Raw genomic sequence first — 243,636 nt, forward strand, 5'->3', positions numbered from 1 at the left:
CATATCGACAAGTCGCTCTACTTTATTTTATCCTCTATACATATCACTAATTCAAACTTAACAAGTAAGGAAGGGCTAAGTTCGGGTGTAACCGAACATTTTATACTCTCGCAATTTATTTATTTAACTTAATTAATATTATATAATACACAATTTGACCTACGTATTCGTCATATATATTGTATAAAGTCCATTGAAAGTTGGAAACCCTAATATTAGGTTAGAAGCACCGAGGTCCTCATGTTCGATATATGGGGCCTTGAAAACCTATGGTCCGATTTCAGCGATTTTTAGAAATGGGCTGCCACACTATAAATACAGTATTTGTGCAAAGTTTTGCACCGATATCTTCACTAGTGCTTACTTTATATATTGTAAAGTAAACGATTCAGATCATCTTCTAAGTTCTGGTATATAGGAAGTAGGCGTGGTTGTGAAGCGATTTGGCCAATTTTCACAACATATTATTGGGAGGTAAGGAAACTATTACAAACCAAGTTTCATTGAAATCTGTCGAGTAGTTCCTGAGATATGGTTTTTGACCCATAAGTGGGCGACGCCACGCCCATTTTCCATTTTGTAAAAAAATCTGAGTGCAGCTTCCAACTGCCATTTTTTATGTGAAATTTAGTGTTTCTGACGTTTTTCGTTAGTGAGTTAACCCACTTTTAGTAATTTTCAACCTAACCTTTGTATGGGAGGTGGGCGTGGTTATTATCCGATTTCTTTCATTTTTGAACTGTATTAAGAAATGGCTAAAAAATACGACTGCAGAAAGTTTGGTTTATATAGCTTCATTGGTTTGCGAGATATATATAAATAACCGATTTGGGGGCGGGGCCACGCCCATTTCCCCAAAAAAATTACATCCAAATATGCCCCTTCCTGACGCGATCCTTTGTTCCAAATTTTACTTTTATAACTTTATTTATGGCTTAGTTATGCCACTTTATGTGTTTTTGGTTTTCGCCATTTTGTGGGCGTGGCAGTAGACCGATTTTGCCCATTTTCGAAAGCAACCCTCTCACGGTACCAAGGAACATGTGTTCCAAGTTTCATTAAGATATCTCAATTTTTACTCAAGTTACAGCTTGCACGGACGGACAGACATCCGGATTTCAACTCCACTCGTCATCCTGATCATTTATATATATATAACCCCATATCTAACTCTTTTATTTCTTGGTGACACAAACAACCGTTATGTGAACAAAACTATGATACTCTGTGCAACAGGTTGCGAGAGTATAAAAATAAAAAATCAAATAGTTATCACAGAAATTAAAATAAAATTGTATCATAGCAAAAAAGTTTTTAAGGACTTTACTTTTCAATTGCCTACTCAGTCCAAAGCAACAGCTGTTGGCAAGACTGATTCTGTGATAGATATCGCGGCTGATGCTGGCTCCAAGATAGACGAAATTATTTACGACTTCAAAGTTATGACTGTGACGTGGAACCAAACCAGTGAGGTGGAAGCCAAATCGCGAATGCGCTGACTGTTTGTTTGATGACAGAAGATATTTCGCCTTGCCCTCGTTCAGTTGATATTGCTTAACGTCAGTTTAGGTCATAGTTCAGACAAAGAGATGAACGAGGTTTCCAAGATTTGGTGCATAATCCGTTGTATATTTTCCAGTTCTAAGGCCACACTGATAAGTTTCAATCAGTTTGTTGACGATGGGCTTTAGCCTTTCACTTTATAGGCGCTATTGGGGAGACTTATCCCATGGTAATTGGCGCAGATTGTGGGTAGAGTAATTCGGTTCTAATAGTCGGGCATGCTTTCGTTCGGCCACATTCTGCAAAGCACATTTTTTTTCAATATTTGTTTATTTATTGAATCTGCTCTTTGAAGCCTAACAATAAGTTATAAAATCTTAATTCTAATTAAAACTAAACAATCTCAACCAACTGATTGAGTTGTTTTGGTGAAACGTTGCTCTTCAGTGTGCTGGCATATCTCTTCTTTTTAGACGTGATTGATTACAAGAATGTACTAAAGCATTAGCCAATGGGTTTGGGTGATCTCGGAGTTTGGATAAATATTTGTTTCTGCTGTTCTCTACTTATTTCTTTACCATGTGAATACCAAGATCTTTATGGATATTTTCATTACGCATGTACCATGGTGAGCACGTGATTGTTCTAAGCATTTTTGATTGGAATCTCTGAATTATATCGATATTGGTGGCACAGGTCGTACCCCACAGTTGGATGCCGTACATCCAAATCGGCTTTATGACCGCGTTATATAACAGAACTTTGTTGTCTAGTTTTGAATTTTTGTTTAGAAGCCAATTTAAGTTGGCGGCTCTTATCTTCATGCAGGTTATTTTGCTCGATATGTGTTTTCTCGACGTGAGCCTTCTATCTAAGTGAATACCAAGATATGTTACTTCAGTCGCTTGGGGTACTAAAATATTGTTCATTTTAACTGCCGGGCACGTTTTTGGTCTTAGGGAAAATGTAACATGCTTGCACTTTATACTCCAGTTGGCTAGCCATTCTTCGACAAAAAACAAATGCTCTCAGTAAACTTTCTATTTTTTAAATAAGACTCCAAGGTTTTATGCATTTCGAGTGGTAAGCTTCTTTTAATCTTATATAAAAGCCCATCATGCCACACTTTATCGAACGCCTGAGCCACATCTAGAAATATAGCAGAACAGTACTCTCTATACTCGAACGCCCTTCTGATTTCGTTAGTAATTCTATTTACTTGTTCTACAGTGCCATGTTTTGCACGAAAGCCGAATTGGTGCGTTGGTATTACATTATTTTCATGGAGGAAAGGAGACATCTTTGATAGTAACACTTTTTCAAATATTTTAGAAACACAGGGTAAAAGACTGATTGGTCTGTATGAAGACGGCTGTGGCAAGTCTTTTCCTGGTTTGTTAATCATGATGATCTGCGACTTTTTCCATGAAATTGGGTAGTACCCGAAACTGAGAATAGCGTTAAAGAGCAAGGAGAGCACTGTTAAAGCAATATTAGGTAACTCAATTAGCATTTTTGGAGTAATTTTATCGTGTCCTGCCGACTTTTTTGGATTTAGCTCTTTTATGATTTTAATAATTTCAGAAGATGACGTTTGAATAGAATCAAGCGACTCGTTAGCGCTATTGGAGATGATTGGGCAGCTTATAGCTGTTCTTTGGGCAATTAGATTGAAATACCTTTTCTAGGTGATTTGCAAAACAATTTGCCTTGTCTTCGTCACTTCGTGCCCAGTTTCTACCCAAGCCTCTTATAGGCAAGTTGGAGTCGACTGGAGGCTTCATTGACTTTTGGGCTTTCCAAAGAGAATTTCGTTTGTTTGAGTTTGGACACAGTTTCTTTTTATAATTGTGAGTGTGGTATTCTTCCTCACGTTTAAGCGCTGTTTTTAATTTTCGTACAGCATATTTTAGTTGAAGCTGAGTAGAAGGGGAGCGATTTAACTGCCATTCACGTCTAGCTCGCCTTTTTTCATTTACAAACTTTTCTATTTCATTATTAGTGATTTTTCTTCGGCTAATTGGTTTATTGTTTATGTTTGGTGTTGCTATGACAGCTCAAATGCAATTACATCATTAAATTCTCTTATACCTTCATCAATATCTCTTTCTGTATCTATTTTTACATCAATATTAATGTGGCTACTCACATATTTTTTGTATTTTAACCAGTTCGTTTTGTGAGATTTTAGACCCACCCTTGGCTCAACGAATATGGGTTCTTCACACAACTTTATTAGTACAGGTGAATGGTCAGAAGATAAGTCTGTACATGTATCAACTGTCACAAGCGATCTATCTATATTTTTGGTTACAGCGAAATCAATTAAATCTGGTAGTTTGTTGAGATCACTGGGCCAGTATGTGGGCTAGCCAGGAGATATTATATCAATGTTATTATGGTTCATAATGGTTTGGTACAGCTGGCGTCCTTTCGGATTAATAAGACGTGAACCCCAGTACATGTGTTTTGCATTATAATCTCCACCTGCTAGAAATCTATGACCTAGCGTTCCAAAAAAGTCTTTAAATTCGCTATCTGTAATTTTAAAACGAGGTGGGCAGTATATAGCCGTTAGATTTAAATCAGAATTCCTATTTTTTAAGGATATTGTTGTAGCTTGTAACTGGGCTGTAGCATGAGATTCCCGAGCATAGTGGTTTAACCTATTTCTAACCAACACTGCCGTTCCACCGTGTGCTTTTCCATCCGGGTGATTTGTAACATACAGTCTAAATCCCGGTATTTTAAAATTGTTTTTGTTTGTCAGATGAGTCTCTGATATTAACATTACATCTATATTTTTTTCAGACAGAAATTTAATAATCTTTAATTTATGTTGGTTAACACCGTTAGCATTCCATATACAGATATTTAGTACTCTCATTTTTTACTTAATAAAGTTTGCAGCATTTGGTTTTGTGATTTTATTAAATCTTGTATCATATTTTGCATAGTAGACATAAATTGTGTCATACAATGCGTTAGATTTATAATCATGGTTTCAATACCACCATTTGGTGGATTTTGTGGTAGTTGCATTTGTACAGTGTTGCCTTTTACAACATTGGCATAGCTCTCTTGTACATCAATTTTTTTTAAGTATACCGGGTTTAGGAATATGGTCTGTGATATCTATGATTTCATTATGGGGAGTATGTAGCATTTGGTTACGTCGTGCTAGAATTCCCCGTGATAACTTCGATTTCAAATCTTTATATACAGGACAACCCCATGTAATTTGCAGTGTGACTTCCTCCACAATTGCTGCATTTTTTGTTTAAATCCTCTTTCTTAAGGATACATTTTGAAGTGGGATGTAAATCACCACATACCACACAAACACTGCGTAGAGTGCAATATGATTTGGTATGCCCATACTCTTGGCAGTTGGTGCATTGTACCGGACCGTTTCTTTTATGTGGTTCTTCTACGGTTACTCTACGGCGCAGCAAATATTTTAAATTATATATTGGATGCACTTCGTTCTTTTTAAGCTGGTTAGAATTCGGCATCAATTCAATTCTAAACATGGGTTGCGGTACTTTATTTCTATTAAAGATGTTTACGACAGTTTTAACTTCAAAGCCACATTCTTCAATAGCTTCTTTGATTTCACTAGAGTCTACTGAAGACTCTATACCTTTAATTACTACAGCTAGGCCCTTTGAGCTCTTCAGCTGATAGGAATAATAATTTTTGTTTTTATCTGACAAAAACTTTACAACATCCATAAAACTTTTCTCAGTGTAAGTCTGTATTTTCGTTTCATCTATGTTGCCTTTTTTTAAAGGTACTATGTGAAAGTTTTTTGTACCTACAATTTCGCTTAATTTAGCAACAAGAGTATTTGAGCTACGCTCGCGCAAATATATTGGGGGCGGTTTGGCATAAGCGACTGTGGTGGTACCCTTCGCATTATCATCAGAATCATTGCTTAGTAAGGCAAATCTGTTGCCATTTAAAATTTCAGGCTTATTCTTGATTGGCGTGCCGCCTTGAAACTTTTTAGGATTGACCGCTGACCTCACAGGACTTAATTTCCTTTTAATATTGACGTAGCGGTCAATGCCAATCTGTACAGATGGACTCTTTTTGATTTGTACATTCTCACCTTGCGTTATGCTTTTCTTCGCTGTTTGCTCGCTTGCAGGTACCTGCTTCGGTGCGTTCATGTTTGTTGCTGGCCGTTGTTGACTGTCATTCTCTGCTGCTTTTGTTGTTTCTAAGCTCTGCTTCGGGTGCTGCTCAGTTGATCGCTGTGATGACTCATCCTTCTCGCCTTTGCCTTGTTTGTTGGTAGGAGCTGGTTTAGCAGGCTCGACAAAGCTAAAGTAGGCATTTAGAGAATGCCTACGGCCTTGTTGGTGAGGCTGCGCAGCGCTCATGTTATTGTTTATTTTGCTCACTTATAGTTTGTTATTTATTATTTGTTTATTGTTTGCACACTTTTATTTTTGTGTTTTTTTTTTTTTGTTTTGCTTGACACTTTCGGCGTTATTGGCTAAAGCTTAGCTTAGTGCCGTCTCATCGGATGTTGACAACGTCCACGCTTCTGCACCGTAAAGTAGGACGGGAATGATAAGCGACTTGTAGAGTTTGGTTTTTGTTCGTCGAGAGAGGACTTTACTTTTCAATTGCCTACTTAGTCCATAGTAGCACATGTTGGCAAGAGTGATTCTGCGTTGGATTTCCAGGCTGACATTGTTATTGCTGTTAATGCTGGTTCCTAGGTATACGAAATTATCTACAACTTCAAAGTTATGACTGTCAACAGTGACGTGGGAGCCAAGACGCGAATGCGCTGACTGTTTGTTTGATGACAGGAGATATTTCGTCTTGTCCTCGTTCACCACCAGACCCATTCGCTTCGCTTCCTTATCCAGGCGGGAAAAAGCAGAACTAACGGCGCGGGTGTTGTTTCCGATGATATCAATATCATCGGCGTACGCCAGGAGCTGTACACTCTTGTAGAAGATTGTACCTTCTCTATTTAGCTCTGCAGCTCTTATAATTTTCTCCAGCATCAAGTTAAAGAAGTCGCACGATAGCGAGTCACCTTGTCTGAAACCTCGTTTGGTATCGAACGGCTCGGAGAGGTCCTTCCCGATCCTGACGGAGCTTTTGGTGTTGCTCAACGTCAACTTACACAGCCGTATTAGTTTTGCGGGGATACCAAATTCAGACATCGCGGCATAAAGGCAGCTCCTTTTCGTGCTGTCGAAAGCAGCTTTAAAGTCGACAAATAGATGGTGTGTGTCGATCCTTTTTTCACGGGTCTTCTCCAAGATTTGGCGCATGGTGAATATCTGGTCAGTTGTTGATTTTCCAGGTCTAAAGCCACACTGATAAGGTCCAATCAGTTTGTTGACGGTGGACTTTAGTCTTTCACACAGTACGCTCGATAGAACCTTATAAGCGATGTTAAGGAGGCTTATCCCACGATAGTTGGCGCAGATTGTGGGGTCTCCCTTTTTGTGGATTGGGCAGAGTACACTGAGATTCCAATCGTCGGGCATGCTTTCTTCCGACCATATTTCGCAAAGAAGCTGATGCATGCACCTTATCAGCTCTTCGCCGCCGTATTTGAATAGCTCGGCCGGCAATCCATCGGCCCCCGCCGCCTTGTTGTTCTTCAAGCGGGTAATTGCTATTCTAATTTCTTCACGGTCGGGCAATGGAACATCTGTTCCATCGTCGTCGATTGGGGAATCGGGTTCGCCATCTCCTGGTGTTGTACTTTCACTGCCATTCAGCAGGCTGGAGAAGTGTTCCCTCCACAAACACAGTATACTCTGGTCATCAACCACTAGATCACCGCTGGGGGTCCTACAGGAGTGTGCTCCGGTCTTGAAACCTTCAGTTAGTCGCCGGATCTTTTCGTAAAATTTTCGAGCATTACCCCTGTCAGCCAGCTTGTCAAGCTCTTCATACTCACGCATTTCTGCCTCTTTCTTTCTTTTTCTGCAAATGCGTCTCGCTTCCCTCTTCAGCTCTCGGTATCTTTCCCATCCCGCTCGTGTTGCGGTCGATCGCAACATTGCGAGGTAGGCAGTCTGTTTTCTCTCCACTGCGAGACGACAATCCTCATCATACCAGCTGTTTTTTTGGCTTTTCCGAAAGCCAATGGTTTCGGTTGCAGCTGTACGTAAGGAGTTTGATATGCCGTCCCACAGCTCCCTTATACCGAGGTGCTGATGAGTGCTCTCAGAGAGCAGGAGTGCAAGTCGAGTAGAAAATCGTTCGGCTGTCGGTTGTGATTGCAGCTTCTCGATGTCGAACCTTCCTTGTGTTTGTTGACGTGTGCGCTTTTCTACACAGAGGCGGGTGCGTATCTTAGCTGCTACAAGATAGTGGTCCGAGTCGATGTTGAGACCACGAAGCGTACGCACATCAAAAACACTGGAGACATGTCGTCCATCTATCACAACATGATCGATCTGGTTGCGAGTGATTCGATCCGGGGACAGCCAAGTAGCTTGATGGATTTTCTTATGCTGGAATCTAGTGCTACAGATGACCATATTTCGGGCCCCGGCGAAGTCGATCAGCCTCAGACCGTTTGGTGATGTTTCGTCATGGAGGCTGAATTTTCCGACTGTTGTGCCAAAGACACCTTCTTTACCCACCCTAGCGTTGAAATCGCCAAGCACGATTTTGACATCGTGGCGGAGGCAGCGCTCATAGGTACGTTCTAGGCGCTCATAAAAGGTATCTTTGGTCACATCGTCCTTCTCTTCCGTCGGGGCGTGGGCGCAAATCAGCGATATGTTGAAGAACCTCGCTTTGATGCTGATTTTGATATGGCCGCTGTAGTAGATGTCACAAGGACCCACCTTCTTCCGTCCTTGTCCCGTCCATCGCATTTCTTGGATTGCGGTGATGTCAGCCTTTACTCTTACGAGGACATCAACCAGCTGGGCAGAGGCACCTTCCCAATTAAGGGTCCGGACATTCCAGGTGCATGCCCTTAAATCATAGTCCTTTATACGTTTGCCGTGGTCGTCATCAAAAGGGGGGTTTCTCATCCGAGGCCTGCGTTTCTTATTCACTGGTTATTCGTTTTTATGTGGTGGGTCCCAAGCCCTACGCACAACCGCATAAGCGGAATTCGCCTTCTCACTTTAGCTCGCTTCCAGACGGATGTCTGTTGGCTACCCAGAGGATACTTGGTCTAAGACCGGAAGTTGTGAGCTGCTTGAGCCACATGTAAAAGAATCGTTCCTGGCCACTCCCAAGTGAATGGCAGTCAGAAACTTTCCTCACTTACGTGAACTTCTACATATGACTCCATCCTCCTCCAAAACGAACTGGTTAAAATATAAAAAATATGTGAGTAGCCACATTAATATTGATTTAAAAATAGATACAGAAAGAGATATTGATATAACAGAACTTTGTTGTCTAGTTTTGAATTTTTGTTTAGAAGCCAATTTAAGTTGGCGGCTCTTATCTTCATGCAGGTTATTTTGCTCGATATGTGTTTTCTCGACGTGAGCCTTCTATCTAAGTGAATACCAAGATATGTTACTTCAGTCGCTTGGGGTACTAAAATATTGTTCATTTTAACTGCCGGGCACGTTTTTGGTCTTAGGGAAAATGTAACATGCTTGCACTTTATACTCCAGTTGGCTAGCCATTCTTCGACAAAAAACAAATGCTCTCAGTAAACTTTCTATTTTTTAAATAAGACTCCAAGGTTTTATGCATTTCGAGTGGTAAGCTTCTTTTAATCTTATATAAAAGCCCATCATGCCACACTTTATCGAACGCCTGAGCCACATCTAGAAATATAGCAGAACAGTACTCTCTATACTCGAACGCCCTTCTGATTTCGTTAGTAATTCTATTTACTTGTTCTACAGTGCCATGTTTTGCCCGAAAGCCGAATTGGTGCGTTGGTATTACATTATTTTCTTGGAGGAAAGGAGACATCTTTGATAGTAACACTTTTTCAAATATTTTAGAAACACAGGGTAGAAGACTGATTGGTCTGTATGAAGACGGCTGTGGCAAGTCTTTTCCTGGTTTGTTAATCATGATGATCTGCGACTTTTTCCATGAAATTGGGTAGTACCCGAAACTGAGAATAGCGTTAAAGAGCAAGGAGAGCACTGTTAAAGCAATATTAGGTAACTCAATTAGCATTTTTGGAGTAATTTTATCGTGTCCTGCCGACTTTTTTGGATTTAGCTCTTTTATGATTTTAATAATTTCAGAAGATGACGTTTGAATAGAATCAAGCGACTCGTTAGCGCTATTGGAGATGATTGGGCAGCTTATAGCTGTTCTTTGGGCAATTAGATTGAAATACCTTTTCTAGGTGATTTGCAAAACAATTTGCCTTGTCTTCGTCACTTCGTGCCCAGTTTCTACCCAAGCCTCTTATAGGCAAGTTGGAGTCGACTGGAGGCTTCATTGACTTTTGGGCTTTCCAAAGAGAATTTCGTTTGTTTGAGTTTGGACACAGTTTCTTTTTATAATTGTGAGTGTGGTATTCTTCCTCACGTTTAAGCGCTGTTTTTAATTTTCGTACAGCATATTTTAGTTGAAGCTGAGTAGAAGGGGAGCGATTTAACTGCCATTCACGTCTAGCTCGCCTTTTTTCATTTACAAACTTTTCTATTTCATTATTAGTGATTTTTCTTCGGCTAATTGGTTTATTGTTTATGTTTGGTGTTGCTATGACAGCTCAAATGCAATTACATCATTAAATTCTCTTATACCTTCATCAATATCTCTTTCTGTATCTATTTTTACATCAATATTAATGTGGCTACTCACATATTTTTTGTATTTTAACCAGTTCGTTTTGTGAGATTTTAGACCCACCCTTGGCTCAACGAATATGGGTTCTTCACACAACTTTATTAGTACAGGTGAATGGTCAGAAGATAAGTCTGTACATGTATCAACTGTCACAAGCGATCTATCTATATTTTTGGTTACAGCGAAATCAATTAAATCTGGTAGTTTGTTGAGATCACTGGGCCAGTATGTGGGCTAGCCAGGAGATATTATATCAATGTTATTATGGTTCATAATGGTTTGGTACAGCTGGCGTCCTTTCGGATTAATAAGACGTGAACCCCAGTACATGTGTTTTGCATTATAATCTCCACCTGCTAGAAATCTATGACCTAGCGTTCCAAAAAAGTCTTTAAATTCGCTATCTGTAATTTTAAAACGAGGTGGGCAGTATATAGCCGTTAGATTTAAATCAGAATTCCTATTTTTTAAGGATATTGTTGTAGCTTGTAACTGGGCTGTAGCATGAGATTCCCGAGCATAGTGGTTTAACCTATTTCTAACCAACACTGCCGTTCCACCGTGTGCTTTTCCATCCGGGTGATTTGTAACATACAGTCTAAATCCCGGTATTTTAAAATTGTTTTTGTTTGTCAGATGAGTCTCTGATATTAACATTACATCTATATTTTTTTCAGACAGAAATTTAATAATCTTTAATTTATGTTGGTTAACACCGTTAGCATTCCATATACAGATATTTAGTACTCTCATTTTTTACTTAATAAAGTTTGCAGCATTTGGTTTTGTGATTTTATTAAATCTTGTATCATATTTTGCATAGTAGACATAAATTGTGTCATACAATGCGTTAGATTTATAATCATGGTTTCAATACCACCATTTGGTGGATTTTGTGGTAGTTGCATTTGTACAGTGTTGCCTTTTACAACATTGGCATAGCTCTCTTGTACATCAATTTTTTTTAAGTATACCGGGTTTAGGAATATGGTCTGTGATATCTATGATTTCATTATGGGGAGTATGTAGCATTTGGTTACGTCGTGCTAGAATTCCCCGTGATAACTTCGATTTTTAATCTTTATATACAGGACAACAACATGTAATTTGCAGTGTGACTTCCTCCACAATTGCTGCATTTTTTGTTTAAATCCTCTTTCTTAAGGATACATTTTGAAGTGGGATGTAAATCACCACATACCACACAAACACTGCGTAGAGTGCAATATGATTTGGTATGCCCATACTCTTGGCAGTTGGTGCATTGTACCGGACCGTTTCTTTTATGTGGTTCTTCTACGGTTACTCTACGGCGCAGCAAATATTTTAAATTATATATTGGATGCACTTCGTTCTTTTTAAGCTGGTTAGAATTCGGCATCAATTCAATTCTAAACATGGGTTGCGGTACTTTATTTCTATTAAAGATGTTTACGACAGTTTTAACTTCAAAGCCACATTCTTCAATAGCTTCTTTGATTTCACTAGAGTCTACTGAAGACTCTATACCTTTAATTACTACAGCTAGGCCCTTTGAGCTCTTCAGCTGATAGGAATAATAATTTTTGTTTTTATCTGACAAAAACTTTACAACATCCATAAAACTTTTCTCAGTGTAAGTCTGTATTTTCGTTTCATCTATGTTGCCTTTTTTTAAAGGTACTATGTGAAAGTTTTTTGTACCTACAATTTCGCTTAATTTAGCAACAAGAGTATTTGAGCTACGCTCGCGCAAATATATTGGGGGCGGTTTGGCATAAGCGACTGTGGTGGTACCCTTCGCATTATCATCAGAATCATTGCTTAGTAAGGCAAATCTGTTGCCATTTAAAATTTCAGGCTTATTCTTGATTGGCGTGCCGCCTTGAAACTTTTTAGGATTGACCGCTGACCTCACAGGACTTAATTTCCTTTTAATATTGACGTAGCGGTCAATGCCAATCTGTACAGATGAACTCTTTTTGATTTGTACATTCTCACCTTGCGTTATGCTTTTCTTCGCTGTTTGCTCGCTTGCAGGTACCTGCTTCGGTGCGTTCATGTTTGTTGCTGGCCGTTGTTGACTGTCATTCTCTGCTGCTTTTGTTGTTTCTAAGCTCTGCTTCGGGTGCTGCTCAGTTGATCGCTGTGATGACTCATCCTTCTCGCCTTTGCCTTGTTTGTTGGTAGGAGCTGGTTTAGCAGGCTCGACAAAGCTAAAGTAGGCATTTAGAGAATGCCTACGGCCTTGTTGGTGAGGCTGCGCAGCGCTCATGTTATTGTTTATTTTGCTCACTTATAGTTTGTTATTTATTATTTGTTTATTGTTTGCACACTTTTATTTTTGTGTTTTTTTTTTTGTTTTGCTTGACACTTTCGGCGTTATTGGCTAAAGCTTAGCTTAGTGCCGTCTCATCGGATGTTGACAACGTCCACGCTTCTGCACCGTAAAGTAGGACGGGAATGATAAGCGACTTGTAGAGTTTGTTTTTTGTTCGTCGAGAGAGGACTTTACTTTTCAATTGCCTCCTTAGTCCATAGTAGCACATGTTGGCAAGAGTGATTCTGCGTTGGATTTCCAGGCTGTCATTGTTATTGCTGTTAATGCTGGTTCCTAGGTATACGAAATTATCTACAACTTCAAAGTTATGACTGTCAACAGTGACGTGGGAGCCAAGACGCGAATGCGCTGACTGTTTGTTTGATGACAGGAGATATTTCGTCTTGTCCTCGTTCACCACCAGACCCATTCGCTTCGCTTCCTTATCCAGGCGGGAAAAAGCAGAACTAACGGCGCGGGTGTTGTTTCCGATGATATCAATATCATCGGCGTACGCCAGGAGCTGTACACTCTTGTAGAAGATTGTACCTTCTCTATTTAGCTCTGCAGCTCTTATAATTTTCTCCAGCATCAAGTTAAAGAAGTCGCACGATAGCGAGTCACCTTGTCTGAAACCTCGTTTGGTATCGAACGGCTCGGAGAGGTCCTTCCCGATCCTGACGGAGCTTTTGGTGTTGCTCAACGTCAACTTACACAGCCGTATTAGTTTTGCGGGGATACCAAATTCAGACATCGCGGCATAAAGGCAGCTCCTTTTCGTGCTGTCGAAAGCAGCTTTAAAGTCGACAAATAGATGGTGTGTGTCGATCCTTTTTTCACGGGTCTTCTCCAAGATTTGGCGCATGGTGAATATTTGACCGCAACGCGAGCATAATGGGAAAGATACTGAGAGCTGAAGAGGGAAGCGAGACGCATTTGCAGAAAAAGAAAGAAAGAGGCAGAAATGCGTGAGTATGAAGAGCTTGACAAGCTGGCTGACAGGGGTAATGCTCGAAAATTTTACGAAAAGATCCGGCGACTAACTGAAGGTTTCAAGACCGGAGCACACTCCTGTAGGACCCCCAGCGGTGATCTAGTGGTTGATGACCAGAGTATACTGTGTTTGTGGAGGGAACACTTCTCCAGCCTGCTGAATGGCAGTGAAAGTACAACACCAGGAGATGGCGAACCCGATTCCCCAATCGACGACGATGGAACAGATGTTCCATTGCCCGACCGTGAAGAAATTAGAATAGCAATTACCCGCTTGAAGAACAACAAGGCGGCGGGGGCCGATGGATTGCCGGCCGAGCTATTCAAATACGGCGGCGAAGAGCTGATAAGGTGCATGCATCAGCTTCTTTGCGAAATATGGTCGGAAGAAAGCATACCCGACGATTGGAATCTCAGTGTACTCTGCCCAATCCACAAAAAGGGAGACCCCACAATCTGCGCCAACTATCGTGGGATAAGCCTCCTTAACATCGCTTATAAGGTTCTATCGAGCGTACTGTGTGAAAGACTAAAGCCCACCGTCAACAAACTGATTGGACCTTATCAGTGTGGCTTTAGACCTGGAAAATCAACAACTGACCAGATATTCACCATGCGCCAAATCTTGGAGAAGACCCGTGAAAAAAGGATCGACACACACCACCTTTTTGTCGACTTTAAAGCTGCTTTCGACAGCACGAAAAGGAGCTGCCTTTATGCCGCGATGTCTGAATTTGGTATCCCCGCAAAACTAATACGGCTGTGTAAGTTGACGTTGAGCAACACCAAAAGCTCCGTCAGGATCGGGAAGGACCTCTCCGAGCCGTTCGATACCAAACGAGGTTTCAGACAAGGTGACTCGCTATCGTGCGACTTCTTTAACTTGATGCTGGAGAAAATTATAAGAGCTGCAGAGCTAAATAGAGAAGGTACAATCTTCTACAAGAGTGTACAGCTCCTGGCGTACGCCGATGATATTGATATCATCGGAAACAACACCCGCGCCGTTAGTTCTGCTTTTTCCCGCCTGGATAAGGAAGCGAAGCGAATGGGTCTGGTGGTGAACGAGGACAAGACGAAATATCTCCTGTCATCAAACAAACAGTCAGCGCATTCGCGTCTTGGCTCCCACGTCACTGTTGACAGTCATAACTTTGAAGTTGTAGATAATTTCGTATACCTAGGAACCAGCATTAACAGCAATAACAATGTCAGCCTGGAAATCCAACGCAGAATCACTCTTGCCAACATGTGCTACTATGGACTAAGTAGGCAATTGAAAAGTAAAGTCCTCTCTCGACGAACAAAAACCAAACTCTACAAGTCGCTTATCATTCCCGTCCTACTTTACGGTGCAGAAGCGTGGACGTTGTCAACATCCGATGAGACGGCACTAAGCTAAGCTTTAGCCAATAACGCCGAAAGTGTCAAGCAAAACAAAAAAAAAAAAACACAAAAATAAAAGTGTGCAAACAATAAACAAATAATAAATAACAAACTATAAGTGAGCAAAATAAACAATAACATGAGCGCTGCGCAGCCTCACCAACAAGGCCGTAGGCATTCTCTAAATGCCTACTTTAGCTTTGTCGAGCCTGCTAAACCAGCTCCTACCAACAAACAAGGCAAAGGCGAGAAGGATGAGTCATCACAGCGATCAACTGAGCAGCACCCGAAGCAGAGCTTAGAAACAACAAAAGCAGCAGAGAATGACAGTCAACAACGGCCAGCAACAAACATGAACGCACCGAAGCAGGTACCTGCAAGCGAGCAAACAGCGAAGAAAAGCATAACGCAAGGTGAGAATGTACAAATCAAAAAGAGTCCATCTGTACAGATTGGCATTGACCGCTACGTCAATATTAAAAGGAAATTAAGTCCTGTGAGGTCAGCGGTCAATCCTAAAAAGTTTCAAGGCGGCACGCCAATCAAGAATAAGCCTGAAATTTTAAATGGCAACAGATTTGCCTTACTAAGCAATGATTCTGATGATAATGCGAAGGGTACCACCACAGTCGCTTATGCCAAACCGCCCCCAATATATTTGCGCGAGCGTAGCTCAAATACTCTTGTTGCTAAATTAAGCGAAATTGTAGGTACAAAAAACTTTCACATAGTACCTTTAAAAAAAGGCAACATAGATGAAACGAAAATACAGACTTACACTGAGAAAAGTTTTATGGATGTTGTAAAGTTTTTGTCAGATAAAAACAAAAATTATTATTCCTATCAGCTGAAGAGCTCAAAGGGCCTAGCTGTAGTAATTAAAGGTATATAGTCTTCAGTAGACTCTAGTGAAATCAAAGAAGCTATTGAAGAATGTGGCTTTGAAGTTAAAACTGTCGTAAACATCTTTAATAGAAATAAAGTACCGCAACCCATGTTTAGAATTGAATTGATGCCGAATTCTAACCAGCTTAAAAAGAACGAAGTGCATCCAATATATAATTTAAAATATTTGCTGCGCCGTAGAGTAACCGTAGAAGAACCACATAAAAGAAACGGTCCGGTACAATGCACCAACTGCCAAGAGTATGGGCATACCAAATCATATTGCACTCTACGCAGTGTTTGTGTGGTATGTGGTGATTTACATCCCACTTCAAAATGTATCCTTAAGAAAGAGGATTTAAACAAAAAATGCAGCAATTGTGGAGGAAGTCACACTGCAAATTACATGGGGTTGTCCTGTATATAAAGATTTGAAATCGAAGTTATCACGGGGAATTCTAGCACGACGTAACCAAATGCTACATACTCCCCATAATGAAATCATAGATATCACAGACCATATTCCTAAACCCGGTATACTTAAAAAAAATTGATGTACAAGAGAGCTATGCCAATGTTGTAAAAGGCAACACTGTACAAATGCAACTACCACAAAATCCACCAAATGGTGGTATTGAAACCATGATTATAAATCTAACGCATTGTATGACACAATTTATGTCTACTATGCAAAATATGATACAAGATTTAATAAAATCACAAAACCAAATGCTGCAAACTTTATTAAGTAAAAAATGAGAGTACTAAATATCTGTATATGGAATGCTAACGGTGTTAACCAACATAAATTAAAGATTATTAAATTTCTGTCTGAAAAAAATAAAGATGTAATGTTAATATCAGAGACTCATCTGACAAACAAAAACAATTTTAAAATACCGGGATTTAGACTGTATGTTACAAATCACCCGGATGGAAAAGCACACGGTGGAACGGCAGTGTTGGTTAGAAATAGGTTAAACCACTATGCTCGGGAATCTCATGCTACAGCCCAGTTACAAGCTACAACAATATCCTTAAAAAATAGGAATTCTGATTTAAATCTAACGGCTATATACTGCCCACCTCGTTTTAAAATTACAGATAGCGAATTTAAAGACTTTTTTGGAACGCTAGGTCATAGATTTCTAGCAGGTGGAGATTATAATGCAAAACACATGTACTGGGGTTCACGTCTTATTAATCCGAAAGGACGCCAGCTGTACCAAACCATTATGAACCATAATAACATTGATATAATATCTCCTGGCTAGCCCACATACTGGCCCAGTGATCTCAACAAACTACCAGATTTAATTGATTTCGCTGTAACCAAAAATATAGATAGATCGCTTGTGACAGTTGATACATGTACAGACTTATCTTCTGACCATTCACCTGTACTAATAAAGTTGTGTGAAGAACCCATATTCGTTGAGCCAAGGGTGGGTCTAAAATCTCACAAAACGAACTGGTTAAAATACAAAAAATATGTGAGTAGCCACATTAATATTGATGTAAAAATAGATACAGAAAGAGATATTGATGAAGGTATAAGAGAATTTAATGATGTAATTGCATTTGAGCTGTCATAGCAACACCAAACATAAACAATAAACCAATTAGCCGAAGAAAAATCACTAATAATGAAATAGAAAAGTTTGTAAATGAAAAAAGGCGAGCTAGACGTGAATGGCAGTTAAATCGCTCCCCTTCTACTCAGCTTCAACTAAAATATGCTGTACGAAAATTAAAAACAGCGCTTAAACGTGAGGAAGAATACCACACTCACAATTATAAAAAGAAACTGTGTCCAAACTCAAACAAACGAAATTCTCTTTGGAAAGCCCAAAAGTCAATGAAGCCTCCAGTCGACTCCAACTTGCCTATAAGAGGCTTGGGTAGAAACTGGGCACGAAGTGACGAAGACAAGGCAAATTGTTTTGCAAATCACCTAGAAAAGGTATTTCAATCTAATTGCCCAAAGAACAGCTATAAGCTGCCCAATCATCTCCAATAGCGCTAACGAGTCGCTTGATTCTATTCAAACGTCATCTTCTGAAATTATTAAAATCATAAAAGAGCTAAATCCAAAAAAGTCGGCAGGACACGATAAAATTACTCCAAAAATGCTAATTGAGTTACCTAATATTGCTTTAACAGTGCTCTCCTTGCTCTTTAACGCTATTTTCAGTTTCGGTACTACCCAATTTCATGGAAAAAGTCGCAGATAATCATGATAGAGAAACCAGGTAAAGACTTGACACAGCCATCTTCATACAGACCAATCAGTCTTCTACCCTGTCTTTCTAAAATATTTGAAAAAGTGTTACTATCAAAGATGTCTCCTTTCCTCCATGATAATAATGTAATACCAACGCACCAATTCGGTTTTCGTGCAAAACATAGCACTGTAGAACAAGTACATAGAATTACTAACGAAATCAGAAGGGCGTTCGAGTATAGAGAGTACTGTTCTGCTATATTTCTAGATGTGGCTCAGGCGTTCGATAAAGTGTGGCATGATGGGCTTTTATATAAGATTAAAAAAAGCTTACCTCTCGAAATGCATAAAACCTTGGAGTCTTATTTAAAAAAAAAGAAAGTTTACTGTCAAAGTAGGAGACTTCATATCTAAAGAACGACCAATAAGAGCTGGTGTACCTCAGGGCAGTGTTTTAGGGCCAACTCTGTACATAATATATACAGCTGACCTTCCAACAGCTAGTAATGTTTTGACATCAATTTTTGCGGATGACACAGCTTTAGTGACCCGAAACAAATGCCCAATTATAGCATCAAGAGTATTAGAAGATCATTTGATTTTTGTCGAAGAATGGCTAACCAACTGGCGTATAAATGTAAACGAACAAAAGTGCAAGCATGTTACATTTTCCCTAAGACCAAAAACGTGCCCGGCAGTTAAAATGAACAATATTTTAGTGCCGCAAGCGACTGAAGTAACATATCTTGGTATTCACTTAGATAGAAGGCTCACGTGGAGAAAACACATATCGAGCAAAATAACCTGCATGAAGATAAGAGCTGCAAATTTAAATTGGCTTCTAAACAAAAAATCAAAACTTAGCCTAGACAACAAAGTTTTGTTATATAACGCGATAATAAAACCGATTTGGATGTACGGCATTCAACTGTGGGGTACGACCTTTGCAACCAATATCGATATAATTCAGAGATTTCAATCAAAAATGCTTAGAACAATCACGTGCTCACCATGGTACATGCGTAATGAAAATATCCATAAAGATCTTGGTATTCTCATGGTAAAGAAAGAAGTGGAGAACAGCAGACACAAATATTTATCCAAACTCCGAGATCACCCAAACCCATTGGCTAACGCTTTAGTACATTCTTGCAATCAATCACGTCTAAAAAGAAGAGATATGCCAGCACACTGATGAGCAACGTTTCACCAAAACAACTCAATCACTTGGTTGAGCTCGTCTAGTTTTAATTAGAATTAAGATTTAATAACTTATTGTTCGGCTCCAAAGAGCAGATTCAATAAATAAACAAATATTAAAAAAAAAAAAAATATCGTTGTAATACAAAATGTGTCTTTCTTTCAGAAAAGAAAATCATTCTACTCTTCACAATATGTGTTGGAAGACAAAATATATCGTTATTTCGTAAAAAAATATAACTAATTATGGCACAACTGAGAAGTCTAGTTATTGTGGTTAAAAACAACATAATAAGTTTAAGTACGGCACATTCTTATATCACGGTTTATTTTCCTACGGAATGAAATTTTTATATAATATGGACGATGAAAGTGCGCACATTACTTCATACTCAACTCAAAAATCGTGTTTTTTGAGTTATGACACTATTCAAGTAAATGAGCGATATCTGATCGCCGTTTGGTATTTTCACAAAACTGACGTATCTGAATGCATTGTCGATAACATGGATATAAGCATACTACTATGTCAACAAATTTAAGATTCCACGATAACAAATGTTTAACAATAGGTGAGTAATAAAGTTCTGCACACAGATGTTCCAGCCACTTCCTCGGGAGGGATCCTCCATTTGCTTCAATTCTCTTTTACTGTATTTTTTTTCGCAAGTGTTATCAGTTTTATCAAATATAATACTGTTCAAATGATCGGCATCACAAATCCACCAACGATTTTGAGGGTACATATGTACGGAGTAAGTCCAGGTCGGTCACTCATTATAATTTTGATACATAACTTAAGCTTTTTTTGTTGGTGTGATGAAAGATTTGGTAGACTTATGCCCGGTTTCACAGTTCGTACTTGAGTTGTCAATATTAAAGACAAAAATCAGCTGTTACTTAAGCACTGCTTAAGTCTCCCAGTTTCAGTACTTAAGAATAACTTAAGTATGAACTGTAAAACGCAATATTTCTGTTTTATCCTAAGCACAACCTAAGCACGGACTGTGAAACCGGGCATAAATCTCATAATTTAATATTTTTTTGTATTTCGACGAGGCACATTTATCCACAGTTGTTCCATAACTGGGCATTTCCGCCAGTAGGTCCACCACAGACAAAATATTAAACATTATTAGAATTACAAAGTTTTTGCAAATTTTCATAGATAAATATTTAAATTTGTTTATATTAAGTTGTTTATCTACATATATAAAAAAATTGATCTTCGAAATATATGTACGCCCATAACTTTCGAACGATTGCATCAGATCCGATGATTCTTGGTTTTATGAATTCTTTATTGTTAGGACAAGGTTTGTATGTTGGAAAATTATAAAAAATCAAACAGTGAAGTATTAAAAAACGCATTTATGAAAATATATTATAAAAATGAATTGCTGTTCGTTTGTCCAGCAAAAAGTCGAGAACAGCTAAACCGATCGGGCTAATTTTAGTCTTGAAATATTCGTGGAAGGCCAGAAAAAGATTAGAAAGTGAGTAAATATGGAAAAATTGCGAGGAAGATATTAATAATAGAATTTTATTCGAGTTGACAAGAAAAATATAAAAAGAGAAAACAAAAAAATTATATGTTGAAGGTTGTCATTGTTGCTTTGTTAAAATATTTTTGTTATTGTTCAATTGTATAAGGTTGTGTGGATAGCTCAAAACAATTTGTAACAAATAAGGAAAGGCTAAGTTGCGGAAGATTTGTGATTTGGTAACTACTTAAAATTGGTCACGTGCGACATCGTAATTATCTTTTGTCTTATAAAATTAACTTAAGATAGATAGATTTACATTATTTATTTACATATGAGCAAAAATCGCACTTTAAATTGCATTGAACTAGATATTTAAATAGATTTTGGCGAAAATTATAGGCTTACAAATCAAAATAGGAGTAGTCATTATAACAAGGTTGTCGGGAGAAAATCATTTGCTGTTATAAGTGATAAGCTAGCGCATAACATTTTTATTTATTGATTAATCTCTTAATAAAATTAAGCAATCCTTTAGTTATATATATATATTTGGCGTAGGAACCGCTTTAAGCGATTATAGCCGAATCCACCAGAGCGCGCCACTCATTCCTCCTTTTTGCTTTTTGGCGCCAACTGGAAACACCAAGTGAAGCCAGGTCACTTTGCACTTGGTCTTTCCACCGGAGTGGAGGTCGTCCTCTTCCGCGGCTTCCTCCAGCGGGTACTGCATCGAATACTTTCAGAGCTGGAGTGTTTTCTTCCATCCGCTGTCTTTTTATTCGCTGAACTATGTCAATGTCGTCGTATAAATCGTACAGCTCATCGTTCCATCGTCTGCGGTATTCGCCGTTGCCAATGTTTAGAGGACCATAAATCTTGCGCAAAACCTTTCTCTCGAAAACCCCAAGAGTCGTCTCATCGGATGTTGTCATCGTCCACGCTTCAGCGCCATACATCAGGACGGGAATAATGAGCGACTTATAGAGTTTGATTTTGGTTCGTCGAGAGAGGACTTTACTTTTCAATTGCCTACTCAGTCCAAAGTAGCACCTGTTGGCAAGAGTGATTCTGCGTTGGATTTCAAGGCTGACATTGTTGGTGTTGTTAATGCTGGTTCCCAGATAAACGAAATTATCTACAACTTCAAAGTTATGACTGTCAACAGTGACGTGGGAGCCAAGACGCGAGTGCGCTGACTGTTTGTTTGATTACAGGAGATATTTCGTCTTGTCCTCATTCACCACCAGACCCATACGCTTCGCTTCTTTATCTAGTCTGGAAAACGCAGAACAAACGGCGCGGTTGTTGCTTCCGATGATATCAATATCATCGGCATACGCCAGGAGCTGTACACTCTTGTAGAAGATTGTACCCTCTCTATTTAGTTCTGCAGCTCGTATTATTTTTTCCAGCAATAGATTGAAGAAGTCGCACGATAGTGAGTCACCCTGTCTGAAGCCTCGTTTGGTGTCGAACGGCTCGGAGAGGTTTTTGTTTTTTCTTATGGTAACTGCTCTCGGATTAAAAACAAGTTTAAATTATCAAGCAGGGTTGATTTTACAAAAAAAATTAAAATGCTCTTCAAAAACAAAATAGTACAACTGTGCTAATGAATTTTATGTCATCAGATTGAAAATCATTCCATAATATATACTTTAGATAAAAAATGGTTAAATGCATTCCAGGTATAGCCCAGTTGCATTTCTTTTGTTCCGATGCTCAAGAAGTAAAAGCTGCTTCATATTCATAATTCTATTTTTTTTTGTGTTCTCGTTTGATGTTATTTAAAAATTAATACATTTACTACTTTTTTAAACGATTTTACTGTATTCGTTGTTAATTAATCCGTATTAAATAAACAATATAAATATTATGATAGAAAAAAATATCCCGTGCGACATGTCTCGTGCGAATGTGGTTAATAACTAATTAATTAAACTATAAATTATTTTTGGGAGAAATGCATACCAATTTTAAAGGCATCAATGCACAAGATTCTACATACTACTACTTCTGCGTCACAATTCGCTGAAATCGCCGTTTGAATCGTTGTGCCCTAAAACGACTTCCATACTTTTGTCCCGTGCGAATGCATTGGTTTTTTGGAAGGAAATTTGTATGAAATTTGACTTCTATTGACAATTCAAGAGTTCGAGTTATGGAGAACTTCGAGTTCAGGAAGTTCGAGTTATGGAAGGAAATTTGTATGAAATTTGATTTCTAAACACTATTGCCAATTTAAAAGTTCGATTTATGGAGATCTTCGAGTTATAGAATTTCCACTGTATTTACAAACCGTCAAATGTGGAACAATAAAAATAATAACAACAATTATAAGTTAATATATGTAAGTTTACTCATTTAAGTTCACATTTTATTATTGTTTGTTCTTAAAAGGTGTGAGAGGAAATGTAAATCTGTTAAAAAATCAGTTTCCTTTTTGTACTTCGGTTTTTCTAATAATTGAAATACAGCTCATTCGTCTCAGTACATTTACATCACTTTTAACTTTAATTGACAATTTTAAAATTGATTTCACCTTGAAAACACTAAACTTTAGAAAAATTTTGACAAAATTGAAAAGGAACGATTCTTGAAACCATTCGTTAAAAATAACCCACACGTACCAGGCGGATTTTGAGCTTTTGTATTCGATTGGGCGATTCGATTTTTAAAACTGCGTGTATTCTTTGCCTTTCCATTTTTCAAGATTTTGTGTTTAGCTGAGGCTATGAAGAAAAATTCTTGCCTGATATTTGAAGAAGTCGAATGCCGCAGGTTTTTTCTTCCACCATTATAGAACTTACTGGCTAGTTCTTATTTCGCATACGGATAAATTTAGTTAACAATATTTCTCCATTTTGGGAGGCTCTGAAGTATGCAGAGTTTTTCTTTTTCCAGGCCCGGAAATGTGTTGTTTGATTTTGGTTTTAATGCCACAAATTGTGGATTTAGCAAACATTATATTTCTTCGTTAAAACGTAAATGACCGAGAATTTCAGTTTTTTCTTTTAACGTCAAGTACACAGTTTCCTTAGAACTAATTTTTATTTAAGGTAGGAGCAAAATACTTTCAAAAATTTAAACGCTTTTTGTTCATGTTTTAGAGCTTTCTTGCCTTGTTCACGTTTTAGAATAGCCAATGCACAAAAAACCGTCTTCACGTTTTAGAGCGTTCAGGTCTTCGAGCGTGCGATGTATGTTCATATATTCTAAATATTATAAAGTTAGCTTACAATTAGAGCTTCAATATTTAGTTTTGCCACTTTTACCGTTCATTACACCCAAAAGACGTCGGGCCTGCTGTCTACAAAGTTCTGAAGAGGCGATTATAGTATGGTTTCTTAAGAATCCTTCAATCTATCAAAAATCTCATGAGAACGACAAGAAGATGGTTTGAGCTTATCATCCAAATATTGTCATAAACGCGCAAAAGGATTTATGTCACGGCTTTGAGCAAGCCATGGTAGCAGCTCTATCGTTTTTTTTATCGAAATATTTTTTCGCAACTCTATTTGTATGTTCGTGGGGCTGAAACAGATGAATCTTTGAGTCATTAAAAAGTCTTCATTCTGCAAATGTAACAAAAGCTCTAAAATCATGCAGTTATTACTTGTTAGATTAGAATATATTAATATTTTGTGAATTTTTTTTAATTTTTGAACTCTTGGAAGAAAAAGTAATAAATGTGTTGGATATATTCCACTTATCTGTACATATGCATATAATTGACACAATTAAGAATATTTTTAACGATAAGTCTACGGTCAACGGTAGCAAAGTGAAAACGTTCTATCAATTAGGAAACAACGATTTCGTACGAAAACATACGAAAGGCTATCAAAGGTGGCAATTTAACGTGGAACGAAGCCATATTTTTATTTTTTTAGTAGTTATACATAGTTACAAATAAAACACCCAGAGGTAGGAGGTAGGAGTGCAGACTCAAATAGAGTTAGATGATGATGCTCCATTTTTATACTATTGTAAGATATTTATATTATTGTTACATCGTTTCAGCATTGCGTTCAAACCAGATTTAAATAATGTTTTCTTTTTTTTCGCTCCAGTTTATTTTCTCTTGGTAATCATAGCAGCTTTGGAGGTGGACGGTCCTATATTCAGGTTGGTCCTCAACACGTCGTTATCATAGGTTTTTTTTTTTTTTTGTTTATTTTACATTGCAACTAGTTCTAAAATATTTACAAAAGAAAGACTAAAAAGCAACTTGAGTATAATATAAAATATTACAAAATTACAAAAATACTCTGAGAGTATTGGCTAGTTTAAAAGATCGCTGGGTTTTATGCGTTTGAGTCGTCTTGGTGGTCCATCTCTAGAAGTTAACATGACTACTTCTTCGTTACAATGCATTAGCAACCTGGCTTCATGTGTTGCTGCAATTTTTAATATTTCAGCGTTAACTGAGTTTACGTTTAGATCACGCTCTATGTCAGCACATCTACAATACCAAGGCGCTTTGACAATAACTCTTAGTATTTTGTTTTGGAATTGTTGGATGACTTTCTTATTATTTGCGTTAGTACATCCCCAGAGTTGTGCACCATAGCTCCATATCGGTCTGAGTACTTGTTTTAGATAAGTAACTTATTTTCGATGGATAACACTGATTTGTTACCAAATAGCCAATTAATATTCTTGAGTCGCATGTCTAGTTCTTTCCGTTTGTTTTTTACATGAATTTTCCACCGTAGCTTAGAGTCAAGTGTCATTCCCAAGTATTTAGCGGAGTTGTAGTATGGTATTCGTACACCGTCTATGAAAATTGGCAAGTACTGTATTTTGTTGTACGTGAAAACAATGTGTACAGACTTAGCTTCATTGAGTTTTATCTGCCATTTCTTTGCCCAATGTAGGACTTTATTTACAGCTTCTTGGAGATTATTAGTTGACTCATGTTCACTGCTACCAACAGCAAGCAACGCGGTATCATCTGCAAATGTGGCTGTTGTGTAATTGTAGTCTACTGGCAGGTCATGCGTGAACAAAATATAAAGAAGAGGGCCCAACACACTACCTTGTGGAACTCCTGCTTTTATTTTCTTAAGACTAGAATACTCGTCTCCTTGTTTAACACGGAAGTAGCGATCTGACAAATATGATTTTATGATATCATAATACTGTTTCGGTAAAATTAGTTTCAGTTTCGAAAGCAGTCCCTTGTGGCAAACTTTATCGAACGCTTTTGCAACATCCAAAAACACGGTAGAACAGAATTTCTCTTCCTCAAATGCTTTTTCTATAGTATTTGTAATTCTATGGATTTGATCAATCGTAGAATGGTTTGCTCGAAACCCAAACTGATGAGCTGGAATTATGGCTTTTCGTTCTATGATTTTATTGAGACGTTTTATGAGAATTTTCTCAAAAAGTTTCGATATTGTCGGTAGAAGTGATATGGGCCTGTAAGAAGATACATCATATCCTGGTTTTCCTGGCTTTTGATTCATAATAACTTCAGCAATTTTCCAATAAGTTGGCACGTATTTAAGATTAAAAGACGCATTAATAATGCTGGTAATTTTTACTATACCTACGGGAGGAAGCTGTTTTAGAACCTCGGCAGTAATCAGGTCGTAACCGGGGGATTTTTTGTTTTTCAGGTTTTTTATTTCCTCACTTAACTCACTGCTTGTACAACTTGAGATTTCCTCGCTTTCCTGACTGCAAACAGTAGGATAATCTACATTTGTTTAAATAATCGGAAAATACTTCCGCTTTTTTTGAATTATCTCTGGCCCAAGTATCAGCGCCTATTTTAATGGGACATACATGAGTTTTTGGTGTTTGTAGTCTTTTACAGCTTTTCCAAAGAGAGTAATCGGAATTTCTTTCATTGGTTAAGGACCGAAGATATTTTGCGAAACTTTCATTTTTGAATCTCTTAATTTTCCGATTAAGATCTTTTGACACTTTATTTAGAATGGAATTATCAACAGGGCAACGAGTTTGATGCCACTTACGTCGTAGCTTACGCTTTAATTTTATTATTTCTCTTATATCATTGGGATATTGAGAGTTCACAGCAAATTTCCTTACGTTCGGTGTACTTTTCCAAGCTGCATGTTGCACGCTTGTTGTAAAATGTAAAATTTCAGATTCCAGTTGGTCTATATTTGATATAGAGTCATTTTTGCTTTCATAACATTCCATGATCTTTCTGAAGTATTCCCAATCTGTACGTTTATTGCACAAGGCCGCTGTATTGTCTTTAAAAATTACGGTTTCACTATAGGTTAAGTAGATTGGCGAATGATCCGAGTTTAGGTCATAACCCTGATTAATCGATAGATAGTTCCGGGATATTTTCCCGACAATGAAAAAATCTATCAGGTCTGGAATTTTTTGACTATCTGTTGGCCAATATGATGGTAGGCCCGTCGATAATGCATAACTTCCGGTTGACTGCAGTGCTTTATAAAGTTCTCGCCCCTTTGTAGTCGTAAGCCTCGAACCCCAGTACGTATTCTTTGCGTTGAAATCTCCACCCATTATGAATCTATATCTGTGTCTATTTATTAAGTTTTGGTACTCTTCACATTGGATTTGATGTCTTGGTGGACTATACACCGACGTAAATGAGAGTGGACTTTTAGCTCCGTAAATAGTCACTGTTGTAGTTTGAAACTTATCAGTTGTAAGTTTTTCTTCCTCAACATGTTTAATCGTATTTTTTAATTAATATTGCACTTCCGCCGCGTGCGCAATTGCTTGGATGAATTGTATGGTAAGTTTCATAGTTTTTAATTTTAAAATAGGTTTGTGACGTAAAATGTGTCTCCGATATCATACATACGTCAACATTTTCCGAGTTCAATATAATTTCGATTTCATCCTTATGTTTGATTAACCCATTTGAGTTCCATAGAAGAATCTTTATGGAATTAGACATCTTTGTTGTTAAACAGATATTTTTCAAGTCTACATAAACGACTTTGTAAGGAGGTGTTGAATTCCTCTTGCTTATTGAGTTTCGGTAAGATCTGCGATAAAATGCTGTTATTAGAAATATTCTCGTTATTATTAGCTTTTAAAACATGAGCAAAAGTAGATTTTTTCAATGTTTCAGCTGTAATTTTAGGTCCTTCCTGTTCATTGGTTTTCGTTTTGAAATCTGCAGGATCTTCTATCTTTCGAGTTATACCGTCAGTTTTTTTGTGGCCAATTGTTTTTGCTCGTAGCTTTTGTAATTCTTTGGCGACAAGGCACCCTCTATAGTTGGCTGGATGCGCTTCGCCACAGTTGCAACATTTAGGCTGCTGTTGCTCTGATTTTGGGCATTCAGAGGTATTATGCTTACCGGAACACTTAACGCATCTTGGTTGTTTACCACAATAATTTTGTGTGTGACCAAATGACTGGCAATGTTTACATTGTGGTATCAGCTTAGGCAATTTGACCGGTTCAATAGAAACAATTGAATTTAATATAGTTTTGGTCTCATAGATCTTTTTTATATCTTCCATGGGATCAAATGTTACCAAAAACATGTCGAGAGGAGTTTTATCTTTCCATTTAAGCCTATTGACAGCACTCAGTGCATTTAAACCTTGCTCTTTCAAGTCATTTATAATAGATTTCGGATCATAAGAATTGTGCAAATTTTTTATAATTACTCTAATTGGCCGTGTTTGTTTATTCTCAAAACTATACCAAGATATATTCCTGCTCGAAAGTGCTTTGGAAATGCTTCTGTAGTCTTCTACAGAGAAAGTATTTAGCTTGTATATTCCATTATTTAATAGTTTAATGGTAAAATTTGTTTTTGCTTCCGATTTTGCAATTGTGTATAGCTGCTGATAATTGCTGCCGTTAGAATCTCCAGACACCATAATTGGTGGAGGCCGCGAACTATTTTTTGGGGTAAGCGGTTTTGATGGTGCTTTATCTGCCTTTTCCGGAAGAGCAGGAGAATACTCCGCTTTTCGTTTTTTAGCTGGTCTTTTCTTCAATATCCATTCAGTTTCTTTTGCTAATTCTTCTTCATCCGTTGAGAATTCGGCCTTATTTTCTGAGTTAGGAATTTTGTTTTCTTCAATAGACTTAAGCTTCAGGTTTTCAGCTTTTAGAGTATTTACTTCTAATGACAATTTTGCGCACATTTGTTCCATTTCCTCAAGTTTTTTCGTTAGTCCTTCAATAGTTACATCTTTTTTAACTGTTTTATTTAACTTACCACCTCCTGGAGGTGGTGTCTTAATAATTGGCATTACGTTTAGAAATTGCTTATTATTATGTATGTATATAATTGCATATAAACAATAAAAATTACAAAATAAATAATACTTTTTAACTCTATAGTTTAGTTGCCTTGTGAAAAAATTATTGTCCTTAAATTTAGTATACTTTTAGGCTAAGGTACAATAAGTTATAATATTAGGTTAACTTTTGTGGCGCCAAAAAGTCTCCAATCAGCTGATGGTTTTCTCCTCTGTGTCCACAAAGCTGATAATTACAAAACTTCCAATCCAAATTAGTCAGTGGTTGTAAGTCGCTGCTTCTACACTCCAAAGCACCTGAACGTCGCGCTTTGTATTCTTCAGATTGATGTGCAAATTTTGTTTTATTTCTCACCTTTTTCAGTAAATTTTTATATTTTTTTTTAACACACACTATTATTCACTCCTTTATCACTCAGAGTTGCCACTCATTATCATAGGTGCTGACCCTCTTATTGTAGCGTTGATCGTAAAAGTGTCCGTTGTTGTTCCTAAGAGGAATGTACGTTCCCATTTAAGGCGGGACTGGCATGCAGGGCGACCAAGGCTGAAGGATCAAAAAGTTGTTATTACTTTATTATTATAAAACAGTTTCGGATAGATAAAATATGCTTACGTGTGCATGTTTAAAGAAGGGCGCATATTTAATGTGGGTAAAAATTCTCCCTAAGCTGTATTATTTTGTTTCTAACCCAGGATCACATTTGTGCCTACTCAGAACACACGTACGCTTACGCTCTGTCGATCAGTCATTGTCGAACCAGCAACGAATGAACATCTCGCATGGCTGTGGCACTATGCATAAGTGCCCTGTGCGAAATGCCCTACTGTTATGTTTTGTCGTTTGATGTTATGTATTTTATTCATGGTTTTAAGCTGTTTAAAGACAGTAAAGTTGAGGCTTTTATGATCTAATATATATGTTTTAATATTAAAATAACCAAAATGAATAAATTACCACAATAATTAATGTTTTACGAAAAAATGGAAAACATTCTCAAAATTTAAGGTTAAAGAGTTCTCACTGGGTATTCTTTCTTTCGTGCTCACCTACTAGGGATGCAAACGACGTATCGATGTTTTTGAAACATCGATGTTTTCGTCAAAAAGCATCGATGTTAGCCATCGATGTCTTGAATCTACAAATATCGATGCATCGAGGTCACTTTCAACGATGCTTTATATAAAAATTTGACTTCACACTTTTTCGGGTATTAACTCGAAACCCTCTATTTGGATACGCTTTATTACATTGGAATTCGATTTTTGTAAAATACGGATAATTGGTTAAGGGAATGTGCGCTTGGACAATTCTGCGGTTACTTTTATGATTTATTTATACAATTTAATTCTGGCGTAGCCTACTGCGTTAGATCAGAGAATCAAATTACTGCATTTTAAAGATGCTATGGCTAAAAGAAATACTTTTTTTTGTTTCATACAAAATTCAAAGAATCGCGCTGGTACAACAGAATCTTCGGATGAGTGTGAAACAGAGTACTCGTTTGATATTTGGAACCAGAATAAACATTTGGTCCACCAAAAGGTGAAATGTAAGCTGTCAAATTTATCTACAATTACAGGGACGGAAGGTTGAAGAGAAAGTGTATCTCGGCTGTTACCCCTACCAATCAGAAGCCAATAGAGTTTGGGTTGACATGAATACTGTGTTTTCGGAGTTGTATAAATAGGCTTATTAATATTTACACATTGTGGCCACTTCAGTGCCGAGTAAACGACCGTTTTCTAAACCCAGGGCAACTATCACGCAGAAGTAAAATCGAAAAGAAATGAAAGTAAAAAAACTTACCATGTCGTTGTTTTGAAATTCTGTTATTTATGTCATGTTGAAGCCAGCGTCTTGATCATTTTGAAGTCGCCAGCGACATATCAAACAACAATTTCATTGTTGCCGTACTAAAATCATTCACATCAATAAAACTTACATATTTAATTTAAAGTGAAATTATTTGTGCAAAAAATGTAAAAATAGGTCGATTTATTTGTTTTAAATAATCGATTGTTATTATAAATGATATATCGAATATTACCGCTCTAACAAAAAACAAATTTTTAATAAAGCTTTTGAGTAACAGTGCCTACAAACTAAATACATTTGATCCTACTGACTATCGAACAACAACAAAATTCTTGTCAAACTAAAATATACCTTGGTTTAGCTACGAGAGCAAACATAACAGGCCAATAAAGGTAATGATAAAAAATGTACACCACTCATGTGATACTCAATTCATCATGAATGACCTTAAAGATCAGGGCTTCAATGTGTTAAATGCAATTAACAAACTTAAGTGGACGACTAAAGAACCGTTAGATATGTTTTTAGTAGTATTCGATGCTACCGAGGATATTAAGAAAGTTTATCAGATCAAAAGCATTCTTAATACCGTTATCAAGGTTGAGCCTATCAAAGCCTCTAAATTAATTCCTCAGTGCAAAAACTGTCAAGATTTTGGACATACAAAAAACTTTTGCGGTAAGCCATCGAGATGTGTGAAATGTGGAGGCAAACATCTTACAACTGAATGCACCAAAGCCGAAAAAGATCCTGCCAAATGTTGCAACTGCGGCGATTCTCATCCTGCAAGCTACCGTGTCTGTGCCACTGCAAAAGAACTGCAAAAAATTAGAGACAAAGAGAATGGTAATACAGTTGAGGAGAATTTCAATGCTCAGGCGAAAAACCCCGTTGCGGACAAAGGAAGGAAGGAAGTAAGACCCCTCCCATCAACTTCTAAACTTACTTTTGTGCAAATGGCTACGGTTACTTTTATGATTTATTTATACAATTTAATTCTGGCGTAGCCTACTGCGTTAGATCAGAGAATCAAATTACTGCATTTTAAAGATGCTATGGCTAAAAGAAATACTTTTTTTGTTTCATACAAAATTCAAAGAATCGCGCTGGTACAACAGAATCTTCGGATGAGTGTGAAACAGAGTACTCGTTTGATATTTGGAACCAGAATAAACATTTGGTCCACCAAAAGGTGAAATGTAAGCTGTCAAATTTATCTACAATTACAGGGACGGAAGGTTGAAGAGAAAGTGTATCTCGGCTGTTACCCCTACCAATCAGAAGCCAATAGAGTTTGGGTTGACATGAATACTGTGTTTCCGGAGTTGTATAAATAGGCTTATTAATATTTACACATTGTGGCCACTTCAGTGCCGAGTAAACGACCGTTTTCTAAACCCAGGGCAACTATCACGCAGAAGTAAAATCGAAAAGAAATGAAAGTAAAAAAACTTACCATGTCGTTGTTTTGAAATTCTGTTATTTATGTCATGTTGAAGCCAGCGTCTTGATCATTTTGAAGTCGCCAGCGACATATCAAACAACAATTTCATTGTTGCCGTACTAAAATCATTCACATCAATAAAACTTACATATTTAATTTAAAGTGAAATTATTTGTGCAAAAAATGTAAAAATAGGTCGATTTATTTGTTTTAAATAATCGATTGTTATTATAAATGATATATCGAATATTACCGCTCTAACAAAAAACAAATTTTTAATAAAGCTTTTGAGTAACAGTGCCTACAAACTAAATACATTTGATCCTACTGACTATCGAACAACAACAAAATTCTTGTCAAACTAAAATATACCTTGGTTTAGCTACGAAAGCAAACATAACAGGCCAATAAAGGTAATGATAAAAAATGTACACCACTCATGTGATACTCAATTCATCATGAATGACCTTAAAGATCAGGGCTTCAATGTGTTAAATGCAATTAACAAACTTAAGTGGACGACTAAAGAACCGTTAGATATGTTTTTAGTAGTATTCGATGCTACCGAGGATATTAAGAAAGTTTATCAGATCAAAAGCATTCTTAATACCGTTATCAAGGTTGAGCCTATCAAAGCCTCTAAATTAATTCCTCAGTGCAAAAACTGTCAAGATTTTGGACATACAAAAAACTTTTGCGGTAAGCCATCGAGATGTGTGAAATGTGGAGGCAAACATCTTACAACTGAATGCACCAAAGCCGAAAAAGATCCTGCCAAATGTTGCAACTGCGGCGATTCTCATCCTGCAAGCTACCGTGTCTGTGCCACTGCAAAAGAACTGCAAAAAATTAGAGACAAAGAGAATGGTAATACAGTTGAGGAGAATTTCAATGCTCAGGCGAAAAACCCCGTTGCGGACAAAGGAAGGAAGGAAGTAAGACCCCTCCCATCAACTTCTAAACTTACTTTTGTGCAAATGGCTATGCAAAGTCAGACAAATAGAGTTCGAACAAGTAAGGAAGGGCTAAGTTCGGGTGTAACCGCACATTTTATACTATCGCAATTTATTGATGTAATTTTATAAAGATAACGCAATTCGACCCATATATTCGGTATAAAGTTCAAAACGAAATCATCATAAATAGTATATGGGGACTGAGGTAATTCCTAAACCGATTTCACTCGTTTTAACCACCAAGATACAATGTATCGAAGACTATGTGTATGTATGTTATTGGCGTTCAACCGTTTAGCCGGTTATAGCCGAATCGATGAGAGCGTGCCACTCTTCTCTTTCCTTCGCAGTTCGACGCCAGTTGGAGATTGCAAGTGTAACCAGGTCGCTCTCAACCTGGTCCCTCCAACGGAGTGGAGGCCTTCCCCTTCCTCGGCTTCTTCCGGCGGGTACTGCATCGAACACTTTCAGGGCTGGAGTGTTTTCGTCCATTCGGACAACATGACCTAGCCAGCGTAGCCGCTGTCTTTTTATTCGCTGAACTATGTCAATGTCGTCGTATAACTTGTACAGCTCATCGTTCCATCGTCTGCGGTATTCGCCGTTGCCAATGTTCTGAGGTCCATAAATCTTGCGCAAAATTTTCCTCTCGTAAACTCCTAGTGTCGTCTCATCTGATGTTGACATCGTCCAAGCTTCTGCACCATAAAGCAGGACGGAAATGATAAGTGACTTGTTGAGTTTGATTTTGGTTCGTCGAGAGAGGACTTTACTGTTCAATTGCCTACTCAGTCCAAAGTAGCACCTGTTGGCAAGAGTGATTTTGCGCTGTATTTCGAGGCTGACATTGTTGGTGTTGTTGATACTGGTTCCCAGGTATACGAAATTATCTACGACTTCGAAGTTATGACTGTCAACAGTGACGTGGGAGCCATGACGCGAATGCGCCGACTGTTTGCTTGATGACAGGAGATATTTCGTCTTGTCCTCATTCACCTCCAGACCCATTCGCTTCGCCTCTTTATCCATGCGGGAAAAAGCAGAACAAACGGCGCGGTTGTTGCAAAGAAGCTGACGAATGCACCTTATCAGTTCTTCGCCGCCGTATTTGAATAGCTCAGCCAGTAATCTATCGGCCCCTGCCGCTTTGTTGTTCTTCAGGCGGGTAACTATTATTCGAATTTCTTCATGGTCGGGTAATGGAATATCTATTCCATCGTCATCGATTGGGGAATCGGGTTCGCCATCTCCTGGTGTTGTACTTTCACTGCCATTCAGCAGGTCAGAGAAGTGTTCCCTCCATAATCCCAGTATGCCCTGGACATCGGTTACCAGATTACCATCTTGGTCTCTACATGAGGATGCTCCGGTCTTGAAACCTTCGTTAAGTCGCTTCATTTTTTCGTAAAATTTTCGAGCATTACCTCTGTCTGCCAGCTTCTCAAGCTCTTCGTACTCACGTATTTCGGCCTCTTTCTTTTTTTGTCTGCAGATGCGTCTCGCTTCCCTCTTCAGCTCTCGGTATCTATCCCATCCCGCACGTTTGTGGTTGTTTGCAACGTTGCGAGGTAGGCAGTCTATTTTATCTCCGCTCCGAGACGCCATTCCTCATCGTACCAGCTTGGTTTTTGTCGTCGCCGAAATCCAATTGTTTCGGCTGCAGCGGTACGCAGTGAGTTTGAGATGCCGTTCCACAGTTCCCTTATACCGAGATGCTGATGAGTGCTCTTGTCTTCCGTCTAACACAACGTGATCGATTTGGTTACGCGTGTTTCGATCATTAGACAGCCAAGTAGCTTGATGTATTTTCTTATGCTGGAATCTGGTACTACAGACGACCATATTTCGGGCCCCAGCGAAGTCGATCCTCAAGCCGTTTGGCGATGTTTCGTCATGGTGGCTGAATTTTCCGACTGTTGTGCCAAAGACACCTTCTTTACCCACCCTGGCGTTAAAATCGCCAAGCACGATTTTGACATCGTGGCGGGGGCAGTGCTCATAGGTACGTTCTAGGCGCTTATAGAAAGCATCTTTGGTCACATCTCTTCCGTTGGGGCATGGGCGCAAATAAGCAATATGTTGAAGAACCTCGCTTTTATGCGGATTGTGGCTAGACGTTTATCCACCGGGGTGAATGCTAGGACTCGAAGACGGAGTCTCTCTCCCACCACACCAAATTTGCGCTCCTTTATATGGCCGCTGTAGTAGATGTCACAAGGACCCACCTTCTTCCGTCCTTGTCCCGTCCATCGAACATCTTGGATGGCGGTGATGTCAGCCTTTAGTCGTATGAGGACATCAACCAGCTGGGCAGAGGCACCTTCCCAATTAAGGGTCCGGACATTCCAGGTGCATGCCCTTAAATCATTATATTTAACCGTTTGCAGGGGCCGTCATCAAAAGGGGGGTGTCTCATCCGAGGCTTTCGATTTTTCATTGGTACTTCGTTTTTATGTGGTGGGTTCCAAACCCTACGCACAACCGCAGGAGCGGGTTCGCCTTCTCACTTTAGCTCGCCTTCAAACGGATGTTTGTTAGCTATCCAGAGGATACTTGGTCTATAACCGGAAGTCGTGAGCTGCTTGAGCCATGTGGAGAAGAATCGTTTCTGGCCACTCCCAAGTGAATGACAATCAAAAACTTTCCTCACTTACGTGAACTTCTACACATGATCCCATCCTCCACGCACAACCGCAGGAGCGGGTTCGCTTTCTCACTTTAGCTCGCCTTCAAACGGATGTTTGTTAGCTACCCAGAGGATACTTGGTCTAAAACCGGAAGTCGTGAGCTGCTTGAATCATGTGGAGAAGAATCGTTTCTGGCCACTCCCAAGTGAATGACAATCAGAAACTTTCCTCACTTACGTGAACTTCTACACATGATCCCATCCTCCATCGAAGACTATACGCTCCCTTTATTTAATATTTCTTATAATTAGGTATATGGGATCTGGGGGAAGTTATGACCCGATTACCATTTCAGGTACAGAGAGAAACTGTTATAAGAAAAAAATTCAGAGGGAATGAATTACATAAAACTATCTGAGGGATTTACCTATATTTTCGGTGAAAAATTACCCTTAGACACTGAGTTCTTCATGTTCGATATCAGGGGCCTTGAAAAGTCATGGTTCGATTTTGACAATTTTTCCACAAGTGATATCACAGCTCAAATACAGTATTTGTGTAATTTTTTACTCCGCTATCTTCATTTGTTCCTAATGTATGTATGTATTATAAAGTGAACGAATCAAAAGAATTCAAAATTGTGTTATATTGTGAACCGATTTCGCCCATATTCCACCCGTGTCATCAGGGTGTGAAGAAAGTGTTATATACCGAATTTCATTGAAATCTGTTGAGTAGTTCTTGAGATATGGTTTTTGACCCATAAGTGGGCGACGCCACGCCTATTTTCCATTTTGTAAAAAAAATTCAGTGCAGCTTCCTTCTGCCATTTCTTATGTGAAATTTGGTGTTTCTGACGTTTTTAGTTAGTGAGTTAACGCACTTTTAGTAATTTATATACTCTCGCAACCTGTTGCACAGAGTATTATAGTTTTGTTCACATAACGGTTATTTGTGTCACCAAGAAATAAAAGAGTTAGATATGGGGTTATATATATATAAATGATCAGGATGACGAGTGGAGTTGAAACCCGGATGTCTGTCCGTCCGTCTGTCCGTCCGTCCGTCCGTGCAAGCGATAACTTGAGTAAAAATTGAGATCCCCAGTTCTAAAAAAGTACGGGACCAGTAGAACAGAACTCTTGGTCAGTTGAGTAGCTCTCAACACGCATACACTCTCACAAAATAAGTTGTTTGATTGTATAAGTTTGCCGACCACTGTATTAAATTAATGGAATTATGAATTATTATAAATACAAATGTATTTATAAAAGTGTAATTTTGTCCAACTCTGAGCGAGAAATGCCATTGTGTTGAATCTTCGAATAGGAAAATGACCCAAAGGACACGTCTAAATATGCCAAATCTTGTTTTTAAGCCAATATTGTGAATGTTATGGAATGACTCCAGATCTGAACCCTATTGAGAACTTGTAAAATGCGATTAACAGGCGTATAGAAAGGACTATCATTGAAAATTGCGATGAACTACGTAATAGACTTCAAGAAGCCTGAAAATCGATTCCGTTGAAAATCTTTGACAACTTAATTGGCTCAATGCCAAGGAAATGTCGTGAATTGATGAAAAATCATTGTAATTGCAACAAAATATTAGCAAAACATATTTTTTACCTGTGTTTCTAAAAAGTTGCATATGTTTTGTCCACGTAATTTTAGAGATGAAATCAAAATAGTACCTGTATTTTTTTTAAATAATGAAAATATTTGTTTTTATAAACGTTAAATAATAGTAAAAACACCAAATTAAAATAATTTCATTTTCAATCAACAGTCTGCAAAGTTTAATCGTAAGATCTACATATATACTTTTTCTAAAATCGCGTTCCAGTTGCATATGATTTGGCCACCACTGTATATACAAAAAACCTATTTGGGGCGGGGTCAAGCTCACTTTTCCAAAAAAATTACATTCAAATGTGCCCCTCCCTAATTTGATCCTCTGTTCCAGATTTCATTTTCATAACTTTATTTATGGCTTAGTTATGACACTGTATAGATTTTCGGTTTCCACCATTTTGTGGGCATGGCAGTGGACCGATTTTGCAACAACCTCCATTTTCGAAAGTAACCGCCTCAGGGTGCCAAGGAACATGTGTTCTAAGTTTCATTAAGATATCTTAATTTTTACTCAAGTTAATTATTATTATTTTTACTCAGACGGACGGACAGACATCCGGATTTCAAATCCACTCGTCATTCTGATCATTTATGTATATAAGTTAATGGTTGTCGCCGTGTAAATAATCACGCACTGCTTAGAATGGTAAAGTTGAACTCAACTACTTTATTGACAACATTTCTTTTTATTCAATATTTCTCTTATTTACTATAAACTTACATATGTACGAATTCTTACTTACTAGTACTTATTTCTATATATTCAATAATGCTAACCTAAGCAATAATCATAGCAAACCTCAAGAAACAGCCTACATTGCGGCGGCACGGCTTCCGCTCTGGTTTAGTGCCGACGGAATGTGTTGTTGTTGTTATTTTTGGAAATGAACTTTATTGAGCAACAAATGATATTGTTTATTTGCAGAATATTGCTGAATTGAATTTCTAATTAAAGTTCATCGTTCTTGTTTGTATATTTTGAATGCAACGACAACTTTGTTGTTGTTATATTTTGATAGCTACTCTAGCTGTGATAACTCCCCCCTTCTTAAGCATCAGCGTCTCGCTGATTAAGAATTATTGGTTACTGAAAGCTGTGGATAATCTATTATTGGTGGGATAAAGAATGAGTTTCTGTTTTTTGGTTTAAGTATGACATACAAAGCTAATGATAGTGTTACTGCAACAAGAATTGCTGCGAAGCTTGAGCTAATTGAAATAATGTTTTTTGATGTTATTCGTTCTAGTTCATTTACATTATTTAAATGTGTGTGTGTGTGATTGGCGTTGCAACCGTTTAGCCGGTTATAGCCGAATCGACGATAGTGCGCCACCTGTCTCTCTCCTTCGCAGTTCGGCGCCAGTTGGAGATCCCAAGTGTAACCAGGTCGCTCTCCACCTGGTCCCTCCAACGGAGTGGAGGCCTTCCCCTTCCTCGGCTTCCTCCGGCGGGTACTGCATCGAACACTTTCAGGGCTGGAGTGTTTTCGTCCATTCGGACAACATGACCTAGCCAGCGTAGCCGCTGTCTTTTTATTCGCTGAACTATGTCAATGTCGTCGTATAACTCGTACAGCTCATCGTTCCATCGTCTGCGGTATTCGCCGTTGCCAATGTTCTGAGGACCATAAATCTTGCGCAAAATTTTCCTCTCGAAAACTCCTAGTGTCGTCTCATCTGATGTTGACATCGTCCAAGCTTCTGCACCGTAAAGCAGGACGGGAATGATAAGCGACTTGTAGAGCTTGATTTTGGTTCGTCGAGAGAGGACTTTACTGTTCCATTGCCTACTCAGTCCAAAGTAGCACCTGTTGGCAAGAGTTATTCTGCGCTGGATTTCGAGGCTGACATTGTTCGTGTTGTTGATGCTGGTTCCCAGGTATACGAAATTATCTACGACCTCGAAGTTATGACTGTCAACAGTGACGTGGGAGCCAAGACGCGAATGCGCCGACTGTTTGTTTGATGACAGGAGATTAACTACATTAAATGTAGTTTATGTAAATAGTTTAAATCTAATTTAATTTCATTTTCTGTTAGGTTATTCTGAAGTATTGCAGGTAAGATCTGATAGGAACTTGTTTGCCAGTTTGTGTAACTAACGTTATTCAAAGTTATAGTTTCGTTAAAGAAGTTTATAATAAAAGTACCATTTAGTTTAAAAGATGTATTATTATAAGTAATATTTCCAATAAAATTTGAAAGAAATATTGTTCCCTCATTAATTAATTCAATTGTAGCCTGGTTTACATATTGGTAATCGCAAAGCACTTTTTCTCCGCTAAGGATTTGTGCAATGCAGTGAGTTTTGTCTAATTTTTTAAGTTGGTTTCTCTTGCATATAGTAGTATCATCTACTTCAATGCAATTTCCAAGTATGCCATATTTATCGTTTTGGGATATGAAAAGATTGGTGAATTCTAAGTATACTCGTTTAAGGTGTTTTACAGTTGAACGTATGATAATATTATTGTACAGGGTATCTTCTGTTTTTGGTAGTGAAATTACGTATAAAAGAAGTGAGTTTTTAATGATCATAGAAGGTTCTGCATATTTGAGTGCTTGCAGTTCGTTTTTAAAAGGTAATGTCTCAGTTTGAGAAAGAATATTTGCGATATCTTCTTTATTTAGAATTTGAGAATGGACGATTCCTTGTTTTGCTAATTGGGTTGCCATTATAATTTTTGCAATTTCGTCTTTTACTATACTTAACCTATTATATAATGTTTGTGCGAATGTTACTTATTTCATCCACAATCGTATTATAACTATCTAATATTTTGTTATTTGTCTTGATAAGGTATTGGTTTGTAGTGTATTGTATGTTACTGTTTTCAGTCAGTTCATGTGTTGTGGAAAGTATTCGGTCCCAGTCAGTGGCATCGGGGTTTCCTGCTAACCATTTCCAAGCAGATCCTATCCAATTGATCGATCTCTTTTGGATGGTTGTGTTTTTTGTTCGCAGTTGGCTTAATAAGCTATCTATCTCGGAAAGTTGATGTTTTAATTGTGGAAATAAAATATTTGTTTTACTAATTTCGTGGTATATAGTAAGTCTAACGTCGTTGGTAATTTTTTCGTAATCGTCCAAGTCGATAGTGTGGATAATTTTATACGTCCCTTTTGTAATTTTTCCTAGTCCTTGTTTGATTGTCACGAGCGGACTGTTGTATTCGTAGGTGTCCAAAGAGTAAATGTCAATTATTTTTTAAATGCGATTTATGAATTTTTCTATTGTCTTTAGTAGTTATTGTGACGGTATTGTCTTTAGCGACAGTTTCTTTCTTAAAAATTGGTTTGGTTTTGCCTTTAATTTGTTTATTCTTTTTAAATATAGTGTCACCTGCTTCGTAATTCTTTATTTTTGACCTATTTTTGTTGTGGTAATTTAACGTATTTTTTTGGTTTCTAGCTATTTCATTTCGAAGGTCACAATTAACTATTTCCTTAAAGTTTGTTAAAGTTTGATAATTAATTCTTTGTGTTCTTCCAAAGAAAACGTCGGCTGGTTTCCGTTTTGTAACTGAATGTATCGTGTTATTATATCTGTCAACTGCAATGTTGACGATTTCTTTAATAGAAGAATCAGGATATTCTACTTGGAGACATCTGATTATTTCAATAATAGTGGAATCCACACGTTCTATCGCACCATTGACTTCACTTTTCTGAGGTGGTACTAGATAGATTTCAATTCCTAACCCCTCCAAATAGTTTAGAGTTATTGGGCTTATAAAGCTGCCCTCATTGTCCATGACTAAAGTCTTTGGTACAGTGAAATAGTGTAGAAGCTTTATCAATTTATCCCTGATATGCAATACCGATTTATTTTTTATTCTGAAAAATTTTACAAATTTAGAGAATTTGTCAACGCACGAAATATATTTTTCGCCGGACATTTCTATAATGTCGATATGCAATATTTCTGTTGGGTACGAAGGTATAGGTGTTGCCTGTAACTTGGGTTTTTGTGGATGTCGATCGTACTTATTACATCCGCAAATTTCACATGACTTAGTGTATTTTTTAATCAGTTTACTCATTTGTGGAAAATAGTATTTTTCCAATATCTGGTCTTTATTTTCTTTACTATTGCGATGGGCTCTTTTATGTTCCTGTTCTATTATTTTAAATTTAACGTCTTCATCTGCGATATCAGTAACTACTTTTTGTGTTATCCTGATACGAAATTGTGAGAAATTTTCTTGATACACTTGGTGTAGCAATGAAATGTATTTCTCTTGGATTTTAATTCCATTTATTATGTTTGGGTTTAAAACTCTTTTCAATATTTTATTTAGGTTTTCTGTATCGTAAACTACACATTTAATGCGGTATCTGTGGAAGCTTGGATGAGGTTCTCCATGTATAATTTCCTCCTTTCCTTCTGTAAATATAACTTGATTTTTGAAAACGTTTAGTGGAGCTTCACAGTGAGGAATGAGCTTTGAGCTATCCTCTTCTGCGCTATGTTGTGAATTTTCGTCTGTGGATGTTAGTGTATTAATTTCTATTGGCAGCCGTGATAACGCATCGGCGACAACGTTTGTTTTTCCTGGTTTGTAAATGAGTTTATAATTATACTCTTCTATCCTTGCTTTCCACCTTTTCAACTTAGCATTGTTATTACTATTACTTAATGCAAAAGTCAGTGGCTGGTGATCTGTAAGTATTTTTATTTCTTTAGCTCCATACAAGTAAGTCCTTAGTTTGTCAAGAGGCCATACTATAGCGAGCATTTCTTTTTCTATTGTCGAGTAATTCTCTTCGGTTGTATTTAGTGATCTAGATATGTAAGTTATGGGTCTGTCTTGCCCGATTGTTCCTTGTGAAAGGACTGCTCCGATTGCAGTATTGGAAGCATCTGTTGTCAGAATAAAGGGTTTATTGAAGTCTGGGAATACCAGAATTTCAGAAGACGTAAGTAGATATTTTATATCATTAAATGATTTTAAGCTTTCCTCTGTTAGTGAAATTTGTATCCGTTTTGATTGACTTGCTTTTATTTGAGCATTTTCACCTCTAGTTAAATTGGTAAGTGGCTTGACAATTTTTGCAAAGTCTTTTATAAATCTCCTATAATACGATGCTAAACCTAGGAAACCTTTTAATTCCTTAAGGTTAGCAGGTGCAGGAATTTTTTTAATAGCGGATATTTTTTCAGGATCTGGCAAAATACCTTTGCCCGTAACGATGTGACCTAGAAAATTCACTTCTGTTCTAAAAAATTTAGATTTTTCCAGATTGACTTTTAAATTTGCTTTATACAAAAGCATGAACACATCTTTAATATTTTGTAAGTGTTCTTCTTTAGTTTTTCCCATTATTATAATGTCATCGATATAAACGTAGCAGGATTTTCCTATAAGTGTTTTGAGAACATCATTGATCATTCTCTGAAAAATGGAAGGGGCATTTTTAAGACCGAATGGCAACCTAGTAAATTCATATTTACCATTGGCTGTAGAAAAGGCTGTCTTTTCTATGTCCCTTTCCTTCATCCTGATTTGGTGGAATCCGGATGTAAGGTCGAGTGTTGTGAAATACTTACATTCGCCTAAGCTAGCGAGAGTGTTGTTTATATCAGGTATTGAATAGGAATCAGGTATTGTTATTGCGTTTAGTCGTTTAAAATCAACAACTACTCTATACTTTTTTTCTCCTGATGGGCCTGGTTTTTTTGGAACAATCCACAATGGGGAGTTGTACGGACTCTTTGAAGGCCTTATTACACCATTGTTTAGAAGTTCTGTTATTTGTTTTTCTACTTCGCCCCGTAGGTTGGTTGGGTAAGGATATGATTTTGTATAGATCGGTTCTTCGCTTGTTGTTCTAATTTCTGCTAATACAGTTGTGTCGATTGTCCCACTGTCGGAGACTGGTCCGAAAAGTTCCGCATATTTATTTATCATTTCCTTAACATCATGTTCATAGGGGTTATCTTGAATATTATTTATTTGTTTAGAGATATTTTGTTTTAGTGGCAGTACCACATCCTTGAGAGTTATCGTGTCATTTTTTCTATTTATGACTGCTCCCAATCCTTTGAGGGTATCATCGCCAATGATGCCATCAAAGGTTTTTAAATTAGGTAATATAAAAAAATCAAAATTATTTGTAATACCTATACTTCCGAAGAATGGTCCACATAGTTTATGGGTTATATTTACTTGACCTGCGGCTGAGTGAACTTTGAAAGGACACTCAAGTTTCTTTGAATTTTTTGAAAGTTTTTCGGAGACAAAGTTTTTATTAGCTCCCGTATCTATAAGGAACTTAACGATATCCCCATTTTTTAAAGTTAGTTCTAAATAGGGAAGGCTAGACAGGCGTCTGTCATAAAATTTATTTCCTCGGCTTCTGTTTGGACGTTAAATAATTTTTGGGCTTTCCTAGGAATATTTGAATAATAATTGGATGGCCTTACTATAGGCGTATTGTTCGGTCGATTCATATAGTTTATTCGTCGTGAATGTATTGAAGGGTCCACCTCCATCGGGGCTGGTGGTTTAGGATTGGTTGGTCTGGGTGGTGGCGGAGCTTGATTTTGGAAATTTTTATTATAGATTAAATTTTTTTCGGCAGGGTTTAATACCCTTGGTACAAATATCGGTTTTTGATTTATATGGTGTTTTTGAATTTGATTGGAGTAACCTCCATTCTTTGAGTAGATTGAATAATTCCTTAAGTTAATGTTTTGAATTTCCAGGGAGGAAGCGTATGCTTCGGGTAGGTTCCTGGGCCGTTGAATGACTAGCATTCTGGACAATTCGCCGTTTAGGCCTCTGATAAATATACCAAGGGCTCGGTTCCTATAGGTTTCCAGTAGAACACTATTTGTTTCTTTGGAATGATCCTGACTCTTTATTTTGTTTATTATCAGTGATAATTGATGATTGACTCTTGCGTAGAATTGTTCTATGCTGAAGTGTTTTTGGGATAAGGTTCCTAGTTCGTGTTCTAGAGTCCTAAGGTCGCGTTTGTCTGCATAGTGAAGTGATAAACAGTTTTTGATTGTTCCCCAATCATCATTGAATATATTATATGAGATTAAGGCCGTATCCGCAGGGCCTTTAATTTTCTGTCTAATATGCCGTAAGATGGCTCTATACAATGGCTTTGTTCTGACTACTTCGTAGTCTTGCAATACAGATTCGACGTTGTGGATCCAGGATATGAATTGAATCGGATCTCCTTCGAATGTTGGGAGGTTCTTCACGCTGTCAGGTAATCTGCTAATTTCTATTAGGTCTGACTCAGTTAAGTGAATATAGTTATTAGAAATAGAACTTTCGTTGTGGGGATTTATTCTGCTTTCTAATGGATTTATCCTATTGCTCAATATTTTGGACTGTTCGATCTGTGCATTAACAGCACCTGTTAGGTGTGTAATGGCTTCCTGAATTTGTTCCATTTCTGAGGTTTACTATGGTTTTACAACAATTTTTATTTGACTAATTATTTTTATTGCTTTAGCAATTTTTAAAAAAATTTTTATATGTCAGATAGTTATAAGTTTTACATACACTTAAAAGTTTATTTTCCCGACTATATTTATTGCTATTAACAAGAAGCGTTAGTCCTCTACTGGGGGGTGGATGATGTCACTTTAAGCGTTGATTTGGCGGCGTTTTCGTTTTGGTTGCCCACTTTAGTATTGTGATTTGATTTGTCACACACTTAATAGTTTGCTTTTCCTGTTAAAACGATTTTTCACTTTATGTCTATAAGCAATAATTTTTTGCACAGAATTTAATACACCATCGAAAAAGCACAATCACTTGCATTTGATTTGTAAAAAATTCGCACTAGTCAACAACAATTTATATGTTTTTATAAAGTTTATATTCTTTAGTGAATTTTCTTCGCTTTTTTAACTTGCAAAACGTACAGTAGGCAATTCCAAGTTTTAAAGTTCTCGGGCGCCAGTTAATGGTTGTCGCCGTGTAAATAATCACGCACTGCTTAGAATGGTAAAGTTGAACTCAACTACTTTATTGACAACATTTCTTTTTATACAATATTTCTCTTATTTACTATAAACTTACATATGTACGAATTCTTACTTACTAGTACTTATTTCTATATATTCAATAATGCTAACCTAAGCAATAATCATAGCAAACCTCAAGAAACAGCCTACATTGCGGCGGCACGGCTTCCGCTCTGGTTTAGTGCCGACGGAATGTGTTGTTGTTGTTATTTTTGGAAATGAACTTTATTGAGCAACAAATGATATTGTTTATTTGCAGAATATTGCTGAATTGAATTTCTGATTAAAGTTCATCGTTCTTGTTTGTATATTTTGAAAGCAACGACAACTTTGTTGTTGTTATATTTTGATAGCTACTCTAGCTGTGATAACTTATATAACCCCATATCTAACTCTTATATTTCTTGGTGACACAAACAACCGTTATGTGAACAAAACTATTATACTCTGTGCAACAGGTTGCGAGAGTATAAAAAGTAGTCCGTTATCCCGAATTCTGAATAAACTAAACGAACAAGAAAAATTATTTAAGTCCATAAATGTGCGGCTCAGCGCTCTTGAATACCATATACAGTTTATTGATGAACAGTAACTCTTAGAAAATACTGCTATGGAACGCCAATGGTCTTTTCAAAAGTAAACATGAATCGGAAGCTATTCTAAACGACAGAAATATTGATGTATGTTTGTTGTCCGAAACACATTTTACGAGCCATTCATTTTTGAAATTCAAAAATTATGACTTATACCACTCTCTGCACCCAGCAAAGGAGAGGAAGCGCGGTTTTAATCAAAAGTATTATTAAACATTTCGAAGAAGCCCAGATTAAGACTGAAGAAATTCAAGCTACAGCAATTTCAGTAAACATGCACAGTCAGTCACTATACTTAATTGCTCTATATAGTCCGCCCAGGCATAATATCATACATCATAGGTGGTGATTTTAATGCAAAACACACTCATTGGGGATCACGTTTAACTACAACCAAAGGTCGAGAACTACTGCAAGTTATTGGATGCAATGTCATTTCGACAGGGAGACCCACTTATTTTCCTGCAGATAGTAGGAAATTACCAGATCTACTTAACTTTTTTGTCATCAACAAAGTATCGAAAATCAATTTACGTATTAAAGATAGCTCAGATTTAAGCTCTGATCATTCACCAGTATTACTAACTTTATGTGAAAACACAGTAACTTCGTCCGGCACGTGTTCTTTATCTAATAAACATACTGATTGGTATAAATTTAAGACTATACTGAATAAAGTCGATTTTAAGCTAAAGCGTATATCGACAGATGCCGACTTAGATTGTGAAGTTGAATCTTTCACAAAAGTAATTCAAAATACTGCGTGGAACAGTACACCGAATATTCGCTAAATGAATCTAAGTAGAAACAAATTCCCAAAATACATCTTAGATGGCATCCATAAAAAACGCAAACTTCGACGAAGATGGCAGCAAACTAGGTCGGCTGCTCTCAAAACAGAGGTTAATAGATGTACAGCGGAACTAAGAACAAAAATTAGACAGTTTAAAAACTATTCCTTCAAAACGTATTTGTCCAAACTCACTGTTGATAAAACTACCGATTATTCGCTCTGGAAAGTTGCAAGGAATTTTAATAAACAAATAAAACATGTCGCACCAATAAAATTAAATGAAACTGAATGGGCCAAAACGAATGCACAAAAAGCTGCAGTATTTGCAAATCATTTGAGAAACATATTTACACCTAACGATGGAGATGAGCTAAACTGTGAAAATAGTTGGTTGGATCCACTCGTCAGCATTTCTCCAGTTACTTGTAAAGAAATTAAAAGACTTATCAGGAACGCAAGGCTCAAAAAAGCTCGTGGGTTTAATTTAATAACCGGAGAGATATTACGCAATCTACCAAAGAATTGTATAAAAAAATTGTAAACATTGTAAACAGCGCATTATACTTAAGATACGTTCCATCGCTTTGGAAAGTATCTGAAGTTATTATGATATCTAAGCCGGGTAAACCACTACATGATGTCACATCTTACAGGCCAATATCGCTGCTGCCAGCTCTATCGAAAGTCTTCGAGAATTGTCTCATAAAGAGGCTCAAATCAATAATAGATCGAAAACACCTTATACTAGTACATCAGTTCGGCTTTCGTGATCATCATTCAACAATTGACCAGGTACACCGAATCGTTAATATTAATGCTATGGATAAAAAGAACGTTTGTTCTGCAGCCTTCTTAGGGGCCATCCATAAATTACGGCACACCTTGAAGGGTATCATTCAGAAGTGATATTGTGTGACAAGGGGCAGGGGGTCAAAAGCTTTGTCACATTACATTTCAAAAGTTAGGGTAATATCGTTTCCCGCTCTGCTGCGCTCATGTGACACACACAAAATGTGAAACAAGGAAGGGGGGAGGGGTTAAAAAGTCCTTAAATTCGTGTGACGTAATTTATGGATGACCCCTTAGACGTGTCTCAGGCTTTTGATAGAGTTTGGCATTCGGGTCTACTGCTGAAACTGAAATGCATGTTACCCAAACAATATTGCGAAATAATTGCTTCCTACCTAAAAGATAGATACTTTCACATAAAACAAGAGGATGCATACTAAAACTTGCAACCGATAGAAGTCGGTGTTCCGCAGGGAAGCATGTTGGGGCCAATGCTTTACTTGATTTTTACAAGTGATATCCCCACTGAATCAAGTTATGTGACACCGACATTTGCGGATGGCACAGCCCTGTTAGCAGCAGGAGAGTCAACATCAATATCTACCCTTTGAGTGCAAACAGCAGTCAATGGAATTACTAAATGGGCTTCCAAGTGGCACATTAAATTAAACGGTCCTAAATCAATGCACGTAGACTTTACTTAAAAAAAACATCATACCATCCCATTTATATAAATGATACTCCTATACCACATCACAATAATGCTAAGTACCTAGGAATTACCCTAGATGCTGGGGTTGCTCAAGTCAAAAGTGTATTGTCTGCATTCAGCGCTTCCAAAATAAGGTACTAAGAAGTATACTTAATTCGCCTTGGTATATTAGATCTGCTGACCTTCACCGTGATCTTGGTGTGAATTCAGTAGTAAACGAAATAACCAAACTTGTAAAGACTCACGAAATGAGGGTTATACAGCATGTAAATGAAGAGGCATCCAGACTCATCGCTACTGCTGTACGAGAAAACCGACTGAAACGTAAGAGGCCTTCAGACTTAGCAAGGCAACTGTAGCAGCAAATGAATTTCTCTAACATTTAGCTTTTAATTATTATTTTTATGTATGTATGTGATTGGCGTTCAACCGTTTAGCCGGTTATAGCCGAATCGACGATAGTGCGCCACCTCTCTTTCTCCTTCGCAGTTCGGCGCCAGTTGGAGATCCCAAGTGTAACCAGGTCGCTCTCCACCTGGTCCCTCCAACGGAGTGGAGGCCTTCCCCTTCCTCGGCTTCCTCCGGCGGGTACTGCATCGAACACTTTCAGGGCTGGAGTGTTTTCGTCCATTCGGACAACATGAACTAGCCAGCGTAGCCGCTGTCTTTTTATTCGCTGAACTATGTCAATGTCGTCGTATAACTCGTACAGCTCATCGTTCCATCGTCTGCGGTATTCGCCGTTGCCAATGTTCTGAGGACCATAAATCTTGCGCAAAATTTTCCTCTCGAAAACTCCTAGTGTCGTCTCATCTGATGTTGACATCGTCCAAGCTTCTGCACCGTAAAGCAGGACGGGAATGATAATCGACTTGTAGAGCTTGATTTTGGTTCGTCGAGAGAGGACTTTACTGTTCAATTGCCTACTCAGTCCAAAGTAGCACCTGTTGGCAAGAGTTATTCTGCGCTGGATTTCGAGGTTGACATTGTTCGTGTTGTTGATGCTGGTTCCCAGGTATACGAAATTATCTACGACCTCGAAGTTATGACTGTCAACAGTGACGTGGGAGCCAAGACGCGAATGCGCTGACTGTTTGCTCGATGACAGGAGATATTTCGTCTTGTCCTCATTCACCTCCAGACCCATTCGCTTCGTCTCCTTATCCATGCGGGAAAAAGCAGAACAAACGGCACGGTTGTTGCTTCCGATGATATCAATATCATCGGCGTACGCCAGGAGCTGTACACTCTTATAGAAGATTGTACCTTCTCGGTTTAGCTCTGCAGCTCTTATAATTTTTTCCAGCATCAGGTTAAAGAAGTCGCACGATAGTGAGTCACCTTGTCTGAAACCTCGTTTGGTATCGAACGGCTCGGAGAGGTCCTTCCCAATCTCCCAGTCGGAGCTTTTGGTGTTGCTCAACGTCAATTTACACAGCCGTATTAGTTTTGCGGGGATACCAAATTAAGACATCGCGGCGTAAAGGCAGCTCCTTTTCGTGCTGTCGAAAGCAGCTTTAAATTCGACAAAAAGGTGGTGTGTATCGATCCTCTTTTCACGGATCTTCTCCAAGATTTGACGCATGGTGAATATTTGGTCAGTTGTCGATTTTCCAGGTCTAAAGCCACACTGATAAGGTCCAATCAGTTTGTTGACGGTGGGCTTTAGTCTTTCACACAGTACGCTCGATAGAACATTGTATACGATATTTAGGAGGCTGATACCACGGTAATTTGCGCAGATTGTGGGATCTCCCTTTTTATGGATTGGGCAGAGCACACTGAGATTCCAATCGTCAGGCATGCTTTCTTCCGACCATATTCTGCAAAGGAGCTGATGCATGCACCTTACCAGCTCTTCGCCGCCGTATTTTAATAGTTCTGCCGGTAATCTATCGGCCCCCGCTGCTTTGTTGTTCTTCAAGCGGGTAATTGCTATTCGAATTACTTCATGGTCGGGTAATGGAACATCTGTTCCATCGTCATCGATTGGGGGATCGGGTTCGCCATCTCCTGGTGTTGTACTCTCACTGCCATTCAGCAGGTCGGAGAAGTGTTCCCTCCCAGTATGCCCTGGACATCGGTTACCAGATTACCACCTTGGTCTCTACATGAGGATGCTCCGGTATTGAAACCTTCGTTAAGTCGCTTCATTTTCTCATAAAATTTTCGAGCATTCCCTCTGTCTGCCAGCATCTCAAGCTCTTCGTACTCACGCATTTCGGCCTCTTTCTTTTTTTGTCTGCAGATGCGTCTCGCTTCCCTCTTCAGCTCTCGGTATCTATCCCATCCCGCACGTGTTGTGGTCGTTTGCAACGTTGCGAGGTAGGCAGTCTGTTTTCTCTCCGCTGCGAGACGGCACTCCTCATCGTACCAGTTGGTTTTTTGTCGTTGCCGAAAACCAATTGTTTCGGCTGCAGCGGTACGCAGTGAGTTTGAGATGCCGTTCCACAGTTCCCTTATACCGAGATGCTGATGAGTGCTCTCAGAGAGCAGGAGTGCAAGTCGAGTAGAGTATTTCGTGGCTGTCTGTTGCGATTGCGGCTTTTCGACGTCGAACCTTCCTTGTGTTTGTTGACGGGCATTCTTTGCTGCACAGAGGTGGGTGCGTATCTTCGCTGTGACCAGATAATGGTCCGAGTCTATATTTGGTCCTCGGAGCGTACGCACGTCTAAAACACAGGAGACATGTCTTCCGTCTATCACAACGTGATCGATTTGGTTCCGCGTGTTTCGATCAGGAGACAGCCAAGTAGCTTGATGTATTTTCTTATGCTGGAATCTGGTACTACAGACGACCATATTTCGGGCCCCAGCGAAGTCGATCAGCCTCAGGCCGTTTGGCGATGTTTCGTCATGGAGGCTGAATTTTCCGACTGTTGTGCCAAAGACACCTTCTTTACCCACCTTGGCGTTAAAATCGAGAAGCACGACTTTTATATCGTGGCGGGGGCAGCGCTCATAGGTGCGTTCTAGGCTATTCGCTCATAGAAAGCATCTTTGGTCACATCGTCCTTCTCTTCCGTTGGGGCGTGGGCGCAAATCAGCGATATGTTGAAGAATCTCGCTTTGATGCGGATTGTGGCAAGACGTTCATCCACCGGGGTGAATGCCAGGACCCGACGACGGAGTCTCTCTCCCACCACAAATCCAACACCAAATTTGCGCTCCTTTATATGGCCGCTGTAGTTGATATCACAAGGACCCACCTTCTTCCGTCCTTGTCCCGTCCATCGCACTTCTTGGATGGCGGTGATGTCAGCCTTGAGTCGTATGAGGACATCAACCAGCTGGGCAGAGGCACCTTCCCAATTAAGGGTCCGGACATTCCAGGTGCATGCCCTTATATAATTATCCTTAAAACGTTTGCAGGGGTCGTCATCAAAAGGGGGTGTCTCATCCGAGGCTTTCGTAGATTTTTCATTGGGGGGTGTTTTTATGTGGTGGGTCCCAAGCCCTACGCACAACCGCATAAGCGGGCTTCGCCTTCTCACTTTAGCTCGCCTTCAAACGGATGTCTGTTGGCTACCCAGAGGATACTTGGTCTAAAACCGGAAGTCGTGAGCTGCTTGAACCATGTGGAGAAGAATCGTTTCTGGCCACTCCCAAGTGAATGACAATCAAAAACTTTCCTCACTTGCGTGAACTTCTACACATGATCCCATCCTCTATTTTGTTCACATAACGGTTGTTTGTGTGACCAAGAAATAAAAGAGTTAGATATGGGGTTATATATATATAAATGATCAGGATGACGAGTGGATTTGAATTCCGGATGTCTGTCCGTCCGTCTGTCTGTCTTTCCGTCTGTCCGTGCAAGTGATAACTCGAGTAAAAATTAAGATATCTTAATGAAATTTGGAACACATATTCCTTGGCACCCTGAGGAGGTTGCTTTCGAAAATGGGCAAAATCGGTCCACTGCCACGCCCACAAAATGGTGGAAACCTATACAGTGCCATAACTAAGCCATAAATAAAGTTATTAAAATAAAATTTGGAACACAGGATCGCACTGTGAAGGGGCACTTTTGGATGTAATTTTTTTGGAGAAGTGGGCGTGGCCCCGCCCTCAAATAGGTTTTTTGTATTTATCTCAAATCAATAAAGCTAAATAAACCAAACGTTCTGCAGTCGTTTCTTTTAGGCACTTCTTAATGCAGTCCAAAAATGAAAGAAATCGGATAATTACCACGCCCACCTCCCATACAAAGGTTAGGTTGGAAATTACTAAAAGTGGGTTAACTCGCTAAGAAAAAACGTCAAAAACACTAAATTTCACATAATCAATGGCAGATAGAAGCTGCACTCAGATTTTTTTACAAAATGGAAAATAGGTCAAAAACCATATCTCAGGAACTTCTCGACCGATTTCAATGAAATTTGGTTTGTAATAGTTTCCTTACATCCCAATGATATGTTCTGAAAATAGGCCAACTCGGTTCACAACCACGCCTACTTCCTATATACTAGAACTTTGAAGACCATCTGAATCGTTTACTTTACGATATATAAAGTAAGACCTAGTGCAAAACTTTGCACAAATACTATGTTTATAGTAGCACTTCGCCGCCGTATTTGAATAGCTCGGCCGGTAATCCATCGGCCCCCGCCGCCTTGTTGTTCTTCAAGCGGGTAATTGCTATTCTAATTTCTTCACGGTCGGGCAATGGAACATCTGTTCCATCGTCATCGATTGGGGAATCGGGTTCGCCATCTCCTGGTGTTGTACTTTCACTGCCATTGAGCAGGTCGGAGAAGTGTTCGCTCCATAATCCCAGTATGCTCTGGACATCCGTTACCAGATTAGCTCCTCGGTCACTACATGATAATGCTCCGGTCTTCAAACCTTCTGTAAATCGCCTCATCTTTTCATAAAATTTTCGAGCATTACGCATGTCGGCCAGCTTTTCAAGCTTTTCATATTCACGCATTTCGGCCTCTTTCGTTTTACGTCTGCAAATGCGTCTCGCTTCCCTCTTCAGTTGTCGATATCTATCCCACCCCGAACGTGTTGTGGTCGATCGCAAAGTTGCGAGGTAGGCAGTTTGTTTTCTCTCCACTGCGGAACGACAATTCTCATCGTACCAACTGGTTTTTTGGCGTTGCCAAGTGCATTAAATGCGGTAAGGAGTATAAAACTAGTGGGAACACAAATAAACTTGCGTGACCATTTGACCCGATTTCATCGCGATTGTGATAATAACGGAGAACCTTTGATTATCCTAGTACTTCTGGCAGTCGCCAATCAAGTATAAAATCGGTTGTATCTTATTTTAGTAGAGCCATAGAATATGATAATGACTCTAAAAGAAGAAACGATATCGATTTTGCATTGTCGCGTTTAGTGATTGAAGGTTATCAACCTTTTAACATAGTGACCGGTGAAGAATTCAAAAATTGTGTACACGTTCTGGATCCACGATATGTGTTGCCGTGTGCCAAAACGTTGCGTGATGAACTGTTGAAAAAACAATTCGACACTACCAAGTTTAAATTAAAATCCATATTATCGAATGTTGACTATGTCAGTATTACATGTGACGTCTGGACCCCCGCTGCAAACGACTTTTACCTTACCATCACTTGTCTTGTTTTCGTTTAAATTTTGAACTCAAATCGTGTGCGCTGTCAACGAAAAAACTGGATGATCCAACAAATCATAAGGCCACAAATATAGCTAATTCTATACAGAAGGTATTGGATGATTGTGAAATTTTTCAAAAAGTTCGTTGCATAGTGACAGACAACGACAACTCAATTATTATACATCGCTTATAAGGTTTTATCGAGCGTACTGTGTGAAAGACTAAAGCCCACCGTCAACAAATTGATTGGACTTTATCAGTGTGGCTTTAGACCTGGAGAATCAACAAATGACCAGATATTCACCATGCACCAAATCTTGGAGAAGACCCTTGTAAAGAGGATCGACACACACCATCTATTTGTCGACTTTAAAGCTGCTTTCGACAGCACGAAAAGGAGCTGCCTTTATGCCGCGATATCTGAATTTGGTATCACCGCAAAACTAATACGGCTGTGTAAGTTGACGTTGAGCAACACCAAAAGCTCCGTCATGATTGCTTTTTCCGCCTGGATAGGTAAGCGAGGTGAATGGGTCTGATGGTAAACGAGGACATGACGAAATATCTATTTTCATCAAACAAGCAGTCAGCGCACTCGCGTCTTGGCATTGACTTAGTCCAGCGAATAAAAAGACAGCGGCTACGCTGGCTGGGTCATGTTGTTCGAATGGACGAAAGTGCCCCAGCTCTGAAAGTTTTCGATGCAGTACCTGTTGGTGGAAGCCGAGGAAGAGGGAGACCCCCACTCCGATGGAAGGACCAGGTGGAGAAGGACCTGTCTTTGGCGCCAAACTGCCAAAAGGAGATGGATGTGTGGTCTAGCAACAATGTGTTTTCTGCTAATTAGTTATAATCGAAGTCATATTCTTGCAAAGGAAAGAACCATTCAAGTTTAAAATACAGTGGAACTTCTCTAACTCGAATCACCTTAATCCACAAAAAAACTTCGCGTTATAGAAATATTCATTAAAACATAATATTTTTCAAAAAGCTGTAAAATTAAGATTTTTACACAGCTTTATTTATTCACTTCGCAATACGTTAAAACAAGTTTTCTTTAATTTTGTCTATTGCAGTTTGCTATTGTTTGACTCTTGACGTTTGTATCCTATGCCTTCATTACATTATTTATGCAATCCATAAAAGTAATATTATATCTCCATACGATATAGGGATTATTTTAAAATCCTGCCTAATAGTAAAATTTAAAATTTTGGATAATGCCTTGGTCGAAAAATTCGATTTATGGAAGGAAATTTGTTTGAAATTTGACATCTATTGCCTATTCAAAAGCTGGAGTTATGGACAACTTCGGGTTTGGGAAGTTTGAGTTATGGAAGGACATGTGTATGAAATTTGATTTCTAAATGCTATTGCCAATTCAAAAATTCGAGTTATGGAGATCTTCGAGTTATGGAAGTTCCACTGTATATCATTTAAATTAACAATTATAACAATTGAAATGATTACAGATACGTAATATGCTATATGGCATCTGATGCGAATGAAAAAATATTGGAACATGATACTTTGGATTATTTAAGCGTTTTGCTATGTAAGAATTCAATTCTTCGTGCTGATACAACATACAACTTCGAACTTATCAATTCTTCGTAATTTTTGTTTTTAAATAAATATGCAAATTTTCGAAAACCTTGGCTGCTTATAAGAATAATAATGCAAGTAAATTTATTAATTTTTTATATAAATATTCGATACTTTATTTACTTCCTTATCACTTTATATTATTGTTACTTTATTATTTATTTCTAAATTCTGCCACATGTTGTTAAACTCATACTTTCCTTTTATTGTATAATAGTATTTTGTTTGTGTACAGTATATACTCCATTGCATATCCTTATTTTTATTGATATTTAATATATAATTCTACTAAATATATGTAATCATATTTTAACCTTTCGTAATATTAAAGTTTCCTAAGCTTGTATCAACCAACTAAATGTGTATGCGTATGTATTTGTAGTTTTTACAACCAAATTATACGAAATTCATATGCTACCTCTTAATTAATTAATGTTTATCTAATTTCGGAATAACGAATCCGGCATACTAATATCTAACAATAAAAGGGATACATAAATAATTATATGAGTTTGCAAATGATCACTCGAGCATGCTCAGAGGTGACAAAGAGGTGGTCTTTAAGCGTGTATACTTACGATATAACACAATATAAAATTCATCAGATTCTTTTTTACTCCATATTGCATTACATATTTTTAATGAAAGTAAGTGGACCTGTTAAAATTTTGTTTTCGTCCATTCTAAGCGAAAATATTTCGATTATGTCACTCGGTAGCACAAGTTGGAGATATCGGTATGAACTTTTCCACACTAATATGATAAATATAGAGATTTACATGAGCTGAGTTGAGATTTTTATTCTCTCGCAAAAATGTTGCTAAGAGAGTATAATAGTTTTGTTCACATAACGGTTGTTTGTAACACCCAAAACTAAACGAGTTAGATATAGGGTTATATATAGCAAAGTGATCAGAGTGAATCAGTGGTGGAGTTCAAATCCGGATGTCTGTCTGTCCATCCGTCCGTCAGTCTGTGCAAGCGGTAACTTAAGTAAAAATTAAGATATCTTGCTGATGCTTGGCACCATAGGAAGGTTGCTTTCGAAGATGGGCAAAATCGGACCACTGCCACGCCCACAAAATGGCGAAACCCGAAAACACATAAAGTGCCATAACTAAGCCATAAATAAAGCTATGGGTCAAAAACCAAGTCTCCGAAACTACTCGACCAATATCAGTGAAATTTGGTTTGTGATATTTTCCTTGCATCCCAATGATATGTTTTGAAAATAGGCCAAATCAGTTCACAACCACGCCTACATCTTATACACCAGAACTTTGAAGTCTATCTGAATCGTTTACCTTAAATGATATAAAGTAGGCACTAATGAACATATCGGAACAGAACTTCACATAAATACTGCACTTATAGTGTGGCTTCGCTCTTCTAAAAATCGTCGAAATCGGACCATAAGTTTTCAATTATTTTTTACCGAAAATATAGATAAGTATCTCAGATATTTCGAAGAAATTCAGAGGGAATATCTTTGTTTTCATTCATAATATGTCTCCGTGCCTAAAATACGTGAAATCGGGTCATAACTTCACCTAATTCCCATTTACCTAATATTAGGATTTCCAACTTTCAATGGATTTTTTACCATATATATGACTAGTATGTGTGTAAAATTTTGTGTTATATTAATAAATTTAAGTAAATAAATTGCAAGAGTTTAAAATGTTCGGTTACACCCGACTTAGCCCTTCCTTACCTGTTATTAAAATCTTTGAGATATACGAATGTAGATACGCATTTGAATGTTATTTGATAAAATTTTGATGACACTAAAATATTTGATCTCCACGCCCTTTAATAGATAATATTCGACTGTATCCGAAATTAAATATTACTCACTTCTTCACTTCTAATACAATTGGAAATATAAGAAGATAATTATATATGCCAGCGGATAGAAAATTGTATTTTGTTAATAACTAATAATTAACTAGAGGTGCCTATATGCCCGGACCACAAGAGTATCATAAAAAGGAGCAATCTGTTGATGACAAGAGAATGTATAAAAAATTAATTGGTAAAAAAAGTAAATGTAATTGAGCAACACCAAAAGCTCCGTCAGGATCGGGAAGGACCTATCCGAGCCGTTCGATACCAGACGAGGTTTCAGACAAGGTGACTCACTCTCGTGTGATTTCTTTAACCTGATGCTGGAGAAAATAATACGAGCTGCAGAGCTAAATCGAGAAGGTACAATCTTCTATAAGAGTGTACAGCTACTGGCGTACGCCGATGATATCGATATCATCGGAAGCAACAACTGCGCCGTTTGTTCTGCTTTTTCCCGCATGGATAAGGAGGCGAAGCGAATGGGTCTGGAGGTGAATGTGGACAAGACGAAATATCTCCTCTCATCAAGCAAACAATCTGCGCATTCGCGTCTTGGCTCCCACGTCACTGTTGACAGTCATAACTTTGAAGCTGTAGATAATTTCGTCTACCTGGGAACCAGCATTAACAGCAATAACAATGTCAGCCTGGAAATCCAACGCAGAATCACTCTTGCCAACAGGTGTTACTATGGACTAAATAGGCAATTGAAAAGTAAAGTCCTCTCTCGACGAACAAAAACCAAACTCTACAAGTCTCTCATCATTCCCGTCCTACTTTACGGTGCAGAAGCGTGGACGATGTCAACATCTGATGAGACGGCACTAGGAGTTTTCGAGAGAAAGGTTTTGCGAAAGATTTATGGTCCCTTAAACATTGGCAACGGCGAATACCGCAGACGATGAACGATGAGCTGTATTTGTTATTCGACGACATTGACATAGTCCAGCGAATAAAAAAACAGCGGCTACGCTGGCTAGGTCATGTTGTTCGAATGGATGAAAGTGCTACAGCTCTGAAAGTATTCGATGCAGTACCCGCTGGTGGAAGCCGAGGAAGAGGGAGACCTCCACTCCGATGGAAGGACCAGGTGGAGAGGGACCTGGCTTCGCTTGGAATAACCAATTGGCGCCAAACTGCCAGAAGGAGGGATGCGTGGCGCGCTGTTTTGGACTCGGCTATAACCGCGTAAGCGGTGTCTACGCCAGTCAAGAAGAAGAAGAACAATTAATGTTTTATTTTCAAGGTAATTATTAAATAAACTGACAATGCCATTACATGGGTGTTATTAAAACATTCTTAATTTAAATAGATTTCTCGTCATAGAAAAAATATTGCCAATTTACAGAAGGATCAAAGGACTGGATTATTTGTTGTTTTTACCAGGAAGAAACATTGTAATTAAAAAAAAACATTATATTTAAAATATAAATATATATTAGGAATATTTATTACATTGCGTGACTGTCACGAGAAACCATACGCGATCTCAGTTCTTTACGGATTTTTTTTAATTATTTATTGATAATATTTTTTTAATAAAAAAAATTTGCGTTGAATTTTTTAAAGTTTTTCAATCCTAAGAATAAAATAATATGTTTTACATATGCTCCCATTATGATTAAGATTGTCGAAGTCATATTATGAGCTGTGCAAATCTGTTGAAATTATAGTGAGTTTTCTAAATGAATAGTGAACAAATTTTAAATTGCCTTATTGCGCTCATTTGATGATGATTGCGCATTCTCTAGTTCACCAATTCATCACAAATAATTGTATTTCATTAATATTTTGTACTCACAACCTTAGACCTGTAAATGTAATAAAAAATTGTTTTGAATCAAAGCCTTAATTACGGAATGAATCAAACAAAATTATATAACTATATATAATAAATATATATTGTATAATTTCATCACTTTTTTTGTAATTGAGAATCGCTGATCAAATGCAACTCATAATAGGGCCAAAATGTTCCATATGTATCGGGGCCTAATTTATAACAACGTATATATTGCAACTCTTCCGAAAAAGTGTGTATAGTCATAACTTTAACAATAATTATTATCTTATTTGTTTGCATATTTAAATAGAAAAAATTATAACATCTATTTATTAAAAAACATTGAAGCATAATATAAATGGTAATAAATATTATTAATAATTATATATATAATAATTATGTTATACTATATATATTTTTATAGTTAAGTAGCTCGTGTAAATAAGTCTTTTTGTGATTTATATTTATTTGTATTCATTTTCAATGAATTAAACTTTTACAGAAATTTATTCACTATAAGTTGATTGAGTGAAAACATTTGTGTAATAGATAATTTATTTATATTGTATTATTAATATTATATATGCGTATGCATTTTTCGATATTCTTGTGATTAAATGAAAAACATAAATTATTATATACACTGGTGTATTTTTTCTTAAATATTTCATATTACCATTTTCGTACAGTACGTAATTATTTTCTCTATCATATACGAGAAAGTATACATACATGTAATATAATTTCAGTAGATTCGTAGAAACAATTATCATACTATTGGTATTTCATATTGCAGTTTGTCAACAAATTCTTTGCAAAATGAAAATTGACTCAAAAAATCAACTTTGACATTGAATTTCTTTAACAAAGGTTTAGTTTTTTATGATTTTTCTTTTACAGTATTATTATAGGATATATCTAGTCATAGAATATGTTAAAAAAATAACAAAAGTAAAAACAAAAACATAAGATAGGACTCAAATAAGCAAAAACAACAAAAAATCAATTGTCAATCAATTCTTTGCAAAATGCAAGCACATGTCGAAGAACGAATTCATGAGAAACGAACGGGACATTTTCAAAAAAAAAAAAGCCAACACGTGTTCTTATCGGAATATTCTGGCATATATTCATGTTTCGAATTGCACAGATCTAATTGGAACTACCGATCTAGTTGAAAATAAGAATCGTCAAGTAAATGAGTTCATGAGAAATTTAACCAATTGATATATTTTCATTATTTCAAAGAAAAAAATAAAAAATAGGTGTCCAAAATTTTTAATATTAAGCTAAGGACTATATACAACATTATTCAGGTGCAAAAAATAAAATATACTGCATTGGAAGAACTCTGGACGCAAACTTTCAGAGCTTTCATTTTGGGATTTTTCTAAAGTATTACAATAAGTAGATAAAAACCCCAAAAATGTGCCCGAAATAATTGGGGAAAAATATAAAAAAATATTACAACAACAACAGTAACCATGAGGAAGTGAGAATAGTTTGAATCTTCCCCAGTACTCGTCCCATGTAGCCAGGAAAATGCCACAGTTATATACCAATAGCATCTATTGCTATTGAAAATTAGCTGTAGTTGATGTTACTAAGCCAATGGAATACTGGAATGGCGTTATTTTTTGTGACTAGACGAAGACAATGACGTAGCATCATGATGGACCCAGAAAAGTTTGGCGGAAACAGACTTCAGTCCTACGTTGGCCTATAATAATCATCTATAGCGAATTTGATATATTTTTTAATTTTAATGACAGAAAGCGGTGGCTTTTTCCACGCTACTTGGGACGAGTACTGACTCTTTTCTCACTTCCTCATGGTTACTGTTGTTGCTGTAATACTATTTTTTATTTTTCCCCATCTCTTTCAGTCAAATTTTTGGGGTTTTTATCTACTTATTGTATTATTTTAGAAAAATCCCAAAATGAAAGCTCTGAAAGTTTGCGTCCAGAGTTCTTCCAATGCAGTATATTTTATTTTTTGCACCTGAATAATGTTGTATATACTTAGTCCTTAGCTTAATATTAAAAATTTTGGACACCTATTTTTTATTTTTTTCTTTGAAATAATGGAAATATACCAATTGGTTAAATTTCTCATGAACTCATTTGCATGACGATTCGAAACATGAATATATGCCAGAATATTCCGAAAAGAACACGTGTTGGCTTTTTTTTTTTGAAAATGTCCCGTTCATTTCTCATGAATTCGTTCTTCGACATGTGCTTGCATTTTGCAAAGAATTGATTGACAATTGGTTTTTTGTTGTTTTTGCTTATTTGAGTCCTATCTTATGTTTTTGTTTTTACTTTTGTTATTTTTTTAACATATTCTATGACTAGATATATCCTATAATAATACTGTAAAAGAAAAATCATAAAAAACTAAACCTTTGTTACAGAAATTTAATGTCAAAATTGATTTTTTGAGTCAATTTTCATTTTGCAAAGAATTTGTTGACAAACTGTATATTATTTAATGTTAACTAATTCGGGCCGTGTAAGATTTTGTTGAATAACACCAACTCTTCGTTTATTTCAATGTCACTCAGTTCTGAGTTGCATAATCTATATGAATGTAGTTTAGGATGTATGCAAATTCAATATAGATAGAAATACAAGCTGACAACCGAATATAAATTAACAAAAATACAAAATTTTTTAGCATTCCGATTTGGAACATATTTGGCTTTGTGCACTATGTATGCTTGCCTTTGAAAAACTGTAGTGCTTTAGTCCGTTGTTGTTACACATTAATTTGAAAAGCTTCCCTTTGCAGTTTTTGATTGCCGCGTACGCGAGGTGAAGTTTGGGCCTTCGATTTATCGTTAGAATCGGAAAAACGCGCAGGTGGATTTATATGGTCCTGATAACTTTGTGGGTAGTTAGATATGCTGAATGTTTACAAAAATAAATTAATGATTAAACTTTCAGATAAATTAAATATTAAATATTACCTAAACGTAGTTTCTTCGTTGTGACTTGAATAACCGCTGGAGCTTCGTACGTGGCGCTTGCCGCTTGTACCAGATTTTCCGCTTTTACGAGCTACAAATGGCGGTTTCGATTTCCTCGATAAACTTGTCGGTGTCGTCTCCGACGATGAAGATGTTTCATCTTGGGTATCTATACTTACATATATGAATGTTTGTAATATCAACAGTTATATATTTTCAAAAACTACAAGGGTGTCCCAATTAAACTATGTGGTGTGTTCAAAAAATAACGGGAATTGTAAAATTTTCAATTTCGCTGGTTTGGAGAGTACATATCGCTCATTTACTTGAATAGTGTCTAGTGTCACAACTCAAAAAAGTCGATTTTACAGGAGAGCGATAAATGGATCAAACAGAGTGAACTAATGCTTTTTCTTGGGCATAAATGTGACCCACTTCGAATTATGTCGTTATTTGTGAAAAATATAAACCAGTTTCGCCGTCATATGTCAAATGTGTCGTTTTTGCTGAAACAAGCAATATGAAAACTTTCATTAATTTTTCACCAATATCATTCCAACACAAAATATGTCGCTCTTTCTGAAAAGAAAACCAACTTCACCCTATGACAATATGTGTTGTAACACAAAATATGTCGTTGTTTCGTAAAAAAAAATTATAACTAATTCTGACAAAACTGAGAAGTGTCGTTATTGTGGTTAAAACATAATGCAACATGACAAGTTTAAGAATGGCACATTCTTATTTCACGGTTAATTTTCCTACGCATCGGAATGAAATTTTTATACAATATGGACGATGAAATTGCGCACATTTCTGCATATTCAACTCAAAAATCGTGTTTTTTTAGTTGTGACACTATTCACGTAAATGTGCGATATATTTTATGATATTAACATGTAGATGTTAATATGTAGGTGTAAACAAATTTTACTGAATTGTAAGTTTGAAAATATTGTTCAATATTATTTGATTGTCATTAATTCTGCATAACTAAATACATAATATGGAGGTTATTCATATACTATTTTCAAATTTAATAAGGACACCATTATTGACAATTTAATAATTTAAACAGTTATTCTTATTACCACGTTGAGTACGATACTTCGCAGAGTTCATTGCTCGGGTAGACACGTCGTTGTCGGACTCGGATCCTAGTGTGTCATATTCTGTAATTGGTATGTGAAGAGTTAGGATTTTCCTAACTTCGGAATCTGTTGAACCTGGATTGTCCGATTCTAAAAGTTTAGTACGGTTTGATGGTATTTTTAAATGAAGTTGAATGTTGATGATTGTTAAGTTTATTTTTTTTTTTAATGTCGTAAAGAACGTAAGAATACAAAATTTATAACTGAATACAAAATAACTTTAACTATATTCGTCGCCTCCTGTAATAAATTAAATTCAATTCTGATGCAAAATGAGCTCCATATTATTTTACCACGATATACTGCTTACGACGTCGGCAGATTTCGCGTAATATCGAGAAATTCATAGCCAAAAGTATTTTGCAAGGAGATTGAATACGTTAAATATATTTAAAGAAAAACACTTTATACTATTTTATTATATTACGAATGTTTCAAATAAAATGATTTACCAACATTGATCTCCAAAAGATCGTTGTTCTTTAAATACTTTATGGAATCGCATTTTTCAAACAAATATTTACTTCGCTTCATAGTTTTTGGGTCGAAATAATTTTTATAATTTTAATAATTGTTTAAACGGTCTTTTCTTATAAGTTGATAGGTTATTTGCCAATAATAATCACCTTGATCATTACATACATTAATGCAGTGAAAAAATGTAATTTTATAACAAACGTAAAAATAAATTGATTCAAAATTACTAAGTATCTAGGGGTACTGAGCTAAATAGCCTATCATAATAGGAAATAGCGGTTATATTTCAGTAGCCTTACTATACTTATTAGAGGTGTTCTACGTTATATGGAGATTTTTGAAATAGTGTTTTAAGTTAACAGAATGGGCTAATTTCTTTCCTTTTTATGTAAAAATGTTTAAAAAAAAAATTTGGGGACAATCGGATGATGGGAAGACGGCGCGGAAACGTTTTTAAATTAAAAATTGCCTTCCTATAGGAAAAAACAAGTTTTATGTATTCAAGAATCAATTTTTCTTTTAGTATATTTATTAAATGAATATGTATGCTTTAATATGTCTCAACTAGCACGATATAAAGAATAATTTTAATAATATTTTGTTCTTATTTCGAGTGAAAAAACGGCAAATAATATTTTTTTATCGCACCATCGTCGTAACTGTCGATTGCTTTATTTTTGCAACATGAACCGCAGCGAAATAAAACGGTAAATGGACTGTGTTCTTTTTAATACGCTTTTATTAGCTTCACTTGTTTCAATAATTGTCACTCTCGTTTGTTTGGCATTTGAAATCAGAGGTGTTAATTTGTGCGAAATTGTGATTATTTAATAAAAAACAGAAATGAGTGAATTACCAGCAACTGCGAGTACATTACATATACAAACACGACAACGTTCTGAACAAGTTGTGAATATTGAACTAATTGGAAGAATTTCTCATCAGATAACAGGTGCTAAACTACCATCGAACAAACAAGTACTGCAATTACTATTTTACAACATTAGATTTGTGTATCGGCAATTGAGAGAAAGTGCAAAATTAACAATAAATGCTGTATTAATATTTTGGCAACAAGCTCGAATTCCGACAAAGGATGTAGCTAGGTGTGTCGATAAATTAGAATCTCTGTACAAATTATGGCAGAAGATTCAAAAAACCGTACCAAATAAGAGATCTGATGCTCAGAAAAAAATTGTTGAAGACTTTTCTGCAGAATTGGATAATTTGTTTGACATTGCTCATAGAGATGCCTTACAAAACATGCGTATTAGCGAAGACAAGGAATTTTTGATTCTACAAAGACAAAAAGGTCGGCCTGGTAGCATGGCCGGTGCTGACATGGTATTGTATCGGCGACAAAACAGAGCAGATCACCGCATTGAGAAAGAAATGTCTAGGAAAAGGAAACATCAACAAATGTCGGAAGTGAATCGTAAGTTTATCAAATCAAATTAATTTTATTTATAGTGGTAATGGTCAATTTTAAAATGATATTGTGTAGTCGAACTCAACGAACTCGACGATTTTGGTATGGACTATGAAGAAGATATTGGTGACAGTGAGCCTGAAGTAGCGGAAACCAATGTGAAAAAAAATACAAAACACACTGCTTCAACTTGTACTAACAGGGGAAGAAAACATTTTATCACACCGCGATTGCTTTCAGCACTTGATAGCGCCAAAGTAAGCGATGGAAAGGCGATGCACATTCTGATGGCGACTGCAGAAGCATTGGGCCATTGCACTAGCGACTTGGTAGTCAATCGTTCTACTCTCCATAGACTGAGGGAAGAGCATCGCAGAAAAGAATCACAGAGGATTCAAGAGAGTTTTATTGACAAAGTATACCATGATTGAAAATATACGTATAGGTTATTTAAATACTAATAATATCCTATTCTAGCTAAGTGATACACAAGCAATGGTCGTCCACTGGGATGGTAAAGTATTGCCAGATCTAATTGGAAAAATAAAAGTTGAGCGAATTGCAGTGCTTGTTAGTTATAATGGCGAATCCAAATTTCTAGGCCCTCCAAAACTTATATCTGCCACTGGTTAAGATATAGCTACAGCTGTTTTTGATACACTTAGTAAATGGAATATTTTAGATCGCGTAGAAGGCATGTCTTTTGACACCACGTCCACTAATACTGGTCCAATAAAGGGAGCATGCGCTCAATTGCAACGCATGTTAGGAAGAAATTTGTTGACGTTACCATGCCGTCACCACATTCTAGAAATATACTTGCGTAGTGTATTCGACCTGCATTTCAAAGTGACTCAAGCACCAGAAGTCTCAATTTTCGAGAGATTTGCCAAAGCCTGGCCAAATATTGACACTTCATTATTTAAGAGTGGGCTCGACTGTGAAGATATACAATCTCATATAAGTGATGGCATCTGCAATGACATCAAACAATTTTGTCATTCACAATTACAAAAAACGTTTGTTCGTGCTGACCACGAAGAATTTTTAGTCTAGTATTTACATTTCTTGGTGACAATGGTGGTAAATTTAAAACTCCCGGAGTTACAAGTCATGCACGTTGGATGTCAAAGGGAATATATTCCTTGAAAATATTTCTGTTTCGTGATCAATTTCACTTGAGTAAAGCTGAATTAAAAGGTTTAAGTCACATTTGCGTTTTTTTAGTGCGTTTATATATAAAAGCTTGGTACAAATGCTCCAATGCAATTACCTCTCCCCTGCAGGATTTAAGCTTTGTAAAAGAATGTATTAATTATGAAAAAGTGAACCCAAGTATTTCTTCGGAATTGCTGAGAAAAATGCAACAACACATGTGGTATTTGTCAGAGGAAAACGTCGCAATAGCTTTCTTTGATTTCAATGTTTCAGTAGATGTTAAGAAAAAAATGGTAAAAAATTTAAAATCAGAGGAGCCAACTTATAAACTACAAAACAATCGCAAAATAAAAAAATTAAGTGACTTAGGCAATTCGGATTTAAGCGAATTTGTATCCAAAAGAACTTTAACATTTTTTACGAAGTACAAGTTGTCAACCAACTTTTTGTATTTGGATCCAGAGTCTTGGGAAACAAACGAGGAATTCCAAAATGGTCGCACAATATGCCACAAATTGCTTGTTACTAATGATACAGCGGAAAGAGGTATTAAATTTATAAAGGATTTCAATACTATTCTTACAAATAAAGAAGAAGAAAAACAGTTCCTCCTTCAAGTTGTTGAAGAATACAAAAAAAAATATAAGTCCTATAAAAAATCAGAATTAATTTAAGTTTTAATATTTCTAGATGTATTAAATAAATTGATATGAACAAAAATATTTCCTTGAAGTAGTAGTTTTAAGTTAATATAATGAAAAAAATTGGAGAAAAATAATACACTAAAAGAAAAATTTATTCTTGAATACATAAAACTTGTTTTTTCCTATAGGAAGGCAATTTTTAATTTAAAAACGTTTCCGCGCCGTCTTCCCATCATCCGATTGTCCCCAAATTTTTTTTTTAAACATTTTTGCATAAAAAGGAAAAAAAATAACCCATTCTGTAAACATAGAATACATTTTGAATTTTAAGGACAGGTCTAATACTTATACTATCGCTATTTTTGAAGATGAAACGAAGCGAAATACCTCCAATTGTTAGCAAAACTTTATATTTAAATTGTTGCAACTGAATTTAATATTCGTTATTCGACGACACCGTGTATGGATTGTAGTCTAATTTGGTGCCATATTAACATATGCTATTAGCCATAGACTCAGTTTAATGACTTTTCTAAGCTTCATGTCCCAGATAGTTATATTAATACAAACCTATCTAACAAAACCTGTTGTGGGAAGGTATACCTCAATGGCAGAGTGGCACACTTTTAAGAGCGGTAATGGGGGATGGGGTCATATGTAGAAGTTCACGCAAGTGAGGAAAGTTTCTGATTGCCATTCACTTGGGAGTGGCCAGGAACGATTCTTTTGCATAGTACTCAAGCAGCTCACGACTTCCGGTTTTAGACTAAGTATCTTCTGGGTAGCCAACAGACATCCGTTTTAAGGCGAAGCCCGCATCTGCGATTGTGCGTGGGGTTTGTAACCCACCACATAAAAAGCCTCCCCAATAAAAGACCAAACATAGCCTCGGAAGAGAAACCCCACTTTTAATGACGACCCCTGCAAACGTTTTACGGATCACGATTTGAGGGCATGCACCTGGAATGTCCGGACCCTTAATTGGGAAGGTGCCTCTGCTCGGCTGATTGATGTCCTCATACGACTAAAGGCTGACATCACCTCTATCCAAGAAGTGCGATGGACGGGACAAGGACAAAAGGAGGTGGGTCCTTGTGACACCTACTACAGCGGCCATATAAAGGAGCGCAAATTTGGTGTTTGATTTGTGGTGAGAGAGATCCTCCGTCGCCGAATCCTAGCCACAATCCGCATAAAAGCGAGGTTATTCAACATATCGCTTATTTGTGCCCATGTCCAACGGAAGAGAAGGATAAGGGTAAAGAAAGTGTATTTGGCACAACTGTCGGAAAAATTAGCCTCCATGACGAAACATCGTCTGTAGTACCAGATTCCAGCACAAGAAAATTCATCAAGCTACATGGCTGTCCCCTGATCGAAGCACGCGCAATCAAGTCTATCACATTGTGATAGACGGAAGACATGTCTCCTGTGTTTTAGACGTGCGTTCGCTCCGATGACGAAATATTGCTCGGACCATTATCTGGTAGCAGCGACCATTATCTGTGCAGCAATGAACGCCCGCCAACAAACACAAGAAAGGTTCGACGTCGAAAAGCTGCAAACGCAACAGACAGTTGTTACGATGAGAATTGTCATTCCGCTGTGGAGAGAAAACAGACTGCCTACCTCGGAACGTTGCGATCGATCACAACACGTTCGGGCTGGGATAGATATCGATAGCTGAAGAGGGAAGCGAGACGCATTTGCAGACGTAAGAAGAAAGAGGCCGAAAAGAGTGAGTATGAAAAGCTTGAAAAGCTGAACGACATGGGTAATGCTCGAAAATTTTATGAAAAGATGAGGCGATTTACAGAAGGTTTGAAGACCGGAGCATTGTCATGTAAGGACCGAGGAGGTAATCTGGTAACGGATGTCCAGAGCATACTGGGGTTATAGAGGGAACACTTTTCTGACCTACTGAATGGCAGTGAAAGTACAACACCAGGAGATGGCGAACCCAATTCCACAATCGATGACGATGGAATAGATGTTCCCCTACCCGACCATGAAGAAATTCGATTAGCAATTGCCCGCTTGAAGAAAAACAAAGCGGCAGGGGCCGACAGATTACTGGTTGGTGCATTCGTCAGCTTCTTTGCAAAATATGGTCGGAAGAAAGCATGCCTGACGATTGGAATCTCAGTGTGCTCTGTCCAATCCATAAAAAGGGGGACCCCACCGTCTGCGCCAACTACCAATATCGCATATAAGGTCCTGCCGTATTGTGTGAAATATTAAAGCCCACCGTCAACGAACTGATTGGACCGTATCAGTTTGGCCTGAAAATCCCCCATGGACCAAATATTCATCACGCGCCAAATCTTGGAAAAGACAAGAGAGAAGAATCGATACTCACCACATTTTCAACGATTTTAAAGCTGCCTTCGATAGCACGAAAAGGAGCTCCCATTAGCCGCGATGTCTAAATTTCGTATCCCTACGAAACTAATACGGCTATGTATACTGACGTTGAGCAACACCAAAAGCTCCGTCAGGATCGGGAAGGACCTCTCCGAGCAGTTCGATACCAAACGAGCCTTCAGACAGGGTGACTCACTATCGTGCGACTTCTACAATCTATTGCTTCAATACGAGCTGCAGAGCTAAATAGAGAAGGTACAATCTTCGATAAGAGCGTACAGTTGCTGACGTACGCCGATGGTATTGAAATCATCGGAAGCAACAACCACGCCGTTTGTTCTGCTTTTTCCAGACTGGATAAGGAAGCGAAGCGTATGGGTCTGGTGGTGAATGAGGACAAGACGAAACATCTCCTGTTATCAAACAAACAGTCAGCACACTCGCGTCTTGTATCCCACATCACTGTTGACAGTCTTAACTTTGAAGTTGCAAATAGTTTCATCTACTTGGGAACCACCATTAACAATACCAACAATATCAGCCTTTCAATTTGATCTGAGTAGGCAATTGAAAATAAAAGTCCTCTCTCGACGAACCAAAATCAAACTATAAGTCGCTTATTATTCCCATCCTGATGTATGGCGCTGAAGCTTTTGACGATGACAACATCCGATAAGACGACTCTTGGGGTTTTCGAGAGAAATCTTCTGCGCACGATTTATGGTTCGCCAAAGTTCAGAGAATAAAAAGACAGCGGCTACGCTGGCTAGGTCATGTTGTACGAATGGATGAAACCAATTTTTATAATATTTTGAATTAAAAGACAACCAATCTTGTTGCGTACAATTAAGTAACTAACTTAAGCTTTAAACACATGTAACGATAACGTGAAACTCATACAATTTTTAGTAATAATAAAGTGCATCAAATAAAGATTGAGATATTATTAAATTAATTGAAACCACGTTTGATGATCGTGAAATGTTTAAATATTATCAATATTAAATATGATTTAATTTTAAAATTGTTTCAAGTAAATATTAAACATAAACAATTAAGATAAACTGTTGACATACTCACCTTGACTTTCCGAATGCGGATCACGTAAACGCCCTACTTTCCGACGCACCTTTGTATATTCTGGTTCCTTCGACTATCAATTCAAATGTAAATCATTAATATATATTCAAAAAAAGCTATGAAAAGTCACTCACATGATAATTATCTGGCTTCACATCGTGATACACAAATGAGCCACGAACCGAATGGTACGGTCCACTGTATACATTACCGCTATATGAGCTTTCGCTATATGTTTGTTTATTTAATTGGAATGTTGCATATGGGCAGATATCTTCTATGTATTCATTGCCTTCTGCTTTGCCAAAGCTGCCTGAGTCGTTAGAATGCGAACCACGAGTTGGTCCACTACCAGGATTGCAACGAACGGCCAAGTACTGCTGATCTCGATTTTGTTTATTTTGCAAATTGGCCAGGGATGGGGACTCGGACATTGAAGAAGAAGCCAAACGCGCTTGATTGTCAATTTCTGTAAAGAACCAAACCATCATGATGAATCGGATGAGAGATATATGACATTTATAAATTACAATATCAACGTATGGGTTTGTTTATAGGATTCAAAACAAAACGTTAAACGTTTGGTATAGTTCAATTTCTTAGTAAATTACAGACACGGTGGTTGTGCAGGAAAATAGGAATAACAAGTAAGGAAAGGCTAAGTTCGGGTGCAACCGAACATTTTATACTCTCGCAATTTATTGATATATTTTTATTAAGATAACATACAATTTGACCAAATTTTAAAATCCTATAATTAGGTATATGAGAGCTAGGCAAAGTTATAACCCGATTTTAACCATTTGTGGTACTGATACACACTATTAGAAGAAAAATATTTCCTCTGAATTAAATTAAGATACCTGAGTGATTTACCGATATTTTCGGTGAAAGATTACCATGGGGCACTGAATTCTTCATATTCGATATTCGGGGCTTTGAAAAGTTATAGTCCGATTTCGAAAATATTTTCATAAGTGAAGCCACAGATGATATACAGTATTTGTGTAAAGTTTTATTTCGCAATGTTCATTGGTTCATTATGTATATATTATAAAGTGAAGGAATAAGATGGAGTTCAAAATTGAGTTACATGGGAAGTTGTCGTGGTTGTGAACCGATTTCATCCATTTTTCACACGTGTCATCAGGGTGTCAATAAAATAGTATGTACCGAATTTCATTCGAATCGGTAGAGTAGTTCCTGAAATATGGTTTTTGACCCATAAGTGGGCGACGCCACTCCCATTTTCAATTTTGTAAAAAAATCTGAGTGCAGCTTCTACCTGCCATTTCTTATGTAAAATTTTGTGTTTCTGACGTTTTTCATTAGTGTGTTAATACACTTTTTTTCAAAATTACCTTTGTATGGGAGGTGCGAGTGGTTATCATCCGATTTCTTTCATTTTTGGAATGTATAAGTAAATGGCTAAAAGAAACGACTGCAGAAAGTTTGGTTCATATAGCTTTATTGGTTTGCGAGATATATACAAATAACCGAATTGGGGGCGGTGCAACGCCCACTTCCCCAAAAAAATTACAACCAAATATGCCCCTTCCTAGTGCGATCCTTTATTCCAAATTTTACTTTTATAACTTTATTTATGGCTTAGTTATGGCACTTTATGTCTATTCGGTTTCCGCCATTTTGTGGGCGTGAAAGTGGTCCGATTTTGAAAGCAACCCTCTCACGGTCCCAAGGAACATGTGTTCCAAGTTTCATCAAGTTATCTCAATTTTTACTCAAGTTATCCGTTGCACGGACGGACGGACGGACAGACAGACATTCGGATTTTGACTCGTCTCGTCACCCTGATAATTTAGATATATATAACCCTATATCTAACTCGTTTAGTTTTATGACTTACAAACAACCGTTATGTGAATAAAACTATAATTAACAACTTTTGTTGCGAGAGTATAAAAACCGGAGTTTATTACAAACACTAAGGCAAAAGCAACAAACAACGAACAACGAAACACTGATAACGTAGTGCCAGTTTTAATTAATTTAGTTATATTTATACAAAAGAAATGAGAACATAGATAGAACCAAATAATTTCAAATATTTAATGATACTTACTTCGTTTGCGAATAAGTAGCACAGCTGCTATTATACCTAATAGCATGAACATTGAAATACAGACGGGAATTAGCACCTTAAAATTCGCATAAAAAGGACTATCACTCATATGAGACACGGGATTCGCGTGATCTGTTGAATATATAACTAAAAGCGAATATTTACATAAATAAACTTTACCCAGTCATATATACGTGCAAATAATTATTATCTTATTCATTTGTGATTACCTCCTTGTGGCGAGAGCGTTGTAAAATTATATACTGCTGTGGTAGAGCCAGCATTATTGTGAGCGGTTACTTTCAGTTGATATTTTGTACCTGGAACTAAATCACTAACCGTATAGATGCGTTCAGTCGGAGGGATATGATTTGAGATTACATTCCATTGAGATCTGTGAATTGATCGCAAATACAATAATATATATATTTTCTTATCTGGTTTTCTTTTAATTTCCTCCGATTATTTTGTAAATTCAGTTTAATTAAATACACATTTGAATACAATCTAATACCCCTATGTATTTGTTATTAAGCGGTTAGGCGGGTTTGAGATGTTGAAATCAAAGGTATTTTTACATTTGTTTAATATGTATATACAATCATATATTTGATTTAAACAATTCTGCATATCAAAGATACATATTTAAACCGTATTTTATGAAATTTTTATTTACTAATTCGGAAAACGCAGCCTTTGGTTCATCCAAAATCAAAAAACTAAAACTGTTTCAATAGTACATGGATAAATCTAGGTAATGAACGAAAGATAATAGAAAATATTTTAATTCGAATTTTAGACATATTTTTAACAAAAAACTTACTTCTTTGTCAAATTTTCGGCATATATTGGCTAAAAAATAGTTGTAATTAAAATATAAAAAAATCATTCATTCATTCATTAACGAGATAATGTCATTTCAAAAATATGCAACAACATAACTTAGAGAAATCATGTTCACCGACTTAAACAATTAAGCTTTTACATTCAAACTGACGCGGACCGATGGCCAGACTTCCAAAGGGTACATCTCTTAGAGTTTTCCTCGGATCGATTTGATATTTCTGGATAATATTTAAACGTATTGTACTATTTAATAAGACAATTTTATTTCAAATTTTGAAACCCATCTAACCCCTTAAAGTAACAGTGTTTGGTAATATTATTTATAATGTGTTTACCATATTTTCACCTTTAATTATTCTGATTACATTCACACCAAAAATTTTGACTTCCTACGTGTACTTTTCTAAATATTGACATATCGCTCATTTACTTGAATAGTGTCGATTTTTCAGGAGAGCGGTTTAAAGTTTGCAATTGTCTCTTATTTAGCAAAAATAGAAAACTGCCATCAGTTTATTGACAAATCTAGTGGCCTGTAAAATATTAAATACAATGTTGAGCAGAAATGGACCAAATAGAGTGTACTAATGCTTTTTCTTGGGCATAAATGTGACCCATTTTGAATTATGTCGTTATTTGTGAAAAATATAAATCAACTTCGCCGTCATAAGTCAAATGTGTCGTTTTTGCTGAAAAAAAAAACAATATGAAAAATTTTATTAATTTTCACCAATATCGTTCCAACATAAAATATGTCGTTCTTTCTGAAAAGAAAACCAACTTCACCCTATGACAAAATATGTCGTTGTTTCGAAAAAAAGTATAACTAATTCTGGCACAATTGAGAAGTGTCGTTATTGTGGTTAAAAAATATTGCAACATAACAAGTTTAATAACGGCACATTCTTAATTCACCGCTAATTTTTCTGCGCATCGGAATGAAATTTTTATACGATATGAACGATGAAATTGCGCACATTTCTGCATACGCAACTCAAAAATCGTGTTTTTTTAGTTGTGACACTATTCAAGTAAATGAGTGATATGTAAAAAAACAATTTATAAATGAAAACGGCATTTATTAAATTATCATGTATTCAAAAATTGTATTTTTCGCGACTTTCGTCAGGACAATCCCGTTGTACCCCAGCAGTAGTCCGCCATAATATGCCGATCCCATCTTTTAATCCCGAAGCCAACACTTCCGCAGATTCTTTATATGCCTTCGCGTACGCCGATGATATCGATATCATTAAAAACAACACCCGCGCCATTAGTTCTGCTTTTTCCAGACTGGATAAGGAAGCGAAGCGTATGGGTCTGGTGGTGAACGAGGACAAGACGAAATATCTCCTGTCGTCAAACAAACAGTCAGCGCATTCGCGTCTTGGCTCCCACGTCACTGTTGACAGTCATAACTTTGAAATTGTAGATAATTTCGTCTACCTGGGAACCAGCATTAACAGCAATAACAATATCAGCCTGGAAATCCAACGCAGAATCACTCTCGCCAACAGGTGTTACTATGGACTATGTAGGCAATTGAAAAGTAAAGTCCTCTCTCGACGAACAAAAACCAAACTCTACAAGTCTCTCATCATTCCCGTCCTACTTTACGGTGCAGAAGCGTGGACGATGTCAACATCTGATGAGACGGCACTAGGAGTTTTCGAGAGAAAGGTTTTGCGAAAGATTTATGGTCCCTTAAACATTGGCAACGGCGAATACCGCAGACGATGAACGATGAGCTGTATTTGTTATTCGACGACATAGACATAGTCCAGCGAATAAAAAAACAGCGGCTACGCTGGCTAGGTCATGTTGTTCGAATGGATGAAAGTGCTACAGCTCTGAAAGTATTCGATGCAGTACCCGCTGGTGGAAGCCGAGGAAGAGGGAGACCTCCACTCCGATGGAAGGACCAGGTGGAGAGGGACCTGGCTTCGCTTGGTATAACCAATTGGCGCCAAACTGCCAGAAGGAGGGATACGTGGCGCGCTGTTTTGGACTCGGCTATAACCGCGTAAGCGGTGTCTACGCCTGTAAAGAAGAAGAAGATAGGCCTTCGAAATATCTGTCGCTACTTTATTGTTTTCCTGTGATGGACTTGGTTCCTGTAATGATTCACAAGTAGAACAAAATGATGGAACAGGTACTTCCTCTGAATGTGATAAAGGTCTTCTAAGTCTGGGTAAATCATTTTTTTAACTTTAACGCCGCGCAAATTTACACAGCAGAAGTAATGGTCATCAAAGTGATTATTTATTCCCTCCTTTGCATAGGCACTCCAATGTGTTCACAGCACATTTTACAAACAAGTTGAGGTATCCACGGCTTGTATTCAGCCACAATATTTGACTTAAAATAAGAAATATAGGCACTTTTTGAAAGATCTGTTTTAGATTTTTTTAATATTTTTTTATGTAGCAAAACATATTTGGCTCATTAAGACAACTTCTTCGCGATGAAGACATGATGTTAGAATACATAGATTTACAGAAATGTACTGATAAGTTAGCAAACCGATCGCATTATAGTACTAATTACAGTCATTATTCAGAACTGAGCGTAGATCGGAAAGCACACGTAGGACAAAAAAAAAATTACCAATTGACACTTAGTCAAAAACCGTTGACACTGTCTCTGCACCATTTTTTTCTTCTTGTTGACCAGTGTAATAAACTGATAGAAAAAAATTGATTATCTGGGTAATTGGATAATTCGCATCGTACATTTCACATTATTTAAAGTTGAACATACCTCCCAAACACTCTGGACTCAATCATGAAGTATAAAATTCCACATCCTCCATCGCCCCATGAGTCTAGCCAGCAAGTGACGCTTGTCGAATTGTTCGTAATCATTTGAGAATGTTTAGGCTGAACTGGTGGATTTCCTTTCGTGTATGAATTTACAATGTCGCATGGCAAGCCTGTGCCTATCTTATTGTATGCAGTTATGTAGAGTTGATAACGTGTCCCGCACCATAAATTTGTTAATAAGTGAGAGTTAGTTTTAGCATCCACTTGCAGTTCCTCCCAATCGCCATTTTCTCGCTTATAATTTATCACATAACCAAGAATTGGGCTTCCACCGTGACTATTGTCCATCCATTCAAGATGTAAACTATCTGTATAACTATTCACCACCGTAAGGTTGGGTGCTTCTGGTGGTACTTTGATGACAATGTTATAGATAATCTCATCTTTCCCCCATGTATTTTCGACGCTGCACGTATAATTACCAGCGTCGGTGGACTGACAGTCTCGTATATAAAGTGTGCCGTTCTTCGCAATAACCTTGCGAGAATTCGTATCCATATTATGACCATCTTGTCTCCAAATTGTCACTGGCGCTGGGGAACCTACTTTAAGGCATGGTAATTCTAGATGCTCTTTCCAAGGGCTTATTATACGCTGACTAAAAGAGACAATGCGAGCTGGGACTTTGTTGTTTGGAGGCACAGTAACAACTTGAGTTTTGTCCCCCTCACCAATCTTTGTAGACGCTGTTAGCCAGAATTGATATGTGGCAGATTCCTGCGTCCGCTGAGTCTCATGCATTTCAACAAAGGGACCAAGTATGCGTTTGTGAGTGCCTTCTTCACGACCGCCCTCAAGCATAGACATATAGAAAGTGTAGCCGGTCTGAAAGTGTATTAGTCACATAAAATCATCTGCATTTTATAAAACTATTACAATTTTCATACAATATCTCCATTAGGAAATTCTGGTGGCAGCCAAGAAATAATTATTTTAGTGCTTGAGGCAGGAATCGCTTTAATGGCATGTGGCGCAGAAGGTACTAAACAATTTCATAAAAGATATAATATTACCAAAATAAAAGATGTTGATCGTATTATTTTACCATCTTCATGTGTACGACAGTGAAAGGGCTTCGTTTTCATACCGTCCCCAATCTTCGTATAAGCGAGTACCCAAACCGTATAATTGGTGTATTTGCGCAAATTTTCTATCGTAACATATTGATTGGTTGACTTCACAATGTCGGGATCCGTTTCTTGAAATGCAAGTAAACAAATTTTTAAATATCTATAGTAGTATAGGTAGGTATTTTTAGACCTTTAAAGATCCACGATTTTAATTTAGATTATGGTATATTGGTGGAATAGCTTCAATTTTAAATGACTTACCGTACAATTCATTGACAGATATATAAAATACTTTGTATCCTTTGATCTTGCCATTTTGCCCATCAACATCTGGTGGTGACCATGTTATATAAATTGATGTTGATCCCAGCACATCACACTGAGGGCTCTCTGGGGGTGAAGAAGGCACTACAAAAGAGAGATATTGTTAAAATAAACACAATAAATAACCTATAATAACACTACGCTATTATTCGTTAATTATAACTGATAATCGAAAAACTTAAATTTTATACTTTCGCAACATGTTGTACAGAGTTTTGTACTAGTTATTGTATTGTAACATATTAATAATAAAGAAATAAATTTACCAACAGTTTATCACAACCATTACGGTTCTGTATTTCACTTACCATCTTCCATTGTTTGAATTGCAATTTCTCTGCTCGGTGGTCCGCTACCCTGACTAGTATACGCCTGTACAATAACATGGTACTGTGTGTATTTGTTCAAATTACTCAACACAGTTTCCCCTCCAAAATGTGAGCGCACTTCCACAGTTTTAAAGCTAAAACCTTGAGTGGGATTTACCTCTTTGTCTTCAGGTGACAACGACATCTGATAGCCGACATAGTAACCTAGCAAAATCCCATTCCAATGATCGCGTTCTGGTGCATCCCAAGTGACCGATATCTCAGTCGAACTTTTTGCTTCTGCTCGCACATTCAAAGGTGGACCCGAAGGAACTTCCTCCAGTGTGGTTACTTGTACGACCTCCGAATACTCGGAAGCACCCAATTTATTTTCAGAGGTCATCCGAAAATGGTAAGCTTTAGCAGGTCGCAAGTTTTGTATATTAACAACCGTTTGCCCACCGGCGATCGTGATATGCTCTGCATTTTGCCAAATATCTGATTATATACAAATATCATTTTATAAGGAGTTTTTTAAAAGAGTATTTCTCTTACCGGAAATTTGTTTATAATATATATGATATCCCTCAATTGGGCTGTTTCCTGCGAAGGGCTGACTCCAAGTAAGTTGCAGGCTGCGTGATTGTTGTGAGTTAATACGCAGATTTTTCGGTTGCTCTGGAACTTCCTGTACAATTAACTGAATGGACATTTCATCCTATAATAAAAATAACAATAATTATACAATTTTAATTTATATCTTGCATTTCAGTCAGTATTACATAACACAAACATTCTATACTCTCCCAACAAAGTTGCTAAAAGAGTATAATAGTTCACCTAACGGTTGTTTGTAACACCAAAAACTAATCGAATTCGATATGGAGTTATCAGGCACTTTCTGCAAATTGTTTTCGGGCAATATTTTCACATTTTCCGTTTTCAAATCGAAGATTTGTTTAAAATTTAACTAAATGTTTATGCTTTTTCATTTTCAGATAATTTCCGGCCGTGTTACAGTGAACACCGCAAATTGTTTTTTTTTCAAGACGTTCTAGGGGAAGCTCTGTCACGGGCTAATGGTTTACTATTTTTGCATGAAAAATTTACAGAACATAGTCAAAACTATGCTCAATAATGTATAGAAGGTTTGAATAAAATTGCTTAATCGATATTTCAGATAAAAAATCACAAAAAAAGTGTTTTTGTTTACGCTGCAACCCTTACCCCTCCCTGAAAGAATTAGGTTAAATTCAAAATTGAGTTATATGGGAAGGAGTCGTGGTTGCGAACCGATTTCGCCCATTTTTTGTCCGTGTTATCAGGGTGAAATCAGGGTGAGAAAATATTATAAACCGAATTTCATAGAAATCTGTCGAGTAGTTCCTGAGATATGGTTTTTGACCCATAAGTGGGCGATGCCACGCCCATTTTCCATTTTGTAAAAAGGTCTGAGTGCAGCTTCCTTCTGCAATTTCTTCTGTAAATTTTAATGTTTCTGACGTTTTTTCGTTAGTGAGATAACTTACTTTTAGTAATTTTCAACCTAACCTTTGTATGGGAGGTGGGCGTGGTTATTATCCGATTTCAACTATTTTCATGGTGTGTGGTCGGGTACATAAGAGAATCGACTGCAGAAAGTTTGGAAAGTTTAATTTTTTTTGTTTCTTTGATTTTTGTTTTTTATTTAAAATTATTAAGTACTTGAATCTAATCTAAAAAAAAACAAAAAAAAAATATTAACTACGTCCACGTCGTTAATCCTGGGTTACGCTAAATGCAGATGATAATAGTGCATAAATCAATGATTTTTCATCATGTTCTGAGTTGGTTTTTTATTTGTAGCTCATACAAATATTTCTGTCCCAAAATTCCCTTTGGCAGGTAAAAAGGTGATGAAATAAGGAACATTTTAAGATATTTTCGAAAAAAATCGAAGGGGGCATAAAGGGTTAAAAATTCAAAATTTTATTTTTCATTTTTTGCTATGAAATATTAATTTTAAAAATTTTGACGAGACACATTTTTAAAGTTTGAGAAATTCTGTACAAAAAAGTCACATGATGTTTTAAAATCTGTTCATTAGTTTTAAAGTTATGGCGGTTCGAAATTTTTTTTACAAAAAACTTTGGCCCCTTACAGTATGGTAACACCGCGTTACACAGACCTAACACCATATTTTTATACTCTCGCAACAAATGTTGCTAAAGAGAGTATTATAGTTTTGTTCACATAACGGTTGTTTGTAACACCCAAAACTAAACGAGTTAGATATAGGGTTATATATACCAAAGTGATCAGGGTGAAGAGTGGAGTTTAAATCCGAATGTCTGTCTGTCCGTCCGTCTGTGCAAGCTGTAACTTGAGCAAAATCGGACCAGTGCCACGCCCACAAAATGGCGAAAACCGAAAACACATAACGTGCCATAACTAAGCCATAAATAAAGCTATGGAAATAAAATTTGGTATGAAGGGGCATATTTGGATGTAATTTTTTTGGGGAAGTGTGCGTGGCCCCGCCCCCTACTAAGTTTTTAGTACATATCTCGCAAACCAATAGAGCTATATAAACCAAACTTTCTGCAGTCGTTTTTTTTAGCCTAATGCAGTCCAAAAATGAAAGAAATCGGACATAATCACGCCCACCTCCCATACAAAAGTTAGGTTGAAAATTACTAAAAGTCGGTTAACTCACTAACGAAAAACGTCAGAAGCACAGAAGGCGTCGCCCACTTATGGGTCAAAAACCATATCTCAGAAACTACTAGACCGATTTCAATGAAACTTGGTTTGTAATAGTTTCCTTACATCCCAATGATACGTTGTGAAAAGAAATCGCTTCACAAACACGCCTACTAAGTATATACCAAAACTTTGAAGATGATCTGAATCGTTACTTTACAATATATAAAGTAAGCACTAGTGAAGATATCGGTGCAGAACTTTGCACAAATACTATGATAATAGTGTGGCTGCCCCATTCTAAAAATCGCCGATATCGGACCATAGGTTTTTAAGGCCCCATATATCGTACACGAGGACCTCGGTGCTTCTAACCTAATATTATGGTTTCCAACTTTCAATGGACTTTATGCAATATAATGAATGAATAGATATTAAGTTATCGAAATAAATACGTATCAATTACAAAAAATGTCTATGTATTTTATTTAAAATTTTAGGTTTTATAATAGCAAATTTCTTGCAATGGATTCTCTTATATTTTTACCTATATTATATAAACTATTGCTTTCCTCATTTTCAGCTATTTCCTCGTCAATTGTACCCGTTTCTAACCCTATTTCTGGTTCAATAGCATCTATTTATGTAGTGCACAACATACATTAATTATCTTTGTTACTCTTAGTGCCGTATACGGCAAGGTACTTTATAAACAAAGACAACGACTTTTTAAAACTCCTATAATATCTCGTGACTTTACGTGTTGCTAGTTGAATCTATGTTCTGGTGATCCTGGGGTGGGGTTTCTATATGGAGTAAGTACGAAGGGTTCTATACCAAAGCCAGAATCTCCCAGTAGCCAAGACCCTCGATTACCAGCTTCATATTACAAGCATCACATTCATGCTGAAAAAACCTTTTCTGTTAAACAAAGATGTTCGTTTACAAATGGTTTTACCGTAGCTACATGAGTGCCATCAATGCATCCTATCACTCCTGTATTCCAAATTTTTCCACAAAATGAAGTTTCGCTTTTCTGGAATCCATTTCTGACATTTCAAGCTTAATCCACTTGGGACACAAAATATTTTCTAAAATATTAATCATTTCAGATAAAAATTTTGGATACTGTGCTTCTACACAGGGCAATATCGGTATCCTTTCCAACTCAGTATATACAGTAGAAAACCTTTGGTTTGTTTATATTAATTAATATATTTTAACACACCACCGTGGCGTAATTAGGGTGTACTTGTGGTAATTAGGGTGTTGTGCTAGCATTTAATCTTCACAAAAATTTTAAAGTCCGATGAACAGTACTTAAATAATTATTAAATAAAATAAATTTTTTCATTATTATTGGAATTATTTTAAATTATTTCGCATATTCATTAAATTTTATGGTGGTATTAAATGTTATTTATTGATAAGTTAGTTATATTTTATGTACAAGTGTATAACGCGATGAAGGATGGAGTCATATGTAGAAGTTCACGTAAGTGAGGAAAGTTTCTGACTGTCATTCACTTGGGAGTGGCCAGGAACGATTCTTTTACATGTGGCTCAAGCAGCTCACGACTTCCGGTCTTAGACCAAGTATCCTCTGGGTTGCCAACAGACATCCGTTTGAGGCGAGCTAAAGTAAGAAGGCGAAACCCGCTTATGAGGGTTTGGGACCCACCACATAAAAACACCCCCCAATGAAAAGAACAAAACAGCCTCGGATGAGAGACCCCAATTTTGATGACGACCACTGCAAACGTTTAAAGGACTACGAATTAAGGGCATGCACCTGGAATGTCCGGACCCTTAATTGGGAAGGTGCCTCTGCCCAGCTGGTTGATGTGCTCGTAAGAGTAAAGGCTGTCATCAGCGCAATCCAAGAAATGCGATGGACGGGACAAGGACGGAAGAAGGTGGGTCCTTGTGACATCTACTACAGCGGCCATATGAAGGAGCGCAAATTCGGTGTGGGAGAGACACTCCGTCGTCGAGTACTGGCATTCACTCCGGTGGATGAACGTCTAGCCACAATCCGCATCAAAGCGAGGTTCTTCAACATATCGCTGATTTGCGCCCACGCCCCGACGGAAGAGAAGGACGAAGTGATCAAAGATACCTTATATGAGCTCCTAGAACGTACCTATGAGCGCTGCCCCCGCCACGATGTAAAAATCGTGCTTGGCGATTTCAACGCTAGGGTGGGTAAAGAAGGTGTCTTTGGCACAACAGTCGGAAAATTCAGCCTCCATGACGAAACATTACCAAACGGTCTGAGGCTGATGGACTTCGCCGGGGCCCGAAATATGGTCGTCTGTAGTACTAGATTCCAGCATAAGAAAATCCATCAAGCTACTTGGCTGTCCCCGGATCGAATCACTCGCAACCAGATCGATCATGTTGTGATAGATGGACGACATGTCTCCAGTGTTTTTGATGTGCGTACGCTTCGTGGTCCCAACATCGACTCGGACCACTATCTTGTAGCAGCTAAAATACGCACCCGCCTCTGTGTAGAAAAGCGCACACATCAACAAACACAAGGAAGGTTCGACATCGACAAGCTGCAATCACAACCGACAGCCGAACGATTTTCTACTCGACTTGCACTCCTGCTCTCTGAGAGCACTCATCAGCACCTCGGTATAAGGGAGCTGTGGGACGGCATATCAAACTCCTTACGTACAGCTGCAACCGAAACCATTGGTTTTCGGAAAAGCCAAAAAAACAGCTGGTATGATGAGGATTGTCGTCTCGCAGTGGAGAGAAAACAGACTGCCTACCTCGCAATGTTGCGATCGACCGCAACACGAGCGGGATGGGAAAGATACCGAGAGCTGAAGAGGGAAGCGAGACGCATTTGTAGACAAAAAAAGAAAGAGGCCGAAATGCGTGAGTATGAAGAGCTTGACAAGCTGGCCGACAGGGGAAATGCTCGAAAATTTTACGAAAAGATCCGGCGACTAACTGAAGGTTTAAAGACCGGAGCACACTCCTGTAGGACCCCCAGAGGTGATCTAGTTATTGATGACCAGAGTATACTGAGTTTGTGGAGGGAACACTTCTCCAGCCTGCTGAATGGCAGTGAAAGTACAACAACAGGAGAAGGCGAACCCGATTCCCCAATCGACGACGATGGAGCAGATGTTCCATTGCCCGACCGTGAAGAAATTCGAATAGCAATTACCCGCTTGAAGAACAATAAGGCGGCGGAGGCCGATGGATTACCGGCCGAGCTATTCAAACACGGCGGCGAAGAGCTGATAAGGTGTTTGCATCAGCTTCTTTGCAGAATATGGGCAGACGAAAGCATGCCTGACGATTGGAATCTCAGTGTACTCTGCCCAATACACAAAAAGGGAGACCCCACAATTTGCGCCAATTACCGTGGGATAAGCCTCCTCAACAACGCGTATAAGGTTCTGTCGAGCGTATTGTGTGAAAGACTAAAGCCCACCGTCAACAAACTGATTGGACCTTATCAGTGTGGCATTAGACCTGGAAAATCAACAACAGACCAGATATTCACCATGCACGAAATTTTGGAGAAGACCCGTGAAAATAGGATCGATACACACCATCTATTTGTCGACTTTAAAGCTGCTTTCGACAGCACGAAAAGGAGTTGCCTTTATGCCGCGATGTCTGAATTTGGTATCCCCGCAAAACTAATACGGCTGTGTAAGCTGACGTTGAGCAACACCAAAAGCTCCGTCAGGATCGGGAAGGACCTCTCCGAGCCGTTCGATACCAGACGAGGTTTCAGACAAGGTGACTCACTATCGTGCGACTTCTTTAACTTGATGCTGGAAAAAATTATAAGAGCTGCAGAACTAAATAAAGAAGGTACAATCTTCTATAAGAGTGTACAGCTACTGGCGTACGCCGATGATATCGATATCATTGGAAACAACACCCGCGCCGTTAGTTCTGCTTTTTCCAGACTGGATAAGGAAGCGGAGCGTATGGGTCTGGTGGTGAACGAGGACAAGACGAAATATCTCCTGTCATCAAACAAACAGTCAGCGCATTCGCGTCTTGGCTCCCACGTCACTGTTGACAGTCATAACTTTCACGTTGTAGATAATTTCGTCTACCTGGGAACCAGCATTAACAGCAATAACAATGTCAGCCTGGAAATCCAGCGCAGAATCACTCTTGCCAACAGGTGCTACTATGGACTAAGTAGGCAATTGAAAAGTAAAGTCCTCTCTCGACGAACAAAAACCAAACTCTACAAGTCCCTCATCATTCCCGTCCTACTTTACGATGCAGAAGCGTGGACGATGTCAACATCCGATGAGACGGCACTAGGAGTTTTCGAGAGAAAGGTTTTGCGGAAGATTTATGGTCCCTTAAACATTGGCAACGGCGAATACCACAGACGATGGAACGATGAGCTGTATGTGTTATTCGACGACATAGACATAGTCCAGCGAATAAAAAAACAGCGAACAGTTGTTCGAATGGATGAAAGTGCTCCAGCTCTGAAAGTATTCGATGCAGTACCCGCTGGTGGAAGCCGAGGAAGAGGGAGACCTCCATTCCGATGGAAGGACCAGGTGGAGAGGGACCTGGCTTCGCTTGGTATAACCAATTGGCGCCAAACTGCCAGAAGGAGGGATACGTGGCGCGCTGTTTTGGACTCGGCTGTAACCGCGTAAGCGGTGTCTACGCCAGTCAAGAAGAAGAAGTATAACGCGATAAAATATATTATTAAAATAAATACATCCCTGTGTTGGTGACACTGCATTTGGCACTTTTAAATTTTAAAAGATTTAATATTTCTATGAAACAATTTGAATAATTTAAGCTAAATAACCTTGAAAGAGTATGTATGTCTGGTTCAAGATAGTTAGTGGCAAACTTGGCAAACTTTTCAAGCTTTGGCAATGTCTTCCATAGATAGTCAGCAATCTATTAGACATTGTATGGAAATTGATATAATTCAAAACGATTTCCTTCAGAGAAATTCATTTTCATATTTATATGTTTATATGTCTAATGAATTTTTAAAATGCACAATTGTTTGCTGTCTTTAACACTATTCGAGAAAGGTTAGATCTCCGAAGACGCCTATACTTTTACAAAATAAAAAGTGTAGGATTCGTCAAACTTAGTAAAAGCTTTGAACTTTTTATAAATTTCATAAAAATACTTATATTAGTATAAATGACGATTTTGATTCTTGTTACCTTGGGCCCGATGGTTTGAAATACCTTTTCAATAGGATCATGACATATTTTGTTTTAAAGATGTTCAATAAGGAGGCGACCACGTATCATTTCAAGCTCATAAAGCTTATGTGTACTTCCAAGCTTTGCAATTCAAAGCCTTTTAAATATAATTATTTGTAAATAATTTAAGTAAAAACTAGCAAAATGCATTTTTTTTTAATTTTGTGTCAGTAAATTTTAAATAAATGTGGCCAAAAATAACTTACCACAGAGAAGTACTTGTATGAGAGCTGTATTTTATTCTCACCTCTTTTAAATTATCTCATTTACATTAAATAAATTTTTTGCATATAATATAGGACACATTGATATAATATAGCACACATTGATGACATTGATCATTAAATATGTATAGCATAAATAAATAATTTCGCTTTATATAAGACAGCAATATATATAATATTTGCTATTTTATGACTAAAGTTTTACTAAAACTGCGTTTTTCCAAGATGGCGGCTATCTTACCACCGAGAATTCCCCACGAATAAGGTTTTCTACTGTATGTACTGTGCTTTCCAACTGCACATTGATATGAACCTTCAGCGAAAAACGTAAGGCGCCTGCTACATGTTCAGTATTTATCGTGATATTTCCTGTATCGTGATATTTGTTGAACGTTTAGCATGCCAAATTGAATTGGCGAAAACCGAAAACATATAAAGTACCAGAACTAAGCCATACATAAAGCTATAAAAGTAAAATTTGGTACAAATGATTGCACTAGGAAAGGACATATTTAGATGTAAGTTTTTTGAGAAAGTGTGCGTGGCTCCGCCTCCTACTAAGTTTTTTGTACATATCTCGTAAACTACTAAATCTATATCAACCAAAATTTCTAGAGTCGTTTCATTTCGGTACTTCCTTATCTAATCTAAAAATGGAGGAAATCGGAATATAACCACGCCCACCTGCCATAAAAAGGTTATGTTGAAAATTACTAAAAATGCTTTCATTCATTAAGGAAAAACACCAGAAACCTTGAAATTCATTATAAAGATTGTACAGAGGGACTGCACTCAAATTTGTATACAAAATTCAATGAAATTCGGTTCCTAATATTTTCGTAGAATTTTAAGGATATGTTGCCAAAATAAGCCAAATCGGTTCACAACCACGCCTACTTCCCATATACCAGAACTTTGAAGTCGATCTGAATCGTTTTACCTTTACCCTTCTAAAAATCGCCAAAATTTAACCACCAGTTTTCAAGTCCGCATATATCGAAAATGACGACCTCAGTGCTTCTAATAAATTTTTTACCGAAAATATAGGTATGTCACTTAGATATTTTAAAGGAATTCAGAACGAAGATTTTGCTTTTAATAATATGGCTCCGTGCCAAAAATGAGTAAGATCAGGTCATAACTTCCACTAGCTTTCATATACCTAATATTAGGGTTTTCAAACTGTCATTGGACTTTACCATATATATGAAGAATATGTGTGTCAAAATGTGTGTTACATTAATAAAATTAAATAAATAAATTGCGAGAGTATAAAATGTTCGGTTACACCCGCACTAAGTTCTTCCTAACTTGTTTGTAATGCGTTTGATTGGTCTAACGTTGTTTTTTAAATAAAAACATGAAATAATATAAGCGCAAATTTATAATGTGTAATTGGTTTATATAACTATCATCTATACTAATATAAACTTTGGAAAAAATGCTTATCACAACAAATGACTTCTTGTTTAAGCGTGCTTCAATACCATTATAAAACTTTTTATACTCTCGCAACAAAGTTGCTACGAGAGTATAATAGTTTTGTTCACATAACGGTTGTTTGTAACAACTAAAACTAGACGAGTTAGATATAGAGTCATATATACCAAAGTGATATATACTCGTCAAAGTCAGGGTGACGAGTAGATTTGAAGTCCGGATGTCTGTCCGTCTGTCCGCCTGTCCGTCTGTGCAAGCTGTAACTTGAGTAAAAATTAAGATATCTTATTGAAACTTGGAACACATGTTCCTTGGGGCAGTGAGAGGGTTGCTTTCGAAAATCGAACCATTGCCACGCCCACAAAATGGCGAAAACCAAAAACACATAAAGTGTCATAACTAAGCCATAAATAAAGTTATAAAAGTAAAATTTGGAATAAGGAATCGCACTAGGAAGGGGCATATTTGAGTGAAGCTTTTTTGGGGAAGTGGGCGTGGCCCCGCTCCCAAATAGGTTATTTATATATATCTCGCAAACCAATGAAGCTATATTAACCAACCTTTCTGCAGTCGGTTCTCTTATGTATCCCACCACACACCATGAAAATAGTTGAAATCGGATAATAACCACGCCCACCTCCCATAAAAATGTTAGGTTGAAAATTACTAAAAGTGCGTTAACTTACTAACGAAACACGACAGAAACACTAAATTTCACAGAAATAATAGTAGAAGGAAGCTGCACTCAGATTTTTTTACAAAATGAAAAATGGGCGTGGCATCGCCCACTTATGGGTCAAAAACCATATCTCAGGAATTACTCGACAGATTTCAATGAAATTCGGTATATAATATTCTCTTTACATCCTGATAACACGGATAAAAAATGAGCGAAATCGGTTCACAACCACGACTACTTTTCTTATAACTCAAATTTGAATTCCATCTGATTCCTTCACTTTATCATGTATACATAAGGAACCAATGAAGATAGTCGAATAAAACTTTACACATATCATCTCTGACTTCACTTGTGAAAAAATTGTCGAAAACGGACTATAACTTTTCAAGGCTCCAGATATCGAACATGTTGAACTCAGCGCTTAAGAATAAATTTTAACCGAAAATTTGGATAAACCTCTCAGATAATTTAATGTAATTCAGAGGAAATTGTTTTCTTCTAATAGTGTTCTGTAGCATATATATACCATATACCTAATCATAGGTTTTTCAAAAATACGGTGGGCTTTATTCCGCATATATGTATTCATTAATATGTGAGATATCTTAGCAAAATTAAGTGAGCGTATAGTCTTGGATATAGTGTACCCTGCTGGTGAAAATGAAAGAATTACCTCATAGTATATATTACGATCTTCGTTATTAAACTTTATGCCGAATTTATGGGTAAATTTTGTATGTTTGTAAGTTTCTTCAATAAATTGCGAGAGTATAAAATGTTCGGTTGCTTGTTAAATTATTCAATTTGGACATTTCATTCGAAAGATATTACAAGTTTAAAATTGTAAGATATTTGAAAAATGTCCCATAACGGGACAACTCTACAGGCAAAGTTGATAGCACATTAACTGTCAAATCGATAGCTTATTATTATTTATTTGAACTACAGTAATCCCCGCTTAAGTGTCCCTTCTTAACATGTAAGACTTTTGAGACACTTAAGCGGGATTTATTTAAGTGCCTTTCCCGAGGTAGTTACCAAGCATTTTCTCAAATACTACGTTCTAATATATTTTCTTTTAGAATGAAAGTCACATCTATTTCTTATTAATAACAATAAATATGTAAAAAAAAAAAACATTATCAAACTATATATATGTTTTCCTTTTAACAATTCTCAGTGCATTCAATGTCAAAAATATTGAAAGGCACTTAAAAGAGGAAAATTGCAAACAATTTTGTATTTTTAGCGGGGGATCACTGTACTGCATTTTTAGTACAAAAATATTTTATCAGTATATTACAGATTTCCATAATTTTTCCAGAATATTCATTGTGCTAATTTCAGTAAAAATAAGACGCTACCACTCTGAATATTTGGGGAAAATGAAAAATGATCAAAACGAAACACCAGTTCTTTTCAGAACTAAACCCTTATTATTATTATCTTAATATGTTGTACGGTTTAATTATTCAAACAGCTTAGTGACTAGAGTAGTTCTTATAATTTTTCAAATACATTTTTATAGCTATTAAGCAAATAATTTAGCACTTTGTACCAAGACAGTTAAATTTGTTTTCATTTTAAAAATCTCAAATGATCTACATAGATCTCAACTTTCTGGAAATACCCTGCAGAGGGTATCAAAAACCCGTCGTCATGGAGAATCTTCATCAGAAACTGAAAATCGTTTCTCAAATCAAAGAAAATACGCATCGTAATGGCGATGGAGAGTCGAGTAACGAGCGCTCGCTTTAAGGACTTCTCAAGCACATGCGCGATTATCGAGCAATCGCAGCCGTTTGCTGAACAAAATTTCAGAACCTCCAAATACGCGCTCGAGAATCGCGTGTGCAGCGGTTTAAAGAGCAAAATATTAGTCGTCGATCCCAACGCCTTCATGATCAGAGAGAAAGACAATGGACATCAAAGACTAGAAGTCATAATCAAGTTTTAACTCATTACTAAAAAATATTTCGTTGATGAATTTTCTTCATTTTACTCTTTTCTAATGACCTCACGCAAAAAGTAGGAAGTACATACATACATATGTATGGAAGCCGGAGCGGGCTTACATATGTAGACATATAAGTATGTATATAAAAGGGGGTCAACTAGATTAATTAGTTTCGGAAACTCATTTGAAAATTTAAATTCTTTAAACACTTACCTGACCAAATGCATTGCTAGCTTGGCATATATAAATCCCAGTATCTTGTCGATATGTATGTGATATGCCCAATTCGGAGACCATCCCATCATCTAATATCTGATCCCGAATTGTATACCTGAATGAAAACTGCATGAGTAACAATTGAAGCACTTAACTTAAAGGCTTTAGCAACACTGGAAATCGAAAATTAAAATTTGAATAATTAACTTAACAAGTACAGTGAAACCTCTACTGGCGGGCAACTCCAATAAGCGGACACCTCTCTGAACCCGAAGTAACCCACGATTACCATAAATAACCCAAAAATTATCCTTATATCTTTATAAAAAACTACACTATAAAACTACAAACTACGTTAGTTTTTTGCATTTTCCGGAAAAGTTAAATATTGAATTTAATGAATCGTAAAACAGATTTCATTTTCGTGCTCAGGAGGCCAAAATACATGGGTGTATTGCATTTCAAAAAAAATCTGAAACGTAAAAAGTGCTGGGCAGTACCGGGTTAACCGGACAAAAATTTAGGAACCAAGTTTTACTTTGCGTTTCCAGCGGGTCAATTAAGAGTTTAAACTTTTTCGACATCAAATGGATGGTTGGAAAAAAAGGCGAAAACGACGTAATATGAATCTGCTGAGGTTAATCCCGAGGATGTTCATCAATTCAAACAAAAGCTACCAGACATGTTATTAGGCTACAGACCAGAAGATATATTTACCGCAGATAAAACTGGACCTTTTTCCGTGCTTTGCCTTGCAGAACGAAAAATGCGTTTGCGATAAGTTATCGAAGGAAAAATTAAGAGAGCTATTGTGTGCCAATATGGCTGGATATAAAGAAAAACCGTTAATGGTATGAGAAGCAGCATGCTCACGCGCAATGTAAGAAGCCTGTCAGTTGCAAGTCAATTCAGAAGCATGGATGTCTCGTGAAATTATGTTTGAGTGGCTACCAACTTTTGATAAAAATTGACTCTCAGATGAGAAAAGTTTGAATATTTTTGGATAAAGCCACAACTCACACTCGAGATATTAAACTCACTAACATAAAGTTGATATTTTTACTTGCTAATATAACATCAATTTGTCAGCCCCTTGTCAGCATTATTGAGAATTTCAAATGTCACTACAGATGCAATATTATCAAACATATTTTGGCAAGAAGTAGTTTGTGTATAAATTTTAGTAACATGAATGAATAAAATCCACTTTTATAAGCGGACCTCCCCATAAGCTTACAAAAATTGTGGAACCGTCAGCATCCGCTTGTGGGAGTTTTCACTGTATATAAGTAAGAAGCGACCTGCACAACTGATAAAGAAGCATTTCAGAACTAAACTTGATCCTCACGAAACACCAAAAAACAAAAATATACAACAATTAAAAATTTCTACTGGCTTTTCACCCTTGTGATTCTAATAATCATACTTTATTCATTTTAATAATAAGCTAATGAAAGAATTTGACTTTGAATTTAACTTTACGTATGAAAGAAACATAAATAAAACAATAATAATTTTTATAAATTATTAAATCAATAGACATAACAAAATTTACATTTTGTTAATTTACCTGGAATCCAACGATTCATCCAAAAATTGTTGTGTAGCATGTATTTTCCATTTGATATCGATAGGATTGTCACCTTGAACATTACATTGAATGTGAACCTGCTTCCCTTTCGCAACCGAAATTTGCTTAGTTTTCGTTTGAAAGTAGGCAGGTACTAAAATTACAAAATAATTTAACTTCTTCATTGAGTTTCAACATAATTAAAAAGTGACTATTACTTCAAATAATATATGTATATATATAATAAAATAAATACTTAAATTTATTATTACTACTAGGTATGTACATATATACTATGAACGCAAACTAAATTTCACAAAATATGGCTTCGGTGCCAATATTATTTATAAAAAATGTTGTATTTAATTAATTTAATTTAAATATGTATCTTATTTGTTATTCGTCATATACATAACTCTTAGTTTATGGATAAGATTATCAGTTAAGGTCCGGATGTCTGTCTGTTAATGAATCATGTGAACCATATGAACCATGTATCTAAGCACCATGAGAGAAAGCTAAAAAAAATTGTTCAAAGTATCATTCTAAGGAGGTGTATCTATGGGTAATTGTTTTTTTTGTGGAAAGTGTACATGGCCGCTAATAAGTTTTATTACATTGTTTCTACAAAAATTGTATATTTATACATAATAATTATGCACATGTGAATTGCTTTAATACTTTTAAGCATTTAATTTGACGGTGTGTAAATATACACTTAGGCTTAATATACACTTAGTGTACGATATATGTATATATATGAACTGAATATGAATAACATACCATTCACTTTTAGAAAAATTACTTTGCTCACTCCAGAACCGATGTTGTTTTTTGACTCACAGAGAAAGTGGCCCTGTGACTCCTTGCTTATTTTCTTGAAGTATATTGTTCCATTGGGAAACAGCTGTACAGTAGGTTCATACAAAAAATCTTTATATTCTCCCGGAGTAGGGCCAATTGCTTTTTTCCATGTAATTGTTGGCTTCGGATATCCAGAAGACTGACAGTGAAGTAAAACATCTTGTCCAGCCTGTGCGCTGGAGTCTTTGGGTTCCAATATCCACTTTGGGGGGACATTCACTGTAAGCGGTACTGTGAAACGTTCCAAACCGGCAACATTACTGGCAATACATGTGTAGTTGCCCGAATGTTCAGAAGTAATGTGTTCTATCACCAAACTGGCAGAGTATTCGTCTAATCGGCGAAATACCTCATTCCTGCAAACCAATTAAAACCAACAAGCTCATATTTATGTTTCACGAATCAATAGATTGTTCTCTTACCCTGTTCCTATTAATGGTTTTCCATTACGTTCCCAACGAAAGCTCACTGGCAAATCTCCCTCCAGTATTTGGCATGAAATCGCAGCCCGCATTCCTTCACGCAACATATTTGTCATCGCCTGGATTGGCATTATTTTTGGAGGAACTGCAATTTAAAAATATTTTTAATCCTAAATACATACACATGGTTAATTTGAGGGAAAACACTGTTTTACTAAGATAAGTTAAGAGTTATAAATGAATAAAACATGAATTTTTGTATGTAGTTTTGTAAAAATTATAAATGTGTACTGTTAACAAAATTATCCTTATTGATTAGTTACTTGACAGTAAGTGAAAAGAATTCCGATAAGGAAATCCGATATTCCTTAATCTAATTAATATTTACCTAGAACTTGAATCTCCACGTTGCGGCGGGACGTTTGCTTCTGTTTATTTTGAGCCATGCAGGTGTAAGTGCCCGCATCTTCTAGTCGCTGAAGTTGCTCTATTATTAGAGTGCCGTTGTTATATGCACGTTGCCTGCGATTTATAGGTAGAGTTTGACCATCTTTTGAACGCATTGAATTCCGCCATTATTCAAAATAAATTAAGAAAATCCGAAAAATTACTTAGCGGGTATAGAAGTTTTCTAAACAAAGCAATAATTGTAGATTTTTATATTTTTATTTTTTTTTTCGATATCGATCATCTTTTAATAATATCATATGAACATACCCTACAAGACGGAGCTAACTCATACACCACTACACATGCAATGTTTTTCAGCTTTTACCAACACATACACAATAATAACTTTTTGTAGTTAAATGGCTATCTCGGTAGTTAGAGTGGCAACATTCATTAACCCTAATTTTTGTATGTATGTATAAGAGAGAGATGCATGTACTACAATGAACCGTTCAAAATAACCGCAATGACCGCCATTCATATGAAATGGAAATTTGAAGTGAGTGGATGTAGGTTAGGCTAAGGTGTAGATCTCCGCAATTGCAGAAATTCTCACTGAGACAAATTCGACTGTCCATTGTGACACCCGTGCTAAACAGTGTCTCCTATGATGGCCTTGAATCTACACAATGGATAGTTAAAATAAGCTGTCATCGATTGGATAACTGCTATAGACAAGGCAATCGAACAAACTTTACAAATTTTCATACGAACTGGCAGCACTGAAATCGAATTGTCTATACTTGGTCGCACTGAACTCTTTGACAGTTTGCTTACAAAACAATTTAATTTTCAAAGTTGAAAAAGACAGAATCATTTCATGTTATAAACGAAAATGGAAAACAATGAGTATTTTAATTTGGTAAGAAAGTTATTTTAATCATAAGTTATGTATTGTGTTTATATTAATAAATTATTGTGCAGGTTTCTCAGTATTTACAAAATGAAGAGGAGCTTATGATTGGGAATGCTGGTATACTATCATTTTGAGATGAAATGGCATCTAGATCCTGCTCGGAACCTTCATCAAGCTCTGAGGAATGGGATAGGGAGGAAATCAATAAATGCCAAAACTTTTGTGAAGTCATTGAAGGCTATGGCGAGAATGAATTCAAATCGCACATGCGATTGCAGCGTTCGACCGTGGAATTTTAATAGGCGTGTATTTATGGACGTATATTTTCATTTTAATGGCTTTACAAATTTATTTTAATATTTTACATTCAGAGGAATATACAAATAGCATTGAGCCCAAAACAAATACTGGTGGAAGAGAAATTGTACCACATTGAAAAAAAATTTATATTTATATTTCGTATATGAATAACACCGTCACTTTCGGCAGCTTGCTAGTTTTTTTGGAATGTCTTCTTCAACTGCTTGGACTAGGTAGCATTTTAGTAGCCCCTTGGATTCTACCAACATCCATGTTTTACGTTTTCTGCAACAAATTTAATTTTTATTCAAGTTTTTTATTCTATAAATTCAATACAAAAATGCTTACGATTTATCTTCTGCCTGCCATTTTCAATTACAAATTTGTGTATAACCATTTTTATTATTTTGACAGTAATTTGTCCTTTGAGCCATTCACAATAGTAAAATGGTTCTAAAATGTGTAAAACAAAACTTGGTAGCACTCAGCAAGCGACGATAGAATTTTTAATGAGGTATTCGCATACTCTCCTGCACGAATTCAACTAGATAACTTTGTTGTTACTTTCACATGTAAAATTTTTGACAGACGAGCAGCGCCCAAAGATACCGAGCAGATGGCACCTAGAGTAACAGAGCTCGAAAAAACAATATTGAGGCGCAGAAGTTGTTTATACTGCTTCTGATTATTTGCTGCTTTATGAAAATGTTAAATACCATACTAATTTATAAATGTAAATACCTCATAATCTATACTTCTATTTTAAAGTGGAAAGATTTGTATGTATGTTTTTAATGAATAAACTCAAAAACTACTGTGCCGATTTCAAAAAATCTTTCACCATTGGAAAGTTACATTCACCCCTAGTAACATAGGCTATATTTATTGCTAGAATTTCAACTTTCTGGAAATAGTTCCCAGGCGAGGGTATCAAAAAGACTCCGTGATGGAGAATCTTAATCTGAAACTGAAAATAGTCTTGCAAGTCATTCTCTACGCAATGCAATCGCGTGGCAGAGAGTCGAGTAAATTTCAAAAACTCCCAAGTACTCGCTTGAGAATCGAGTACAGAGCGTGTACAGCGGCTTGAAAAAAAATATTAGAAATATACAAGCTCGCACTAGGGCGTCAAACTCTGAGCGCTCCCAACGCCTTCATAATCAGAGAGAAAGACAACGGGACAACTTTTGAAATGTTTATTTAACCCCGTGCGAAACAGGAGCGATCTGCTAGTATTAAATAAATCAATTAAATTAATAAAACAAAAATAAAACAATAATTAACTTTTTTTAATTTTTAAACGAAAAAGTATGTGACCTATAGAAAGAAACCAGAGACCATTGAACAAAATTTAAGTAACGAAATGGTGACCCAACAAATGACCAATACATTTACTTCCTGTGATTAAAGGGTGACCTTGAAAATGATAAATCGAACAATCTCCACTCTGCTAACCACAGAGTGACATATGCCTTTTCAAAACAATAGAAAAATTAGAGCAGAAAGGCATATGGAGCATTGGTACCAAAATCAATGAGAGAGAGCGAGCAAGATAATCACACCAAATGTCGCAAAAGAGGAGAAATGGTAACTTTTTTCCTGCTGCTAGAACAAGAGACACCAATAAAATAATACAAGGTTTTTTACTGGTAACCAATACACCATAAGATAAGTAACTCTACTCGTCTTGCAGGGTACTTACCACGTTCCCAATGAATTTTATCTATCGGATAACCAGCTACGGGGCATGTCACTATTAAATCCGAACCTGATATGCCGGTTATTTTAGGCATTTCTCGTATATATGGAAGCCCGTAGATATTCACCTTAGCACTATGAGATACCCTGAAATATTGCAAAGAGGGTGTGTTAATTTTTATTTTATTTCGATAAACCTGACAATAAAAAAAATGCTTACCAATTACATGTACTTATATAAATATGAAATTTAAAATACTCAAACATAAAATCGGAAGGGGGGGCTTGTTGCTATAAAAGTTCTACTTCTGGTCACTACTTATCGTATAATTTTACATCACAATTATGGGAAGTAATCACCCGATTATAACCTTTTTTGCTCTGAGCCTCACTAGTCTCTCTTAATTTCAATCAAATAACTGAGACATTTACCGATATTTTCGGAAAAATAATTATACATAGTCACTGAGTTCTTTATATTTGATAACTATGGCTTTGAAAACTTATCTTCAGATTTTTGAAAAATTTTAAATGAACGATTCCACATGTCCAATGCAGTATTTCTATAAAGTTTAACATATGTATATAAAACTATATGTGAAGTAAATAAATAAAATTGTGTAAAAATCTATATTTTAAAGCTTTCTGAAAAATTGTGTGTTTTAATTAAAACTTCTATGACTCGGAATCTCTCTAACTCGAAGTCTTTTTGTGGACTATGGTGATTCTACTTAAGGAAGTTCAACTGAACTTACAACAAAAAAAAATATATTTGTATTTTGTTTTTTAACAATAATTCGTTTTTGAGCAATTTTTACCCTTCCGAATGGTGTAAATGTGTAAAAACAAGCGCACAAATATAGCGAACAAAGAAATGACCAATCGAATACAGCTAATATTAGTTCTAACAACGGTCATCGGACATTGAAATGTTCCGAAATGTAACCATCATTAACTAGTATATGTGAGAAATAACAAAGCGGAAAACACGTTTAGATTACCGTTATTTGAAAATACATACTTTCCAATGGAATTTTGTGCTGTACAAGCGTACTCTCCGCCATCTTCCTCCTTAACATTTGATATGTTCACATGACTGATAACATCATCATGAATGGTTACATATTGACCAACCAAAAACCGAGAGTTGTCCGGAATCTGAAATAGAAGTTATTGACATTATAATGAAAGGAGAATAACATCTAACGATTATATCCGTGATCAGTGATGCTTTCAACATGATGTTTTCAATTCGATACTTACCGGAAATCCATCTAGTGACCATGTAAATTGAGGTAAAGGGTTTCCAGTTGCTACGCACTTTAGCGATACAGTGGGTCCTGGTTGCAATGTTTGCTCCGAAAACCAATAAAGTAGCTCTGGAGATGCATCTAAATAAAGTTGATACCGTATATCATATACATTAAGTTAAGTTCGAAGATAGGCGTAATCGGACCACTGCCACGCCCACAAAATGGCAATAACCGAATACACATAAAAGCTATAACTCAGCCATAAATTAAGCTACTGGAGTAAAATTTGGTATGAAGGATCCCACTATGAAGAGGCATATGTGGATGTAATTTTTTTGGGGAAGTGGGCGTGGCCCCGCCATCTACTAAATTTTTTTTTGTACATACATATCTCGCAAACTACTAAAGCTATAAAAAGGAAACTTTCTATAGTCGTTTCTTTTAGGTACCACCTTATATAGTCCAAAAATGGAGGAAATCGGATTATAACCACGCCCACCTCCCATGCAACGGTTATGTTGAAAACTACTAAAAATGCTTAAATTCAGTAAGGAAAACCACCAGAAGCCTTAAATTTCATTATAAAGATGGTATAGAAGTGCTGCACTCAAAATGGTATACAAAATTTTAAATGGGCGTGGTTCCGCCCACTTATGGGTAAAAAACCATACCTCCGAAACTACTCGACCAATTTCAATAAAATTCATAATTCGGTTCTTAATATCTTCCTAGCTTCCCAATGATATGTTGTGAAACTAGTCCAAATCGGTTCACAACCACGCCTACTTCCCATATACCAGAAGTCGGTCTGAATTGTTTACTTTACGATATATAAAGTTAGTACTAGTGAAACAAATTTTCCAAAAATACTGTATTTAAAGAGTGACATCGCCCTTCTAAAAATCGTCGAAATTGGTCCATAAGTTTTCAAGACCCCAAATATATCGAATATGAGGACCTCAGTACTTCTAACAAATTTTTTACCGAAATTATAGTTTAGTCTCTCAGATATTTTGAGGGAATATGTTTCTTCTAATAATATGTCTTCATGCCAATGAGTGAAATAGGGTCACAAATTCGTCTATCTCCCATATACTAAATATTAAGGATTTCAAACTTTCAATGAACTTTATACCATATATGTGAGTCAAATTGTTTGTTATATTAATAAATAAATTGCGAGAGTATAAAATGTTCGGGACACCCGAACTTTGCCCTTCCTTACTTGTTTTTGTTCAGTATTATTTGGCATTTCATCATGGAAAGACTTACGCCTGAACAACTTTATTACGAAAATTCTCGTTCTGTAAAGAAAGTGTTACGCGCGCTTCGGTCGACTTATAGTCAACCATATCTGGCTCAATGGGTTTGTAAACAAGCAAAATTGACACATTTGGGACGAAGAGCAACCTGAAGGCATTTAAAAAAAACCGTTTGGTAGAATTATCAGTCCATATTTCTTAAAAAGTTATGTGATGCCGTCAATGGTGACTGTTATCGCGCAATGATAACAGACTTTTTGATGCCTGATATTGATTTCAACAAGACGGCGCCACTTTACACACATCGCATCAATCAATGGATTTACTGAAAGAACACTTTGGTGGGCAGATAATTTCACGTTTAGGACCGGTTGATTAGCCACCAAGATCGGCCTTAACGAGACCAGGTGTAGGAAACAGCAGGGCATTAAGCGCCCGGCAATTGGAGATCATCGGGGGAAAGCTTCCAACGAGTCTCCTCCCAAGGGACGATATCATCAAAAAGGTTCACTTTGTGAGACAGTTCTGTGCAATAAAAGGGAATGGGAGGACTCATCTCTCAAGGAACTCATAAGCAAAAGCACACAACGATGGTACACGGACGGAATCTAGACAGCAGTTGGTATAGCACCGGGATAACGGGGCCACGCCTCAAGCTGACTTTATCCATGGGTCAATTCCCCAGCATTTTCCAATCATGCCGTCTATGCCATTACCAAAAGTGCAGAGGTCATATTAGACAGGAACTAACATAATGAGCGCATAGCCATTATCAGTAATAGCCAAGCAGCTCTTCCGGAAATGTCATCCTTTGACGTAGATTCGGGACTGGTTATGGAAGATGTAGGCAAACTGAACAGAATTTGGTATAAAGGTATACAAGGTAATGAACTTGCGGACCAACTGGCAAGGAAGGCCGCGGCTACCAGGCCAGAGCCCTTCATCGCAATTGGTCGGCACGTTCTTGGTAACCGATTACCGGAAGAGGAATTGGCAAGCAGGAATCGCTGCTGGCTGCACATGCAGGGACTTCGCCACTCCAAACTGTTTCTCGGAGGATACAATCTGAAAAGAATCAAACAGTTAATTGCGCTCCCCAGGAACAAACTGAGAAAACTAGTGGCACTCTATGCCAGCCACTGCAGACTACGGTGTCATCCTCACAAACTGGAAATCTACTCGTCGGATATTTGCCGATTCTGCAATTTGGTAGCGGAGACACCAAAGCACTTACTCCTTGACTGCCCAGCGATCGCGAATAAAAGGGGACAGACAACTGAGGCTTTGTATCCCCAAAGAGGTAGTATCGCATCCATCAGACCTGGAATACTGTAAAGGTTTCTTAACGTGACGGGGTAAGAAGGATTACTGTGATAACTGGAGAGGGTACAATAGACCTTAGGTTGCTGTGCAATCTTCAGTATGTAATCTAATCTAATGGAAAGTAGACACTACTTTTGGGCAATATACCATCTAATGTGACATGTTTCCACAAGATTCCGTTCAGATATTAATACAAAAATGTAACAACATTAAATTAAAAACTTAATTTTGCTGTTTTGGTGTTTTAATTTACCTCCCAGTTGTAATTCAGCTGTCGACTGAATTTGCTCCCACTCATTTGAAACAAAGCACTGATACATTCCTGGATCGTCCTTTTGCACTTTCTTAATTATCAGTCTTGGTGGGTCAGTTAGTATCTGCAAAATAACTCAATTGGTACATGCATACGTTCTATATATAACATGAAATTTTTGATCTTTCAACTTACCTCTACCCGATTGTCACGCAATATTGGTTTTCCGTCATGTAACCAATTGACGTCATGCACCGGATGTCCGGACACAATACATTGAAATTGCGCATCCTTGTCAACATCTACTGTTTGTACCTGAGGCTGCAGATGAGCTGTTAAAGGTGCTGTAAAAACATTGAGAGGAATTGTAATCATTAAAAATCCTAAGCGTAAAGTACAAGTGATAATATTGAATATTAATATTTGTAGTAGTGACTCTAGTAAATTATATATTTATCTTTTTATTAGTTATTTAAATTTGAGTATAAATTAGTATTTCTATGGTGGACTTAGTACTTACCCGTCACCGTTAATGACACTTGAATTGTTTCCTCACCGGCAGTGTTGTTAACCCAACAAAGATATTTTCCACTATCTTCTAGACGGGCCTAGGTTAGTACCAAAAGAAATAAATCAAATTTAAGACATGGTTGTATACACATACATATTTAGAATCATATTCAATACTGTAGCAAATTAATTAGAAATCATCATAAACACCTGCTACTGTACTATATGCATTCTTTGAGAGCCTTAACAAGTGTGCTATGAACTGATCAATGTGCCATTACATTTAAATTTCATTTTGGTCCACACACATTAAAACCTTGCAATAAATCAACTCATATAAAATTATGGCATTACATAATGAATTAAATAATTAACCCGAATGCCCGAATTAAAATGATTTTTTTTTGTGTTGCAGCACAAATAAACACTGCATTTACTACATTTAGAGCACGGATAACTAGTGTGGGATAACCTGCATGTTTCTTTTCCTCCCCATTCCTCCCAGTGATCAAATCGCCGGTTCTCCAACATATGTTATTTTAGGGGAGATTGATTCAAACGACGTCGTAAGAGCTGGTGATGATGGAGTCGACGGTAAAGAACCGGAGATGACTCCATTGTTGAAACGAGTAATAGCGAGCGACCTCTTGTTCCTGCTGTTTGAGTTGCGTCAAGAGTTTGTTAGCAATATTGAATTGAAATCTTATTAGTGGCATATGTTTTTCTTCACATAATTTGTATACTCTCGCAAAGAAAGTTGCTAAGAGAGTGTTATAGTTTTGTTCACATAACGGTTGTTTGTAAGTCATAAAACTAAACAAGTTAGATATAGGGTTATATATATCAAAATGATGAGGGTGACGAGTGGAGTCAAAATGAATGTCTGTCTGTCGGTCCGTCCGTCCACCCGTGCAACGGATAACTTGAGTAAAAATTGAGATATCTTGACGAAACTAGGTACACATGTTCCTTGGGACCGTAAGAAGGTTGCTTTCGAAAATGGGCAAAATCGGACCACTGCCACGCCCACAAAATGGCGAAAACGAAAAACTCGACAGATTTCAATGAAATTCTGTATATGGGTGATTCTACGATAAGAGGTAACTTGTGCGGCAATCAGTTTCAAGTATTGTTTTTGTCCTGTATGTTGCTATTTTTTTTAATGAATCGCATAATATTAATGTAGTGTATTAAATAACATTACAATTTACTGCATAATTAACACAATTTTTTCTGAAATTCCTTACAAAGTCTAAAAAAGTATCTCCCCTGACTTGTCCCCTTGCTACTTTATATTTAACTTTCGGACAATGCATATATTTTTTGTATGAGATGCTAAACCTAAACTGAGTTCAATCGGAAGTAAAATAATTAAAATTAGATATTGTTAAATAAAAAACAAAATTATTTTGTTTATTTCATTCAATTTTTAAAATTAACTTTTGTCTCGATTTTTTTATGTATCTACCCTGCCAAATTTTGTTCTGTTTGTACGACATAAATTCAAAGGCGGTCGCATTAAAAAAGTGCTTAAGGGCTCGTTTCAGCCTGAAGTTATCAATACTAATCGCGAAATCCGTTTGAACGCTGTAGTTTTTTAGTTTTGCGGTCCGATTGTGCGGTGTACTGGATTCGCAAACTGATTTTGTCTCTCCCCTGGCAATTCATACAAAGAATACGATTAATTTAATTTATTTGCCTTTATTATCTTTAATTACTATTTTATTTATTAAAGTGAAATAAATAATTAACCCAAAAAATAATTCAGTCAATTAAAACAATTAAATTTTTCATGAAAACGTCTCTCCCCTGCCGTATTTGCCCTGGCAAAATAACTGACAGGGGAGAGATTTACAGACCAGGGGAGATACTATTCATCATGACAGCCAGACCGGAAGTCGTGAGCTGCTTGAGTCTTGATACTTTCTTGCGTGAACTTCTGAACATGACCCCTTCCCGCGTCCAGCCATCACCAGCATCAACAAAACTAAAAATATTAGCCTCGCAATCCAACGCAGAAATCTGAACATGACCCCTTCCCAGCGTCCAGCCATCACCAGCGTCAACAAAACCAAAAATATTAGCCTCGCAATCCAACGCAGAATCGCTCTTACCAACAGATGCTAGTTTGGACTGAGTGGGCATTTAAGTGTTAAAGCCCTCTCTCGATGAAACAAAACCAAACTCTACAAGTCTCTTATCATCCCCGTTCTGCTTTATGGTGTAGAAGCATGGACGATGTCAACATACGATGAAACGGCACTAGGAGTTTTCGAGAAAAAGGTTTTGTGGAAGATTATGATCCTTTGAACATTCCAAAGGGAATACCGCAGATGATGGAACGATGAGCTGTACGAGTTATACGACGACGCTGACATAGTTCAGCGAATAAAAAGACAGCGGCTACGCTGGCAAGTCGTGTTGTCCGAATGGACGAAAACACTCCAGCTTGGAAAGTGTTCGATGCAGTACCCGCCGGAGGAAGCCGAGGAACAGTAAACCCTCCATTCCGTTGGAAAAACCAGGTAAACAGTGACCTGGTTTCTATCGGTATTTCCTATTGGCGGCAAACAGCAAAAAGGAGAGATGACTAGCGCGCGCAAATAGATTCGCCTATAATCGCATAATCGGTGTATACGCCAAATATGTATATATGTAATGTATATATAAATAAGATCAGGTTGACCAGACTCTCCCTATGCCAAATCTTCTTTTGAAAGGGCAGAGGATATACATATTACGTCTTTAAAAAGTCAGAAATGCTTTTGGAAGATCTTAAGATTTTATATTTAATATTTGTTTCGTTAATTTAGGATAGAGAGTGAATTTATATATTTGTTATTTTAATTTTATGGTTTATTCATCTAGGAAAGAGAGTACCTTTAATTTGTATTACTATTTTAAATTTATTTTTTGCTTTTGGTTAAATTATTATCCACCATAAACTTTACGTCTCTCCCCTGGCCGATGTATTTACCCTGGTCGTCGAAAAAGTAATAAAATATGTATTAAGTGCCTTGCCCTTACGTGAGAAGATAAATAAAAGGGACAAAAATCATAATATAGAGGTTTCGTGAAAAAATCCAAAGTTTTTCTTTGGCCGTTTTCTCTATGCAATTGAAACCTCTTATCGTAGAATCACCCATATAATATTTTCTTGACATCCTGATGACATGTGTGGAAAATTGATGAAATCGGTTCACAACCACGACAACTTCCTATATAACTCAATTTTGAATTTCATCTTATTCCTTCACTTTATAATACAGTGGAACTTCCATAACTCGAACTTCTATAACTCGAAGATCTCCATAACTCGACCCCTTGAATTGGCAATAGCGTTTAGAACCTAATTGCATACAAATTTCCTTCCCTAACTCGAATTTCTATAACTCGAACTCTTGAATTGGCAATAGTAGTCAAATTTCATACAAATTTCCTTACATAAATCGAACTTTTTGGTCAGGGCATAATACAAAATTTAAAATTTTACTATCGCGACAGAATTTTAAAAGAGTCCCTCTATATTGTACGGATACGAACAAAAAATATGATATTACACTTATGGATTGCATAAATCATCTAACAAAGGCATGGGTTATAGATGTCAAGAACCAAACAATAGCAAACTGTAACAAACGAAATTACAAAATAAATATTTAAAGGTATGTACATAAAAATTTTGCGAAGTAAATATGTATAAATGTATAAAACTATATTTTACAGCTTTTTGAAAAAATTATGTTTTAATGAAAATTTCTATAACTCGAAGTTTTTTTGTGCATTATGGTGATTCGAGTTAGAGAAGAGTTCCACTGTATATGTATACATAAGGAACCAATGAAGATAGCGAAATAAAACTTTACGCAAGTACTGTAAATTGTCGAAATCGAGACTATAACTTTTCAATTCCCCGGATATCGAATATGAAGAACTCAGTGCCTTATGGTAATTTTACACCGAAAATATCGGTAAATCTCTCAGATATCTTAATTTAATTCAGAGGAAATCTTTTTCTTCTAATAGTGTGTCTCTGTACCAGAAATGGTTAAAATCGGGTCATAACTCTCATATACCTAATATAGGATTTTCAAAAATACGATGGACCTTATCGGTTAATATGTGAAATATCTTAGAAAAATTAAATGAGCATATACTCTTATACCATTGACAGACTTCGGAATTATCTTAGTTAACTCCGTTTGCTAACTCCCATTTAATCCTCAAAATTTTAGAGAGTTAGTGGGAGTTCGTGGCATTTTCGTTGGCAACATTGTTAAACATGGCCGTGATTAGTGATTTTGTACTAATTGTGCGGCTAACAACCGCAATATTTGCTTTCTATCCAATTTTATTTTTTTCACCAAGCACATTTTTACATTGAGTACCTTAAATAACGAAAATCGGGGATTTGTAAGCAGTCGGTTTAGCAAGAGTTTGTAGAAAGAGTTAAAAATCAAATAAAATCGTGGTAAAGAGATTACTTAACCCTTAAACGCCTGGCTGATCTTACAGGAACCACCCGCCAACTTTTGAAAAAATTTCATGTTTGAACATGCATTTTTAAATACAGTACTTTTCGTTTCGTGGTCAAATTTTAAATACAGTACTTTTCGTTTAATTGACCCTATGGTTAATTGGTTTCCCCGTGTAATTGAACGGTGTTATCGGACAAAAAATATAACATATGAAAGCACACGTAAATTTAATTTTACGGATAATTTGACTCGGGTAAATGGTTTTCCCGCTTAGTTGCTTCAAAAGATATGTCATCAAAAATAATTATTCTTTTAAATTTCCCCGGTTAATTCCACCAAATATTGTTGAAAAAAACTAATATTCTAATCAACACTGTATAATTTTTTAATAATAAATTTGAAAAACAAATATATACATATGTATGTACATTAATAGATACATAGATTACATAGTACATAATATAGTTATTGCATTTTTTCCTTTAAGGATAAAAAATATTCAATATAACATGTACATATGCATTATCCTTTAAGGGGTTAGGTGAGTTTCAGAGGTTGAAAACATGAGTACATATATTTACAATTTTTTGGTAATGTATGCAATCATATATTAGGTTTGCAACTACAAGGAGATACATCCTAATATTATATTCAGCATATTAAGGATACATATTGTGAAATTTATATTTTCAAATTCCGAAAGCTGAGCCGTTGGTACCTCATCTTCCGTGAAGTGGCCATAAAAAGGTTCTTGCCGTGGGCATCATAAATCATTATTGGCTCATCCAAATCAACAAACCAAAAATATTTCTTGTTAATGAACGAAGGAAAAAAGAAAATATTAAACATTGAATTTTTGATAGATTTTGAACAAAAAAGCTAACTTTAAACTAACTTTAAAAATAGTTGTAATAAAGATGTTTGGAAATTTTTCAACAGAATCGCTTCATAACTTTTCAAGACATTATGTCCACTGACATCAAAAAATTGAATTTGAGATAAACCCGTTTAAAGTTTTACAATCATACTGAAGTGGTCTGATGGTAAGCTTTTCCTTATATCTCTAGAAATTTTAATCGTATCTATTTCATAATTTTGGATAATATTTTAATATTGTACTATTTAATAAGACAAAAAATTTCAAATTTTGAATCCCTAATCCCTTAATTCACCAGGTGGTCTAAATAAGAGTGATTCCTGTAATTGAACAAACTGTTCATTGAAACGGGATTCTTTTAATTGAACAATTTGCTCAATTAAGCGAGTATCTGTTAATTGATTCCCAGGTTAATTGAACGAAAATTTTTGCAAATTTTGATGTGCAATTAACCGAAAAGTACTGTATTACATCACGCCACATGTTGTTTGATATGTCCGTTATCTTTTAGCTCAGTCGCCACTTGTGTGTGAGCTTTGCAGACATTTACGTTTTGACTTGAGTAACTGACTACCCTAAACAAAAGCGTTGGCGGAACGTTTTTTACCGCTCAGCGTTAACGTCGATGCGCCATCCCTAAATAAAAGCGGCAACTTTTATCAAAATGTTTACTTGAATTGTTGTTGTGAAATTTTATTGTACAGAGAGACTTCGTTTTTCGCAGTCAACTTTGTACGACGCTCAGCGTCGCCGTCGCGTTTTTTCGGTATGTGCCATACAAATTGTATGGGCATGAAGTGACTATTGTGAATGTAATAATAATTAATTAGTGCTGAAAATTTGGAATCTGCATCGTTATTTCAATTTAATTTGATGTAAGTGTTGATAAACAGTTTAGTTTTATGATATATAATATAGATTGCCCCTTGAGAAACCATTAGGTGTTCATCAGAGAAATGGATTTTGTTACTTCCATATACAAAATTATAATAAAGGTTAGTAAAAGTGTAAAAACTCATAATTTGTCTTTATCAATAAAGAATGTCACAGAGGAATCGTCGTTTTATTACTAAGGGAAATCTCCAAAATTTCGTTAATGATTTTGATTGGTCGAATAGTGTCAACATTTCTTCGATTCAACGTTTTAGGATCAGATAGTGAAGAATCTGCTGAAAAAGACTCGGAATGTGAAATATCTGATCACAACAATATTAGTGATGACAATATTTTAGGTACAAGAACTAACAATGACGACAGTCCAGTGGTTTTAGGAGATCGAGCACGATGGCTACAATATGCCAAACTTTTTCTCGCGCACAACGATACATAAAGACTCTACAGAGTTTAAAAAACACTTTGGAAGCGCTGCAGCTTGCAATTGAAAGAAAGTTGGATTCAGTTTCGAGGTAGCAACCACCTTACACCCGAAATAATATCGTTGCACACGCCCTATTAGTTCTTTTCATATTTTGTATCAAATATTATTCCAAATATAGTAGAACAGAGCAATTTGTATTCTATACAGCAGGACATATGGCAACCACTTAACACCACACCTGATGAAATTAAAGGCTTTATGGGTATTAACTATCTCATGTCAGTAATCAAATATCCTAACATGCGTATGTATGTATTGGGATGATTACGACAGTCCTCATATCATTACAGCTATGACATGAAACCGCCATGAGAAGATTCGACAATTTTTGCACATCAACAACAATAACGAAATGCCTCGTTTTCGTGCTGCTGAGCAGGAGGACGGGCAACCAACTACTACAACTCAATTATCGCGTGAATCCTGGTCAGCAAATGTCGTTGATCGTCTGTTCAAAATACGGCCATTGATTGAAGCACTTAACAAAAATTTCAATAAGGTTCCGAAAAGAGAACGCCTTTGCATTGATGAACAAAATTTGTAACATTATTTTAAGCAGTATATGCCAGATAAGCCCCACCCTTGGGGCTACAAATTGTTCTTGATGTGCGATAATTTATGCTTTTGCTACAATTTTGAAATTTACTCTGGGACTACTCACTTGAAAATGAACCGGATTTAGGGGCATGTGTCACGTTTCGTCATTCATTGTGTTTTTTTCGACAACTAGTAGCAGTCTCACATTATTGATTTATTTGCGCACTCAAGGAATTTACGCATTGGGAACAGTTCGACGAAACAGAATTCCTGGCTGTAAACTGCCAATGAAAATGCGAATTTGGGGTGATGCCGACGAGTATGTAGCTTCGTTTTACGGATTTGATATTTCTACAGTCTCCTGGAAAGACTCAAAAGTGATCAACATGGCTTCAACATTTTTTTTTTTTTCAATATTTCTTTATTTATTGAATCTGCTTTGTTTAAAGCCTAACAATAAGTATTAAAATCTTAAATCTATTTACAACTAAGTAAGCTCAAGAATGTGTTTGAGCTTTTTGGCAGAACGTTGCTCTTTAGTAGACAGGTAGATCTTTCTTTTTAAACGAGTTTGATTGGAATGTACCAAGGCGTTTGCCAATGGGTTTGGATGTTCACGAAGTTTAGAAATATATTTATTTCTGCTGTCCTCTATTTCCTTCTTTACCATAGGAATATCAAGATCCTTATGGATATTTTCATTACGCATGTACCATGGTGGTGTTCTAAGCATTTTAGATTGGAATCTCTGAATTATATCAATGTTGGTTGCACAGGTCGTACCCCACAGTTGAATACCATACATCCAAATCGGTTTTATGATTGCATTGTATAACAGGACTTTGTTGTCTAGGCTAAGTTTAGAATTTTTGTTTAGAAGCCAATTTAAATTTGCTGCTCTTAACTTCATGCAAGTTACTTTACTCGCTATATGTTTCCGCCACGTAAGCCTTCGATCCAGGTGAATCCCAAGATAAGTTACTTCATTCGCTTGGGGTACTAATACATTGTTTATTTTAACTGTCCGACATGTTTCTGGCCTTAGAGAAAATGTAACATGCTTGCATTTTTGCTCATTAATTTTTATACGCCAGTTGGCTAGCCATTCTTCGACACAAGTTAAGTGCTCCTCTAATACTCTTGATGCTCTAATGGGGCATTTGTTTCGGCTTACTATGGCTGTGTCATCCGCAAAAGTGGATGTCAATACGTTATTAGCTATTGGAATGTCTGCTGTATATATTATGTACAGAGTGGGGCCTAATACACTGCCCTGAGGTACACCGGCCCTTATTGCTCGTTCTTCTGATATAAAATCTGCTACTTTAACCGTAAATTTCCTATTTCTTAAATATGACTCCAATGTTTTATGCAATTCGTAAGGTAAAACGTTTTTGATTTTCCATAAAAGGCCTTCATGCCAGACCTTATCGAACGCCTGAGCTACATCCAGAAAAATAGCTGAACAGTACTCTCTGTGCTCGAATGCTTTCCTGATTTCGTTTGTAATTCTATTCACTTGCTCTACTGTGCCATGTTTAGCACGAAACCCGAATTGATGGGTTGGTATTATATTATTTTCGTGGAGGAAAGGAGACATTTTTGATAGTAAAACTTTTTCGAATATTTTGGAAAGACATGGTAAGAGACTTATTGGTCTGTATCATGATGATCTGCGACTTTTTCCACGAAATTGGATAGTACCCGAAACCAAGAATTGCATTAAAGAGCAAAGAGAGCACTGATATAGCAATATTTGGCAACTCAATTAACATTTTTGGAGTAATATTATCGTGTCCTGAAGACTTTTTCGGATTTAGCTCTTTTAGGATCTTGATAATTTCATAAGTAGACGTCCTAATAGACACGCTTGACTCGTTTGCAATATTGGGCAAAGTTGGCAACTTAAAGTTGTTTTTTGGTCCATTGGGTTGAAATACCTTTTCTAGGTGATTTGCAAAGCAATTTGCCTTTTCCTCATTACTGCGCGCCCAATTACCATTCGACTGTCTTATAGGCATCTTGGAATCTACTGGAGGCTTAAAATACTTTTGGGCTTTCCAAAGGGAGTTTTTCTTGCTAGAATTTGGACACAGGTGCTTTATATAATTTTCAGTATTGTATTCTTGATCGCGTTTAAGTGCTTTTTTTAACTTACGTGCAGCCGATTTCAGTTGACGCAGAGTTGAAGGGGAACGACTTAACTGCCATTCACGTCTCGCTTGCCTTTTCTCATTTACAAGCTTTTCTATTTCATTATTAGTCATGTTTCTAAAAACCTTAACTTTTCTTTTAGGTGTTGCCAAGACAGCTGCATTTGTTATTACATCATTGAATTCCATTACGCTTTCATCAATATCTCTTCCTGTACTTATTTTTAAATCGATATTAATGTGGCTACTGATATATTTTCTATATTTCAACCAGTTAGTTTTAAAAGATGTTAGAGATACTTTTGGCTCAACTATCACGGGCTGTTCGCATAACTTTATTAGTACAGGAGAATGATCTGAAGATAAGTCTGTACATGTATCTGCTGTTATTAGCGATCTAGCTATATTTTTGACTACAGCAAAATCTATTAAGTCTGGTATTTTGTTTCTATCACTGGGCCAGTATGTCGGCTTACCAGGAGATATTATATCAAGGTTATTGTGCTTATTTATAATAGTGTAGTATAGCTGTCGTCCTTTCGGATTAATAAGACGTGAGCCCCAGTACATGTGTTTTGCATTATAATCACCACCTGCTAGAAATCTTGGACCTAGCGTTCCAAAAAAATCTTTAAATTCGCAGTCTGTAATTTTAAAACGAGGTGGACAGTATATAGCCGTCAGATTGAGGTCAGAGCCTCGATTTTTCAATGATATTGTTGTAGCTTGTAGCTGCGCTGTAGCATGTGGTTCTAAAACATGGTGGTTTAGCCGATTTCTAACCAATACTGCTGTTCCACCGTGCGCCTTTCCATCTGGATGATTTGTAACATGAAGTCTATATCCCGCGATAAAGAAATTGTTTTTATTTGTTAAATGAGTTTCTGATATCAGCATAACATCTATGTTTTTTTCAGTCAGAAATCGTATTAACTCCAGTTTGTGTTGGTTTACACCGTTGGCATTCCATATACAAATATTTAGTATACTCATTTTTTAGATAATAAGGTTTGTAACATTTGATTTTGAGGTTTGATCAAATCTTGGATCATGTTTTGCATCGTAGACATGAATTGTGTCATACATTGAGTCAGATTAAGAATCATATTTTCAATACCTCCACTTGGTGGATTTTGCGGTTGTTGCATTTGCATAGCGTTGCCTTTTACCACATTTGCATAGCTTCCCTGGACAAGGATATCCTTAGAATTACCAGGTTTCGAATTCTGGTCCGTAATTACTACATTTTCGTTACGAGGGATATTCAACATTTGGTTACGACGAGCTTGAATTCCCAGTGACAATTTTGATTTCAAATCTTTATATACAGGGCAGCCCCTGTAGCTAGCAGTATGATTTCCTCCACAGTTACTGCATTTTTATTTGTATCCTCTTTTTTAAGAGTGCATTTTGATGTTGGGTGCAAATCACCACATACCACACAAACACTGCGTAGAGTGCAATATGATTTGGTATGCCCATACTCTTGGCAGTTAGTGCATTGTACCGGACCATTTCTTTTATGAGGTTCTTCAACGGTAATTCTACGATGGAGTAAATATTTTAAATTGTATATTGGGTGTGTTTCATTCTTTTTTATTGGATTAGAGTTTGGCAACAATTCAATTTTAAACATTGGTTGTGGTACTTTATTTCTATTGAAGATATTTACCACATTTTTAATTCCAAAGCCGCATTCTTCAAGGGCTTCTTTGAAATCATTAGATTCTACCGAAGACTCAATGCCTTTTACAACAACAACTAGGCCTTTAGAGCTCTTCAGTTGATAAGAATAATAATTCTTGTTGTTATTTGACAAAAATTTCACTATATCCATAAAACTTTTCTCAGTGTAGGATTGTATTTTAGTTTCATCTATCTTGCCTTTTTTCAAAGGCACGATATGAAAATTGTTGGTACCTACAATTTCACTGAGTTTATCAACAAGTGCATTTGAGCTACGCTCACGCAAATATATTGGCGGCGGCTTGGCATTCACGACTGTGGTGGCACCCTTCGCATCGTCGTCCAAACCATTGCTTAGTATGGCAAATCTGTTGCCATTTAAATTTCCAGGCTTATTTGTATTAAGCGTAGCGGGTTGAAACTTTTTGGCATTAACCGCTGTCTTGATAGGACTTGATTTCCTTTTTATGTTGACGTAGCGGTCAATGCCAGTCTGTACAGATTGTACTTTTCTCTTCGGTACATGCTCACCTTGCATTGTTTTTTCCATTGTTGTCCGCTCGTTTGCTGATACCTGCTTGGTTGATGTTGCCTGCTGATTTGTTGTTGCGCACTTGCTGTTTTTTTTCAGTTTCTGTTGATCCCTTCTGCTGCTCGGCTGAGCGCTTCGATGACTCATCTTTCTCACCGTTTGATTGTTTATTTGAGAGAGCAGATTTTGCAGGCTCAACAAAGCTGAAGTAGGCGTTCAGAGAATGCCTACGACCTTGCTGTTGAGACTGCGCAGCGCTAGCGCTCATGTTTGTTTTTTTTTTATTTGTTTGTTTTGTTCACTTTTATATGTTGTTTGTTATTTATTGTTATTTTAAACTAATTTGTTTTGTTTATGTTTTGTGTTTTGATTTCAAATTTCGAATACACAAGTTATTGGTTGTTTATTTTTTTTGTTTTGCTTTTATTATTAATTTATTATGAAAGTTTTCACGGAGCGCATTAAACACGTCCGTACTCTTTGAAAGCTTACACTCACTCCGCTTCAACATTAGCTGGCATAAAGCCATATAATGAACCCTCTAGCTGTTGAGAGTTTCAATAAAAAACAAAGTGCGTCGAAAAAATTCCATATCCAAATGTTATACACGAATATAACAAGTACATGGGCGGTGTGGATCTTATGGATTCATCATTAGGACGAAGCCATATCCGCATCAGGTCCCGCGAATGGACCAGCCGATTAATATATCATATGCTTAATATGGCAATGATTAATTCCTGGATCCCATATAAACGTCATTTTTCCGTAACAGCAACAACACCTATGATGAACTTGCACGAATTCATATGCGAAGTTGCCGAAGTCTTGATGAGAAGTGGAACCTTGTTACAAAAAAACGAGCCGGAAGTAACATTCAAAACCAGATTTCTGCGAACCGATCCTAACTTTATAAATGATGGAAAACCTAGATGCAAGCAACCTAATTGTTCGTCACGTACGCAAGTTTATTGCATAAAATGTGGTTCAGTGGTTCCTCAAAGGACCAACCAATAAAACACCCTGTAAAATCTAAAAGAATAATGTTTAAGAAAAATCGTAGAACAAACGTTGTTTGTAACCAACAATTATAATAAATACCAAAATTTGGAATAAATCGGAGTTATCAGGCATTTTATGCCCGGTTTCACAGTCAGTGCTTAGGTTGTGCTTAAGATAAAACAGAAATATTGCGTTTTACAGTTCATACTTAAGTTCTGCTTAAGTAATGAAAATGGGAGACTTAAGCAGTGCTTAAGTAACAGCTGATTTTTGCTTTGAATATTGACTTATTTGTCAAAAAAATAAAATAAAAATTATTTGCTGAAAATTTTTTTGATATTTCGTGCATTCAATGACGGTTAAAGCATATTTCCTGCGAGTTGCAATAGGTGCCCCCAATCGCTTGCGGTGAAATTCGGTGTCCTTTTATTGTTTCCATCCATTTCCCAGATTCTAAATTTATTCGTCGCAAAGTTATTTTTCATAAACAATAATTTCAATTTGTCAGATGACATTTGTAAACAAATGTTTTTCATTGTGCTGCCATATATTATAATATAATTTTATAGAAAATAAGCATAGACTGTGAAACGCAAACGACTACTCAGTCAACAACAACGCTTAGCTAAGATTTTATTTGGGCACAACATAAGTACGACTGCGAAACCGGGCATAAGGGTTTTAACTTGGCTTTAAGGGTAATAACTTAAAAAAATTCAAAAGAAATGTGCAAATAGAAAAAAGGAGTACAAGAAAAATGTTTAAAAATAAACCTTTAGAAATTTACGAGTATTACTAAATTTGAGGATGAGATCATCTGTAGAAGTTCACTTAAGTGAGGAAAGTTAAAGTGAGAAGGCGAACCCGCTTCTGCGGATGATAAACCCTCTTTTTAATGACGACATCTGCAAACGTTTTAAGGATTATGATTTGAGGGCATGCACCTGGAATGTCCGCACCCTTAATTGGGAAGGTGCCTCTGCCCAGCTGGTTGATGTCCTCATACGACTAAAGGCTGACATCACCTCCATTTAAGAAGTGTGATGGACGGGACAAGGACGGAAGGAGGTAGGTCCTTGTGACACCTACTACAGCGACCATATAAAGGAGCTCAAATTTGGTGTTGGTTTTGTGGTGGGAGAGAGACTCTTCTACGAACCCCTAGAACGCACCTACGAGCGCTGCCCCTGCCACAATGTCAAAATCGTGCTTAGCGATTTCAACGCTAGGGTGGGTAAAGAAGATGTATTTGGCACAACAGTCCGAATAATCAGCCTTTATGACGAAACGTCGCCAAACGGCCTGCGAGTGATTGACTTTTCTGGGGCCCGAAATATGGTCTGTAGTACCATATTCCAGCATAGAAAATTCATCAAGCAACATGACTGTCTCCTGATCGAAACACGCGTAACCAAATCGATCATTTTGTGATAGATGGAAGACATGTCTCCAGTGTTTGCGTACGCACTTCTAGTAAATATAGACTCGGGCAATATCTGGTAGAGCTAGCTTGAGAATCTAGCCGATAGAGGTTTATGGAGGGAAGACTTCTCCGACCTGCTGAATGGCAATGAGAGAACAAAATGGAGATGGCGAATCCGATTCCCCATTCAATGACGATGGAACAGTTGTTCCATTACCCGACCATGAAGAAATTCGAATAGTAATTACCCGCTTGAAGAACAACAATGCGGCGGGGGCCGATGGATTACTGGCCGAGCTATTCAAATACGGCGGCGTAGAACTGGTAAGGTGCATGCATCAGCTTCTTTGCAGAATATGGTCGAAAGAAAGCAGGCTTGACAATTAGAATCTCAATGTGCTCTGCCTGCCTCTGCCTCTTTAGACCTGGAAAATTCACAACTGACCACATATCCACCATGCGCCAAAACTTGGAAAACTCCCGTGAAAATAAGATCGACACATACCACCTTTTTGTCGATATTAAAACTGCTTTCAATAGCACGAAAGGGCCTGCCTTTATGCCGCGATGTCTGATTTGGTATACGGCTGTGTAAGCTGACGTTGAGCAACACCAAAAGCTCCGTCATGATTGGGAAGGACCTCTCCGTGCCGTTCGATACCAAACGAGGTTTCAGACAAGGTGACTCACTATCGTGTGACTTCTTTAACTTGATGCTGGAGAAAATAATACGAGCTGCAGATCTAAATAGAGAAAGTACAATATTCTATATGAGTGTACAGCTGCTGACGTACGCCGATGATATTGACATTATCGGAAGCAGCAACCGCGCCAAGATGAAATATCTCCTGTCATCAAACAAACAGTCAGCGCATTCGCGTCTTGGCTCCCACGTCACTGTTGACAGTCATAATTTTGATGTTGTAGATAATTTCGTATTCCTGGGAATCAGCATTAACAACACTAACAATCTCGCAGACGATGGAACGATGAGCTGTACGAGTTATACGACGACGCTGACATAGTTCAGCGAATAAAAAGACAGCGGCTACGCTGGCAAGTCGTGTTGTCCGAATGGACGAAAACACTCCAGCTTGGAAAGTGTTCGATGCAGTACCCGCCGGAGGAAGCCGATGAAAAGGAATGCCTCCACTCCGTTTGAGTGACAGGGTGGAGAGCGACCAGGCGCCGAACTGCGAGGAAGAGGGGTTTGACGCGTTATCATCAATTCGGCTATAACCGGGTATATTGATAAAATTTGTTGCAATTTGTCAGTTGGAGCACAAAACATTGGTAAATTGCTTCCATGAGTTGTTTTGCACAAGCAGAGTGTATTCGGCATTTTGATTCATTAAAAATTTTTTTTTTGGTTTGGCGCCTGCTACACGTTCAGTATTTATCGTGATATTTCCTGTATCGCGATATTTATTGAACGTTTAGCATGCAATATTGATGAATCACGATCCATATCACAAAATATTTGAAATCCAGATCGCGGATCGTGGATCGCGAGATAAATATTGAATGTGTAGCATATTTTGTGATTTATAGTCCGAATTGGTGAAATACAACAGTGCCAAAATTTTAAAATTAACTTTATTCTAATAAATGAACATGAATTATACTGTTTACAATAGAATCTTTGCCAGAGCTATGCAACTCATCTGCCAAATGTTTTTTGATAACGTCCAAATATGTATTGGATACATATAATGAATTGCCGTGCGAGCCAAACATGATTTTCTTAGGTTTTCTTCCGAAATTTTATGAAAAAGTGTACGATAAAATAAACAAATAAATTTTTTAAATATTTTTTCTTATGAAAACACTAACAACATCGTATAAATATTGACGTAATATACATATATTGAACGTCTAGCAGTCGCGAAGTAATCCATCAATATTCAATATAGATCGCGATCCAAATATCACGATACATATTGAAGGTGTAGCAGGCCCCTTTGAAATGTTATATTGATTAATTTTTATGATGTAATACGATGCAAAGTTTATTCAACAAAGTGATCTAAGTATATGACATTTCATTTTTCTTTACCCGAATTTGACATGTATGTTGCCATTGATTTAACCTTTATATTTATTCAAAAATTCAAATTTTGAAATTCAAAAGCAAACAAATTTCAAACCAAAAAAAAATATTTTTTTAATGAATCAAAGAAAATGACGAATAGTTTCTGTTTGTGAAAAACAACTCATGGAAGCAATTTACTAATGTTTTGTGCTCCAACTGACAAATTGCAACAAATTTTATCAATATACAGTGAATCTTCCATAACTCGAACTTCTATAACTCGAACGTTTGAAATGGCAATAGCGTTTATAAGCCAAATTTCATACAAATTTCATTCCCTAACTCGAAGATCTCCATAACTCGAACGTTTGAAGTAACCATAGAAGGCAACGTTCATACAAATTGCCTTCCATAAATCGAACTTTGTGGTCAGGGTATAATACAAAATTTAAAATTTTTCTATCGAGGTAGAATTTTTGAAGAGTCCCTCTATATCTTATGGAGGCGAACAAAAAGTATGATATTACACTTATGAATTGCATAAATCATGTAACAAAGGCATGGGATACAGACGTGAAGAGCCAAACAAAAGCAATCTGCAACAAACAAAATTACAGAATACATGTTTTAACATATGTACATAAAACTTTATGCGAAGTAAATAATTGAAACTGTGTAAAAATCTATATTTTATAGATTTTTGAAAATTTATATGTTTTAATAAAATATCTATAAATTGAAGTCTATCTAACTCGAAGTTTTTTTGTGAATTATGGTGATTCGAGTTAGAAAAGTTCCACTGTATATTATATTGTTCAAGATCAAAAACACGGGTTAATGTAAACAATTACATGTATTGTTTTCTATTTTATTGTCAAACAATACCGTTAACGGTATGTCAAATACTTAGTTCACTTTGTTGAATACATTTTGATACGACGTAATTGCCAAAAACAGCACTCGGATGTCTATCTGCTAATTGCGGCTAGTTTTCCGTTTCTTTACTTTCGCTAGCTGTGAGAGTAACTTGCCATTTTCCCCTCCCAAAAAGCCAGCCAGCTGCCAGCAGTAAATTTACAGACTTACTAATGAACAAAATATTTTGAACTCGTATAAGGTGAGTTTGCTTTTTAATCACATTACAGTAGAAACTCGATTAACCGGACTAATTGTTGTCGATAGGCATTCGGATAATCGAAAATCCATATAATCGAATGTATGAAGAAAAACAAATAGATATCAACGAAAATCAATGTTTATTAAGAAATGAACACTTACTTATGTATGTATGTACATATTTTCTTTTCAAACTCATTCAAGTTTATTTTCATAGTGACCAATGAACAAATGAGTAAAATCAAATTGTTACTACACACTCATTTGAGTCATAAATTGACGGCACATATAAGTGTAGAAATACTATGAGTTTTTTTTGGTTTTGGTGGAAATGAGTCTTAGTCATTTTTGATATTAATATTAGTAGTACTCGTTTGCACTAATTTGTTTGGCTCATGAGTTAGTGCACTAATTTCAGTAGTACTCAATACAGATCTCTGGTACATATATGTAAATTGGTCGCGGTTGGTTGTCCGTATAATCGCGAATCCGTATAACTGTTCTGTTATGGTTTTTATTTTTAACAATAAATTTGATGAAACAATTTATTAAACTGCAATAACTAATTGCTGTGAGCTTTCAAAGCACTTAAGGCTAAATAATTGAAAAAACAGCTGGTAAAAAAAAATTAAATAACGAGACTTAGAAGCCGGTAAATACAACGTTGCCTATAGGCATGAAAGGGTTAAATATAACATTTGAATATTTTTTATTGTTGAAGTTTTTATATTACCTTCGCTATCTTCAACAATCCTGCAGAAACGATTGTAATACGCTCACTTAGCTGCAGCGGCAATAGTTGTTCGTTTTCCTCCTTAAACCAGCTGTAAGTATAGTAATATGAGGAAAAAATAAGATCGTTATTATTAGTTAGATACGCATATCTAAACAGAATATTTTTCAGTATTTACAAAAATAACTTGTTTGGCGAGATTTGTTTATGATAAACAAAAATTCGTTGTATGTACTATGAAAAATGAAATATGAAAAATTTTATATTTTTATGAAAACTTATATAACTCGAAGTTTATTTGTGGATTATGGTGATTCGAGTTCAACTGTAAATTTTAACAGTAGTCGATATAATTGCAATATATACAATTTTAAATTGTTTACAGCAAATGCATCTGCAGATGACTTTGATAGAACTTTGCTCTCTTTATTGACGTGCCTTAAGCAAAAAATAACATTATACACTTTGCCCTCCATACATTTATTATACTCTCGCAACAAAAGTTGCTAAGGGAGTAATATAGTTTTGTTCACATAACGGTTGTTTGTAAGTCATAAAACTAAACGAGTTAGATATAGGGTTATATATATCAAAATGATCAGGGTGACGAGACGAGTCAAAATCCGAATGTCTGTCTGTCCGTCTGTCCGTCCGTCCGTCCGTCCGTCCGTGCAACGGATAACTTGAGTAAAAATTGAGATATCTTGATGAAACTTGGAACACATGTTTCTTGGGACCGTGAGAGGATTGCTTTGTTGCTGGGTTGCTGGGCAAAATCAGACCACTGCCACGACCACAAAATAGCGAAAACCGAAAACACAAAAAGTGTCATAACTAAGCCATAAATAAAGTTATAAAAGTAAAATTTGGAACAGAGGATCGCACTAGGGGCATATTTGGATGTAATTTTTTCGGGAAAGTGGGCGTGGCCCCTCCCCCAAATCGGTTATTTGTATATATCTCGCAAACCAATAAAGCTATATAAATCAAACTTTCTGCAGTCAGTTCTCTTACGTACCCCACCACACACCATGGAATTAGTTGAAATCGGATAATAACCACGCCCACCTCCCATACAAAGGTTAGATTGAAAATTACTAAAACTGAGTTAACTCAGTAACGAAAAACGCCAGAAACACTAAATTTCACATAAGAAATGACAGATGGAAGCTGCACTCAGATTTTTGTACAAAATGGAAAATGGGCGTGGCATCGTCCACTTATGGGTCTAAAACCATATCTCAGGAACTGCCCGACCGATTTAAATGTGTTTAAATAGGCCAAATCGCTTCACAACCACGCCTACTTGCTATATACCAGAACTTTGAAGACGATCTGAATCGTTAACTTTACAATATATAAAGTAAGCACTAGTGAAGATATCGACGCAGAACTTTGCACAAATACTACGTTTATAGTGTGGCAGCCCCAATCTAAAAATCGCCGAAATCGGACCATAGGTTTTCAAGGCCCCATTAATCGAACACGAGGACCTCGGTGCTGATAACCTAATATTATGGTTTCCAACTTTCAATGGACTTTATACACGAATGTGTGTTATATGACGAATATGTGGGTCAAATTGTGTATTATATAATATTAATTAAGTTAAATAAATAAATTGCGAGAGTATAAAATGTTCGGTTACACCCGAACTTAGCCCTTCTTTACTTGTTTTTGTTTCAATTTAATTACACGAACTTTTAAATGTTTCATTATTAAATCACGATTGATTATTGAATCATGTTATTAAAGTATTGGTACTCGAGACACAAATAGGTGATAAGTCGTGAATATGATCGAATACTGCATTTCATAGCCCTTAACGGAAACTGTGACTCGAATACTGCTATGAGGCGAGTCCATTGCATTACTCTGCACCAGAGTTCGCAAATACTCATCAGTGATGATGAGTCATCACTGAGGAGTAAAATTTTTATCTTCCTCCTCAGTACAACACAATTGAGGAGCAATAAATTTTGATTTCCTCAATTGTGAGTTCAAAGGAAAGAGTGCTCTTCTTTTCGCTCTAATATTTACCGCAAACATACGTGCTCCTCAAAATAATACTCCTCACAAGAGCGCTAAGTTTCTTTTTCTCATCTCAGGTTTCAGCACTCAGTATTTTGTACCGCTGATAAAGTCAGTAATGCAGCAGAGAGTGCACTTGAGCAATTTCTTATTCTCTTAGAGAGTATGTATATTTATAAATTTATGTTAAAGTTTAATTGTTGTTGGTGTAAATATTAACAGTTTTGGGTACATGCATGATTAACTGTTAATTTTAGTTATATTGTGAGTAGGTAAATAATTTTAATCAGGAAGACGATGCAAAAATACTGTTCTCTAAGAGAATTTCTCTATACAATGATTGTTTTTTTTTGTCATGGGTTTTTCCATACTCGGCGTTTTTTCAATTGTCATTTAAAGAAATTTTTTAAGTGCTGTGTGGGGCTGATTACTGTTAAAGCCATACCATTTAGGCTTTTTGATGATGAACAGTATTTTAAAAAAATTATAGAGCCTTATGAACACGAATTTAATATAACAGTAAACTCTAGGAATATAATTGAAAGACTTGGCACGTATACTGAACAAATGAAAATCAAACTATCTGATTTACTACGAAACAAAATGATTTCATGAATGGAAAAAAGTATATTGGGAATTAACGTTCAAGTTATTGATAATTTTCAAATACAATTTTTTACTATTGGGATGGTGGAATTGAAAAAAAGACACACTGCACTGTTTCTAAAGGAAGAAATCTTAAAAAGTTTCCATAAATTTGGAATAAACGCGGCACAAATATATTCTTCTACTACCGATAATGAAGCGAACGTTGTGAAAACTTCACTACATCAGACAATTTAACTAGATGGAATTCTACGTTCGATATGTTAAATTCTCTGTTGAACTTGGAAGAATTTGTAAATATTCATGAAGTTAACTGTCAAATAAATTGGGATTTCGTAAAAATTTTTTTTGGTGCGTTTAAGCCCATTGCTGAATGTACAAGAAGTTTGTAAACAGAAGATTATATAATGGGTGATTTCTACAGGGATTGGTTACTTTGCGAAACGAAATTGGAAACTATGCCGAACAATATCTTCGCTAGTACTTTATTAAGATCAATGCAGTTGCGGAAGGAAAAGCTTCTTGAAAACAATGCATTCGTTTCCGCTTTATATATGGATCGAAGATTTAATTATATGGATTCACTGTTCTTCAATGAAATGCGAAGAAAACAGGCGGTAGTAAGTACATTTCAATCTATAATATCTTTACTTTATTATTTACTAAAAATTATGCATGACATTAAGGACCCTACCAAATTTACTGATCGATAAAATATGATTATCATTTTTTGTTGGTTTATATTCTCTAGTCACATATAATTTCTACAAGCACAATGTTAAGTTCTTTGGAGGGAAATCCAATATGCAATGATGCAGATCCAGTGGCCAGCCAAGTTGAATTCGAACCTTCTCTGTCTTCAAATGATACTTTTCACTTACTTGAACAAAAAGTTACTTCTTGGACTCAGCAATCTCCTCAGTCAACAAGCAATGTTCAAACAATTCGTAAAAAACTTGAAGGACTAGCACACGAAACTCGGATGCCTTTCCAAAAAAACATACTGGATTACTGGAAAGGTTTGCGAAGCCATGAGCCAGCTTTAGCCAAATTAGCCGAAGTAGTTCCATCTGTTCCATGTAGTTAAACTTCAGTGGAACGTGCCTTTAGTGCTCTTTCGTTAATTTTAACTAAGCATCATTCCAGGCTCAACCCACAAAATATCAATAATTTGCTTTTGATAAGGTCAAATGAAGAACTTTTTAATAATATGAATTTTTCTTAAGGTAATTTTTCATTAAAAAATTATCAACTTTATTTATTGAATTATTTGTGTTCTTTTTCTATTGAAATATATACATGTTTTGTTTGTTTTAATAAATACATAAGTACTTACTTATGCACGTACATATGTATGTACAAATACGGAAAATAACTATGTAAATAAAAATTTGAGTGTCTATTCTTTATTTGTAAATACATATGTACCCAGCGGGATATGGTAGACATTGGTAAGCGAGCAAGGTAAACGATGTAGCATGATTGTTTCGCTTACTCCGACCGATGAAAATTAACACGGCGATGTCCTACGAAAAGTAACAGATCACCCCATTCGCTTACCATAGGGACGAAGAATTCTTCGATGCCAAAGTAAACGAAGAGTTCTTCGATGCCACAGTTAACGATGAATTCTTCGATGCCACAGTTAACGATGAATTCTTCGATGCCATAGTTAACAAAGAATTCTTCGATGCCATAGTTAACGAAGAATTCTTTGATGCCATAGTTAACAAAGAATTCCACCATGCCACAGTTAAATTCGATACAATCGTTATAAAGGTTTTATTTTTTGCGAAATGCACTTAAAAATTGTTATAACAAAATGTGTTTAACTGAACTGAATTATTACAAATTGAAATAGTTTAAAAACGTTAAATACACATATATATAGTATATATAAAATGATCAAAGGTTGAAAACAGCAGGTTTTAAAAAACGTTAAATATATATACAGGGGGGTAACTAGCGGAAAGAACCGGGATGCTGCGAAAGCGGAGATATTGGTCGAACGACGTCGTAATGAAAAAAGGTGCGCGAGATCCTTTCTCGTTCCTTTTTGTTCGAATTGGTATGCTGCTTTTAATTTTGTGGCTGAGCCTCTTTTCGTTTTTTATCCAAGCAACGAGACTTGAAGAAACGGCCTTTGGCGAGTTTGATACTTTTTTGAATTGGGTGTATATACTCCGACTCGGTGAAACCTTCAACTTTCACACATTCTACAAAAAAAGTTGAAAGAGTATGTTTATAAATTTGAAGCTATGTCCTTCAATGTTAAAAATACGAAAAACTTACCAAATAGTAACGCATTAAAGTGCGTAAATTCCTTCAAAGATTTTTTACCCTTCACACCAAAGTAATTGTATTCCAGCAACAATTCAACTGCTATAATTTTATGCAGTGATTTTTCAAATGCATTGTGACCTAGCAGGTCTTGTATTATAGGCATCTGCAATAAAAAAATTTTGATTTTTGAATTAAAATGTGACACTGAAGTGTAGTATTTTAAAAAAAAACTCACATATTTTTCCTTGTTACCTTCCAATTCTTTGTCAAGTTCTTTTAATGCTTCATCAGTTTTTAATGGAAATTTATTAGTAGATTTGCGCCTGCAACTCATTGCATTTATGAGGGCATTATTTGCTGACTGCACGGTGGTTAATTTTCGCAACAGCTCATTTGTGGTGTCAACTTGTTTCGTCAATTTCTCTATATGTTGTTGCATTTCATCAATTTTCCAGACTGGCGATTTTGCATGGACAAGAATCTGAAAACATAAATTAAATATATAACGTTGTGAAATATCTACTTTTCGTATTAAAAGAACTTACTTTCGTTTTTGTAATTTTCCGCAACCGATTTCACGCTAAAAGACTTCAGCCCGTGGTAACTCATCTTATAGGTCCTTGCTGTGAATAATCGGTAGAAATACAAATTGATCATTGTAAGGCAGACACATTAATTTGTATAAAATAAGTTGGACATCATAGATTTGCTCCGCTTCTTCGGTGTCAATGTCAGCTATGAAAACGCCCAAATCTATCATCGATTTCAATGGTTCCGTAAATAGATTGCAGCAGTTTTTCAAAACTTTTCCATGCATATAAAGATCATCATCTTTCTTCGATAATCTTATAATTTGTATTGCCACTCCCGGTTTAACGTAGCAAAAATTATCCGGTAATTTATCGCTGATATTAAAGTCATTTCCATAAAATCGAATAACCTTCCCACATCTATTGACTTTTGGACCCACATATCTGTCTTTTGTAAACACGTTTTCGTATTGGTATCTGTTATTTATTTGTTGTAATGTTTCTCGTGGTCTTTAACGAACCGCTTTAGGGTTTGCAAAAAATTTTCGAATGCATATGCTGAGAATGAATTCAGAAAACCGCACGATTTAACGGAGTCCACCAAATGCAGGACTGAATGTACATTGTAACTTACTTTTTCTTCTCCATAAAAGGTTGGGAAAAGGTGCACGAAGTAATTAAGCATTTGCTTTATTTCTTCTAAATTGTTTTCATAGGTTTTTTGTGACGAAAGCAATGCATATGCACAGTGCAACAAAGAAAAATGATAATAAATACTGTCAGATACAATGTCTTTCAAAGCAACCATTCCCGTGTAAAGTACAAACTGTCGGAACTCTATTGCTTTCCATCTTGCAATTTCATCTAAGCTTCGTGGTTTTCGAGCAAATTCATTGGATATGTAAGGTATGTACGAAATCAAAGTTTTCGACAGCATATTTTTCTGCTGCTTTGTCAACTGATATCCTACATTCGGACCATTAATTAGACATTTTAGCACTTTTCTTACAACTCCAAGATCTAAAAGGTGCATTGGTTCAACAGGAAAAGCGGAGACCATTCCCACACCTTTTTCTTCGAGACACGATTTTTCCATTTTTTTATGATGGCCCACGCTATTTCTTGCAGCAAAGTCATCGTCAGTTCGAAGATTTTCCGTCAATGTACTGTAAGTTATTGTATGGTTTATTTTTTTACCCACTTGTGTGCACTTGCTGCATCCTTGAAAAGAGTTGTGACCTACTGTTTGGCAGATAAATGCTCTTGCTGGGGCATCGCAAATAAAGCATCGCACTTTCACTTTGATTCTTCTGCCATTGACTTCCATTCCGTATTGCGTTAAAGTTTTTAGTTCATAAGCAAAATCGTGTAAATAGTTATTCACGTCTGCCGGTTTCTGCTTGCCTTTAAAAACACCAATCAACATCACCTTCGTATTTCTTTTTGGATGCAATTTTGCCAATATAGGCCACAAGCTTACATTTGAGCTTTTGTACAAAGGTAAGCCGTCAATACCGATATCGATTTCAAATTTATCAACGTCACTCAACGTTATCGCGATACTCCTTAGTTGCTTTTCTAGGCCTATGTGCAAATAATTTCCTGGCGCAACAGTTCTCAATCTGCAGGTCGCTTGCCATAAAATTCCTTTCGAAGATGTTGGTACAGAAATATTCTCCGACTGCAATATTTTTAACAAATCATCGAAGCAGTTCCTTGTGACTTTATGACGCGCAGTCCACATTTTCAATTTTTCAATTAATTTGTCACAGTTCGTTTTTTGTGAACTTTCTTCTTTTTCAAAAAATTCGACTTCAGCATCAATATTGTCAAAGCTACAATTCACCGCTTCCTCTTCAGAATCATCTTCAGTCATTTCGTAAAATTCACTACAATTCACCGCATCCTCTTCAGAATCATTTTCAGCCATTCCGTAAAATTCACTTTCCTCATTTTTAATAAGTCTTCTCATATGTCTTTTTGAGAATATTCCTTTATTTTTTATTCTAAGTTTAAACACAAAAAAATAAACAAAATTTTTAATTAAAATAGTAGCTCACCTGATCACGACCAACTTTCTGCTTGATGATTTGACGAAATAATGAAAAAATTTACTTATAAATTTTATTCCATCAATTTGTATTTGTCGTTTTTCATGTACTTACTTGATTTGTAAATATGCACACAGTAGAATTTAGCCGTATAGCTTACTTTTATGCATTACCTGGTATCGAAGAATTCTATATAGAATTTTCTTCGAAGTATTCTTCAAAGAAAAATGTAAGCGGTGAACCATTATCCCGCTGGCATATATGCTTTTGCTTTTTTTTTTCTTTAAATAAGAGACAATACTAATGACAAGTAAAAAAGATGAGTTTTATTTTTCGCATCACTTGAACACTCAGAGCGATAAAAATAAAGATGATGCGTTAGGCAAATAGTTATCTTTTAAAAATGCTTGCTTATGCTAATATATGAGTGAGCCATATACGTGAGGAGTTTTTTGTGATGAGAATGTTAGTTAAGCTTGCGCTCCTGAGTATTTGAAATGTTCTCTTCTCGTATTTTGATGGTTTTAGGAACTCTGCTCTGCACATATCCTACATACATATGTATGTATAAGTTAAAGAACGAAATATTAAATAAAGCAAGCTTTGCAATTTATTGAGAATGAAACAATGAACGAAATGCAAGCTCTGCAATTAATATTTCGTAATAAACTAAAATGCAAGCCCAGCCTAAAAAACTAGCACGGAAATAAGCCAGCGAATCAAGAAACACGCGCACCGAATTGATCAGCAGCGTCAGCTAAATCGCACGTTTATATAGGGCTTGGTTTAATATAATTAAATAGTCATAATTTAGTAATAGTAATGAATAGTCTTAACTTAGTAGTAGTCATGATAAGTCAGTAGTAATGGTCATAAAAATAAATTGGAATATTAAAAGCATCCATTTCGTATTTTATTTTTTTTTTATTCTTTTAAATAAGAATAAAATTAACTGGCGCCCGAGCAGGGACCGGTACGTATAACGATACGGCAAAACGTTCAGTAAGTTCGCGGCTTTCAATAACATTTGCAGCAACCGGTCAAATCGCGAAGTGTAGAAAAACGCACAAATTCGCGGAAAATAAACGTCTTTTAAAACTATCATCGGTGGTCTCCAAGTCTTGTAGGCAAGGCCGCAGGAAACCCCTAGGAAGGTACGCATTGCAGGAGCCTCAGTAGTAATAGAAAAGTTACAGTAAGGATGAAATCCGGATCGTCGAGGGAAGGAGCCACATCATTAACCATAGTATTGTAAGATTAATTAAATTTACCACTAAAAATCATTATTATTATAAAAACAATTTTTAAATTATCATTATTGATTATTATTGATTGCCGGAAGAATTCGCTAATGTAGCCGATCAGGTAATCGCTCCAGAACATGCCTGGAATTTAGGTGACTTAGATAGGGTACCAGACATAGTAAAAACAATACATGAGTTTTCAGGTGACCCATCCAAATTCAGTTCTTGGAAAAAGGGTGTAGATGATATCCTAGAAGCATATAGTGCTTATCAAGGTACGCCAAAATACTATGACATCTTGCATACCTTCGTATAAAATAATTAGCCATTTCCAAATGCCTAACATTACATTATGCGGACAAACGTGACATAAATACTTTAGAATACCAAATGACTATGTTAGTCCAAACCTATAATCAATCAGTAGAAGAATTCTATCAGACAGTCTATAAGCACTTATCCCTAATTTTGAATAAAACTTGTTGTATGGGATTAGGTAGAGAAGCAGAACAACTAATGACGAAAATGTACAGAGATAAAGCTCTAGATACTTTTGTACGAGGGTTGCGAGGTGACTTACCGCGCCTACTAGGAATTAAAGAACCAGTAGATTTACCTTCAGCACTACATCTGTGTTTGAAATTAGAGAACCAAACTTTTCGTGCAAACCATGCTGCAAACAAAGGACAAACAAGCAATTTCAGGAATCAGAATTCCAAACTTAGCAGGTGCTGCACCCAACATTCAATTTATAAATAGACAACAATCAATCCCATAAAAACTTTACCAATACCAGCAATATGGACAACAACCTCCAGTCCCACCAAGCCTTTACCAATACCAACAATATGGACTACAACCACCAATCACACAACCAATACATAACTTTAACAATTTCCAACCTACTGCCGCTCCTCGACAATCATTCTCAAATAGACAATTCCAGGCCCACCTAGGCATATGGCACAAAAACCATTGCCTCGTCTAGAACCTATGGACGTGGACCCCAGTATACAAACGAAAATAGTCAATTACATGAACCGACCTCGCTTTGAAGTTGGCAAAAGACCATCAGATCAAATATCAGAAGTACACAAACGACAGAGGAACTTTAACATACAAACTTTTAATAAAGAAGAGGAAACACAATCCGCTGAAACGTACGCTACAACGACAGATTACGAAAATTTGAACGAGTACATAGACCGAGTAGACGAAATCGACAACAACACTTACGAATTCTACGATGATTGCTCAATAAATTTCCTAGAAGATTACGATCAAGAAGTACTTGATAAATCGGGAAAAGAGAACGTTGTAGATGATACAATCTCAAAAATAATAACTGAACAAATTCATTCTATCATTTCCACACAGCCCAACGCTGAAAATTCTAATCATGGTTTATTACCTAACACTATAACTCCAATTCCAGAATACCCCGGTCATATACTGCATATTGACATCTACTCAACAGAACGACATCTTGTACTAACGGCAATAGATAAATTTTCCAAACTAGCTCAAGCTCGAATCATTGAATCTAAAGCAATAGAAGATATTAGAAGCCCTTTGCGCGATATTGTATTTTACTTCGCATATTGTCTTGGACAATGGAAAATATTTCAATTCACAATCCATTAAATTCATGTTAGAAGAACTAGGAATAGAAATTTATAATGCTCCACCATACAAAAGCACCGTTAACGGACAAATAGAACGATTTCATTCGAAATTATCAGAAATAATGAGATGTCCTAAAAAAGAATCCACTCATCGAGATTTCAAAGAACTTTTAGACAGGGCAATATACGAATACAATTATTCATTTCATTCAGTTACGGAGAAACGACCATTAGAGGTATTTTACGGTAGGAAAGTAACAACAGATCCAGATCAATATGAAAAGGCTCGACAGGATAACATCGACATATTAAGAACAAAAAGAGACACAGACTTATTAAACCATAACAAAAATCGGAAGAAAGTAATTAATTATCAACCAGGATAGGAAAAGAAGTACTCAAGGAAAACAAAAACACTACTATTTTAACAGAATCTGGAAAAACAGTCCATAAAATTTATCAAAATTTAACATTTACAGACTATTACTATGAAAAATGACTGACACTACAGGTAAATAGTTAATATTAATTACTCATCTCAATGGGCACGGTTAAATATTATAAACGCAACTTTATTAAATAAAACGAGTTAATTTAAATATAGAACATTAAAAAAAGAGGAATTTGGAAAGCCTTTCGATAGAAGAAATCATGGAGTGTAATCATCACGGGTGTAACCGAACATTTTATACTCTCGCAATTTATTTATGTAATTTTATAAAGATAACACAATTCGACCCATATATTCGGTATAAAGTTCAATAGAATAACGAAAATCATCATAAATAGTATATGGGGACTGAGGTAATTCCTAAACCGATTTCACTCGTTTTCACCACCAAGATACAATGTTTCGAAGACTATACGCTCACTTAATTTAATATTACTTATAATTAGGTATATGGGATCTGGGGGAAGTTATGACCCGATTTTTACCATTTCAGGTACAGAGAGAAACTGTTATAAGAAAAAAATTCAGAGGGAATGAATTACATAAAAATATCTGAGGGATTTACCTATATATCCGATGAAAAATTACCCTTAGGAACTGAGTTCTTCATGTTCGATATCAGAGGCCTTGAAAAGTCATGGTTCGATTTTGACAATTTTTCCACAAGTGATGTCACAGCTCAAATACAGTATTTGTGTAATGTTTTATTCCGCTATCTTCATTTGTTCCTAATGTATATATGTATTATAAAGTGAACGAATCAAAAGAATTCAAAATTGAGTTATATGAGAAGTAGACGTAGTTGTGAACCGATTTCGCCCATATTCCACCCATATTCATCAGGGTGTCAAGAAAGTGTTATAAACCGAATTTGCATTTTGTAAAAAAATCTCAGTTCAGTTTGTTTCTGACGTTTTTCGTTAGGGAGTTAACGCACTTTTAGTAATTTTCAACCTAACCTTTGTATGGGAGGTGGGCGTGGTTATTATCCGATTTCTTTCATTTTTGAACTGTATAAGGAAATGGCTAAAATAAACGACTGCAGAAAGTTTGGTTTATATAGCTTTATTGGTTTGCGAGTTATATACAAAACCTATTTGGGGGTGGGGTCCAAAAAAATTACATCAAAATGTGCCCCTCCCTAATGGGATCCTATGTTCCAAATTTCATTTTCATAACTTTATTTATGGCTTAGTTATGACACTGTATAGGTTTTCGGTTTCCGCCATTTTGTGGGCGTGGCTGTGGACCGATTTTGCCCGAAAGCAACCTCCTCTGGGTGCCAAGGAACGTATGTTCCAAGTTTCATTAAGATATCTTAATTTTTACTCAAGTTATCGCTTGCACGGACAGACGGACGGACAGACATCCGGATTTCAAATCCACTCGTCATCCTGATCATTTATGTATATATAACCCCGTATCTAACTCTTATATTTCTTGGTGACACAAACAACCGTTATGTGAACAAAACTATTATACTATGTGCAAAAGGTTGCGAGAGTATAAAAATAATTCAATTATAAATTTAAACACAAATGGAATATTTGTTAATAAACATTTTATATATAGCGTTCTTAAAAATTGTAAAACAGAAGCAAATATAAAAATGTTTGATAAAAACAATATTGTTAATATAAGTAATTCAAATTGTACTCCTAAGTAATTAAAGGAGTAAAAGCGATGTGTAGATTTAGCAATGCTGACCACGTAGCAGAGGTGGAAGAAATCGACGACGGTACCATTCTATTAAACAACTACAATGGCAACATAACCTGGAATGGCACAGATTTGCATTTAGAGGGCACCTACCTAATACAAATATCAGATGATTCAGTGCTAATCAACAACAAGCGGTTCAGCAACCTGGAATCCACCATTATGAAACCAGGAATTCCTCTCGTACAGTTTACACCTGACGAAACTGAACGATTGAGGATATTATCCCTAGAAGCTCTAGAAGTATTACATTTAAACAATTGCAACACATTAAAACACACTCTTTGATCAACAGTATTACTCTGGTAACGCTTTTTGGCATTGATCTGACTATCGTCTTGGGATTGCAAAAAAAATACAGTCAACAGCAGAATATTATAACATTGCAGCTAGGGCCTATACCGATCAGAGAAACAAAAGTATCAGAAATCACCGCACCACCAAACAGAAATTAATCAACAATTGGGATACAAAGAAACCCACCCCAATTCAATAACATTCCATATTTCTAGAAATCGCTTGAGGACAAGCATAAATTCAAGGGGGAAGAGTTAAAGAACGAAATATTAAATAAAGCAAGCTTTGCAATTTATTGAGAATGAAACAATTAACGAAATGCAAGCTCTGCATTTAATATTTCGTAATAACCTAAAATGCAAGCTCAGCCTAAAAAAACTAGCACGGAAATAAGCCAGCGAATCAAGAAACACGCTCACCGAATTGATCAGCAGCGTTAGCTAAATCGCACGTTTATATAGGGCTAGGTTTAATATAATTACACCCACATTATGTATCTATAATAGCCTGAGTTCAGTCGCCTTCAGGCTACCGTAGCCCGAAAAATACATTAAGAGAGGCTACTGGCGAATATGACAGGCTACTGATAGCCAGTCGCCATTTTTTTTGCATATTATCTAGTTATTACTATCAACCCTCATTATAGTATCCAAATATGTCAAAAGCAGACTACTGATCAAGACCAGTTTCTTCATTATAGATTGTAGTTTTGTACTGCTTTATATAATATATTCAGATGGTGAAGAAATTGTAAATACAAATAAAAAATGTATTTACATTAATATATGATTGAAGCCGAAATAAACAGATTCTGGTCACCACATAGGACTGGAAAATAATAGCAGAAGCTAATATTTTAATAATATTATATTTTTGAGCAATTTCTAAAATTTGATTTACTTCAGAGATATAGATATTAATATACAGATGTTGCATTTCTTTTTTAGGTGCTGAAATGTGCACATGTGTTCCATTCATACATAGGATCACATCAGGAAATTCTGTTTGATTGCTTATTATTTATTATTATAGTTGTATTTCGCTCTTATACACTTATGCTAAATTTTAGATGTTTTCGGCATATTTTCTGTTGATTTGAATTCTTAGCGGACTTCATAAGTGAAATATCCAAAGGACTGGAACGATCTCTAATTAGCCGTCGAATTAATGCGACATTCAAGCATTCTTCCCGACTCATGAAAAATAATTAATAATTACTCATGATAGTTCTTTTTTGTATTTTGTTTCAAATAAAATATTTCTGTTCGCGTATTTGTATTGTTAACTGCACAAATTGTCACTCACATTTTAACAGTGCTGCCAAATACTTACAAAAAAAATTGTCAAAAATGTAAACTCAGGGCTGTTATTTGCGTATTCTTGGCAACTGAGATAAATAGCTTATCGTAATAAAAAATCTAGACTCAGTAGCCAAGGCTACTATAATGGCTACTATAATAATTATTCGCTAGTAGCTTTACACAATTGAAGTGTTAAATAGTCATAATTTAGTAATAGCAATGAATAGTCTTAATTTAGTAATAGTCATGATTAGTCAGTAGTAATGGTCATAAAAATAAATTGGAATATTAAAAGCATCCATTTCGTATTTTATTTTTTTTTTATTCTTTTAAATAAGAATAAAATTAACTTATATACTCGTATGTACTAATGCATACATACCGATAAGTTGGCACTGGATGACCTTGAGCAATACAGGGCAGTGTTGTTTGTCCATTAAGCATAACATGTCGAAGTGAGTGCTTTTCGACGTTTATGCGAGGTTGCACCATTCCTTTTGGTTCTGTGACAATGATGCGTCCAGGATATGTAGATATTTGAATTTCACCTAGAATGAAATATACTAAGATATTAATGAACTACATATGGATATGTTTTAAGTTTACGAGTCCTAGCATTTATTATTTGTAAGAAGTAATGCAGCATGTGTATTAAATTATATTATAAAGAGACGAGAAAAGAAAACGCTTTAAGTTCATCAATATTTTCTAGTCTGGCTTGTTCAAATTGGCTTATCTGTACTAACATTTTTCCCAAAAAATACTTCTATTGATTTTCTTCCTGTTGTTGAGTGTATCGTGTAATTTATTCATGCACTGCTCTATCTAGTAGTTCAGGGAATGATGAGAAGCTACGTTAGGCTTTTCGGTAACTTATTAATCCTGTCAGTGAAAGATGAAATCATGTTCGCATGTTCTATTGAACGTACTTGAAAAAATTTCAATGTGATCAATATAAATTTCAAATGGCAGTTGTATTTATGTTTACTACATAGATCTACATAGATCAGTTAAATTTCCTGTATTTTTTTTTTTATTTAATTGATTAATATGCTTTTATACAATTTAGAACGGATCGGTTCATGTATATTTTCAAAAGGTTAATGAGTTTAGTAGTATCGTAGTCTGACTCTTTTATTATGTGTCTATGGTATGTCGGAAAAAGTCTTTAAAACTGAGTTATTGATACTGGGGCTATGTTTAACAAAATTTGGTTTTTAAATGCATTAAAGAGTTCTTTGACGCTGAGTATGAGATTATGTGGAGAACTATCGCTACTATAACATGTGGCTGTTGAAAGGGTATCTACATTTGTGTTTCCTGGTTTGTGTTTTAACTCGTAATTGATTTCATTTTTATACTCTCGCAACATGTTGCACACATAATTACACTTTTGTTCACATAACGGTAGTTTGTGTCACCAAGAAATACAAGATTTAAATATATAATATACAAGATATATATATATAAATGATCAGGATGACGAGTGGAGTTGAAATCCGGATGTCGGTCCGTGCAAGCGATAACTTGAGTAAAAATTAAGATATCTTAATGAAACTTGGAACACATATTCCTTGGCACCCTGAGGAGATTGCTTTCGAAGATTGGCAAAATCGGTCCACTGCCACGCCCACAAAATGGCGAAAACCGAAAACCTATACCGTGTCATAACTAAGCCATAAATAAAGTTATGAAAATAAATTTGGTACAGAGGATCGCATTAAGTGGGCGTGACCCCGCCCTCAAATAGGTTTTTTGTATATATCAAAAACCAAACCAAACAAACTGTACAAACTACACTTTCTGCAGTCAGTCCAAAAATGAAAGAAATCGGATAATAACCACGCCCACCTCCCATACAAGGTTATGTTGAAAATGACTAAAAGTGCGTTAACTCACTAGCGAAAAACGTAAGAAACACTAAATTTTACAGAAGCAATATCAGAACGAAGCTGCACTGAAATTTTTTACAAAATGGAAAATGGGTGTCGCCCACTTATGGGTCAAAAACCATATATCTTTAAAAACTTTACACAAATACTGTATTTGAGCTATGACATCACTTGCGGAAAAATTATCAAAATCGAACCATGACTTTTTAAGATATCGAACATGAAGAACTCAGTGCCTAAGGGTAATTTTTCACCGAAAATATCGGTAAATCTTTCAGATATTTTAATGTAATTCATTTCCTCTGAATTTTTTTCTTATAACAGTTTGTCTCTGTACCAAAAATGGTTACAATCGGGTGATAACTTCGCCCAGAACCCATATACCTAATTTTAGGTAATATACAATTAAGTGAGCGTATAGTCTTCGATATATTGTATCTTGGTGGTGAAAACGAGTGAAATCGGTTCAAATTCGAATTGGGTCGAATTCTGTTATCTTTATAAAACTACATCAATAAATTGCGAGGGTATAAAATGTTCGGTTGCACCCGAACTTAGCCTTTCCTTACTTGTTTCTTTGTAGATTTTGTTACTTAACGCAAAAGTTAATGGTTGATGATCTGAATCTCCAATTTTTTTTTAAATTAGCAGCGTAACTTTATTTGTCTTCATGGGTTTGTCCAATTGTTCGAGAACTGCTTCGAGGACATAATCACCCAGCAAGTAATGGGTACTGAAACTCCAACATATTCAAAGAAATTTCAATAACACCACTACATTACACATATACGCAACAAAGGGTAAAATAAGCATAAAAAATTAACTCAACTCTCCTCTTGTACAGCACCCTGAATGAGAAAAAAGGAACAACCGAAGTTCTCATGTGTTTGAACAAGTTTTGGTTTGAGCTATATCATGGCTGCTTGTGGAGTATTAGATGTGTGTCAACTGGGTTTTGCCAATGAGCTAGAAGGTAAAGCAGATGCAGAATTTTTGGACTTACCGGCACCTCAGGTGGCAGTACCATTAGCAGCTAAAACATAGAAATCTGAGGGTAAATTAAGCGAATGTTTGTGATCACAAAAATTTAATTTAATTTAACAAGAATTTTAAAAATTTCATGTATGTTTAATTAGGAGGAATTTTTTGGTACATTTTCACCTTGTATTGAGTAATCATAACGTTGTTGTATCGTTTTACAAGGACATGTATTCACCGAAAGTAGTTCAATGGGAATACTACAGCTAAAGAACGGTATCCGAGCTTCCTGAAGTATAAGGTGATTATTATCGTCCTTTATATAGTGAAAATTAAAGTTTTACTTTATATTTAATAGAAACCCTCCTCCCAAAAATTGGATGAATCTAGTACTAGTGAAATTAATAAAAACCCAGATCCTACAAAAACTCCTAATGAAACAAAAAAGTCCTAACATCATGTGAGCTGCTTACACTTCCAGGCCACACAGGGTAGCCTTCGTCCGATAGCAAAAATTGTTCAACGATTCAATACTAAATACATACATATTTATATAGTGTAGTACGATAATACATGTATAAAGTAAATATAATAATAAACACCTAAATGGCATGATATTTTCAATAAATATGAAATATAATTAATAATTTTGCTATTAAATTCCCATTTGGGGCTTTGGTAGAACTAACCGAAAATAGCGGGTATAGTTTCAGGGCTTTTGTGGGTCGCAGTACTGACAGTGCACGTGGAGTTTTGGTTCGCCGTTTTGGGTCTTTCGTCCGTGATTGTACCAAGATCATTCGCCGAATTGTGCAAGAGGTATATATACATTGCTAAATGATGAATGTAATGTACAAGAAAGGACTGAACGATCACACGTACACAAGAGTTTCGGGTACTCTTGTCAATTCGCCTTTAAGATTCGCATAGAAACTTTGATCGAAATTGTTAGTACCGCTCCCTGGCTTTTCACCGAAGAATTCGCCGGTACCTGACTTGCAGATGCATCGGTGTTGAGATGGAAGTCTTGTTCATAGTCCGGAAATGCCAAAACTACTTATTTTGAAACAGGTGAAGATTTTATTTTGTTAAAGACTTCTGTTGCTGCGCCGAAAGTTATATGCTGTATCGAAAGCTACCTGGTTTTTAGCGTGCACAATTTTTTAATAGCTTCGACCTTTGAAGGATTGGTTTTTAAACCATTAGGTGAAATAATGAAGCCTAGAAATTCAACTTTATTTCAGAAGAATTCACACTAATTCAATTGCACTTTTATATTTGCTTCTTTGAGAGTAAGAAATATTTGTTCTGGAAACGACTTTTCGGAAAAGTCAAAAAAACAGCTGGTATGATGAGGATTGTCGTCTCGCAGTGGAGAGAAAACAGACTGCCTACCTCGCAATGTTGCGATCGACCGCAACACGAGCGGGATGGGAAAGATACCGAGAACTAAAGATGGAAGCGAGACGCATTTGCAGACAAATAAAGAAAGAGGCCGAAATGCGTGAGTATGAAAAGCTTGAAAAGCTGGCCAACATGGGTAATGATCGAAAAGTTTATAAAAAAATTTAATTTCAAGACCGGAGAATTATCATGTAGGAACCGAGGAGCTAATCTGTTAAGGGATATCCAGAGCATACTAGCATTATGGAGGGAACACTTCTCCGACCTGCTGAACGGCAGTGAAATTACAACACCAGGAGATGGCGAACCCAATTCTCCAATCGATGACGATGGAATAGACGTTCCATTACCCGAGCATGCAGAAATTCGAATAGCAATTACACGCTTGAAGAACAACAAAGCGGCAAGGGCCGATGGATTACCGGTCGAGCTATTCATAAGGCGGCGAAGAATTGATAAGGTACATGCATCAACTTATGGTCAGAAGAAAGCTTGCCTGACGATTGGAATCTCAGTGTGCTCTGCCCAATCCATAAATAGGGAGATCCCACAATCTGTACCAATTATCGTCTTATCGCCTATATGGTTCTATCTAGCGTGGTGTGTGAAAGACTAAAGGCCACCATCAACAAATTGATTGGACCTTATCAGCGTGGCTTTAGACCTGGAAAATCGACAACTGACCAGATATTCACAATGCGCCAAATCTTGGAGAAGACCCGGCAAAAGAGGATCGACACACACCATTACTTTGTCGATTTTAAAGCTGCTTTCGACAGCACGAAAAGGAGCTGCCTTTATGCCCCGATGTCCGCAAAGCTAATACGGCTGTGTAAGTTGACGTTGAGCACACCAAAAGCTCCATCATTATAGGGAAGGACCTCTCCGTGCCGTTTAATACCAAACGAGGTTTCAAACAAGGTGACTCTCTATCGTGTGACTTTTTTAACTTGATGCTGGAAAAAATACTACAAGCTACAAAGCTAAATACAGAAGGTATCTTCTATAAGAGTCTACAGCTGCTGGCGTACGCCGATGATAATGATATCATCGGAAGCAACAACCGTGCCGTGCTCTGACTTATCAACCCACTTATATTATGATGTTTACCTGTTAGTCGATTCACAGTACGACAGGTGTAACTTTTAAATGCGTCATTTGGCCCTGCGTTATTTATATACAGTTCGCCATTTGATAGCACTGTATATTTTCCCCCTATGTCTGTGTTTGGATAGAGATGCATGCCAGTGTCTTGAACCCAAGCTGTCACCATAACAAATTCCGACATGTAGCTAGGCACCTGAAAAAATAAAGAATCATTAATATTTCACGACACTAAAATTTATTCAACTACGATATATTATATATGGTATGTATAACAACTATCTCTTGTATCATCAGCCACCTACCGAATGTTTTTTGAAATAATAGTGAGGTAAGATTTCGTTTGTAAAATGAAAACTAAAGGCAGCTGCAAATCGTTGCATTTTATTTAAGAAAACGATTTTAGAGATCTATAGAGAATTGTGGCCACAATGCATTCTTCATTCAAAATTTCTTATTCAAATTTAAGCACTAAAATATATTTTATTAAAATTATTTATATCTCGCAGGACTTAGTTTTTATTTCATTTTGCTCACCTGGCACTTTAACACAGCCGTGTTTCCAGTCATCACATATTCATCATGAACTTGCACTGTATATTTTTGGTTGACAACTTTATGAAATAAAAAGTAAAAAAAATCACAAAATTAGTAACAAAATCTAAGGAATGTTCATTTATATATACGTGTGTATGTAAGTATATAATATCTTTACCTCCGCGCACATGTACCTCCCTGCTCAGTATTGTACCAACAAGATTCCGCAATTTACATCTGTTATAAAAAATAGGAGAATCTAGTAATAAACTTTTTGATGTCACATGTATTTTCGAATCAATGTTAGAAATACATATGTATGTATGTATTTATATGTACATAGTATATGCTACTAGTAAGATAAAAATAAAGATATAACAAAGATGATCTCAACACGTTGCATGGACACTATAATCGTTTTGATCATCTAATGCTTATTTAAAACACTTGTATGTATATGTATGTATGTAGATTTATTAAATTGATCGAAATGACGAGAAAAATTAATTTCCGGAAATTTAGCCTTTTGTGCGTAAGTTAAAGTGATAACTTGATTTATATAATTGAACAATAGACCTCTTATCTGAATATTGATTTACTTCATACTCGATTGCTATATTTTCTTAGCATTTCAACATATAATACTGAAATGGTTAAAATCGAATAACCACCTCACCGCCATACAAAGGATATTTTGGAAACTGTGGTCTAAATGAGCAGACGCTTCTCATAGGACACCTTTGATTGGGGGTGGGCGTAGTTATCGTCCATCACTGTGTAAAGAGAGCTCAGAAGGAAATATTTTCCCGCGGCTTATATAGATTTTGTTTTTCTGGGGTATACATATCGCCCATTTACTTGAATAGTGTCATAACTCAAAAAACACGATTTTTGAGTTGAGTATGCAGAAATGTGCGCAATTTCATCGTCCATATTGTATAAAAATTTCATTCCGATGTGGAGGAAAATAAACCGTGATATAAGAATGTGCCGTTATTAAACGTGTTATGTTGCATTAGTTTTTAACCACAATAACGACACTTCTCAGTTGTGCCAGAATTAGTTTTAATTTTTTTTGAGAAATAAAGACATATTTTGTGTTCCAGCACATATTGTGAAAAGGTGAATTTGATTTCCTTTTCAGAAAGAACGACATATTTTGTATTACACCGATATTAGTGAAAAACAAGTAAGGAAAGGCTAAGTTCGGGTGCAACCGAACATTTTATACTCTCGCAATTTTTATAAAAAATATATTTAGATAACACACAAATACCCATAAATTTGTCATAAAGTTTAAAAGAATAACGGAAATCACCATATCCCTACTAATATTATAAATGCGAATGTAAGTTTGTTTGTTACGCTTTCACGCAAAAACTACTAAACCGATCATCATGAAACTTTGTACATATACTCTTGAAGGTACTAAAAGCAACAAAGGGTACTTTATATTAAAAAAAAAATTTACGAAAGGTAAAACAATTGTTTCTCAAAAAATCGTCAAATGCAAAGTGTATTCAACAAAGTGAACCAGGTATATGACATATCACAATTTTTTACCCGAATGTGACATGTTTGTTGCCATTGATTTAACCCATACATTTATTCAAAAATTCAAATTTCGAAATTCAAAAGTAAACAAATTTCAAACCAAAAAAAAATATTTTTTAAATGAATAAAAGCAAATGCCGAATACTTTCTGCTTAGGCAAAACAACTCATGGAAGCAATTTACTAAGGTTTTGTGCTCCAACTGACAAATTGAAAACAATTTTATCAATATATATTATACTAGCTTTTTACCCGCGGCTTCGCCCGCAGTGGAGGTATTAAATAAGTATGAGAGATAAAGGGTAAGGGTATAATAATAGAAATGAGTCAATATGATAACTAAATTTGATTGTTTGGCTGAGATCAACAATTTTTAAAAATTACTACAGACAGAAGTTTCCACACTTTAATATATGCTTAGTTTCAATTTAAGTTTATGTGACGGTACACCCGATAGTTCAAGTGAATTTAAATTTGATTGTTTGGCTGAGATCAACAATATTTAAAAATTACTACAGACAGAAGTTTCCACACTTTAATATATGCTTAGTTTCAATTTAAGTTTATGTGACGGTACACCCGATAGTTCAAGTGAATTTAAAAACTCCACAGGATATGAAGTACTTAGTTCCGTATCCATAATTGTATCCATTGACGAATATTCCTTCATTTCTCCCTGAACCTCCTTTAAAATGTCAGTGTTGATCCTATTAACGATTTCATTTCTTGGTGCTAATATTGCTCTTGCACACAACCACTGATCACTATACAAATTTTGTTGCTAAAAGCTTGCATTCTCGCAGCACTCTACCTCGTGAACTATTTTTACTAAAAAAGGCGGGTTAATGTAAACAAATACATGTATTGTTTACTATTTTATTGTCAAAAGCGGGTATGTCAAATACTTAGTTCACTTTGTTGAATACACTTTGGTCAAATGTATCTACTTCAGTAATGAAGTTTTACAGTCATGAAGTTTCAACCCTGAATACTGTAATACCGTCCCATTGTATGGCGGTAACGAAAATATCTAATTTAATTGAATATAGTTTCAACTGTTTATAATATTTCTATATTTATTGTGACTTTCTTCTGTCGTTACATGCAGTATAAAACTATTCCAATTTTTGAGGTTATCCGTAATTTTTGTGGTTAGCTGTTACTATATTATTTTAGATCTTACTCGCTGATGTTAATTTTTACTCTGCTTTTTTCTAAATGCCTCGAAAGCGGAAATCTGGTCTATCCAAAAATTCATTCAAATCAAGAAACTTCGACTCACGCAGAGCTGAGAAGACAACAACAAGCAGAGCGACAAAGAGTTTTGAGAGCAGCTGAAACGCCTCTTCAGGCACGAGTTCGTTTAGAAAGACAAGCTGCACTGCAGACAACTAGAAGAGCGATAGAAACACCAGAACAATCGGTAGTGGTGGGCCCTTCTTTCTCGATGTACCAGGAGTAACTGGAAAAACGTTTTTACTTAACTTATTATTAATGTCCGTCAGAAAAGACCAAAAAGTAGCAGTTGCCGTAGCTTCGTCAGGTATTGCCGTGATGCTATTAAACGGCGGTTATTCGGCACATTCCGTTTTAAAATTACCATTGAATTTGTCATAGGAAGATTCGCCCATTTGTAATTTTAGTAAAAATAGTTCACGAGGTAGAGTGCTGCGAGAATGCAAGCTTTTAGCAACAAAATTTGTATAGTGATCAGTGGTTGTGTGCAAGAGCAATATTAGCACCAAGAAATGAAATCGTTAATAGGATCAACACTGACATTTTAAAGGAGGTTCAGGGAGAAATGAAGGAATATTTGTCAATGGATACAATTATGGATACGGAACTAAGTACTTCATATCCTGTGGAGTTTTTAAATTCACTTGAACTATCGGGTGTACCGTCACATAAACTTAAATTGAAACTAAGCATATATTAAAGTGTGGAAACTTCTGTCTGTAGTAATTTTTAAAAATTGTTGATCTCAGCCAAACAATCAAATTTAGTTATCATATTGACTCATTTCTATTATTATACCCTTACCCTTTATCTGTCATACTTATTTAATACCTCCACTGCGGGCGAAGCCGCGGGTAAAAAGCTAGTATAGAATATATGCAGAATAAAGCCCATCGTATTTAAAAAAAAAAACTATAATTAAGTATATGGGAGTTAGGAGATGACATTTTTGAAAAACCTATAATTAGGTATATGGGAACTAGGAGATGTTATGACCCGATTTTAATAACTTTTGGAACAGAGACACATTATTAGAAAAAAACAATTACCTCTGAATTACATTAAATTATCTCAGAGATTTACCCATATTTTCGTTTAAAATTTACCCTTAGGCGCTGAGTTCAACATGTTCGATATCTGGGGCTTGAAAAGTTATAGTCCGTTTTCGACAATTTTTTCACAAGTGAAGCTAGAGATGATATGCACTATTTGTGTAAAGTTTTATTCCGCTGTCTTCATTGGTTCCTTAAGTATACAGTATAAAGTGAAGGAATCAGATGGAATTCAAAATTGGGTTACATGGAAGTAGTCGTGATTGTGAACCGATTTCGCCTATTTTCCACACGTGTCATTAGGGTGTCAAGAAAATATTATATACCGAGTTTCATTGAAATCTGTCGAGTAGTTCCTGAGATATGGTTTTTGACCCATAAGTGGGCGATAAAAAATATGAGTGCAGCTTCCTTCTGCTATTATTTCTGTGAAATTTAGTGTGTCGTAGTCGTGTGTGTAGTGTGTAACGTTTTTCGCTAGTTAGTTAACCCACTTTTAGTAATTTTCAACCTAACCTTTGTATGGGAGGTGGGCGTGGTTATTATCTGATTTATTGGTTTTCGAGATATATACAAATAACTGATTTGTGGGCGGGGCTATGCCCACTTCCCTAAAAATTTACATCCACATATATCCCTTCCTAGTGCGATCGTTTATTCCAAATTTTACTTCTATAACTTTATTTTTGGCTTAGTTATGACACTTTAAAGGTTTTTGGTTTTCGCCATTTTGTGGGCGTGGCAATGGTCCGATTTTGCCCAAGTTCCAAGTTTCGTTAAGATATCTCAATTTTTACTCAAGTTATCCGTTGCACGGACGGACAGACAGACAGACATCCGGATTTCAACTCGTCTCGTCATCCTGGTCATTTTGATATATATAACCCTATATCTAACTCGTTTAGTTTTATGACTTACAAACAACCGTTATGTGAACAAAACTATAATACTCTCGCAACAAATGTTGCTAAAGAGAGTATTATAGTTTTGTTCACATAACGGTTGTTTGTAACACCCAAAACTAAACGAGTTAGATATAGTGTTATATAAACCAAAGTGATCAGGGTGAAGAGTGGAGTTCAAATCCGAATGTCTGTCCGTCCGTCCGTCCGTCTGTGCAAGCTGTAACTTGAGTAAAAATTAAGATATCTTGATGAAACTTGGCACACTTATTTCTTGGCACCATAGGAAGGTTGCTTTCGAAAATGAGCAAAATCGGACCACTGCCACGCCCACAAAATGGCGAAAACCGAAAACACATAAAGTGCCATAACTAAGCCATAAATAAAGCTATGGAAATAAAATTTGGTATGAAGGAACACATTATGAAGGGCCATATTTGGATGTAATTTTTTTGGGGAAGTGGGCGTGGCCCCGCCCCCTACAAAGTTTTTTATACATATCTCGCAAACCAATAAAGCTATATAAACCAAACTTTCTGCAGTCATTTTTTTAGCCACTTCCAAATATAGTCCAAAAATGAAAGAAATCGGATCATAACCACGCCCACCTCCCATACAAAAGTTAGGTTGAAAATTACTAAAAGTGGGTTAACTCACTAACGAAAAAACGTCAGAAACACTAAATTTCACATAAGAAATGGCAGATAAAAGCTGCTCTCAGATTTTTTACAAAATGGAAAATGGGCGTGGCGTCGCCCACTTATGGGTCAAAAACCATATCTCAGGAACTACTCGACCTATTTCAATGAAACTTGGTTTGTAATAGTTTCCTTACATCTCAATGATATGTTGTGAAAATAGGCCAAATCGCTTCACAACCACGCCTACTTCCTATATACTAAAACTTTGAAGACAATCTGAATCGGTTACATTACAATATATAAAGTAAGTACTAGTGAAGATATCGGTGCAGAACTTTGCACAAATACTATGTTAGTAGTGTGGCAGCCCCATTCTAAAAATCGCCACAATCGGACCATAGGTTTTAAGGCCCCATATATCGAACACGAGAATATTTCAAGACTAAAATTAGCCAGATCGGTTTGAACTTCAACAACCAATAACTTCCCGATTTTAGAAAATTTTTAATTTTCTTCGCGGAAAGTTAAATACATTTAGGGGTGGACCACCCTTAACATTTAGGAGGATGAAAAATAGATGTTGTCCGATTCTCCACCCTAGCCGATATGCACGCTCAAATTCACGAAAATCGGTCGAGCGGTTTCAGAGGAGTTCAATAACGTACACCGTGACAAGTGAATTTTATAAATTAGATTTAGTAGTTAGCCTTGGCTACACCCACTTTCCCAGAACTTTCCTTACGAATATGCACCCCTTAGAGTGATCTTCTATACAAATTTTTACTTTCAATTTTTTTTTTATTTTTGTTTTCGGTTATCGCCATTTTGTGAGCGTGGCAGTGGTAAAATTTCTCCATCTACAATACCAACATTCTTATGGGGCCAAGGAACACGTGTAACAAGTTATCGTTTGCTCGGACGGACAAACATTTTGATTTAAACTCATCTCGTCATACTGAGTAGCTAGAGTATAAAAATGGTTAAAAGCTACTAGCAGTTAAGAAACAAACTCAACTCAGCACCGTGCAACGCCTGTTGAGAGTATTTTTTACTCTACGTCTAACACCAAATCATATTTGGTTATTTTACGAGTATCATATGTATCTACCTGTATACTGTAGCATGCACTTCATGCCTGTACTTTTCTGCTGAAAAGGGATAAAACATTAGGCTACCGTTGGAGAGCGTGAAGACCATGTCCTGTTGGGGAGGTATTGGCGTCCATTCCACCTATGAAATATGAGAGTTAGAAAAATTTTATTAATAAGTTCATAAATACATTAGTACAACATTGGATATATATATATTCATGTGAAACTTTACAAATTTCTAAATTGTAAAAATTTTAAATTTATCAAGCATTTCGTATTCTGTGTCTAAAATAAAAAGCTTTTTTCTTGATAAATTGTTAAGAAGTAAAATGCTCTTGACAAATAAAATATCTCGTTGTGTATAGTTGTGAAAGTGAATTTATTGTAATGGAGATACAGTATACTCTCGAAAAGTAAATCGATTGGTATTTTGGGTAATTTACTTTTTTATTAATTTACTTTTCCAAATATATACATAAATTATCTGTTTTTATAATATTAAATGCATTTTTAAACATAAAAAATTCAATCATTTATATGCTTCAATAAAACATATGGATTTACATGAAAAACATATTTTTACATACATACATATGTATGTATTTACTATGAGAAGAAAAAATCTTGAATATTCTTTTGTTTTTTTTTCTCTTGCAATATATTTTCTGACCATTTTAGTACGACAATTCAAAAAGTCTGACACCTGATTTGCATCGTTTTCATTTTTAAACCAGTGGATCAAGTAGGAGAGTTTATTTACTAAAAAGACGATAAACAAGAGAGTAAGTGTTTTTGCAACATTGTAAAAAACGCTGCTTGCTTCGTTTCGAATTTTATATCACACTCTTTGAAAAGTAAATTTAAAAATTTAAAAATTTACTTTTTCGAGGTGCATGTGTAATCTTAAAGGTGATTAACTTTTCCGCGATTATTTACTTTCTGAGAATTTACTTTTCGAGAGTATACTGTATTTTACTTTTGTCGTAATTTTTTATACAAAGAGGCAAAATATGAATTCGCGTTATTGAGCCGTTTTTATATTAAAAAGTTTATTTTTCCCTTTTTATACTCTCGCAACAAAAGTGGCTAAGAGAGTATTATAGTTTTGTTCCCATAACGGTTGTTTGTAAGTCATAAAACTAAACGAGTTATATATATATAAATGATCAGGATGACAAGACGTGTTGAAATCCGTATGTCTGTCTGTCCGCCCGTCTGTTCGTGCAACGGATAATTTGAGTGAAAATTGAGATATCTTAACGAAACTTGGAACACGTATTCCTTGGCACCCTGAGAAGGTTGCTTTCAAAAATGGGCCCATTTCCACGCCCACAAAATGGCGAAAACCAAAAACTTATAAAGTGTCATAACTAAGCCATAAATTAAGTTATAGAAGTAAAATTTGGAATAAAGGATTGCACTAGGAAGGGGCATATTTGGATGTAATTTTTTTGGGGAAGTGGGAGTGGCCTCGCCCAAAGTCGGTTATTTGTATATATCTCGCAAACCAATGAAGCTATATAAACCAGTCGGTTCTCTAACGATTGCGTACCCCACCACACACCATGAAAATAGTTGAAATCGGATAATAACCACGCCCACCTCCCATACAAAAGTTAGGTTGAAAATTACTAAAAGTTGGTTAACTCACTAACGAAGAACGTCAGAAACACTAAATTTTACAGAAGAAATAGCAGAAGAAAGCTGCACTCAGATTTTTTTACAAAATGAAAAATGGGCGTGGCATCGCCCACTTATGGGTCAAAAACCATATCTCAGGAACTACCCGACAGATTTCAATGAAATTCGGTATATAATATTTTCTTGACATCCTGATAACACGGAACCAATGAAGATAGCGGAATAAAACTTAACACAAATAGTGCATTTTGTATAAAAAATGAAGATAATGAGGGTAACTTTGAGGAAATTGTTTTCTATATATTGCATGCAACAAAGTTTAGATTTCGTAGTCCCCAAGGAACTTTTCTGTACAAAATAAAACTTGCATTCCAAATAATATTAAATATACAGTAATCCCCGTTTAAGTGCTCCTTCTTAACATGCAAGACTTTTGAGACACTTAAGTGGGAAAGGCATTTAAATAAATCCCGCTTATGTGCTTCGAGGTACTTACCAAGCTTTTTCTCAAATACTTCTATCTAATATTTTTTTCTTTTAGAATGAAAAACACATTTATGTCTTATTAATAACATTAAATATGGAAAAAACAACATTACAAAATTATACACAGTGGAACTTCTATAACTCGAAGATCTCCATAACTTGAACACTGGAATTGGCAATAGCGTTTAGAATCCAAATTTCATACAAATTTCTTTTCCTAACTCGAATTTCTATAACTCGAAGTTCTCCATAACTGTTGAAGTGGCAATAGAAGGCAACTTTCATACTAATTTCCTAACTAACTAACTAATTCGAGTTAGAGAAGTTCCACTGTATATGTTTTCCTTTTGACAATTCTCAGCGCATTAAACGTCAAAAATTTTAAAAGGCACTTAAAAGAGGAAAATTGCAAATAATTTTGTATTTCAGTCTTAAATATTACAGGCATTTATGCGGGAAAGGCACTTAAGCGGGGAATTTTATATGTAAATTTAGAGAAAAAACAACGATGTCGCAAAATATGGATCACTGTATTATAATGGACATACATATGTACATATGTATATGTATTATATTATATAGTATTCTATGGTTTTGCGGGGAGCAAAAGACTAGGGGGAATCTGGGATGAAAAAGTGAATAGCCTCTGCCATCCGATTATCAATTAAGCTCATTTACGCGCGGCACTCCCTGTTAGGCTAACGAAGCTCTGGCAACCGAGTAAAGGCGGTATAACCATATCATCTAGATTCGGTAAATGGGGTTGTAAAACCAAACCAAATACTTTGCATCAGGTCTGGGAAGCTTCAATCGATATCTCGACATCAGAATCGGATAGAACCGGTCAATCGTAAACCAAACAACGATGTCGAAATGAAGAAGGCTCGGTTAAAACAAACTCTCATCCAAATAACGACCTTTTGCATGAAAAATAGGGCCAGATTCGGAGCATGGAATATTTGCGCATTCTCAGAAACTTCACGTCTAGACCAAGAGTAAAGTTTTTATTCTGAAATTGAAGTTAAATTATTAACTAGTTTGTAACAAATATTGAAATGCATGTGAAAACGTATATACATACGTTATAGAATAATTCAAATACATTTTTCAATTCCATTCAATATATAATAATTGGACAGAAATTAGCTGTTTCTGTTTAAATTATTTTGTTTCCCACACGTGTGGGGAAAAGCGTACTGAAGCTTTTTATTTTATCCAAAGTGTATTCAACAAAGTGAACTAAGTATATGACATTAACAGCCCTATTCTCATGCCCTCACAAAAATCACCACACTCACTACTGTGAGGTTTTTGGATTTTGTGATGATTACCTTATGCTGGAGAAAATTCAAAAGCTCAAATGATCACAATTTTCTCAAACATCTGTGACGTGTGAAAGCAGCCATCACAATACAAAAATATCTGTGTTTGTTTTGGTTTTTAGCAATATTTGGAAACAAATGTGTAAATATTTGCGTGCTATAACGAGCATGGAGGAATTGTTCTTTGAAAAAAAGGGCCTCGATCAAAGTTCAGTTATCGAATAATTGTGTTTAACCGAATCTGGAGCAATATGGACGTACCTTGCATTTTCATTTGTTGAGCGATTTGCTGCCAAATCTACGATCCGATAAGGACGCATTATTTTTGTAAAGCAAAGGACACTGACGCACAGCCTCTATAAGACTTTCGACTGTAAGTACGCAATTGTGATGTTTACAAATTTTACAGCAATTTCTATTTATTTTGAATTTATTTCTTTTGAAACAACTGTTTGACAGGAAAATGCTTTTCACCTCAATTGGTGACTTTTTTAAGCTTTTTTCTTATGAGGTTCGAGCCAGAATATATATATATATATATATATATATATATATTTGGCGTAGGAACCGCTTTAAGCGATTATAGCCGAATTCACCAGAGCGCGCCACTCATTCCTCCTTTTTGCTTTTTGGCGCCAACTGGAAACACCAAGTGAAGCCAGGTCACTTTGCACTTGGTCTTTCCACCGGAGTGGAGGTCGTCCTCTTCCGCGGCTTCCTCCAGCGGGTACTGCATCGAATACTTTCAGAGCTGGAGTGTTTTCTTCCATCCGTACAACATGACCTAGCCAGCGTAGCCGCTGTCTTTTTATTCGCTGAACTATGTCAATGTCGTCGTATAAATCGTACAGCTCATCGTTCCATCGTCTGAGGTATTCGCCGTTGCCAATGTTTAGAGGACCATAAATCTTGCGCAAAACCTTTCTCTCGAAAACCCCAAGAGTCGTCTCATCGGATGTTGTCATCGTCCACGCTTCAGCGCCATACATCAGGACGGGAATAATGAGCAACTTATAGAGTTTGATTTTGGTTCATCGAGAGAGGACTTTACTTTTCAATTGCCTACTCAGTCCAAAGTAGCACCTGTTGGCAAGAGTGATTCTGCGTTGGATTTCAAGGCTGACATTGTTGGTGTTGTTAATGCTGGTTCCCACATAAACGAAATTATCTACAACTTCAAAGTTATGACTGTCAACAGTGACGTGGGAGCCAAGACGCGAGTGCGCTGACTGTTTGTTTGATGACAGGAGATATTTCGTCTTGTCCTCATTCACCACCAGACCCATACGCTTCGCTTCTTTATCCGGTCTGGAAAACGCAGAACAAACGGCGCGGGTGTTGCTTCCGATGATATCAATATCATCGGCATACGCCAGGAGCTGTACACTCTTGTAAAAGATTGTACCCTTTCTATTTAGCTCTGCTGCTCGTATTATTTTTTCCAGCAATAGATTGAAGAAGTCGCACGATAGTGAGTCACCCTGTCTGAAGCCTCGTTTGGTATCGAATGGCTCGGAGAGGTCCTTCCCGATCCTGACGGAGCTTTTGGTGTTGCTCAACGTCAACTTACATAGCCGTATTAATTTTGCAGGGATACCAAATTCAGACATCGCGGCATAAAGGCAGCTCCTTTTCGTGCTATCGAAGGCAGCTTTAAAATCGATAAAAAGATGGTGAGTATCGATTCTTCTCTCTCGGGTCTTTTCCAAGATTTGGCGCATGGTGAATATCTGGTCCATTGTAGATTTTCCAGGTCTAAAGCCACACTGATAAGGTCCAATCAGTTCGTTGACGGTGGGCTTTAGTCTTTCACACAATACGCTCGACAAAACCTTATATGCGATTTTGAGGAGACTTATACCACGGTAGTTGGCGCAGATTGTGGGGTCTCCCTTTTTGTGTATTGGGCAGAGTACACTGAGATTCCAATCGTCAGGCATGCTTTCTTACGACCATATTCTGCAAAGAAGCTGATGCAAACACCTTATCAGCTCTTCGCCGCCGTATTTGAATATCTCGGCCGGTAATCCATCGGCCCCCGTCGCTTTGTTGTTCTTCAAGCGGGTAATTGCTATTCGAATTTCTTCATGGTCGGGTAATGGAACATCTATTCCATCGTCATCGATTGGGGAATCGGGTTCGCCATCTCCTGGTGTTGTACTTTCACTGCCATTGAGCAGGTCGGAGAAGTGTTCCCTCCATAATCCCAGTATGCTCTGGACATCCGTTACCAGATTACCTCCTCGGTCCCTACATGATAATGCTCCGGTCTTGAAACCTTCTGTTAATCGCCTCATCTTTTCATAAAATTTTTGAGCATTACCCATGTCGGCCAGCTTTTCAAGCTTTTCATACTCACTCATTTCGGCCTCTTTCTTTTTACGTCTGTCGGTTGTGATACGGCGGCGAAGAACTGATAAGGTGCATGCATCAGCTTCTTTGTAGAATATGGTCGGAAGAAAGCATGCCTGACGATTGGAATCTTAGTGTGCTCTGCCCAATCCATAAGAAGGGAGACCCCACAATCTGCGCCAACTACCGTGGTATAAGTCTCCTCAATATCGCATATAAGGTTTTGTCGAGCGTATTGTGTGAAAGACTAAAGCCCACCGTCAACGAACTGATTGGACCTTATCAGTGTGGCTTTAGACCTGGAAAATCCACAATGGACCAGATATTCACCATGCGCCAAATCTTGTAAAAGACCCGAGAGAGAAGAATCGATACTCACCATCTTTTTATCGATTTTAAAGCTGCCTTCGATAGCACGAAAAGGAGCTGCCTTTATGCCGCGATGTCTGAATTTGGTATCCCTGCAAAACTAATACGGCTATGTAAGCTGACGTTGAGCAACACCAAAAGCTCCGTCAGGATCGGGAAGGACCTCTCCGAGCCGTACGATACCAAACGAGGCTTCAGACAGGGTGACTCACTATCGTGCGACTTCTTCAATCTATTGCTGGAAAAAATAATACGAGCTGCAGAACTAAATAGAGAGGGTACAATCTTCTACAAGAGTGTACAGCTCCTGGCGTATGCCGATGATATTGATATCATCGGAAGCAACAACCGCGCCGTTTGTTCTGCGTTTTCCAGACTAGATAAAGAAGCGAAGCGTATGAGTCTGGTGGTGAATGAGGACAAGACGAAATATCTCCTGTCATCAAACAAACAGTCAGCGCATTCGCGTCTTGGCTCCCACGTCACTGTTGACAGTCATAACTTTGAAGTTGTAGATAATTTCGTTTATGTGGGAACCAGCATTAACAACACCAACAATGTCAGCCTTGAAATCCAACGCAGAATCACTCTTGCCAACAGGTGCTACTTTGGACTGAGTAGGCAATTGAAAAGTAAAGTCCTCTCCCGACGAACCAAAATCAAACTCTATAAGTCACTCATTATTCCCGTCCTGATGTATGGCGCTGAAGCGTGGACGATGACAACATCCGATGAGACGACTCTTGGGGTTTTCGAGAGAAAGGTTTTGCGCAAGATTTATGGTCCTCTAAACATTGGCAACAGCGTATACCGCAGACGATGGAACGATGAGCTGTACGATTTATACGACGACATTGACATAGTTCAGCGAATAAAAAGACAGCGGCTACGCTGGCTAGGTCATGTTGTACGGATGGAAGAAAACACTCCAGCTCTGAAAGTATTCGATGCAGTACCCGCTGGAGGAAGCCGCGGAAGAGGACGACCTCCACTCCGGTGGAAAGACCAAGTGCAAAGTGACCTGGCTTCACTTGGTGTTTCCAGTTGGCGCCAAAAAGCAAAAAGGAGGAAAGAGTGGCGCGCTCTGGTGAATTCGGCTATAATCGCTTAAAGCGGTTCCTACGCCAAATATATATATATATATATATATGTACTAAGGTTTCCGTCTTTATTCATAAATAATAATTTCACTGTAGTGAATAGTTTACTACAACACAGCAAATCTAAAAGTGAGGAAATGTTCATTCTGAGAATTCGAATGATTCAAACCGATTTATCGTTTAAGTTCAAAATTTTACAGTTTCATATGTACATACATAGGTATGTATGTGTCATGTTAGCGCGTTGGAGAGCCATCTTCTTTATTTGTTTACACGCTACACAACAAAACAAAGTACGAACTTCGCCAAAAATATTTAAATTGATCAGAGACGTTATTCCCTGAATACATTAACATTCCATACAAATAAAAGCCTTGAACAGAGTTCAAAAAGCGTTTTAACTATTTCAAATAAAAATTGTGCGGGGCGAAGTTCGCCGGGTCAGCTAGTATATATATATATTTTTCTAATATTATTTGATTTATTGATCAAAATCTGTAAAATCTGTTCGTTTAATAATATAAGTTATAAAAATATTAAGTTATAAAAATACATATATTTAAAATTAGACAAGCTCACGGAAGTTATTGTGATGTTTGGTTGGAAAGTTGCTCTTTAGTAGGCCGGTAGATATCTTCTTTTTAGACGTGTTTGACAGCTAGAATATCCCAACGCATTAACCAATAGGTTTGGACGATCGCGGACTTTTGATATACAGTAATCCCCGCTTAAGTGCCCCTCTTAACATGCAAGACTTTTGAGACACTTAAGCGGAAAAGGCACTTAAATGAATCCCGCTTAAGTGCCTTGAGGTACTTACCGAGCTTTTTCTCAAATACATCGATTTAATAGTTTTTCTTTTAGAATGAATGCCACATTTATTTCTTATTAATAACAAAAATACTTATTAATAACAATAAATATGAAAAAAAAACATTACAAAACAATGTATATGTTTTCCTGTTGACAATATTTAGCGCATTCAATGTTAAAAATATTAAAAGGCACTTAAATGAGGAAATTTGCAAACAATTTTGTTTTCGTGGCTTAAATATTACAGGCATTTAAGCGGGAAAGGCACTTAAGCGGACGTTCTTAAGTGGGTAGTTTTATATGTAAATGTAGAGAAAAAACAACGATGTCGCCAGATATGTTCACTTAAGCGGGAAATGCACTTAAACGGGGGGCACTTAAGCGGGAATCACTGCATACAAATTTATTTCTGCTGTCGTCTATTTTCTCCTTTACCATAGGGATACTAAGATCTTTATTGATATTTTTATTAGGAATGAAACGCTTGTCTATGAGAATGTGTCCTATATAATAATAATAATGTATAATATACACTTTATTTATTAACTTAATGAATATACGAAGACATATGTATATTAGGGTGGCCCTTAGTTGTATGGAGGAAAAAAAAAGTTTCTGGATTCTCGATCGCACCCCCTAGAAATATTCGAATAGCCCAAAAACTAGTATATACAAAGTTTTGGGTCAATCAAAAATGGTTTAGAGGTTGTGCAAGGAGCTTGAAATCCTGAAAAATTAAGAATTTTTGCCATTTTTATGTCTCAGACTTCCATATTTCAAAGCCACACTATCTGGTTTCCATACCGTAATAAGATCTGCATTTTATTACCTTTCCACAATTACCACAATCTTAAAAATCGGTCGATTGATAGAGTTACAGAAATACAAATATGAAAGTAAATTAAATGTGTTGCACGTGCATTCTCAAGCGTCGCATGCTCGTAATATACCGTTATAACGGTTCTAATGTTATTCTTATTACCTTATTACGGTATGGAAAACCAGTAAGGGATAGTGTGGCTTTAAAATATGGAAGTCTGAGACATAAAAATGGCAAAAATTCTTAATTTTTCAGGATTTCAAGTTCCTTGCGCAACCTCTAAATCTTTTTTGATTGACCTAAAACTTTGCATATACTAGTTTTTTGGCTATTCTCATATTTCTAGGGGGTGCGATCGAGAATCGGAATACTTTGGAAAATAAGGCCACCCTAATGTATATACATCCATATGTATGTGGTAACTCCGCCAACTCGATTATTTTATAACTACAAATGCAACCTTGCTGTTAGCACGAGCATATCTGCTTAAAAGCTATATATGGTACATATGTATATTATACATATGACATATTTGTATATTATTCATAATGAAAACCATATATTTGGCCATAACCATTGAATTTGTCAAGAAATGCTTACCTCTGGTGGAGGGCTTCCATGTCCAGAGCATTCTATTAAGCCGCCAGTATTATTTGAAAACTCGATGCGATGCGGTGGTTCATGTAGAAATATCGGTCCTTGCAAGTCTAGCCCATTTGCAATTAAGCCAAAATCAGCTGTAGAAAACGAAAATATATTACATTTCAGTTCAAATTTCTGAATTTAACTAATTGTATACATATGTATATAAACTTATTGTTTGCAAGAGTTATAGAACACTAGTTGACTGTTATAGAATAAGAGTTCACAAATTCAATTAGAAATTTCAAGACATTTCAAAAATTTTAAGTACATACGTATACATACATATGTATATGTACATATTTTTAAACAAATAAAAAGCAACCATAATCACATCGTAGAGCTCGAGAACGGATTTTTATACTCTCAAGACTGATCAGGATGGCGGGACAAAATTAAACTCGTATGTCTGCCAAACGTAAAAATCAAAATACATTTCTTGATGAGACATGGCATACATATTCCTTGTCACCATGGGGAGATTGCCACGTCGACAAAATGGCTATAAAAGGCTCAAACTAACTCAAATATAACGTTATAAAAATAAATTCGGTACAAATGATCACATTATAAATCTTCATCTTCATTGAAATTTGTTTGGGAATGTGGGCGTGGCCTAGCCCCTAATACATTTAAGGTACATATCTCACAAACTAATACAGCTATGTTTATGAAATTTGCAGCTAATTTGCCTTGATTATCTATTTGGACATATCAGATAATAACTACGTCCCCCCCCACACAAAGGTTAAGTTCTTATCGGTATAAAACTTTGCATTAATAACTGCATGGGAGGTCCTGTATTCTTCTTCTTAACTGGTGTAGGAACCACTTACAGGGTTATAGCTGAGTTTACAATAGCGCGTCATTCATTCCTCCTTTTGGCAGTTTGACGCCAATTGGAAATCTCAAGTGCTACCTTCTCCACCTGGTCTTTCCAACGCAGTGCAGGTCTGCCTCTTCATCGGCTACCACAGCGGATACTGCATCGAACTCTTTTAAAGCTGGGGCGTTTTCGTCCATTCGAGTGTTGAGTGGCTCATAGTTTATTTATGAATATGTATGTATGTACACAATTTTACTATATATATTTTATTTGTGTGCATACAAGCATACTAAGGGGTGTAGTGTAATAATTCAAGTATAAATTTACCTTTTATTACCTTTGAAGGATCTGAGTTTTAAAAATTAGCAGAATTTTTTATTAAAATTGGATCAAAATACGGCGAAAATGTTAACATACATGATCTACATACTTCCTAATGCAACTACTATATCGCGGAGGGTTAGTAACACGAAGTTAAATCATATTTAGAAACAAGTAAGGAAAGGCTATGTTCGGGTGCAACCGAACATTTTATACTCTCGCAATTTATTGAAGAAATTTTATTAAGATAACGCACAAATTTACCCATAAATTCGGCATAAAGTTTAATAGAATAACGAAAATCGTCCTATATAGTGTATGAAGGCTGAGGTAATTCCTGAACCGATTTCATTCAATTTCACCAGCAAGGTACACTATATCCAATACTATACGCTCACTTAATTTTGCTAAGATATATCACATTTTTAACCAATACATATATGCGTAATAAAGCCCAACGAATTTTTGAAAAACCTGTAATTAGGTATATGGGAGCTAGGGGATGATATTTTTGCAAAACCTATAATTATATATATGGGAGCTAGGAGATGTTGTGACCCGATTTTAATAATTTTTGGAACAGAGACACACTATTGGAAGAAAACAATTTTCTCTGAATTACATTAAATTAGTTGAGAGATTTACCCATATTTTCGGTTAAAATTTAACCTTAGACGCTGAGTTCAACATGTTCGATATCTGGGGCCTTGAAAAGTTATAGTCCGTTTTCGACAATTTATTCACAAGTGATGCCACAGATCATATACTGTATTTGTGTAAAGTTTTATTTTGCTATCATCATTGGTTCCTAATGTATATATTATAAAGTGAAGGATTCAGATGGAATTCAAAATTGAGTTATAAAGAAAGTAGTCGTGGTTGTGAACTGATTTCAAACAATTTTCCACACATGTCATCAGGGTGTCAATAAAATATTATATACCGAATTTCATTGAAATCTGTCGAGTAGTTCCTGAGATATGGTTTTTGACCCATAAGTGGGCGATGACACTCCCATTTCACATTTTGTAAAAAGATCTGAGTGCAGCTTCCTTCTGCTATCATTTCTGTGAAATTTTGTGTTTCTGACGTTTCTCGTTAGTGAGTTAACGCACTTTTAGTCATTTTCAACCTAACCTTTGTATGGGAGGTGGGCGTGGTTATCATCCGATTTCTGTCATTTTTGGACTGTATAAGGAAACGGCGAAAAGAAATGACTGCAGAAAGTTTGGTTTATATGGCTTTATTGGTTTGCAAGATATATATAAAAAACCTCTTTGGGGGCGGGGTCACGCCCACTTTTCCAAAAAAATTACATTCAAATGTGCCCCTCCCTAATGCGATCCTATGTTCCAAATTTTATTTTCATAACTTTATTTATGGCTTAGTTATAGCTCTTTATGTGTTTTTGGTTATCGCCATTTTGTGGGCATGGCAGTGGTCCGATTCCGCCCATTTTCGAACTTAACCTTCTTATGGTGCCAAGGAAGGAAATTGTTACTCAAGTTACAGCTTGCACGGATGGACAGACGGACAGACGGACGGACAGACGGACAGACGGACGGACGGACAGACAGACATCCGGATTTGAACTTTACTCGTCACCCCGATCACTTTGGTATATATAACCCTGTATCTAACTCGTTTAGTTTTAGGACTTACAAACAACCGTTATGTGAACAAAACTATAATACTCTCTTTAGCAACTTTTGTTGCGAGAGTATAAAATCAACAGGATTAAATATTTAGAACCAATTATTCAGTACATTTTCTCAATTTGATATTTGTAACCTTGAAGGAGGAAGTAATATCAAAAGAGCATTGCAAAACTACACAAGAATCAATTGTTCTAATCACCTATTCTCTAACGCAGTAAACGCTGCATTTGAGAATACAAATGATTTAAAATCTTTGATTGGTGCTTGCAAAAGCCTAGGAAAATATTTCAAAAAATCAAGTCTTCAACATGTATTGCAAACATCGTAGTCGCGTGTTTGATATTAATATTAATATACAGTTTTACACGTCCGAACATAATTAGTTCCCACAAACTCCATCTTACCTAAATTCTTCATCTATCACTTCATCATCCATTGGTTCGTTGTCATCTGCAAATGATCTGAACTCCCCATTTCCAAATATTTTAAACATGGGTTCGCAGGAAAGTATCCCAGGATACAAATTGATACAATGGTGGAAGCAGCATAAAAATATTTTTTCACGCATATCAAAACTTGCACTTAAAATATTAACTATACCTGCAAGTAGTGCGGCGTCTCAACGTGTATTTTCCTTAGCAAGCAATTTAATAACTGATAAAAGAAATCGACTTGCACCCAAAACAGTGGATAATATAATATTTCTAAATTCAATATTTAAGACTAACTAATAGACAATAAGATCTTCAAAATTTAACTTTTTGCCGAAATGGACTGAATGTTTAATGTGTTATTTTGTTTTCTGTTAATAATTTACGTAAGTTTTATTTTTTAAATAAATTTTAATTGACTAAAAAACACAAAAACGTGTTGTGCTCTAACCCACACCAAGCGCAACACAATGCGATGTGGCAACCAATTTTGTCTTTTTGTCTTGGTGTGCATTGCAATAAAAAAAAAACGTAAATATCAAAAAAATCAAATCTAAAACATTAAATTTTTAAGCTAAATACATACTACCAAGAAAGCATAACTCCTACGGAAAGATTAATTATAACACTATGTTTTTAATTTATTTATTTAAATTATGATTATTTTTATAATTATACGAGGGCTGCTATATATATTTCTCTCCTAAAAATGAAAATAGGAATATTTATCAACGAAAATGGTTTTATTGTTTTTCAAAATATTCTCCATCAAGATTTATACACTTTTGCATGCGCTCAAACCAATTTTCGAAGCACTTTTTTGAGCCTTTTTTTGAGCGATTGTCAAATTGTGCGGGATCCAGGTGTTCATGCAATATGGAATGGAAGCTGGTGGGAGAAATGCATAGGCATGCCTCTATCTGAAGGTATGTTACATGACGGTCTTGCATTATCAGTTCACGTACGGCATCGATGTTTTCTGGCACAGCGGCTATAGTTTGGACGACCTTCACGGAATTCGTCTTTGAGCGAGCGTCGGCCACGATTGAATTCGTTGTACCAGTTTTTCACAGTGCTATAGGATGATGCTTCATAGCCATACAAAGATTTTAGTTTATCGATGCACTCTTGTCGCGATAATCCACGTCGAAAGTTGTGAAAAATGATCGCACGAAAATGTTCACGAGTTAATTCCATTTTTTGGCCGAGATGAATTTTTTAATTCCCTGTAAATAAAACAATTCACGATTAAATGACAAAACGTTCTAAGTGATATTATGCTAAAAAATGTCAAACTTTCCAATGGAAATGTCAGATTGAATCTGGCAACACTTAGTGTTGCCTAGGCCAGAAATATATATAGCAGCCCTCGTATATGGGGATTCCTGCCTCAATCCTAACCCTTTAAGGTGGGTTTCAAAATTTCAAAATTAAAAAAAAAAATGGTTTATCTTATTAAATAGTGCAATATGTTTAGAATATTATTCAAATATCAAAACAATCCGAATAATATTCTAAGAGATATACCCTTTGAAAGTTCCGCCCATCAGGCCACGTCGGTATGAATGTAAAAATTTAAACGCGTTTTTCAAAACTCAATTTTTTAAGTCGGTGAACACGACATCTCGAAAATTTATAAAGCGATTTTGTTCAAATTTTGCACACATCTTCGACCCAATGTATGGCGTATATTTCCCCTAAAAAATGTACTCAATAATTAAAAATTCAATAATTTCATTTTCGGTGTGGGTTGCGCTATAACGCATGCGCAAAAACGGTTTGAGGCAAATTTATCGCATTTGGTGTGCGTTGGCTGTAAGAACATACATAAGAAGTTCGACAACATCTGTCCGAACAAGTCAAGGATCGAACATGCCTTTTTTTCGTCTTGTTCGGTGTGGGCTGGGCCATAGCCAACTCTCTGCCTCATCATAATAAGTGAGCAGTAATCACACTTGTACTCTTTGCGTGAATATTTCATACTAAATTTTTGGCAAGTAGCTCAAGGTTTGGTTTAACTCAATCACTACACACCACTGACTCGTACAGCTCATCGTTCCTTCGTCTGCGGTATTCGCCATTGCCAATGTTCAAAGGACGATAAATCTTTCGCAAATCCTTTCTCTCCAAAACTCTTAGTGTTGTCTCATCGGATGTCGTCATTGTACACGCTACCGGACCGTAGATCAGGACGGGAATAATGAGCGACTTGTAGAGTTTGATTTTGGTTCGTCGTGAGAGGACTTTTTTTAATTGCCTACTCAGTCCAAAGTATAACCGGCTGGCTAGAGAGTCTAAGGATTTCTAGGCTGACATTGTTATTGGTGTTAATGCTCGTTCCCAGAAAGACGAAAATATCTACAACTTCAATGTTATGACCAGGAATGGGCACCATGGGCTGGGCTGGGCACCATCACAATCAAACGAGCATCACAAAATGAGATTGTGTTAGTGCGCTTACTGTGGTACCAATCCAATCAGCAATCAAAAATATTCAGTCTGCTTGCAGAGGTTGAGCGAGCAAGTCTATGCAGCACGGTTGCACAATAAGAATATATGCACGTGATAATGAATGTAAAAATTAATAATAATTTATATTTAATATAAATTATAGTAAAATTGCGTAATGTAATAATTTAAAAAAGTAATTTTAAGCTATTTTATAATGAAAAAAATTGTTTTCATTTCATACGTAAAATATATAACTCCGTCCGCATCGACCTGCTCAGTCAACTGCTGATTGCAGACTGATTTTATCGTCGTTTATTTATCGTATTGTCCCATCATAGGTGCTCGTTTTACGCTCTTCGCTTGTGCGTGTTAGTGACAATCGATGTGTGTACGTATACGATCACTTACGCTCTTTTAGCACCTGCTAAGACTTTGCCCATGCCTGGTTATGACTATCAACCACTGTTCAACCGCAAGTCACTACTTGGGAGCCGAGAGGCGAATGCGCTGACTGTTTATTTGATGACAAGAGATATTTCGTCTTGTCCTCATTCACTACCAGACCCACCAGTCGATCATTTCCCCTGACAGGTCCTTTTCCTCATCATATCAGGTCCGGTATTACGTATATATTCTAATGAAATACAGAGGGAATGTTTCCCTTATAAAAGTGTATTTCTATTGTTGTTACTCCTATGAGCCTTGTAAATTGCTTATAAGTTTGTTTAGAGCTTATAGCTGAGTATTTCATAGTCTTGGTCAAAAACAATGTTTTCAAAAGTGGCAGTTTTGGTGTTTGAAATTCATTCATTAAGCCAATAAAATTGTATATCCCTGAAAAGTTGAAAATTTCAAACTTCGACATCGTCGCACATTGGACCTAGTCAATTATAAAAATTAATTAGTGTTTAATATGTTTTAATCGAAGTATAAATAAATATTTTAAAAATATTGTATATTAATAATTCATTAAAAAAGTCATATACTCTTTTTTATTTATTATGAAATCATGTTTATTGGATCTGAACAAAGAAACAATCAAAGAGGGATTTCAGTATAACGTTAAGGTTTATTACACAGTATTTATTCCTGAGGTCTCACCTTAAAAACTAGGTGCTCTGGCAGTATAACTCAAAGCTTTTGTTAAACCTAGGTAATTTACGGGCGTTTAGTCAGTCCTCATTGAAAAGCAATAAGCTTAGTAATAAAATGTGTGTAACGGCGTCTTTTCGGACTTCCTTTTTTAACCAATGAAGCAACAGCACTGTTATAGAAATAAAAAAATCCATCAAACTCACTGCATCAATAGGATAGGACCGGATTTGTACAACAAAGGTAAAGTGTACAACACATTCTTTTACTAATGGATTGTTTTATAACGGTATGGGAAGGGACGAATTTATTTTTTTTTATGCGTATTTCAAAACAACATTATACTCGTATATGTGAATTTGTAAAGCGGGATTCTTCTATTCATTCGTATCTGACTTTGTTTGAATCTACTACTTTAGTTGCCACATAAACAGAAAGAGGTATCAAATTTATTTGCATCGTTAAAAACATCCCTCTTAAGCTAAATATTTTTTCATAACACTTTTCTTGTCTGCAACTCTACTGCATTGGCGCAACATTTTATCAACAGCAACACATCATTATCACAGCTGGCGATTATTTTGAGTGCCGTAGGCATGAACATCCTGCTTATAATAACAACCCTGCATCCTAACATTTGAGGTTATTCGCTTTTCGAGGGTGTGTTGTTGAACTTGCTTACCTGTATCCCACCTACAGCTTAACCATTCCGATGGTCTTCTTGCTGTTGTCTGTTTGTTTATGCCCGTAGTACGTATGTATGTTTTTATACTCTCGCAACAAAGTTGCTACGAGAGTATTTAGTTTTGTCCATATAACGGTTGGTTGTAAGTCCTAAAACTAAACGAGTTAGATATAGGGTTATATATATCAAAATGATCAGGGTGACGAGAAAAGTTCAAATCCGGATGTCTGTCTGTCCGTCCGTCCGTGCAAGCTGTAACTTGAGTAAAAATTGAGATATCTTAATGAAACTTGTAACACGTGTTCCTTGGCACCATAAGAAGGTTCAGCAAAATCGGACCACTGCCACGCCCACAAAATGGCGAAAACCGAAAACACATAAAGTGCCATAACTAAGCCATAAATAAAGCTATGGAAATAAAATTTGGTATGAAGGATCGCACTATGAAGAGGCATATTTGGATGTAATTTTTTTGGGGAAGTGAGTGTGGCCCCGCCTCCAAATAGTTTTTTTGTATATATCTCGCAAACCAATAGAGATATATTAACCAAACTTTCTGCAGTCGTTTTTTTTTAGCCATTTCCTTATACAGTTCAAAAATGACAGAAATCGGATAATAACCACGCCCCCCTCCCATACAAAGGTTAGGTTGAAAATTACTAAAAGTGGGTTAGCTCACTAACCAAAAACGTCAGAAACACTAAATTTCACATAGGAAATGGCAGATAGAAGCTACACTCAGATTTTTTTACAAAATGGAAAATGGGCGTGGCGTCGCCCACTTATGGGTCAAAAACCATATCTCAGGAACTACTCGACCGATTTCAATGAAACTTGGTTTGTAATAGTTTCCTTACATCCCAATGATATGTTGTGAAAATAGGCCAAATCGCTTCACAACCACGCCTATTTCCTATATACCAGAACTTTGAAGACGATCTGAATCGTTAACTTTACAATATGGCTGTGGCAGCCCCAATCTAAAAATCGCCGAAATCGGACCATAGGTTTTCAAGGCCCCATTAATCGAACACGAGGACCTCGGTGCTGATAACCTAATATTATGGTTTCCAACTTTCAATGGACTTTATACAATATATATGACGAATATGTGGGTCAAATTGTGTATTATATAATATTAATAAAGTTAAATAAATAAATTGCGAGAGTATAAAATGTTCGGTTACACCCGAACTTAGCCCTTCCTTACTTGTTATTTACAGTGTTGATGAGCACAAATTTTAATTTTTATTCAAAGGCAAGGGCAAATCGGCAAAGTTGTTACATATCAATTAAACATCACATGTTACAATATTTTAGTAAAAGTACTGTTGTCAATTCAAACATCACATGTTACAATATTTTAGTAAAAGTACTGTTATGAACTATAAATTTTAAAGGTAATAACAAAAAATTATTTCTTTCATCAAAATTATCGCTTGCATTATGTGTTTCTTTTTCGCAACTACGCTGTTCAATTTGAAATTAATTATAGGTAGATTTTCTGAGATCACAATTTTTCACTATAAACATACATCACATACCCTATATTTACACAAATCTACTAAGGGAGTAGGAAAAACGGCGAATTATTTCTCAAGATAGTCTTCTTTTAGGTAAATGGGGCAGAAGTTCGTAGCCTAATTCGACGACGAGGTTGTCGTGGTTGTCAAATAATCGTTGTCTAGATGTCTAATAAGCTCTTCGACCGTTTTGACTTTCTTCATATAGTCGATGTAGACCATAAATAAAACTCTAAAAACTGCATATTTTTTGGGAATGCTCTCACACTAGAATGAGTCGTTGCCAAGGCAATGTATGTATGTGATTGGCGTTCAACCGTTTAGCCGGTTATAGCCGAATCGATGAGAGCGCGCCACTCCTCTCTTTCCTTCGCAGTTCGGCGCCAGTTGGAGATTCCAAGTGTAACCAGGTCGCTCTCCACCTGGTCCCTCCAACGGAGTGGAGGCCTTCTCCTTCCTCGGCTTCCTCCGGCGGGTACTGCATTGAACACTTTCAGAGCTGGAGTGTTTTCGTCCATTCGGTCAACATGACGTAGCCAGCGTAGCCGCTTTTTATTCGCTGAACTATGTCAATGTCGTCGTATAACTCGTACAGCTCATCGTTCCATCGTCTGCGGTATTCGCCGTTGCCAATGTTCTGAGGTCCATAAATCTTGCGCAAAATTTTCCTCTCGAAAACTCCTAGTGTCGTCTCATCTGATGTTGACATCGTCCAAACTTCTGCACCATAAAGCAGGACGGGAATGATAAGCGACTTGTAGAGTTTGATTTTGGTTCGTCGAGAGAGAACTTTACTGTTCAATTGCCTACTCAGTCCAAAGTAGCACCTGTTGGCAAGAGTGATTCTGCGCTGGATTTCGAGGCTGACATTGTTGGTGTTGTTGATACTGGTTCCCAGGTATACGAAATTATCTACAACTTCAAAGTTATGACTGTCAACACTGACGTGGGAGCCAAGACGCGAGTGCTCAGCTGTTTGCTTGATGACAGGAGATATTTCGTCTTGTTGTTTCCGATGATATCAATATCATCGGCGAACGCCAGCAGCTGTACACTCTTGTAGAAGATTGTACCTTCTCTATTTAGCTCTGCAGCTCGTATTATTTTTTCCAACATCAAGTTAAAGAAGTCGCACGATAGTGAGTCACCTTGTCTGAAACCTCGTTTGGTATCGAACGGCTCGGAGAGGTCCTTCCCAATGATGACGGAGCTTTTGGTGTTGCTCAACGTCAACTTACACAGCCGTATTAATTTTGCGGGGATACCAAATTCAGACACCGCGGCATAAAGGCAGCTCCTTTTCGTGCTGTCGAAAGCAGCTTTGAAATTGACAAAAAGGTGGTATGTGTCGATCCTCTTTTCACTGGTCTTCACCAAGATTTGGCACATGGTGAATATCTGGTCCATGGTGGACTTTCCAGGTCTAAAGCCACACTGATAAGGTCCAATCAGTTTGTTGACGGTGGGCTTAAGTCTTTAACATAGTACGCTCGATAGAACCTTTTAGGCGATATTTTGCAAAGAAGCTGATGCATGCACCTTATCAGTTCTTCGCCGCCGTATTTGAATAGCTCAGCCGGTAATCTATCGGCCCCTGCCGCTTTGTTGTTCTTCAGGCGGGTAATTGCTATTCGAATTTCTTCATGGTCGGGTAATGGAACATCTATTCCATCGTCATGGATTGGGGAATCGGGTTCGCCAACTCCTGGCCAAGGCAATAATGAAACCATTAAATGATGGTATGTTACATTTACTATTGTATGTAATAAGTTTTGACACAGATGTTAAAAACAGGCTTGCCCTCTCGTTAATTTATTAATTATTGTCCGATTTCAACAATTTTAAATGTGCGATGCCACATCTCCAATTGGTACATACTCCAAAATATTCTTTAGTTCTTGATTTATATGTACATATTAGTGTCCGACCAATACCCAATTTTTGGGTAAAAAAAACAAAACCAAATAACATTGCAAAATAAGCAAAAAATCAGTCCAAATAATCAGTGTAAATATGAAGGTATAGAATAATTTATTTAATAATTTTGATACCCGCTTAAGTGCCCCCTTGTTTAAGTGCTTTTCTCGCTTAAGTGACCATATTTTACGACATCGTTGTTTTTTTCTCTAAATTTACATACATATAAAATTCTCCGCTTAAGTGCCTTTCCCTCTTAAATGCCTGTAATATTTAAGCCACAAATACAAAATTGTTTGCAATTTTCCTCTTTTAAGTGTCTTTTCATATTTTTGACATTTAATGCGCTGAGAATTGTCAAAAGAAAAACATATACATATTATTTGTTATTAATAAGAAGTTAATGTGACTTTAATTCTAAAAGGAAAAATATAAGACGAATTATTTGAATATTTGAAAAAGCTTGGTGCCTCGAGGCACTTAAGCGGGATTTGTTTAAGTGCCTTTCTCGCTTAAGTGTCTCAAAAGTCTTGAAAGGTAAGAAGGTATTAGGCACTTAAGTATTCGAAACTAAATAACTTATTTTTATAATATACTAGCAACCCGTTCCGGCTTTGCACGGGTTTTAACAAACATTTCAAAAGTTATAAATTTCTACACACACATACACACTCTCCCCTATATATGTATGTCCTTTCCGGTTTCTTGTGTGGGTACATTCAAATAAAAAAAGTAAAATGTAAAAGTAAAATCCGTTCTCGACTCTCAAGCGCGTACTTGGGAGGTTTTGAAATTTTTTTTTCAGCAAGCAGCTGCGTGCGATCATTACTAGACTCTCTGGCACGCGATTGCGATGCGTAAAGAATGACTTGCGAGACGATTTTCAGTTTCAGAAAAAGATTCTTTTGATACCCTCGCCTGGGAACTATATCCAGAAAGTTGAGACCTAGTTTAAACTGCCTTGGTACAAATTACTAAATTATTTGCTTAATACCTATAAAAATGTAATTGGATAGTTACGCGGTTCGGATAGGTAAAAGTTACAATATATTATTTATACAAATTAAAATAAGATGTATTTAGTACTGAAAAGAACTGAATATTAGTCCTGATCTCTTTTCATTTCCACAAAATATTCAGAATGGCAACATTTGCGAAATCAATCAATAAAAGAACTTTTATAGCGCTGGTATTTAAATATATTTTTTGAATGAAAAACACTTATTGTGACATAGCTATAATAGTTAGACAAATGTTTTCCCTATGTTATTTAATATTGTAGAACATACTTTCGTCTTATCATCAATACTTTCCGCAGCGCATGCGACGGAAGTCGTTTTAGAGCACTTCTCTTTGCTCCTTGGATTACGTTAGTTTAGTTTTAATTAGGATCCCTAATCTTTTCTAGCAATAAATGTAGATTTCCAATAGGGAAAGAATTTTTGAAATCGGCACAGTAGTTTTTAAGTTTATTCATAACAAACATACATACAAATCTTTCCTCTTTATAATAGTAGAAGAGATAAATGAAGCCTATGTTACTCAGGGTGAATGTAGATTTCCAATGATGAAAGTATTTTATATAATTTTTATATTTTATAAGTAGTGTTGACTTATTTATATGCAATAGGGGGAACTCCGCAACGTTCGTGACCCTAGTATCTAGAGACATCGTACATTTGATCTCGGAATGGAAGGTTCTTAACGATCACCGCTTTTCGGGTCATAGGTATATCAGTTTCAACCTGGACAGAGCTTGTCCAGTCTGCAAACCTTTTAGGAACCTTAGGAATACTAATTGGGACCTATATTGTAGGAAGCTTCGTTAAGCTCTTCCGGTCGCGCCCCCACAAGACTTAGTTCTCTCCGCCGGCGCAACTGACGAGTGTGTCGAAATTTTCAGTTCTGGCAGGATGGCCCTTGAAAGTTCCTGTCCTCTGAGATCTCAGAGAGTCAAAGGGAAACCTCTTTGGTGGACGACGGAACTTTCGAAGCTCAGATCTTCAAGTCGAAGTTTCTTCAATAAAGCCCGTAGAAGTGGTCTTGTTGACGACTGGGCTTTGTAGTCTGAAATGAATGGCCAAATGGTCTTCTTGGAGAGCCTACTGCGAAATCGTGGAGGGCTGTCAGGAGTCCTCGAGATTTAGGCGCATTCTGTCTAAGAGCCCAATATCCGTGGGTTAATTGAGAAATGGTGCTGGTGAGTGGACCTCGAGCAGCAAAGAGTCACTAAAGCTACTTTTGGATGCTCATTTCCCAAAAAACAATCAGCGGAAAGAGCATCCCTCGGAGAGCTTCAAGGGGCGAAAACGCCTTCGAAAACCTTCTGAATCGTCGGCACCTAACCTGGTCTTTGAACTCTTTCAAACCTTTCAAGTCCCCCGGACTAGATGGTATTATACCTGCGCTACAGCGGGCGGCCAAGGTATCATGCAGCTGGCTGGCCCCGATCTACGCGAACTGCGTCAGACTGGGTCATATTCCGGAGGCTTGGAGGCAGGATAGGGTGTCTTTCCCAAAAGGTGGTAAAAGCTCTCATTACTTACTAAGATTTCAGACCCATTAGCCTCTCCTCTTACCTCTTGAAGGCGTTGGAGAGGCTCATGGATCTGTACATAAGGGACAAAATCCCTAGAAAAAAGCTAATTAAAGCTCAACACGACTACTGTAAGGGCAGGTCGGTAGACACCGCCTTACTCTCTGTAGTATCGTGGTTAGAGGAGGCCCTCTTAAACAATGATTACGCGGTAGGTACCTTTCTCGATATCGAGGGGGCCTTTAACAATGTAAGACCGGAAGCGGTCATTGGTGCGCTAGACGATTTTGGGGTAGAAGTGAACCTTAAGCATCTCATCTACAATCTGCTCAGCGACAGAACTGTCATTGCGGAGTAGGGAATCGCAAATGCGATCCGGACTTTAAATAGGGGTACCCCGCAAGGTGGCGTTCTCTCCCCTTTGCTATGGATCCTGGTGGTGAACGACCTACTGGGGGAACTTGAAAATCAAGGCTGTCGAGTGACTTACTATGCTGGTGATGTAGCCTTTTTGGTCAAAGAAAAATTCCTTAACCCCGTATATGAGATGACACAAGGTCGCCTTGAAGTGATAACCCACTGCTGTAGAGGCCTATAATGTTATATGGCGTTGTTGTCTGTTAGAGGGCACTCGAGAAAGTCACACTAGCTAAGCAGCTGGAGCGAGTCCAAAGAGCTCTCATTGGAATCAGCGAAACGCTAAGAACAACACCAACAATGGCTCTAAATGCCATTTTACACGTCGCACCTGTTGATATTGCCGGTAGGTGCATTGCGACAAAAGTCGCTGTCAGGCTCAGAGACGCTGAGTACATGAACGGCCCCAGCAGGTTCACTTGAAATTATCCGTCGGTTCGATTGCATCCTTGACTACTTGGACCACTGCACCGGCGAACCGTCCCCTAGAGGTTTCTTCTCTGCGCACGTACCTACGAGGGCTATGTGGGAAGGAAGAAGTCAATGGAGGGGAGATGCAGTCAGCTTTTTTACGGATGAATCGAAGCTAAGGGGAAAGGTGGGAGGGGGAGTTTTCTCTATCAACACCAGCTTTAGGCTACCTGACCGTTGCAGTGTCTTTCAAGCAGAGGTCGCTTCGATTAAAGTAGCAGTGTACGCACTGCTCCGTATGGTGACCTCTTTTAGGGAGGTACGTTCTGGGCTAGTAAAGGAGTGTCTTAGATCCTTATCAATAGCTTCTAGCTATTTTGCTATCCGACTAGTGTGGGTACCCGGTCACCACGGAATCGTTGGGAACTGTAAAGCTTGCAAGGGAGGGTACCCTAGCTACATTGACGTCGGAATGGGAGCGTGTTGGTAGTCCATGGTCCACCTGCGCAAGAGCGCTGGATATGCATACTATGCATGAGCTCGTCAAACGCTGGTCAACTACCAGCACTTGTGCAGTGGCGAGGTCTTTTTGGCCCTCTGTGGAGCGTAAGAGGTCAACTGCTTTCTCTGGGCAATGTCCATCTCAGCGCGATCATTGGTGTGCTTACTGGACATTGTTCAATGGGTACCCATGCGTTGAGACTTGGGGTAGTGGCAGATGCATGTTGCCAAAGCTGAGGAAGGCGAGGTGGAATCATGTAAGCATTTCCTTCTCCATTTTCTAGCTTTTGCCAGACTAAGATTGAAAACCTCGGAAGGCCCCTTTTTCGGCGATCCTAGCGAATTGGTTAGAATCGACATTATCCGTCTAAAGAAATTTGTAACAGATTCCAAGCGTTTTGCTGAATCTTAAGGGTCTTTGATCCACAGGGAGTTGTACTGGTATCACAATGGAAAACGCTAAGCTGTCTAAGTGAGATATTCTGTTTTTGCAGAAATCTGCCTACAAACCTAAACTAATCTAATCTAATACAGAGATCTGCCTACAAAAAAAAATTTACTCACATTTCTTCAATTAAATGCAAATTTTCATGGTCAACCAGTCTATATCGTACCCCATACTATTACCGAACTTTTTATAAGTTCTTATAAAATAAAAAAATATTAAATTAACTAATGTAAAATTTACACAATTTTGTATATAAATATAAAATATTTATACTATTATATTGATCGGAACTTTTGTCTTTATACTGTTCAATTATTACTTTGAGTCACTGTATATAGATTTTGTCTTGTTTCATATAATTCCATTTTACGTTTATGTATATATACGTATAATACAGCCAAAATTGCCGATTTTTACATTATGAATTAAAACAATTTTCACATTATTTTTTCGGCTATCGACACCTCTTTTCCATTGAACCATGGTTAAAATCAATTACAATTATCAAAATATTTCAGTATAACTTCAAGAAATTTCTTAACAAAGCAACAATGACAACATTCAAAACATTTTTATACTCTCGCAACAAAGTTGCTAAGAGAGTATTATAGTTTTGTTCACATAACGGTTGTTTGTAACACCCAAAACTAAACGAGTTAGATATAGGGTTATATATACCAAAGTGATCAGGGTGAAGAGTGGAGTTCAAATCCGAATGTCTGTCTGTCCGTCCGTCCGTCTGTGCAAGCTGTAACTTGAGTAAAAATTAAGATATCTTAATGAAACTTGGCACACTTATTTCTTGGCACCATAGGAAGGTTGCTTTCGAAAATGAGCAAAATCGGAATACTGCCACGCCCACAAAATGGCGAAAACCGAAAACACATAAAGTGCCATAACTAAGCCATAAATAAAGCTATGGAAATAAAATTTCGTATGAAGGATCGAACTATGAGGGGGCATATGTGGATGTAATTTTTTTGGGGAAGTGGGCGTGGCCCCGCCCCCAAATCGGTTTTTTGTATATATCTCGCAAACCAATAGAGCTATATAAATCAAACTTTCTGCAGTCGTTTTTTTAGCCATTTCCTTATACATTCCAAAAATGACAGAAATCGGATAATAACCACGCCCCCTCCCATACAAAGGTTAAGTTGAAAATTACTAAAAGTGCGTTAACTCACTAACGAAAAACGTCAGAAACACTAAATTTCACATAAGGAATGGCAGATGGAAGCTGCACTCAGATTTTTTTACAAAATGGAAAATGGGCGTGGCGTCGCCCACTTATGGGTCAAAAACCATATCTCAGGAACTACTCGACCAAATTCAATGAAACTCGGTTTGCAATAGTTTCCTTACATCCTAATGATATGTTGTGAAAACAGGCCAAATCGCTTCACAACCACGCCTACTTCCTCTATACCAGAACTTTGAAGACGATCTGAATCGTTTACATTACAATATATAAAGTAAGCACTAGTGAAGATATCGGTGCAGAACTTTGCACAAATACTATGTTTATAGTGTGGCAGCCCCATTCTAAAAATCGCCGAAATCGGACCATAGGTTTTTAAGGCCCCATATATCGAACACGAGGACCTCGGTGCTTCTAACCTAATATTATGGTTTCCAACTTTCAATGGACTTTATACAATATATATAACGAATATGTGGGCCAAATTGTGTATTATATAATATTAATTAAGTTAAATAAATAAATTGCGAGAGTATAAAATGTTCGGTTACACCCGAACTTAGCCCTTCCTTACTTGTTTTATTATGCTTTTTTTTATGTTGTCAACTCAAATAAAATTCTCTCATTATTGTCTTTCTAGCAATTTTTCCATTTTTGCAACTTTTAAACCCGGCCTGTACTTCCACGACTTTTAGCGAGACTAACGAACAACAAATCATTTGCATATGTATGTACACACATATTATTTACATTACATACATATGTATGTGGAGATCACCACTCCACACTAATTATAATAATTTATTTGTACTGTACATAATTATTTATTCGTACTTTACTTCTTAAGTTCTCCATTACATGTATTTTCTCCTAAAACTTAACGAATGTAACAATGTAAGGATGTAAAAGCATAAGCATTGAAATAAAGCACAGTTCGTCAGAGGTTAGCAAAGCAATCGCACGCGTTCTTTAATTCGCTATCGCCAACGACAACTACAACAACGTCTAGTACCGCATCACACCAAATTGGTGTCAGAATTTTCAAAGTTTTTTATATTTTTTAACCTTCGCCCACATAAAATGGACAAAGGATTCCAACCGATGGAAATTGTGACCGCACCTGTCAGCGATGAAATTCCAGCAGGCCCAGAAGCACTCACACAATACAGAAGCAGCTGGAGCGCTAGTGACACCCAACCTCAAAATCAAGGTCATACGGTCATACATTTAGAAGCAGCGAGTGAAGCTTCGCGTCAGACAAAGCCAGCGCAGACAGAGGGCAGTGAAGTACCGCTTGCTCATCAATGCATTCAATTTGCACCGCTTCAACGGTATTCTGCACATGAAACACATGAACGAATTCCAATGCCTCGTATAACCCCTAATGATATGGATACATGGTTCACATCGGTGGACTATTGGTTTAAGGCATGCAATATGAACAGCGATGCCCAACGTTACTACCATGTGATGGCTACCTTAGATCCTCTTACGTTACCAACAATTAGCCAGATCAGCAGAAGTGCGGAAAATGCACAACGAATTATAACCTCAGGAATTGGCATGTATGACTTTCTCAAGAGCGAACTCTTAAAGTACTTTGGTGAAAGTTATCAACGAAAACTACAACGCTTATTGATGGAGGAGATGGTACTAGACGATCAACGCCCGAGTCAACTCTTTAACGCCATGAGACGAGTGGCCGGAAACTCTTCGAGCCATGTGGATCCAACGCCTACCGGAACTAATACGAGCATCTGTAATTGCACGCGAAGGTACGATAGATGTCCAAATTGCAGTTGCTGACGCAATTATGGAGACATTAACACAGCGTCAAATTTGTTCATCATCGGAACCGCAATCAGCTCAGACTCAACAGGCATCGATAGCTCAACTAACGCATACGATTCACGAACTTCAACTTTAATTTAATAATCTACAAACACGACAACGCAGTCGCTCACGCTCCAGTCGCAGATTTTCTCGACGACGTAGTCATTCGAGTGCCCGAAGGTCTACCTCACGCAATCCGAACGAATGTTGGTACCACCAAACCTTTGGAGACGCAGCCAACCGATGCCGTAGCCCGTGTCTACGTCGCCAGCACAACGCCGGACAAAATACCAACACTCATCATGATTGACTAGAAGTTTCAGTCAGCGATGTAGATGTCAATCACCTCAACGCTGAAATCAATCAACTTTTTATCAAGGACCGTTCATCAAACGTTAAATACCTCATAGACACAGGTGCCGATTACAGTGTTCTTCCAAACAACAGTTTCAATTCTATTCGTCCAACAAATGTCACGTTATACGCAGCCAACGGTACTCCAATTAAGACTTACGGTTTAATACGACAACACGTGGATCTTGGTCTTCGTCGCAAATTCACGTGGAACTTCATGGTTGCGGACGTTAATACATCAATTATAGGCAGTGATTTTATTCGTCACTACGACTTAATCATCGATCTTAAACGCAACAAATTAATCGACAATAAAACGAAGCTCGAAGCGCCGTGCACTATTCACACAGAGTTGGATATGCAGATTAAGGCTTTCAACGTAAAGTTTCCATTCAAAAAATTGTAACAAAAAAAAAAAGCTCGACCACAAAAAAACTTCCTTATTTCGATCGACCTCCTCAAACCAAGTTACGACCTAGCTAATAATTCTAACAAGACATCAAATCTTCCAGTTGTGATACTACAAGTCGATTCACAAAAATCTAGAAGGGGGGGAATTTGGAGATCACCACTCCACACTAATTATAATAATTTATCATAATAATTTATTTGTACTGTACATAATTATTTATACGTACTTTACTTCTTAAATTCCCCATTACATGTATTTTCTCCTAAAACTTAACGAATGTAACAATGTAAGGATGTAAAAGCATAAGCATTGAAATAAAGCACAGTTCGTCAGAGGTTAGCAAACCAATCGCACGCGTTCTTTAATTCGCTATCGCCAACGACAACTACAACAACGTCTAGTACCGCATCACCACCAAATGTAAATAGATATTATGTATGTACATATGTATGTGAAAACTACTAGAAAACGTTTGTTTGGGAAAAAGAAAAAGGCTGTTTTTAGGATTTTCCCAGTAATTATTCGAACTTTTCTCACCTTTTAAACCTTCCCTAAATCTTCACGAACTTGTAATGTTCTAAAACAAGAAAAAATGTTAACTTCGACTGTACCGAAGCTAATATACCCTTCACATGTGCATTTCTTTTAGTAACTACATATGTGTTTAAGCAAATCTAAAGACGTAAGAAAAAGTAAGTAAAAAAAAAGAAAACATTTTACTAATTCTTTTTAGCCGGGTTGTTTGCTAGAAACATTAAGGTTATATAGTTAACCGATCTGAACAATTTCTTCGGAGATTATATTATTACCTTAAGCAGTAATCCATGTCAAATTTCGTGAATATACCACGTCAAATGCGAAATTTTGACAAACTTAATATACCCTTTTCAGGGTATAATTAGCCAAATCGATTCAGCCGTTCTCGAGTTTTAGCGAAACTAACGAACAGCAATTGATTTTATATAAATGAAGAACCGTTCCACCGATTTTGTGCAAACTTCACATAAACTATCTACTAAATAGTCCGAACAAAGACTAAATTAACATTTGGTTTGGATCGGTGTTCTTAAGTTAAAAAATTACAACGAAAAGTGGCATTACTTTGTATATAATAGATTATATTTAACTCATTTAGTTTAGATGACTCAAACAAAACTGTAGGGTAGAGCTTTAACTAAATAGTAAAAGTGGTAAATAATTGCAAAAACGAAGACGAAGAACGTAGCTGTATATAATTAAAAAGTTCTATAATTCATATACATATATATTTTAGGCTTTAATATACGTATACATTCTCGAAAATTATTCATGAACATGATTTATGTTTTAATGTGTAACTAACCTTTAATGGCGTATACGATCAAGATAGCCTTAAAAAGGCAATGTAACCCCATTTTTACGAATAATTGGCCTTTCCATTACAGTGTTTACACATCTTGGTAAGAATTTCTTTTATTTTACTGCTTAATGCCATTTAACATGTTTCCTTCTTCTCTCATTAGGTGTCTTGTGAAAGTGAACCTTTGTATGTGAAATCAATTCTTTGTAGAGTTACTGATATTTTAATATTTTAGCATATGTACACTTCTTTATTTATATTTAAATAACTTGTTTCCGTTTATAAATAACAGTATTTTTACTTTAAAGAATTCGAATTACTTTGAGTCTTTCTGCATGAGCCTTTACAAGCATACAGGCATGTGTAGGAGAACCAAAGATTGTCTAAAATATTCATCTATATTCGGTTAAACAACTTTACGTCGAACGTGTTCGTCGATCAGAATTGTGAAAGGTAGTTTTAGTGGCTAACTTTGAAGTGGCCACCTTATCTTAAGGAGAACTATACAACGATTTATTAATAAGTTATTGCATTTTTATTCGCTACACGTGACATGCGTGTAATGTGTGTATGTAATTTTTGTTAGGCGAAGATAAATTATTTAACAATTTTGACGTAATATTTCTAATAGTAGTCGTACAATTTCGCTTCACTTCATGAATACGTTTAGTACTTCCGGTGTAATTGTGTAAGCGCACCATATCATTAAATCACATCTTTACCAAGCCAAGAAGTAACTTTTTAACCTGTAAATGAAAAAAAAAATGTATAAAACTATTGGAATATTATAATGTAAATATCAGGTAAGAAATGTATGATATTATATTGATTTGTTAATTTGGCGTTCATCTATTTTCATTACATACACACCGTAATTACATACAAATAATAAAATTACCTACTAAAGTAGTAGAAAACATGGAAGGGAGGAATATGTGCGGGTATAGCCGAAGGAGGATGGGATCATGTGTAGAAGTTCACGTAAGTGAAGAAAGTTTTTGATTGTCATTCACTTGGGAGTGGCCAGAAACGATTCTTCTCCACGTGGTTCAAGCAGCTCACGACTTCCGGTTTAGACCAAGTATCCTCTGGGTAGCCAACAAAAAGTCGTTTGGAGACGAGCTAAAGTGAGAAGTCAATCCCGCTCCTGCGGTTGTGCGTAGGGTTTGGGACCCACCACATAAAAACGAAGTACCAATGAAATATCCAAAGCCTCGGATGAGACACCCCTCTTTTGATGACGACCCCTGCAAACGTTTTAACGATAATGATTTAAGGGCATGCACCTGGAATGTCCGGACCCTTAATTGGGAAGGTGCCTTTGCCCAGCTGGTTGATGTCCTCATACAACTAAAGGCTGACATCACCGCCATCCAAGAAGTGCAATGGACGGTACAAGGACGGAAGAAGGTGGGTCCTTGTGACATCTACTACAGCGGCCATATAAAGGAGCGCAAATTTGGTGTTGGATTTGTAGTGTAAGAGAGACTCCGTTGCCGAGTCCTGGCATTCACTCCAGTGGATGAACGTCTAGCCACAATCCGCATAAAAGCGAGGTTCTTCAACAACGCTAAAGTGGATAAAGAAGGTGTCTTTGGCCCAACAGTCGGAAAACTCAGCCTCCAGAACGAAACATCGCCAAACGGCCTGAGGCTGATCGACTTTGCTGGGGCCCGAAATATGGTCGTCTGCAGTACCAGATTCCAGCACAAGAAAATTCACCAAACAACATGGCTGTCTCCTGATCCAAACACGCGTAACCAAATCGATCATGTTGTGATAGACGGAAGACATGTCTCCAGTGTTTTAGACGTGCGTACGCTCCGAGGACCAAATATAGACTCGGACCATAATTTGGTTGCAGCGAAGATACGCACCCGCCTCTGTGCAGCAAAGAACGCCCGTCAACAAACACAAGGAAGGTTCGACGTCGAAAAGTTGCAATCGCAACAGACAGCCACGAAATACTCGACTCGACTTGCACTCCTGCTCTCGGTATAAGGGAACTGTGGAACGGCATCTCAAACTCACTGCGTACCGCTGCAGCCGAAACAATTGGATTTCGCCGACGACAAAAAACAAGCTGGTACGATGAGGAATGCCGTCTCGCAGCGGAGAGAAAAAAGACTGCCTACCTCGCAACGTTGCAAACAACCATAAACGTGCGGGATGGGATAGATACCGAGAGCTGAAGAGGGAAGCGAGACGCATCGGCAGACAAAAAAAGAAAGAAGCCGAAATGCGTGAGTACGAAGAGCTTGAGAAGCTGGCAGACAGAGGTAATGCTCGAAAATTATACGAATTAATAGATGTTCCACTATCCGACCATAAAGAAATTCGAATAGCAATTACCCGCTTGAAGAACAACAAAGATAGATTACCGGCCGAGCTATTCAAATACGGCGTCGAAGAACTGATAAGGTGCATGCATCAGCTTCTTTGCAAAATATGGTCGGGAGAAAGCATGCCTGACGATTGGAATCTCAGTGTGCTCTGCCCAATCCATAAAAAGGGAAATCCCACAATCTGTGCCAATAACCGAGGGATAAGCCTTCTAAATATCGCCTATAAGGTTTTATCGAGCGTGCTGTGTGAAAGACTAAAGCCCACCGTCAACAAACTGATTGAACCTTATCAGTGTGGCTTTAGACATGGAAAATCCACAACTGACCAGATATTCACCATGCGCCAAATCTTGGAGAAGACCCGTGAAAAGAAGATCTACACACACTACCTACTTTATACAGCACGAAAAGGAGCTGCCTTTATGCCGCGATGTCCACAAAGCTAATACGGCTGTGTTAGGTTAGGTTATGTGGTTGTCAAAATGACGCACCTAGGCCTTTTGGAGGCCCATTATGACACCACTGGGACTGTGATCCCTCACACTATAGAGTCATCTTTGAACCATCCTGTGGTCTTAATAAAGTGAAAAAGTTCACACAATTTGATATGAGCAACAATTTGCGTTTTATGAAAAGTATAAATTTTGGGATGAAGAATTCGAATCTGTGGTATTCAGTGACGAAAAAAAATTTAATTTGGATGGGCCAGATGGTCTTCATAAATATTGGAGGGATTTAAGACGCCCACGGGAGGCATGCCATGAGCGCGTTCACGGTGGTGGATCGCTAATGGTATGGGCAGCATTTTCATCAAAAGGCAAGTCCAAAATATGCTTTGTTCCAGGCAAAATGAATGCAGAAATCTACATTGATTTGTTGGAAAACGAACTCCTTGATTTTGCTGGTGATTTATATGGCGATGAATAGATTTTTCAGCAAGACAATGCACCGATCCATGTTGCTAAGAAGAAAACTCTCGGAAAATTGGATTGCTGGAATGGCCTGCCTTAAGTCCAGATCTGAATCCGATCGAGGATCTATGGGGATTTCTTTCAGGCAAAATTTATGCATATTGCAAGCAATATGACAGCCTTAAGCAACTAAAGCATGCCATTTTGGCCGAATGGGACAAACTTGATATGTCTGTGCTAAAAAAACTGGTGGAGTCAATGCCTCATCGTGTCCAATTGGTGAAGATACATAAGGGTAACACAATCCCTTATTAACAAATTCAAAACTATTTCATTTATAAATAAAAATATATGTGCTTGGATTGAAATAATTTTTTGCACATATAAATATTTGATATGGAAATTTGATAAAGTATTATATTTTTTTAATTAAGAAAAATATTTGAATACAATTTTGTTATTTAATGTTTAGTTCTTTTAATTATAAAAGACAAGAAAAAAATTCCACATTCTTTCATTGTTTCTTTTTAAAATAATTAAAGTTGAAGCATTGCACATATAATTATTTGACTGGGGTACATACTTGGGAATCGGTGGGACATTAGTTGTAAACGCTTTACCACAAAGAAGATAGACTACAAATTGTTGATCTGAGTTTGAACGATGTTAAGTATTGAAAGAAGGAATACTAAATTATGATCTAATATAATATCTAGAGGTTATGACAAAAACCTAATCTCAATCAAATTGCGAGTGTCGACTGGTAGTAGAATAGTCTTCAGTCGATTGGGTCGATTATATTTTATCTTGCTATTGTGTAACTTGATCGACAAAATTCGAAAATTTCTAACGACTGAAAAATTTTTGTCGACAAATGAGCGATTGAATAGCATTCAAAGTCGATGGTCGACACTTACAATAGCACCTGTAGTCGACAATCGGTCAATAGTCGATTATCTCCTGCCAAAGACACTTAAGTGGAAAAATACTTTTTCAATATTCTTTATAACATTTATTTTTATAAAGTAATAAGTAAATGACTAATTTCTGCACCTTACTGTATATGCCATACAAACGCCCATTGAATTGTATATAACATATGTATGTACATAGTTCCATTGAGGATAGAGTCGACGAACTAATGACTTCTATAAGCTACAAGTAAACTGTTGAATAAAAGATACATACATATGTATGCCGTAAGAGAACAGAAGCTGTTTGTTAAATGATATGGTCTCACGCCCACTAACTATGCAGTCAGCAACAGCAGAAAAGCCGCATAAAAATCGATAATTCTCATTTGTTTCAAACGACTGTAGCAACATCAACAGTTTCAACGTTTGGAATAAAACAATAAAAGTGGCATAAACAAAGAGCAATACTCCAAAAAGCAGTTAGAAAGAATGGTGCTATTCAGTGCAAATACATATACATATGTACATATATAATTGCATGTATGTGTACTACATATACATATCTACATACAAGTATGTATTTACTTAATATAAATACAGGTCGAAAGAAACAAGCCGATTCAGTGATGTCTTGAGTATAAACATGGATATTGTTATGCAATTCAGCACATATGTATACATACTTCAGGGTATTTATCGGCTAGTAAAACTCCCAGGAATACAATAGAATATAGCGGAATTTGTCTTGAACAATACTCCCCACACTATTTCGGCTATTTAGATAGAATCATTCGAGAACACTACATTTTGTCATAAAATGGACTAAACCAAATACTTTTGGAAATATGGGTGAAAAAACATCGGAAGCAATTGGTGTATTCGATGCAGAAAAGTTTATAAGGAGTGGTCAAAAATAACGATAAACATACAATATAAGCTTACTACCCATATAAAAGAAATTTTATATAATAAGACGGTGGTTGTTGTCATTAAAATATATACATATGTACATATTACAATATACAGTGGAACTTCCATAACTCGAACTTTTATAAGTCGAAGATCGCCATAACTAGAACTTTTGAATTGGCAATAGCGTTTAGAAATCAAATTTCATACAAATTTTCTTCCATAACACGAACTTCAATAACTCGAAGTACACCACAGCTCGAACTCTTGAAATGGCAATAGAAGAATAATTACATACAAGTGAGTGTAGCTTCTATCTGCCATTTCCTATGTGAAATTTAGTGTTTCTGACGTTTTTGGTTAGTGAGCTAACCCACTTTTAGTAATTTTCAACCTAACCTTTGTATGGGAGGGGGGCGTGGTTATTATCCGATTTCTGTCATTTTTGAACTGTATAAGGAAATGGATAAAAAAGACGACTGCAGAAAGTTTAGTTTATATAGCTTTATTGGTTTGCGAGATATATACAAAAAACCTATTTGGGGGCGGGGCCACGCCCACTTCCCCAAAAAAATTACATCCAAATATGCCTCTTCATAGTGCGATCCTTCATACCAAATTTTATTTCCATAGCTTTATTTATGGCTTAGTTATGGCACTTTATGTGTTTTCGGTTTTCGCCATTTTGTGGGCGTGGCAGTGGTCCGATTTTGCTGAACCTTCTTATGGTGCCAAGAAACACGTGTTCCAAGTTTCATTAAGATATCTCAATTTTTACTCAAGTTACAGCTTGCACGGACGGACGGACAGACGGACGGACAGACAGACATCCGGATTTGAACTTTTCTCGTCACCCTGATCATTTTGATATATATAACCCTATATCTAACTAGTTTAGTTTTAGGACTTACAACCAACCGTTATATGGACAAAACTATAATACTCTCGTAGCAACTTTGTTGCGAGAGTATAAAAATTACATGTATTAATGAAAATTCTATAACTCGAAGTCTCTCTAACTTGAAGTTTTTTTGTGGATTATGGTGATTCGAGTTAGAGAAGTTCCACTGTAAAAAGTAAATGTTAGTTGTTTATGCATATAAGCTGAAGTAAAAATTTATATACGAATAAAAATTTGAAATGAATTGTAATTTCAGTTGAAAATACAGTTGAACTACCATATCTCGAACTTCTATAACTCGTAGTTCTACATAACTCGACGTAAGTGACGATTTCATTTGTCTAGCTGTTTATGTAAAGCGACTAATTCAATATTCAGCATTTGTTTATTATAATGATGTTATTTAATATAAATTCTTTGTTTTTATTTCAAAGGCTCTATCTCAAAATGCAGTAATTTTTATTGCAGTGAATACTTCTCAATGACTAACTAAAAGTTCACATAAAATTTGAAATTAATCGGTATTTTTCGCGTATTCGATGAACGATAAATTCTTTTCTAATGACTTTAATATGCAGGTATCGAACGTAAGCACATCATTTCTTTTGGCTATTTTTTATCGATTATATCAGTAAATCTCTTAGATATTCTAAAGAAATCAAAGGAGATGTGTTGAATACAATAGTGTGGCAAAAGGAGATGTGTTGCTTGTAATAGTTTGACTCTGTGCCAAAGAGATTCAAAATCAGCTCAATACTTTCTCTAGCCCATATACATAGCTCAAAGATGATTTTTCAAACTTTCCATGGACTTTATGCGGTATATGTATGTATATCATTTAATATGTGAAATTTCTTAGCAAAATAAATTGATGGTAAAATCGTGGATATAATGTAGCTTGGTGCCAAAAATATTAGAAAACGATCCCGGAATTACCCCAGCTTCCATATACTAAATATAATGATTTTCGTTTTTGTGATGGACTTTATGCTGAATATGCGATACCAATTGGGTGTTATCTTAATAAAATTTAATTAATAAATTTCGAGAGTATAAAATGCTCGCCTAAACGCGAACTTAGCACGTCGATTCAGTCTTGTACTAGAATGGAAACGACCCTCTATCTGTCTCAAATTTGTTTATACTCTCGCAACAATAGTTGCTTATAGGAAGAAGGCGTAGTTGTGAACCGATTTGGCCTATTTTCACAACCTATTTTTGGGATGCAAGGAAAATATTACAAACCGATTTTTATTAAAATTGTATATACCATTTTGAGTGTAGTTCTTCTGTACCTTCTTTATAATGAAATTTAAGGTTTCTGTTGGTTTTCCTTACTGAATTAAAGCATCTTTAGAAGTTTTTAAAGAAACCTTTGTATGGGAGGTGGGCGTGGTTATAATCCGATTTCCTCCATTTTTGGACTATATAAGGAAATGCCTGAAAAAATGACTCCTGAGAGTTTCGTTAATATCGCTTTAGTTGTTTGCGAGATATATACAAAAAACTTAGTAGGGGCGGGGTCACGCCTACTTTCCCAAAAAAATAACATCCAAATATGCCCTTTCCTAGATCAATCCTTTGTACCAAAATTTCGGTTATCGCCATTTTGTGGGCGTGGTAGTGGTACGATTCCGTCCATCTTCGAACTTAACATTCTTATGGTGGTAAGGAACACGTGTACCAAGTTTTCATTAAGATATCTCAATTTTTACTTAAGTTACAGCTTGCACGCACGGACAGACGGACGGTCGGCAAGACAGAATGCCGGATTTGAACTTTACTCGTCACCCTGATCACTTTGGTATATATCACCTTATATCTAACTCGTTTAGTTTTAGGACTTACAAACAACCGTTATGTGGACAAAAATTATACTCTCATTAGCAACTTTGTTGCGAGAGTATAAAAATCTCAGCAAGAAGCTGCACTCCGTTTTTTTTACAAAATGGAAAATGAGCGTGGATCAAAAACGATATCTCAGGAACTACTCGACCGATTTCAATGACATTCGGGATATAATATTTTCTTAGCATCCATATAACTCAATTTTGAATTCCATCCGATTCCTTCATTTTATAATGTATACATAAGGAACCAATGAAGATAGCGGAATAAAACTTTTGGCAAATACTGTATTTGAGGTGAGGTATGACTTGTGGAAAAATTGTCGAGATCGTATTATAACCTTTCAATGCCTCGGATATCGAACATGAAAAACTCAGTGCCAAAGTGTAATTTTTCACATTATCGGTAAATCTCTGATATATTTTAATGAAATTCAGTGAGAATCTTTTCATCTAATAGTGTGTCTCTGTACCAAATATAGTTAAATTCGGGTCTTAACTTCCCATAGCTGTCATATACCTTATATTCGGATTATCAAACTTCCGGTGGAAATTAAGTGAGCATATAGACTTGGCTATAGTGTACCTTGGTGGTGAAAATGAGTGAAATCGGTTCAAGAATTACATCAGCCCTCATATATTATATATGATGATTTTCGTTATTCTATTGGACTTTATGCCGAATATATGTATTGTATGTATTGTATGTATGTTATTGGCGTTCAACCGTTTAGCCGGTTATAGCCGTATCGATGAGAGCGCGCCACTCTTCTCTTTACTTCGCGATTCGGCGCCAGTTGGAGATTCCAAGTGTAACCAGGTCGCTCTCCACCTGGTCCCCCCAACGGAGTGGAGGCCTTCCCCTTCCTCGGCTTTCTCCGGCGGGTACTGCATCGAACACTTTCAGGGCTGGAGTGTTTTCGTCCATTCGGACAACATGACCTAGCCAGCGTAGCCGCTGTCTTTTTATTCGCTGAACTATGTCAATGTCGTCGTATAACTCGTACAGCTCATCGTCTGCAGTATTCGCCGTTGCCAATGTCCTGAGGTCCATAAATCTTGCGCAAAATTTTCCTCTCGAAAACTCCTAGTGTCGTCTCATCTGATGTTGACATCGTCCAAGCTTCTGCACCATAAAGCAGGGCGGGAATGATAAACGACTTGTATAGTTTGATTTTGGTTCGTCGAGAGAGGACTTTACTTTTCAATCGCCTACTCAGTCCAAAGTAGCACCTGTTGGCAAGAGTGATTCTGCGCTGGATTTCAAGGCTGACATTGTTGGTGTTGTTGATACTGGTTCCCAGGTATACGAAATTATCTACAACTTCGAAGTTATGACTGTCAACAGTGACGTGGGAGCCAAGACGCGAGTGCGCTGACTGTTTGCTTGATGACAGGAGATATTTCGTCTTGTCCTCATTCACCTCCAGACCCATTCGCTTCGCCTCCTTATCCATGCGGGAAAAAGCAGAACAAACGGCGCGGTTGTTGCTTCCGATGATATCAATATCATCGGCGTACGCCAGGAGCTGTACACTCTTGTAGAAGATTGTACCTTCTCTATTTAGCTCTGCAGCTCGTATTACTTTTTCCAACATCAAGTTAAAGAAGTCGCACGATAGTTTGTCACCTTGTCTGAAACCTCGTTTGGTATCGAACGGCTCGGAGAGGTCCTTCCCTATCATGGCGGAGCTTTTGGTGTTGCTCAACGTACCCTCGATAGAATCTTATAGGCGATATTTAGGAGACTTATCCCGCGGTAATTGGCACAGTTTGTGGGATCTCCTTTTTTATGGATTGGGCAGAGCACACTAAGATTCCAATCGTCGGGCATGTTTTCTTCCGACCATATTTTGCAAAGAAGCTGTTGCATGCACCTTATCAGTTCTTTCTTCGCTGCCGTATTTGAATAGCTCAGCCGGTAATCTATCGGCCCCTGCCGCTTTGTTGTTCTTCAGGCGGGTAATTGCTATTCGAATTTCTTCATGGCCGGGTAATGGAATATCTATTCCATCGTCATCGATTGGGGAATCGGGTTCGCCATCTCCTGGTGTTGTACTTTCACTGCCATTCAGCAGGTCGGAGAAGTGTTCCCTCCATAATCCCAGTATGCCCAGGACATCGGTTACCAGATTACCATCTTGGTCTCTACATGAGGATGCTCCGGTCTTGAAACCTTCGTTAAGTCGCTTAATTTTTTCGTAAAATTTTAGAGCATTACAACATTTCTGTCTGCCAGCTTCTGAAGCTCTTCGTACTCACGCATTTCGGCCTCTTTCTTTTTTTGTCTGCAGATGCGTCTCGCTTCCCTCTTCAGCTCTCGGTATCTATCCCATCCCGCACGTTTATGGTTGTTTGCAACGTTGCGAGGTAGGCAGCTTGTTTTTTGTCGTCGGCGAAATCCAATTGTTTCGGCTGCAGCGGTACGCAGTGAGTTTGAGATGCCGTTCCACAGTTCCCTTATACCGAGATGCTGATGAGTGCTCTCAGAGAGCAGGAGTGCAAGTCGAGTAGAGTATTTCGTGGCTGTCTGTTGCGATTGCAACTTTTCGACGTCGAACCTTCCTTGTGTTTGTTGACGGGCGTTCTTTGCTGCACAGAGGCGGGTGCGTATCTTCGCTGCAACCAAATTATGGTCCGAGTCTATATTTGGTCCTCGGAGCGTACGCACGTCTAAAACACTGGAGACATGTCTTCCGTCTATCACAACATGATCGATTTGGTTACGCGTGTTTGGATCAGGAGACAGCCAAGTAGCTTGGTGTATTTTCTTATGCTGGAATCTGGTACTACAGACGACCATATTTCGGGCCCCAGCGAAGTCGATCAGCCTGAGACCGTTTGGCGATGTTTCGTCATGGAGGCTGAATTTTCCGACTTTCCACCTTGGCGTTAAAATCGCCAAGCACGATTTTGACATCGAGGCGGGGGCAGCGCTCGTAGGTACGTTCTAGGCACTCATAGAAAGCATCTTTGGTCACATCGTCCTTCTCTTCCGTTGGGGCGTGGGCGCCAATAAGTGATATGTTGAAGAACCTCGCTTTTATGCGGATTGTGGCTAGACGTTCATCCACCGGGGTGAATGCCAGGACTCGGCGACGGAGTCTCTCTCCCACCACAAAGCCAACACCAAATTTGCATTCCTTTATATGGCCGCTGTAGTAGATGTCACAAGGACCCACCTTTTTCCGTCCTCGTCCCGTCCATCGCACTTCTTGGATGGCGGTGATGTCAGCCTTTAGTTGTATGAGGACATCAACCAGCTGGGCAAAGGCACCTTCCCAATTAAGGGTCCGGACATTCCAGGTGCATGCCCTTAAATCATTATCTTTAAAACGTTTGCAGGGGTCGTCATCAAAAGGATTTTTCATTGGTACTTCGTTTTTATGTGGTGGGTCCCAAACCCTACGCCCAACCGCAGGAGCGGGTTCGCCTTCTCATTTTAGCTCGCCTTCAAACGGATGTTTGTTAGCTACCCAGAGAATACTTGGTCTAAAACCGGAAGTCGTGAGCTGCTTGAATCATGTGGAGAAGAATCGTTTCTGGCCACTCCCTGGCCACTGAATGACAATCAAAAACTTTCCTCACTTACGTGAACTTCTACACATGATCCCATCCTCTCCTCCAATAATGTTTTTGGTTTTTGGTTGTCGCGGTGTCCACATCTCCACTATTGGAATTATAAAAACACCTAACGAGGATGTAAGCAATAATTGAAAAATAATTCCCTGTAAATAAAAACAACAACTACATTTTCATTTAATTTAAAAATGTGACTTGGAACCGAATTTCTTCTGAGGAACAGATTAACATTGAGATTATGAACAAAGACGGTTTAAAAAATTATGTAAATACTGCTGAAGTAATGTGGCATAAGCGTACTGGGCCAAAATCTTCGATAAATGAACGTACCAAATTCGTATTTGCAAGTTGGCAACTCAAGACACGATTAGTTGCACCAAATTAAAGCGGAATTTGGTCTATAAATGCCAAGAGAACGTCTACAACAAATTTTGAAAGATTTAAATCTTAAATATAAATGCAAATTGTCTAAACCAGCGTTTATAACCTCCACAAAAACGCATGCATCATTTTTCGAAAAATACAAATTCTAAGAAATAGAGTTTCAAAATTTGATATTAGTGATGAGGAAACTTTATATTTAGATGGATCATAAGATGGTTTAGATGTTTTTTCCAGCAGGATAACACGCTTATCCATGTCGCAGGGTATACAAAAGCAAGTTGTTTTAATTCATAAAATTTGCTCAGATTACACAGAAAGTCTTTATGCAATGAAATTGATATTAAGGTAGAAACGTCTCGCCTAAGAAAAATATTAGCAAAGTCCGTACACAATATTGGGTACCTTCAGAAGCAAGATCATGGCTGAACGGAACCCTTTATACATATCGCTCATTTACTTGAATAGTGTCATAACTCAAAAAACACGATTTTTGAGTTGAGTATGCAGAAATATGCGCAATTTCATCGTACATATTGTATAAAAATTTCATTCCGAAGCGTAGGAAAATAAACCGTGATATAAGAATGTGCCGTTCTTAAACTTGTTATGTTGCATTAGTTTTTAACCACAATAACGACACTTCTCAGTTGTGCCCGAATTATTTATGATTTTTTTACGAAATAACGACATATTTTGTGGTCCTACACATATTGTGAAAAGGTGAATTTGATTTTATTTTCAGAAAGAACGACACATTTTGTATTACAACGAATTTGGTGAAAAATGACTTATGACCGCGAAATTGATTTGCATTTTTCACAAATAACGACATAATTCAAAGTGGGTCACATTTATGCCCAAGGAAAGGCATTAGTACACTCTATTTGGTTCATTTATGCTCAACATTGTATTTAAAATATTACAGGTAGTTTTGTCAAAAAACTGATGGCATTTATATTTACTAAATAAGAGACAATTGAAAACTTTAAATCGCTCTCCTGAAAAATCGACTTTTTTAAGTTGTGAAACTATTCCAGTAAAACACGATTTTTGAGTTGAGTATGCGCAATTTCAGCGTACATCTAATATATAAAATACTCGTGTCACGGTGTACGTTATTGAACTCCTCTGAAACCGCTCGACCTATTTTCGTGAATCTTAGCGTGCATATCGGCTAGGGTGGAGAATCGGACAACATCTATTTTTCATCCTCCTAAATGTTAAGGGTGGTCCACCCCTAAATTTTTTTAACTTTCCGCGAAGAAAATTAAAAATTTTCTAAAATCGGGAAGTTATTGGTTGTTGAAGTTCAAACCGATCTGGCTAATTTTAGTCTTGAAATATTCGTGAAAGGCCAGAAAAAGATTAGAAAGTGAGTAAAGATGGAAAAATTGCGAGGAAGATATCAATAAGAGAATTTTATTCGAGTTGACAAGAAAAATATAAAAAGAGAAAACAAAAAAATTATATTTTGAAGGTTGTCATGCCAACCGAACATTTTACACTCTCTCAATTTATTGATGTAATTTTATTAAGATAACACACAATATGACCTATATATTCGGCATAAAGTCCCATAGAAAATCATAACATATAGTATATAAGGACTGATGTGATTCCAGAACCAATTTCACTCATTTTCACCACCAAGGTTAACGGGAATAGGGGCAACTTGGCACCTGTTAGTAGGCAAACTAACGGCACATTCGGCTTTGAAATTACTCCTAAATTGCAAATGAACGAAACACCAGTCGGCAAAATCGCCAAAAATAGCGCTATAACGAAGATTTTCCTAATATTCAAGAAGTCGCTGGAGGTACTGCACAGGACTTTAAAAGATCTTGATTGTCGATAAACGTTTTTGGTGGATCCAGCTTTCTGTTAACAGGTGATTTACGCCAGACTCTTCCAATTATTCCTGGATCAACTGTTACTGACGGGCTAATCGCATGCCTAAAGTCATTTAATTTGGGGCGATATATTAAGTATCGCCAAATAACAACTAACATATGAGTGTTTTTCAACAATATCAAATTGCGATTGTAGAAGCAGTTGGAAATGGTAGGGTCGCGGGACACAGCATTTCCAACAGATTTCTGTCACTTCATTAAATCGAAAGAGAAGTTTTCCTGACATAAAACCTCAATATGATAATCATAATTGACTTATTGAATGACCTATATTGGTGATAAAAAAAAGATATCGATGATCTTAATGCGACAATTTAGAATTTCGGTCCAAGAGAGTTGACACAGCTACAAACCATGATTACGTAGTCAATTATCTCAAGCTATTTAAAATTGCCTGTACTATCACCACTCACTTTGCAATTAAAAGTAGTGTGAGTTGTCATCATGCTGCGTAACATAAATCGACCTCGAGTAATCAATATCGCCGCCGAAGCCAAGATTGGACCAACTTAATTTAATATATACTTTAGCCACAACAATGTGTGGCCGGGTCTGCTAGTATTATATAAAAAATTCATTCCGATGTGCAGAAAAATAAGCGGTGAAATAAGAATGTGCCGTTATTAAACTTGTTATGTTGCAATATTTTTTAACCACAATAACGACACTTCTCAGTTGTGCCAGAATTAGTAATACTTTTTTTACGAAACAACGACATATTTTGTTTTACAACACATATTGTCAAGGGTGAAGTTGGTTTTCTTTTCAGAAAGAACGACATCTTTTGTATTGGAGAACTTAATTAAATTTTTCAAATTGCTTTTTTTCAGCAAAAACGACACATTTGACTTATGACGGCGAACATTTACTTTTTTGAGTTGTGACACCATTCAAGTAAATTAGCGATATGCATTTATGTATGTTGAAATTTTTTTTAAGGATGATATAGTAATTATTGTACCGAACATAACCTCACTGTATCTTAAGTAAATTGCACAATCCGCACTACAGTATGGCAGCAGATGAATAGAATTCCGGATGAATGTATAGTTTAGAGATGAAAGAAAGTTTCACTTATTCGGTTATGATAGCAAACAAACAATACAAAAAAAAACAAACAATACAAAAAAGAAAAGCGAACTAAGAGTTTCCATCGAAAAACCTCATTCCAACTATGAAGCAATGTTATTGCCATGTGGGCAATACATGTGGGGCGGAATGTCGTCAAATGGAGTTAGGAAACTGCACTTTGTGAAAACAAGTATAGATCACTCTATTTATTTGGACATTCTGCAAAGCAGTTCGGAATAATTCACAAGCTTGTTTGGTCTTTGTGTTGTCTGATATTTCCAAAAGGATAATGACTCAAAGCACAGATCCCATATTTTGAAGGTCTGGTTGCTTTATAAAGTACTAAAATAACTCCATTCGGCTCCCCAATCACAGTATTTAAGCAATGATGTATTTGAAGGGATTGGAAACAAAAAAGGGCAAATGCAAAAACAAAGAAAAAACAAGTATCATTAAATTTTTGTTAGTATCAAGAAACTCTTTTCACAATTGCTTTCTCTTTTTTCTTTAGCATGTGTTACACACTTAGGTAACTTATTATTCGCAATGATAATTAAAATGATTTTGTCATTAGCAATTTTTTATGACAATTGTTGTTTTTTCTCTAAATTTACACATAAAATTCCCCGCTTAAGAGCCTCCGCTTAAGTGCCTTTTCCTCTTAAATGCCTGTAATATTTAAGCCACAATTACTTGTTTGCAAGTTTCCTCTTTTAAGTGCCTTTTAATATTTTCAACATTGAATGAGCTGAGTATTGTCAAAAGGAAAACATTTGCATAGTTTTGTAATGTTTTTTTCCATATTTATTATTATTAATACGTATTTTTGTTATTGATAAGAAATAAATGTGACTTTCATTCTAAAAGAAAAAATATTAGATCGAAATATTTGAGAAAAAACTTGGTAAGCACCTCGAGGCACTTAAGCGGTATTCATTTAAGTGCTCTTCCCGCTTAAGTGTCTCAAAAATCATGGATGTTAAGAAGGGGCCCTTAAGCGGGGATTACTGTATATAAAATTTTCAATATTGTCTTATTAAAATACCGGACAAAGAGTTATCGCTGAAGGTGGTCGAACTATTGTTAGATAGCTATTATAAACGTTTTCTGTAACAATCGAAAGAGTGTATAATTGAGCAGAAAATGAGGAATTATTTAGTAGAACCAAAGTGTAGAAGAGGTCCTAAATCAAAAATTATTGACCAAAGTCCAAAAATGTCGGTTAAGCCTCTTAGAAAGACTTCAACGAAAAGTTTATCATGAAACTGTGTCCTAGGCCATGCTAAGGCATAAATATGCATCAAGCTCTGCTATCGAAAATAACAGTCGGAATGACGTAGCGCCTTTCTAATGAAAATAATATCTTGCGCCAACTCTTTGTTGTAATACAACATTATATATTAACATAATAAAACAAAACAACTGGACTCTAGGAACACCAAATTTTACAATTTCCATTATTTTTTTAACACATTTCTATATATAATTAATGTTATAAAACATATTATACAATATTTAATATATCAGAACTCTGTTAATTTTTGTAAGAATACATTTTAAATAAATGCCTCCAAAAGTGGACAGCTCACGCAACTGAAAAAAAAACACCTCGACGGTGGGTGTCCGGTTAGGATATGTATATGAATGCAATTCATATATGGGATTATTTTATATATACCTACTCTATATAATTCGGCAATTCAAAGGAAACAAATATGCATACGTACGCAACAAATCATACGAGTGCATATTGTGCCACATACGAATATATGTATGTTACCAATTGACAGGCGTTTCAAAAAGCCGGTGAAAATTTAACTCAAATGCTTTTGTTACATATTCCAACAATTTAGGACCTGTTACTGAATTGCAAGAGTGTTAAATAATAAAATTAAAACACATGCGAGACCGACAGAAACATCCATTACCTTACACATTTAAAAAATCCCATAATATTTATTATATTTTAAATCTTAAAATATTATATACACATATTATATTATCCATACATATATTTTATATATACATATGTATATATATAAATTCATTGCTCAAATATGCAATTTACAACTACATGTAAATATGTTAAATACTAACCGCTTCTGAAGATAATATTCCATATCTGCTATATATTATACATACACTCTGTTTCGTGCACAAAATATTTTTCATTATTTTCTTTTAGTATTATCATTTATGTGCACTTTATTTAAATTATTATAACGAATTTTCGATTTATAACTTTTAAACATATTTTTATAAAATACTTTAATTTACAATAATGTTCATTGAATGCTTCTCACTATGATGCTTCGGCTACTTGTATATAACATATTCGATATAAGCACTTCGCACCTTAAGTTGTGTCTATGACTTCCATTCGTTGACTTTCGCACTGATGCTGGAGCGTCGGCTTTCATGCGTCGTTTTCCCACTTTATTCCTTTTACTCGTATTATTTCTTTTTTTTTAATTTTTATTTCTTCACTACACTTGCAGTAATATTTCAGTCGGGACTCGGGTCATTTTATTCACTGCGCTGTAAGCTGCACTCTTTATACACCTTTTTGTTTTATATTTTCACTATTTAACGGCGTATGTACTCTGTCACTCTGTTATCACTACACTCCACATGTTACTCATACATGTATATATACTCACATAACGTAGTAGCATTCAAATCCAGTAGTATATGATATATGTATATGAAACACCATACATTCACCCACGACTTCCTTATTGCACTTTCCCTCTTTCACTTCCTTTCCTTACACGCTATCACATTCAATTGAGTAAATGTTGAAAATGCGCAAACTCCCTCAAGCTCAGCATTATTTTGAATACGCTTTCATTGACACAATATGTCAGGAGAGTTATATATTGTGTCAATAGCTCCGGCTTCTCCTTTCAGTAATCGCGCTCCCACTTTTCTTCCGTTCACTTATTTTCCAGGCACAACCGAACACAATCAGTTTCGAACAGTAACTGATTTTGTATTGTGAAGGATAGTAATAATCGTGAATCAGGACGGAACGCGTAGGTGGATTTCATCTCAATACAAGATGTACTCGTGTTCATCTGGTGGATGCTGTCTCATTTGAGTGAAGTTTGTTCATGAAAAGTTCCACAATCGTAAGTGAGCTGTTCATTTTATACTATTTTGCCAAATTCATTTTAATAATACACACATCTTTGTGTTTTAATCCAGAAAATGAAAATACCAACTACTAAAATATACAATATGTCTAAATTTGATTCAATGATCTAATTTTTTTATTATATTAATGTAATGACAATGCTTTATATTGAAACAGTTTTTAATTTATTGTTCTAGATGGAAAAAATATCATAATCATATTGAGATCCTTTGAAATTTAAAGGTTGGTGGCTTGAACGTAAAATTACTCGTATACAATTGTTTAGGCGACCAAAAATTACACAGCCACAAATTTCATGACCTCGGGATCTTACTATATGTACTATTTGTTTTTGTTACTGAATCCGAATTCGAGGTCCATTTAGCCCCATCAGATCAGTGTAAATTTTTCTATACACCTTCTAAAACACAGAAATGCATTTATTATATTATATTATATTTTCTTTAAATTGTAAGTTTTATTTAGCAGTTATTTAGAATGATCAGATTTTGTTGTGTTCGACAACTGCCATTTTAAAGATACAGTGGAACTTCTCTAACTCGAAACACCATAACCCACAAAAAACTTCGAGTTAGAGAGACTTCCAGTTATAGAATTTTTAATTAAAGCAAACAATTTTTTAAAAACCTGTAAAATATAAATTTATACACAAGTTTTAATTATGTATTTCCTTCGCATAACGTTTTATTTAAATACGTCTGTAATTTTGTATGGTGCACTTTGCTACTGTTTGGCTCTCGGCGTCTGTATGCTTTTGTTACATGATTTATGAAATAATAGCATTTTTTTCTCCTCCATACGATATAGAGACACTTTTTCAAATTGTGCCTCGATAGTCCCATTTTAAATTTAGTATTATGCCCTGGTCTAAAAGTGCGATTTATGGAAAGAGATTTGTATGAAATTTGATTGCTATTGCCAATTCAAGAGTTCGAGTTATGGAGAACTTCGAGTTAAGGAAGTTATGGAGGGAAATTTGTATGAAATTTGATTTCCAAACGCTATTGCAAATACAAAAGTTCGAGTTACGACGATCTTCGAGTTATAGAAATTCCACTGTATATTCATAATGCCACTCTCACAGAAACCCCCGTTGGCAATAAACATGCACACGCGATTTTTAATGGCTTCTCTTGAGGCGAATTTTTCACCAGCAACATCATTCGCCCATAGACAGGAAGTTAGTGCCAAACTACCATGTAAGAGGGTTGCAAAAGAACCTCAAAAAACACTCCCGGAACTTCTATCGAATCACTATCGTGCTAGGTGGCTTGGCGTTGTCCTAATGGTACACAATTATTGCCTTGTATATTTGGTTATGTACACTAAACAAAGCGAGTATTGCAACTTGTTGCGAGAGTATAAAAATAGGCTATTAGAGACTGTTCAAAATTCAACTCTTATCTGAACAATGCCAAATAGTGATATTTTGTAAAGCAATTGTAAAGGGAGGATGGGATCATGTGTGGAAGTTCAAGTAAGTGAGGAAAGTTTTTGATTGTCATTCACTTGGGAGTGGCCAGAAACGATTCTTCTCCGCATCAAAACACTCCAGCTCTGAAAGTGTTCGATGCAGTACCCGCTGGAGGAAGCCGAGGAAGGGGAAGGCCTCCGCTCCGTTGGAGAGACCAGGTGGAGAGCGACCTGGTTACACTTGAAATCTCCAACTGGCGCCGAACTGTGAAGGACAGCGGCCATATAAAGGAGCGCAAATTCGGTGTGGGATTCGTGGTGGGAGAGAGACTCCGTCGTCGAGTCCTGGCATTCACTCCGGTGGATGAACGTCTAGCCACAATCCGCATCAAAGCGAGGTTCTTCAACATATCGCTGATCTGCGCCCACGCCCCGACGGAAGAGAAGGACGAAGTGATCAAAGATACCTTCTATGAGCGCCTAGAACGTACCTATGAGCGCTGCCCACGCCACGATGTCAAAATCGTGCTTGGCGATTTCAACGCTAGGGTGGGTAAAGAAGGTGTCTTTGGCACAACAGTCGGAAAATTTAGCCTCCATGACGAAACATCGCCAAACGGTCTGAGGCTGATCGACTTCGCTGGGGCCCGAAATATGGTCGTCTGTAGTACTAGATTCCAGCATAAGAAAATCCATCAAGCTACTTGGCTGTCCCCGGATCGACACTCGCAACCAGATCGATCATGTTGTGATAGATGGACGACATGTCTTCAGTGTTTTTGATGTGCGTACGCTTTGTGGTCCCAACATCGACTCGGACCACTATCTTGTAGCAGCTAAGATACACACCCGCCTCTGTGTAGAAAAGCGCACACGTCAACAAACACAAGGAAGGTTCGACATCGAGAAGCTGCAATCACAACCGACAGCCGAACGATTTTCTACTCGACTTGCACTGCTGCTCTCTGAGAGCACTCATCAGCAACTCGGTATGAGGGATCTGCGGGAGGGTATATCAAACTCCTTATGTACAGCTGCAACCGAAACCATTGGCTTTCGAAAAAGTCAAAAAAACAGTTGGTATGAAGAGGATTGTCGTCTCGCAGTGGAGAGAGAACAGACTGCCTACCTCGCAATGTTGCGATCGACCGCAACGCGAGCATAATGGGAAAGATACTGAGAGCTGAAGAGGGAAGCGAGACGCATTTGCAGACAAAAAAAGAAAGAGGCCGAAATGCGTGAGTATGAAGAGCTTGACTAGCTGGCTGACAGGGGTAATGCTCGAAAATTATACGAAAAGATCCGGCGACTAACTTAAGGTTTCAAGACCGGAGCACACTTCGGTAGGACCCCCAGAGGTGATGTTGTTATTGATGACCAGAGTATACTGAGTTTGTGGAGGGCACACTTCTCCAGCCTGCTGAATGGCAGTGAAAGTACAATACCAGGAGATGGCGAACCCGATTCCCCAATCGACGACGATGGAGCAGATGTTCCATTGCCCGACCGTGAAGAAATTCGAATAGCAATTACCCGCTTGAAGAACGACAAGGCGGCGGGGGCCGAGGGATTGCCGGCCAAGCTATTCAAATACGGCGGCAAAGTGCTGATAAGGCGCATGCATCAGCTTCTTTGCGGAATATGGTCAGAAGAAAGCATGCCTGACGATTGGAATCTCAGTGTACTCTGCCCAATACACCCGTATAAGGTTCTGTCGATCGTACTGTGTGAAAGACTAAAGCCCACCGTCAACAAACTGATTGGACCTTATCAGTGTGGCTTTAGACCAGATATTCACCATGCGCCAAATTTTGGAGAAGACCCGTGAAAATAGGATCGACACACACCATCTCTTTGCCGACTTTAAAGCTGCTTTCGACAGCACGAAAAGGAGCTGCCTTTATGCCGCGATGTCTGAATTTGGTATCCCCGCAAAACTAATATGGCTGTGTAAGCTGACGTTGAGCAACACCAAAGCTCCGTCAGGATCGGGAAGGACCTCTCCGAGCCGTTCGATACCAAACGAGGATTCAGAAAAGGTGACTCACTCTCGTTTGATTTCTTTAACTTGATGCTGGAGAAAATAATACGAGCTGCAGAGCTAAATAGAGAAGGTACAATCTTCTATAAGAGTGTACATTGGAAACAACACCCGCGCCGTTAGTTCTGCTTTTTCCAGACTGTATAAGGAAGCGAAGCGTATGGGTCTGGTGGTGAACGAGGACAAGACGAAATATCTCCTGTCGTCAAACAAACAGTCAGCGCATTCGCGTCTTGGCTCCCACGTCACTGTTGACAGTCATAACTTTGAAGTTGTAGATAATTTCGTCTACCTGGGAACCAGCATTAACAGCAATAACAATGTCAGCCTGGAAATCCAACGCAGAATCACTCTTGCCAACATGTGCTACTATGGACTAAGTAGGCAATTGAAAAGTAAAATCCTCTCTCGACGAACAAAAACCAAACTCTACAAGTCGCTTATCATTCCCGTCCTACTTTACGGTGCAGAAGCGTGGACGTTGTCAACATCCGATGAGACGGCACTAGGAGTTTTCGAGAGAAAGGTTTTGCGGAAGATTTATGGTCCCTTAAACATTGGCAACGGCGAATACCGCAGACGATGGAACGATGAGCTGTATGTGTTATTCGACGACATAGACATAGTCCAGCGAATAAAAAGACAGCGGCTACGCTGGCTAGGTCATGTTGTTCGAATTGATGAAAGTGCTCTAGCTCTGAAAGTATTCGATGCAGTACCCGCTAGTGGAAGCCGAGGAAGAGGGGGACCTCCACTCCGATGGAAGGACCAGGTGGAAAGGGACCTCGCTTCGCTTGGTATAACCAATTGGCGCTAAACTGCCAGAAGGAGGGATACGTGGCGCACTGTTGTGGACTCGGCTATAACCGCATAAGCGGTGTCTATGCCAGTCAAGAAGAAGAATATTATTAAAAACAAAATATTTATATATTTGTTTGATTTTTATTATTATATGTAAATTATAAAACTCGAGGAGATAAAATACATATTACGATTTTTTCACAGTCTGTTTCAGCAAAAACACAACTTGAATATAGGGTGACACACCCATTCTCGAATTTTGCCGATTTTCAATGGGCTGGTAAATGAATATAAATTATTTTTTAGGGTTTTAACTTTGCATACATTTATTTGAAGACTTAAAAAAGAAGAACAAATTTGACATAATTTTTTTGTTGTTGTTGTTTTTTGTGATCAAACAAAAGCTCTTCTTTTCGGCGGCGCATGTTATTTCCGCTCACTGGAACATCTGAAACCAAAAATTCTAACGGGATTAGAAAGAGTACATGTTTGGCTCCGGTATGAACTAGGACTATTAATTTCGCAGAAAAATTAACAAAATGGCTGAACTTTGACCTTAAACTATCGTTAATCAGATAGTAGTTTATTTAATTATTGGTGGTTACGAATGTTTAATTGTAAATTACTTGGAATAATCCTTGTAAAATTAATTTATTACATATTGTCACAAATTTTTCATGTATCTTGTCTTTAAGTTTGTATTTCTAATATACATATGTACATATTTCACTTGAATTTGGTTTTATTTTGGGCCTTCTCTCGGTGTTACTAGTTGATTTATATATGCATATGTATGTATTTACGAACTAAATAAGTATGCTGCTTTATTAAATCATATCACTGTATACATATAGTATAGAGACTACGATCCAAGAATGATAGAATACAAGATTACGATTTTCGTTTGCTTGTTTGTTCATATTTTAATTTCCTGTGCCGTGACGTCACTATGCTCAACGACAACGACAACGCAAAAGGGCCGACTGTATATCATCTGCGGCTTCACTTATGGAAAATTTTTCGAAATCGGACTATAACTTTTCAACCTCGAAATCTACATGAAGAACTCAGTGCCTAAAGGTAATTTTTCACCAAAAATATCGGCAAATCTTTCAGATATTTTAATTTAATTCAGAGGAAATTATTTTCTCCTAATTGTGTGTATATATTCCAAAAATTATTAAAATCGGATCAGAACTTCCCCTAGATATCTGAACAGAACTTTGCAAAAATACTGCGTTTAAAGAGTGGCATCGCTTTTCTAAAAATCGTCGAAATCGGTCCATAAGTTTTCAAGACACTATATGTACTATACATCGAATATGAGGACCTCAGTGCTTCTAACAAATTTTTTTACTGAAAATATAGGTAATTCTCTCAGATATTTTGAAGAAATTCAGAGGGAATATGTTTCTTCTAATAATATGTCTCCGTGCCAAAAATTAGTGAAATCGGGTCATAACTTCCCCTAACTTTTCAAACTTTCAATGGACTTCATACCAAATACATATATGCCGAATATGTGAGTCAAATTGTTTGTTATATTAATAAAATTAAATAAATAAATTGCGGGAGTATAAAATGTTCGGTGACACCCGAACTTAGTCCTTCCTTACTTGTTTTTATATTCGAATGAACAAAATTAAAAACGATTTCAAGATCATCATGTAAAAAATAAAAATTAATTTTCAAATCTTTATCACAGCTAATTAATTTGCAAGTAGTCGGTTACTTCTTAATTGAATAACATGCAACTACAAGTTTCTTATTTATTGTGATTTTATCAAGTAGTAGTCATGAAGAAGTTTAGAAACAGAGAACATTTGTGCAAAATACAAAGTACAAACTTTGAAAGCTACATAGATAGCAAATATAAAAGAGGAAATAACAAAACAGAACAAGTAAGGAAGGGCTATTGTTAAAGGTTGTAACCAATTATGTTATGCACTCGCATTTTAATTTGATTAAGATAAAATAAATGTTTACTCACATATTCGGCATAAAGTCCACTAGAATAGCGAAATTCATGATATGTATATAGTATATTAGAGCTGCGGTAATTCTTGGACCGATTTTACGAATTTTCGGCAGACAAGCCTAAGACTACACATTGATTTCACTGAAATATTGCAAATCTTGATATTAAGTACTTTATGGAAGCTAGAGGTAGTTTTGATCCGATTATTATAAGAAAAATATTATCTATGAATTTCATTAAAATATCTGAGAGATTTACTAATATTTATGTGAAAAAATTATCATTAGGCACTAAGGTTGTCATTTTCACTAGTCAGAGTTCACTAGTTTTCATATAAGATACAAATGAATAAATATGTACATATATTAATATCTATACTAATATTATAAAGAGGAAACATTTGATTGTTTGTTTGCTTTGAATAGACTGCGAAACTACTTGACCGATTTGAACAATTCTTTCACTGTTGGAAAGCTACACTCTCTGTAGTGAACATAGACTATATTAAATTTTCAAAAAGTTAGGGATCCATACTAAAACTCCAATAATGTAGAAAAAAATAATGTACTACACATTTGCAGATCATATAATTGTCTACAAAAAATGTCGCGACAGCATTTGTCTAGCGATTATAGTTTTGTCACAATAAATGTTTTTATTATTAAAAAAAAAATATATATATAAATGTCACCACTATATAAACGCTTTTTTATTTACACTTTGGAAATAATGTTTATCACAACAAATGACTTCATGTTTATGTGCTTCAATATCATTATATAACTTTTTGAAATATTCAATTTGGACATTCCATTCGAAAGATACCACAAGATTAAAATTCTAAGATATTTGAGAAATGTCACATGATCGCTCAAGCTGCTGGTTATTCGGCACCATAATACCCTAGACAGACGGCAGAGTTAACACCAATTAACTGCGCTTTTAATCAGTTCCAAATTTGTAGGTGACAGACGGCAGCAAAGCGAGTTATAAACTCCCATAAACAGCTGATTGACAATAGTATTTTCAGTTTGGTAAAATAAAATTGAGCAAATATAGCGGTTGTTGGCCGCACAATTGGTACAAAATCGCTAATTACTTATTAGAACTTCCTTCTTCTTCTGGACTGGCGTAGACACCGCTTACGCGGTTATAGCCGAGTCCAAAACAGCGCGCCACGTATCCCTCCTTCTGGCAGTTTGGCGCCAATTGGTTATACCAAGCGAGGTCAGGTCCCTCTCCACCTGGTCCTTCCATCGGAGTGGAGGTCTCTCTCTTCCTCGGCTTCCACCAGCGGGTACTGCATCGAATTCTTTCAGAGCTGGAGCACTTTCATCCATTCGAACAACATGACCTAGCCAGCGTAGCCGCTGTTTTTTTATTCGCTGGACTATGTCTATGTCGTCGAATAAAACATACAGCTCATCGTTCCATCATAAGACCATAAATCTTCCGCAAAACCTTTCTCTCGAAAACTCCTAGTGCCGTCTCATCGGATGTTGACATCGTCCACGCTTCTGCACTGTAAAGTAGGACGGGAATGATGAGGGACTTGTAGAGTTTGGTTTTTGTTCGTCGAGAGAGGACTTTACTTTTCAATTGCCTACTTAGTCCATAGTAGCACCTGTTGGCAAGAGTGATTCTGCGTAGAACTTCGACTTTAGAAAAATTTGGCTATTTCATTGCATGCGTATGTTTTCGTACACATTTAATTGAAAAACAGCTGTCAGTATTGCTTATTTTCATTCACAATAGGTTAAAAGCGGTCATGTTTAACAATGTTGCCACAAACTTCCACTAACTCTCTAAAATTTTTAAGATTAAATGGGAGTTAGCAAACGGAGTTAACTGAGATATCTCCCGAATTAATCCCGATTAAAGCAGTTAATTAAGTAATAGCAAACGGAGTTAACTGAGATAACTTCCGAATTAATCCCGGTTAATCCGGGTTAACGCCGTCGTCTGTCAGGGGTATCGACTGGCAAAAGTTGATAGCATAGTAACTGTCAAATCGATAGCTTATTATTATTTATTTGAACTACTGCATTATTAATACAAAAATATTGTATCATATTTTCCAGCCTACCTTCGTATTATTTTATGAGAACAGTACAAAAATCTAGACAGCGCAAACTGGGTCACTGGCACAACGAACAAAGCCGCCATATGGTCCTGTGGAGGCAGTGTTCTTCAAGAAAAGCCACTGTTGGGAAGGGCCTGTTACACACGAGCCAAAATCTGTGGAATCAAATTTTATAGTTGTTATATACCACCGAGTGTTCCGCAAAGCGATTTTGAAAAGATACTGGACGAGCTAGTACGCGATGTCCTGACAACGACGAAGAACATAATAGCAGGCGATTTTAACGCATGGGCGGTAGAATGGGGCAGTATAAGTACCAACAAACGCTTTGCTTAAGGCCTTTTCAGTGCTTGAGGTGGTGCTTCTAAATACGGGAAACAGAAATACCTTTGAAAAGAATGGTCGTGGTTCTGTGATAGACATCACGTTTGCCAGCAGTCCATTGGTGCGATCAACATACTGGAAAGTATCTGATCTGTATACGCATAGTGACCACATGGCTATTGCTATGGTGATCGGAAATACCAAGAGCAAAGAACATACGCAATTCAGGAAATTCAGGCGAAATAGTCAGAGGAGGCGGATATCACCAGAGTACACAAACCTGCACGACTGTTTCAAAAAGAAACGACTCGCCCTCAAGAAGGCAATTAAAAAAGCAAACTCTCCTGCTTCAGAGAGCTCTGCGAAAACGCTGACAAAAACCCGTGGGGCGATGCTTACAAAGTGGTAATGACAAAAATCAAAGATAATAAAGGGCAAGCACCTACTTGTCCCGTGTTATTGAAAAATGTAGTGGAGACCCTTTTCCCCACTCAAACGAACGAACGACCTCTACTAACATACACGGCTGCGGTCTTAAACACCCCAGTGGTCACTGATGATGAAGTGACGCAAGCTGCAGAAAGGTTTGGAAATACCAAAACACCAGGTCTAGATGGAATTCCCAATAAGGCACTGAAAATTGCTATTAAACACCAAGTGAGCATCTTTTCAGAGCTTTTTACCCGCTGTTTGCAAGAAGGCGACTTCCCGAAAATATGGAAGAGACAGCGAATAGTTCTTCTGCAGAAGCCAAATAAACCGGCTGGTTCGTACCGACCTCTCTGCATGCTGGATACACTTGGCAAGGCTTTTGAAAGAATTATCTATGTAAGACTAGAGAATCACTTGGAACAAGAATACACAGGACTCTCCAAAAACCAATATGGTTTCCGTAAGCACATGTCAACAATCGATGCAATTAAAAAAGTGACCAACGTAGCGAGTAGCGCTATAGAAGGAAAGAGATGGATGTACGGTACAAAAGAATACTGTGCGGTAGTAACGTTTGACGTTAAGAACGCGTTTAACTCTGCTTACTGACCACATATAATGAGCGCTCTTGAACACAAAAGAACGCCGTGCTATTTGCTACGAGTGGTCTCTAAATACTTTTCGAACAGATTGTTACTCTATGACACTGACGAGGGACCCAAAGAGTACAGAGTGACGGGTGGCGTATCGCAGGGTTCGGTTTTAGGTCCCTTGTTGTGGAACGTACTCTATGACGGAGTGTTGCGACTTCCCCTACCAACGGGAGTCCAAATTATAGAATACGCGGACGATATTGCAGAAACCGTCGTAGGAAAGGAGCTGAGTCAAACACAAAGACTATGTGAAGACGCTGCTTTAAAGATAAAAAACTGGCTCACGGCAAATAAGCTCCAATTAGCAGGACAGAAAACGGAAGCAGTTCTAATAACAAGTAGAAACAAGTAAGGAAGGGCTAAGTTCGGGTGTAACCGAACATTTTATACTCTCGCAATTTATTTATTTAACTTTATTTATGTTATATAATACACAATTTGACCCACATATTCGTCATATATATTGTATAAAGTCCATTGAAAGTTGGAAACCATAATATTAGGTTAGAAGCACCGAGGTCCCCGTGTTCGATATATGGGGCCTTAAAAACCTATGGTCCGATTGCGGCGATTTTTAGAATGGGGCTGCCACACTACTAACATAGTATTTGTGCAAAGTTCTGCACCGATATCTTCACTAGTACTTACTTTATATATTGTAATGTAACCGATTCAGATTGTCTTCAAAGTTCTAGTATATAGGAAGTAGGCGTGGTTGTGAAGCGATTTGGCCTATTTTCACAACATATCATTGGGATGTAAGGAAACTATTACAAACCAAGTTTCATTGAAATAGGTCGAGTAGTTCCTGAGATATGGTTTTGACCCATTAGTGGGCGACGCCACGCCTATTTTCCATTTTGTAAAAAAATCTGAGTGCAGCTTTCATCTGCCATTTCTTATGTGAAATTTAGTGTTTCTGACGTTTTTCGTTAGTGAGTTAACCCACTTTTAGTAATTTTCAACCTAACTTTTGTATGGGAGGTGGGCGTGGTTATGATCCGATTTCTTTCATTTTTGGACTATATTTGGAAGTGGCTAAAAAAATGACTGCAGAAAGTTTGGTTTATATAGCTTTATTGATTTGCGAGATATGTATAAAAAACTTTGTAGGGGGCGGGGCCACGCCCACTTCCCCAAAAAAATTACATCCAAATATGCCCCTTCATAATGTGATCCTTCATACCAAATTGTATTTCCATAGCTTTATTTATGGCTTAGTTATGGCACGTTATGTGTTTTCGGTTTTCGCCATTTTGTGGGCGTGGCAGTGGTCCGATTTTGCTCATTTTCGAAAGCAACCTTCCTATGGTGCCAAGAAATAAGTGTGCCAAGTTTCATCAAGATATCTTAATTTTTACTCAAGTTACAGCTTGCACAGACGGACGGACGGACAGACAGACATTCGGATTTGAACTCCACTCTTCACCCTGATCACTTTGGTATATATAACCCTATATCTAACTGGTTTAGTTTTGGGTGTTACAAACAACCGTTATGTGAACAAAACTATAATACTCTATTTAGCAACATTTGTTGCGAGAGTATAATAAGGAAGGGCTAAGTTCGGGTGTAACCGAACATTTTATACTATCGCAATTTATTTATTTAACTTTATTTATATTATATAATACACAATTTGACCCACATATTCGTCATATATATTGTATAAAGTCCATTGAAAGTTGGAAACCATAATATTAGGTTAGAAGCACCGAGGTCCTCGTGTTCGATATATGGGGCCTTAAAAACCTATGGTCCGATTGCGGCGATTTTTAGAATGGGGCTGCCACACTACTAACATAGTATTTGTGCAAAGTTCTGCACCGATATCTTCACTAGTACTTACTTTATATATTGTAATGTAACCGATTCAGATTGTCTTCAAAGTTCTAGTATATAGGAAGTAGGCGTGGTTGTGAAGCGATTTGGCCTATTTTCACAACATATCATTGGGATGTAAGGAAACTATTACAAACCAAGTTTCATTGAAATCGGTCGAGTAGTTCCTGAGATATGGTTTTTGACCCATAAGTGGGCGACGCCACGCCCATTTTCCATTTTGTAAAAAAATCTGAGTGCAGCTTTCATCTGCCATTTCTTATGTGAAATTTAGTGTTTCTGACGTTTTTCGTTAGTGAGTTAACCCACTTTTGGTAATTTTCAACCTAACTTTTGTATGGGAGGTGGGCGTGGTTATGATCCGATTTCTTTCATTTTTGGACTATATTTGGAAGTGGCTAAAAAAAATGACTGCAGAAAGTTTGGTTTATATAGCTTTATTGGTTTGCGAGATATGTATAAAAAACTTTGTAGGGGGCGGGGCCACGCCCACTTCCCCAAAAAATTACATCCAAATATGCCCCTTCATAATGTGATCCTTCATACCAAATTTTATTTCCATAGCTTTATTTATGGCTTAGTTATGGCACGTTATGTGTTTTCGGATTTCGCCATTTTGTGGGCGTGACAGTGGTCCGATTTTGCTCATTTTCGAAAGCAACCTTCCTATGGTGCCAAGAAATAAGTGTGCCAAGTTTCATCAAGATATCTTAATTTTTACTCAAGTTACAGCTTGCACAGACGGACGGACGGACGGACGGACGGACAGACAGACAGACATTCGGATTTGAACTCCACTCTTCACCCTGATCACTTTGGTATATATAACCCTATATCTAACTGGTTTAGTTTTGGGTGTTACAAACAACCGTTATGTGAACAAAACTATAATACTCTCTTTAGCAACATTTGTTGCGAGAGTATAAAAAAGTAGAAAATGTAACACTTAATATCGACGGGTATAACATAACTACCGAGCAGTCGCTGAAGTATCTCGGCGTTGTAATAGACACACGGCTGAGCTACAAGACGCACATCGAAAAAGCATGCGAAAAAGCGGCGCGAGTAACCGCGGCCATATCGAGAATGATGGCCAATATCGGCGGACCAAGCCAGAACAAGCGAGCACTCCTGGCTAAAGTAAGTCAGTCTGTGCTAATGCATGCGGCGCCCATTTGGGGACCAGCAATGCATATTAATACATATGCTAAGAAAGCAAGATCAGTGACTAGACTAACTGCTATCAGGGTGATCAGGGCATTCCGCACCGTATCGCATGAAGCATCTGGAGTCAGAGCGGGCATCATACCGCCTGATGTAATGGCAATGGAAATTAAAAGAGCTTACGACAAATCCAGAGACATTGGAAGACGGTTAACAACAGAAGAGCGTTACGAAGAAAGGCTGAAAAGTGTATATGAGTGGCAGAACCGCTGGGACATGACGGAAAAAGGGAGATGGACATACAAGTTAATCGGAAACGTGAAAGCTTGGGTGGAAAGAAAACATGGTGAGACGGATTTTTACCTGACGCAATTCCTAACCGGACACGGTTGTTTCAGGGAATACCTTTTCAATTACGGCCACGATGACGGAACCGATTGTTCCTTGACGGTGACGGGAGAGAAAGTGTGCAGCATATTTTCTTTACTTGCCCAAAGTACGAAGTAGAGAGAAAAGAAATAGAGACTCTTATAAAAGAACGCGTAACTCCAGAAAATATTGTGCACCACATGATACAATGTAAAATCGTGCGGAATAAAGTAAAAACACGGTTCGCAATTGCCCTCCAGGAACTAAGAAGAAACGAAATGCAACGTAGTAGCGAAAAAAGACGAGCTAGCGAAGAGTAGATTAAAAAATCACTGATGAAGAGCCAATTTTGGCTAAGCCTGGTCCTGCGAAGAAATGCTTAGCGGCAGTCCCGTGGGTCCAGTGAACTGCAGTCGGAGTTAAGGGTTTAGTACGTAGGTGTACTGCTACGCAAGTCTAACATAGTAAGATACTTTGTAGGCGTGGTCCCGAAAGAGGAGTACCTTAGCGCGCAGTATGAATCGTGCATGCTGTCTACTTATGATGGCTAAATTACATTTTCCCTAAAAAACATAAAAACATTAAACGCTACCACTCTGAATATTTTGGGAAAATTAAAAATGATCAAAACGAAACACCAGTTCTTTTCAGAACTAAATCCATCTTATTTTGATTGTTTCAGTAAATAATATATTTTACAGTTTAACTATTCAAACAGCTTAGTGACTCTAGTAGTTCTTATAATTTTTTTTTCAAATATATTCTTATAGCTATTAAGCAAATAATTTAGTACTTTGTACCAAGACAGTTAAATTTGTTTTCATTTTAAAAAGCTGAAATGATCTGCATAGATCTCAACTTTCTAGAAATACCCTGCATCGGGTATCAAAAAGACGCCGTTGTGGAGAATCTTCATCAGAACTGAAAATTGTCTTGCAAATCAAAGAAAATACGCATCGCAATGGCGATAGAAAGTCGCTTTAAGGACTTCTCTAGAACATGAGCGATTATCGAGCGATCGCAGCAACTTGCTGAACAAAATTTCAGAACCTCCAAATACGCGCTCGATAATCGAAGCCGCTGCACACGTGGCTTGAAGAGCAAAGTATTAGCTCGCCTTAGGGAGTCGAATTCGGAGCGTTCTCAACGCCTTCATGATCAGAGAGAAAGACAACGAACATCAAAGACTAGATGTCATAATCAAGTTTTAGCTCATTACTAAAAAATATGATTTCGTTTTCGAAATTCTTCATTTTTAATTTTTTAATGACCACACGCAAAAAGGAGGAAGTACACACATATGTATGGGAGAATGTGTATGTGTGTGTAAAAAATTTATATGTTTTTTTAAACCCTAGCGAAACCGGAGCAGGCTGCTAGTATAATATAAAGGCTGTCCTAACCTGAACAACATTTTCTAATTAAATTTTATTACTCAAATCTAATATCTAATGTGAAAATTAGGCAAATAATTAGGGAATTTCAGTGTTTACTGGGATAGCTCAGCACGGAGTACATACTATGTATACAGTCCATTAGGGGGCCTATACATATGTACATTTAAAAACATAAATATTCGTAATGCTTGTCGCGTGCTGTTTGATGTCCAAATCTGTAAAATCCCCAAAAGCCTAAGAACTAAATTTGTTAAGTTTTTTTTCATGTATTCAATGCATGAACCTACACGTAATACTTATGTAAGTCAGAATGTTACGGCTTAATATAGAAAAAATTATATTTTTTTATATTTGCTAATTAACAATATCCCTTTTCGGATAACACAAGTCGTACCAGCGCATTTATTTGTATACAATATACAGCTAAGATCCAAATAATAGGTCATGTATATTACATATATAAAACAAGTAAGGAAAGGCTAAGTTCGGGTGCCACCGAACATTTTATACTGTCGCAATTTATTGAAGAAATTTTATTAAGTAAGGAAAGGCTAAGTTCGGGTGTAACCGAACATTTTATACTCTCGCAATTTATTGAAGAAATTTTATTAAGATAACGCACAAATTTACCCATAAATTCGGCATAAAGTTTAATAGAATAACAAAAATCGTCATATATGGATATGAGGACTGAGGTAATTCCTGAACCGATTTCATTCAATTTCGCCAGCAAGGTACACTATATCCAATACTATACGCTCACTTAATTTTGCTAAGATATATCACATGTTAACCAATACATATATGCGTAATAAAGCCCAACGAATTTTTGAAAAACTTATAATTAGGTATATGGGAGCTAGGGGATGATATTTTTGAAAAACCTATAATTATGTATGTGGGAGCTAGGGGATGTTGTGACCCGATTTTAATAATTTTTTGAACAGAGATACAGTATTGGAAGAAAACAATTTCCTCTAAATTACATAAAATTAGCTGAGAGATTTACCCATATTTTCGGTTAAAATTTAACCTTAGGCGCTGTGTTCAACATGTTCGATATCTGGGGCCTTGAAAAGGTATAGTCCGTTTTCGACAATTTTTTCACAAATGATGCCACAGATCATTTACTGTATTTGTGTAAAGTTTTATTTCGCTATCATCATTGGTTCCTAATGTATATATTATAAAGTGAAGGATTCAGATGGAATTCAAAATTGAGTTATAAAGAAAGTAGTCGTGGTTGTGAACCGATTTCATCCATTTTCCACACATGTCATCAGGGTGTCAATAAAATATTATATACCGAATTTCATTGAAATCTGTCGCGTAGTTTCTGAGATATGGTTTTTGACCCATAAGTGGGCGATGCCACGCCCATTTCCCCTTTTGTAAAAAGATCTGAGTGCAGCTCCTTCTGCTATCATTTCTGTGAAATTTTGTGTTTCTGACGTTTCTCGTTAGTGAGTTAACGCACTTTTAGTCATTTTCAACCTAACTTTTGTATGGGAGGTGGGCGTGGTTATTATCCGATTTCTTTCATTTTTTGACTGTATAAGGAAACGGCTAAAAGAAGCAACTGCAGAAAGTTTGGTTTATATAACTTTATTGGTTTGCAAGATATATACAAAAAACATATTTGGGGGCGGGGTCACCACTTTTCCAAAAAAATTACATTCAAATGTGCCCCTCCCTAATGCGATCCAATGTTCCAAATTTTATTTTCATAACTTTATTTATGGCTTAGTTATAGCTAAGCCATAAATAAAGTAAAGGAACACGTGTTCCAAGTTTCATTAAGATATCTCAATTTTTACTCAAGTTACAGCTTGCACGGACGGACAGACGGACAGACGGACGGACGGACAGACAGACATCCGGATTTGAACTTTACTCTTCACCCTGATCACTTTGGTATATATAACCCTATATCTAACTCGTTTAGTTTTAGGACTTACAAACAACCGTTATGTGGACAAAACTATAATACTCTCTTTAGCAACTTTTGTTGCGAGAGTATAAAAAGCTGCGCAAGCTAAAATATATCTATTCATTGTCGCACAATTAGAGCAAATTTTAAAGAGTTATATAACCAATACATCACGACACTATTCAGTTATCTGAGCAAATTCCGAACCATATGAATAAAACTATATACGTTTTGTTAACCAAATGTCTAACTCTAACATATATGTAGTGGAATTTGTATATAATGTTGTTAATTTTTGGTTCTCTCCTATTATTTTGAACGTCACCGTACATACTACTACTCATATATATGTATATGGTTAACATTACAATTAAAATTAAAAAAATTTGTCCATAAAAATTGCCTGTTTGTTTGCTACTATTACGGAAACTTTCAAATATAAAATGATTGACATTTGCTAACAAAGTTGTCAAACGTTCATCAGTCATCAATTCAGCCATATTCAGCCACGCTAATAAATATAAAATGTTTAAATACGTAAGTTTATGTATACATATCAATATATGTATATATAACAATAATTCTAAGGTTTTTACGTTGTGTGCAGTTTCATTTTCATCGCATACAGCAACCATTGTGCTAAACCAGTGATTAATATTTTTTTGAAGTTATTGGTGTATGTTATTTATGTTAATTTATAGTATAATAATTAATTTTATTATTTTAATCTTAATTCTTTTTTTTTTTTCATATAATTCTTTATTTATTGAATCTGCTCTTTGGAGCCTAACAATAAGTTATAAAATCGTAATTCTAATTAAAACTAGACAAGCTCAACCAATTGATTGAGTTGTTTTGGTGAAACGTTGCTCCTCAGTGTGCTGGCATATCTCTTCTTTTTAGACGTGATTGATTACAAGAATGTAATAAAGCATTAGCCAATGGGTTTGGGTGATCGCGGAGTTTGGACAAATATTTATTTCTGCTGTTCTCTACTTCTTTCTTTACCATGAGAATACCAAGATCTTTATGGATATTTTCATTACGCATATACCATGGTGAGCACGTGATTGTTCTAAGCATTTTTGATTGGAATCTCTGAATTATATCGATATTGGTTGCACAGGTCGTACCCCACAGTTGGATGCCGTACATCCAAATCGGCTTTATGACCGCGTTGTATAATAGAACTTTGTTGTCTAGGCTAAGTTTTGAATTTTTATTTAAAAGCCAATTTAAATGTGCTGCTCTTATCTTCATGCAGGTTATTTTGCTCGATATGTGTTTTCTCCACGTGAGCCTTCTATCCAAGTGAATACCAAGATATGTTACTTCAGTCGCTTGGGGTACTAAAATATTGTTCATTTTAACTGCCGGACACGTTTTTGGTCTTAGAGAAAATGTAACATGCTTGCACTTCTGTTCGTTTACATTTATACGCCAGTTTGCTAGCCATTCTTCGACAAAAATCAAATGCGCTGCTAATACTTTTGATGCTATAATTGGGCATTTGTTTCGGCTCACTAAAGCTGTGTCATCCGCAAAAGTTGATGTCAAAATATTACTAGCTGTTGGAAGATCTGCTGTATATATTATGTATAGAGTTGGCCCTAAAACACTGCCCTGAGGTACACCAGCTCTTATTGGTCGTTCTTCAGATATGAAGTCTCCTACTTTGACAGTAAACTTTCTATTTTTTAAATAAGACTCCAAGATTTTATGCATTTCGAGAGGTAAGCTTTTTTTAATCTTATATAAAAGCCCGTCATGCCACACTTTATCGAACGCCTGAGCCACATCTAGAAATATAGCAGAACAGTACTCTCTATACTCGAACGCCCTTCTGATTTCGTTAGTAATTCTATTTACTTGTTCTACAGTGCCATGTTTTGCACGAAAACCGAATTGGTGCGTTGGTATTACATTATTTTCAAGGAGGAAAGGAGACATCTTTGATAGTAACACTTTTTCAAATATTTTAGAAAGACAGGGTAGAAGACTGATTGGTCTGTATGAAGACGGCTGTGTCAAGTCTTTACCTGGTTTCTCTATCATGATGATCTGCGACTTTTTCCATGAACTTGGATAGTATCCGAAACTGAGAATAGCGTTAAAGAGCAAGGAGAGTACTGTTAAAGCAATATTTGGTAACTCAATTAGCATTTTTGGAGTAATTTTATCGTGTCCTGCCGACTATGACCTAGCGTTCCAAAGAAGTCTTTAAATTCGCTATCTGTAATTTTAAAACGAGGTGGGCAGTATAAAGCCGATAGATTTAAATCACAACCACGATTTTTTAACGATATTGTTGTAGCTTGTAACTGTGCTGTAGCATGAGAACCCAGAGTAAAGTGGTTTAACCGATTTCTAACCAATACTGCCGTTCCGCCATGTGCTTTTCCATCCGGGTCATTTGTAACATACAGTCTAAATCCCGGTATTTTAAAATTGTTTTTGTTTGTCAGATGAGTCTCTGATATTAACATTACATCTATATTTTTTTCAGACAGAAATCTAATTATCTCTAGTTTATGTTGGTTAACACCGTTAGCGTTCCATATACAAATGTTTAGTATGCTCATTTTTTACTTAATAAGGTTTGCAGCATTTGGTTTTGTGATTTTATTAAATCTTGGATCATGTTTTGCATCGTAGACATGAATTGTGTCATACATTGAGTCAGATTTAGAATCATATTTTCAATACCACTATTTGGAGGATTTTGCGGTGGTTGCATTTGTACATTGTTGCCTTTTACAACATTGGCATAGCTCCCTTGTACAGTATTATTTTTAATATTACTAGATTTCGGAATATGGTCTGTGATATCTATAATGTCAGTACGGGGAGTATGTAACATTTGGTTACGTCGTGCTTGAATTCCCTGTGACAACTTCGATTTCAAATCTTTATAAACAGGACAACCCCTGTAGTTGGCAGTGTGACTTCCTCCACAGTTGCTGCATTTTTTGTTTAAATCCTCTTTCTTGAGGATACATTTTGAAGTGGGATGTAAATCTCCACATACCACACAAACACTGCGTAGAGTGCAATAAGATTTGGTATGCCCATACTCTTGGCAGTTGGTGCATTGTACCGGACCGTTTCTTTTGTGTGGTTCTTCTACGGTTACTCTACGGTGCAGCAAATATTTTAAATTATATATTGGATGCACTTCGTTCTTTTTAAGCTGGTTAGAATTCGGCATCAATTCAATTCTAAACATCATCTTAATTCTAACACACTTTTTATATCATATAGTTTACCATCTGCTTCCTTGCGCTTGTTACCATAGTCACAGCGAATCCACAATGGTTAATAACACACTCTTATGCTGCTCCACTTACTGCTGTTGCCACACCATCGGTGGCTTTGACTGCACTCTCGTATGTTGAACCTTATTACGCCTCATATGCTGCTACCCCGTGGTGGTCTTCATATGCTGCATATCCATACGCTGGTTCCTACTGGTAAAAGGAAAATTGAAATTATTTAATTTCACGATTTGCAATTTCATATGAAAATAATTTTGATTCATATATGCAAATTTTTTGTTAATATTATGAGTACATTTATAAAACTTTTAAACATTACGATATAATAAAACCAATATAACTATTTTACAATATATGTATGTATATGCATATGTAGTACAATATATGCATTTTACTATGTCCGATTATAGGGACTCTATACCTAATATAACATGTGTTGATTTTACCATATTCCATATTCAACTTTACAAAAATTATATGTGTATGTAGAATAACACTTTCTCTTTGAACTAAATGTCGTTTGATAAAAAATACGTTTCACGATTTCGTTAATTTGTAGCGATGTATACAAGGATTTCCATCCGCCATAATAGTGTTTATACGATGATTTCGAATATACAGTACTTTTCGTTTAATTGGCCCTTTGGTTAATTGGTTTCACCGTTTAATTGAACCGTGTGATCGGGCAAAACATTTAGCATATGAAATAACATGTAAATTTCTCCGGATAATTGAACCCGGTTAAATGATTTTCCCGGTTAGTTGGTTCAAAATTTATGTCATCAAAAATTATTTTCCCCGGTTAATTCCACCAAATAATATTGTTGAAAAAAACTAATATTAATTTTTTTTTTGCAAAACTGTAAATTTTTTAATAATAAATTTTAAAAGCAAATATACATGTACATAAATCATGGGTATCTATTTACATATAGATTGTAAGTACATATAAATTGTTTCTGTTATTGCATTTTTTTCTTTAAGGGTAAACAAAATATTCAAATATTTGAAAAGCGTTAAGTGCACATATGCATATTTAAAAGATTAGGTGGGTTTCAGATGTTGAAAATCCTATTCATTTATTCAGCATTTCAAAGATACATATGTACATATTTAAACAGTTTTTATGAAATTGTTATTTACAAATTCCGAAAGCTCAGCTGTTGGTACCTCATCTCCCATGGCATGTCCAAAAAAAGGTTCTTGCCGTGGATAGCATATGTAACTCATTATAGGTTCATCCAAAACAACAAACAAAAAATATGTCGATGGTGTATGGATAACTCTTGTTAATGGACGAAGGACAAAAGGAAAATATTAAAATTTGAATTTTTGACAGGTTTTGAACAAGAAAAGTAAATCCACGTGACCTGATGGGCGGATCGTCCAAAGGGTCTTGAAATTTTACTCGAATCGATTTGATAATTTTGGATAATATTTTAATATTGCAATAAGACAAAAAAAAATTAAAATTATGAAACCCACCTAACCCCTTAATTCATCATGTCATCCAATTAAGCGTGATTCCTGTAATTGAACAAACTGTTCATTTAAACGCGATTATTTTAATTGAACAAATTGTTCAGTTATGCGAGTATCTGTTAATTGTGCAATTTTTGATATGCAATTAAGCGAAAAGTACTGTATTTGCTGATATGTACCAACCCAATTTGAGGCCACCACTTGAAACAATATCCGGATGCTACTATACATTTGTATGTGCTCCTGAAATATCTGGTAAAACTAACCGAGATAGTTATAAATTTAAATATAGTATGTCAGAAAAGTGAAGAGAAATTTATCGTTTGCGCAATTTTTGTTTGCAAGTAAATGCCATATACTGATACGAATTTTTATAAGTTTGTTATAAATGTCAAACAACATTAATAAGGCATTTTGTACAAAGCACTTACGCAAAGTGAACAATAGAGTGTAAGAGTCAGTAAGCACAAATGTGCCAAACATATAAAATATTTGTATACTCTCGCAACAAAGTTGCTAAGAGAGTATAATAGTTTTGTTCACATAACGGTTGTTCGTATTCGGAATATGGGCGAAAAACCACATCTCAGGAACTACTCGACTGATTTCAATAAAATTCGGTATATAATTTGACATCCCGATGGCACGGAGAAAAAATGGCCAAAATCTGTTTACAACCACGCCTGCTTCCCATATATGTAGATAACTTAATTTTGAATTCGATCTGATTCGTTCACTTTATAATATGTATATACATTAGGAACCAATGAAGATAGCGGAATAAAAATTTACACAAATACTGTATTTGAGGTGTGGCCTCACTGTCCCTACCCTGTGCCTAAGGGTAATTTTTCACCGAAAATATCGGTAAATCTCTCAGATATTTTAATTTAATTCAGAAGGAATCTTTTAATGCTAATAATGTGTCACACATATTAACACATTTTTTTATAATTTTTCATTAAAAATTAGTTTGTCGATACTGCTAATCACAAAAAATGTTTTTTACCACTTTTAAATTTCGCGTTTTCATTTATATTTATTGTTTTAAGTTCGTATTAGTGATCTTGAATGGCGGTTAAAAATGTCTCCGTCGCATTATTTTTTAGCAACATTTCAATCTGGCCGTTCGAGTTTCCCAATTATGAAACGTCAAAACCTACTGATTTCAGTCAACTGTCAAAGATTGGAAGGTTAAGTTACAGCTTGCACAGACGGACGGACGGACGGACGGACAGACAGACAGACATTCGGATTTGAACTCCACTCTTCACCCTGATCACTTTGGTATATATAACCCTATATCTAACTCGTTTAGTTTTGGGTGTTACAAACAACCGTTATGTGAACAAAACTATAATACTCTCTTTAGCAACATTTGTTGCGAGAGTATAAAAAAGTAGAAAATGTAACACTTAATATCGACGGGTATAACATAACTACCGAGCAGTCGCTGAAGTATCTCGGCGTTGTAATAGACACACGGCTGAGCTACAAGACGCACATCGAAAAAGCATGCGAAAAAGCGGCGCGAGTAACCGCGGCCATATCGAGAATGATGGCCAATATCGGCGGACCAAGCCAGAACAAGCGAGCACTCCTGGCTAAAGTAAGTCAGTCTGTGCTAATGTATGCGGCGCCCATTTGGGGACCAGCAATGCATATTAATACATATGCTAAGAAAGCAAGATCAGTGACTAGACTAACTGCTATCAGGGTGATCAGGGCATTCCGCACCGTATCGCATGAAGCATCCGGAGTCAGAGCGGGCATCATACCGCCTGATGTAATGGCAATGGAAATTAAAAGAGCTTACGACAAATCCAGAGACATTGGAAGACGGTTAACAACAGAAGAGCGTTACGAAGAAAGGCTGAAAAGTGTATATGAGTGGCAGAACCGCTGGGACATGACGGAAAAAGGGAGATGGACATACAAGTTAATCGGAAACGTGAAAGCTTGGGTGGAAAGAAAACATGGTGAGACGGATTTTTACCTGACGCAATTCCTAACCGGACACGGTTGTTTCAGGGAATACCTTTTCAATTACGGCCACGATGACGGAACCGATTGTTCCTTGACGGTGACGGGAGAGAAAGTGTGCAGCATATTTTCTTTACTTGCCCAAAGTACGAAGTAGAGAGAAAAGAAATAGAGACTCTTATAAAAGAACGCGTAACTCCAGAAAATATTGTGCACCACATGATACAATGTAAAATCGTGCGGAATAAAGTAAAAACACGGTCCGCAATTGCCCTTCAGGAACTAAGAAGAAACGAAATGCAACGTAGTAGCGAAAAAAGACGAGCTAGCGAAGAGTAGATTAAAAAATCACTGATGAAGAGCCAATTTTGGCTAAGCCTGGTCCTGCGAAGAAATGCTTGCCGCTAAGCAATCACTGGACCCGTGGGTCCAGTGAACTGCAGTCGGAGTTAAGGGTTTAGTACGTAGGTGTACTGCTACGCAAGTCTAACATAGTAAGATACTTTGTAGGCGTGGTCCCGAAAGAGGAGTACCTTAGCGCGCAGTATGAATCGTGCATGCTGTCTACTTATGATGGCTAAATTACATTTTCCCTAAAAAACATAAAAACATTAAACGCTACCACTCTGAATATTTTGGGAAAATTAAAAATGATCAAAACGAAACACCAGTTCTTTTCAGAACTAAATCCATCTTATTTTGATTGTTTCAGTAAATAATATATTTTACAGTTTAACTATTCAAACAGCTTAGTGACTCTAGTAGTTCTTATAATTTTTTTTTCAAATATATTCTTATAGCTATTAAGCAAATAATTTAGTACTTTGTACCAAGACAGTTAAATTTGTTTTCATTTTAAAAAGCTGAAATGATCTGCAGAACTGAAAATTGTCTTGCAAATCAAAGAAAATACGCATCGCAATGGCGATAGAAAGTCGCTTTAAGGACTTCTCTAGAACATGAGCGATTATCGAGCGATCGCAGCAACTTGCTGAACAAAATTTCAGAACCTCCAAATACGCGCTCGATAATCGAAGCCGCTGCACACGTGGCTTGAAGAGCAAAGTATTAGCTCGCCTTAGGGAGTCGAATTCGGAGCGTTCTCAACGCCTTCATGATCAGAGAGAAAGACAACGAACATCAAAGACTAGATGTCATAATCAAGTTTTAGCTCATTACTAAAAAATATGATTTCGTTTTCGAAATTCTTCATTTTTAATTTTTTAATGACCACACGCAAAAAGGAGGAAGTACACACATATGTATGGGAGAATGTGTATGTGTGTGTAAAAAATTTATATGTTTTTTTAAACCCTAGCGAAACCGGAGCAGGCTGCTAGTATAATATAAAGGCTGTCCTAACCTGAACAACATTTTCTAATTAAATTTTATTACTCAAATCTAATATCTAATGTGAAAATTAGGCAAATAATTAGGGAATTTCAGTGTTTACTGGGATAGCTCAGCACGGAGTACATACTATGTATACAGTCCATTAGGGGGCCTATACATATGTACATTTAAAAACATAAATATTCGTAATGCTTGTCGCGTGCTGTTTGATGTCCAAATCTGTAAAATCCCCAAAAGCCTAAGAACTAAATTTGTTAAGTTTTTTTTCATGTATTCAATGCATGAACCTACACGTAATACTTATGTAAGTCAGAATGTTACGGCTTAATATAGAAAAAATTATATTTTTTTATATTTGCTAATTAACAATATCCCTTTTCGGATAACACAAGTCGTACCAGCGCATTTATTTGTATACAATATACAGCTAAGATCCAAATAATAGGTCATGTATATTACATATATAAAACAAGTAAGGAAAGGCTAAGTTCGGGTGCCACCGAACATTTTATACTGTCGCAATTTATTGAAGAAATTTTATTAAGTAAGGAAAGGCTAAGTTCGGGTGTAACCGAACATTTTATACTCTCGCAATTTATTGAAGAAATTTTATTAAGATAACGCACAAATTTACCCATAAATTCGGCATAAAGTTTAATAGAATAACAAAAATCGTCATATATGGATATGAGGACTGAGGTAATTCCTGAACCGATTTCATTCAATTTAGCCAGCAAGGTACACTATATCCAATACTATACGCTCACTTAATTTTGCTAAGATATATCACATGTTAACCAATACATATATGCGTAATAAAGCCCAACGAATTTTTGAAAAACTTATAATTAGGTATATGGGAGCTAGGGGATGATATTTTTGAAAAACCTATAATTATGTATGTGGGAGCTAGGGGATGTTGTGACCCGATTTTAATAATTTTTTGAACAGAGACACAGTATTGGAAGAAAACAATTTCCTCTAAATTACATAAAATTAGCTGAGAGATTTACCCATATTTTCGGTTAAAATTTAACCTTAGGCGCTGTGTTCAACATGTTCGATATCTGGGGCCTTGAAAAGGTATAGTCCGTTTTCGACAATTTTTTCACAAGTGATGCCACAGATCATTTACTGTATTTGTGTAAAGTTTTATTTCGCTATCATCATTGGTTCCTAATGTATATATTATAAAGTGAAGGATTCAGATGGAATTCAAAATTGAGTTATAAAGAAAGTAGTCGTGGTTGTGAACCGATTTCATCCATTTTCCACACATGTCATCAGGGTGTCAATAAAATATTATATACCGAATTTCATTGAAATCTGTCGCGTAGTTTCTGAGATATGGTTTTTGACCCATAAGTGGGCGATGCCACGCCCATTTCCCCTTTTGTAAAAAGATCTGAGTGCAGCTCCTTCTGCTATCATTTCTGTGAAATTTTGTGTTTCTGACGTTTCTCGTTAGTGAGTTAACGCACTTTTAGTCATTTTCAACCTAACTTTTGTATGGGAGGTGGGCGTGGTTATTATCCGATTTCTTTCATTTTTTGACTGTATAAGGAAACGGCTAAAAGAAGCAACTGCAGAAAGTTTGGTTTATATAACTTTATTGGTTTGCAAGATATATACAAAAAACATATTTGGGGGCGGGGTCACCACTTTTCCAAAAAAATTACATTCAAATGTGCCCCTCCCTAATGCGATCCTATGTTCCAAATTTTATTTTCATAACTTTATTTATGGCTTAGTTATAGCTAAGCCATAAATAAAGTAAAGGAACACGTGTTCCAAGTTTCATTAAGATATCTCAATTTTTACTCAAGTTACAGCTTGCACGGACGGACAGACGGACAGACGGACGGACGGACGGACAGACAGACATCCGGATTTGAACTTTACTCTTCACCCTGATCACTTTGGTATATATAACCCTATATCTAACTCGTTTAGTTTTAGGACTTACAAACAACCGTTATGTGGACAAAACTATAATACTCTCTTTAGCAACTTTTGTTGCGAGAGTATAAAAAGCTGCGCAAGCTAAAATATATCTATTCATTGTCGCACAATTAGAGCAAATTTTAAAGAGTTATATAACCAATACATCACGACACTATTCAGTTATCTGAGCAAATTCCGAACCATATGAATAAAACTATATACGTTTTGTTAACCAAATGTCTAACTCTAACATATATGTAGTGGAATTTGTATATAATGTTGTTAATTTTTGGTTCTCTCCTATTATTTTGAACGTCACCGTACATACTACTACTCATATATATGTATATGGTTAACATTACAATTAAAATTAAAAAAATTTGTCCATAAAAATTGCCTGTTTGTTTGCTACTATTACGGAAACTTTCAAATATAAAATGATTGACATTTGCTAACAAAGTTGTCAAACGTTCATCAGTCATCAATTCAGCCATATTCAGCCACGCTAATAAATATAAAATGTTTAAATACGTAAGTTTATGTATACATATCAATATATGTATATATAACAATAATTCTAAGGTTTTTACGTTGTGTGCAGTTTCATTTTCATCGCATACAGCAACCATTGTGCTAAACCAGTGATTAATATTTTTTTGAAGTTATTGGTGTATGTTATTTATGTTAATTTATAGTATAATAATTAATTTTATTATTTTAATCTTAATTCTAACACACTTTTTATATCATATAGTTTACCATCTGCTTCCTTGCGCTTGTTACCATAGTCACAGCGAATCCACAATGGTTAATAACACACTCTTATGCTGCTCCACTTACTGCTGTTGCCACACCATCGGTGGCTTTGACTGCACCCTCGTATGTTGAACCTTATTACGCCTCATATGCTGCTACCCCGTGGTGGTCTTCATATGCTGCATATCCATACGCTGGTTCCTACTGGTAAAAGGAAAATTGAAATTATTTAATTTCACGATTTGCAATTTCATATGAAAATAATTTTGATTCATATATGCAAATTTTTTGTTAATATTATGAGTACATTTATAAAACTTTTAAACATTACGATATAATAAAACCAATATAACTCTTTTACAATATATGTATGTATATGCATATGTAGTACAATATATGCATTTTACTATGTCCGATTATAGGGACTCTATACCTAATATAACATGTGTTGATTTTACCATATTCCATATTCAACTTTACAAAAATTATATGTGTATGTGAATAACACTTTCTCTTTGAACTAAATGTCGTTTGATAAAAAATACGTTTCACGATTTCGTTAATTTGTAGCGATGTATACAAGGATTTCCATCCGCCATAATAGTGTTTATACGATGATTTCGAATATACAGTACTTTTCGTTTAATTGGCCCTTTGGTTAATTGGTTTCACCGTTTAATTGAACCGTGTGATCGGGCAAAACATTTAGCATATGAAATAACATGTAAATTTCTCCGGATAATTGAACCCGGTTAAATGATTTTCCCGGTTAGTTGGTTCAAAATTTATGTCATCAAAAATTATTTTCCCCGGTTAATTCCACCAAATAATATTGTTGAAAAAAACTAATATTAATTTTTTTTTTGCAAAACTGTAAATTTTTTAATAATAAATTTTAAAAGCAAATATACATGTACATAAATCATGGGTATCTATTTACATATAGATTGTAAGTACATATAAATTGTTTCTGTTATTGCATTTTTTTCTTTAAGGGTAAACAAAATATTCAAATATTTGAAAAGCGTTAAGTGCACATATGCATATTTAAAAGATTAGGTGGGTTTCAGATGTTGAAAATCCTATTCATTTATTCAGCATTTCAAAGATACATATGTACATATTTAAACAGTTTTTATGAAATTGTTATTTACAAATTCCGAAAGCTCAGCTGTTGGTACCTCATCTCCCATGGCATGTCCAAAAAAAGGTTCTTGCCGTGGATAGCATATGTAACTCATTATAGGTTCATCCAAAACAACAAACAAAAAATATTTCGATGGTGTATGGATAACTCTTGTTAATGGACGAAGGACAAAAGGAAAATATTAAAATTTGAATTTTTGACAGGTTTTCAACAAGAAAAGTAAATCCACGTGACCTGATGGGCGGATCTTCCAAAGGGTCTTGAAATTTTACTCGAATCGATTTGAGAATTTTGGATAATATTAAAATTATGAAACCCACCTAACCCCTTAATTCATCATGTCATCCAATTAAGCGTGATTCCTGTAATTGAACAAACTGTTCATTTAAACGCGATTATTTTAATTGAACAAATTGTTCAGTTATGCGAGTATCTGTTAATTGTGCAATTTTTGATATGCAATTAAGCGAAAAGTACTGTATTTGCTGATATGTACCAACCCAATTTGAGGCCACCCCTTGAAACAATATCCGGATGCTACTATACATTTGTATGTGCTCCTGAAATATCTGGTAAAACTAACCGAGATAGTTATAAATTTAAATATAGTATGTCAGAAAAGTGAAGAGAAATTTATCGTTTGCGCAATTTTTGTTTGCAAGTAAATGCCATATACTGATACGAATTTTTATAAGTTTGTTATAAATGTCAAACAACATTAATAAGGAATTTTGTACAAAGCACTTACGCAAAGTGAACAATAGAGTGTAAGAGTCAGTAAGCACAAATGTGCCAAACATATAAAATATTTGTATACTCTCGCAACAAAGTTGCTAAGAGAGTATAATAGTTTTGTTCACATAACGGTTGTTCGTATTCGGAATATGGGCGAAAAACCACATCTCAGGAACTACTCGACTGATTTCAATAAAATTCGGTATATAATTTGACATCCTGATGGCACGGAGAAAAAATGGCCAAAATCTGTTTACAACCACGCCTGCTTCCCATATATGTAGATAACTTAATTTTGAATTCGATCTGATTCGTTCACTTTATAATATGTATATACATTAGGAACCAATGAAGATAGCGGAATAAAAATTTACACAAATACTGTATTTGAGGTGTGGCCTCACTGTCCCTACCCTGTGCCTAAGGGTAATTTTTCACCGAAAATATCGGTAAATCTCTCAGATATTTTAATTTAATTCAGAAGGAATCTTTTAATGCTAATAATGTGTCACACATATTAACACATTTTTTTATAATTTTTCATTAAAAATTAGTTTGTCGATACTGCTAATCACAAAAAATGTTTTTTACCACTTTTAAATTTCGCGTTTTCATTTATATTTATTGTTTTAAGTTCGTATTAGTGATCTTGAATGGCGGTTAAAAATGTCTCCGTCGCATTATTTTTTAGCAACATTTCAATCTGGCCGTTCGAGTTTCCCAATTATGAAACGTCAAAACCTACTGATTTCAGTCAACTGTCAAAGATTGGAAGGTTTTGACGTTTGTCAGTGCGCTCCCACTTCCAATGAAAATAGAGTTGGACATCTCTTTATCTCTGATAAAATGATGCTTGACGTGTTTATTTGATCGTTTGCGGGCAATACACGAGTGAACATATCTAACACATATGCAATGATTGATGTGATAATTTGACTGTCTCCAAGGGCCTTTAACATATTTAATATTTGTAAAATATATAGGTATTTATTTAATCATTTTTATCTAGATTTTTCAGACAAAATGCCGAAAGCAAAGGAAAGCTGGAAAAAGTGTGTTGTTGGCTGTGGCGAGGAAGGAATGGTGTTTAAATTTCCCAGCGTGGGAGTTTTACTTACCTCGAACGGTAAGTAATTAAAAAAACACGTGCAAAAAGTGTCATAAACCAATAAAGCAAATATAAATATAAAGTGTAAAGTAATTGCAGTGCGATATATTTGAGACAAAAAAGTGTTAAAATTGTTTTTTTTTTTTCAATAATGTGTTGGATAGTTTTCGATATATCGAATTTTTATTATTAAGTTTTCTTTTTTTTGAAATAACGACTGCGCGCGCTTATGATTTGAATATAGTCTATAAAAAGATGTAAAAAAACTTTCGATATTTTTGGATACATCGATATTTTAAATTTTTTAAATTATAGAAAATATCTATAAATAATTTTTGTGTAAGGAAAATGTTTGACTCTTTTTGCGTTATTATTATTATAAATATTATTTCTTACGATAATTATATTTTTCCTTTTAATAGGCGTACATGTTGGCTCAAGCGTTTAGGTGTTTTTGAAGAAGTTGGCGAAAAAACATCTAAACACATTTTCGCGTGTGAACGTCATTTTTCCGAAAAAATTTTACGAAAATTGCGTCCGAGGGCCGTTCCCGACGTAAATTTAGTAATAGAGCCTACATTTAATGCCTCTAATTCTCTATTAGAAAAACCCATAGAGTTGGGTACGGAGGATTTCGATCCTATTGAAGAAGCTGTCTCAAATGCAATCAGTGCATCGAAGCAACTTCTTCCTCTTTTTGAATCGGAAAATCGCGATGTAGTTCTAGAGCCTCTTCCATTCCTTGAGGAGGAGCATTTAAATAGTTCTGAAAAAGCCGCGCAAACAGGTAGAGGTCTGACAGCAGGGACAGATAGAAAGAAGAAATTGAGGGAAGAGAATAGGATTTTACAAATAAAATTAGATGAAAAAGAACAGGAAAATAGGAGTTTAAAGGCTCAGTTGGTCCAAATGGCCACTGAATTTGAAAGATGTAGGGAAATAATAAGAAATAGTTCATTTAGGGAACAGTCAGACCCTCTTGAGTTAGTTTGTAGCAATGTTCCTCCTCAGTTAGGAGCTTGTATTAGGAGTAGTTTTTTGAATAGTAAACGTCAAAATCACGGTCAGCGGTATGATAGTTTTTTTAAAACCACAGCTTTGGGTGTATTTTTCTTGTCGCCAGTTGCTTACCGATACCTAAAGCACCTGCTTAGTTTTCCATCAGAAAACACTTTGCATAATTTTGTTGTTGGCCTCGTTTCCCAGGTTGCACCCAAAGCAGCATAAAATCGTTAGAAATTAGGTGTAGGGGATTTTCTTTTGAACAAAAGTTCGTATCCGTTTCTTGTGATGAAATGTCACTGAAATGTCATTTGCAGTATGATAGGAAATTTGAAAGGGTGATAGGTCTCGAAGATTATGGCAATGAAAATCGTACATCTAGATTAGCCAATACTGCAATGACCATAATGGTGCAAGGTATAGGTGGCGAACCTTGGTCCCACCCATTAACATATTTCTTTGTAAGAAGTTCTTGCAAAGGAGATGTCTTTAAAAAATATATTATTGAAGCCATTACACAACTTCAAAATATAGGACTAGTTCCTTGCCATTTTGTTTGGTACTAATTTTCAAAATTTTGCTAATTTGTTAGGTGTTTCAGCGTCATGGCCTTTTTTCAATGTTAATGGCAAGGAAATATGTTTTTTTTACGGTAGCCCCCATTTGATAAAATGCAGCCGGAACTGCTTACAAAATAATAAAAATAAAGTTTTCTTCAAAAATCGTCGCGTAAGTTGGTCCGTTATAATCCATTTTTACAAAATGGACTCTAAGTCGAGTTATCGGTGCGCGCATAAATTAACCGATGCTCATATTTACCCCAATACCTTCCAAAAAATGAAGGTTAAATTCGCGTCTCAAGTGTTGAGTAATACGGTCGCTTCTGGTATGTTATCCCTTTACAGCTCTGGAGCCTTAAGCTCAAATAATGTAAGCTTTATTAATACCGCGGAATTCGTTTCTTTTTTTAATAAGTTATTCGACATTTTTAATAACAGTTTTGTTGAGGCTATTGTAACCACTAAAATAGTTTTTGAAGATTCCCAAGAGCATAAACAGTTTTTAGATGAGGCAGAACAGGTTTTAAAAACAATCCGGGCCGTAGATGAGTTAGGAAACAACGCAACAAATAATTTCAATTTTATAAAGGGGTGGATAATTAATATAAATAGTTTAAGACGCTTGTGGCGATTGCTGCCACATTCAGGATTTCCCTACCTAAAGACAAGACAACTATGCCAGGACAGTTTAGAACATTTTTTTGGTCAGATTAGAGGAGGTAATAGAGTAACACCTTTCATGTTCTCTAACTTATTTAGAAAGTCGTGGGGTCTACGTTACGTAAATATCGTAACCAAAGGAAACTGTGAGCTGCCTTTAGAACCAGAAGCTACAGTAATTTCAGAACATAGCAACAATGTTCTTCTTAATGTGTGCAATGATGCCCTTTTGAACGACCTTTTTGGCAGGATTTTCAAGGCTTACCACGGCCCGAACACTCCATTGTTAGATCCATCACTTTAGATAGTAGTTTAGAACTCAATTTTTTAAAAGAAAACGGATTTAGTTACTTCTGCGGCTATCTATTTTTGAAAATTTTCAAAAATGCACACATGCCTCCTGCCCTTGCCTTATTTAGGAGATGAAATTCCTTCTGATGAATTCATCTTCATGCACCAAAATCAAATCGATAAATGCAACTTAGTTAAGCCGCCTAATGAATTTGTTGCATTTATTAATAACTTAGAAACTAAATTTGTTGAGGAATTCGACAGAAATTGTCACAAGATAGGTGTAGGAGAAATTATTTTTTCTAAATTAAAAGATGTTAGGCCCTTCTTGTGTTGTGAAGACTGTGACCCAAATGTAGTAATTGCTCTTTTTATTAGAATCTTTCGAACTTAGATCTTTCAGTCCCCAATTTTAAGAATAAAATTTTATGTGTTTCTAATTTGTAGTTTTCTTCTTTTTTAGGGGTTACAATAGCCAAAATTTAAACAATGTTTTTTTTTTAATACACAGAGGTTCTAAAGTCAGGTCTTAATTTTTAGATTAGGTGAGAATTAGGGTATTAAATGTAGGCATTTGTATATATGTATATATTTATTTTATTATAAAAATTGTTATTGCATGCTGTGATATTGTTTTTGTCAACTTAATTTTTTGTTTATGAGTTTATTGTTATTGCATGCTATTGTTTTTGTCAATTTTATTTTTTTATTTATGAATAAATTGTTATTCTTTTGTTTTTTTCGTTGATTTATGTAAGTAAAATATTTTTATGGGTGATATAGGCCTACTGGGGAACTTAAAAATAACTTCGGTAACGCGCCCTTTTGCGTACCTCATAGGTGGTGTGGAAAATGCAAATTGGGTGTTTAATTTAGAATGCCCAAAAAATTATCTTTTTTCAGATCTGGCAACAATGCGAAATCTTATAAAAAACGCAAATTTTGAGGCGCTCTCACACTGGAATAAGTTGGACATCCCTTTATCCCTGGCTTAAGGCTTTGCCCTTGCCTGCATATATTAAATTAACATATGTACATTAATTAAACAACAATAGTACAAACAAGTAAGGAAATGCTAAGTTCGGGTGCAACCGAACATTTTATACTCTCGCAATTTATTGATATACCACGCTCATTTTCAATTTTGTAAAAAAATCTGAGTGCAGCTTCCTTCTGCAATTCCTTCTGTAAAATTTAGTGTTTCAGACGTTTTTCGTTAGTGAGATAATCCACTTTTAGTAATTTTCAACCTAACCTTTGTATGGGAGGTGGGCGTGGTTATTATCCGATTTCAACTATTTTCATGGTGTGTGATGGGGTACGTAAGAGAACCGACTCCAGAAGGTTTGGTTTATATAGCTTCATTGATTTGCGAGATATATGCAAATAACCGATTAGGGGGCGGGGCCACGACCACTTCCCCAAAAAAATTACATCCAAATATGCCCCTTCCTTGTGTGATCTTTTGTTCCAAATTTTACTTTTATAACTTTATTTATGGCTTAGTTATGACACTTTATGTGTTTTCGGTTTTCGCCATTTTATGGGCGCGACAGTGGTCCGATTTTATAAAGTAGTAGTAGTATATAAAGAGTTTTTTTCACTTTTCCAACCAACAAAAAAGTTGGCAAAATGGCGAACTTTTTGTAACAAAACATAAAATTTAATTAGAAATATGCATTATGCATATCATTCTATAGATGATTATTTTAAGGATCACGTTCATTGTGATGAATTTGGTTCACTATGTTTTACATTTCCGTTTTCCATTTGACAATTCTTCTGTTGCCCATTCCCATTCGGGGGTCGTGAGCGCGTCACTTTTCGTAATCTTGTCTTCTATCATTCTTGCAAGAGCACGACTTCGCGACAAAAGGGTTGAAGTCTTCGATGTCGCCAAATTAGAAATGTTTCTAATTTTCAGACGACAGACGAAACCCGCCTATGCGGTTGTGCGTAGGGTTTGGGACCCACCACATAAAAACACCCCCCAATGAAAAAAAAAAAACAGCCTCGGATGAGAGACCCCAGTTTTGATGACGACCACTGCAAACGTTTAAAGGACTACGAAATAAGGGCATGCACCTGGAATCTCCGGACCCTTAATTGGGAAGGTGCCTCTGCCCAGCTGGTTGATGTCCTCGTAAGAGTAAAGGCTGACATCACCGCAATCCAAGAAATGCGATGGACGGGACAAGGACGGAAGAAGGTGGGTCCTTGCGACATCTACCACAGCGGCCATATAAAGGAGCGCAAATTCGGTGTGGGATTCGTGGTGGGAGAGAGACTCCGTCGTCGAGTCCTGGCATTCACTCCGGTGGATGAACGTCTAGCCACAATCCGCATCAAAGCGAGGTTCTTCAACATATCGCTGATTTGCGCCCACGCCCCGACGGAAGAGAAGGACGAACTGATCAAAGATACCTTCTATGAGCGCCTAGAACGTACCTATGAGCGCTGCCCCCGCCACGATGTAAAAATCGTGCTTGGCGATTTCAACGCTAGGGTGGGTAAAGAAGGTGTCTTTGGCACAACAGTCGGAAAATTCAGCCTCCATGACGAAACATCACCAAACGGTTTGAGGCTGATCGACTTCGCCGGGGCCCGAAATATGGTCGTCTGTAGTACTAGATTCCAGCATAAGAAAATCCATCAAGCTACTTGGCTGTCCCCGGATCGAATCACGCGCAACCAGATCGATCATGTTGTGATAGATGGACGACATGTCTCCAGTGTGCGTACGCTTCGTGGTCCCAACATCGACTCGGACCACTATCTTGTAGCAGCTAAGATACGCACCCGCCTCTGTGTAGAAAAGCGCACACGTCAACAAACACAAGGAGAAGCTGCAATCACAACCGACAGCCGAACGATTTTCTACTCGACTTGCACTGCTGCTCTCTGAGAGCACTCATCAGCATCTCGGTATAAGGGAGCTGTGGGACGGCATATCAAACTCCTTACGTACAGCTGCAACCGAAACCATTGGTTTTCGGAAAAGCCAAAAACACAGCTGGTATGACGAGGATTGTCGTCTCGCAGTGGAGAGAAAACAGACTGCCTACCTCGCAATGTTGCGATCGACCGCAACACGAGCGGGATGGGAAAGATACCGAGAGCTGAAGAGGGAAGCGAGACGCATTTGTAGAAAAAGAAAGAAAGAGGCAGAAATGCGTGAGTATGAAGAGCTTGACAAGCTGGCCGACAGGGGTAATGCTTGAAAATTTTACGAAAAGATCCGGCGACTAACTGAAGGTTTCAAGACCGGAGCACACTCCTGTAGGACCCCCAGCGGTGATCTAGTTATTGATGACCAGAATATACTGAGTTTGTGGAGGGAACACTTCTCCAGCCTGCTGAATGGCAGTGAAAGTACAACACCAGGAGATGGCGAACCCGATTCCCTAATCGACGACGATGGAGCAGATGTTCCATTGCCCGACCGTGAAGAAATTCGAATAGCAATTACCCGCTTGAAGAACAATAAGGCGGCGGGTGCCGATGGATTACCGGCCGAGATATTCAAATACGGCGGCGAAGAGCTGATAAGGTGTTTGCATCAGCTTCTTTGCAGAATATGGTCGTAAGAAAGCATGCCTGACGATTGGAATCTCAGTGTACTCTGCCCAATACACAAAAAGGGAGACCCCACAATTTGCGCCAATTACCGTGGGATAAGCCTCCTCAACATCGCGTATAAGGTTCTGTCGAGCGTATTGTGTGAAAGACTAAAGCCCACCGTCAACAAACTGATTGGACCTTATCAGTGTGGCTTTAGACCTGGAAAATCAACAACGGACCAGATATTCACCATGCGCCAAATTTTGGAGAAGACCCGTGAAAATAGGATCGACACACACCATCTCTTTGTCGACTTTAAAGCTGCTTTCGACAGCACGAAGAGGAGCTGCCTTTATGCCGCGATGTCTGAATTTGGTATCCCCGCAAAACTAATACGGCTGTGTAAGCTGACGTTGAGCAACACCAAAAGCTCCGTCAGGATCGGGAAGGACCTCTCCGAGCCGTTCGATACCAGACGAGGTTTCAGACAAGGTGACTCACTCTCTTGTGATTTCTTTAACCTGATGCTGGAGAAAATAATACGAGCTGCAGAGCTAAACCGAGAAGGTACAATCTTCTATAAGAGTGTACAGCTACTGGCGTACGCCGATGATATCGATATCATTGGAAACAACACCCGCGCCTTTAGTTCTGCTTTCTCCAGACTGGATAAGGAAGCGAAACGTATGGGTCTGGTGGTGAACGAGGACAAGACGAAATATCTCCTGTCGTCAAACAAACAGTCAGCGCATTCGCGTCTTGGCTCCCACGTCACTGTTGACAGTCATAACTTTGAAGTTGTATATAATTTCGTCTACCTGGGAACCAGCATTAACAGCAATAACAATGTCAGCCTGGAAATCCAACGCAGAATCACTCTTGCCAACAAGTGCTACTATGGACTAAGTAGGCAATTGAAAAGTAAAGTCCTCTCTCGACGAACAAAAACCAAACTCTACAAGTCTCTCATCATTCCCGTCCTACTTTACGGTGCAGAAGCATGGACGATGTTAACATCCGATGAGACGGCACTAGGAGTTTTCGAGAGAAAGGTTTTGCGGAAGATTTATGGTCCCTTAAGAATTGGCAACGGCGAATACCGCAGACGATGGAACGATAAACTGTATGTGTTATTCGACGACATAGACATAGTCCAGCGAATAAAAAAACAGCGGCTACGCTGGCTAGGTCATGTTGTCCGAATGGATGAAAGTGCTCCAGCTCTGAAAGTATTCGATGCAGTACCCGCTGGTGGAAGCAGAGGAAGAGGGAGACCTCCACTCCGATGGAAGGACCAGGTGGAGAGGGACCTGGCTTCGCTTGGAATAACCAATTGGCGCCAAACTGCCAGAAGGAGGGATTAGTGGCGCGCTGTTTTGGACTCGGCTATAACCGCGTAAGCGGTGTCTACGCCAGTCAAGAAGAAGAAGAAGAATGGCCGCTGTAGAGCTGCCACTAATATGTGAAATGTAAAATTATTCAAAGTTCTCACAAGTATGACGTTATTTTGCCAGCAGACGCGTAAAATAGCCTTGATATATCATTAATAATAACAATCGATTATTTAAAACAAATAAATCCACCAATTTTTACATTTTTTGCACAAATAATTTCTCTTTAAACTATATATGTAAATTTTATTGAAGTGAAATATTTGAAGTTTCGGTATAGCCTTTGGAAGGTGTGCGTTCCACGTCTGTTATTATTGTTCCTCAAAACTTTAAACGCGTTTTTCTCGGAACCATTTTTTCAATGTCGGTTGTCAAATCTTCTCGAAATATTCAACCGATCTTGATGAAATTTTGCATAGGTGTTCGAGATACAATTTACTCGTGCTTGAACGAGTTCTTTTTTCAATTACAACTATAAAAATGTTAAGCAAATTGGACCGATTTTTTTTTTTTTATCTTTCCTTTGTTCAAGCACGAGTTTATGGTCTAGAACACTTATTTTTGTTTTTTCATTTTGGATGATCCTGTCAAGAGTTATGCTGACGCGGATGCACCTTTTCTCCGAGGGGTCACCGGAAATGACGTCTCAATGGAGGAGTTTTAATTTTTTTTTTAAATTGCAGAAATTATTCTTTAAATATGAATCTATAAGACAGTAAAAAGTTTGAATTAAAAAAATAATTGTTTACATAGAAAAAAATTATTGAAATATATTTTAATTCATTAAATACAAATATGAGCATTAAGACCAATATTCGAAAATAGTAGGTCTAGTAAAAATAATCCGTTATTTTCAAAGAGATGACTTTAGTCATTTATATCTCGCATTGTGAAAGGCGTCACATAGTGATAGTGACTCGATAGAAACTTTGGAATCTTCTTTGGCAGGTTCGTTTGCATACACCTTATAGTCCAGAACAGCACCAAGTGCTTATTACGTAATCCTGTCTATGGCGAACTTTTAAAAATAGACTCTCCTAGTTACGAATGCTTCTATAATAGTGGCTTTATGACATTATCTTCAAAATCTCAACAAGTTGTTAAACAAAACTGTGAATATTTGGCATAAATCGAATCTTTCTAGCAGTGCTAAATAAACCTTCAATTTAATGCAATTTCTTTGAAGAATATTCAAAGAGTACGTTTTAATTCACTCCATGATTTAATTAAATTCATTAAAAACAAATAAAATTAAATAACAAAACAACTACAAGTACTGTGGAAAATTAAACATAAAAAAAATTACTAAAAATAAATAATAATACAATACAAGTGAACAGCAAGGTCGTAGGCATTCTCTGAATGCCTACTTCAGCTTTGTTTAGCCTACACAATCTGCTCCAACAAATAAACAATCCAACGGTGAGAAAGATGAGTCATCGAAGCGCTCAGCCGATCAGCAGAAGGGATCAACAGAAGCAAAACAAAACAGCAGACAACAGCAAGCAAGCAGGTACCAGCAAACGAGCGGACACCAAAGGGAAAAACAATGCAAGGTGAGCATGTACCAAAAAGAAAAACACCATCTGTACATATTGGTATTGGTATTAAAAGGAAATCAAGTCCTTTAAAGCCAACGGTCAATTCCAAAAAATTCTAAACCCCTTGATACAAATAAGCCTGGAACTTTAAATGGCAACAGATTTACCATACTAAGTAATGGATCGAACGCCGCCGCCAATATATTTGCGAGAGCGTAGCTCAAATGTACTTGTTGCAAAACTAAGTGAAATTGTAGGTACTAACAACTTTCATATAGTGCCTTTGAAAAAAGGCAATATAGATGAAACTAAAATACAGTCCTACACTGAGAAAAGTTTTATGGATATAGCGAAATTTTTGTCAAATAATAATAACAACTATTATTCTTATCAACTAAAGAGCTCGAAAGGCCTAGTTGTTGTTGCAAAAGGTATAGAGTCTTCGGTAGAATCTAATGATGTCAAAGAAGCCCTTGAAGAATGCGGCTTTTGAATTAAAAATTTGGTAAATATCTTCAATAGAAATAAGGTACCACAACCAATGTTCAAAATCGAATTGCTGCCAAACACTAATCCAATTAAAAGGAATGAAACCCATCCAATATACAACTTAAAATATTTGTTACATCGTAGAATTACCGTTAAAGAACCTCATAAAATAAATGGTCCGGTACAATGCACCAACTGCCAAGAGTATGGGCATACCAAGTCTTATTGCACTATACGCATTGTTAGTGTGGTATGTGGTGATTTACACCTTACTTCAAAATGTGTTAAATAAACAATGCAGTAATTGTGGAGGAAATGACACTGCTAACTACAGGGGCTGCCCTGTATATAAAGACTTGAAATCAAAATTATCGCTGGGAATTCAAACTCGTCGTAACCAAATGATGAATATCCCTCGTAGCGAAAATATAGAAATTACAGACCAGAGTTCGAAACCTGGTAATTCTAAGAATAGTCTTATCCAAGGAAGCTATGTAAATGTGCTAAAAGGCAGCGTTGGGCAAATGCAACAACCCCAAAATCCACCAAATGGAGGTATTGAAAATATGATCCTAAACCTTACTCAATGTATGACACAATTTATGTCTAGCATGCAAAACATGATCCAAGATTTAATCAAATCACAAAACCAAATGCTACAGACCTTATTATCTAAAAAATTAGTATACAAAATATTTGTATATGGAATGCCAACGGTATAAACCAACACAAAATGGAGATAATACGATTTCTGACTGAAAAAAGTATAGATGGAATGCTACTATAAGAAACTCATTTAACAAATAAGAACAATTTCTTTGTACCGGGATATAGACTTCATGCTATAAATCATCCAGATGGAAAGGCGCACGGTGGAACAGCAGTACTGGTTAGAAATTGGTTAAGCCACCACGCTTTAGAACCGCATGCTACAGCCCAGTTACAACCCACAACAATATCTTTGAAAAATCGGGGTTCTAACCTCACAACCCTATTCTAAAAAAACCTCATAACTGAGTTGTGAGGAAAAATTTGTGAGGTTTCTTGTGACGTATATTTTGTGAGTCTATTCTGACTCGAACCTCATAAGAAAAAAGCTTTAAAAAGTCACCAATTGAGGTGAAAAGCATTTTGCTGTCAAACAGTTGTTTCAAAAGAAATAAATTCAAAATAAATACAATTTTAAAATGGATAACCAACAAATGTAAGTAATTTTGTAAATTTAATAATTTTAATTAAATGTAATAATTTCGTTTACTTTTAGGCGTACAAAATTTGAGAGAACAACTCAGGGGAAAACTTTAGTATACCGTCCCACGATTTCGGGGTTAAAATAGATATGGGCGGATAGAGGGGGATCTCCAGATCACGAATATATATAATTATTGCCGCCGCAAACTTATAGTTTCTGAGTTATTTGCAATTTAAGATTTAAAATTAACAATTTTCAACACGTTATTTCTCACTGTATATTGAATTGTTCACATATATTTTGCACTTTAAATATATTTACACTTCATTAATTTGTTTCTACATATTTATTTTTAACAAATTATATCAAAATTTGCTGTAAATAAACATTTAATTTTATGCAAAATTCTGTTTATTTGTAAAATAACAAAACGGTTGCAAAATGACAGAACATAAGTGTTGCCACATGCATCGATTAAAAATAATCAAAATGAATAAAATTCCCAAAATGAAGAAAACAAATACCCAATAAATAGTTATTAAGTAAACATTCTAACTACAAAAAAATACCAAGGTTTCAAAATTTATAAGTACTTCAAAAAAATAACCCTGGTCGAGCCAACACCGGGGATTATCAAAGAGGTGGAATAACAAGTTCTTCCGCGTAGAACTACTTTCTGCAGAGGCGGCCTTCGGCCGCGCTTCAAAAAAATAACCCTGGTCGAGCCAACACCGGGAGTTATCAAAGAGGTGGAATAACAAGTTCTTCCGCGTAGAACTACTTTCTGCAGAGGCGGCCTTCGGCCGCGCTTCAAAAAAATAACCCTGGTCGAGCCAACACCGGGAGTTATCAAAGAGGTGGAATAACAAGTTCTTCCGCGTAGAACTACTTTCTGCAGAGGCGGCCTTCGGCCGCGCTTCAAAAAAATAACCCTGGTCGAACCAACACCGGATATTATCAAAATATGGGAAATAATAAAATAATTTACATTACACATTACATGCATTATGTTTATTGTATTTGGGGTATAATCTTTCTTTTTCATTATTGTGATTCTTATAATTCGTTTACAAAATATGTGATATGGTAACACCTATTTTGTGTCAGAATGCAACCCTTTTTTATTGTAAAAATAAACAAAATTGTGCAAAAAGTAAAATACTTATTTACAGCATATTTTAATATAATTAGTTAAAAATAAATATTTATAAACAAATGTGTGAAGTGTAAATATATTTAAAGTGCAAAATATATGTGGAAAATTCAATATACAGTGAGAAATAACGAGTTAAAAATTATTAATTTTAAATCTTAAATTGCAAATAACTCAGAAACTATAAGTTTGCGGCGGCAATAATTATATATATTCGTGATCTGGAGATCCTCCTCTATCCGCCCATATCCATTTTAACCCCGAAATCGTGGGACGGTATACTAAAGCCGACCCCAACTCAGGAGCAGCTGCAACATTTCATAATGTTCTGCAAGCAGCATCCTGAGTTGCAACGCGGGAAGCTAACTCCGACCAACCCTCAAGGGCTGCAAATGCTTTGGTCGGAGTTAGCAGATGCTCTCAATGCATTAAGAGGTCCGACAAGTACAGCAGCCAAGTGGAGGGAGGTAAGTACACACATTTTTGTGTTTTTTACCATTTAAACATATATTTCTTGTATATAGTCTTTAATGCATTGGAAACATCAATTGCGTTCGCGTGCGCGAAAAATTAAGACGCATACGCAAGCAACTGGCGCAGAGTTTATCGGAGTTTGAGGAGCGGGCAATCGCAACCTTTGGGGCAGCAGCGGTGAATGGATTGCCGGGTGTTGGAGCTTTGGGTCATCAGGTAATATTTAATTTAATTTTTGTTGGGGTAAGTCGACGAAATTGTATAAAACAATGTAGTACCTAACAAACCTTACCGCTGGTGGTGTATTTTAACTATGTATAATGTATTTTTATAATCAATAGGTTATCTTGTGCATACATATAAATATGTTTATTTGAATGTATATATTAGTTTAGTGCATGCGTGCCTCATATAAATGTATGTGTGTTGCATGTATGCGTGCAACAATATTCATAATGTAATTTATTATTATATGAGGCAATAATTGGTTCATTTTATTGTTACAGATTTTGCCGGTATATATAAATACGGATCCGCTGCCCGTTGAAGCTCCATTTCTTTTGGCATCGTGTACTCTTACACCTCCTGCTCCAGCTCCAGCCTCCTCCCCAACAGCCACATCACCGGCTCCAGTTTTTCCAGTTCACTCCTCATCCAATTCACCTTTAATTGATTCGTCGTCCGTTTTATCCCCTCCTTCCGTATCCATCCTTCCTTCTTCGATTCCATCTCCGTCCGCTAACATCCCTTCCGAAGGGTAATTGACAGCAGCGAAAATGCTTGGAGCAGTCCTGAAGAAAAGGGAGGACCGCGAAAAGCGAGAGGAGGAGGCCATTGCTGTACAAAGAAAAATTGTAGAGCAAAATGAGCAAATTACGGGGGTGCTCAACCAAATGACCCAAGCTCTAACCTCGATGTCAGAGGTTTTATCTAAACTATGAAATAAAATAAATTAATAATAATATAAAATAAATGAATAATAAAATTAATTAACAATAATATATAATAAAATAAATGAATAATAATAAACAATAAAATTAATGAATAATAATTAAATAAATTAATAAATAGTATAAGTTCGTAATAATAAATAAATAATAAATATTGAATTAGTTAAACATATGTGTATGTATTTTTATTGATACTTAGAGGAAGTAAAATGTACAAAGGCAGTAAGTGTAATAAACAAAATAATTAAATAAATAGTATAAGTTCGTAATAATAAATAAATAATAAATATTGAATTATTTAAACATATGTATATGTCTTTTTATTCATAAATAGAGGGAGTGAAATGTACAAAGACAGTAAGTAACATGTTAAGAGTAATAAACAAAATAAATACTTATATTTATAGTACATAACGCCTGTGGATATATGTATATTATAAAGACATGATATGGCATTCTCTAACTCTAGCACCCTCCCTAAAATTGGGGTTTTCGATAACAATTTCGTCAATGTCTTGTGATTCTTCTAAAACTTCTTCGAAACCAAGGTCAGCAGCCACGCCATGCTTCAGTAAAATGTTGTGAAGAATGGTACATGCGTAAATAATCATAGCCGCTTTTTCAGGGCTATAATGAAGAATGCGGTGTTTTGAGAGGCATCGGAATCGTGACTTCAATACACCAAAGGCTCTCTCAATGGTATTGCGTGCTTTGGCGTGTAACTTATTGTAACGCACTTCCCTTGCATTTACAGGTTCAGCGACTGGCGTTAACAGCCATGGCTCTAATGGATATCCTTGGTCACCTAACAACCACGAATCACTTTGTATGTTATAGGTACTTATGAGGTGCAGATGTGTTGGGGATGTAGTCCAAATACCAGAATCAGACCCGGGATATCTCATGTTGACAGCGGTGAACAGTAGTCGATGATCACAAACCTGCCAAAAATGCAAATACATACATATGCATAAACAGAAACATTGGTAAATAGTTTGGTTAATATAGAACATTACGTACTGCTTCTACATTAAGGCTGTAAAATCCTTTCCGATTCATAAAAAGTGAGAGTGGAGTGGCGGCGTCTGTGCTCGGGGGTGAAACAATTCCAATATGAGTACAATCGATTGCGCCGATTGTGCCCTTGATCCCAAATTTCATGTAAAATCTTCAAGAGAAAATGTATTTATTTATTTATATTTATTATTATTTATTTATCTTACCCTCTCTTTGTATCTGAAACATCCTGCGCGCTTGAAGGGAAATAAATTTCACAGCCCTTAACATCCACAATTATTTTAGATACAAAATGTAGAGCTCTAGACACAGAGGACTGGCTCATAGAAAGTATATAACTATTCCCAACGCATTTTTGGTAAGAGCCATGCCCGTAAAAGTACAAGCACGCCAGGAATCGCAGAGTAAAAGGAATATTCGACTTCTGCACATCATGCGGCACTAATTCATCTATAAGAACTTTACATAGCGATTTTGGAAATCGAAATGTATTTATAAATGATGTGTCTTGCATGGTAAAAGGATCGCTTGTGTCTCGCAAACTCTTCAAAATTTTCCTCCTACTCACTGATTCCCCCTGCTCCTCAATAATAGCCGCACACACAAAGAACAATTCCTCCATGATCGTTATAGCACGCAAATATTTACACATTTGTTTCCAAATATTGCTAAAAACCAAAACAAACACAAATATTTTTGAATTGTGATGGCTGCTTTCACACGTCGCAGATATTTGAGAAAATTGTGAGCATTTAAGCTTTTGAATTTTCTCCAGCATAAGGTAATCATCACAAAGAATAGAGCTGTCAATCTAACGACTATATATTGTCCTACTCGCTGTAAAATTACAGATTGCGAATTTAAACACTTTTTTGGAACGCTAGGTCCAATATTTCTAGCACGTGGAGAATACAATGCAAAACACATGTACTGAGGCTCACGTTTTATTAATAAGCATAATTACCTTGATATAATATCTCCTGGTAAGCCGACATACTGGCCCAGTGATAGAAACAAAATACCAGAGTTAATAGATTTTGCTGTAGTCAAAAATATATATAGATCGCTAATAACCGTAGATACAAGTACTGACTTATCTTCTGATCATTCTCCTGTGCTAATAAAGTTATGCGAACAGCCCATGATAGTTGAGCCGAAAGTTTCTCTAACAACTCATAAAACAAACTGGTTGAAATATAGAAAATATATCAGTAGCCACATTAACATTGATTTAAAAATAAATACAGGAAGAGATATTGATAACAGTATAGAAGAATTTAAAGATGTAGTAACTAATGCAGCTGTCTTGGCAACACCAAAAAGAAACATTAATGCCCGGTGTCACAGTCAGTGCTTAGGTTGTGCTTAAGATAAAACAGAAATATTGCGTTTTACAGTTCATACTTAAGTTTCGCTTAAGTACTGAAAATGGGAGGCTTAAGCAGTGCTTAAGTAACAGCTGATTTTTGTTTTGAATATTGATTTATTTGTCAAAAAAAAATAAAATAAAAGTTATTTGCTGAAATTTTTTTTGGAATTTCTTGCATTCGATGACGGTTATATGCTTTCCTGCGAGTTGCAATAGGTGCCCCACTCGCTTGCGGTGAAATTCGGTGACCTCTTATTGTTTCCATTTATTTCCAAAATTCAAATAAATTAATTTTCGCAGATTTGTTTTTCATCAACAATAATTTCAATTACTCGAACATATGTATATGTACAGATGGCATTTGTAAACGAATGTTTTTAATTGTGATGCCATATATCATAATGTAATTTTATATAAAATTAGCATCGGCTGGGAAACACAAATGACTACTCAGTCAATAACAATGCTTAGCTAAGATTTTATTTGGGCACAACTTAAGTACGAACTGTGAAACCGGGCATAAGGTTTTTAGAAAAATCACTAATAATGAAAAAGAAAAGCTTGTGAACGAAAAAAGGCGAGCTAGACGCGAATGGCAGATATATCGCTCTCCTTCTACTCAGCTTCAACTGAAATCTGCTGTACGCAAGTTAAAAAAGCCCATATACGCGAGGAAGAATACAGCACTGAAAATTATATAAAGAAACTGTGTCCAAATTCTACAAGCAAAACTCTCTTTGGAAAGCCCAAAAGTCTTTTAAGCCACCAGTAGAGTCCAACATGCCTATAAGACAGTCAAATGGTAATTGGGCTCGAAGCAATGAGGAAAAAGCAAATTGCTTTGCAAATCACCTAGAAAAGGTATTTCAATATAATTGCCCAAAGAACAATTTTAAGTTGCCAACTTTGTCCTATACCGCTAATGTGTCAACTATTAGGACTTCTACTTCTGAAATTACTAGGATAATAAAAGAGCTAAGTCCGAAAAAGGCGTCAGGACACGATAATATTACTCCAAAAATGTTAATTGAGTTACCAAATATTGCTATAACAGTGCTCTCCTTGCTCTTTAATGCAATTCTTGGTTTCGGGTACTATCCAATTTCGTGGAAAAAGTCGCAGATCATTATGATAGGTAAACGAAATCAGGAAATCATTCGAGCACAGAGTGCTGTTTAGCCATTTTTCTAGATGTATCTCAGACGTTCGATAAGGTCTGGCATGAAGGCCTCTTATGGAAAATCAAAACCACTTTACCTTACGAATTGCATAAGACTTTGGAGTCATATTTAAGAAACAGGAAGTTCACAGTTAAAGTAGCAGATTTCATATCAGAAGAACGAGCAATAACGGCTGGTGTACCTCAGGGCAGTGTATTAAGCCAAACTCTGTACATAATATATACTGCAGACATTCCAACAGCTAATAACGTATTGACATCCACTAGACAACAAAGTCCTGTTATACAATGCAATCATAAAACCGATTTGGATGTATGGTATTCAACTGTGAGGTACGACCTGTGCAACCAACATTGATATAATTCAGAGATTCCAATCTAAAACGCTTAGAACAATCATGGGTTCACCATGGTACATGCGTAACGAAAATATCCATAAAGATCTTGATATTCCTATGGTAAAAAGGAGATAGAGGACAGCAGAAAGAAATATATTTCTAAACTTCGTAAACATCCAAACCCATTGGCTAATGCTTTGGTACATTCATGAAATCAAACACGTTTAAAAAGGAGAGATCTAACAGCCTATTAGAGAGCACCGTTCTACCAAAACAGCTCAACCACATTCCTGAGCTTTTTTAGATGTAAATAGATTTAAGATTTTATTACTTATTGTTAGGCTTTAAACAAAGCAGATTCAATAAATAAATAAATATGTATAATAAAAAAAAATTAAATAAAATTTAATGCAAAATTAAGGAAATTCTGTCCTGCGCGAAATGCCTTGTGTGATGAATGTTGTTTAAAGTTATGTATTACATTTAATGTTTTAAGCTGTTTAAAGACAGTAAAGTTAAGGTTTTTACGATCTAATATATTTGTTTAAATAATAATATAACTAAAATGAAGAAATTTGCACAAAAATGCATGTTTTATGGCAAAATGGTAAGGTTCTTTCCTTTCGTGCTCACCTACACAGTCACAATTCCTCTCGTGCCGACCACTGATCCCAAAACTTACTCAACAAGTGAAGAGTGAATATTATATCCCCTTTTGCAGAAACTGTTTGTTTAACTGATGCTGTTTGAGTAGATAAAGTAGATAGGAATATTGTCGAACCCTAAATGTTTTATTTTCTTCATAGTTTGTCCCCCGAATCGTGTAATGTATATTTTGTTTTAAAAAGCAAGTGAACATATCGCTCATTTACATGAATAGTGTCATAACTCATAAAACACGATTTTTTAGTTAAATATGCAGAAATGTGCGCAATTTCGTCGTCCATCTTGTATACAAATTTCATTCCGATGTGGAGGAAAATAAACCGCGATATAAGAATGTGCCGTTCTTAAACTTGGTATGTTGCATTAGTTTTTAACCACAATAACGACACTTCTCAGTTGTGACAGAATTAGCTATAATTTTTTTTACGAAATAACGACATATTTTGTGTTCCAACACATATTGTGAAAAGGTGAATTTGATTTTCTTTTCAGAATGAACGACACATTTTGTATTACAACGATGTTGGGGAAAATTAATTAAATTTTTCATATTGTTTTTTTAGCAAAATTGATTTTGATTTGATTTATATTTTTCACAAATAATGACATAATTCAAAGTGGGTCACATTTATGCCCACGAAAAAGCATTAGTACGCCCTATATGGTCCATTTATGCTCAACATTGTATTTAATATATTACTTGATTTGTCAATAAACTGATGTCATTTTTCTATATTTGCCAAATAAGAGACAATTGAAAACTTCCTAAAAAATCGAGTGTTTTGAGTTGTGGCACTATTCATGTAAATGACCGATATGTACATCAGAGGTCTGCATTGAGTACTAATGAAATTAGTGCACTAACTCATGAGCCAAACAAATTAGTACAAATGAGTACTACTACTAATATCAAAAATGACTAATACCCCAGACAGACGGCGGCGTTATTTCGGAATAACTGCTTTAATCGGGGTTAATTCGAGAGTTATCTCATACGCCTGACAGACGGCGTCGTTAATTCGGGTTAACTGCTTTAATCGGGGTTAATTCGAGAGTTATCTCAGTTAACTCCGTTTGCTAACTCCCATTTAATCCTCAAAATTTTAGAGAGTTAGTGGGAGTTCGTGGCATTTTCGTTGGCAACGTTGTTAAACATGGCCGCTTTTTATCTATTGTGAATGAAAATATACCTACTATCTACCTGGGGACCAGCAATAACAATGTCAACTTTGAAATCCAACGCAGAATCACCCTTGCCAACGGGTGCTACTTTGGACTGAGTAGGCAATTCAAAAGTAAAGTCCTCTCGACGAACAAAAACCAAACTCTACAAGTCCCTCATCATTCCCGTCCTACTTTACGGTGCAGAAGCGTGGACGATGTCAACATCCGATGAGACGGCACTAGGAGTTTTCGAGAGAAAGGTTTTGCGGAAGACTTATGGTCCCTTAAACATTGGCAACGGCGAATACAGCAGACGATGGAACGATGAGCTGTATGTGTTATTCGAAGACATGGACATAGTCCAGCGAATAAAAAAACAGCGGCTACGCTGGCTAGGTCATGTTGTTCGAATGGATGAAAGTGCTCCAGCTCTGAAAGTAATCGATGCAGTACCCGCTGGTGGAAGCCGAGGAAGAGGGAGACCTCCACGCTGTTTTGGACTCGGCTATAACCGCGTAAGCGGTGTCTACGCCAGTCAAGAAGAAGAAGAAGAATGAAAATATACAATACTGACAGCTGTTTTTTAATTAAATGTAAACAAAAACATTCGCATGCTAATTTTTTCTAAAATGGAAGTTTTAATAATAACGTATTTATGTATATTTTTTAATAATTAGTGATTTTGTACTAGTTGTGCGGCTAACAACCGCTATATTTCCTTTCTATCCAATTTTATTTCACCAAAATGGCAATATTATTGCCAATCAGCTGTTATGGGAGTTTATAACTCGCTTTGCTGCCGTCTGTCACCCACAAAATTGGAACTGATTAAAAGCGCAGTTAATCCGAGTTAACTCTGCCGTCTGTCTAGCGTATCAGTTAACTCCGTTTGCTAACTCCCATTTAATCCTCAAAGTTTTAGAGAGTTAGTGGGAGTTTGCGGCGTTTTCCTTGGCAGCGCTGGTAAACATGGCCGCTTTTTATCTATTGTGAATGAAAATATGCAATACTGACAGATGTTTTCCA

General features: G+C 36.6%; 5 protein-coding genes and 5 long non-coding RNA genes across 13 annotated transcripts; 6 read left to right on the forward strand and 4 right to left on the reverse strand.

The window, feature by feature from the left end:
* Nucleotides 1-23,094: 23,094 nt before the first annotated feature.
* Nucleotides 23,095-24,266, reverse strand: LOC128921509 (uncharacterized). The gene is made up of 2 exons (XR_008470946.1): nucleotides 23,374-24,266; nucleotides 23,095-23,285 (listed from the first exon to the last, which is right to left on the reverse strand). It is a non-coding gene; the product is annotated as an uncharacterized LOC128921509 (long non-coding RNA).
* Nucleotides 24,267-57,799: 33,533 nt separating this feature from the next.
* LOC105219944 (cell adhesion molecule Dscam2) lies at nucleotides 57,800-192,479 on the reverse strand. The gene is made up of 33 exons (XM_054228447.1): nucleotides 192,343-192,479; nucleotides 175,475-176,217; nucleotides 155,077-155,213; nucleotides 145,591-145,712; nucleotides 139,277-139,335; nucleotides 139,099-139,175; nucleotides 138,568-138,757; nucleotides 133,566-133,731; nucleotides 119,046-119,136; nucleotides 101,109-101,196; nucleotides 100,784-100,932; nucleotides 100,589-100,712; nucleotides 97,761-97,888; nucleotides 97,519-97,655; nucleotides 96,502-96,644; nucleotides 93,582-93,743; nucleotides 93,194-93,338; nucleotides 92,691-93,127; nucleotides 91,908-92,061; nucleotides 90,335-90,452; nucleotides 78,455-78,617; nucleotides 77,900-78,397; nucleotides 77,529-77,675; nucleotides 77,243-77,395; nucleotides 77,085-77,179; nucleotides 76,136-77,022; nucleotides 72,760-72,923; nucleotides 72,530-72,676; nucleotides 70,581-70,915; nucleotides 70,447-70,519; nucleotides 63,235-63,384; nucleotides 62,144-62,312; nucleotides 57,800-62,080 (listed from the first exon to the last, which is right to left on the reverse strand). Exons 2-33 carry the CDS (start codon nucleotides 175,524-175,526, stop codon nucleotides 61,933-61,935), a joined length of 5,808 nt encoding a protein of 1,935 aa, XP_054084422.1. The 5' UTR covers nucleotides 175,527-176,217; nucleotides 192,343-192,479; the 3' UTR covers nucleotides 57,800-61,932.
* On the forward strand, nucleotides 64,611-65,802 carry LOC128921311 (uncharacterized). Its single transcript, XM_054228451.1, has 2 exons — nucleotides 64,611-65,206; nucleotides 65,276-65,802. Exons 1-2 carry the CDS (start codon nucleotides 64,615-64,617, stop codon nucleotides 65,629-65,631), a joined length of 948 nt encoding a protein of 315 aa, XP_054084426.1. The 5' UTR covers nucleotides 64,611-64,614; the 3' UTR covers nucleotides 65,632-65,802.
* On the forward strand, nucleotides 93,810-95,384 carry LOC128921312 (uncharacterized). Its single transcript, XR_008470763.1, has 2 exons — nucleotides 93,810-94,505; nucleotides 94,568-95,384. It is a non-coding gene; the product is annotated as an uncharacterized LOC128921312 (long non-coding RNA).
* LOC114804487 (uncharacterized) lies at nucleotides 119,020-136,332 on the forward strand. The gene is made up of 3 exons (XR_008470765.1): nucleotides 119,020-119,138; nucleotides 135,727-136,129; nucleotides 136,212-136,332. It is a non-coding gene; the product is annotated as an uncharacterized LOC114804487 (long non-coding RNA).
* Nucleotides 121,732-123,057, forward strand: LOC105219943 (uncharacterized). Its single transcript, XM_054228452.1, has 2 exons — nucleotides 121,732-122,302; nucleotides 122,434-123,057. The coding sequence occupies exons 1-2, from the start codon at nucleotides 122,090-122,092 to the stop codon at nucleotides 122,767-122,769; spliced, it is 549 nt and encodes a 182-aa protein (XP_054084427.1). The 5' UTR covers nucleotides 121,732-122,089; the 3' UTR covers nucleotides 122,770-123,057.
* Nucleotides 122,106-132,519, reverse strand: LOC128921309 (uncharacterized). Of its 3 annotated transcripts, none has more exons than XR_008470762.1 (4): nucleotides 124,511-132,519; nucleotides 124,201-124,446; nucleotides 123,975-124,128; nucleotides 122,106-123,898 (listed from the first exon to the last, which is right to left on the reverse strand). XR_008470762.1 is itself a non-coding variant. In XM_054228448.1 (4 exons), the coding sequence occupies exons 2-4, from the start codon at nucleotides 124,402-124,404 to the stop codon at nucleotides 123,762-123,764; spliced, it is 495 nt and encodes a 164-aa protein (XP_054084423.1). In that variant the 5' UTR covers nucleotides 124,405-124,446; nucleotides 124,511-130,008; the 3' UTR covers nucleotides 122,106-123,761. The 3 variants fall into 3 exon arrangements, 1 of the variants encoding a protein (XP_054084423.1); XM_054228448.1 differs by having other exon boundaries at nucleotides 124,511-130,008; XR_008470761.1 differs by having other exon boundaries at nucleotides 122,106-124,128.
* Nucleotides 192,480-193,208: 729 nt separating the features above from the next.
* On the forward strand, nucleotides 193,209-213,226 carry LOC114804489 (uncharacterized). The gene is made up of 3 exons (XR_008470766.1): nucleotides 193,209-193,376; nucleotides 201,717-203,475; nucleotides 213,091-213,226. It is a non-coding gene; the product is annotated as an uncharacterized LOC114804489 (long non-coding RNA).
* A 7,171-nt stretch (nucleotides 213,227-220,397) lies between these two features.
* On the forward strand, nucleotides 220,398-224,905 carry LOC128921313 (uncharacterized). The gene is made up of 4 exons (XR_008470764.1): nucleotides 220,398-220,536; nucleotides 220,621-220,829; nucleotides 223,514-223,630; nucleotides 224,035-224,905. It is a non-coding gene; the product is annotated as an uncharacterized LOC128921313 (long non-coding RNA).
* A 12,312-nt stretch (nucleotides 224,906-237,217) lies between these two features.
* Nucleotides 237,218-241,066, reverse strand: LOC128921310 (putative nuclease HARBI1). Of its 2 annotated transcripts, XM_054228449.1 has the most exons (3): nucleotides 238,100-241,066; nucleotides 237,897-238,044; nucleotides 237,218-237,817 (listed from the first exon to the last, which is right to left on the reverse strand). In XM_054228449.1, the coding sequence occupies exons 1-3, from the start codon at nucleotides 238,669-238,671 to the stop codon at nucleotides 237,311-237,313; spliced, it is 1,227 nt and encodes a 408-aa protein (XP_054084424.1). In that variant the 5' UTR covers nucleotides 238,672-241,066; the 3' UTR covers nucleotides 237,218-237,310. The 2 variants fall into 2 exon arrangements, with proteins under 2 accessions (XP_054084424.1, XP_054084425.1); XM_054228450.1 differs by lacking the exon at nucleotides 238,100-241,066 and having other exon boundaries at nucleotides 237,897-238,072.
* Between the last annotated feature and the right edge of the window lie 2,570 nt (nucleotides 241,067-243,636).

This window comes from Zeugodacus cucurbitae, chromosome 4, assembly GCF_028554725.1.
Source record: "Zeugodacus cucurbitae isolate PBARC_wt_2022May chromosome 4, idZeuCucr1.2, whole genome shotgun sequence".
NCBI classification, from domain to species: Eukaryota; Metazoa; Arthropoda; class Insecta; order Diptera; family Tephritidae; genus Zeugodacus; species Zeugodacus cucurbitae.

What these genes read in the sequence shown, in the direction of transcription:
- LOC105219943 (XM_054228452.1), top strand. Translation starts at nt 122,090, where the DNA reads ATGGGTGATTTCTACAGGGATTGGTTACTTTGCGAAACGAAATTGGAA. An exon ending in TGCGAAGAAAACAGGCGGTA is followed by an intron (nt 122,303 to 122,433) that starts GTAAGTACATTT and finishes TATATTCTCTAG; the next exon opens with TCACATATAATTTCTACAAG.
- LOC105219944 (XM_054228447.1), bottom strand. Translation starts at nt 175,526, where the DNA reads ATGGGGTTACATTGCCTTTTTAAGGCTATCTTGATCGTATACGCCATT. An exon ending in GGAGGTACATGTGCGCGGAG is followed by an intron (nt 139,176 to 139,276) that starts GTAAAGATATTA and finishes TATTTCATAAAG; the next exon opens with TTGTCAACCAAAAATATACA. An exon ending in AATTTTTCTAAAAGTGAATG is followed by an intron (nt 92,062 to 92,690) that starts GTATGTTATTCA and finishes TTGTAATTTTAG; the next exon opens with TACCTGCCTACTTTCAAACG.
- LOC128921310 (XM_054228449.1), bottom strand. Translation starts at nt 238,671, where the DNA reads ATGCTGGAGAAAATTCAAAAGCTTAAATGCTCACAATTTTCTCAAATA. An exon ending in GTTTCAGATACAAAGAGAGG is followed by an intron (nt 238,045 to 238,099) that starts GTAAGATAAATA and finishes TTTCTCTTGAAG; the next exon opens with ATTTTACATGAAATTTGGGA. An exon ending in ACAGCCTTAATGTAGAAGCA is followed by an intron (nt 237,818 to 237,896) that starts GTACGTAATGTT and finishes CATTTTTGGCAG; the next exon opens with GTTTGTGATCATCGACTACT.
- LOC128921311 (XM_054228451.1), top strand. Translation starts at nt 64,615, where the DNA reads ATGAGTGAATTACCAGCAACTGCGAGTACATTACATATACAAACACGA. An exon ending in ACAAATGTCGGAAGTGAATC is followed by an intron (nt 65,207 to 65,275) that starts GTAAGTTTATCA and finishes GATATTGTGTAG; the next exon opens with TCGAACTCAACGAACTCGAC.
- LOC128921309 (XM_054228448.1), bottom strand. Translation starts at nt 124,404, where the DNA reads ATGCAACAACATATAGAGAAATTGACGAAACAAGTTGACACCACAAAT. An exon ending in AAGGTAACAAGGAAAAATAT is followed by an intron (nt 124,129 to 124,200) that starts GTGAGTTTTTTT and finishes TTTTTATTGCAG; the next exon opens with ATGCCTATAATACAAGACCT. An exon ending in CTTTAATGCGTTACTATTTG is followed by an intron (nt 123,899 to 123,974) that starts GTAAGTTTTTCG and finishes CTTTTTTTGTAG; the next exon opens with AATGTGTGAAAGTTGAAGGT.